Below are 248,556 nucleotides of genomic sequence, written 5' to 3'. Positions count from 1 at the left end.
AATCGGTACACAAAAAACCCCACGTAATTAACGTACACCCTTTTGTGAGTTTGGACGTATGTATATACTCATGTTACCATCACCACAATCAAGGTGATAACTATATCCGTCATCTCCAAGTTGTCCTTGTGTCCCTTGGTTTTGTTTTTGTGGTAAAAACACTTAATGTGAGATTTACCCTCTTAAACTTTTAAGTGCATAATACTTTATTATTAACTACTGGCACAACGTTTTAGAGCCCATCTCTGGAACTTACCCATCTCGTATAACTAGCTTTATGCCCATTGAACAACTTCCCATTTCTCCATCTCCTGGTACCACCATTATATTGTCTACTTCTATGTGTCTGGCTATATTAGATGCCTCATATAAAAGGAATCACACGACATTTGTCCTTCTGTGACTGACTTATTTCACTTATCATGTCTTCAGTGTTGTTGCAAAGAGTAGGGTTTCCTTCATTTTTTTAAGGCAGAATAATATTCCGTTGTATGTATATACCACGATTTCCATATCCATTCGTGCTAGTGGACATTTGGGTTATTTTCATTTCTTGGCTGTTAACGAATAAGGCTGCAGTGAATGCAGGAGTGAAGATACCTCTTCAAGATCCTGATTTCAGTTCCATCCCAGAAGTGGGATTGCTGGATCATCTGGTAGATGTATTTTTAATATTTTGAGGATGCTCCATACTATTTTCCATAGCAGCTATACCATTTTACATTCCCACCAACGGTGTACAACAAAAATTCCAATTTTTCAATATCTCTCCTCGCCAACACTTATTCTTTTTTTTTTTTTTTTTTTTGGATAATAGACATCTCAACAGGTGTTGTCTTGTTCCAGATTTTAGAGGAAAAATTTTGCTTTTTCACATTGAGTATGATGTTAGCTGTGGGCTTTTCATATATAGCCTCTATTGTGTTGAAGTAAGTTCTTCTATACTTGATATAATTTTTAGAGTGCCATGAAAAAGCACTGAATATTGTCAAATACTTTTTTCTGCATGTATGGAAATAATCACATGATTTTTGGTCCTTCATTTCGTTAAGTGTGATGTTGTCACATCGATTTGCATATGTTGAACTATACCTTCATTCCTAGGGATAAGTCCACTTGGGTCATGGTCTTATGATCCTTTTAATGTGCTGTTGAATTAAGGTTTGCTAATATTTGTTGAGGGAATTTTTATATCCATGTTCATCAGGAATATTAGACTGGTAGTTTTTTTGTTTTTTCTCTTGTGGTGTTTTTGTCTGGGTCTCCTATTAAGATGATGCTGGCCTAATAAAAGGAGTTTGGATGTGTTCTCTCTTCTATTTTTAGAAGAGTTTGAGAAGGACTGTTACTAATTCTTCTTAAATCTTGATGATAGAATTTACCTATGAAGCCCTCTGGTCCTGGGCTTTTTTTCAGTTGTTGGGAGATTCTTGATTATTGATCCAATCTCATTATTTGTTATTGATCTGTTCAGTCATTCTATTTCTTCTTGACTCAGTCGTGGTAGTTTTTAACATTTCTTCTAAGTTATCCAACTTGTTGATATATAATTGTTCATAGTAGTCCCTTATTTTTTTTTTTAAATTTCTGTGACATCAGTTGTAATGCCTCCTCTTTTATTTCTGATTTTGAGTCTTCTCTCCTTTTTTTCAGTTATTGCAGCTGATGGTTTGTTGATATGTTTATCTTTTCAAAAAACGAACTTAGTTTTATCTGTTTTTTGTATTGTTTTCTATTCTTTATTTCATTTCATCAGTTTCTGCTCTAGTCCTTATTATCTCCTTCTTTATGCTAATTTTGAGCTTAGTTTGTTCTTCTTCTATTTACCTGAGGTGTAAAGTTAGGTTGTATGAGATCTTTCTTCTTTCTTAATGTAGGTGTTTGTCACTAAAAGCTTCCTTCTCAGTACTGCTTTTGCTGTATCCCCTAAGCTTTGGTATATTCTGTTCTTTTTTTTCATTTGTATCAAGATATTTTTAAATTTCCCTTTTGACTTCTTCTTTGACCTAGTGGTTGTTCAAGAGTTAATTTCCATGTATTTGTGTGTTTTCCTGATTTCCTTTTGTTATTGATTTCTAGTTTTATTTCATGGAAGAATGCAATAAAATAAAGTAAAAAAGATTTCAGTCTTCTTAAATTTGCAGTGACTTGTTTTGTGACTTAGCATGTGATCTATCCCAGAAAATGTTCCATGTATGCTTGAAAAGAGTATATATTCCACTGCTCTTGGTTTGGAATATTCTGTATATGCTGTTAAGTCAAATTGGTTTATAGTGTTGTGCAAGTCTGCTGTTTAATTATTCATCTGCCATCTGAAAGATACATCCATTGTTGAAAATGCAGTATCATAGTCTCCTACTATTACTGTTTTGCTGTCATGATATGTCTTGATGTATTTCTTTGTGAACTGATGATTTTCCATAGTGGTATGCTTTGATTTCCCTCTTCTTTATCTTTTTTGTATCTACTGTTAGATTTTGCTTTGTGGTTACCATGAGGTAAAACATCTTAAAAATATAAAAGTCTATTTTAAGCTGATAAGTTTGATGACTTACAGAAATTCTACCCTTTTACTTCCCCCCACTTTATGTTTTTGATGTCACTGTTTATCTCTTTTAATATTGTATATACATTAACAAATTATTGTGTCTACAATTTTTTTTTGGTTTTTTTTTTTTTTTGGCTGTGCCGTGCAGCTTGCGGATCTTAGTTCCTGACCAGGGATCAAACCCGGGCCATGGCAGTGAAAGCGCAGCGTCCTAACCACTGAACTGCCAGGGAATTCTCTGTCTTTTTAATACTCTTATGCTTTAACCTTTATACTAGCAAAAATGATTAACACACTACCATATTACAGTATTAGAGTATTTCAAATTGGATTATATACTTTACCAGTGTTTTATATTTTCATGTTTTCAAGTTACTGATTAGCATCCTTTCCTTGATGAAAAAAAAACTTGGAAGAACTACTTTTAGTATTTCTTATAGGGCAGATCTAATGGTGATGAAATCTTTCAGATTTTGTTTTTTGAGGAAGTCTTGATCTTTCCTTCATTTCTGAAAGACAACTTTGTTGGGTAAAGTGTTCTTGTTTGGCAGGGTTTTTTTGTTTGTTTGTTTGTTTGTTTCCCCAACACACTGAATATATCATCTGACCCTCTCTTGGCCGGCAAGGTTTCTGCTGAGAAATTTGCTGATGGACTTATGTGGGCCCTTATATGTGAGGAATTTATTTATCTTTTTTTGTTTTTAATTGTCTCTTTGTCTTTGATTTTAGGCTGTTTTATTATAATGTATCTTGGAGAAAATCTTTTTGAATTGAAATTTCGGGATGACCTGTTAGCTTCATGAACTTGGGTGTCCAAATCTCCCTCCAGATTGAGAAGTTCTCAGCCATTATTTCTTTTAATGAGCTTTCTGTCATTTCTCCCTCTTTTCTTCTGGGACTCCAATAATGTGTAGATCGTTTCTCTCAATGGTGTCCCACAGTTCTTGGAGGATTTGTTCACTCTTTTTCATTCTTTTTTCTTATGCTGCTCTGACTGAAGGATTTCAAATGATCTAAATTCTAGTTTACTAATTTTTTCTATTGTGTGGTCAAGTCTGCTATCAAAGCTCTCTATTGAGTTATTCAGTTCATTTTATTCTTCAACTCTAGGATTTTTTTTAATAGTTTCTGTTTCTTTGTTGAACTTCTTATATTGTTCATGCACTGTTTTCCTAGTGTCCTTTAGTTGTCCCTGCTTTAAGAGGGTTATTTTGAATTCTTTGTGAGACAGTTCATAGAGCTCCCTATCTTTAGGGTCAGTCACTGGAGCTAATCATGTTACCTTGATTATTAGTGATCCTGTGGCTTTGTGTTGGTTTCTGTGCATTTGAGGAAGTAGGCACCTCTTCCGGTCTTTACAGATTGGCTTCAGCAGGGAAAGCCCTTTACTAGTGAGACATTCCAGGTGACCCATCTGGTGGTGTCTGTGGTTGGCCTTGCTGATGGAGGCCCTGGGCTGGCAGCTCTGGTGCCTGGGTCAGCAGATGGGCAGGCTTGGTGCCTGAGTCCTTGTGGTCAAGCCTGGATCCTGGCTCCACAGAGCCAGCTAAGTGTTGTGAACCTGGGGTGAGCCCAGTGTCTGGGTCTGCAAGTGCTGGCTCGCTGCTAGGCTGGGCACCTGGCTTCATGGAGCTAACGTGGTGCTGGGGTGGGTTGGGAGCCTGGGTCTGTGATAGCAGACCTGGCACTGGGCCTGGCTGGGAGCCTGGGTTCATGGGGGCCAGTCTGGTGCCAGTGCTGGGATGGGCTGGGATCCTGGGTTTACAGGAGCCCACCGGAAGCCTGACGCCACAGGAGCCACCTGGGGCTGTGGAAGCTGGCAGTGCTGGGGTCTGCAGTGAAGCTGGGTGCTCACTTCATTCTCCTGCCACGGGAAGGATGTCTGTTTCCCCAGTGGGCTGCCCAAGTTTAGATAACTTCACATAATGTGATTATCTTTCCTGCCATCTTCAATGGCTCTTTTCTTATTTCTGTGCTCCATCCAGGTGCTGTTATCCCTCACCTGGAACTCTTAGCTCTTCTGAAGGTATTTTTACATGTGGACAGTTGTTCCAGCGGATGTTTCTGGGAAAGGATGGGCACTGGAGATTCTAATACTGCCATCTTGCTGACGTTAGTCCATTCCATTTTGTTCCTGTGTTTTCCTGATTTTGCTTAGTTGTTTATCTGTGTTCTCTTGTAGTCCATTGGGCTTTTTAAGATGATTAGTTTGAATTCTTTGTCAGTTTGTGGAACTCCATTTCTTTAGGGTCAGTAACTAGAAGTAAATGTTTCCTTTGGTGGTGTTATGTTTCCCTGATTCCTTGTGATGTTTGTTTCCTTTGTTGGTGTCTGTGAATTTCAAGACCGTCTCAACAGGCTGGCTCCAAAAGGGACAGGACTTCATCAGTATGACTCAGCCTGGCCTGGGATCCTGGGATTCTGGATTTTGGTGGCATCCACAGGCAGGGGAGGTTCACTTCCAGGGTCCTTGGGGTCTGTAGTTCAACAGTGCTTGTGGGGTTTGTGATTGGGCAGGACTGGCTAGTTGAGTGGGGCCGGCTGGCGGAGCTCTGTGGTCAGGTGGGGTTGTCCGTGTGGCTGCGATGCCGTCTCTCAGATCTGTGTGCACTAGCCACGGAAAACCCCGACCTCTTGTTAACTTCTTAACCGTCTCCAGGTGGTCTAGCTGTGCCAGTTTCTTCAGTTTTCTGCATGAGGTGAGACAGAAGTGGGCCTCTTGAGGAGTGCCCTGAAACGCTGGGAAAGTTGGATATGCACCTTGGTCTCTCTTTTCTCCACTAGAGAAATGGGCCAAAGGGGATCCTTCTCGGTGCTGATGTGCCGGCTTGGGGGGCATTGGGGGGCAATGCAGACAAAGTGAAACTGTTCTTCTTATAAGAACAGTTCTTATAAGAACATTCCTTTTAAATGTGATCTTTCTTAGTTTTCATGCTCTACTGGGGTGCTGTAGCCTCATCCCTGGGTTCTGGAATTCTCACGAAGGCATTCTTGTCCATGGATAGTTGCTAAACTGGTGTTTCTGTTGGGAGACTAGGGCTAGGGACTTCCCATTCCACCGTCTTGCAGGTGTCACACCTTGGAGCAGACTTAAGAGTCTATTCCATTAAGACCTTTGGAGGAGTATTCTGTTTCTCTAGCTAGACTAGTTTCTTGAGCTCGAGAATGTGCCTGCTTTTATTCAGGAAACTTTACCTGAACCTCTGGGTTGACCATGTCCCCTTCCTCTCTGCACTGGAGGTGACTCGGTCGGACACGCATCTCTCATTGCACGTGTACTGAAATGATTCATGGCTCCGTCCGTCTCTTCAACCAGATCGTAAGCCGGTAAGGGCAGAGGGCATCATGTCTTGGTCATCTTTGTACCCTTGCATTAGCATAGTAGCTAGCATAGAGAGTCCACTCAGTTCATTTGTGAATTCATTCTGTCACTCATTCAACGAATAATTATTGAGATCTTACTATGTGCTAAGCAGTAGCCTAGTATGAGTGTATAACAGAGAGCAAAATTGGTAAAAATTCCTGCCCTAAATAAACTTACCTTCTAGTTGGGGGAACAGACAATTAATGTAATAAATAAGTCAAATAAACATTATGCTATTAATAAGTAAAAAGAAAAAGTAGGGAGAAGGATAAGAAATTGAAGAGGGAGAATATTGGAATTTTGGATAAGCAGTCTCACTGAGAAAGTGTCATTTAAGTAAAGGCCCAAAGAAAGTGAGGTAGTTGGCTCTTTGTCTTCTGTAGGAGACAACAGCAAGGAGGAAGGCTGGGGGAAGCCTTGATGCCTGGTGTGTTTGAAGAAGATTGAGAGAGAGTAATAGGAAATGAAGTCAGAGAGAAATGTGCTGAGTGGTAGGGCCTTGAAAATTCTGGTAAAGCCTTGGGCTTTTACTCTAAATGAGATGGGAAGCCAATGGGGGGCTTTTGACAGTGAAGAGATCAACTGACTTACTTCATTAAATGTTTATCAAACTAAATAGTCCAAGAAGACATATTAATTATGTACATTTATAGTCTAAATGGTAATTTAGGTTAGAAGATTCCAAACCCACAATATCTTTAAAACTATCCCCTTAAAACAAACCAAAACAAACCTGCACCGTGCAGTGGAGTTAGGGAACATTGCATTTAGGCCAACCACTTAGAGATTTTGATCTAGCTAGATTAACCAAAATAACTAGATAATCGTCACTTCTGCATACTTTCTGAAGATATGGATGTATCTACTAACATTGTTCTCAAGTTATTTTATCTTAAGTAAGGAACAATTGGAGTGCTGCAAACTTACCATCATATCCTTAACCATGAAGATTTGGGAAATTTAGGTTAAATCATTCTTGTGAACTTTGGGATGAATATACAGTAATTAATTAGGGCTGCATCTACACTCAAATGGATTTTATTTCTTTGCTTAAATTTGTCACTTTGGAATACTCAAAGGTCAACTAGATTACTGTAGTCCCTTAAAAAATAAAAGCTGAGAATTATTGTAAAGAATGAAGTGACTTCCTGCCCCTCTTTAATATTCTATTTCTAATTCTTAGGTCCCATTTATATACCACTCCACACAATTTGTGTGATGTTTATATAGCAGGAGTGGGAAGTTTTAGTTCTTCCTTTCCTTCCTGCTTTCTTGCTGTTTTGAGATCTGGACAATTATGATAGAAAACATTTTACAAGAGAGCACCATTACTTTTAAAAAGTAAGGACATTCTAGGGTTTCCCTGGTGGCGCAGTGGTTAAGAACCTGCCTGCCAACGCAGGGGACACAGGTTCAAGCCCTGGTCCGGGAAGATCCCACATGCTGCGGAGCAACTAAGCCTGTGCGCCACAACTACTGATCCCACACACCATAACTACTGAAGCCCGCATGCCTAGAGCCTGTGCTCTGCTGCAATGAGAAGCCCGTGCACTGCAATGAAGAGCAGCCCCCGCTCACCGCAACTAGAGAAAGCCCGCCTGCAGCAACAAAGACCCAACGAAGCCAAAAATAAATAAATAAATTCATTTTAAAAAAAAAAGTAAGGACATTCTATACAATTTGTTAATTTGAAGAATAAAGTCACTAGATACCAGATATTAAAAGGGTTACAAGAGTGAATACGCTGTCATCTTTGTTCTTACAAAGTTGTTTATTTATAAATAGCCAGAGAGATGAAATTAATCCTTTCCCTACAATATGAATTTGTATAGTCTGGACTATGACAGCATAATATTAGTAAAGGGGCTTATCTCACATGGTAACATAATCTTACTGAGTTTACTTCAGGTGATTTATTTGATGACATCGTCTTATGAGGATCAGTAATGTATTTTGGAAATACTCTTTGGAAATGATAAATAATCAGTAAATTAGGCGTAGGGACACACTTTTGCCTCTTCCCTGGGCTCTTCGTAGATCCAGCTTGATCCCGAGAGCAGTTTCACTGCCACCAGACCCTGCCTTTTTGCATATCAACACCACATGATCACAGGAAACAAGCCACGGATATGCCAGAACATTCCTGGCAGTTTGTACATTTTGTTTCACAGAATGAAATGCCGAAAACAATGAGCAAAACTTGAGATTACAAATGATCTTACAAACAATTTAAGAGACTTTCAATTTTTGGCTTCCTGCCTGCAGGAAGGAAATGACAGTTGGAAGTGTGGAGAACAGGTGCTACCCTGGACAGCATGATATCTTCTGCTTACTAAAATAAAAAACACTGCATCAACACTCCTGTGTGGAAGTGAGTTCTAACCACAAGACTCAGTCTTTCCACCACAGACCCAGCTTCAGAAAACCAAATCTGTTTCCTACCAGGAAGTTGTTAAAGCCAGCCTTAAAGAGCAGACCCAGGGACAGAGTTCTTCAGATCAGTCTTGGATAAAAATCCAAGTAAAGAGTTTGGGTGGTTTGAAAATGTCCCCCTCCGTGTCCTTCTAATTACTGGCAGTGCAATTGCATGGCGGACTCATCAGGGGACTTAGAAGGGAAAGAATCAGGATTGGCATAAACTGGTCCCTGCTGAAGGGGTAGGTGATCGTAAACCCTCTCTTGTATCCCTTTGTCTTTGTCTCCGAGTCAGGGGTGTGGCATTATTTTTTCCCCAGTAGCTTAATGCTGGCATCATGGCTTGCTTTTTCTTTGGTAAACTTGCTGGTTACTCTATCCCTCATGAAGGAAACTTCCCTGCCTCCCAATCTGTTCTGGAAAATTTAGACAAATGATACTTTGGAAGGGCTGAGGACCCTGAAATGATTAAAGGCTATGCCTCGGACCAGACAATTACCAGACAGTCCTCTCCAACCTCCTTCATTAACGATGCAAATCCATCATGGATATGCATTCTTGAGGGCATGTGGGTTGGAAAATGTTGGGAAAGGCATTGTAACATTGGGACCTATAAAGTCTTTGTGAATGCTTGCAAGGGCCATAGTCTTTTCCGAACACGCATCATGAGATTAACAAGCTCTGCAATCCCCAGGGGCTTTGTCCTTGGAGCCATGGCTATCTAGGAAGGAGACATTCATGGCTGTCATTGGGACCACTCAAGGACATTGAAACTCATGAGCTGAGTGAACAGATTGTATTGGGACAGGTAGTACATGATTTCTCCTTCTGAAGGGTCAGTGTAGGAACTGCATTCTCTTGGAATAAAAGACGAGTTAGCCATTTTCACAGCCTCGCACATTCTCCCTGCTGCCGACCACTTCTCTTACCTTTCATCTGTTCATTCCTTCCTTTCCCAAGTATGTACTAAGGGCCTATTATGTGCCAGGCATTGTGCTGAGAAATGATGGTACAAGGATGAAAGCAGACGTTCTCTGCCTTCAACCAGTGTGCAAACATTGTAGGGAGACAAGTGCTCCAGTGGTAGTATTTGAAAGCTGTTTTACATACAGGAGGAAGTACTTGCTTCTACTTGGAGAAGGAGAGTAAGGAAAGGTTTCACAGAAGCTAAAACCCTTAATCTGGGGCTGAAGGGTGAAGACTACACTTATTCACACTCTCCTTTGAGGTCAGGAGAAGACATTCAAATACAACCCTAACTGCCCAGCAAGGAAACAGTTCTTCAGGGCATTCCCCCATCTCCTGCTTGACTCTTGGCTGTTTCACTGCTGTTTAGTACAGCCACTGCAGGGATAAGTGGGAGTGAAATTTGTTCATTTTGCTTCTGCTTGGAAGTGAGGGAAAACAAATTTGTGGAGGGACGATTCTAAAAGAGCACAACATTTTTATTAAGCTGGAATTTCTTTGTTCAATTGACTTTTATTAGTCTAAAATTATTTTCTAATTTTTATGCTTGTGAAATATTACAACTATGCAAATATTAATTTAAAAAAAACACAAAAACCCCCTCTGCCCCAACTCACCCATTCCCCAGGGATAGCACTCTTAACAGTTTGGTGGATTATCTTTCTGGATCTTAAATTTACATTTAAATCTACAACTATAGTATTTCAGAACAAACATCCAATTCTTCTCTCTCCCACCCCTCTCCCCACCTCACTGCATCATGAAAATTCTTAAAATTATTTTTCAAAGAAAATATAATTATACTATATGGAGAAGATTGCTGTAACAATATATAGATCTTGCTTTGAGTCAATAGAAAAATCGATACATACGTTCATTTGTACCATTTTTTTTTTTAGATTCCATATATAAGCGATATCATGGGAAAGAATCTAAAAAAGAGTGGATGTATGTATATGCGTAACTGATTCACTTTGCTGTACAGCAGAAAGTAACACAACATTGTAAATCAACTATCCTCCAATAAAAATTTTTTTAAAAATAAAGGTTTCTTAAAATTCCCCTGTGAAACCAAAAAAAAAAGAAAAGAAAAGAAAAGAAAAATCAATACAGGCCAAAATTCACCTTCTCTAATCAACTCGACTTTGATTTTTTTTCAATCCTCTCCTCTGAATCATCCAGTAGTTTTACATATTGTTTCTGTATGATATTTGGCCCCTGCTCATGAACACATTTTTCTTTTCTTTTGTCTTATACTCAAGCCCTTTGGCTGCAAAGAATGAAGGCCCTGTTTTGTTAGAATACAGGTGACCTGGAGAGTCGAGCAGCTGGGGGACTGGTCTTTCTTTGTGTGCTTGCATCGCCCCATCCTTCTGTCCCAGTCAGCTCACTCTCTGGATTGACCTCCTGTTCCCTCACCATTTGGCTTCCATTTGTTCATTCATTCATTCACTCATTCATTCATTCACTCACTCACTCATTCATTCAGCTAATTACTGAGTTTGACCACATGTCAGGGGTGGTTCTAGCACATACAGTTTGAGCCGCTCTGATCCTGACTCAAAATCATGGCCTCCTTTAACTCGTCAAATTCTCCACGTTTTTTAGTTCAAATTCCTAAGGGTGAGAAAGTGATTGGCCTAGGTTATGCCAGGCCACGTTTAGACGGCTGGACCTTCTGTGGCCCCGTGCCTGTTAGTCCAGATGTGGCTAGAGGAGGGTGGTGGAGGCCTGGGCAGGGTAGGGCTGTCCAGCTCACTCCGTACACCTTCTTAGGTCCTACCTGTGTGTCTGTGTCATCTCCCTACCAAAGCGTAAGTCACTCACTAAGCCTCTACCATGATCTACCATGATGTTACAAGGGTAACACAATCAGTCTTTCCTTTACATGGAGTTGGGCTCGTTGTGGGCAGAGGACGACAGTCATAAACTCCCTGCCACTCAAGGAAAGCACAGCTAGTATCAGGGCGTTCCCTGTGGTGGAGAACAGCTGGTCCCATCACGTGAATGTAACACTCTTGGTCTTATCTTTGAAGGTAAAAGTGAAGATAGAATAGGAACCGGAGGAAGATTAGAGGCGAGAAATATAAAGTGAGTCTCAGTTTTAAATTCCCGTACATGGAAATAAATGGAATTACAGTCCAGGTAAGAGCCAGGCTGTTTTTACTCGACACCTGTCTTCAAACGCTCAGATCACAGTTTCTATTAATACACAAAATTTGTGGAAGAAATTATAATACATTGTAGCACTAGATGACTCAAGACCGAGGGTTAGGAGGTTAAAATCTAGTTTGTATCTAGTATCATTTAAACAGAAATTTTGTCAGGGATGATACAGAGAATTGATGTCAATGGTATGCTATCAGAAATAGTTGTCTTAACAGAACCGCTGCTCAGACGGTTTTCTGCCCCATCCTTTCGTATTCTTGCTGTCCTTCTTCCAAGTCTCTTCTTTCATTTGTGAGGGCTTCTGCTACACGTCAGTGGATCCGAGGTCAGAGAGAGTAACTTGACCGCTAGAGGAGCCGCCTGTCTGATTATCCTGCAGTGGGAGGGCAGGAGGTGTGAATCCTCGGGGCCACCCCCAGAATCCTAGGTGCATCCCGAGAGCCAGGCAGCCCCGGGGTCCCTTCTGCGAAGGGCCTCGGGGGAGAGAAGCTGAGAGAAATGCACACAGGGGTCGGGTGGTGAGGTGGGGTGGCATCTGACAAAGCCAGCAGGTAGGAGGGGTTGGGTCAGCGTGTGTGGGTGCTGGACTCTCCTCGTCACTCCTGCACTTGATGTATCGGGCTCCTCTGTGCAGGTGGCTTCCCTGTCTCTAGGTTAATACCACTCCTGCCTTGCCTTCGCATCAGCACCGCCCCTCCTTTCCAGGTGTTCAAGTGACTCCTCTGTTCAGAAAATGCTTTTTGACACAGACACGCACGCGCACACACACGCACGCACACACGCCCCAAATCCTTCATGGGACGTGGAGTTCTGACCCCAGCCGATTTTTCTAGCATCACTTTCCCCTGGGTCCTGCCATACACACCAGACTCTCACCACCATTCCTCCCTCCTTGCTTCTTTGCCTGCCTGAAATGTCACTGACACCCCAACACCCACCTTCGGGCCTCCTCATCATCTTTCCCTCCCCTTCCCACAGCCCAAAGAGGAAGTTCTCTGGGGTACCGTGGCATTTAGGCTATACTTCTGACCTCGGTTAATTTTTTGTTGCCCGTAGGTTTGTTTCCTCCATGGATTGTGAGCGTTTTCAGGGCAGGAACCTTTGTCCCTCATTCATTGTCACACCCCACACCCAGCAGGGTGCTCGTCGCGGCTGCTCCAAAGCGGTTTGCAAAGGAGGGATATTCATGGGGACCTCTGTTGTCTTTTCAATATTTGCTTTTGGACTAGATATAGATAACTCTTTGTGTGTCGATCCTGATAACCGGTTCCTCGTATCGCCATGTTAGCTTCCTGACCTGCAAAGTAAAAATAATGCTGGTCTGCGTCGCATAGCAATTAATGTGCAAGAACAAATAAATATTTCAAGTAGCAGGAAGAAGTCTGGTTAGGAAACTGGCAAAGTGAATCCAAACTCCCTCTTCAAGCACTTTGAAGAAAAATGAGGGGTCATTCTCCTAGATGAAGTCTCAGATTTTGGGTATTTCTCTTTGCCTGAATTTGCTTAGATATAAAAATAGGGGATTGGATTATGTCTCTTCTTCCCCTTTAACTCTAAAATTATATTATTGCAATGGTTCTACTTAACAGGTGTTAAATATTACATAAATGTTTTTTTGTGCTCAAATTCACAATAAAGACTACATTAAAAGACCCCGCTTTCACCGATGCTCCAAAGCATATTCTGAAATTCATTTGACTTCTAGTAACGGATGTGCAAACACATTAAGTGATCACTTCCACAACTCCTCTGTTTCTTTAAGAGACCTCGGTTGTTAAGTTGGAAGTTCATTGAACCATATGAGGGTCAATAAAAGAATAAAAAGTCACCGGTTAGTGATTCGAGTACAAGGAACTTGATCCCAGTTCAGTGTCTGTGTGCCCATATGCTGCTCGCAGTCAGAGAGAGAGCCTTTGCCCCAGGCGCTCGCCCCTTCCAGGATGGCTTCCGGAAGACTCGTGAAGCTGTTGGTTTTTGAGCTGCTTGAGCTTGCTGCTTTCTCTGTCCCCACGCTGGTGATAATGGAACAGTTTGCTGATGCCTACCAAAGCACAAGTGGTACACCCGACAAAACGCATTATTGGCTGATTGTTTCCTGTTCCATCGCCTACGTATCTTCAGTGACTCTTTTGATTTGGGTTCCCGTGAAAGTTCTCTTGTACAGGAAACGTCATCTTTACCAAAAAATCAAAGGATGGTAAGTAAAAGAATTCTTTAGCAGGGAACCCCTGGGATGCTTTCAAAGAGATTTTCTCATGTACTCTGGGTAAGGATGTTAGTGTAGCACACAGGTACATAATGTGAGATTAAGGAGAAGTAATAATCACTTTATATAAATGTGTTCCTATTATGGTATCTTCCATATTTTTTATCGGGTCATTTTTTACTGACATGTGTTCCTAAGAGTTAGCATGAATCTCTGATACTCTGAGTAGTAATTGTTGTTGTACTAATTCCTCTGTACACTGAACCGCACAAAGTTATCACAGTTAATTTACAGAAATCATAATTGTAAGGTTCTAATATAGAATTTTTTCTTTTGTGTAAAACTGAAAGTAATGTCTATGTTAAAATGTTTACATTGCATTATTTTGTAGCTCTAAGGCATCCTTTGAGCATTAACCAACTGAGATTTTTAAGCAAATTGGTTCCTTTACTTAGATTTAAAAAAAATAATACTTTGCTATGTTGGTAAATTCTATTACCTTGGTGAGGGGAGGGGTAAGTACTTCAAATAATAACACAGAAATATTTTAAATAAATCAAGGTTTAATATGGATTGAACTCAGTTTAACTAATGACTGTATTGATCCAAGTAAAGGTAATGAGAACATATAATCTCTGATCCTCATATATTTTTCCTTTTAAATCTTCAGATCTGGTTCTTGTCATCTGGGATTTCTTTGTTTTCTTTGATAAGTTAAATTTTTCTTTCATACTGATTTTTTTTTTTTTTTTGGCTGCATTGGTCTTCGTTGCTGCGCACGGGCTTTCTCTAGTTGCAGCGAGCAGGGGCTACTCTTCGTTGCGGTGCGTGGGCTTCTCATTGCGGTGGCTTCTCTTGTTGCGGAGCACAGACTCTAGGCGCATGGGCTTCAGTAGTTGTGGCACATGGGCTCAGTAGTTGTGGCTCGCAGGCTCTAGAGTGCAGGCTCAGTAGTTGTGGCGCACGGGCTTAGTTGCTCCGCGGCATGTGGGATCTTCCCGGACCAGGGCTTGAACGTGTGTTCCCTGCATTGGCAGGCAGATTCTTAACCACTGCCCCACCAGGGAAGTCCCCATACTGATCTTTTAAAGTTGAACAACATAGGACTTCCCTGGAGATTCCGTGGTTAGGACTCTGTGCTTCCACTGCAGGGGGCCTGGGTTTGATCCCTGGTCAGGGAACTAAGATTCCACAAGCCACACGGTGTGGCCAAGAAAAATAAAGTTGGACAACATAGAACACATTTGAAAAGCAAGGAGTCGGGAATTTTAACCCAAGCAAAGGCAGAAATGTAAAAGTAATAGACACAGCAGTATAGCGAGAAATCCTGTTGGGAGGGTGTGGCAGGGGAGGCATGAAGCGTGGGGCACAGGAAGGGCTCCTTAGGTGCTGACACTGGGTGTCACCCCCAATCTCACCAGGGGACTTTCAGTTCCCCGAGGGCAGAGCTCCTGTGAGGTTTCCGAAAATAAATCATGTGGCTAGCATCAATGGGGTTTAGGTGTATTCCAACACTTGACCCAAATCCTCAGCATCAACTAAGGGGTGGGTCTGAAGCTGAGCTGGGCCCTCCACCCCTCACACCCGCTAGGTGTGGCTTCGACTGTTGAAGACTCCTGGCCAGGCTGGGGAATGTGTAAATGAGTACAGGAGTAAATCAGTGGCAAGCTGGTCATGCCCAGGAAGGTGCTCTTTGAGGTTTTTTTACATTGGCTCAATCCCTAGGACCTTAGGTCTGAATATCATTCAGGCAGCAAACCTTCCCATGTTGCTTACTATTATTAATATACTATTATTGTTATTGTGATTAAGCTATAATTGCTTCTTTACTGATCACTTATTATGTACTATAAAATTTATGTATGAATTTCATTTCATCCCATACCACCTTGTGAAGTATGTATTTTTTATGAGCTTATCATTATTATTCCCAAGACGAAACTGATGATTAGAGAGGTTAAGAAACTTACCCGGTCAATTGACAAGTGAGTGAAAGGACTATACTTTGGACCCAGGTCCATCTGATTCTATAATCGGTACTTCTAACCACTACCCGAAACTGCTTCTTTGAAGGATGAGGTCCCAGTCTCTGGGGGCAATTGAAAGTAAGGAAGAGAGTAGTCTTTCATTTCTACCCCCTAGTGTTTGTGTTTGTGTTTGTTTGCTGTTTTTGTCTGTACATCTGGTCCAGCTACTCCCCTTGTGCTAAGTTGTCTTCGGCTGTCACAACAATTACATCTTCCAGTGATTTCTTTTGGGAAATCCTCTTCCAGTCTTTTGTTTCTATTTGTGGGTGTGGCCGGCCATGAGTGTTCTAAATAGTTTTAGATAGAGGACAGGTTATCTATGATTTCAGTGAAACTGTGAAACTGTTCCCTCATGACCTCTTTTATGAGCCATTATTATCTCTTACTGGCTAGAAAAGAAGAAATTGTTGCTGAGTACTAGTCTAGGAGCCTTACACATTCCGTACTGTTAAACTTTATGACAACCTAGTAGGTATGCACTAGTATTCTTGTTTTATAGATGAAGAAATGGAAACTTGAACATGTGATTAACTTTGTCTAGTGATAAAGCTTATAACTGGTGGAGCTGGGATTGGTGAGCCCAGACTGATCTTATTGTGTGCTGTTTCTTCTAACTTATGCAACTTCTCCTGTATTTTTTCTGACTTTGAATGCTAAGTGTGTTTCAAGAAAAATGCAATTCTTCTAGTGTCATTAGGATACATTTCCCCTAAAGATGTATATTTGGATGTTATATATGAGTCCCAAAAACGTGTATAGGATATTTTAATATATGTGGTAACATAGCATGCGTGTGTCATATAACCTGATTCCTAGATGAAGATGATGCAAAAATTATTGCTACTATAGAAAGTAGGGATTGAAAGTATGAATTATTTTTGAAGAATACTTAGATAAATAGTTGTTATGTGAGATTTCATAGATTCTTAGCATTCACAGATACACTGTTGATGGGCCTATTTGAGAACCTCTCTGTATGTCCACGTTGGCATCATGGGCCCTGTGAGGCTGGTATTCAGGAGAGAGTGAGTCAGCCAGCTAGTGAAGCCCTGACAATATGGCTGAGAGTTGCAGACCTGAGTTCAAATCCCAGCATTGACCCTGATTGGGAGACCGTGTGTGAGTTCTTTAAATTCTTTAAATTTTAGTTTTCTCATGAGCAGAACAGCGACGACCTAGTTTCTTTATTGGATTGTTTTAAGAAACTGAATAAGATTATGCGTGTAAAGTTCCGAGCACAGTGCCTGGCACATAGTAAGGACCCAGTGAATATTAGTGTTGTGACCTCAGACTGAATCATGTTTCCATTGAAAACGTGGTCTGGGGTAATCCTCAGAATGACTCTGAGAAGTGGTAGAAGTGATGATAAAAGTGATAAAACTGAAGAAAATTCTATGTTATAAGTGATACTCTGCATATCTGGAGAATCTTGTAGGTCTCTTTTATCCTTTGAGAGTAATGAGGGTCAATAAAGTGGTATCATGAATATCTTATAAAGTATTTAGCATATATACATAACATGCTTTTATTTATTTTTTACTTTTTTTAAATTGAAGTATAGTTGATTTATCATGTGTGTTAATTTCTGCCACATGGCAAAGTGATTCAGTTATACATATATATACATTTTTTAATATTCTTTTCCATGATGGTTTATCTCAGGATACTGAATATAGTTCCCCGTGCTGTACAGTAGGACCTCATTGTTGATCCATTCTGTAGGTAATAGTTTGCATCTGCTCACCCCAAACTCCCACTCCATCCCTTACCCTCCCCCGTCTCCCCCTCGGCAACCACAAGTCTGTTCTCTACAGTGTGTGTTTTATTTTTCATTTTCTCGCTTGACCTGCATGCCTGTGTTGTAAAGTTGAGGGAATGGATATAATTGCCATTTTATAAGGCAGGAAACAATGTCAGAGAGCTTAAGACACACACTAAACCAGAAGTAGTCTGAACTTTTATCCGGTGTTCTTTCCTTTATTCTTGTTAAACACTTCCTCATTCTTTTGGAATGATTGTTCCTTTTTAGGGTTGCCTGTCATAATTTATAATAGACTAGGGAGCTGGTTTGAGGAACGAAGAAAAGCTATTTATATCCACACCAAATTTTATATCCCAGTAAATAAGAGGAATCTTTGCCTGGGATATCAGTGAATAGGTGAAAACATTGACAAACTAGCCAGAAACTGAAGCAGATTTCCTCAGAGAGGGTACCTTGGGGCAAAATAATCCTGGAGGACTTTTGGGGATTCCCAGACTGCTGTGAAAGTCAGGGCTATCCTGGACAGTGCTAAGTTAGAAAGACTCCAACATTTTGGAACATTTTACCTTGTTTACATCCTTAACATATGCCCCCAGATTTGCTGTTGATTTGTTTCAGGTGGCAGTGGTAGTAGCAGCAGTAATAGTTATAGCTGTCACCATAGTAAAATAAGAGCAAATACTGACTGAACAATTACTATGTACCAAGTAGCGTTGTAAACACATTGCCTGTATTATTTTAGTTAATTCTCTAAGCTTTTTGAAGAACACTTACAGTGCGCATTTAACAAGTGAGGAAATTGGGGCACAGAGGTTAAAAGACGACCCAGCCAGTGAGTAGGGAGCCAAGACCAACCCCAGGGTGTCTGGGGTCTGAGCCCCTGAATGGTCCACAGGGACACACAGGAGTGACAGGCTAACCCGAGGAGGGAGGGCTTGCTCTTCTCAGCACCTCTGAGGAGGTCATCGGCGAGTTACCACGAACTAAACCCTGGTGCTTAACAGTTACCTCTTCCCAGAGCATCCCCTTTCTTTCAGTCTGTCTGTCATCTTCTGAAACACTCAGGACTGATCATTTTCTCCTCCTTGATTACAGGCTTTCTCTGATTGTCCCACCATCTCCAGTACAGCGGCCTGAGTGGATTCACTTTTGCTTTTCTCGGCTGCATATGCAATGTCGCCAGATTCCAAGAGTTCTTTCTCTTTCATCTCTTTCTCTTTCATTCAGGACCTTGCCCTCCGTGGCTGTTTTCCTCTCCCCAGTCAGGCGCTGATTTCCAGGGCCACCTGGAGGTGTACACTTGAGGTTCTGGCATAGTTCCCCAACTTTTCACCTATTCAGGTCCAGCGTCAGATCCCTTGTTCTGGTCGCTTGTGTTCAAAAGGAGGCATGAAGAGCATTTTATTAACCTGCTGGTGCTCTGGCAGCCTTCACCAGCTGCTGTCCTTGCCTTTGGCCTCTCTGTCCCCCTCATTCCCTCCCAGTCCTTGTTGACAGAGTCATAATCTTCTTGAAAAATGGTGTCTGCATGTCAGTTCCACCTTTAAAACTCTACGCTTCCCCTTGCTTGTAGAATTCAGTGTTGGCATCATTCTGAAGCTGGAAGGCACCTTAGCGTTCATCTAGGGCACTATTTCTCACAAGACAGTCTGCCTCTGATTTTAAAGGGAATTTACGACTTTTTGTGTCTCTAAATATGAGAAGAGCCTTCCTTATTTCCTTGTATTGAAATAAACTCTGCCATCATGTAGCTTCCTTCCAATCTTCCTTGTACATGTCGCATCCTCTGCCCCCCTTTATATGCCAGTGAATTTGGCCATGGCCGGGAGCTCTACCCATTGCCCCTTGATTTCCCCTTTTTATTGCTTTCCTTTTTTTTTTTTATAAGATGCATCAAGTATTTTATTTATTTTTTATGAATATTTTTTTGAGTTTTTTAAAATTGGGGTATAGTTGTTTTACAATGTTGTGTTAGTTTCTACTGTACAGCAAAGTGGAGTTCCCTGTGCTATACAGCAGGTTCTTATTAGTTATCTATTTTATACATATTCGTGTATATATGTCAATCCAATTCTCCCAGTTCATCCCACCCCCTCACCCCCTACCCCCCACCCCCCAAGATGTGTCAAGCATTTTAATTCGGACGTTGCATACTTCAACTTGCATAGAAAAATTTGGCCTCATCAATCAATCAATCAATTTTCAGTGATTCAACACTTACCAATTTCAGAGTACTGTCCTTGTTATGAAATTACACTAGCATGGCTACAAGCAATTAATTAGTCCCATATAATGGTCACTCTCAGTAGCATAAGCACATTTCTTTCTTTTTTTAAAAAAATTTTATGGGAGTCTAGTTGATGTACAGTGTTGTGTTAGTTTCAGGCGTACAGCAAAGTGCATCAGCTCTACGTATACATATGTCCCTCTTTATTGCTTTTCGAGCACGATCGTCGGCTCTCAGAAACTGTCACTTGTACAATGACGACTCCCCACGTTGTGTCTCTAGGGGTGACCTCTTCTCTGAGCTCACTGTGTCGACACTGAAGCTTTTCAAATATTTGAAGATGGCCTCATCGCTGCCATCTCAGCCACATCCCATCCAGTCTGCTACATCTTCTCTTCTCCAGTGGCCAGACTCCATCAGTATTTCTTGTCTTATGATTTCTGGACCCTCTACTCTTTGGGATGCCTCCTTGGGATGCTGCCTGGCTTGTTAATGTCTGAGTGGGGTCTCACTGATACCACACACCTTCAATTTATTACAAAGCACAATAACGCGAAACGTGGCAAAACAAGGTCTGCCTGCATATTGGTTTTAGCCAACAGTTCTAAGTTTTAAGGCTTGACAATAAACCTCTGTGTCTGGACACTCTGTCCTCAGGGCTCATCACGGTGGTGGCTCCACCCTCCTGGCCTTGGGCAGCAGCCCTGCGCTCTGGATCTGAGGAGGGAACCCCTGGGCCTGTGGTGACAGCGGCAGCTTCCCTGGCCTCTGAAGCATCATCAGAGTCATTCTTCCCTTTTCTTGAAGGATAGTACATATTTGCAGCCATATAGCTCTGTCTTAGCCTGTTTCCTGCCGATCGTACCCAGAAGTCTCACAGCCTTTCTTCATTTTGTCCCATCTCTGTCCCCCTTCAGTGCAAGCTGTCAGGGTTTCTGCTGAGATGGTTCATTGGATTCACAAGCCACACCCTTACTGTTCTCTCCAGAACATGCTTTCTCATTTTTTGCATCTTTTGCAATATGGATAGGGTGAGAATTTTCTGAATCTTCAAGATGGGGCTTCTTTTTGTTTAACAATTCCTTCTTCAATTTATCTCTCTCCTCTTGCGTTTTACTCTAGTCAACAAGGAGAAACCAGGCAGTGCCTTCAACACTTTGCTTAGAAATCCGCTTAGCTAAGTGTCTGAGCTCATTGCTTACAAGTTCGCCTTTCTACTCAACAGAACACATTTCAGCCAAGTTCTCTGTCACTGTATAAAAAGGATCACCGCTCCTCCAGTTTCCAGTAACACAGTCTTCATTTCTGTCAGAGACCTCACCAAAAGGACTTTTAATATTCATATTTTTAGCAACATTCTGTTCATAATAATATATATATTCTCTAGAATGGTAGAGGCTTTCTGCACAGCTCTCCTCTTTCTGAGAATCTCCTTTAACTTCCATATTTCCACTAACATTCTCTTCTGGGTAATCTAGCCTTTTTCTATCCTGCATCTTCAGACTCTTCCAGACTATCTATTACCCAATTCCAAAGCCACTTCCACATTTTGGGTATTTGTTACAGCAGTATCTCACTTCCCTATAGCAAAATCTGTGTTAGTTTCCTAAGACTGCCATAACGAAGTACTTCTAACTGGGTGGTTTAAACAACAGAAATTTATTGTGTCACAGTTCTGGAAGCTAGAAGTTCGAGATTAAAGTGTTGGAAGGCTTGGTTCCTTCTGAGGGCTATGAGGGAGAATCCAGTCCAAGCCTCTCTTCCAGCTTCTTTTTTTTTTTTTAACATTTTTTAAAAAATTTATTTTGGCTGTGTTGGGTCTTCGCTGCTGTGTGTGAACTTTCTCTAGTTGCAGCGAGAGGGGGCTACTCTTCATTGCAGTGCGCGGGCTTCTCACTGCGGTGGCTTGTCTTGTTGCAGAGCATGGACTCTAGGCATGTGGGCTTCAGTAGTTGCAGCACACAGGCTCAGTAGTTGTGGCTTGTGGGCTCTCAAGCATAGGATCAGTAGTTGTGACGCACAGGCTTAGTTGCTCCACAGCATGTGGGATCTTCCTGAACCAGGGATCGAATACGTGTCTCCTGCATTGGCAGGCAGATTCTTATCCACTGTGCCACCAGGGAAGTCTCTCTTCTAGCTTCTGATGGTGTGCTGGCAATCTTCGGCATTCCTTGGCTTATAGATGCATCACCCTGATTTCTGTCTTCATCTTCACCTGGTGTCTTCCTGTGTTTCTTCATGTAATCTTCCTTCTGTACATATCTGTCTCCAAATTTCCTTTTATATACGGCCACTGGTCTTATTGGATGGGGGCCTGACCTAATGACCTCATTTTAACTTATTACCTCTGTAAAGACCCTATTTCCAAATAAGGTTATATTCTGAGGTCCTGGGGGTTGGAACTTCAGCATGTCTTTTAGGGAGGACACAATGCAACCCATACCACTCATTAATAAATTAGAAGCATATGTTAGCAGTAAGTCAAGATTTTCAAATACAGGTTATCATTATTTCTGCTTAGATAAAACACAGATTTGGATTAGTATTCACTTATTAACTATTCTGTTCATTCATTTAGCATTTATTGAATTCCTGCTCTGTGCCAGACATTCTCCAGGGTTATGGGGTTCTTGAACTTGGATGAGAAACAAATTACATCTCTATTTTCGATAACCTCTGATTGAAAGATGGCATCTCTTTCCATTATGAATGTTGGTAACAAACCACAGTAGTATTAGCAGGACCTGTAATTTTATTACATAGATTTTTCTTCATATCACATTACAATTGTTGCAGATACTTCAGATTACGGTTTATGATCTTCACTACCTTGAAATTATGAGAGACTACAGTTTCCACTAGATCTTGAATGCTCCAAAGAAAATAAGAAGACACTGTATTCTTAGATAAGTGTATATATTACTAAATCAAAATTTTAAAAGAATGTGGATAACTGTATTTCAATATAATTGCTTTATTTTGTAAGTCTATGTATTTTGTGCATTTAAAAATTCTATTCTGAGAAGGGTCCATAGGATTTAGCAGATTCCCAGAAAGTTTATTGTACAAAAAAGATTTAGAAACATTGTTCTAAATGCTGGAGCTAAAGTAATGAACAATTCAGATAAGGTATGTAGTCCCGTGGAACTTACCTTGGGGATAAGGACACAGGAGCCAGACATGGAAGATCTATGATCTAGATTTAGGTCTACGATCTAGAGATGCCCTGGCAAAAAAGGAAGAGCCAGTGTAAGCCTCGAAGGTGGGGCAAGCTTGGTGTGATCACAGAATAACCAGAGTGCTAGTATGGCAGGATTAAGTGGATGGTGGGGAAGAGGCAGGTCATTCTAAGTGAAGAGAGTAGGAGAAATAAGAGAAACCACATCACGTAGAACACTTAGGCAACAGTGATAGGTTTCAATTTTATTCTAATTACATTAGTCATACATTGAAAATATTTTTAAAATCTCTAAAATATACAAATAAGTGTATTTTGTGGTAAAATACACCTAGCATAAAATTTACCATCTTAACCATTTTTAAGTGCACAGCTCATTGGCATTAAGTACATGCACATTGGTGTGCTACCATCGCCACCATCCATCCACAGAACCCTCTTCATCTGGCAAAACTGAACCTCTGTAGCCATTAAACAGTAACTCCCCATTCCCCACTCCTCCCAGCTTTGGTGATTTTTGAGCAGGGCAGTAACAAGAGGTGTTTTACATTTGAAAAATCAGACGTTTGCTCTATGGAGAACATAGTGCTAGGCAAGAAGAGGGACACTAACAGGAAACTGGTAATGAAACACTGCAGATGAGATATGATAGTGAGCGAACCACAGTGTTAGCAGAGGTTGGTTCAAAATGCATTTTGGCATTAAATCATCAGGCAGCATTTGATGATGATTGGAATGGGTATGGGTTCTTTTTTAGGCGTGTTAAGTCTGAGTTGCCTATTAGACATCTGAGTGGAGGTGCCAAATAGATAGTTGGGTGTCCAAGTCCAGAGCTCAGGATAGAGGCCAGTGTATATATACTATAATCTGTTTGTGAGTCATGGGCAAGTGGGTGGTGTTTAAAGTGATGGGATTGGCTGAGATCATCAAGGGAGATAATATAGATAAATAAGGGGTGCAGGAATAATCCCTGGGGCACTCTTATTTTTTAGAGATCAAGCTGAGAAGAGGACTCTGTGAATGCCCCAGCTAGCCTCAGAGAGCTGAGTGCTGCAGGAATCTGGATCTGGGCTCAGAGAAGGAGGCAAAGCTACCAATTTAAAATTCCATCTTACCTCTGGTTTTAGCAGGTTGTACTGAGTCTGGCTATGAGAGATGGGCTATCCAACGCCCTATCTTATGTCTATACCTAGAACATCTAGGATGGGACTGGGGTAGAGTGAAATGGTGGGACCAAGAAGAATTCTTAGTCATTTGTAAGACTCCAACAATACTTTTTGAACTTAAACACATACTATCCTATATATGTAATTCGTATAATACGTATTTAACTAAGGAAAGAGGGGGTAAATATTTCACTATAGAAAACCTCTGAGTATGTTTTATCTTCCCATAAATTAGTGATGTTAAATATATATTTTAATTCTCTCTGTCATGATAGACTATTATATATTATATCTCAATAACTATTTGATTGCTTGATCATACAAGGCTTAAAAAGTGGTCCAAAAACAAATTTAAAAACTATGTGATTTTTATGTCTATATGATTTTTTTGGGGGGGTGGTTCAAGTAAAAAAATCCAGGTGTTTTCACTCTAAGTTATCTTTAACTATCTAACAATATATTGTTTCTAAATATATTTTTTGAAAAATCAGTTTTACAACATGGGGTATAGTATCACTTGAGAAGGTCATGCTGTGCTTTTTTTCAGTTGATCACCAGACCCTGAACTCTTGGACAGGATTCTGATGAATGAATTTTGAAAATATTGAATGTCATTTGTCTTGTACTGTGATGCTTTTAGCAGTCGATGGTTTGCTAATTATTTGGAAACCTCTCACCCCTTTGTTCTAGAAAAGCATTCTGGCTTTTGTGTGTGTTCCCCTTTGCCATACTCAAACATTTGGGAAATGGAAATAGGGAAGTAGTAGCTTCTTAGAAAAACTATAGATGAATGGAACAGGAACTGCAAAATTGGCAAAATGTAACAGGAACTGTTGATCTTGTACATTATTGCTTTTGCTTATTTTTTCTCCTTTGCTAGGAGACCTGTTATGATGATGTGTGTAGTCCTCACCACGCTTCCCAGCTTCAGCTTTTCTATAGCAGTGACCAAGGTATGGAATTTTGATTTCTTGTCCTGCAAGATTTTGAGTTTTTAAAATGTCCTCGGTTATTAAAATTTCATAGAGTGGTGTGCCCAAGCATATTTCCCGAAGTTTATTATCTCCAGTCTTATTCTAAGTTGCAATATATATATTTAAGGTACTAAGATCATTGTTACCTCTGTGATTGTGGAGGAAAGTATAGCAGCCAATTAAAAAAATTGCTTCCATGTTTGTATGTGTGAGAAAGGAATGTTATTTGAAAATAATAAAAAAGCAAGGAATTTGAGAGTAGATCCACATGTGTTTCCTCTAACCTGATGTTTTTCATGAGTGTCCTCGGCTCTAAATGGACTATCCAATCAATATCCAAGGGAACAACCACTCACATGCTAAAGCTTTGATAAGATTCCATTGACAAATAATTTGTACACGATGTTTATTTGAAAATAAATTTGAGTTTATGTTTCAATAAATGCAGCTACAAAGGGACTCTGATGAATGGACATCTGCAGGGCAGGAATACTATAGGCAGAACTTTCGGCCTGTGAGAACGCTATTACCCAGAGAGTTCAAAGCAGAATGCCCTGCTAATCTTATTAATTTTCAAGGTGCTGTGAAAGATGTAATTTTATTTATTTATTTATTTATAAGATTTTCATTTACATGTTGAGTAGGTAGTCATTAAGTGCTTATTACATTGCCAGGTACTGTGTTAGAAACTGAGGATAGAGCACTTAGAAAATTTGACAGTCTCTGGCCTTCAATAATTTTTTATTGACAGTAGAGAGAAAAAATAAACAGGCAGTTTAGAATAGGTATGATCAGTTCTGTGAGAGAGGTGAGTACCAGGTAGTGGATGACATCATTAGAAATTACATGACTGTTGGGAGATGTCCTACATGTAGCATTAGGACAATGTATGAACACACAGAATAACCTCAGAAAGCCATACAGATGAACTTTGCATCAAATTGCAACACACAAATATTTTAATCTAGATTTATCATTTTCTCCTTCCTCCCCAAAGACCTTGTAAAGCACTCGGGAGGTTCCCAAGAGCTTTGAAAATTCAGTGTACAACACTTTCAAGGAACACCACTATCACAGATGATGCTCTATCTACAGTTTGATTGCCCTTTTTGGGATTCTTTCCCGTTATGTCTCACCCACTGTTGCATATTTTTCTTTCCTTTTTTCTTATTTTTCACTGAAGTGCAACACACGAACAGAAAAGTTCACACAACATAAATACACAATGTCAGTGGAACACCACAAAGCAAACCCCCATGGAAACACTACTCAGGTCAAAAAATAAAACTTTGTCAACTCCCTAAAAGCCACTTCCAGTGACTACCTTTCCTTCCAACCCAAAGGTAACTTCTATCTTAACTCCTAATACCACAGGTACCACAGGTTAGTTTATCTGTTTTTGAAAGTTTTATAAAGGGAAATCAAATTATCTATTATCTATCTATCTATCTATCTATCTATCTATCTGTCTATCTATCTATCTAATTTGTATCTGGCTCCTTGATTCAAAAGTATGATCATTCATGTTTTTCTGGTTAGCTGTAGTTCATTCATTTTTCATTCCTATACAGTATTTCATTTTATGAATATATCACACTTTATTCATCAGTTCTACTCCTTTTTGTTAAATGGGCAAAATAGTTTAATAGACTTTTCACAAAGAAGATCTACAAATAGCAAACAAGCACATAAAAATATGCTGAACATTATTGGTCATCAGAAAAATGTAAGGTAAAGCACAATGTGATACTACTACATACCCACAAGAGTGGTTAAAATTTTTTTGTTGTTTTTGTTTTTTTTTTAATTAATTTTTATTGGAGTATAGTTTCTTTACAATGTTGTGTTCGTTTCTACTGTCCAGCAAAGTGAATCAGCTATACATATACATCATCAGTTCTGCTCTTAATGGCCATTTCAGTTTCCAGTTTTTGCTGCTGTGAATATCCTTGAATATGTCTCTTGGGGCCCATGCGCAAGCATTTCAGTTGGTTAAATGTGTAGGAGTAGAACTGATGGGTCACAAGATGTTCAAGTACTCAATTGTAACTGACAATGTCAGTTCTTCAAAGAGAGTATACTAATTTAGACTTCCACTAGCAGAGAATGAGCAGTCTTGGTGTTCCTCATCCTCAGCAGCAGTTGCATTTTAAGTCTTTTTTATTTTAACCGTTCTGGTGAGTATATTCTTGAATTTCATTGTAGTTTTCAATTGCATTTCCCCAATAATTAATGAGATTGAGCATATTCTTCATCTTGCCCATTTTTTCCTAATGTCTTGCTTATCTTTAAAAATTGATTTGGAAGAATTATTTGTATATTCAGATTTCAAGCCCTTTTTTGATTATATGTATTGCAAATACCTTCTCACTCTGTGACTTCGTAGTCTTCATGGTATCTTTTGATGGAGAGAAGCTCTTAATTTTAAAAGAGTCCAATGCATCAATTTCTTTTCTTTATGGATAGTTCTTTTGGTTACTTGTTTGAGACCATTTTGTCATATTGTGAATCTGAACCTTGAGGTCCTGAAGATACTCTCCTATATTATATTTTGGAGGCTATATTATTTTGCCATTCTCTTTTAGATTCACAATCCACCTGGAACTAATTTTTGTATATGTTGTGCAGTAGGGAATCAAGCATTTTTTCCCAAATAATATCTAATGAACCGAGTACCATTTATTAAAAAGTCTGCCCTTGCCACATTTATCTGCAGTGCTGCCTTTGTTATAAATCAGATGTGTGTATACATGGTCTATTCTGAGCTTTCTGTTCTGTACTGCCTACTTTTCTATTCCTGGCCAACACCACACTGTCTAATTCTTGTAGCTTTATAATAGCTCTTTATATCCAGAAAAGTAAACATTCCTATCTTCTTTTTCTTCTAGAATGGCTTGCACTTGGTATTCTCATATTTCATCTTAGAATCAGCTTGTCATTTTCCACAGAAAAGTTGGAATTTTGATTGAGGTTGTATCAAATTGTATCATTTTAAAAAATCTTATTTTCTAACTCTTTGTTTTTGGTATGTAGGAATAATTTATCCATTTTGGGGAGATTGTCCCCATTTATAATCATATAGTCTATGAATAATGACAGTTTGATTTTCTTTTCAATACTTACATTTTATTTCTTTCTCTTGCCTTATTACACTGGCTAGGACCTCTAGTACAGTGTTGAATAGAAGTGGTCATGGTGTAACCTTTGTCTTATTGTTGATCTCAGAGGGAAAACTCTTAACGTATCACCATTAACATGATGTTTGCCATAGCCTTTTTTGTGGATACCTTAAACAGATGAAGGAAGTGCTCCAAAGCCGAGCTGGGTTTACCCAGCTCTCTCTTCTTGGAAGACCCAACACTCTAATGTTTGTCCCCCTAGCTCTTTGAGCTAGGACTCTCAGAGGCTCTGCTTAGCAGTTGGATTGGGAGAGATTCCCCATTCCACTATTCCAGGAGCCTACTGTTAACTTTTTACGCACATTTACCAAGCTCTGTCTTTAACTGAAAGCTCTTCCATTGATATGAATCCGTATTACATCTTTAGAAGTGGTTCGCAACCTTGTGGGGTTGAACACCTAAAAAGCTGAAAGCCAAGCTTCTAGTCTTTTAGTAAATGTATGTATAATTAATTTAGCACTGCTTTCAAACTCCTCAAAGAATTGTGAACAAAGAAAGTACAAAAATTTAATGCTTCTAAATGGTCTTCTGAAAACAGGTTCAAAAGAATATTAATGGTTCCACTGATATCTTACCGAATACGTTACCTGACCTGCCAGTCTCTTTGGTTCTGACCTGCTTGATCGTGGTTGATATTATTGAGAAACTCAGGACATATCCTCTTAGAGGGAGGCAAAAGAGTAAGTATTCTTTTAAATACAAATATTTTTTAAAGTTTCACATATAGTTCACCTTTCTCCCACTCTTGTCTGTTGACATGCTTAATGATATTTTTTAAGAGCTAACATTACAGATAGAAGATTACAAATGAAGATATCCAAATATAATTATAGCTACTTTGATAGCTATACAGTTATTCTTATTTCTTTTTTGATTTTGATAGTACTGACAAATGAATAAAGTTACTAAATATTTAATACTAAATCTTTAATGTTTACTCTAACATGAAAATTACCTAAGTAAATTATTATAGATTTGTATTTTTAGGAACTCTCTCAAAACCTTAAGTTGAGATGAATAAATAGAGAGTTTAGTCTGGATACCTTTGATACAGGGATTAATATGACTGCTACAGATATGTCCTAGAGATTTCTGTGTTTTTAATCATGGATTGTCAAAAAGCTAAAGATCACATTCAAAACCAAGATATGCCACATTCTTCCAAAGGGAGCAGTTGAAACTAAATATTGGTTGGCCTTTAAAAAAACTATTTTGTTAATTGAATATTTTGTTTGGTCAGTCAAAAATTCCCTCAACATTCATTTAATTTTATGTGATGGTATCTGTGTTTGATTTACAGTATTTGCATGGTATGGTTATTGTATGGCAAAGATTTTGTCTTTGAAATGTGTAGGTTTTGTTAATCATTCCCTGACAGAGTGGATGGGATAAATTGAGTGAGTCATAGGAGAACGCTTTGGGGTAATAGGGCGACTACTACAACCAGGAAGGAAAACGCTAGACTCATTTCTTATGAGCCATCACCCCTCCAGTCACTCTTGCTCCTCAGATTGAAAAGCAAAACTGAGTTGGAGGCCACCAGGAAACCTGAGACTCTGAGCTTCATATTTTGCACTTTGCCCTTGGGTGGCGGATGATAGACTGTTAAGTTTAACATAACACAGGTGACAAGGTAGAGAAGATGGCAGCCAATGAGTCTGTTGAAGAAAAGGTACTCCCAAAGTACATCTGCCCTCCACAGACAAGTGTGTTTGTCTTAAACTGAGGATATTTGGGAATCGCCAAACCCTTTACTACTTCTGTAGACTCCTTAATGACACAAGCCCATTTTGAAATTGGACTGTTTTTAATGAGTCTGTATTTTCCATGTTAATGTGAAGTTGCTAAGTTTTTCGTGAAAGTTCTCTTTTAAAAAATGCACATGTATATTCTTGGGAATCACAAGGAAGAAGTCAGTCTTGGGGAGAAGACTCTAGAACATCTTGTTCAATTGCTGCTTCTTAGTTGAAGTGCCTCCTTCTTGAGCTCGTCTCTGCTCAAACTTAGGAAGGTTAATGTCTGGTTAAATAGCGCCACCATTTACTAAAATCACACTTTAAAACACTAGCATTCATTCAAAATACCTTTGTAAATATTAATTATATGTGTATTTAATTTTTGTGCAAACTTTGAACTCAGTTAGTCTCCTATACTCATTTTAACAGGCATACTAATAAAATCAATTCTGTGAATTTTTAACCGATGGGGTATTCTCATTTATCCTCTGGAACGTAAATTAATACATAAACTCATAAACATAAATTATAATACATAAATCTGAATATAAGCAAGTATGCTATAAATACAGTTTCACTGCATGTGCTACCTCAGAATCAAAGCAGTAGGGTAGGGGTGTGTGACAGCAAAGTTTAGAATAATTTGTCTCCCTTTAGAAAATGTTCAGAAAGAAATACCTTCTCTTCTTTGCTATCCAGATAGTTTGACATGCATCCACACTAGTCAACTTATAGCAGTTTTCACTTTATACTAGGTGAAACTAAGGTACTCTACAATGCTTGGATTTATGGACACACTTGCACTACCCTACCTTTTGTTGTTGTTGTTGCATCAATATATTTAAAAAAAAATCTTAATGGAAGTACAGTTGATTTACAATGCTGTGTTAATTTCTGCTGTACAGCAAAGGGGTTCAGTTGTACATATATAAACATTCTTTTTTTATATATTCTTTTCCATGATGGTTTATTACAGCATATTGAATAGAGTTCCCTGTGCTGTACAGTAAGACCTTGTTGTTTATCCATTCTCTATATATAATAGTTTGCATCTGCTAACCCCACACTCCCAGTCCATCCTCACCCACACCCCCTCCTAACTATACTATCTTAATTCCAAGCTACCAAAGTTTGATCTTTGTGTAGCTTTTGTTCTTCTAAATTTAAAAATAAAAGTTCTATATTTGACATATGCTTAAAGCAATCTTTCCTGGCCCAAAGAATCCTTTCTGCTAACTTCATACTACCAGCTGAAATACCTAACTATCAAGTGATTACCAAGCCGTAACGTTTAAGCGGATCATTTTCTGTAGACTGGGGCTCACTTGGGAATATTTTTTGCAACAAGGATCTCTGAGGCATGGCAATCTCACAGATGCACATAGCACCTAATAGTGTCAAATCCCGGTCATGAGAACAAATAATAAGAATACAATATATAGCCTGCATGTCCCCCGCTCTTACTAGTATGTGGGTACAAATGAACACACTTTTACATTTCCATCTGAATTTTGCTAGCTCAATCCCAGCCTGTTAGTGACTGGACCTCCATTTCTCTTCCTCTCCCATATTGTTCTCTCTCCCATTTTTAAATTTTTTTGGCTGCGTTTTGGGTCTTCGTTGCTGCGCGTGCACTCTCTCTAGTTGCAGCAAGCGGGGGCTACTCTTAGTTGTGGTGTGTGGGCTTCTCATTGCGGAGGCCTCTCATTGCAGAACACGGGCTCCAGTAGTTGTGGCTCATGGGCTCAGTAGTTGTGGCTCGCGGGCTCTAGAGCGCTGGCTCAGTAGCTGTGGCACACAGGCTTAGTTGCTCCGTGGCATGTGGGATCTTCCCGGACCAGGGCTCAAACCCGTGTCCCCTGCATTGGCAGGCGGATTCTTAACCACTGTGCCACCAGGGAAGCCCCTCTCTCCCATTTTTAAATGAGACCCTAGATGGGTCTCCCATGGTCTCATTTGTTGGTCTAGACTGTTGAATATCCTCTTGCCCCTGCTTTCCTCTCCGCTGTCTTTCTCATGTTCAAACAACTTGGTGTGCTATTTTCCCACCACCCCTGCTCGACTCTGCTCCAGACACCCTTAGTACTGCTGTTTCTTGCCTCTGGGATTTTGCTTGATGTTCTGCTGGTGTTTTGAATTGATTACCTTTCCTCTGCCATTGGAGTACTGACTTCCCTCCCCTGAGTTCTACGTTCCTAGAAAAGTCCCACACAGAGTCATGGAATAGCTATTTTCACTTAGAAACACAACCCTTTTATCCCCAGAATGTATATGGAATCACAGACTGTCTGGGCTTTAATGATTTCAGGTAATGGCCATTCAATCCACTGGAAACCACTGTTTCCTCTCCTACCACTAGATCTTATGGCTGATTCTGGTAGAGCTGGACTCCTTCTTCTTTGGGAGTGGCTTTTTTTCTGAGGAGCCTCATCGTTTCTCCTTACATCAGCCTCACCTTTATTGTCTGAACCCCAAATCATGGTCACCGTTAGATTCTCCTCCCTGCCCCCACCAAGATTCCTTAACTCCCGTATAAACCAGTGACTGCAGACAGACAGCTAAGGGAGTCTGTGGCTAGGAAGTGAGTTTTCAGTCCTCCCCGCAGGACTCATTAGAGTAGCGTGAACCCAGCTTGGGCGGCATATTGCAAAGCGGTATAATAGCATATCGTGGTTAAAGGACTATAGGGCCCCAGGTGACGGCAAACTTCATTTTATCTAAGGTGCTGGAGGTCAGAAAAGACTAAGGGGAATACCTGGAATTTGTAGGAGTTTGTAGGCAGACATGGTGAAGAAAGCTTTCTCCACAGAAGGAAGGTTGGGTCTCTAGAAACTCAGGTGTCCATGTAATAAATGGGCATGTTTGGGAAGCAAAAATAACTTCGGCTGCATTTCTCACCCTGACTGGGCAAACCTAGCGCTGGAACGGAAGTTGCCTTCTTAAGACCAGCTCCTGTTTGCTTTTCAAATAGTCAATTTGGAAACCTCCAAAGCTGCTCCAAGAGCTACTGTAAAGATCTTCTGGAGCTGGGGAGAGCAGGAGGGGGAGGCTGAACTGGGGTCTCTGGATGCCCCAATTCCTACTCTTCAACCAGAGAAACACAACTTTTGTTTGCTTAGGAGTTAGTGTTTTATGTAAGATTTCACTGGAAAAAATGCTTCTTCTAAATGTCTGCACATCAACGTAGGACCTCATTTAGAGTTGTTGGCTGTACCTATATCCAGCCAGTTCTCAGCATCTCCAGCCATTAGTCCCATGATGACACTGCACAGTCTAGAGAAAAATGTGACCCCCTCCAAGGTCTTGTGACTGTTGCTGCTCTGGGGTATGAGACGATGCAACGCAATCCAGTCCCATCTAATATGGTGCAATTCAGCTTTGCAGACAGAGCTGGATCATCCCGGTGGAGTACACACAGGTTTGAGGCCCAACACATACAAAAACCAGATAACATTTTTAACATTCCACTTTTGAATTTTTAAAATGTCCAATGTTTTCTGTTTCTCCAAAATAATACATATTTATTTAAGGATCATCAAACAGACATAAACAAAAAAGAAGAAAATGGAAATCAACCAGAGTTCTACACACTAGAGATCTATAACTGATAGCATCTTGATGGGTGTTCTTTACTTAAGAAAACCTACTTTATAACTTTTTTTTCTCAACAATATGTGGTGGGTATCATTCTTGTTAAAAAATGGTGGATATTTCTTGTTATTACATCTTCCACTGCATCATTTTTGTTGGCTGAAAAAATATTTCCGTGTATTAATGAGCCATGACTTATTAACTTATTGTTGGACAACTAGATTTTCCCCCTAGTTTTGAGCTATTGTAAACACGACTGTTAATGACTTGTTCGGAAGTGAGAAGGGTTGAGAAGAAAAGGACAAGGATATGGTTAAGATGAGTAAGGTGGTGTTTGTTTGAGTTGGGCAGGGGAGACAAGCCAGGTTAGAGGACACAAGTGTGGATGGTGCAGGGGGTCTATGTTTACAGGGACCCTGAGCTGTGTATGGGAGTCATCAGCCACTGTGCGAGGTAACTAGCCAAGCAGAGGCTGGGGACAGAGTTAACTGCTGCTGGACGGCAGCCGAATGATGTCAGGATGATGACCATAGACAGTGTCCTCAGAAGACCCTGAGTATCCGCACATGCCCAGACTCCTTGGCAACAATGCTTGCCAGAAGAAAGGGACAATTATGGACTGGCTGCTCACGAGGACAAACACAGAGGGGGTCGCAGGGGGTCGTACCAAGGGGGTGGCAAGATGGTTTGGCGACATTAGGGCTATCTGCATAGTCAGACGTGACTGGCTAGAAGTGAGATCGACAGGCTGTTTGAGTGGAAACCGTCATAGCTCTGCAGAGGAGGTGGTTTCCATCGTCACATCAGTAACAGGTGCAGCGTAAGGTTTTCAACTAAATCTGCTCTCAGTGGCCCTGAAGGAACTCCAGTTCCTTCTGTGTAGCCTCAGAGACTTGAACCAAGTGCTGCAGGGACTCCGGCAGCACAGATGATTATTTCTTTAGGTGAAATGCCTCCGTGTGCGACTTCGGGCTCAAAGGATATGCAAGGTTTTAAGGCTGGCATCTGTAATTTTTTTAAAGTTCTCTAAGCAATTCTGATGCCCACCTTGATTGAGAGCCTTTAATTATACATTAGGAACTGAGACGAAAGCAAGTTAAAAGCCAAGAGATGAAATCCAAATTCCTAAAGGAACCTCCTTTCCAGATTTCCTTGGAATGGAACTCATCACTCTGTAACCAAATAGAGTGTAAGAGACGTCACAGAAGGTAAAAGAAAAAAAAAAAAGGGGAGACACTACTTTTCTCTGAATAAAATGAATGGCATTTTGAGTCCCCCTTTGCGTCTTTTTCAGAAAAAGCTTATCATACAATCTGAACCCAGTATGTGGGCTGGGTTTCCATAATGTGTTTTGCACTGTGGTTAGAGAGTACGTGTGAGGAACGGTGTTCGCGGCCACGCCAAGAAGGGGGAGCATTTCCTTTTAAACCCTCCCTTTGCTGTTTAGAAGAAGGAAGTTTCAGGAAAGTATGTCAGCTCTAGGATTTTTTCCCCTTCTCAAGAAACAAGTAGCCATTTACCAGACTGGGAGTGAGAGAAGGGTAGAATTTCTGATTTATACCTTCTAAAGAGGGACCAGCTGTCAGGATTAGGACAGTGTAGACCGGGCCAGAAACTAGACTGCAGTGGGTCCCTGTGTCAAAAGGCATGGGGCATCAGGTGCTGCCAGAACTGAGTTAGGACTCCCTTTAATTAGGACCGCTTTCCATGATTGTAACAATTTGGCATTTCATTGTTAATTTTTTCCTAGGGAGGAAATAAAATGTATGAACAATTTTAATATATAAAGTGAGATTTTTGAGAATTGCAAGATATTTTCAAAATAAATATTTTCAAGGACTCTAAGAGTAAGGGAACCTAAAGAATTCAGCATGCATTACTTTATAATAGCAACAAAATTTTATGGCCCCAGCAAGAAATTAAAGGCATAGGTCACTGATTTTCAGTATCTTGATTTCCTTGTGCAGGACTGAAGAGAGTGACACAGGTTGCTGAGCTGACGGCCAGACAGCCTTTTGTTTACATCGTGTATACATTAGTGGTAGGGTCCAGTGCATAGGGACCCCAGTGTGCTCAGACTCTGCTTTCACGGGAGATTTTAGGCCCCCAAGTCCCCCCATTTCAGGTGGGATGGGTGTTCTAAAGCAGCAGTCCCCAACCTTTTTGGCACCAGGGACCGGTTTGGTGGAAGACAGTTTTTCCATGGCCCCGTGGGGAGCGGCAGATGAAGCTTCCCTCGCTCGCCCGCCGCTCACCTCCTGCTGTGTGGCCCGGTTCCTGTCAGGCCGAGGACCTGGACCCGTCTGTGGCCCGGGTGTTGGGGATCCCCGTTCCAAAGTATGCTTCCTGTGAACTCACAAACGCTTTCTTCTGGGAACCACGCATCGGCGCTGTCGTCCCCTGCCTGGTGCCTCCTACTGCTGCCAGGGCCCGGGAGGCTTTTGAATCCCTTGAGCCACGCCTGGGGATGCCGGCCCGAGTCCAGGGGCTGTGCAGGCGCCGCGCCGCGCATGCGCGCACTCGGCTGGGCCCACAGCCAGTGGTCTTCCCTTACCGTTGAGCTGCATGGTCCCCAGGCTGCGCTGCCAGGAGCTCCAAATGCCTTTCAGGGCTTCTTTACCAGATCAGTCCATGGTCTCGCTTAAACGGCTCCATCTAGGACCCAGGCCAGAGGATAGTCTATGCAGGATTCCCAAGTCTTCCTGTGATGGGAGGGGATTGAGAGCATGGGGGCCGGGGTTGGGGGGAGGGCGGGTATTATTCAGCCTTGTTTTGACGCTTTGGCTTACTTGCCTTAGTGCAGATTTTTTTTTTTCTCCAGAATGCGCGTGGCTCCATCATGCTCATAGTCTCCGGAACAGGAATTCCTCCCATCTTTTACGCAGCAAATCTTTATGGAGGATCTGTTCCGTACCAGACACTCCACTAGGCTCTGGGGGTGAAATGGTGGGTGAAAACAAGCAGAGCCCCCATTGCATGGAGCTCACCGTCTAGTGGGTGTGGTACCACGTTTCTGAACGACACTAACAAATACCTATAATTAAAGCTGAGGTAAGGGCTCTGAAGGCAACAAATCAGGCTCATTCCCACATGTGTCCATTTTTGTCACCCTGATTTGGCTCACGCTGGGGTTTCTAGCTCTGGTCTATATCCAAGCACTTAACTACTAGAGGAATTTCAAACCACTTTGAAATCTAGAATTATTTATTGTATATATTAATATATACATATTATATATTATATACTTATTACATTGTTAGCATAATTCATATTATCATTATTATAGTATACATACTATATTAATATAAATGTAGAAAAATAAATTTTCTACTTATGTACTGTAAATTAAATTACATTCTCTCAAAAATAAATACCGTATGCTAACACATATATATGGAATCTACAAAAAAAAAAAATGGTTCTGAAGAACCTAGGGGCAGGACAGGAATAAAGATGCAGAGGTAGAGAATGGACTTGAGGACACAGGGAGGGGGAAGGGTAAGCTGGGACGAAGTGGGAGAGTGGCATTGACATGTACACACTACCAAACGTAAAATAGATAGCTAGTGGGAAGCAGCCCCATAGCACAGGGAGATCAGCTCAGGGCTTTGTGACCACCTAGAGGGGTGGAATAGGGAGGGTGGGAGGGAGACACAAGAGAGCGGGGATATGGGGATAAATGTATACGTATAGCTGATTCACTTTGTTATACAGCAGAAACTAACACAACAATGTAAAGCAATTATACTCCAATAAAGATGTTAAAAAAAGGGTAAAAAGATAAATTAAAAAAATAAATTAATTACATTCTCTGATATAAACACATATCAAAGAGGAGAAGGACCAGAATATCCCAAATGAAAAGCTGAAGATTAGAAAATGAAGAAAGTTTTCTCAACCTTAACAAATGGAATTTTTAAGAATTGATAATATTGTCAGTTTTTAACAATTCTTGTCCAGTATTAGATGAATCTATAGAGGGAAAGATGGTCTTTAAACTACCAAGCCTTCCTGCCGTGTCCTCAGACAAAAGAATTCTCTTAGAATTTCACATTGCCTAAAATTCAGAAATGAATTTATTTCTTGTCAGATTTATGCAGTGCCTAGCAGGGAACTGGAACTGAATCTGAGGGCTTTTGGATTTACGGGATCACAATACAATGCCTTTTTTAAAGGAAGTTGTCACAATTGTCTCACAGCTGAGAATGTATGCCCAAGAGATCCTGCAGAACTGATGATAGGTTGAATTCATTAGTATTACTAATTATTATTATTTGATGAAACCTTGCATACAGTTTTGAGCACAGAGAATAGTACGCTGGTCAGTGTTTAAACAACTGTCTCTCCTGGTGGGGGAGCTGGGGAAGCCCTGATTAGTAGCATTTGCCAGTTTTTTTTTTGTTTTTTTTTTTTTTAAACGTCTTTAGTGGAGTATAATTGCTTTACAATGGTGTGTTAGTTTCTGCTTTATAACAAAGTGAATCAGTTATACATATACATATGTTCCCATATCTCTTCCCTCTTGCATCTCCCTCCCTCCCACCCTCCCTATCCCACCCCTCTAGGTGGTCACAAAGCACTGAGCTGATCTCCCTGTGCTATGCGGCTGCTTCCCACTAGCTATCTATTTTACATTTGGTAGTGTATATATGTCCATGCCACTCTCTCACCCTGTCACATCTCACCCCTCCCCCTCCCCATATCCTCAAGTCCATTCTCTAGTAGGTCTGTGTCTTTATTCCCGTCTTGCCACTAGGTTCTTCATGACCTTTTTTTTTTTTCCCTTAGATTCCATATATATGTGTTAGCATACTGTACTTGTTTTTCTCTTTCTGACTTACTTCACTCTGTATGACAGACTCTAACTCCATCCACCTCACTACAAATACCTCCATTTCATTTCTTTTTATGGCTGAGTAATATTCCATTGTATATATGTGCCACAGCTTCTTTATCCATTCATCCGATGATGGACACGTAGGTTGCTTCCATGTCCTGGCTATTGTAATTAGAGCTGCCATGAACATTTTGGTACATGACTCTTTTTGAATTATGGTTTTCTCAGGGTATATGCCCAGTAGTGGGATTGCTGGGTCGTATGGTAGTTCTATTTTTAGTTTTTTAAGGCACCTCCATACTGTTCTCCATAGTGGCTGTATCAATTTCCATTCCCACCAACAGTGCAAGAGTGTTCCCTTTTCTCCACACCCTCTCCAGCATTTATTGTTTCTAGATTTTTTGATGCTGGCCATTCTGACCGGTGTGAGATGATATCTCATTGTAGTTTTGATTTGCATTTCTCTAATGATTAATGATGTTGAGCATTCTTTCATGTGTTTGTTGGCAATCTGTATATCTTCTTTGGAGAAATGTCTATTTAGGTCTTCTGCCCATTTTTGGATTGGGTTGTTTGTTTTTTTGTTATTGAGCTGCATGAGCTGCTTGTAAATCTTGGAGATTAATCCTTTGTCAGTTGCTTCATTTGCAAATATTTTCTCCCATTCTGAGGGTTGTCTTTTGGTCTTGTTTATGGTTTCCTTTGCTGTGCAAAAGCTTTTAAGTTTCATTAGGTCCCATTTGTTTATTTGTGTTTTTATTTCCATTTCTCTAGGAGCTGGGTCAAAAAGGATCTTGCTGTGATTTATGTCATAGAGTGTTCTGCCTATGTTTTCCTCTAAGAGTTTGATAGTGTCTGGCCTTACACTTAGGTCTTTAATCCATTTTGAGTTTATTTTTGTGTATGGTGTCAGGGAGTGTTCTAATTTCGTACTTTTACATGTACCTGTCCAGTTTTCCCAGCACCACTTATTGAAGAGGCTGTCTTTTCTCCACTTTATATGCTTGCCTCCTTTATCAAAGATAAGGTGACCATATGTGTGTGGGTTTATCTCTGGGCTTTCTGTCCTGTTCCATCGATCTATATTTCTGTTTTTGTGCCAGTACCAAACTGTCTTGATTACTGTAGCTTTGTAATATAGTCTGAAGTCAGGGAGCCTGATTCCTCCAGCTCCATTTTTCGTTCTCAAGATTGCTTTGGCTATTCGGGGTCCTTTGTGTTTCCATACAAATTGTGAAATTTTTTGTTCTAGTTCTGTGAAAAATACCATTGGTAGTTTGATAGGGATTGCATTGAATCTGTAGGTTGCTTTGGGTAGTAGAGTCATTTTCATAATGTTGATTCTTCCAATCCAAGAACATGGTATATCTCTCCATCTATTTGTATCATCTTTAATTTCTTTCATCAGTGTCTTATAGTTTTCTGCATACAGGTCTTTTGTCTCCTTAGGTAGGTTTATTCCTAGATATTTTATTCTTTTTGTTGCAGTGGTAAACGGAAGTGTTTTCTTAATTTCACTTTCAGATTTTTTCATCATTAGTATATAGAAATGCAAGAGATTTCTGTGCATTAATTTTGTATGCTGCTACTTTACCAAATTCATTGATTAGCTCTAGTAGTTTTCTGGTAGCATCTTTAGGATTCTCTATGTATAGTATCATGTCACCTGCAAACAGTGACAGCTTTACTTCTTCTTTTCCAATTTGGATTCCTTTTATTTCTTTTTCTTCTCTGATTGCTGTGGCTAACACTTCCAAAACTATGCTGAATAATAGTGGTGAGAGTGGGCAACCTTGTCTTGTTCCTGATCTTAGTGGAAATGGTTTCAGTTTTTCACCATTGAGGACAATGTTGGCTGTGGGTTTGTCATATATGGCCTTTATTATGTTGAGGTAAGTTCCCTCTATGCCTGCTTTCTGGAGAGTTTTTATCATAAATGGGTGTTGAATTTTGTCGAAAGCTTTTTCTGCATCTATTGAGATGATCATATGGTTTTTATCCTTCAGTTTGTTAATATGGTGTATCATATTGATTAATTTGCATATACTGAAGAATCCTTGCATTCTTGGGATAAACCCCACTTGATCATGGTGTATGATCCTTTTAATGTGCTGCTGGATTCTGTTTGCTAGTATTTTGTTGAGGTTTTTCGCATCTATGTTCATCAGTGATATTGGCCTGTAGTTTTCTTTCTTTGTGACATCTTTGTCTGGTTTTGGTATCAGGGTGATGGTGGCCTCGTAGAATGAGTTTGGGAATGTTCCTCCCTCTGCTATATTTTGGAAGAGTTTGAGAAGGATGGGTATTAGCTCTTCTCTAAATGTTTGATAGAATTCGCCTGTGAAGCCATCTGGACCTGGGCTTTTGTTTGTTAGAAGATTTTTAATCACAGTTTCAATTTCAGTGCTTGTGATTGGACTGTTTATATTTTCTATTTCTTCCTGGTTCAGTCTCGGAAGGTTGTGCTTTTCTAAGAATTTGTCCATTTCTTCAAGGTTGTCCATTTTATTGGCATAGAGTTGCTTGTAGTAATCTCTTATGATCCTTTGTATTTCTGCAGTGTTTTTTGTTACTTCTCCGTTTTCATTTCTAATTCTGTTGACTTGAGTCTTCTCCCTTTTTTTCTTGATGAGTCTGGCCAGTGGTTTATCAATTTTGTTTATCTTCTCAAAGAACCAGGTTTTAGTTTTATTGATCTTTGCTATCATTTCCTTCATTTCTTTTACATTTATTTCTGATCTGATCTTTATGATTTCTTTCCTACTGCTAACTTTGGGGTTTTTTTTGTTCTCCTGTCTCTAATTGCTTTAGGTGTAAGATTAGGTTGTTTATTTGAGATGTTTCTTGTTTCTTGAGGTAGGATTTTATTGCTATAAAGTTCCCTCTTAGAACTGCTTTTGCTGCATCCCCATAGGTTTTGGGCCATCGTGTTTTCACTGTCATCTGTTTCTAGATATTTTTTTATTTCCTCTTTGATTTCTTCAGTGATCTCCTGGTTATTTAGTAGCGTATTGTTTAGCTTCCATGTGTTTGTATTTTTTACAGGTTTTTTTCCTGTAATTGATACCTAGTGTCATAACATTGTGGTCAGAAAAGATACTTGATACGATTTCAGTTTTCTTAAATTTACCAAGGCTTGATTTGTGACCCAAGCTATGATCTATCCTGTAGAATGTTCCATGAGCCCTTGAGAAGAAAGTGTATTCTGTTGTTTTTGGATGGAATGTCCTATAAATATCAATTAAGTCCATCTTGTTTAATGTATCATTTAAAGCTTGTGTTTCCTTATTTACTTTCATTTTGTTTGATCTGTCCATTGGTGAAAGTGGGGTGTTAAAGTCCCCTACTATGCTTGTGTTACTGTTGATTTCCCCTTTTATGGCTGTTAGCATTTGCCTTATGTATTGAGGTGCTCCTATGTTGGGTGCATAAATATTTACAATTGTTATATCTTCTTGCATTGATCCCTTGATCATTATGTAGTGTTCTTCTTTGTCTCTTGTAATAGTCTTTATTTTAAAGTCTATTTTGTCTGATAGGAGAATTGCTACTCCAGCCTTCTTTTGATTTCCATTTGCATGGAATATCTTTTTCCATCCCCTCACTTTCAGTCTGTATGTGTCCCTAGGTCTGAAGTGTGTCTCTTGTAAACAGCATATATATGGGTCTTGTTTTTGGATCCATTCAGCCACTCTATGTCTTTTGGTTGGAGTATTTAATGTGTTTACATTTAAGGTAATTATCGATATGTTATGTTCCTATTACCGTTTTCTTAATTGTTTTGGGTTTGTTATTGTAGGTCTTTTCCTTCTCTTGTGTTTCCTGCCTAGAGAAGTTCTGTTAGCATTTGTTTCAAAGCTGATTTGGTGGTGCTGAATTCTCTTCTTTTGCTTGTCTGTAAAGGTTTTAATTTCTCTGTCGAATCTGAATGAGATCTTTGCTTGGTACAGTAATCTGGGTTGTAGCTTTTTCCCTTTCATCACTTTAAGTATGTCCTGCCACTCCCTTCTGGCTTGCAAAGCTTCTGCTGAAAGATCTGCTGTTCACCTTATGGGGATTCCCTTGTATGTTATTTGTTGCTTTTCCTGTGCTGCTTTTAATATTTTTCTTTGTGTTTAATTTTTGATAGTTTGATTAATATGTGTCTTGGCGTGCTTCTCCTTGGATTTATCCTGTATGGGACTCTCTGCACTTCCTGGACTTGATTGACTATTTCCTCTCCCATATTAGAGAAGTTTTCAACTATAATGTCTTTAAATATTTTCTCGGTCCCTTTCTTTTTCTCTTCTTCCTCTGGGACCCCTATAATTTGAATGCTGGTGCATTTAATGTTGTCCCAGAGGTCTCTGAGAGTGTCCTCAATTCTTTTCATTCTTTTTTCTTTATTCTGCTCTGTGGTAGTTATTTCCACTATTTTATCTTCCAGGTCACTTATCCGTTCTTCTGCCTCAGTTATTCTGCTATTGATTCCTTCTAGAGAATTTTTAATTTCATTTTTTGTGTTGTTCATCATTGTTTGCTCTTTAGTTCTTATAGGTCCTTGTTAAACGTTTCTTGTATTTTCTCCATTCTATTTCCAAGATTTTGGATCATCTTTACTATCATTACTCTGAATTCTTTTTCAGGTAGACTGCTTATTTCCTCTTCATTTGTTTGGTCTGGTGGGTTTTTACCTTGCTCCTTCATCTGCTGCATGTTTCTCTCTCTTCCCATTTTGCTTAACTTACTGTGTTTGGGGTCTCCTTTTCACTGCCTGCAGGTTCATAGTTCCTGTTGTTTTTGGTGTCTGCCCCCAGTGGGTAAGGTTGGTTCAGTGGGTTGTGTAGGCTCCCTGGTGGAGGGGACTGGTGCCTGTGTTCTGGTGGATGAGGCTGGAGCTTGTTTTTCTGGTGGGCAGGTCCGAGTTTGGTGGTGTGTTTTGGGGTGTCTCTGACCTTATTATGATTTTAGGCATCCTCTCTGGTAATGGGTGGGGTTGTGTTCCTGTGTTGCTAGTTGCTTGGCATGGGGTGTCCAGCACTGTAGCCTGCTGGTTGTTGAGTGGAGCTGGATCTTAACATTGAGATGGAGATCTCTGGGAGAGCTCTCGCCAATTGATATTACGTGGGGCTGGGAGGTCTTTGGTGGACCAATATCCTGAACTCGGCTCTCCCACCTCCAAGACCTAGGCCTGACACCCCGCCAAAGCACCAAGACCCTGTCAGCCACATGGCTCAGAAGAAAAGGGAGAAAAAAAAAATAAATAAATAAAATAAAAGTTATTAAAATAAAAAAGCAATTAAAATAATAAGAGAGCAACCAAACCAATAAACAAATCCACCAATGATAACAAGCGCTAAAAACTAAACTAAGATAAACATATAAATCAGAAACTAGTCAGTCGCATACAGCAAACCCCAAGTCTACAGTTGCTCCCAAAGTCCACCTCCTCAATTTGGGATGATTCGTTGTCTATTCAGGTATTCCACAGATGCAGGTACATCAGGTTGACTGTGGAGATTTAATCCGCTGCTCCTGAGGCTGCTGGGAGGAATTTCCCTTTCTCTTCTTTGTTCGCACAGCTCCTGGGGTTCACCTTTGGATTTGGACCCGCCTCGGCGTGTAGGTTGCCCGAGGGCGTCTGTTCTTCGCTCAGACAGGACGGGGTTAAAGGGGCAGCTTATTCGGGGGCTCTGGCTCACTCAGGCCGGGGGGAGGGAGGGGTATGGATGCGGGGCAAGCCTGCGGCAGCAGAGGCCGGTGTGACGTTGCACCAGCCTGAGGCGTGCCGTGCGTTCTCCCGGGGAAGTTGTCCCTGGATCACAGGACCCTGGCAGTGGCGGGCTGCACCGGCTCCTGGGAGGGGCGGTGTGGAGAGTGACCTGGGCTCGCACACAGGCTTCCGGGTGGCGGCAGCAGCAGCCTTAGCGTCCCTTGCCCGTCTCTGTGGTCCGCGCTGATAGCCGTGGCTCGCGCCCGTCTCTGGAGCTCGTTTAGGCGGCACTTTGAATCCCCTCTCCTCACGCACCCCGGAACAATGGTGTCTTGCCTGTTCGGCAGCTCCAGACTTTTCCCTGGACTCCCTCCCGGCTAGCCGTGGCGCACTATCCCCCTCCAGGCTGTGTTGACACAGCCAACCCCAGTCCTCTCCCTGCGATCCGACCGAAGCCTGAGCCTCAGCTCCCAACCCCCGCCCGTCCCGGCGGGTGAGCAGACAAGCCTCTCGGGCTGGTTAGTGCTGGTCGGCACTGATCCTCCGTGCGGGAACCTCTCCGCTTTGCCCTCCGCACCCCTATTGCTGAGCTCTCCTCCGTGGCTCCGAAGCTTCCCACCCCCGCCCACCCCCCATCTCCACCAGTGCAGGGGCTTCTATTCTAGTGTGTGGTAACCTTTCCTCCTTCCCAGCTCCCTCCCAGAGGGGCAGGTCCCGTCCCTATTCTTTGTCTCTGTTTTCTCTTTTTTCTTTTGCCCTACCCAGGTACGTGGGGAGTTTCTTGCCTTTTGGGGAGTCTGAGGTCTTCTGCCAGTCTTCAGTAGGTGTTCTGTAGGCATTGTTCCACATGTAGATGTATTTTTGTGGAGGAAGGTGATTTCCACGGTTTACTCCTCTGCCATCTTGAAGGTCCTCCTTATTATTTCTTTAATCTCTAAAAGTACTATGACTGAAAGTGCTTTGTGTGCTTCATATGCTTTTTAAAAATTTTTCATAAGACTGTGACTTGTCTTCTATTCCAGATTTTTTTTTTTTTCTCTCAGCATGTTATATTTAAATCATTAGCATTTTTCTTTCTCTAGACCATTTTCCTCTCAGGGAAAAATTGATTTTGGGGACTGTGCATCAAGACTAGTCATACTTTTTCTGAATGAGTCTTTAATTTGATCTTCTGGCTGCTGTGAGTTGAGTAACAACCTCATTTCACATCAGCTGCCTTGATGGCCTCAAGAGCCTCTTTGATGAATCCCCAGGTCCTCTCTAGCTCCCGTGCCCTGCATTGTCCTCATCTTTGGTGAACTTAGAGTCAACTTAGAATCAAGTCCAAAACCTTGGCCCATAAGCTCTACATCATCTGGCTTTGCCACGGACAGTGTTGTCTAGTGCTTAAGGGTCTGAGGTTCACGCTCCATCCCTCTCCTTGCTCGCTGTGTGACCCTGGAAACAATCCTTAATCTCCCTCTGCCTTAGTTTACTCATCTTTAAAATGGGAACATAATAGTATCTACATCATAGAGGTTTTTTATTATTATTATTATATTGAAGTATAGTTGATTTATAATATTGTGTTAGTTTCAGGTGTATAGCAAAGTGATTCAGTTATATATATTGTATATATTTCAGATTCTTTTCTGTAATAGGTTATTATAAGATGTTGAATATAGTTCCCTGTGCTCTACGGTAAATCCTTACTGCTTATCTATTTTATATATAGTAGTTTGTATCTGTTAGTCTCATATTCCTAATTTATCTCCCCCCACACCTTTCCCCTTTGTTAGCCACATCATAGAGTTTTTCTAAGGATGAAGTGAATGGATGCATAGAAAGGGCTTAGAACAGCACCTGATATGGAGAAGACACTTAGTAAGTCTTAGCTTCTCTCCTCTTCTTCCCTCTCTTGCCCCACCGCCAGCCCCTCACCACGCTCTCCTCCTTTCAGCTCATTTTAGCTGAAGGAGCTTTACACCTACTCTCCCTACCACCTGGAAAGTTCCTTTCTTCATTCTCACATAATTCATTCCTATTTATTCTTCAGTCTCTGCTTAACTGTCACTTCCCAGATCCAGGGGATGGAGTGGTGAAGGCGGAGACATTATCCGCTGCATCATTCTCAATGCCCAGCCTAAGCTTGGAACAGCACTCTACAGTGTGTCTGCTAACAGCAGACAGCTTGGGTGTCCAAGTGTTCTAGCCCTTAACCAACATCAGGAGCAGTCTTTTGGCTGCGCCATGTGGGGATCTTAGCTCCCCAACCAGGGATCGAACCTGTGCCCCCTGCAGTGGAAGGTGAAGTCTTAACCACTGGACCACCAGGGAAGCCCCCGTCAGGAGCGGTTTTGAAGGTGTTGTTTGGAGAGGCAGTTTTGAAGCCTGTCCCCCTACTAACGGCGCTACCTAGCACTCGCCTGCTGTTGGCACTTGAGTCCAGCCCTCTTCCCCCTCAAAAAGGCCATTTTACCCCTAAGCTGAGATTTCCCTTTTCCAAGTTGCCTTTATACGGTGAAATTTTTGAATGAATAAAATTACAATGTTGATTTCATTTAAAAAGTGCATTTTTAGTAGCAGTGTCATTCCTGTCTTGTTTTTAGGTACCCTTTTTTGTGGTTCTCCTCTCTCTTTTTGCTCTCTTTTTATTTAAATAACTTTTATTGCTTTCTTTTTCTTTTTGCAAGAGGATTACATGCTCACTCTAGAAAATTCCTCACTACTGATTTGTTATGTTGTACTTACATTTTCCCTGTAAGTGATCTAAAACTTTTGGGGAACAAGTTAGAGATAGAAATACATCAGTATGAAGAAATAATAAAGCAAAAGAGGTGTGAGTTACCTACTTAAACATTTATCTGTTATCAAAATTGCATTTCCTTAATTATTTGGCGTGCACGGTGAGGATAAAAAGTTGTTTTGGCAGCTGGCATCAGCCGTGGGGAACTACGCAGCAGGCCTGCTATTTTTACTTTTTATTTTGTATATGTTGTATTTCTTTCTTTTTTAATTAATTAATTAATTAATTTTTTGGCTGTGTTGGGTCTTCATTGCTGTGCACGGGCTTTCTCTAGTTGTGGCGAGCGGGGGCTACTCTTCGTTGCGGTGCATGGGCTTCTCATTGCAGTGGCTTCTCTTGTTGTGGAGCACGGGCTTCTAGGCACACGGGCTTCAGTAGTTGTGGCATGCCAGCTCAGTACTTGTGGCTCTCGGACTCTAGAGAGTAGGCTCAGTAGTTGTGGCGCACGGGCTTAGTTGCTCCGTGGCATGTGGGATCTTCCCGGTCCAGGGTTCGAACCTGTGTCCCCTGCATTGGCAGGCAGACCAGGGAAGTCCTTTACTTTTTACAGGGCAATGTGAGCCTTTAAGGAAGTGAGTAGATTGCGCTCTTTGTGTTAATATCTTTTACAGATTTTGCACAAATAAATATAATTTTCCTCAAATAGAACCCTGACAACTAACAGCAGCAATAAAAAGAATTCCAGCTATAAGTGGAAATTTTAAAAATAATAATTTGGAGGGAAACTAATCATGGAGCCGAAGGGAATGGTATTGAATACATGAAGGTTTATGTGACTGGAGGATAAACTTGCTGGTCTGTTCTAATGACCAAATGAATTCTTGACATCCTCAGCTCTACCCTGCCCTTTGGGAGGCCAGGAGAGCTTTCCAGCTCATAGTTATAATGCTTCTTACTTGGAAAGAGGACAGCAGAAACCCTAAACTAGTCCCCAAATCTAAACTAGTCCTTAATGAGCCGTAGAGAAATATGAGGATTATTTTACCAAATACATGTGGATTAGGGCTTTTGTATTTCATTAAAACTGAACCCTAGCTAAGAATTCGTTGTTTGTACCAACAGCTCTTATCCTCAGATATTGCGACTCTCAATGACTGTTTAAAAAATGTTAATGTGTCACTTCTTAGATTGCACTTCCTGGCTTTGAAACAATGCTGAATTTGCAATCATCCTCAAGAGCCCAAATTATATGCTTTGTTCCTCATATCGACAAAGGAATTTGGATTTTCATTTGAACACCTTGATCTACTACGAGAGGTGAAGGAGAGTGCTCTAAGACATGACACACTCTAAGAAACGTATTTTCTATATTGATTTTTTTTTTGGTAAAATAAGAGATACAATTGATGCAAGTGAGCATCTGAGTTTTAAAACAGATGATATTATGATTGTTAAAATAATAGTAATTAGCATATATTTTTCTCTCTTGAATGTAATTTATCAGAATGATTCCTTTCTCTGTCTGACTTACTTCATTAAGTATGATAATCTCTAGGTCCATCCATGTTGCTGCAAATGGCATTATTTTTTTCTTTTTTTTAATTTATTTTTTATGGCTGAGTAATATTCTGTTGTCATATGATATCACTTATGTGTGGAATCTAATTTTAAAAATGACACAAATGAACTTATTTACAAAACAGAAACAGACTCACAGATCTCAAAGTCAAACTTATGGTTACCAAAAGGGAAACATGTAGGGGAAAGGGATAAATTATGAAATTGGGATTAACAGATACACACTACTGTATATAAAATAGATAACTAACAAGGACCTACTGAGCACAGGGACCTACTAGAGCACAGGGAACTCTACTCAATATTCTGTAATAACCTATATGGGAAAAGAATCTGAAAAGGAATGAATATATATATATATATATATATATAACTGAATCACTTTGCTGTACACCTGAACTGACAAAACATTATAAATCAACTATATTCCAATTAAAAAAATGATTCCTACTCATGCCACTGTGACATCTAAGTTTGATAAGGAAGTTTCTAAGGGTCATGGTTCCTAACATTTATTTATGAATGATTCATACCAGAAGTAAATAATATCTCATCAAGAATTTAATTATTTTTTTAGTTGATAAATGTACTCAATTCACACTTAAAATTTAAAAATAATTGTATAGAAAGAAAACTGAGGTTTGTCCTTTAAACAACTCCTACTTATAGTAATCAAGCCTTTTATTAGTCATTAATCATAATAACTTATTTGTTTTAAAATGTTTTCACTTCAGCTCAATACATCTCAACAACATTTATTGACTTTGTGTCTTTAACCTTTAGAGCTATTCCATCTAATGACTCCCTTTAAATTTTGTCTTATCAAGTAATGTGGCAGCTCAGCACATTTGCTGAGTAAACTTTGTCAAGACCTGAGAAATTCTTAGCAACGAAAACGGTGCTTAAGTGTTCAAATATTTGGAAAATAATGTGCTAGTCCTTTCGTGTAGAAAAATCATACCATCAACAGTTAGTAAGTTCTGAGATTTGAGCTTCCTTCATAACCCCAACCTCAACACCCATGTGTATACGGAGAGACACACACGTTCTCTTTCTCTCTCTCTCCCTTTCTCTTTCTCTCTCTCTCTCTCTCTCTCTCACACACACATACACACACACACACACCACACACTCACTCTATGATGTTCATGAGGAAACACCCTACTCATTCAGATGACTGACATGTTGACCAGCCACAGCTTCATTGTCACAAATGAGATACTTTAGTCTAACCCATCGCACTGACGAGTTCAAAACCTCTGGGGGAAAGAACAGCTTAAGAATCTTGGATACAGAATGTTACCCTTCACTAAGACTCTCTCATGCTCAAAAAAGACTCTCTTAGCACCAGACTCTAAGCTTGGCGATCTGGGTTGTAGTGATCTCTGTGGGCGTCTTATAAAATAAGATTGGACCATTGAATTTTGATTCATTTGATTTTATGATATGTGTCTGTTTTATAATTAGCATGTGATGTATTGCCTCTAGAAAGTGCTAGCAGCCATAAAGTTAAGGGATTGTCAACTGGGGTCAAACAAGTCTGGGTGTGAATTCCAGCTCTGCCCCTTCCTAACTGTGTATTTGAATTTGGGCATCATTTCACCTCTTGTACTCCAATTTCATATTTATCGAATGGGATAGTAATCCCTATCTCTCAACTTTTTTTCTGAGGATTAAATGAGATAATGTGTGAAAGTGCTTACTTAACTCAGTAACCAGTAATGGCTGTTATTCTGAAATGGTAAAAATGACTTAGGATCCATACCCAGGGAAGTACAAAGACACAAAGAGCCTTCTCCGCCTCTGTATTTTTTGCGCTGTGCTACTCATTGCTATCTTGATATTCCATGTGTGAAACAGACCTCAAATAAGAGAACACTTAAATTTCATTTTTAAATTTAAATAAAAATTTAAATTTACATAAACAATTTAAATATCTCACTTTAAATAAAAATTTTAAAACTCACAGTTAAATAAAATTTAAAATTTAATTTAAATAACAATTAAATTTTAATTTAAATAATTAAAATTTTACATTTTAATGAAATTTAAATTTAAACTTAAATAACAATTAAGATTTAATTTAAATAACAATTAAAATTTTACATTTTAATGAAATTGAAAGAAAAGTTAAATTCTAAATAAAAATTTAAAATTTAAATAAAAAATTTAAAATTTAAATGTAAATAAAATTAGAAGAAAAGTTAAATTCTAAATAAAAATTTAAAGTTAAAATGTAAATAAATCAATTTATTGCAGGTAACGAAGACAGGCACATCCACATGACCAGTTTGTGGCAAATAAAAACTGTTACGCTTGAATTGAGGCAAAATGAAGAAAACCTGACACCTTCGCAGCCAGCCGGGAGCACCCGCCTGCCGCGGCTGCCAGGAGCCACCACAGGGGGCTCCACTCCTGAGCTGGAGGGACCCCAGGAGCCCACCTTCGAGCAGGGAGTCCTGAGAACGATGTCACAGCGGGACGTGCGCTCTGAGATCTTCCTCTGGAGCTTTCTGCTGTGGTCCGACACCATAGAGATGGTGCGGGTGGCCGGGCACCACGACGTGTACAAGTCAGGCTGGGTCTACCCCGTCTACATCTTCAGTTTCATTTCTCTTCTTCGAATGATACTGACTCCCCAGAACCCGCTTCTGAATTCCCTGGGCATCGTGCTCCAGGATCTACCCTTTATCTTTGTTAGACTTAGTTTAATCATTGTCCTGGGAACGATCACACCCGTCTTGGGCCTTTGTAAAAATGTACTCGTGACTCTCTCTTATGTTTACTTCAATCACTTAACCAAATTCAGGATTTTCTCTACCTTTGAGACATCTTTTTAACAAGGAAATGTCCCATAGTCAAACCTCTTTGTTACGCACATGTGCGCATTTGTAATCTTTTTTGGGGGCAGGGATAAGTTTTTGCACTATAGGAAGAAATGAAGAATAGATGCTAGAGAAAAAAACTATTTTTAAAAACTGTAGCATGTCAATTTTTAAAATGTATACAAATGGTGCTAAATTTAAGCAAAGTTATAGTCTTCTAAGTTGGTTCCCCTTGATCTCCAGAAAATGTTAATAGTTAATTTTAGTTACATATTCTGCACTTTTTCTAAAAGCACCCTTCAATAAAGCCTCTTAAAAATTAGAACATGTTTTCCCACTAAGTTAGTCCAAGAGTGAAATTTTTTTATTGTTTATATAAAGTACATCACAAGAATTAATTAGTTAAAATTAATTTTAGGAAATACACTTGTAATTATGGAATAATGTTTAGATTCTTTAAAAACATTTGAATTGTAGTTTTAGGGTCTCCTTCAAATATGGAATTATGCTCTTTATTCCGCTGTGGCAAGCGACTTTTATGTAATCAATTGATTTCAGCATAGAAAGCAGTAAATTTAGTTTCAGACATTTGACTCAGTTTAATATAATGAAGTCAAGGTACACCAGTAAGACCTAGATAAAGTTTTATAATAGGAAGCCATTAATTGAAGAGGGAGATTTCAAAGTAAAAGAATATCTTATTTGCGGAATTGGATACCATCATGAATACAGTCAGGTACAAGCCCTGTTGAAAATTAGAAGTTCAACTTACAAATATAAAAACAAATGCATTAGTGTCTTATGTGATAGTAAATAATGGTTATCCTGATGTTAAATAATTAGATACAGAATTATGTGATTTGCTTTCATATGTTGGGATGCTCTCAGATACTCATAGCAGGGGCTCTCCATTCTGCATACATTTTCAGATGCTAGAAAGATTTCTGAGAGGCTTATGTGTGCAGAGCAATGTTTAACATAGGCATTCTCTGCAGTGATCTGTGATAACAAATAGACTAAAGAATGGATAACTGAACTTGCCTGCCACTCCACCAAATCCCCCAATCTCACTCTCCCCCTATGCTTTATGGTTTTTCCTTACACCATAAGAGGAGGTCTATTCACAGTTGTTGAAAGCTTAGCTTCTGGCTTTATGACTTGGGGCAAATTCTTTGACTACTGTAAACCCCAGTTTCCACATCTAAAAGATGAGCACATTACTAATACTTTAATAGGGTTAAATAGTACTTTATAAGGTTGAGAGGATTAACCAAGATAGGGAATGTTCTCATTACATTGTCTGGCAAACTATAATAACCCGATGAATACTAAGTATTTTAATTGTACCCTATAGAGAAACAGGTAGCTTAAAGCATTGTTTAAATTTTCCTGTTTTATTCTTTTCTGTGTTCTACTTACCCTCTGGGAATAATAATTTAAATCATGCATTTGTGAAAAGTAAAATACAAAATCTTCAGATTACCTCAGACCATAATTTTTCATCAAGTAGTATTATGTCCAGAAGTGAGTAATCTACTGAATATACACATTAAAGTTGAAGTATATAAGTATTCATTCATCAGGCATTGGAGTGTCCCTCTTATGAGTTCTCATAGAACCCTAACTATAGCACTTTTTAAAGACTTTCATTATGTGTTTACTTTTCTGAGTTCCCCATTAATCTTTAAATCCCTTAAAGAAAGGCCGGAGGATATCTTGTTTAACAATGTATCTTTATCTTCTTCTGTCAATCCTACAGAAACTTACAATACTTATAATTCTAAAAATATTATCATATAAATAATTTCTTTCAAGTAATACCATGATAATCTTTATGAAGAAGAATTTATAACCAAGTAGTTGACTCTAATATTCTTAAATATGAAAATATTTTACATACATTTATATTTATCTTTATATTAGAATTTATAGAGTGAACAATGCTCAGATAAGCTGAAAAGTATTACTTATTTGAGTTTAGAATGCATTTTGTATCTAATATTTGAATGCATTTTGTATCTAATATTTGAATATGAATACGCCTGATATTTTGGAAAGTTGCAACACTTTGTATAAATAATGAAGGAGTGTACAAAAGGCTCCATGTAGGAGGAAAATTATTGAGTATGTAATTTAATTTAATAGTTTACTAAGGGTGTACACATGTTTATAAAGTTCAAGTCTATGGTATTTAATAGGCATTGCAGCAAATTATGCTAATGAAACATTGGTAGTTCTACACTGTGTGATTAAACGTTATGCTATTAAAATTATATTGTAATTCTCATTGCTTCTAATGGATTTTGGTATTAAGACCCATGTAGCTTTTGTGTCCTTATAAAAAGTTATGAAGTTAACTTTACATATAGATTAAAATTAAATGGATGGAGAAAAATATACCATGCTAATATTAATCAGAAGAAAGTAGAAGTACTTATATTCATTTCAGACAGACCAGATTTCAAAGTAAGGAAATTTTTCAAGGGTTAAGAAAGGCATCATTACATAATAATAAAGGAGTCAGTTCTCCAAGGAGACATAATCCTTAATGTGTATACACCTACCAGCAGAGCATCAAACCACATAAGGCAAAAACTGATAGAAATGCAGAGAAATAGATGAAACCACTATTATAGTTGGAAATGTCAACACCCCTCTCTCAGAAATGGACAGTTCCAACAGTCAGAAAATCAGTAAAGACATAGTTGAACTCAATGACACTATCGATCAACTGCATATAATTGACATCTACAGTCTACTTCATCTGACAAAAGCAGAATACACATTCTTCTCAAGCTCACAAGAAACATTTACCAAAATAAACCACATTCTGGGGCATAACAGAAACTAACAAATTTAAAAGAATAGAAATAATATAATGTCTGTTCTCATAATGGAATTAAATTAAAAATCAGTAACAGACAGGTAATAGAAAAATCTCCAATTATGTGGATATTAAACATTTCTAAATAACACATGGGTCAAAAAAGAAATCCCAAGAGAAATTAAAATATATTTTAGAGTAAATAAAAATGAAAACAAAACATCAAAATGTGTAGAATGTAGCATAAGCAGTGCTTAGATGGAAACTTATAATATTGAATGCACATATTAGAAAAGAAAGATCTACAGTCAATAAATTAGGTTTCCACCTTGGGAAACTAGAAAAAGGAGAGCAAATGAAATGCCATGTAAGGGGAGGAAAAGAAATAATAAGAATTAGAGCAGAAATCGGTGAAATTGAAAACAGAAAATCAATAGAGAAATCAATAAAACTACAACCTGGCTCTTTGAAAAGATTGATAAAACTGTTATGCCTCTAGCCATGCAAACTAAGAAAAAAAGAGAAGACACAAATTAGCAACATCAGAAATTAAAGAGGGGACATCACTACAGATCTCACTGAAATTAGAAGGATAACAAAGGAATGCTATGAACAATTCTATGTCCACAAATTAGATGACCTAGACAAAATGGATCAACTCCTTGAAAGAAACAATCTGTCAAAACTCACACAGGAAGAAATAGATGATCTGAATAGGCCTATACCAATTAAAGAAATTGAATCAATAATTAATATCCTTCCAAAACAGAAAGCACCAGGTACAGATGGGTTCACTGGTGAATTCTACTTAACTTTTAAGGAAGAAATTATACCAATTCTCTGCAATCTCTTTTAAGAGGACAGAAGAGGAAGGAATATTTCCTAACTCATTCCACGCAGCCAGCATTATCCTAATACTAAAACCAGACAAAAATATTACAAGAAAACTACAGAACAATATCTCTCATGAACATTGAGGCAAAAATCCTCAATGAAATATTAGCAAATCAAATACAAAAAGATATAAAAAGAGGGAGGCGGAGTCAAGATGGCTGCATGGAAGGACGCAGAGTTCCTGTCTTCCCACAAGTAGGGCACCTGCCGGTTGCTGGTGGGGGACCTCAGCACCCAAGGAGATGGGAGGAACCCCCGAGAGACTGGGTAGGACATGGGGGGAAGTGAGGGAGGAGGAGAAGTGGAGGCTGTATGGGACTGGTGCCCCGAGGGGTGGCTGGGAGAGGGAAGGATTTCCCATGTCTGAAGGGACCCTGGGGGGGCTCGGAGGATAAGGGGGGAGTGTGCCTAGTATGTCCCCTGCCCAATCAGCTCTGGGAAGCCTGCTGGGCTCCTGGGCCAGGTCCTCCACCCTCTGAGGGCCCGCTCTGGGCTGCCTGGGTCCTTGGGGCCTAGGAGGGAGATGGGGGTGGGGCAGCAGAGGAGAGGCGGTTGGAGAGGGGCCCTCCAGGATCGGAGGATCAGGGGAGGTGCAGAGGGCGCCTCCCCTGCCCACTTGGGCCCAGGGAGCCTGCTGGGGTCCCAGACCTGGTCCTTCACCCTCCAAGGCCAGAGGCACTCCTGGGCCCTTCCTGCACGTTGAGACTAAGCCCCACCACCCCCGAGCCCCCAGGGCCTTTTCTGGCCCTGTGGGTCCTAAACATAGGCCCCGCCCACTGCCTAAACCTCGCCCCTGCCTAACCCCCGCCCCCCACAGCCAAGGCCTTATTCAGCTTTTTTTTTTTTTTTTTCCTCTTTTTTCCTATTGTGATTCTGTTTTAACTTCCGGTAGTTGTTTAATCTATATTTTTATTTTTTCTAACATATCTGTTAGTTTTCTAATTTTATTTTTTTCCCTTTGTTATTGTTTTGCTACTTTTTTTTTTTTTTTTTTTTGCTGCCCTGTACTATTTGCAGGATCTTGGTCCACAAGCAAGGGGTCGGGCCTGAGCTCCTCTGGTGTGAGCTCCAAGTCAGGACCACTGGACTAGCAGAGAACCTCAGACCCCAGGGAATATTCATTGGAGTGAGGTCTCCTGGAGGTCCTCATCTCGGCACCAAGACTGAGCTCTACCCAACAGCCTACAAACTCCAGTGCTGGAAGCCTCAGGCCAAACAACCAGTAAGACAGGAACACAAACCCACCCATCAAAAAAAAAAAAAAGAGAGGCCACAAAAAAAGGGTTACAGATGAAGGAACAAGGTAAAAACCTATAAGACCAAATAAATGAAGAGGAAATAAGCAATCTACCTGAAAAAGAATTTAGAGTAATGACAGTAAAGATGATCCAGAATCTCAGAAACAGAATAGAGGCACGGCTCGAGAAAGTACAAAAAATGTTTAAAAAAGGTCTAGAAGAACTAAAGAACAAACAAACAGAGATGAACAAGACAATAACTGAAATGAAAAATACACTAGAAGGAATCAATAACAAAATACCTGAGGCAGAAAAACGAATAAGTGAACTGGAAGACAGAATGGTGGAAATAACTGCTGAGGAGCAGAAAAAGAAAAAAGAATGAAAAAAATTGAAGACAATCTCAGAGACCTCTGGGACAACCCTAAACGCACCACCATTCGAATCCTATGGGTCCCAGAAGAAGAAGAGAAAAAGAAAGGGTCTGAGAAAATTTTCAAAGAGATTATAGTAGAAAACTTCCCTAACATGGGAAAAGAAATAGTCACCCAAGTCCAGGAAGCACAGAGAGTCTCATACAGGATATACCCTAGGAGGAACATACCAAGACACATATTAATCAAACTAACAAATATTAAATTCAAAGAAAAAATATTAAAAGTAGCAAGGGAAAAGCAAAAAAAACATACAATGGAATCCCTGTAAGGTTATCAGCTGATTTTTCAGCAGAAATTCTGCAGGCCAGAGGGAGTGGCAGGACATACTTAAAGTGATGAAAAAGAAAAACCTACAACCAAGATTATTCTACCCAGCAAGGATCTCACTCAGAATCGATGAAGAAATCAGAAGCTTTACAGACAAGCAAAAGCTAAGAGAATGGAGCACCACCAAACCAGCTTTACAACAAATGCTAAAGAAATTTCTCTAGGTGGGAAACACAAGAGAAGAAAAAGACCCACAAAAACAAAGCCAAAACAATTAAGAAAATGGTAATAGGAACATACATATCAATAATAACCTTGAATGTAACTGGATTAAATGCTCCAACCAAAAGACACAGACTGGCTGAATGGATACATAAACAAGACCCGTATATATGCTGTCTACAAGAGACCCACTTCAGACCTAGGGACACATACAGACTGAAAGTGAGGGGATGGAAAAACATATTCCATGCAAATGGAAATCAAAAGAAGGCTGGAGTAGCAATTGTCATATCAGACAAAATAGACATTAAAATAAAGACTATTACAAGAGACAAAGAAGGACACTACATAATGATCAAGGGGTCAATCCAAGAAGAAGATATAACAATTGTAAATATTTATGCACCCAACATAGGAGCACCTCAATACATAAGGCAAATGCTAACAACCATGAAAGGGGAAATTGACAGTAACACAATAATGGTAGGGGACTTTAACACCCCACTTACGCCAATGGACAGATCATCCAAACAGAAAATAAATAAGCTTTAAATGATACAATAGACCAGATAGATTTAATTGATGTTTATAGAACATTCCACTCAAAAGTGGCAGAATACACTTTCTTCTCAAGTGCACATGGAACATTCTCCAGGATAGATCACATCTTGGGCCACAAATCAAGCATCAGAAAATTTAAGAAAATTAAAATCGTATCAAGCATCTTTTCTGACCACAATGCTATGAGATTAGAAATTGATTACAGGAAAAAAAATGTAAAAAACACAAATATATGGAGGCTAAACAGTGCACTACTAAATAACCAAGAGATCACTGAAGAAGTCAAAGAAGAAATTAAAAAATACCTAGAAAGAAATGGCAATGAAAACACAATGACCCAAAACCTATGGGATGCAGCAAAAGCAGTTCTAAGAGGGAAGTTTATAGCAATTCAATCCTACCTCAAGAAACAAGAAAAATCTCAAATAAACAATCTATCCTTACACCTAAAGCAACTAGAGAAAGAAGAACAAAGAAAACACAAAGTCAGTAGAAGGAAAGAAATCATAAAGATCAGAGCAGAAATAATGAAATAGAAACGAAGAAAACAATAGCAAAGATCAATAAAACTAAAAGTTGGTTCTTTGAGAAGATAAACAAAATTGATTGATAAACCTTTAGCCAGACTCATCAAGAAAAAAAGGGAGAGGACTCAATCAGTAAAATTAGAAATGAAAAAGGAGAAATCACAACTGACACAGCAGAAATAGAAAGGATTTTAAGAGACCATTACAAACAACTGTATGCCAATAAAATGGACAACCGGGAAGAAATGGACAAATTCTTGGAAAGGTACAGTTTTCCAAGACTGAACCAGGAAGAATTAGAAAATATAAACTGACCTACCACAAGTAATGACATTGAAACTGTAATTAAAAATCTTCCAAGAAACAAATGTCCTCAAACAGATGGCTTCACAGGAGAATTCTATCAAACATTTAGAGAAGAGCTAACACCCATCCTTCTCAAACTCTTCCAAAAAATTGCAGAGGGAGGAACACTCCCAAATTTGTTCTATGAGGCTACCATCACTGTGATACCAAAACCAGACAAAGATATCCCAAAAAAGAAAATTACAGACTAGTATCACTGATGAACATAGATGCAAAAGTCCTCAACAAAATACTAGCAAACAGAATCCAACAACACATTAGAAGGATCATACACCATGATCAAGGGGGGTTTATCCCAGGAATGCAAGAATTCGTCAATATATGCAAATCAATCAGTGTGATAAACCATATTAACAAATTAAGGAATAAAAACCATACGATCATCTCAATAGATGCAGAAAAATCTTTTGACAAAATTCAACACTGATTTATGATAAAAACTTTCCAGAAAAAGGGCATAGAGGTAACCTACCTCAACATAGTAAAGGCCATATATGACAAACCCACAGCAAATGTTAATGGTGAAAAACTGAAAGCATATCAACTCAGATCAGGAACAAGACAAGGATGTCCACTCTCACCACTCTTATTCAACATAGTTTTGGAAGTCCTAGCCATGGCAATCAGAGAAGAAAAAGAAATAAAAGGAATACAAATTGGAAAAGAAGAAGTAAAACTGTCACTGTTTGCAGATGACATGATACTATACGTAGAAAATCCTAAAGATGCCACCAGAAAACTACTAGAACTAATCAATGAAATTGGTAAGGTTGCAGGTTACAAAATTAATGCACAGAAATCTCTTGCATTCCTATACACTAACAACAAAAAATCAGAAAGAGAAATTAACGAAACAATACTATTTACCATTGCATCAAAAATAATAAAATACCTAGGAATAAACCTACCTAAGGAGGCAAAAGACTTGTACTCAGAAAACTATAAAACACTGATGAAAGAAATCAAAGATGACATAAACAGATGGAGAAATATACCATGTCCTTGGATTGCAAAATAAATATTGTGAAAATGACTATACTACCCAAAGCAATCTACAGATTCAATGCAATCCCTATCAAACTACCAATGGCATTCTTCACAGAATTAGAACAAAAAATTTTACAATTCGTATGGAAACACAAAAGACCAAGAATAGTCAAAGAAATCTTGAGAATGAAAAACGGAGCTGGAGGAATCAGGCTCCCCAACTTCAAACTATACTACAAAGCTACAGTAATCAAGACAGTATGGTACTGGCACAAAAACAGAAATATAGATCAATGGAACAGGATAGAAAGCCCAGAGATAAACCCACGCACATATGGTCACCTTATTTTTGATAAAGGGGGCAAGAATATACAATGGAGAAAAGACAGCCTCTTCCATAAGTGGTGCTGGGAAAACTGGACAGCTACATGTAAAAGAATGAAATTAGAACACTCCCTAACACCATACACAAAAATAAACTCAAAGTGGATTAAAGACCTAAATGTAAGACCAGACACTATAAAACTCTTAGAGGAAAACATAGGAAGAACACTCTTTGACATAAACCACAGCAAGATCTTTTTTGACTCACCTCCTAGAGTTATGGAAATAAAAACAAAAATAAACAAATGGGACCTAGTGAAACTTAAAAGCTTTTGCACAACAAAGGAAACCATAAACAAGACAAAAGGACAACCCTCAGAATGGGAGAAAATATTTGCAAATGAAGAAACGGACAAAGGGTTAATCTCTAAAATATACAAACAGCTCATGGAGCTCATTATCAAAAAAAAACCCAATCAAAAAATGGGCGGAAGACCTAAAAAGACATTTCACCAAAGAAGACATACAGATGGCCAAGAGGCACATGAAAAGATGCTTAACATCACTAATTATTAGAGAAATGCAAATCAAAACTACAGTGAGGTATTACCTCAAAGCGGTCAGAATGGCCATCATCAAAAAATCTACAAACAGTAAATGTTGGAGAGGGTGTGGAGAAAAGGGAACCCTTTTGCACTGTTGGTGGGAATGTAAATTGATACAGCCACTATGGAGAACAGTATGGAGTTTCCTTAAAAAACTAAAAATAGAACTACCATATGACCCAGCAATCCCACTACTGGACATATACCCTGAGAAAACCATAATTCAAAAAGAGTCATGTACCCCAATGTTCATTGCACCACTATTTACAATAGCCAGGATATGGAAAAAACCTAAATATCCAACGGCAGATGAATTGATACAGAAGATGTGATACATATATACAATGGACTATTACTCAGCCATAAAAGGAACGAAATTGGGTAATTTGTAGAGATGTGGATAGACCTAGCATCTGTCATACAGAGTGAAGTAAGCCAGAAAGAGAAAAACTAATATCGTATATTAATGCATATATGTGGAATCTAGATAAATGGTACAGACGAACCTATTTGCAGGACAGGAATAGAGACGTAGATGTAGAGAATGGACATGTGGACACGGGGGGGAAGGGGAGAGTGAGACCAACTGGGAGATTAAGTCTGACATAAATTCACTACCATGTGTGAAATAGATAGCTGGTGGGAACATGCTGTATAGCATGGGGAGCTCAGCTCAGTGCTCGGTGATGACCTAGATTGGCGGGATGGGGGTGGGTGGGAGGGAGGTCCAAGAGGGAGGGGATATAGTTATACATATAGCTGATTCACTTCATTGTACAGCAGAAACTAACACAACATTTTAAAGCAATTATACTCCAATTTAAAAAAAAGCTATAAGAATTACACACCATAATTTAGTGGGATTTATCCCAGGTGTGCAAGCCTGGTGGAAAACACAAAACTATAGAACTTCTAGAAGAAAACATAGGAGAAAACCTAGTAACCTTGGGTATAGTGATGCCTTTTAAAATATAACACCAAAGATATGATCCATGAAAGGCATAATCGATAAGCTGGACTTCATTAATATTAAAAACCATCTGCTCAGTGAAAAACAATATCAAAAGAAGTAGAAAACAAACCACAGACTGGGAGAAAATATTTACAGAAGACAAATCAATAAAGACTGTTATCCAAAGTATACAAATAACACTTGAATTTCAACAATAAGAAAGCAAGCAATCCAATTTAAAAATGGAAAAAAGACCTGACCAGGCACCTCATCAAAGAAGATATACAGATGGGAAATTAGCATATGAAAAGATGCTCCAAATCATATGTCATCAGGGAAATGCAAATTAAACCAACAATGAGATGCCACTACATACCAATTAGAATGGCCAAAATCAAAGTACTGACAACACCAAACGTCAGTAAGGATGTGGAGCAACAGGAACTTTCATTCATTGTTGGTGGGAATGCAAAATGGTGCAGCTACTTTGGAATACAATTTGATGGTTTCTTACAAAACTAAACATACTGTTACCATCTGATCCAGCAGTCATGCTCCTTAAACATTTACCCAAAGCAGTTGGGAGCTTATGTCCATGCAAAAACCTGAACGTGGATGTTTTTAGCTGCTTTATTCTTAATTCCCCAAACTTAGAAACAACCAAGATGTCCTTTGGTAGGGGAATAGATAAATCAACTTTGGTACATCCAGACAATGGAATATCATTCAGTTCTAGACAAGAATCAGCTATAAGGCCTTGAAAAAACATGGAGGAAGTTTAACTGTATACTAGTAAGTGAAAGAAGCCAATTGGAGAAGACTACCTACTATATGGTTCAAAACTATGTGACATTCTGGAAAAGGTGAAACTGTAGAGACAATAAAAAAATCAGTGGTTGGGGTGGGGTGGGGAGGGAAAAGAGATGAACAGGAAGAGTTCAGAGGATGTTGAAAATGAGGGAGGCTGTCATGTGTGGGAGCAGGGGAGGAGATGGGAAGTCTTGTAACTTCCTCTCAATTTTATTGTAAACCTAAAACTGCTCTAAAAAAATAGTCTTTTTTAAAAAAGTAGTCAAATGTAAAATAGATAGCTAGTGGGAAGCAGCCGCATAGCACAGGGAGATCAGCTAGGTGCTTTGTGACCACCTAGAGGGGTGGGATAGGGAGGGTGGGAGAGAAAAGCAAGAGGGAGGGGATATGGGGATATATGTATACGTATAGCTGATTCACTTTGCTATACAGCAGAAACTAACACAACAATGTAAAGCAATTATACTTCAATAAAGATGTTTTAAAAAAGTAGTGTAGTCGTAAATATATAAAAAATGATTTTATATGTTTTAGGTATAATTACTAAAGTACTATTTGCTGTGAAAATTTGCATTTACACATTCACAAATCTTAATTTTCCAGAATGAGCCTATTAAAAATCTCATAATTTTCCTTGCATTGAAATTGGAATATTAATGGATTTTTCAGAAAAGCCTTCTTTCTCTACAATGCATTTCTTTATATTTCTTTTTAAAGATGTAGATACTTGAGGGAATAGATTTTCCAGAATATTTTAATGAATAAATAAAAAATATTACCTTCTAAATAGCTAAAAATTATAGGTAGTGTTACATATCTGGTGAAATTCTGAAGAAGATGCCTACTATTATTGGTCTTGATTTCCATCTATAAAATTTGGGTCATTTTTAGATCATAAAAATACATTTTTTGTCTTATTCTTAAATTTTTTTCAAATATTAAATGGGTCACATAGTCTTATACTTAAATTTTTTTGTAATGTTAAATAAGTATTGGGTGGACCAAAATGTTCATTCGGTTTTTTCTGTAAGATGGCTCTGGTAGCACTTAGTTGTCTTTAACTTCATTGGAAACAATTTTGTTAGCGTGCATTTAAAAAAAGACTAATCAAAATTGGTGAATTTTTGTGTAGCCATTTTAATATTGAAGATGGAAGATAAAAAGCAACGTTTTTGGCATATTATGCTTTATTATTTCAAGAAAGGTGAAAATGCAACTGAAACACACAAAAAGATTTGTGCAGTGTATGGAGAAGGTGCTGTGACTGATAGAACATGTCAAAAGTGGTGTGCGAAGTTTCGTGCTGGAGATTTCTCGCTGGACGATGCTCCACTGTCGGGTTGACCAGTTGAAGTTGATAGCGATCAATCGAAACAATAATTGCGGACAATCAACGTTATACCATGCGGGAGATAGCCGACATACTCAAAATATCCAAATCAAGCGTTGAAGATCATTTGCACCAGCTTGGTTATGTGAATTGCTTTGATGTTTGGATTCCACAGAAGTTAAGTGAAAAAAACCTTCTTGACCATATTTCCACATGCAATTCTCTACTTAAATGTAATGAAAATGTTCTGTTTTTAAAACAAATTGTGACGGGCAATGGAAAGTGGATACTGTACAACAGTGTGGAATGGAAGTGATCGTGGGGCAAGCGAAATGAACCACCACCAACCACACCAAAGGCCGGTCTTCATCCAAAGAAGGTGATGTTGTGTATATGGTGGGATTGGAAGGGAGTTATCTATTATGAGCTCCTTCCAGAAAACCAAACATTAATTCCAACAAGTACGGCTCCCAATTAGACCAAATGAAAGTGGCACTCGACGAAAAGCATCCAGAATTAGTCAAGAGAAAACACATAATCTTCCATCAGGATAACGCAAGACTGCATGTTTCTTTGATGACCAGGCAAAAACTGTTACACCTTGGCTGGGGAGTTATGATTCATCTGCTGTACTCACCAGACATTGCGCCTTCAGATTTCCATTTATTTCAGTCTTTACAAAATTCTCTTAGTGGAAAAAATGTCAATTCCCTGGAAGACTGTAAAAGGCACCTGGAACAGTTCTTTGCTCAAAAAGATAAAAAGTTTTGGGAAGATGGAATTATGAAGTTGTCTGAAAAATGGCAGAAAGTAGTGGAACAAAAGGGTGAATACGTTGTTCAATAAAGTTCGTGGTGAAAATGAAAAATGTGTCTTTTATTTTTACTTTAAAAACTGAAGGCTTTTTGGCCCACCCAATATATTATAAAGAGGTATGCCATGCCAAACAATACAAAACCACACATTGATTGCAAAACTATAAAACTCACAGGCTCTTCAAATAGTCTGCATATACTGTAGATTACAGTGAATCTAAATATACCATCTGAAGAGAATTACAAATTAAAGTCAAATTTTAGATAAATAATCCAATACAAAGATTTTTTGATTGCTATAAGGTACTTATTTTCTATTAAATTGCAGATGCATTATTGGTGTTTTGATGTATTTTGATAGGATTGGAAAATCGAGGAATAAGAACATAAAAAACCAGTTTTCTGTCTTTACATTTTTAAAGTTTTTACTTAACTGCGTCATTGTATCTTCTTTTTTCCTTCTGAGTTGAAATTATCTTGTTATCATTTGAGCAAATTTGCCCATTAAAAGATAGAGACGGTTAAACAAAGCAAACTTCTGCATCGATCACCAGTTTTAACTAGGAGAAATGGTAGAACAGGTTACCAAATAATTTGTGGAGCTAATTTTCTTGAAATTGTTTCAGAAGAAAGGAGTCATTAAGTTCATCTTATATGGAATTGAGTGGGTGTGAAGAGAAAGTCTAAGAAGAAATGAAATAGTTCAGCATTTGTCTTACCAATTAGAAAAAATGAGGATTTCCTTTATTTTATAGAAATCCTTCTTTAGCTTGAAGGAAGTACTAGTTGAAAACAACCACTGTCATCAATAGCAAACCAAAAACCAGAACCAAAACTTAGTAGAAGGGTATAACGAGGATGGTAAGAGTTGGATTTCATTTTAATGTGGTAAAATATACATAACATAAAATTTATCATTTTTCATGTACAATTCAGTGGTTGCAAGTATATTCACAATGTTGTGCAACTATGCCCACTATTTTCAGAACTTTTCATCATCCCAAAGAGAACCTCTGAACCCATTAAACAATAGCACTCATTCTCCCCTCCCACACCAGTCCCCAGTAACCTCTATTTTTCCTGTCTCTATGAATTTGCCTATTCTACGTTCATCATAGAAGTGGAATCATGCAATATTGGTCCTCTTGTGTCTGTATTACTTCAAGATTGTACACGCTGTAGCACGTATCAGAATTCCTTTTTATGGCTGAATAATATTCCATTGTATATATATACCACATTTTGTTTATTCATTCGTCTACTGTTAGACACTTGTATTGCTTTCACCTTTTGGCTACTATGAATAATGCTGCAATAAACATTGGTGTACAAATATTTGTTTGAGTCTGTGGTTTTAATTCTTTTGTGTATATACCTAGAAGTGGAATTGCTGGATGATAGGGCAATTCCACATTTAACTTTTTAAGGACCTGCCAAACTGTTTTCCACAGTGGCTATACCATTTTACATTCCCACCAGCAATACACAAGTGTTCCAATTTCTCCACATCTTCATCAATGCTTGTTATTTTCTGTTTTTGTTTTTTGATAATAGCTATCCTAATGGATGCGAAGCGTTATACCATTGTGGTTTTGTTTGCACTTTTCTGATGACTAATGATATTGAGCATCTGTTCACATGCTTATTGGCTACTTGTATATTTTCTTTGGAGGAATGTCTATTCAAGTCCATTGCCCATTTTAAGAATAAGTTGCTTTGCTGTTGCTGTTGAGTTGTATTTCTTTATATATTCTGGATCTTAATCCCTTATTAGGCGTATGATTTGCAAATATTTTCTCTCATTCTGTGAGTCGGCTTTTCACTCTTTTGATAGTATCCTTTGATACACAAGTTTTTAATTTTGATGAAGCCCAATTTATCTACTTTTTTCTTTTGTTGCTCTGCTTTTGGTGTCGTGTCCAAAAAAGAAAAAATCATTTGCCAAATCTAATGTCATGAAGTTTTTTTCCTGATGTTTTCTTATAAAAATTTTGTAGTTTAGCTCTTAACTTTAGGTTTTGATCCATTTTGAATCCTTTCTGCATTGAATGGTCTTGGTACCTTTGTAAAAAAATCAATTGAATGCATATATGAGGGTTTATTTCTGGCCTCTCTTTTCTATTCTATTAGTCGTTATGACTCATTTATGCCAGTACCACACTATTTGATTACTGTAGCTTTGTAGTAAGTTTTGAAATCAGGAAGTGTGAAATCTCCAATTTTGTTCTTTCTCAAAACTGTTTTGGCTAAATGGGATTTCTTATGAATTTTAAGATGGGTTTTTTCTATTCTGCAAAAAAAATCATTGGGATTTTGATAGGGATTGCATTGAACCTGTAGATCTCTTAGGGTAGTATTCTAAGAGATAGTATTGTAAGAGATAGTATTCTAAGAGATAAGGTAGTATTGTCATCTTAACAGTACTTTGTTTACCATTCTATGAACATGGATAGCTTTCCATTTATTTGTTTCTTCTTTAATTTCTTTCAGCAATGTTTTGTAGTTTTCTGTGTATAAGTCTTTTGCCTCCTTGGTTAAGTTTATTCCTAAGGATTTTATTCATTTTGATGCTATTATAAATGAGATTGCTTTCTTAATTTCCTTTTCAGATTGTTCATTAATAGTGTATAGAAACATAACTGATTTTTGTGTTTTGATTTTATATTCTTCAACTTTGTTGTATTTGATTATTAGCTTTAGCGGGTTTTTTTTGTTTTTGTTTTTTGTAGAAGCTTTAGGGTTTTCCACACATAAAATAATGCCATCTGTGAAGAGAGATACTTTTTCTCCTTCTTTCCAATTGGATGCTTTTATTTTTATTTTTAACATCTTTATTGGAGTATAATTGCTTTACAATGGTGTGTTAGTTTCTGCTGTATAACAAGGTGAATCAGTTATATGCATACGCATATCCCCATATCCCCTCTCTCTTGCTTTCCCTTCCACCCTCCCTATCCCACCACTCTAGGTGGTCACAAAGCACCGAGCTGATCTCCCTGTGCTATGTGGCTGCTTCCCATGGGCTTATCTATTTTACATTTGGTAGTATATATATGTCCATGGCCACTCTCTCACTTCATCCCAGCTTACCCTTCCCCCTCCCTGCATCCTTAAGTCCCTTCCCTACATCTGCATCTTTATTCCTGTCCTGCCCCTAGGTTCTTTAGAACCATTTTCTTTTTTAGACTCCATATATATGTGTTAGCATACAGTATTTGTTTTTCTCTTTCTGACTTACTTCACTCTGTATGACAGACTCTAGGTCCATCCACCTCACTACAAATAACTCAATTCCGTTCCTTTTTATGGCTGAGTAATATTCCATTGTACATATGTGCCACATCTTCTTGGATGCTTTTATTTATTTATTTTTTCTTGCTTAATTGCTCTGGCTGGAACTTTCAGTACTATGTTGAACAGAAGTGGTGAAAGCAATGAAGAGCGCAGTCAGCCTTCAGAACACACAAGTCTGATATTTGGAGGACAAGTTCCTGACAGTCTGTCCTGGTTCTGGCAAGCTGCACCAAACAGTCTGCCACCCTCACTGTCACCTGCCACAAAGATGGGGGAGTGGAGGATGGTGGCCACTACCACAGGGGAGAGGTTTGAAACTCACTGATGTTTAGCAGCCTCTCCACAAGCTCTCACTGGATGCTCCCAGGTTTCCACTAGAGTCTATAGTTTCCAAAATAGTCCCTCCAGACACTTTCTGCCAATTCAGTAGCTGTCGAGGTAGAATGATGGATTTCTAGAGCTTCCAATTCCAACCTTCACTCCCCCAGAGCTGGATTTCTTTTCTTTTAGCCTGTTAAATCTTTGTTTTCAGTAAGGTCAATGTCATGGGGTAAATTCTTTGTGGGACAATTTGGCCTTCTTTTTGTTTCAAAGTCACAGATTCTACCACTGATCCTGGTTGGCCATATGACACACTTCTGTAATTTAAAAAACCCTGAATGTGAGTGTAGAGAGAATTCAGTTAAGTTTTATTTGCTTCTAAAATTAACAGAAATCCATATTAGGCCAAACTTTTTTAATTTATAGAATTGATTTACATTTAAAAACCATGAATGCCTCATTTAAAATATTTGTTTTTCTCATGATAAATCAGTGAAGTACTGTTTTAGAAAACAACATTTTGTTTCATCTGCTCTGTTTTGTAACCAACTTTTTAATGTCAGTGTAGCGTTAGCTTAACGAGAAAAGAAACATTTTTCTTGTGCCCTACATTTTTACCATCTTTTTCATCCTGTCAGAATAATCTTAAATTTAGAATGCTAAAAAAAAATCAGTAAGAGAACGATGTCACATTTTTCATTAGGAAGCAAAGTTTATAACATTATCACAGAGGTGTGAATCTTGGAGCTTTCCACTTGAAGACAAACTATTCTTTTAAAATTTCAGAGAATACAATGTTTCCAGTAGCTTCTTTCTGACTGGCTAACATTTCCCACACGCCAGTTGTGGGTTGGCTATCTAATTACTAATATCTGCTTCAAAATGTTCTTAATTCATATTTTACTTCCGAAAAAATAACAAAATAGATGTTTAGGGTTAATATGGTGCTTAATGAAATACCTGTTTCCATTTTTTTAAAAGAAAGTATTCTGCCTATCTTGTAATGAATATACATCTTTTTGACCAAATGAGCAGGTTTTCTCCCAGCAAGAGGACCCTTGTGAACCTGAAGAAGATCACTATGGTCGAGGATGGGCAGCGAGGCTTTACTGCAAATTCTGTCACTGTTTTCTCTGGCTCTCTAGAGAAGTTTCTAGAAAAAGACTTCTAGAACTTTCTCCCTCCTGTTATGACTGAGATTCTTTCCTAGGCTTAGTCTCTATTTCACTTTTCTTCTAGCCAAAAGGAAGAAAGCTCCACGTGAAGTTTCTTTTGAAGATTTCTAAGGAAAAAGGAGGCTCTAAGCACCGAATATGGAGAAAGAGGTGGGTCCATTTCAGCTCTTAAGAGGATGTTTCCCCCAGAAAACTGTCCTTTTTAGTGCCTGCCCTCTCTACCATGTTCCGGTGGGATCTGTCTGCCGAGGGTCCCCTGATTCAGCGGCTTCCCAGAGGAAACCTGACTTTTCCAGGCCAGGTAGTGGCCCCCAGCTTGCCCTCCCCATGGCCCCATCCTCCAAGGAGGGCCAGGAGGTCCGGGGCTGTTTCACTTCCCACTTCCCTGCAGGCCGGCCCGGCTCCTCACTTCTCACCGGCCCCCTCTCGCCTCCCCCCTCTTCCTCATCCCTCTCCCCCCACGTGTCCCTCTCTCCCCTTCCCCTGTGTCTGCTCTTCTCAGAAGTTAGCTTACAAAGCAAAGCTGTAACTTTGAATTCCTGTTTTTCCAACCGCCCTCATGTGACAGGATATCTCCTTATTGGAGGTTTTCCCTAATTTCAGAAGCCCTTTAAAAGTGGGCCCTCCCTCCAAACGTCTTTTCAGCCGGGCGTTCAGAGCGGGGAGGAGGGCAGGGCGAGCCGGCGCCCTCACTGTCTTGGTTCTCCCGGCTCTCTCCTCTCCATCCTTGCAAGAAGAGGATCAACTCTGGGCCATGAAGCTGTCCGCGCTCCTGGCTTTCCTCTCTCTCCTTCCGGTTGCCGTGCAGCTCCTGGGTAAGTCGGCTCTGACCTGGAAGCTTTCTGACTTGGGGCCTGGGGTACCCCCTCCCCTCTGGGTCAGGGTTGAGGGATTTCTTCCACACCTGCGGGGAAGAGAAAACAGGGCTTCCGCACCACCAGCTCTGCGGCAAACCTCCGCCTGGTCCCCAGGCCTGGAAGCCGGGCACCCGGAGGAGGCGGCCGCTTGGCAGGTCAGAGGGGCCGCCTGACCTGAGCGCCACGGAGCCCCATCTTCCTCTTACCTCTTCTCTCATCTGCCGTCGCCTCTTCCCTGCTTTATTCTTAGAGCGATTTCCTCTGTGGTTGGCCGATTCTAGTTTACAGTTTCTACCTAACCCCCAACCAACAACTTCTGAGTGTTTTTGGCCAAAAGGAAGGCGGCACTGGTGTCTCTCTTCATGGTAGGTCTAAGGATGGATTGCAGATCGTCCTCCCGCCCAAAGATTCCATGGGAGTTTTATAACTCATTTTTTTTTCTGTGAATGAGCCATTAATTTGTTTTTAAATTGGATTATAGTTGATTTACAATGTTGTGTTAGTTTCAGGTGTACAGCAAAGTGAATCAGTTTTACATCTACATAGATCCACTCTTCTTTAGATTCTTTTCCCATATGAGCCATTACAGAGTAGAGTTCCCTGTGCTATCCAGTAGGTCCTTATTAGTTATCTCTCCTATATACAGCAGTGTGTTTATGTCGGTCCCAGTCTCCCAATTTATCCCTCCCCCCCTTTACCCCCTGGTAGCCATACTTTTGTTTTCTACATCTGTAACTCTATTTCTGTTTTGTAGATAAGTTCATTTGTACCCTGTTTTTAGATTCCATATATAAGCGAGGTCGTTTGATATTTGTCTTTCTCTGACTTACTTCCCTCAGTAGTGAATGAACCGTTTGCTCTAGCTTTTACTGCTAGAGAGTTCATCCTTATCTCTGTTCTACATTGATCCTTATCTCTGTTTTAAGTTCTTCAAACTGATTAATTCCTCTCCACCCTCACCCTTTTTTTTTTTCCTGGAGATTGATGATTACTCATGAGGCATAGATTCAGAGCTTTTCAGAAGCCCAAAGACATTACGGAGTCTCTCTCTTCTGTTTCTTCAGTCTTAACCTGCTTTACCCTTGGAATGAGAGTGCCTGTAGGAATTTTTATTTCCAGGTCTCTTTTGACATGAGATGAACGGGATTTCCACTTTGAAATGTTGGCTCCCCGATCCCCCGTCATTCCTCTCAAATCAGCAAACGCTGTCTGCGCCCAGCCTGTGCGAAAGGGCACTCCATGCCCTGTTGAGTTGGAGGCAGGTGGGAGTTGGGGCCACGGAGGAGACGGAAACTCCCCACCCCCAGGAAGCCTCCCAGGGAGAGTGTTCGAGCACAGAAAGCATTAACTCACCATGAGCCTGAAGTAGTGGGGATTATAAACACACAAGCAAAGGCAGTATGGTTTGCACCTGGCCCCTGCCAGGAAGCTGCTTAATTTCTTGGTGCTTGAATTTTTCTGTGTGTAAAGTAAGGAGCACTGTATTACTTGCCTCATCAGTTGTTGCAATGATTCAATGAGTTGAACTGTGTAAAATATTTAGAACATAATATGACCCAGAGTGGTTGCGTCCTAAGTGTCAGCTATCAATAGCAGTGACTTTTTTTTTTTTTCCCATGATAGCAATCAGTTGTTCAATACAAGTAGTAGAGTTAGCATTTAAAGGAGAGGTTTCCCAAAAAACAATGGCGAGGAAAGAGTCCTGGAGTCCGAGGAGACATTGTACCTGAGTCCTGGCCACACAGTGCATCCCTCAGAGAGTAAGGAGGGGTGTGACAGGATGGCAGGGTGAGCCCCACATCACCCCAGTCTTCATCTTGAAAAACTGTCTTGTGCAAGAGGATTACTATATTCTTTGTGATCCCGAAGGTTAAAACTAAGAGCAGTGAAAATCTTCTAATGGTTGCGCTGTCTCAAATAGAATGTTCTGCTTAGGGGTAAGTTCCGTGTCACTAAACGTCTTCAGACAGACACTGGATGGGACCTGGACCCTAACCCAGCGCCGTCCAATAGGTGCATCATCGGCCACATTATGCAGCCACCTTTAAAAAAGTAAAAAGAAACATTGATTTTATGAATATGTTTTGTTTAACCCAATGTATCTAAAATATTATTAGTCAACATTCATCAATATAAAACTTACTGGGATATTTTTACGTTCATTTTTTAAAATTAAAATTTCAACATCCAATGTGCATTTTATACTTACAGGGCATCTCAATTCAGACTGGCTTCATTTCAAGTGTACAATAGACCCTTGGGGCTAATAGCTACCATACTGGGCAGCACAGATACCACAGATACAGCCCCTACATTTATTTTTTTCTTCTTCTTCTTCTTTTTTTTTTTTTTTTTTGACCACACTGCGTGGCTTGTGGGATCTCAGTTCCCAGACCAGGGGTTGAACCAGGGCCCTCGGCAGTGAGAGTGCAGAGTCCTAACCGCTGGACCGCCAGGGAATTCCTGAAGTTTCCTTAAACTTGCTCTTAATGTTTTGGGGGCAAAAAGTCTTTCTCACTTTGCTTAGGAAGTTTTCCCTCCTGGAGACAGCAGGGTGCCTTGCTGTGATGAATGTCTTCCTCTTCATAGACACAACTATGGGAGAAGCAGGAGGGTGCTGAAGAATCTTTACTTAAAGAATAAAAGCAAAACAAAAACAAAAACACGTATAAGGGAGCTCTTTCCAGAAAATTTTTTATTAACTTGAGAGCCTTTAATTCTTATTTGACCTTTTCTTGGGCCAAGTGGCACATGAACGGAGGTGTCTGGATAAAAACAGAGCACCTACTTAGTTAGCAGTAGAATAAAGAATATGCGAACTCTCCGTACCCCCTCCTCTGGACTCCCTTCCCATTTATATAACCCACAAAAAAGATCTCCCCGCTTCCTGTGGTTTCTTTCCAACCCAGACCCCTTTCTCCCACTTCCCTGAGAACATCCCGCATCATCAACGCCACGAGACCCCTCGTTGTACCTGGATGGGGCCGGGGTGGCCAAGCACAGCAGAGGGAGAGTGACTTCTTGCTCTTGCCCTGCTATCTCTTTAGCAGGAAGAACTGCATTCAGTGCCAACGTTTAGACCTCAATGGGGATATAACTGTGGTAGAGATACAGTGAGAGTTGCTCAGGCACAGAGGTTTAACTTGAAGTTGGGACGGTTTGGCTCACAGGCAGTGCAGTGGCGGTAAACTTAACAGTTGGTTCTCAGGAGAGAAAAAGCACTGATTTGTGGCATGGAGTGATTTCCATGGTGTGAGACTCCCACCGTGGTTGATTTCAAACTACCAGCGTGATGCCACTGGAAGCAGAGCTGGGAAGAGGTGCCAGTAAGAGGCACTCACTGGCCCGTGAGGGTGAAAAAAAGCAAAACCAAACAGAGTGAATGTGACCTCTAGCACACTGCTGTGCTGCGTCCAACCTCCTTGTTTGTGGGTAAGAAAACTGAGGTCCTGACAGGTTAAGTGATCTTTCCAGGGTCTCACTGGTTAGTGGCACAACCTGCTGAATGCTCAGGACTGCTGACTCCCAGGGCCATGTTCTTCCTATTAAACAGAAGCAATGCGTTTTTGCTCAGCAAATGATTGGTTTAACACCAATCTTGGACGTCTTCAAGGAACAGTTGCCCACTGCCTGTTCCCTTACTCGTTTTCATTTTTCATAAAATTTTCCTTATAAATTTCTATTTTCTCCTTTCTTTCTCCCTTCCTTCCTTTCTCTTTCTTTCTCTTTCTTTCTTTCTTTCTTTCTTCTTTCTTTCTTTCTTTTTCTTCTTTCTTCTTTCTTCTTCTTTCTTTCTTCTTTTCTTTCTTTCTTTCTTTCTTTCTTTCTTTCTTTCTTTCTTTTCTTTCTTCTTTCTTTCTTTCTTTCTTTCTTCTCTTCTTTTCTTTATTTCTAGTCTCTCATTTCTTCCTTCATACACATGACTTGTTTTGGATACCAGATTTAAGACATACTTTCTGACATTGTTGACCAAAACCAAGTTTTTGTCATCTTTCTTTTTTCAATTGCTCTTATAGTTGTCTATTTTTCATGTTGTTGTCCCAAATGACCTCTGATTTTTCTATAATTCAGATATGAAGATCTGTGGATGTAGGATATTCCAGATATAGGTAAAGAAGACAATTGCTTTGTTGAGTGACATTTCAGTGCCTTCTGAGGGTGTTGGACCTAATTTCTAGGTAGGAAGAGTCACCACTGGTTAAATGTGAGCTTTCAAGAATCAAATACGCTTGAAATAAGTCAGAAAGAGAAAGACTAATACCAGATGATAGCACTTATATGTGGAATCTAAAATATGACACAAATGAACTTATCTATGAAACAGAAACAGACTCACAGACATAGAGAACAGACTTGTGGTTGCCAAGGGGGAGGGGGGATGGGGGAGGGAGGGATTGGGAGTTTGGGATTAGCAGATGCAAACTAGTATATAGAGAATGGATAAACAACAAGGTCCTACTGTCTAGCACAGGGAACTATATTCAATATCCTGTGATAAACCATAATGGAAAAGAATATGAAAAAGAATATATATATATATATGTATAACTGAATTACTGTGTGCAGCAGAAATTAGCACAACATTGCAAATCAACTAGACTTCAATAAGTTTTAAAAAAGAAATACAGAAGGTAACCTGTCAAAAAAAAAAAAAAAAAGAATCAAATACAGTCAACCTCAGTTAAGACAAAGACCCTCGTCTTCAAAGGGACCTGGAGATTACAGTGATGACACTGATCCTGAAACCTGGCCTGAGACTGAATCTTGAGCAGCTAAGGGAGAACCAGGAGATCACAGATCACAAGGGGAGTTGCACAGGAAAGTAGCTTCCGAAGTGGTTTGTTATCTGCATGGCAGAGAGAGAGGGAAACTGATGTCGATGTGAGAACGGCAGTGTCCTCTTGCCTCTTGGCGACCATCAAGCATTGTTGAATGGAAATACCGTATGGTTACATTGGCCCATAGAGGGAACTAGTGGAAATCAGGAGAGTAAAAGTGAAAGTAGAAGGAGATAGGAAGGCAAGTGCCCTTTCAAAAAGAATTGAAAATGAAAGAGAAGTAAGCACTGTTGGACAGATTCTTCTAATTACAGACCAAGTTAAGGTCACAGAGCCCTTTCAGATCTTTAATCACTTTAAGTAATTGCTTTCAGATCCTTAATCAGATCCTTAGAACAACCCAGTGAGATGGGTTGGGTGGGTGTTACAATCCACATTTTACTACAGGAGGAAACTGAGGCTTGGAAGTCAGCTAGCCATTAAGGACCAGAGCTAATTCTTGACCATGGTCTTCTGGCTCTGAGGCTAAGAAGTAGGTGTAATTTACCAGCTGGAGTGTGTCCATCAGGAAAGACAAAAACGTGCTTCAAGACGACAGTATGTCAAAGAAGGACTTAGTCCCTCTCTTTGTATCAATTGTTTAGACTTTTCACTTGGAGATGGGAAAGAGGACACTAACATTTGAAGGTTTACTCTCTGCAAAATGATATGCTGGGTGCTTTGCTTAAATTATCTCACTTAGAAAGTTCACAGCAACTCTATCAGAGAACATTATTATCCTCATTTTACAGATCAGGAGTTGAGACTAGAATGATTAATTTAACTAAGGCAACACAGCTAGTGAATGGTGGAACCAGCATTTGCCTGCAAGTTTGCTGACCCGGAAGAATATACCTCTCTCCACCACATCACCTGGAAACTCTGGGGGTCTCCATTGTCTGTGTCCTTCTGTCCTTCTCTTTGGGCTGCTGCAACGGTTCTCTGTTTCTCGTTTCATCTGTTTGGACCGTTTCACATTGCCTTTAAGACTGATTTTCCCAAGTTAGTGATAAGAATACACTTACATGTATCAAGCAATTTCTGTGTCAGGAACTGTTCTCAGCGCTTTATTTAGATGATCTCATTTAATTCTCACAACAACTAGCCGGTCCTGTGCTTTCCTCCTTATTCTTTGGGGGGGAAAAGGCAGCACAGAGTAGTTTAGAAACTTGACCAAGGTCACACAGCCAGTGAGCAGTAGAGCTGTGATTATGTCACAATCAGGTGGACATGATACATAAAGATTAATTAGTGTGGTTATGAGTGGAAGAAGAAAAAGTTGTGTAGTGTCAGCGTCTTACCTACAGGTTTTGTTTGTTTGTCTTGAAATTGGGGGAGAGGCTGGCATTCTGAGGTAGAGTATTAGAGCCTCAGGAGGGGATGGAATCCAGGACACAGGTAAAGGGATTAGCAGGCTGAGGGAGAGCTACTGAGATGGGAGTGAACGAACCCAGGGAGGGTGTAGATACTCCTGTCTTTAGGAGAGGAGGCAGGAAGTTGGCAGAGTTCCTTATCCCAGCCTCTATTCTTTCCTTGAGGTCACAACCCATAATGGATTCATACTTGGACCTCCCCAGATAGCCAAATGCAGTGACTTAAATTAGTAGGTTCTCTGGAGATTTGATGAATGAATGAAGGATTGAAGTGGTAAATAAAATCATTCTCAATTTTTCCTTTATCCTTTTGTTCAACATCGCTAAACCTAATAGTGTGATCCTTAGTTTTCTCCCCTGCCCCCAGCACTTGTTGTAGTTTCTTTTTTTTTTTTTTTTGCATATACTAGGTGCATAATAGATATTTATTTTTAACTTATAAACATTATAACTTTATAAAAATAAATATTTATCTATTAACTTAATTTCAGTTCTTTGGAGACACATCTGTGGGTGTACATTCACTTATAGGGGCTAATGGATAGATTCTTAGTTTGGATGGCTCAAGGTGGTGACCTCTGACAATGATTTGAGTGAAGTAGTTTATTTGGGAGCCAGTCCTGGGAAAGACTAGCTGAAGGGTGCAGACATGAGACCAGAAGAAAGGCCGCTGGTCCATGGTGGGTCCAGTGACCCCTGTGGACAGCTGTAGCTCAGCCTTGCTAGGCGCCCTGGGTGACAATGTAGGATGTGCGCCCCAGAATCATCCTGCCCACGGTGCAAAGATTGGGGCTGTTAATTCGTCTATAGCCATTGGTCACTGGTAAAGGGCTACTCCTAGGAGGCGTTCGTTCTCTGACCCTACTGGTCTTCGCAGTGTGTGAAGCGTTCTCTGATGGCCAGAAAATGCCCCCGGGCCCAGCGGTGTGGTGATGCCATTGGGAAGTGGGGCTGGCGCTCACTGAAATGGCAAAAGGCAGGAAGAAATGGTTCCGGTAGCACCTGCTACAGAATACCCACTTATTCTCCTCTTACCCAGCTTCTCTTTCTTCCAGAAGTTACTAGCTTTTATGCTTTCATGTCAGCATTTTATGTATTGATGGTGGGGAAAGCCTAAAAATATATAAGGAAGTACAGCATATAATAGTTAATATCTCTAACTTGTCACCTTTAGTAACCTAACTTTCTTTGCCAGTAAGTTTGGAAATTTAATGACTTGCTCAATGTTATCATTTTAAAATGGTTAAAATGTGCTTAAAAGAAAATTTGTACCTGTGCTATTGGATATCTAGGTTTCAGCCATTTTTAACCTGAGGCATGGTGTGGAAACTTCTTGCTTCTTTCCTAAATGTATTTTGACCTTTGATATTTCTCCCCTTGAAGTGTGGGCTCCTTGTGGCAGGGAATTTGTGTCTGGTTTGTCTTTGCATTGTCGCTAGCATGGTGCCTGGCACCTATTTGTTGAAAAATAAATGTGAGGTTAGTAAGACTGAGTTAAGATGGATGGCGGGTCTCTTCAATCCTGTAAATACATTTCTGATGTGTAAGTATCATCTGTTATCATTTGTTCAGCTTTGCAATACTTCTGTTACAAAAACATAATTAGTATAGAAAACAAAAATTGAATGTTTATCCAAATGAAACATTGGTCTGGTTAATAGTGACAAAAATGCCACAAGCTGTCTTTTGGTCAAGGTCTTGAATCACTTTCAGAGGAAGAAGTATGACATTTTAACTCAGAGACATCGCACAGAGACAGTGGTAAAAGCCAAACTTACATGTTGACTAGTTGAGGAGAAGAATAATGTATGAATGCAGGATCATAAAGCGATGATTTACATTTCCTTGTATTGTCTGTCAAAGGCCAATATCAACTTGCACTGCTTCCTAATGTCAAAGATAAATAAAGGAAACAAGAAGAGATAAGTTTGTATTGAAACAGAAGCTTTCATTCCAAGTACTCCTTTTTTAAAAAAAAAATTATTTATTTATTTATTTATTTATTTGGTTGCGTTGGCCTCCTTAGTTGCGGCTTGTGGGCTCCTTAGTTGTGCCTCTCCAGCTCCTTAGTTGTGGCACCAGGGAAGTCCCCAAGTACTCCTTTTATAAGTATAAACATTTATAAATCACTCTTTGGTAAAAATAAAATTTCAAGGGAAAAAGTCATATGAAATAGACCCATCATCATTAATCAACTATTAAATAAAAGAATGTAACTGGGTTAACAGTCAGGAGATGCTTCAGATTTAATAACTATTCTTTTATTCATTCAACTAATATTTGTTGAGGGACTATTATGCTCCAAAAAGAGAGAATACAGCACTGGATTGGAAAGATAAGTCTTCTACTCAGCGAATTACATTCCAGTAGGGGTACAGACAAAACACAAGTAACAAACTTTTAGAAATATATATTTTAAGATGGTTATGAATCATATATAGAAAATAAAAGAGTAAAATTTGGATTGTTAGCTCACTAAGGATTTGGCACTTGAGTTGGAACCTTATGAGTATTTCAAGAAGAGGGAACTTGAAATACAAAGTCTCTACAGTTGAAATGAGCTTAAAGTTCTTGAGGAGCAGAAAGGCTTTGTGGCTGGAAGGTGGTGAGTGAGAACAAGGGTGGAGGAGAGGTGAGAGCAGAGGGTCAGCAGGGCTGGATCGAGCCCCATCTAGTAAGCTGTGACCTGGAGACTGGAGGGTTTTGTTCCCACGTGTGCACTGGTCCTCTTGAAGGGTTTTTAAATTTGGGAAGAGATACGGTAAAACGCAACAAATCTCTCCCAACCTAGAAACCCTCTCCCTGAAAGTAGAAGAAAAAGAAAATAATTTATTATTGAATAACTATTCAAGCAGACTGTGATATGCACGGTCGATCTGCTAAAGAGATGGCAAAACAGAGAGAAATCTGACTCTTTTATATGGCTAAGTAGAAACATTCCATGACATTAGGTAGGGTTTACAGTTTGGAGTCAGGTGACATGTTAAGCCCATCTCAACCAGGAAACTGGGAGATCAGGCATTATCTCTGATGATTCCGTTTCAAAGCAAGGAAGATCAGAGGAAGAATTGTGGCTTAGTCTGGGGTGTGGCAGTGGAGATGAAGAGAAAAGAATGGATTAGGGTATTTGTATTAGTCAAGTTTCTCTGGAGAAACAGAACCAGTAGGGTGTGTGTGTGTGTGTGTGTGTGTGTGTGTGTGTATCTCTGTGTGTCTCTCTCTCTACGTATCATCTATCTATAATCTGTCTATCTATCTGTCATCTATCATCTATCTGTCATCTATCTATCAATATCTTTTTGGAGAGATTTATTTTAAGGAATTGCCTCGTGCAGTGATGGAGGCTGGCAGGCTGGTAACTCAAGAAAGAGTTGATACTGCAGTTCAGGTCCAAAGACAATCTAGAGATAGAATTTCCTCTTCTTGAGGGGACCTCAGTCTGTTTCCTCTGAAGGCCTTCAACTGATTGGATAAGGCCCACCTACATTATGGACTGTAATCTGCTTTACTAAAAGTCTACTGCTTTAAATGTTAACCTTATCTAGAACAAGAACAAAAAACCAAAAACCTCCCAAAACAACCTCACAGCAACATCCAGACTGGTATTTGACCAAATGTTTGCATTCCATGTCCTAGCCAATTTGACACATAAAAGCAACCATCATGGTATGTGTTGGGGTAGAGCCAACAGATTCTACTTTTGTCCTAGAAAGTGAAGGAAAGCTGGAAATCTAGATGACTCCTAGGTTTTTGGCTTATGGATCTAGGTAGATGATGGTGCCATTAACGAAAAAGAGAATATTGGATGTTTGCTCATTAAATACCATCATATTTAGAGTGAAATTAAGATGGAACTACAGACAAAAATTAAGTACCTGAAATAACAGTCAGGTAAGTATAAAAATTCTGAAAGAGGAACACTATTCATGCAATAAGACTTCCAAGCACCTTACCTTAAATGGTTGGTTACCAACTGGTTGGTTGACTGAATTTAGACAGTTACTAAGTGTTGGCCACTCAACAGTAAAATCAAATGGCTGAAGTAGGAGGTGGAAGATAGATTTATTGTTGGGATGGTACTGAGAAAAACTGTGAAATGTGGAAGGTAAGTCTAGATAGGAAAATAACAGGTGGAATAGCCAACACAAATGAAATGTAAAGGGCAATATGGCTGAGTCTACAGATATCTATGGTAACATTTTCAGAGTTCAGTACCTTTTTAGATTAGCAGATTTACATTTGTGTATGGTGAATTATCCTATAACTATTTCTAAAGAACATTTTATCTTCTTATTTCCTGGGTTTTACTGTGAACAAAACAAAATATTATTAACATTTTAATTTTATTACCAATGCACAGTTACTCATTTTGCCTCACAAAGATCAAGCTTGGGAAGGCCTTCAGTTAGATGGGAGGAGATTGGGTCGACACTGCATGTTCTGTTGACAGGCGTCAATTCCAAAGATGCCAGCAGAAGCAGATGTTCTGAATTCAGGCTCTAGTGAGTCCCGATTCCAAGAAATCAAACCAGCAGACATGAGGAACCCAGCCAAGGAATCTAGGCAGAGGTTCGAAGTAGCACTGAATTAGGAACCCAGGCAAGACAGAGGCAAGAGGTCTCTAACAAGTGTAGACAAGAGCAGATACAGCCGGAGAACATATTCTTTTGAGGCAAAGATCCATTATGACCTTGAAGTTGATAGTCCAAGACTGATCTCCGAGTGTAAGTGGAGCCAACCCCACGGGGTGCCGAGGACAGTAGATAGAATTTGGCTTGTAGAAGCAAAGGCCTCTCTTAGTGGCACTGTGATTACTTTGATAATTTCACTGGGATGACCTGACTGAAATCGGGATTAGCAGATGCAAACTATTGTATATAGGATGGATAAACAACAAGGTCCTACAGTACAGCACAGGGAACCATATTCAATATCCTGTGATAAACCATCATGGAAAAGAATATGAAAAAGAATGTATATATATGTATAACTGAGTCACTTTGCTGTACAACAGAAAGTAGCACAACATTGTAAATCAATTTATACTTCCATAAAATCAATTAAAAAAAAATAAATCGAAGTTGAAATCAAGTGTAAAAAAAATACCAAGCTCATTCAGCCAGACACTCAAACATCTGTAATACTATACCAGCTCATTTTGAAAGAACCTCTTAAGTAGAAAGAATTTAGTCAAACTTCACAAAAAGTGTTTAATTTATATTTGTGCCACAAAAATAGAGTCAGTTCCTTCCATTTGTCTATTAAAAAATAGACAAAAAAGAAAAAAACTTTACATGATGAAACATGAATTCAATTTTGATTTAAAGGACAAAAATATGCTTACCAGATCTTTTTATTCCTTTTTTCTTTTTGTCAAGAGGAAGTTGAGTTTTGCCAGCTAGCAGCTATGTACTATAAGCAAAAATTATCTATACATACTTATTTAAAGTACCAGCCCCAAATTACAAGTATAAAAAAACTGTTATTTATAAAGTTACTCTCATAAATACTACCTTAAATGATATAAAACCTACATTTATTCAACCTTTACTGCAAACTTCACAAATTATAACACTATCAAATGCATTTTTGTATCTTTTTGTTATGCAAAGGTTAGGTTGAATATGCCAATGAAATGAAGGACACTAGATCCCCAAGTTACCTATTGTTGGATGGGAAAGAAAACAAAAAAACTTCTCTAGTTGTCCAGACCTCTGGGCTTCCCAGAAGACACTTAGCTCACAAATTTGCTGGACATTAAATGAATGTAAAATTTCCTAAAATAAAGTTGTTTTTTTAAATACAAAAAACCTTCCTAATGTTATAGTTAGAATCACTGTATATAGGTTTCATCTATCTCAAAAAGGGTAGGGATAGTCGGACTTCAAAATTCTATTCCAGGATACACAAGTATTTAATTTTACAGCTTATTGTATTCATCCCCAAATTTGCTTTTCTCAGATGAGTATTATTTCTTCCTCTGTTACCTACCTTTTATGTTTACTCCACTACAATTTGTGTGCATTTAAGGCATTTAAGTCTTTTCATAAGGTTCCTTGTCTGAACTAGGACATCTTGAAGATTTCCAGCCACATGCTCCCAAGAGGCCCCTCAATCCAGTCTCTCTCCAGCTTCAGGGACCCACGGAGGGAGCAGAGCTGGCCCAGGCTGAGTCAATTTCAACCCTTTTCCTGTGATCACAGTTCTTTCCGGAAATGGAAACATTGAGAACTTTTGACCTAAAATATTGTCTTTGTCCTATGTATCCACTTAAGCATCCTTTCTTTCTTTTTTTAACAGACACTAGGCAATTTTTAATATACAATGAAGACCACAAGCGCTGCGTGGAAGCATTAACTCCCAGTGCAGTTCAAACTGCAGTTTGCAACCAAGACAACGAGGCTCAGAAATTCCGATGGGTGTCTGAATCGCAGATCATGAGTGTTGCCTTTAAGTTATGCTTAGGGGTGCCATCAAAAACTGACTGGGTTGTTGTCACTCTGTATGCCTGTGACGCCAAGAGTGAATTTCAGAAGTGGGAGTGCAAAAACGACACGCTTTTGGGAATCAAGGGAGAAGATTTATTTTTTAACTATGGCAACAGACAAGAAAAGAACATTATGCTTTACAAGGGATCAGGTTTATGGAGCAGATGGAAAGTTTATGGAACCACAGATGATCTATGCTCTAGAGGTTATGAAGGTAAGAAGCTTGGAATTTTTTTTTTTTTTTCCTTTCTGTCAAGTCTTTCTCATCCTCTTAGTTGGAAACTAATTCAAGAAAATAAGCATATTCTTGTTTAGTCTGTAGTAGAAGTATTAATTGATTACTTTTGTGTTTGGAACTATTCTGTGTTCTGTGAATGAGTAAATGTGGTACAAAGTCCTAAATGATACTTTAGCTATCTGTAATTAATGGGAAGACATTTCTTGTAACTTTTGCTAAGATTTTTTTTTAACAGTGGGTTACCGTTTTTAGAAATTACTTTTCACTGTAGTCTTTGACCCAGTGTCTTCCATTTTACATTGTATGACCGTCGTGATAAAAGAGTTTAACGAAATGTTTCTTTTCCTTTGGTTTACATTACCTCTAAACCAATGACCTCTGGAACAACATTCTTTACCAATTCAGACTGTGTAAAATGAAATCTTGACAATTTTGGTTTCTAAATGTTTCTGATTTATTTGTTACCTTATGGGTATTTAGAGACATTATGTAATAATCAGCAAATTAGAAAAGCTAAGGAATTAGTTTATAATCTAACCTTCAGCGTCTTTAGTCTGCTGTTTTAGAAAGTGGTAGCACCTGTGGGGCAGGAAATAATTGTATATGTAGTTGGTTACTTCAGCTCTTGAAGGTTAAATAAAACCAGAGTATCTAGTCTTCTCTCATCTTGGTCAAATTTCATTCTCTAGCGGCTGCACAGAAAAAGATAAACAAAAAACAAAAAAAGAACTTGAAGCCCTTTACAAAGGCTTCTTGAGTCAGATGATGTTGTAACCACTTTCCAGGTTTGGACACTTGATTTCTGTAAAGTGTTATCTAGAACGACCTCAAGGTCAGAGAAAGAGCCTGCCTCTTGGGGCAAGAGATTAAGCTGTTTGCAAAATTACTATGTTACTGAGGCTGCAAAGGTTGGTTGAACTTAGCTTATGGCAGGTACGCAGATCATCGGAGTTCAGCTCTTTGCAAGGTGATGATTTGTCAGCTTTCTATTTTCCTTCTATGTTCTATAAAGAGCAGAAGAGAGTAGGAACTGAAGAAGAGAAGGAGGGCTCAGAAAGAAGTTATCCCAAGGCTTTTATTGAACATAATGTAGGTTTAGAAATTACCTAAGAGGCAACCTAAGTAGCACAGCATTTCAGGAGAAACTTGTCGGAAAATTATAGGGCAGGACAAGGGTGAACCAAACTTGACTGAGTCAAATTCCACAGGTGGGACAATAGTTCTAATTGAGGAATCCAACACAAGGAAGTTTGGTGCTAAGAGATCAGAATTCTCATTTTATTTTAAAAGATATCGCTGAAGTTCTGTAGTCCTCTCCCTACCCCCTGCCTCTACTTTCTGGTCTTCTGTTTGCTTTGAGAAAAATATGCATAGGATTTAGGATAGTGGTTCTCAGACTTTAATAATCGTCTGGAGAGCTTGTTAAAAATACAGATCCCAAGGTCCCCCCTCACCTAGATTCTAAACTAGCATATTGGGGGAAGGGCCTAGGGATCTATTGAATTATTTTTTATCAATACTGTGTCGTTGGATGCAGATGGTCCGTTGACCACACTTTGCATACTCCCTAACTCTCTCCCAAGACTTAAGATATTCCTGCTAGAAGATCTAGCCCTTCAGAGTGACCTTGGAATTGATTCATTGGAATATGCATTAGAAGTAAAGACAATGCAGAGAGGATGTATGCAGAGTCTTTGTCTCTCTAAAGAAAACTTGGGGAAGAAAACTGTCTGAGGCCAAGGAGTTAATTTTGAGTGATCAACTCAGATTTTGTAGACTTGGACGGATCTGAGGATTGTCTGGAAGTGTGGCCCACAAGAGGAAGAGTCAGTTGAGTGCAGTGACATGATTTGTTAGTCAAATTGTCCTCATCAGTGCTTTGTTTAATAAATCAAGTTAGTTCTTAAAAAGCCATTTCTGATTGACATCTGTAAATCGAGCACTGAGAATTCCTTGGCTAGCTGAATGAACAGTACCACTAGCCCTAGGTGGTCTTATCACGTTTTCTCCATATGAAGGAACAATGGTGTAATTATTACAAATCCAGCATGTTCTTTATACAATCTATGATTCGGAAAACTAGTCCTGTAACTTAGTGCAACAAAAGCTAGAATCACATTTTAAAGTTACTAACAGCTAGGCAATTGGCAAAAGAGTCATTTTGAGGGAACTGAGAATAAACCTAGCTTTTAAGGTGGACAAAATAAGTACGAGCAAAGGAAAAGGAAAGGAGGTAAGTGCGCTCTTTACATATGTTAGATGCTGTGCTATGTGTTTTACAAATGTTATATTATCTTAATGACTTTCAAGCTGTCTTTAAAGAACTTTTTAAAGTCATAGAATCTATGAAACTTAATTAGGAAAAGAGTATTCCTACCTAGAAAAAATTCTGAATATAAACTTGTCGCAAGAGACTGAATATTTCAATATAGAGGATCATTATCTCCCAGAGAGGCATCCCTACAAAGGTAGACTGAACATACTGGAGCACTTAGCTACTTGAGCGGTTTGGTTGTCAGTGGAGATATGAGCTTCCTTTTGACTTAAGCCAAACCGTGCTCCATAACGATTCTCTCTATTTCTTTTTAAATTAATTAATTTATTTATTTGGGCTGCGTTGGGTCTTTATTGCTGCGTGCAGGCTTTCTCTAGTTGCGGCGAGCAGGGGCTGCTCTTGCCTGTTGTGGTGCACAGGCTTCTCATTGCGGTGGCTTCCCTTGTTGCGGAGCACACGCTCTAGGCGCGAGGGCTTCAGTAGTTGTGGCTCGCAGGCTCAGTAGTTGTGGTGCACGGTCTTAGTTGCTCCATGGCATGTGGGATCTTCCCGGACCAGTGCTCGAACCCATGTCTCCTGCATTGGCAGGCGGATTCTTAACCATTGCGCCACCAGGGAAGTCCACAATTCTATATTTGTCTCAACTTTCCTTTCTAGGTGAACCTAGAGCTTCACATTTTGATCTGTTTGGACTCATTTTTTAAAAAAAAGACAAATACTGATTATAGATAGTATCTAAGGGTTTTAAGTGATTTCTTTCTATGATGTGAATTAGAGATTTATGCTAAAGTTCTTACCCTTTCTCGTAGCCATTGTTGAGGGACTCAAGTGGAGTCTGGCTTGACAGGAGTGGTTGGAGGGGATTGAAGTTTTGACTGTGTGTTTGGGTTACACAGCTATAAGGTTATTTTTCAATTTAGAGATTCAGTAATTCTCTGATTCCAACCAAGGGGAAGAATGGCCTTTTCTCTATTTGGAGGAAATGCAGAAGTCAAAGTTGTTGTCAGTAGAGCTGACTGCTTTTGGCTCATGGGGCAAAGAGGAAAATCTATTGCAAAAGACAGCAGAACAGAAGTGGTGCTAGAGTTTTTCCCGAGGACACATGTATCCAGCAAAAGACAGGGGTTGCCAGAGAAGGGAAATACAAAGGAATTCCCTGTGTTAGTGTAAGAGGTGTGATTAGAAGCGTAAGACCGATCCTCGCAGTAACCTTCTGATTGGAGAGTAATCATTCAGGAGATTCACATCCATTCTAAGCACAAGTCAATGTGTCTCTTCTAGCCATGTACACGCTCCTGGGCAATGCCAACGGGGCAACCTGTGCATTTCCATTCAAGTTTGAAAACAGGTGGTATGCGGATTGCACAACTGCTGGGCGATCAGACGGATGGCTCTGGTGTGGAACCACTACAGATTATGACATGGATCGGCTATTTGGATATTGTCCATTGAAATGTAAGTAACTTTATCATCAAGACAATTTTGGCACGTTTAGTATGGCAACCTAGCGATAAGACTTTGTGTTAACCGAGAACATTTCTTCCTCCAAGTGATTTCTCATTTACTCTCTCATCATACTCCACCACAACCCTCTGCAGATGTCATTGTCCCCATTTTATAATGGAGGGAGTGAGCCATACTGGCTAAAGACAAGAACACAGATCTTCTGACTCTCAACCCTAGGCTGCATCGAATGACCCCTTTATTTTCACTAACTACTACTTCTCCTCAAATTCCACTGTTACTGGCAGTTATTTTCTAAGACTTTAGGGCAAATTATACTGTATATGATGCAACATATCCTTAATGCCACAGGTGGGCATCCCATTTTCTAACCCCCTCCCCAATGATTTACCTTTATTAAACTATAGATCGAAAACAGAATTTAAGCAATGCCACAGCATTGGTTTTGATGGAGAGAGAGAGAGAGAGAGATGTGAGTGACTCCTGAATTTTGTGCCGATGTAATGAAAAGGGTTCCTCACTGTGAAAATGATAGTAATGCTACTCTTCTTAAATTAAGTTTAAGAAGAGTATTACTTAATTTAACATAGCTTCAATGGAAGTGAGTTATGTCTATGCTTGAAGGGGTTTTAAAATGAAAATGTAAGTCTTATTGCAATGATGCAAAATAAGTGCCATTGCATTGTATTGAAGTGAGGGGGCCATGAAAATTCTTGGTGTCCTTTCCACGCTCAAGAATTTATAAAGAAGCAGGGCAGCAGGTTTTGGGTGGGGTGGAGGAGGGCATTCGTGTTGGAAGGCAGGGATGGGGCTGAAGAAAACAGAGAAGGAAGAGTTCTTCGCTTCCCTCTCCCCATCACCCCACATCCTCCTCTTGCTGCCAGCACCTCCCTTCCTTTTCTTCCCCTGAACTTCTTACCCCCAACCTCTTGCTACTTCAGCCTCTGTGGATCAGGGCTCCTGTTTCCTGCTGTGCTGCCAAGGGGCGGGCGCAGGGGCAGAGCCTCAGATACAGTCTGGGCTGATTGTGAGACCACCTGCCTTGCAATAGTGCTGCTTACCCCACTAAACTTTCAGGATCACACATCCACATACCATCACGGTATTCCAAGCGTTATTGTAAAAAACAGTCCAATTTACAAACATATCTTAGTTTGTCAAGTTAAAGACAGAATTCCAAGAATTGTGCTTATTTATCTCTTTTGATTTTTAATCCCTAAACATCTTACTAAAAATTGATTTGATTTCTCAGCCCCATAGATTATTGTAAGTCCCCTCTGGGTCTAGTCCCTCAGTTCTGGGTGAATACCCACAAAAACTCAGTCTTCCTGTGTTCATGGTGGAACGGCTCTCCCATTCTTGGGTGAGGTAAATGCATTTCTGTTTAATAACAACTTTTAAAGGTTTGATTCCCATGAAAGGTTGATTGATGTCTGATCTCTATATTAGAAGGCTTTTTGTCTGAAAACAAAACTGAACTTTTTCCTCATAAGATAAAGCAAGACTCGTTTTTCAGTGATTGAGGCACATCTTCCTCTGGACTTTGTAGGAATGGTATTTTCTAAATCCGTTATCATGGAGTGTCTTGGGGTCTCATGGGTCCAGCTATAACATCCTGCACTTACATGGTGTTGACAGGGACCTTGTTGGCTGCATGTATGATTTAATGAATCATTAAATGGAGGACAAATGGCCAGCCACTAATCATAAAAAAAAACCACCCTTGGCTAGACATGTGTTTTAGGGATAAACTGGGTAGGCTCTAGAATAAGCTTTTAGTCTCATTGGTTCCAATTTATGTCTTCAAAGCAAATTATATATTTTGCCCAGTTAATTGTAAAAGTAAAATAACTGGAAATTTAAAACACTTTTGATTTCAATATGCATTACAATTTTTAAAGCACATTTTATACATTCCATGCCTTTCTGAAGGGCTTTGCAGTTTCCCAAACTCTTTCATTGTCTTTGCTTTGTGTTTTTTCAAAAGAACTCTTTATTTTATGTTAGCCTTAACTAGCAGATCAATACAGGAAGATGAGGTCCCAGCTATTGACCTAGTGACACTTAGTATATGCTCCTCATTGTGCTTTGTATGGTTTATTGTAATGTTTTCCTTCTATTTAGACATTATTTTCAAGTATCAGGAGAACAGGAAAAGGAAAAGACTCCTTTCTCTCAATTCCCATAGCTTGCAATTTTCGCTTTCAGCATCAGTTGTGCTGGCTTACTGTGGGAATTTGAACATTTGGAGAGATACGAGTCAGCAACCCATGCATGCATTGAGAAATAGGTCTTAATTCCTTGATTTAAAATGCAAAATATACTTTATTTAAATGAAGAGAAGCATCAAATTGCATTTCTTTCTTTGGTCATTTGTAGCCCTTTCCTTCATTTCTGGATGAGAAAATCATCCCCCCCTTCTTTTTATATCTCACACTTTCTACCACACTACAAGCAAAACCTCCAAATTTCTAAAACTATTTATTTAAAATAGCTCCGTCTTCAAATAAACCTCAAACCAGTCTCACTTGAGTGATCTCACTTACACGGTGAAGAATCCATTTGCACATTAAACTAGTAAGACCTCAGATTGTGGTAATTTAAATTTAACATTACGAATTCAAATATATTTTTTATGTGAATATAGAATAATTTTATAGTTAAAACATCTTAGAAATGTCTATGCTGTTGCCCAGATGAAATGTTGATATATTTTTCTTCCTCTTTGGTGTTTCATGAACCACAAATTTCATATCATAGTGTGTGGTAAGTATATGAAAAAGGTCACTTCCTTGTCAGATACAAAGAATCACAATTACATGCATATATAAAGTGTGGGCTATATGTGTATATATAATGTTGGCTGTATGCATATATATGGTGTAGGCTCTATACACACGGACAACTGTCCAATTTGGTAGCCAGTTGAATACTCCTCAGAAAATTTGAGAATTTACGTAATCTTTTCTCTTCCTTATAAATAAATGAAAGGATTATGACTTCACATGACTTGTAAGTAGAATTTTACGTTATTAAAAAGACAAAAGAGAAGTTTTTATATCATGAAGCACACAAAAATATTTCACTTGTTGACTCATTTCTCAAACATCTTATGTGTAAAATGAACTCAATAATATTTATCCATCTGTATTATTGGCCTTTCATAGACTATAACCAAGTTTATTGAGTATATTGGGAGTCATAAAATAGCAAAGGAAAAAATAAGGTAAAAATTTTAAAAATTAAAAAAAAAATTTAAATTAAAAAGTGTTTTACTCTGAGGGAAGAAAAACTAACAATCAGCTATTGCCAGGAGCGACCTATGTTTAATACATGCTAGGGATAAGAACATGCGACTCCAGAGGTGGTGAACAATTTAACTAAGGTTGAATCACCAGTGAGTGACAGAGTCTGGAGGTAGGTCCTGGTCAGTCTGTCTGTGGAATCTATGACCTTCCCCTCTAATGCCCGTGTCTTTGGTCTAAAAAGACCAAACTAGAATGTGCAGGTGAACTATCCATTGCTGAGAGAAGACATATTTCTTTTCTCTTCTCCCTTTAGTATTGTTTTTCTAGATTAAGGAAGTTGGGCTGGCATCTCTATTCTTAGTCTATGTATTTGCCTCACTTCCCAACTCATCTGATCTCAAATGTCCTAATGGAAAAATAGAGATGGTGAGTCCCTGTCTTTCTGGAGGCACATGAAGGAGATGGAATGCGGTCGAGCCTTGAAAACTCCCCCTCTTCATTTCAGGAGTAAAGAAAATCTCATAGTCACTTTAAAACTGATTAAAAGAAAGAAAAAAAGGAAAAGATAATGCTTTAGGCAATAACGCTACCAAGATTGTTTAAAAAATATTGTTCACTGAAAATTCTTTCCATGCATAATGTAGTCAATTCCTTTTGACTTCTTTTACAGTTGAGGGCAGTGAAAGCTTATGGAATAAAGATCCATTGACCAGCATTTCCTACCAGATAAATTCCAAATCTGCTTTAACTTGGCACCAGGCGAGGAAGAGCTGCCAACAACAGAATGCTGAACTCCTGAGCGTCACAGAGATACATGAGCAGACATACCTGACAGGTAAAGATGTGAAAAGAAAACAAAGTTGTGAAATCACGATTATTTTATTTCTGTATAGTTTAACTTAAAAGCATACAACACGAATAATTCTAGATAGAATTATCTATCTAGATAATCTATCTAACTCTATCTAACATCATGATAGAGTCAGTCCTAAACAGATGGTGCAGAGGGTTCGACAAATGTGCATCCTGAAAAAGGCACCTGGGATGGCAAATAGTTTTCACCTCATGAGCCAACTTTCTTCTATCAGTTGTGTCAATGTCTATAACTTGTGCTGAGAATGATTCGGCGGATTTATTTGGACTCAGAGTAGAAGATGCTACAATCAATTAGCGATGCCGTTCTTGGACACAAGACGCGGGTGCCATACTGGTCAAATATTCGAGGTCTAGCTTGAAGTCATTGGTTTTCCATTAGCATGGGAGAATTTAACGTGATAAACTGAAGAGCTGCCACCACAAACAGGGACAAGTGAAGGGCTGTCCTTTTGCCTCCTGTCTTTCAAATCCCCAGACTCTAATGGTTTTCAGGTCTTATTGATACTCTTTCTACAATGTTTGTTTTTTTAGCATTTGTTCTTATAAGGTTGTGAAGATGAAAAGAGCTAGTGTTTGCTTGAGATGAGAGGGTCTGTTTTAGCGTCTGCAATCCACACTTGAGGAACAGAGAGATCAAGACCAGAAACGAGTGTGGGAGAAAGAGCATCCTCAGTTCCCTGCTCTAATCCCTGCCTGCAGTTCACCTCGACCCTGCTACTAGCTGAAAGTATCTCTGATCCAGCGACCACCATGTTCCAAGACTCTTAGTGGCTTCTCACTTCCTATCAAATAATTAACAGCTCACCTTTGCCTGACATGCAAGGGCTCTCACCTGTCCACTGACTGCTCTTCCCCTTTGTGCATTTCGCAGTCTTGACAAAAGAAACTTTTGGTTCCTCATCTATGTCTCATACTTTCTCTCCTCCACATCTGTCCCCGTGGCATTTCTTGTACCTGGAATTCCCTACATTTTATACAGTTGAAATGCAGTCTTCTCTCTTTCCATCTGCCTTTCTCTTAATTTGTTTACCACTTTTACAGTGGTTACTTACGTATGTCCCACTTCCCCTACAAGACTGTAAATACATTCGTTTTTTATTCATTCATTCATTCATTCTGCAAGATGGGTGGTTTCTCTGTGTGAGGCATTGTGCTAGCTCCTGGGGACACAGCGGTGACCAAAGCCTGCCGTGTCCTGTCCACGTGGAGCTTAAAGTCCAGTGGGGAAAACACATAGACAAGAAAATGAGCAAATAAATACAAATTACAGTTAAGTGCCATGAGAAAAGCAAATTGAAGGCTGTGTGGAGAATGGATTTGAGGGCAGATGGCTGAAAGTGAGGACTGTCTTGTGAATATGTATGTCCTCCCCACCCCTAACGAGATTCACACAGAACCTTCTGGGAAGACAGTCTCAAAGAATGTTTGCTGACTGACAAATGAGGATGCAACACAAGAAAAACCATTATTTAGAAATTCAGCCTCACGTTTGGACCCGTGGTCAGTTCATGGCGAGAAGACAGTGGTTCTTAAGTGTGAAGTTGCTTATCAATCACCAGGGAACTTTGTTAAAGCGAAGCTGCCTGGGTGCAAACCCCAGAGACTGTAGATCAGTAGGTATGATGTGGGGTCCTGGAATCTGCATGTTATCAAGTTTCCAGGTGATTCTAGGGCAAGTGGATGGGGACCACACTTGGCAAAGCACTGTGTACAGTACCTGCTGTATCAGCAATGCCTACAGATTGCATCTGCCGGGACAGCAGGCAGCAGAGCTCAGGAGTAAGGAGCATAGACTCAGGAGCCTGACTGCCTGGGCCCCAGCTCTGTGAAGCCGGGGGACCATGGGGGCGATTACCCGAGGCTGCTATGCTGCAGTGGGAGAGTGTGTGTGAACTGGTACCAGGGACAGAGCCGCCCCCAGCCTTGTCTCATCACCTGGGATTCCCTTTCTCCAGCTCTTTTCGGATGATCCTCTCCATTAATTGGAACACACTTCTCCTATAAGTTATTATTTTTTCATTGAATTTGAAGATGTTGATTGCATTCTATTTTGGGCAGAAAAGAATGTAACATGAATTTTTTTTAGCACCACCTTGTGAAATACACAAAGCGTTATTAGGTAAGAAAGATTTTTCTACTTCTAGGCCATTTCTGAGGACTACATCATGAATACTAGCTCCACTGTAATGAAATCTTTCTTGTACCAAGTATAACATTTAAAAATTTTCCGCTTTCAGTATAGTCTGCAAGCCAGCATTTTCTTTCGGCCATCATTAAAGAGATTGACAATAGAAAAGCAATACGACCTCACTATGGGCATTCGTGAACTCAGAGATGGGATTATGTCTCCATCTGCCCAGTGATTCTGTTTTGTGTTGGTCCTTGGGACCTTTGTATGCAGTACTGGGGCAAAGTACAGAGGGACCAATATTTGCAGCCATGTGTAAAAATAAGGAGAAAGAGAGGAAAACAGAGACAGAGATAAGACAAAATTTATGTAGGTGATTAAGGAAGAGAGAGAATGAGTTGAGACAATCCTGGTGTGATTTGTGCTGGCTTGCACGGGTTAGAGAAAACTCAGAGTTGAAATGGTTTCACTTGGCTTTTTTTTTTTTTTTTTTAAGAAATCTGTTTGCGGGTTGTGTTATCTTGACTCTCCTGAGTTTTGCTTGTTTTCTGGCTTTCTGGAAGCCAAGGGACGGAGCACAGGTTACTTGTGAACTCTTCCCCAGTTGCTAGGGGAAGGGCTATGTGAGCAGGGCAGCATCTCTGGGCCCTCCACTCACTTCCTCATTCCTGGCTCCGCTATCAGGCTTCTGGCTGCAGGAAATGCTTCTCTAATCAGCAAGGGCTATTACTGTGTCCCCAGGAGCGCAAACAAGCCCTAAGACATTGGGAGGCTGAGTTCACCTCAGATACTTATTTGAATCTTATCCAAGCCTCCGGAATTTCAGTCAGCAAATTTTAACTGAAATCCGGGTAGGAATGACTTCTCGAATGAGATTTGTAATATTTCCTGCTTTTCTTTAAGTCAAAAATGTCATGCATTAGGGGACAAAAAAAGTCTGACGGGGAATTTAAAAAATAAACCAGACTTTTGTTTTCTAGAGGGAAGATATTCATGACATTTGGGATTTATTGGCGTATATTGGGGAAGACTAGAAAATCCTGGTGTGAGTGAAGGATTGTCATCTACTCCATTCTGGAAAATAGGGCGCTAACATTTTTTAAAAACCACACATAGTTACCCTTTTAAAATATGATTTCTTTTATGTGAGAATTTTGAGTAGTAAGTTTCATTTTTCAAAAAGATATAAGCCTCTTATGACTCTGAGATCAAATTAGCTGTTATTTATTAAACAGCTGTTGTGTGTCAGACACTGAGCTTTATTTCTAAAGCTGACACCAACCTTGTAAATGAGTAATATTGTCCCCACTTTATAGATAACAGATTAGGAGGGAGAAGTTAGGAATTGTGCCTAATGCCGCATGTTCAGAAAATAACTGAATTGGAATTCAGCACTGTCTTTCCATTACGCTCTGCCTGGGTCTCACTTAAAAATAAGCAAGGATCTGGTGGCCCCCAAAGCACTAAAGAGAACCTTTAATTTAGATGTCAACAGCTCCTTGCTCCAGTAAATTTATTCTAAACTGGCAGTCTGATTTCACATTATCTGCTGGGTTAACGGCTTCTACCCAGCGGCCAATTCTTATATCACCCAGAGTCAGTTCATCATCTCTTCTTCTTCTACCCTCAAAAATATTGGGGCACCCTATTGAATCCTCAGTTCCTGAATCAGATTTATAACTACATATGTGCAGGATTAGGATTATAGAACTGAAATAAGATATAGGAAGTGAAATTGGCTAGTTACTTTGATTGTTTTTGCCAGTTTCCATATGGTGCTGGGTGGAGAACAAATTGGACCACAGTATAGAAAAGAACAATACAGTGTACTATTGGACAGTAATACGTCTTCTACTACAACTAAGTTCAAAAGTAGGTATAAACTGTTTCAGACGATACATGCAGGAAAATTACAACATTAAAAAGTTTAGCATGTGGAATTGATGCTTTGTGTAATAATACTAAAAAAATTTGGTCATCTTCTTTATAAAATTACAAACACATTAGAGAAAAAATTGTGGACGACACTCATCAGCTTTAAGTGATATATTTAACACAAAGCTTGAAATTTGTTTGTAAATCACACTTTTTGCCAACCTGAATTCAACATGGAGTAATAACAATAATAATAATATTAATAATAGCAATAGCTTACATTTATTGGGCATATACTGTGTATTAGGCCCTGTTTTAAGAAGTATTACTTAATTTAATTCTTCAAAACAAGCCTAGGAGTACCTAGAGTAGATAAGGAGAGTCTCAAAGGACAATTTCCTTAAAGAGTGATCATCTTTTCTCATCATGCCAAACATAGTAATTTAATTAAGCAATCTCAGGCAAAATCTAATTTATTTATTCCTACAGTTCTGTTCAAAACTTCATAGTTTTGAAAACTTAGATATGCATATTTTATTATAAGTTTTAAAACATACCAGAATATTTGATTTTGGGGAATAGCTATATCCAACATATACAAGGAACTCATACAACCCAACATCAAAAATAGACCCCCAAAGCCTGAGAAAAACCAAAAAAACTTGAAGAGATATTTTCTCAAAGAAAACATACACGTGTAAAGATGCTCAACATCATTAATCATCAGGGAAATGCAAATCACAACCACTGTGAGATACCACTTCACACCGGTTAGAGTGGCTATTATCAAAAAGAGAACAAATAACAAGTGTTGGCAAAGATGTGGAGAAAAGAGAACCCTCTTGTGCTGTCAGTGGGGATGTGAACTGGTGCAGCCACTATGGAGAACCGTATGGAGGGTCCTCAAAAAATTAGAAATAGAGCTACCATGTGATCCAGCAATTTTACTTCTGATTATTTACCTGAAAAAAACCAAAAACACTAATTCAAAAAGACATATGCATTCCAGTGTTCACTGCAGCATTATTTACAATAGCCAAGATATGGATACAACATAAGTGTCCATTGATAGACAAATGGATAAAGAAGATGTGGTATATATATACATACACACAATGGAATATTACTCAACCAGAAAAAAATGAAAATTTGCCATTTGTGACAACATGGGTGACTCTAGAAGGTATTATGCTAAGTGAAATAAGTCAGAGACAAATGAATACCTCTTGATCTCACTTATGTATGGAATCTAGAAAACAAAACAAAATGAAAACAGATGCATAGATACAGAGAACAAATGGGTGGCTGCCAGAAGGGAGGGCGGGTTGGGGAGTAGGTGAAATAGTTAGAGGATTAAGAGGTACAACCTTCCAGTTATATAGCAAAGTCATGGGGATATAATACACAGCATAAGGAATATGGTCAATTATATTGTAATAACTTTGTATGGGCACAGATGGTTACTAGACATTGTGGAGATCATTTCACAATGTATGCAATGTCAGATCGCTATGTAGTATACCTGAAACTAATGTAATATTGTATGTCAACTATATTTCAGTAAGAAAAATAATTTATGAAAAAATCAATGTTCAGTGGTATTTAATAGAATAACTATTAACATAAAATATAGTATCAACATGACACTGATCCCAGAATGACATTTCTAAGGTACAGACTAGTACACAGGCATCTCCTCCTGACACCTTATAAGTTATCTATTTACATGAATGAGGTGAGATGGCAGTTTTTGTTGGTTTCTTTAATTTACCCTAAAAAGACATAAGTAATAGTTTAGTACTCAAAAGAGTTTTAATAACTATGTAAAATAATTAATAAACTAAAGGGAAACCATCAATGAGATGAATAACTATAAAATTGATTTACTATGAATGAATTTCTATCACTTCATTATCAGTATTTTCTTTTTAATGAATGCAGTCATAGTCGATGATGCTCATTGCAGAGATTTAAGACTAAAGAAATATTAAGATTTTCCCTTTTGATAATGTCATTTCCTTGACATAGCTTGTAATAAGTATTTTATTTTTTGGTAAAATTCCAACTTTGGAGAACCAAATGCTGAGTCTTCACAGGTAACCAGAGTGAGTTCTGCCATGGGCTATTGTTTGGGGAGGGATGACATTTATCAGAAATATCTTTTTAGTTCATGGTTCTTTACTTAAAGGTGCTCTAACATCTAAACTTATCTGGAAAGTGTATTATATCAATAATAGTAACTCACAGGCAAATTTAATTTAAACAAGGGTTGAATTCACTGGAAACACCAAAGTGAACTCTGGGTGCAAGTCCTAATTTACTAATCCTCTGTTTCACTCTCCACAAGTTTCTTAACTTCTCTGTCCTCAGTGTCTTCATCTGTAAAATGAAGGCACTGGACGAGATACCTCTCAAGGTGTATAAAGTACCTAAGGGCAAGAGCTGTACTAACTCAGACTTTTTTTTCTAGAACACTTGATAAAGATAAGTGAATCTGAATTAAATTTCACTGACTTTTTACATGCTAGTAGTTAATTTCATCCCGTTTTTATTACTTTATTGAAAGAAATTACACAATAGGGTTTACTTTTCAGTCAATAACTCCAGTATTGGATTCAGTTCAGTTCATTAAGCATCAACCTACCTAATCAATATCAACCTAGTCAATATCCTTAAGTGGGTTCTCCCTTTGTCAGTGCCTTTCTGCCAGATGCTGAATAAACTAACAGCATTCAGGTCACATTTCTCCAAGAATGTGATCTGTGCTTTTATGGGATTGGGGAGCAAAAAATGTGAGATATGATTCTGGGGCATCGAGTCACTGTAATCCCCTTTCATTTGAATTTGTGACATGAATGTGTGTCTATATCAGCTAATGAAAAATTGGGGAAAATTTCGGTGAATTTGGATAGCTTAGTTGGTTGCATCAGAACTAAAGGGTCTGGGATTTGATGTCATAAGAACCCAGGTTTAGGGACTTCCCTGGCGGTCCAGTGGTTAAGACTCCGTGCTTCCGATGCAGGGGCGTGGGTTTGGTCCCTGGTCGGGGAATTAAATCCCCAAAAGAACCTAGGTTTAAATTTCAACTCTGCACATGACATCTAAACTCTTTGGGTGTCAAATTCCTAATCTGTACAATGGAGATGGCGGTACCTAATTAGAGTTTGTGAGGATTGAAAACGAGCGAAAACAGTGCCCTGAATATAGTAAGTGGTTATTCTCACCATTGAAAAGATCTGACTGGGGAATATATCCTCTAGAGAACAGTAAACATAAAGTGGTCCTTTATGATTACCCTTTATGTTTATAGACACTTCAGGTTGGTATTTTATTTAAGACAAAGGATAGTTTTCCTTTCCATTAATTCTTTTAAATCAACTAAAAAGAATATAGAGAGAACAGCAAATCCATGGTTTATAAAGTTATACGTAATAGCACATTAGAGTTGTTTAACCTGGGCGGGCTGCAGTCCATGTTGCTTCTGTTTTGTTTTTTATTGCATCTCAGGCCTAGCACAGACTTTGAAACATTGTAATTATGATTTATTAGCTGCCTAAGTAAAGTGTTATTCATAGTAGCACAAGCACTTAGTGTTTAGATTTTAATCATCATCTTAATGAGGAAAAAAATGGATTTTTTAAAATGTCATCGAATAAAATTCTGAGAGTAAGCTCTAAAATATGAGGTCAGGGTAATAACTTATGAGAGTGATATAGATTGAAATGTGTATTAAACTTTTTTATGATAGAAAATGGTGACTTTGATACAAAATAAATCTTAGTTTTACTCTAAAATGAAGTAAACATGTTTTTGTTTGATGATAGTCAAAGAGATTCTTCTCCAAATTAGAAGCACATTCACACGATCCTACAGAAGTCATCAAGATGCTGGGGGCTGAAGCCTGGTCACATCTGGGTTAGACCCTTAGCAAGAATTAGCAAGACCATTCCTGGCTTATCTGTGTTCTCATCTCAGTTTCTTTGCATGCCGATGGAGGTAATGGTTGTACTTGCTTCCCCCTGATGGGAGGCTCAAAGGAGACATGCTTGGCATGATTTTCATTACTTCTCTCTAGTACATTTTGATTCAAGTACCTAATTCTGAATTTGATTTCACCATCTTTTCTGAATGTCAGTTTTGTTTTTGTTTTGCTTTTGTCGTAAAGGGTTAACCAGTTCCTTGACCTCAGGACTCTGGATTGGACTGAACAGTCTGAGTTTCAACAGTGGATGGCAGTGGAGCGGAGGCAGTCCGTTCCGATATTTGAACTGGTTACCAGGTAGGGTTAAGCTCATCTGATTAACTTGGTGGGGTTAAGCGGGTTGAATTCGTCTGCATTTAACTTAGCTAGGTACCATGGAGACCTTCATCAGCTCACATGTAGATCTCAAAGAGAAGAACTGGGAGATTTCATCAAGTACAGTTTATTTCTTACCTTGCTTTGAAACCTGCCAACTAGATTTGAATACTCTAACACCAAAAGGTTATTCCAGCTTTCTGGGAAAAGGACTTGTCTGGAAGGATAATCACACACGTCAATAGAGGACTCTGTTAAAATATATATTCTCAGAGCATCCTTGATTTGCTAGGTATTATATTCAAAAATTTGATTTTATATTTATGATATATATATATAATATTATAATGCTACATAGCATATTCAAAGATTTTATACATATTTATTTATGTCTACACACACTCTATGAATTTAAGAAATTTAAATTGTTTTGGGCTGGAGAATTTCTCATTATCTTGAGCCATGAGATATTTGCAATATTTCTGTCATCGTTATAATGATCTGAAGGTCTACGTTGACGCCATTTTCTCCTATTTTTAATCGACTAGAGTTGGATTAAAAATAATACAAGCCACAGATTGTAATATTCCGTACTAGTATCATCATTCATGAGCAGTTTTGTTGACAGTTTGCCGTTTAGTTGTAGAAAAACACAGGGGATGATCAAGACTTCAACGGCTTTCCCATTATTTGGAGGACAGAAAATGCTCTGAGCTAATTATTTCTATATTGTTGTAACATAGAGGTAACAGAACATAAAAGGAGACTAGATGATAAAGATGTTTTACATATACAGAAGTTATTCTGAGAAAACAAAAGGACCAATGATGACAAAAAGTTTTCATCTTATTCACCAATACCAACCATTGTTAGTGGCTGCTTAAGGCACTCTACTGAGTATGATTCTTCACTCCCAACCCAGGCCCCATCCTGTACTAATCTTGATTTATTAGGAAAGTGTGCAGGTAAGGATTAGTGATGTCTGCCGTGGGTGTGGGAAAGGATGGGTCACATTTTCATTTACCAGTTCTGCTATGGAAAATACTGGTGTGGTGTTTCTTCATATGGTCAGACTTCTTTTTTAAAGCCATCGAAAGGTTTTTGCATTTGGCTTAGAAAATTATACTCTCCGTTTTCCATGTTACCGACTTATGGTATTAAAAAGAAAAAGAAAAACTTTGAAATAAATAGGTAATATTCGGAATATGCTAAAACATGAGAGGGAATTTTTAGAGGATATACGTTGGTTTAAACTGATTAGATTTTACTATGAAATTTGACTTTCAATGTACCCCTTCAATGCATGATGTTTACAAGGCTGTCACTAAGAGTCAGCTCTGCTTTCCTCTGGAATATGGTAAGTAAACACTGCTGCAAGGGAATATAAGGTGTGCTATTTATGAGTGAGAATTTGATTTGTCTGCTTACTGACTCAGTCACACTAAATTGGAGAATGCCAGTTGGCTTAGTCACATCATTAGGCAATAATAATCATTTGTTGGGGGATTAGAGTTTATTCTTTGCTGCTTAATTATTGTAGGCAGATCATTTTATTTATTACTCAATTTTAAGTGATGATTATTGTAATATTTAACCACTTGCATTCTGAGAGTTCAGTGAGAAAATTGAGGGGTCTAGATTCTGTGAAAGTGCGGAATAAAATTGGAATATTAATGAGAAAGGAAAAGAAATGTCCTTCCTTATTAAACCAATTCCTGAGAAGTAGGTGCAAAATTAAATCACCTTCTGAAATAATATGAGAGTTTCTTCAAATGAAAATTAGAAACCTTGTAGAACATTAGAAGTTGTTATTGTATAAATTGTTCAATCAGCCTTCAATTGAGTACTTACCAAGTAAAGCATCTATTAAAATACATCTATATTTGAAGTGAGGATATTTTACACAAATGGTATAGAAGTGTGAATTCAAATATATAACTATAGTAACCATTTAAAGACAAAGAGTTGATATATTAAAGTAGGTATTGGTGTTCTATTGATAAATAACTGTATTACTATGATTTACCAGCTCATATATTAAATAATAACCGTTAGCTGTAAAATACATTATTGTTTCCGAAAGTTTCTTTCTAGTACTGGTACCTTATCTGTTAGTTCAGTTATACTGGAAGTTTGGTCATACTATCAACACATTTAAAAAACATCTTTATCCTTATCACTAACAATTTTTTCTTTGTGTGCTATTCAAGCAACTTCCAAAAATTTTTGACAAAGCCTTTATGGAGCAGGTGATGTGATTCCCATCTTTCGGGAAGGGAAAGTGTGGTCCAGGTCCAGGTCGTAAACATGTCAGAGGTCACAAAGCAGAATCATTGGCAAAATGTGACTCATCACCCTGTCTTCTCTTGTGAGATGGAGCAAGTTTTTAGAGCACTGGTTTCAAAATCATTTATTAAAGTGGTGGAAAAGCATGAGAAATGTGGGTATCGATGCATGTATCGATTGCATTAAGAAAGCTGACTTGACCTGGTTCTTTAATCAGTTTCCAGTAAGCAATGAGATGAGAGGTTAGCTGCTAAAACTATTCTTCAGTAGGCTGAGTTGAAAATCTTGAGAGAGAGTCTGAGCTCTGGGAGTTCCTTCTCTTTCTCTTCCCATTGCCTTCTTTCCTGCCTCTTCTTTCTAACTGGAGGAAGTTTTCCCATGTCCAGAAACTCTCTGGCTGGTCCTCACAGTTAGCTTGACTTAGGTTTTGGGGGAGGTATCGACAATGTTGAATACGGCTGATTTGGAACATCGTGTATTCTTTTGTTATTTACTCCCCTATCATACATAAAATAACCCAGTGTGAAGATTGTTCAGGGTTTAAGGTTTAGCTTTATCGTTTGATATTGTGGGGAAAAAGTTATTTCAAAGAAGTAAACTTATATAATCAACATTTCAGGTATTGGAATGATCCAACAATGAGAAAACAAATAGACACGCAACATGTCTTTTGCTCTGCAGGCAGTAAATATTTATTTGTGAATGTGTAGCAGAAAGGGTGGGGATCCATTAAATGCCAAGAATAAACACACGAGGCTCTGGGGGGTCTATCTACTTGTAATTCCTATAATAGTCCCCCTTTTATTTTTTCTTTTCCCCAAAGGAAGTCCATCAGCAGAACCAGGAAAAAGCTGTGTGTCACTAAATCCCGGGAAAAGTGCTAAATGGGAAAATCTGCAATGTGTTCAGAAACTAGGCTATATTTGTAAAAAGGGCAACACAACTTTGAATTCTTTTATTATCCCCTCAGGTAAGTGATCTATTTGATCTGAAGTGTATAAAATATTATAATTTAAAGATCAAATTACAGTCTAGTCCTAACTGCAGGCAATGACAGGTTTTGTTGATCATTTATGGTATCAACTTAATGATGTTCCTACAGAATGTCTTTTTGTTGGTTGGTAACCTTTCCTGAGTGTTCTGGAGTGTTTGGGCATGAGCAAAGCCTTTGACACAGCATTAATAAAAATTTTACCTTCACAGCTGCCCTATGAGGTAAGTATTATTATTCACACATTTTAGATGAGGAAAAAGATATTCAGAGGATATAAAAAACTCGCACATGTGACAAAACTGGAATCCAAGCTAGGAAATCAGTATCTGAAAGGGATGTTTTTATTATGTCCTCACTATTTAATGGCCTATCTGGGCGCCAGTGTTATTTAGTTTAACATATACACTGAAGTCTTCACCAAAATGGAATAAAACATCCTAGAAGTAGTCACTGAATTTTATATATAGGCTAGACCAGCGGGGAAAAAAAATGCAATTATGCTCTCTATTATAATTTTATAGAAGAATTAAGCTACTAAGCCCAGAATGCATTTTTCTCTTCAAATTGACAGAAAGCAAACTAACTAGTGATACATTTTTTTCACCATCAGCTGTTTTTGGAGAGACACTTAATACTTAAAGGTCATTTATGTATGTATATATATATTCTGCTTGGAAAATCTGACAGCGTGGCATTCTTTACTTTTTTTGCTCCTTGACTTTTAAAAGCAATTTCATTTATTTTAAAATATGATCGACATGGCTAGAAAGTCCAAGGTACAACATGATAAATATTAATAATTTCTTCCAGTTCTTACTTCAAATTTGCAGTTCCTTTCTGAATAACTGTGTCTGTGTGTATATTCTCACCTAGTTATTCTATGATATATGAATAAATATGTTTGTAATTCTTTTGTCTGTTTTATACAAATGGCAGTATATGATACACTTTGCTCTACTTTTTTCACTTAATAAATATTTTGGGTATCATTCCATACAGTACATAGGTGGCTTCTGCGTTCATTTTTATGCTGTACATTAGCCATTGCAGGGAGACACCATATGTTTTTTTTAACCAGTCACCTATTAATGGAACTTCAGTTTACTTCCAATTTTTTATTATTGCAAACAATCCCGCAGTGAGTAACTTTATACATATGTCATTTGATGTGTGTGATTATTCCTAGAAGTGGAATTGCCAGATCAAAGAGTGGGTGTGTTTGCCATTTTAATGGATACAAATATGGCGGAGCTCTCCAATGGATATAGATGAGGGTCCCATTATTGGGTTTGATTATACTTTACAGGGTCACCCTTATGGCTGTGGGCACGCCTCAGGGAGACCTCAGTCATTTTTGTATTTCATCTCCTCTATTCCTCCCATACGAGAAATGGTACTGATATAATCCTTCCCTCTTGGAAGAGCTCATATAATTCTTCTTCAGAAGATTTGGAATTACCACTTAGGGGATGAGGAGAATGGTGGTTTTATCATATCTGAGGTAAGGAGACAGAATTCTGTAACTTGGCCTTGTTCCTTAACCCCCCAGTTTTAGTTTCCTATCTATTAAGTGGAGATACTAACACTTGTTCTTCCTGTGAATGTTTGTTCATATTGTCAAGCACTCAGTCCATTATTCTTATTTCTCTGCTATGCCTGTTACTGAACCAAACTTGGGTCTGCTGGTCTGCGTGCAGTAAAGCCAATCTACTGACACCGGCTTGTGGTGAAGGGAATTGCAGGGTTTATTGCAGGTGCCAAGCAAGGAGTCCAGGGCAGCTAGTGCTCGAAACACTGAACTCCCCTATGGCTTTCAGGAAAGCATTTGTAAAGGCCAGGTGAGGGAGGTGGGTTGCAGGGTATGTGATCAGCTTGTGCACAATTCTGTGATTGGTTGATGGTGAGGGAACAGGGCAGTGTCCCAGGGGTTAATGTTATCAATCCTTAGGTGCCAACACGCTCATGATCATCAAGTAGTTAATTTCTTCCATTTGGTGGTGGTTTTAGCATCTGTAAAACAACTCAGGAAATGTCCATCAGATACTATTATCTGGGTACTTCAGAGAGGAGCTACAGCAGAGGATATGGGGGAGGGGGTCTGTCCCAGGAAGGCCCCCTAGTGTCCTGCTCGGTTACATGCCTTACTTGCTTCACTTGCTAACTTTCACTTCCCATTGGTTTTTGAATTTCTCTATACTTCCTGGATTAATCATTCTATCTTTTCTATAAACTCAAATAAACCAGAGCGTGGAAAAGCATATCAGAGTTAGGATTATGAAGCATACATTATTGGTGACTCTCTCGGACAAGGGTTCCACCTCGTCCCCTGTTTGTCTTTGCAATGCCACCCTGTTCGTCCATGATCCCTAGGTTGCTAGAGCTACACTGTCCAGTTCAGTAGCCACTAACCACATGTGACCACTGAGCACATGAAATGCGGCTAGTTCCAACAGAGATTTGCTGTGAGTGTAAAATACACGCTGGACTCACAAGACATAGCATGAAAAACAAAAGTAAATGATCTCATTATTTTTTAATTGATTACATATTGATATGATAATATTTTGGATATATTGGGTTAACTATGATGTATTGTTATAATGAAAGTTACCTGTCTCTCTTGAGACTTGTATTTAACATGGCAACTGGCAAATGTATAATTCCATACGTGGCTCCCATTTGTAATTCCATACGTGGCTCCCATTTATAATTCCATACGTGGCTCCCATTTGTGGATTATGTTATATTTCAGTCAGACAGTGTTGCTGGACAGGAATAAGCCACTTTTTGTGGCTGCCCCAGGGGACACCTCTTCATTGGTTGTTTTCATGTTTTGAAATATTTTAAAAGTGCATCTGTTTAGTTTTTGAAGCCCTCAGCATGTGCTGGCATCATTTTCAGCTTCTTGAGCAGCAAAATTAAAATATCCCACAAGAGGGCTCCAGAGTGATACTAACCTGTTTTCTTTTTTTTTTTTTTTTTTTTTTTTTGGTAACCACTGGAACTGTATAGAAGGAATAGATTTTCTAAAAATATGCATTTTTCTGTTATAATAATACAGTGTTTGGATCTCAGGACTGCCTATTTACTTGAACGACTGTACACAGAATCTTGAGCTTTTATACAAAGGTGATGCAGACATTCCCAGACTTTGAGAGACTATGGAACTGATACATGAAACGGATAACAAAGGTGCCCTATACTGAACCTTTACTAAGGCAGCACATTTGAGAACATTTAGTATCAAACTTCAATATAGAAATTGACATTCATTTGGCAATATAGTCCCTCTTTAAGCAAGATATATTGCTCAATTGCTGTTTGATATAATATCCATAAAATGGTCATAATAAGCTGTTGTGTAGTAAATATAACTTCAGTTCTTTTTCTTGACCAATGATTCACGACACTTACTCTGTGCCAGGCCCTGTGCCATTTCAGGGCCTATATGAGGATGAATAAAGCGAGTCTCTTGCCTTCGAACGTTGTTACTGTCACTTCCCCTAGCTCATTACTGTCAGTGCATGTTTGTAATGTATAGTCAAGGTCATGAAATTTGGCCCTGACTACTAGTAGCAATAATCAGGACATTGGTCACTGTTACTCGTTTGATTAAATAAACATTGTTGTCGTATTTGTAATTTACAGTCGTATTATCTCAAGTGCAGAAGAACGCAGTGAGGATGGGTAGTTTAATATTAGTACTAGTATTAATATTATTTACAATGTTTTACATACATGGATAGTTTGGTTCATGTGATGTGACTGGCCCAACATCACACAGCTTGTGGCAGATTCAGATTTTGCCTGAAAGACTCTGGAATCGAAGTCCCTGTGATTTCTGCACTGTTATGTGTCATCTTTTGGGAGCAAGTCCGCGGCAATGGGTTAGTTCAAAGGCACAGGTGTCCGGCTCACACTGCCATGGTTTCAGAAGCTCCTCGGTGACCCCCCCCTCCTGCCCCCCACCCATTCTAGGCCCTGTGTCAGCACGTCTTTCTCCTGCCTGCCTTGTGAGTCTTGCCCATCCTCTGAGGAATGGATGGCTTCCTAATGTCCGTAGAATAGAGGTAAATTGAAATCTTTTGAGGAATGAATACATTATATGACAAAGCTCTCGTGCTTCCAGTATTTATAGAACATGCTTAGGACAGGTCTGCCGATGATAAAATGCAGACGAAATGAGACAATCTATTGTATCTTACTGTGGCCTTGTTGTAGGTACAGTTGAAAATAAGAACAGATTTCTCATCTGGCTTTATTTTAAAATGAAAGATGACTTCCATATCATCTTTAGTCTAAAAGCAAACACAATCTCGTCTATCTTTTGTGAATACCTATGCCAAAAAATGGAAAAATAAATATTAGCTATATTTGCCTATGACTATGACTGTTTCCTATAGAGAATGATAGAAAATATTATTAAATTAAAAAATTTTGAAAACAATAAAAAAAAGCTCCTTTTAAATGTTTTCCAAACTCTTTTTTTTTTCTAGAAAGTGATGTGCCTACCAACTGTCCAAGTCAGTGGTGGCCGTATGCAGGTCAATGTTACAAGATTTACAGAGAAGAGAAGAAAATCCAAAGAGATGCCTTGATTGCATGTAGGAAGGAAGGCGGTGACCTAGCAAGTATCCACAGCATCGAGGAATTTGACTTCATTATCTCCCAGCTGGGCTATGGTAAGAACTTCATCTGTAATACACTTGATTCTCATCTTCCTGACTTACCACCCATCTTTGGAAAATTTAATCATAAATGTTCAATCTAATAATCTAATAAATTCAAGTTAACAGTTCAATGGACAATTCAGTAACAAATATTAATCATGCCTAAAATATTAAAATTATATAACAATTTAAAGAATTTTTACCACTAAGAGAACATTTGAGTTTTTTTAATACGGAATCAACTTATGCATAGTTTTAAAAATCCTGTGTTTCTATATATAATCTGGATTCAGAGCAGTCTACCTTAAATTTGTGAACAGTGTTTCACTAGTTGGAATTAGTTGTGTGTATGGACGTATTTTCTCTTTTAAGGCCCATATTTTGTCTCACAGGAGAGGTCTCTAAATGAACCATCTCATCCTTTGAATTGTATTTTCTTTATTAATCTAGCTAAGGCTGCTAGAACGATGAGCAGAGAAAGAAAGAATTTATTTGACTGGAGTGGTTAGATGGTGGCCTAAAGCTTTTAAAGAAATTTGCATCTCCATTTTAGGACTATAAGAGACAAAGAGAAAATGCAGTAACTAAATATTGTAAAGTTTTTAAAGATTGGCCCTATCAAAAACATTTAAAAAGTGAGTAAAACGAGTTGGGAATGCTTATCCTGAAGAGGAGGAGGGCGAGGAAGGAAGTAATGATGACGGGCACTCGGTGGTACTTGCTGATTAAATGATGACCATTTTCTGCTTCCACTTATGAGACTGCAGAATAGCTGGACTTTTTTCATTTCCAGAGAGCAAAACAAGAGGAAATGGATGGTGGTGATGGTGGGGACTGCTTCCTGACACTTCCTGCCTGAAAACTGATAGGAGCGGGGATAGGGGAGAAGAAAAAAACAATGAACAAATAGACGAGAAAAATAGAGTAGTCTCAGAGAAAGATGGAAAATATCCCCAACACTGCTGCTCTGAGTGCCAGTGCTGAATGGAATCGTTTCTCCTTCGCTCTCCTCACTGAGTTTGGTAGGGTGATGATGATATTCTGCTACAGCCCATAAATAATTTCTTGATTATTCTACATTTACCTACCCTGGAGCATCTGGACTACACGATAATAATGTAATCAGAACCAATGTATTTGAATAATATCATGACATAGATGGCATGATACTTATAGTAGGGAATAAAGTTTGCAAGTGAATCAGTGGAAAACACATTAGTTAAGAGGCTGTAGGGCTAACGTGCAAATTTTGCTCTACTTTATATATAATATGGTCTAGTAATAGGAGAACCTTATATATTTATTGCTATAGTTATTTTGGGAGTTTGGATGACGAAGGTTGCTTTTAAACTCAGCTGGAGAATTAGTAAACTTTCACTATGGAAACCTTCTCTTTTTTATTATTGATAAAGATTTATTTATTTAAAGCAATACAAATAATATTGATAAAGGTAAAGGAAAGTTATAAAATTAAAATCATTGTTTCTAAGTCAGAAGCCTAGAAAACCTTTTTTTAGCTAGTTGAGTTGATATCTTTCATGTTAATCATGGAAATACAGTGGATAAATTGGGACCTACACATATAAGTTATGACTCCATCAACAAAGACAGCTTCCCTAACAGATTGATAAGTCCGTCTAACAACTTTATGCTCACATCTTATATATTTTTGGAGGATCAAGCTTGTGCATACAAAAGCTAGAGGGGGAGAACAGTTTAGTGAGAAAAATGTTTATCAGAAACTCTTAATACTTTATTATAATTGTGGGACTTGGGAGTTTAGGTTTTCTTTGGTCTTGAACCTAAAAACCTTGAGGGGTACATGAGGTCATTTTGGAGTCTATATTTGCTGCCCAAAGAACATGATCTGCCAGATTAAGTGAAAGGAAAAGGGATCATCCTGGCAATGCCATTCATGTTTCATGGTGCTGGAAACATCTGCTGGGACTGGCACCAGGCCAGTCAGGGACTTCTCCAAAAGCAAAGTTGAGTGACTACTTTTAGGAGGAAGAGACTAAACCATTTAGGGAAATTCCTATACGATGCGGCATATTTCTCATTTTCTACTACAACATCATCTTTATAAACTTTTGGCAAGTAATTTTATTTAACTGTTTAAAGAACATATGAAACTTAAATAGATATTGAATTGTATATTCCTTCAATTTTTACAATATGGAAATGTGTATGATTTTAGCCATGAGACCTCAGGCCTTCTATTTTGTCCCATTTTTACTTATGATATTTAGAATTCTTAGAATTAAAACTACTGATAAAATCAATAGTGCTCTTCATAGAATTTTCAAAACAGAATGATCATCTTTTATATCTATACCTGGTTGTTTTAACTTTTGTTTGTTATTTGGGTTTTTCTGGTGTTTCATAGTGAAAATGGTGGCAGATTCATTCATATACATAGACTGATAAATAAGTGCTAAATGCCAGAAGACAGCCCAACCCTTCAGTTTATATATCTTCTCACTGTATGGTTCATTTTCACTCCTATTACAGTGATTAAACTTTAACAGAAGCACCTAGAATGTTCTTGATGACATCGTCAGTAAAATAGGAGTGGTTTTTAATTTTTATTATTTTAAAACATTCATAAGATTTAATAGTAGTCAAATAGATTTATGTATAAATAAGCTACCATATTTCAAGCACCATGAGTGTGGTTGGTATGGTAAATTATTTATAACAAAAAAGCAGCTTCACAAGATAGAGGGTAACGATAGATCTACTTCAGTTTCCGTTTAACAACTCCCAGGAGATAGAATTTGCAGTAGCACAACAACAGAATATAGTCACATTCACAATGTGAAGAATACATTACACATTTTAAACTAAAATTGACAACATAAAATGTAGTTGACATCTCAGTCTACAGAGGTAGATCCGTTTAAAGCTCAAGAGGATGGTCTTTCATGCTAGTGATAATATCAAGGGAGCTGTTGATAAAGAATGGGTCTTCCTTTCCTGATAACCTTCTGATGTTTAGAAAGAAAAGTTTGGGTAAATGACTTCTGTGTTTTTCTTCCTGTTTAGAGCCAAGTGATGAGTTATGGATTGGCTTAAATGACATCAAGATTCAAATGTACTTTGAATGGAGTGATGGAGCCCCTGTAACATTTACCAAATGGCTTCCTGGAGAACCAAGTCATGAAAACAATAGGCAGGAAGACTGTGTGGTGATGAAAGGCAAAGTAAGGCAACTTTTGTTACTGATATCTAGCAAAAGCCACAGGGAAATTTTCCTTCTGTCCCACTTATTACATACGATTGTTTCCATTGTTTCTATTCTACTTAATTGACATAGATCAAGGTTGAACGAGAATTCAGATTCAGTGTTTTGAGTCTCTCTCAATTGTCTGGCACACCCAAATTCTCAAGAGGACTAGAAAAGCAACAGACAGAAACTTTCATTTCAAAGATGAAATTAACCAATAACGAACGCTCATATCATTCCTATGCTTGGTTCTAAGTTTGTTTTTTTTAAATTTTTATTGGAGTATAGTTGATTTTCAGTGTTGTGTTAGTGTCTACTGTACAGCAAATTGAATCAGTTATCCGCTCTTTTTTAGATTCTATTCCCATATAGGTCATTGCAGAGTATTGAGTAGAGTTCCCTGTGCTATATACAGCAGGTCCTTATTAGTTATCTATTTTATATATAGTAGTATGTATATGTCAATCCCAATCTCCCAATTTATCTCCCCCCTTTCCCCCTGATAACCATACGCTTTCTACATCTGTGACTCTGCTTCTGTTTTGTAAATAAGTTTATTTGTACACTTTTTTTAGATTCCACGTATAAGTGATATATATTTGTCTTTCTGTGTCTGACTTACTTCACTCAGTATGACAATCTCTAGGTCCATCCATGTTGCTGCAATTGGCATTATTTTGTTCTTTTTTATGGCTAATATTCTGTTGTATATATGTACCACATCTTTTTTATCCATTCCTCTGTCGATGGACATTTAGGTTGGTTCCATGTCCTGGCCATTGTAAATAGTGCTGCAATGAACATTGGGGTGCAGGTATCAAATTATGGTTTTCTCTGGGTATATGCCTAGGAGTGGGATTGCTGGTTCATATGGGAGTTTTATTTTTGGTTTTTGGAGGAACCTCCATACTGTTCTCCATAGTGGCTGCACCAATTTACATTCCCACCAATGGTGTAGGAGGGTTCCCTTTTCTCCACAGGTGGTGGCACATGTTTTTACATGGCTTGATTAATCAATTCAGAGCTTTGGTCCTACTTTTAGCTGGTTGCTCTGAGTGGATGGAGACCTAGCTAGATCTACTCTGGGTCCAACAGCCTAGAATCTGTGCTTGGAGAGCTACAGCTTTTTTTTTAGGTTACAAAGAGGTGCCAAATATGAAAAAATGGCTTCCATGTCTTAAATATCACTTTAGCGACTGAAGTATATCTTCAAGTAATCTTTCGTTAATAGAGAACGAAGATGGTGGTTAAGAGGCTTGGTTTTGATGCATGGCTTATTTCCTCATTTGTAAAATAATAATAATAATCGTACCCAGCTCATATGGTGGGTATAAGGATTAAATGGGTTAAGTTGTATAACGTGCACAGTGCCTGGCCCAAACTTCCTGTTCAATAAGTATTAGCTACTGTTTTTATCATTGTGGTTGTTATTATGGTGATAAATTGAAAGCTTAAGAAAGAGTAATGTGTTAATTATTGAAAGAATAGGCAAAAGTGTTGTCCTGGGAAGGGAAACCAGAGAGCATCCTACTTGTAGGGAACTCAAAAGACAGTATGGCTGAAAGCATGGAGTAGAGGCAGAGGGTGTGTGGGGAAAATACTGGCCATGACAAAACATGCTTAGCCTGGGAGTAGCGAAACCTAATCTGCAATTTGCAAATATTACACTGGCTGAAGTGTTGAGTACCAGGTTGTAGTGGGTACGGAAACATTTTTCAAGGTGTTTAGCAGTTAAGGGAAGGAGAAGAGAAGTCATTTAACGTGAAATCTCTAAGGAAGGCAGAAAGGGTGGAATTTGAAGTAGAGTGAAATTATGGTACCTTAGCTCCGGGGGGGACCCTCATCAATAGAAATGGGAAGAATAGAGGGAAGAAAACTGGTTTCAGGTGTGTTTTCAGGTTGGCATGTTGCTTGGGACCTTCTTTCTGGGGTGGCTTTAAACGTACTCAGTTACTTGAAAACAGCTGCCCATAGGGATGGATGAGGAGGCAAACCTTCTGTTGGGACCATCTCTTAAGGGCTTATGAGCATTTTTCATTTCTCTCTAGATCCCCCTCCAGAGTGGCTTGACAGCGAAGATATAAAAAACATACTGGGGCTACAATCTCTTTATATCTTTGTAGCCAAAGTCAAATTTGCAGTTTCCTGGTAAAACGTCCATTTACCTTTCCTTTTCATAGATGCCTTTTTCTCTTAATAACCTCGAATCTTTATTTCCCTTTTCAGAGGTGCAGTTATGAGGAAATAGCACCAAACAACTGATGATCATTGAGTTTTTGTTTTTTTTTTCCTTTGCTTTCTGCAGGATGGGTACTGGGCAGATCGGGCCTGTGAACAGTCTCTTGGCTACATCTGTAAGATGAAATCACAAGCCCAAACTCCAGGAATAGTGGAAGTGGAAACAGGCTGCCGCAGAGTGAGTACAGAATGCACGCAGTGGTTTCATATCAGCAAATATGATGTGATAGCTTTATTTTTGTCTGTGAAGGTACTTAATAATAGGGGCCAACTGCTTCACCTTACAGGTAGTGGTAGTCTATGACGCCAAAGGTCATCAAGGACATTTCCAGTGGATAACCTTAATTTGCAGATAGCAAACAATCCTTAGTCATTTTTTCCATTTATAATATTTCTGGTGAGCCTGTTTCTGGTGGCGAGTCTTCTCAGTAGATCCCTGAGGGTCTGGGAGGCAGGAGGTCTAGACTCTAGTTGGTAGTACCAGGTAGTAACTCAGTCAAACCAAGTCAAACCATGCAACCCTATCGTGCTTTATTCTCACCTGCACCACAGTTAGTGATACCTCCCCACAGGTCTTATCTTTCTTTGAGGTTAAGTAAGTGATTTCTGTGGAGCTGTTTCTAAAAGCATAAAGAAGCTGCAAACATGGGGCGTATGGTTATCATTTTCCTGTTTGATCACTGAGTTGCCCATCTTCCTCTTTTTTCTTTCTCACTTTCTCTGGATAAAAATAAAGTAGAAACTGATTTTCTGGCCAAGGGTGTCAAGTTGTGATCAAATCATAACAAACACCGGAATTCGTGAAACATAATTGAGTACTGAACAATTAAACCATAAAGAAAAATAGAGCAAACACAGAAAATCATACAATGTGAGAGATAGAAAGGATCTTAGTGATGCTTGAAAACCCCCTTTTAATTTTTGCGTTCTGGAAATTTCAGCCCAGAGAAGTGATAACTTTTTACGAGTCACACAGAGGTACGGCTAGAACCCCAAGTCTCCTGCCAAGTACACTGTCACCTGCTGGCTTCACTACCAGTACACTTACATATTCTTTGCCTAATCATATGCAGGTACAGGAGGTTGTGTATTATTGTAATTTTCTATAAGTAATAAACCAATCCTCGAATTTTATTACTTCTACACAATCAAAATTTTGTGTATATTTTTTCTGTGAACTGTCATGTCTACAATGATAAAATCCAATTTAATCATTAGGTTAAATAAGAAAAAAGAAGAAATATCAGCCAACTGTTTGTTGAGTGTGGTTATTATGCTTTCAATGATCTTAAAAGATAAACATTACGTTTCTAACTCGACAGGAGAAGATACAAGAACTCAGAGATATTAATTTAGCCAGTTTAAAAACACATGCTCTAGGCACTGATTTCCTCAAATTGCTGGAAAGTCTAGAAAAAAGATCTACTTGTCAACAAAGGAAGATAACATTTTTTTTGTCTGGGCCTGGGTACTTGGTGGTGTAGGGGTATTTCTGAGAATTCAGAACTACAGGCCTTCTGTCATAAAGATCTGGGATTCAGTTTTCAATTCATTGCTACCTGTATGGGAAACCTTGATCTAAGAAATTAACATGAAATGGTCCCAAGTTGCTAATATTCTTGGATGTCTGACAGACGCAAATGTAAATCCTCTTTATACAGAAGTCCTCCTTCCCAGGCTGATTGGGAATCCCACAGATGAGTTTGAAATCCAAAATTATAAAACATACCACCAGGAGCTTAGGTGGTGGAATTAATGGATATGACATTAAAGTGAATGTGTTTTAAAATGCTTACAGAAATAAAAGGTGGAATTGAAACCATGGACCAGCCACCAAGTTTTATGTGGTGTTTTCACATGATTAAATTATAAATATTTTTTATTTCCAGTAAGATTTTTTTGACCCATGAATTATTTAGAAATGTGTGTGTGTGTGTGTTTTCATAGTGGTAGAATTTGCTGGTAGTGGTGGGGTTTTGTTTGTTTTTTTAGTTTCTAAATAATTGGGAGCTACTGTTGATTTAAATTTCACTGCATTGTGCTCATATAAAGTTTTTGTTGTTGTTTGTTGAGATTTTCTTCATTATCTAGTTCATAGTCAGTTTTTATAAATATTCCATCTGTGCTTGAACAGAATGATCTTTGATCTGGGGGTTCAGGGGTCTATATATGGTGACTAGATAAAACTTAACAATTATATATCCAGATATTCTATATTCTAATATTTTGTCTGCTTGACAAAATATTCTCCTTGTAATTGTATCAAGTTTTGATTTATGTACTTTATCTGGATTATATCTTCTTGGATGAATACAGTCCTTCAACTATGTAATTATTTTCTTCATTCATAATGCTTTTTATCATAAAGTCAATTTTAAATAATATTAATATTGCCACAGAAACTACCTTTGCTTGGTATTTTCCCTGGAAACTCTTTTCTCCAGCTGCTTGCTTTTAATCATTAATGTGTCGTTATATTTTAGGAATGCTCTTATAAATAAATATCTGCATTTTCATTTTTAATCTAATTTGAGGAATTCTGGCTTTTAACTGGTAACGCCAGTTTTGTGCATGACATTGGTTCTATTGAATATATTTATTCCATTTTCCTCCTGTACAGGTTTGGAAGTTACATATTCTTACTCTTTTTTTAAAAAAATGGTTACCCTTATATTTTTAACATGCATTCCTGACTTGAAGTTAACTAATATGTCTCTCTCTGCCTCATGAACAAAATGAATGTTAATTATTCCACTCAAACATTCACAATTTTTAAAATTTTGAAGTAATGTTAGACTCACAAGAAGTTGAAAAAAAGAGTACCGAGAATTCCCCTGTATCATCCACTCCACTTCAGCCAATGACAGCACCTTCTCTAACCAGAGTACATGATCACTACAGGTAGTCGGCATGGATACAATATTATTGACCAAACTACAGATCTTATTACTATTCCATTCTTTAACTTCCCACCGCCAATTAGGTATCTTTGCTATTTGTCCAGGCAGTTAGACCTGGATTTACTGCCATTTATCGACTTCTTTGCTCAGCGTAGACTTTTAGCCCAATTGCTCCTCTTGGCTTTCCTTTCTTGCCAAAGTAAATCTTTTAGAAGTTCTTTCCCTGGGATTTGGGAGTGGAAAACTCTCTGTCTTTGTTTGAAAATCTCTTGAATTCATCTTCACCCTGCATAGTAATTTAGGTAGGTCATTTTAGAATCCTAGATTGATAGCTGTTTTCTGACAGCACTTTACTTATTACTTCATTTTCTCCTGGCCTTTATTTTTGCCATTGGAGTTCCTACTAGACTAAATCTTCTTCTTTTAAAAAGTGGATACTCTGTATTTTCTCTCTGATTGATTTTAAGATCTCATTTTCTCTGTCTGTAAGTACAATGTGTTCAGTTTTGGATTTATTTTATTGGTTCCATTTGGTATTGAGTGTGACTCTTCATTTTGAGGATTTGTATTTTTCCATTCTTGAAAATTAGCAGTCATTAATTTTATTCAGTGTTTCTGAAACTTCTCTCAGGTTGATTTTCAACCTTCTCATTCTATCATTTATATTTTCTATCAATATGATTTTTAAAACATCTTTTCATATTCTCATCTCTCTTCTACATTCAGTCAATTTACTAATCTTTCTGAAACCATATTTTCTATATTTAATCTGGCCATTGAGTTTTCTTTTCTAGAAATTCTTTTTTGTGTGTGTTTGAATCTTCTTGTTCTTTGTTCATAGTATTTTGATCTTTCATCATTGATTCTGTTTCTTCTTTTGTCACTTAAATCATCTCAACATGCTTCTTTTTATATTTTTTTCCAGGTTGTTTTATTATGTTAAACTGTTGACTCTCCCTTAAAATGAGACATTTTTCTCACATGGTTTATAATTTTTGATTGTGAATTCATCCCCATCCCATCCCCACCCTGACCCTCAAATGTCATGGTCTTACATGACCTGGATTGTGGAAATATTTCTGTCGTGTGGTTTTACATTTTACTTCTCAAAGTGCCTGCAAAATTCTCCTTCTGTAGACTACATTTTATTTTTTATTTTTGGGGCTGTAGATTCTCATACAATGTGGATAGTGTAAAGTTGGGACTGGCACCCATCTATGGCACAGACTTGGTATTTATTTTCAAACAGAAGAATTTTTTTCTTCCTTCACCCAGAACCCCAGGCAGGTGACAAGAATCTCTGTCATTTTCTCCTTCTGTGGGTGGAGTTTTCTCACTCTCCTTTCAAAGAGGGGCTACCCTTAGAGGGTATCATCTTTACGCAAGGACTTCAGTTCTATCTCCCTGCCTCAGGTGGACTGATGGCCAAATATCCTAATCTGTATGGACATTAATACCCCAGCCCCTAGACTCTAGGACCTTAATCTTGGTCTGATACATAACCGGGCAACTACAGTCTCAGCTTGTACATTTTCCATTCCAGCTTTTTAGTTTTCTAGTATTTATTTTTGATACCTGGAGATTTCCCCTTCTTTCTCCCAAACTCTAGTATGGATTTTCTCTTTATTGTTATGTTTTTATTTAGCATGCTTTTATTTCTGTGTGTTTGAAGTGTGGGAGAGGAAGCACATCAAATCATGTTGCCAAAAGTTTGATAAGTACTATCCTGTGACCAGATGGTACAGCTTTATACTCACCATCTACTACTGGCTTCAATAGGTGACTAGGCTTGTTATTCTGCAAATTATTTCCTGTGGTTACCTATTCTAAAACTGAGATCTTAGCCATTTTGTTCAGTTTCTTGGGTAAACATGTCACAAATCATTTTTGTTGGAAGTTGCATCAGAAGTGGAGAGAATGACTCCCCTCACCCCCATTTTGTATCATAATTGCCATTTGAGGAACAATGCACTCCTGTTCTCCTAATTCACATAAATTTTCATTGCATGTCAAATTATTCATATTTGTGTTCTTTACACACTTCTATTGTTTATCAATTTGTGTTTCATCATAGAGGAATTATTAAAATAATATTATATAATAAATATGCATGATAATCTGCTTCATAACATCAATAGGGCTGGAAAAGACATGGCTTCTACTGCTATTTGATTGGACACACACTTTCAACATTTACAGAAGCAAACCAAACCTGTGTGAATGAGAAGGCTTACCTAACAACTATTGAAGACAGGTATGCAACTATTTTCATGTTTTTAAAAAAATGTATCAAATAATGAACCATTTCCAAAAAAGCGTATCAATGTGCTCTAAATTTCTGAGTAAATTACATTGAATCTTGAAGTATGGTTTGTAAATATAGGAGCATTAAAAATCATATTTTTATTTGGATTCTTCATTGAAAACACAATAAAATATTTTGCTACTTTTAGTACCATAAAACAATGTTCAGAACAGTTTGCTAATGCTCTGGTAAATGTTGTTTATAGATCTAACTTTATTTATTTATTTATTTATTGGAGTATAATTGCTTTACAATGTTGTGTTAGTTTCTGCTGTACAAGGAAGTGAATCAGCTATATGTATACCTATATCCCCTCCCTCTTGGACCTCTCTCCCACCGCCCCCCATTCCACCCACCGTCCTTGGTCGTTACAGAGCACTGAGCTGAGCTCCCCATGCTATACAGCAGGTTCCCACTAGCTAGCTATTTTACACATGGTAGTGTATTTATGTCAAACCTAATCTCCCAATTTGTCCCACCCTCCCTTCCCCCCCGTGTCCACCAGGTCCGTTCTCTACCTCTACATCTCTATTCCTTCCCTACAAATAGGTTCATCTGTACCATTTTTCTAGATTCCACATATATGCGTTAATATATGATATTTGTTTTTCTCTTTCTGGCTTACTTCACTCTGTATGACAGACTCTAGGACCATCCACGTCTCTACAAATGACCAAATTTCGTTCCTTGTTATGGCTGAGTAATATTCCACTGTATATATGTGCCACATCTTCTTTATCCATTCGTCTGTCGATGGCCATTTAGGTTGTTTCCATGTCCTGGCTATTGTAAATAAAGCTGCAATGAACATTGGGGTGCATGTGTCCTTTTGAATTATGGTTTTCTCAGGGTATATGCCCAGTAGTGGGATTGCTGGGTCATTTGATAGTTCTATGTTTAGTTTTATAAGGAACCTCCATACTGTTCTCCATAGTGGCTGTATCAATTTACATTCCCACCCACAGTGCAAGAGGGTTCCCTTTTCTCCACACCCTCTCCAGCATTTACTGTTTGTAGATTTTTTGATGATGGCCATTCTGACTGGTGTGAGGTGATACCTCATTGTAGTTTTGATTTGCATTTCTGTAATAATTAGTGATGTTGAGCAGCTTTTCATGTGCTTGTTGGCCATCTGTATGTCTTCTTTGGGGAAATGTCTATTTAGGTCTTCTGCCCATTTTTTAATTGGGTTGTTTGTTTTTTTGATATTGAGCTCCATGAGAGATCTAACTTTTTAAAAATGTAGCAGATCTCAAATTTTTTAAAGCAAAAAAAGTAAATAAATTTGTCATCTCAAAAATCAAACTTTCTATCTTTACTACCACCTCCAACAAAAAGGAAGGCAGAGAGATTTACTGAATATTTTATTCATTCTTTCCAGTCTTCCATTCTTTGTTTTGCTTTGCTTTGCTAGGTTTACTAGATTAATAGGTCCAGAAAATGATGTGGACACAGAGAATTTTATGTAACTTTTAACATCTAGAGTCCCATCCTTCTTTGAGGTTTTAGTATTTATTTTTCTCCTGCTTTTTGCAAAGTACTGGATCAGGCACAGAAGAAACTTAAAAGAAATTTTTAAAAATGTCCATTTGATTGGAAGTAAATAGGTAAAAATTATTGAGTTTTAATACAGTTGACCTTTCAAGGCAGACCCAATAAAATGTAGAGGATGCTATTGATATTAAAATTTTTTGATAAAATGAAAGATGTCATAGAATTCATATAGTCTTTATAAAAGAGCTTGTTTTTCAACATTCTTTTTTCATGTATAATTAAATGTCTGATACATTGTAATACCCTGATACAATGCTAACCTCTGAAAATAAGAACATAGATACTTTTTATCTTATGACCTGGAAGTGAGCTATACATTTTTAAGTACTGTGGGAGCATGTTCTGATCTGTACTGTTGGTTTTTGGGTCTACTGGAACAGAGATTTCCCTAGATTTTCTATTTTAAGTTTGCTTTTCTTTATGTGTTTTCTGTGATACTTGTGTTCAGGAACTCACTAACTCTGTGGTTCAATTTGGTTTTGGGGCTTTAAGAAAAATTGAGTTGTTACTTTTTAATTTTTTTGGTTTGTTCAGTTTAGGGAATGAAATTATTCAGACTAGGGTTAAACAAATGTTCTGTTATTGTGGCTTTCTCTCCATTTCCCTCTCTATTCTCGCTGGCGCTATCTACAGCTCCCTTTGTTCCTGGAAACTTCGGACATCACTTTTCTTTTGCTCCAAAGAGATTTTTTTTTTGCATATGTTGCTGCGTCCTTGTCTGTTTATCAATTAAGACAAATTTTGTTTGCCTTACCAACTACATTGTATTATTACCAGATTACGCCAAATATAAGGAGGGGATCCAGAGGAGAGCAAACGCTGGAATTTGTGATTCTGCTCCCAGTTCTTTCTAGAGATTGAATCTCTAGTTCTCTGTATTTCTTGATAATTTTCTCTTTTGTTTCAGAGCTGAGAAATGAGAATGAAATTGAGGGGGAAATCCACACAGATTTTTTAATTGTATTGTCCTCGATAATGTTACAACCTCTCCATTTACTTCACCAAGAATTGTGTAGAGCATTTGAAATATTTGAAAAGTGGACTGATTTTCAAACAATGTATTTTAAAAGGCGATAGTTTTCTCCTTTGCATTTTCGGAGTTCTCTTTCACTTTGAGCAGGAGCAGAGGGGCTGGGGAGCAATAGAGAAAAATGGTTTGGGTACATTTGAATGATTTTATTCAATCAGCTGTATGCTATTTTTCCTTCATAAGATCACATTTCCTTAGTGAAAATTTGCATTATTTAAATGACATGTAAATAGAACACAATAGGTTTGATTTGCCAACTAAAGCATAGCTCAGGCATACAATTGAGATACTTTTCATGTGGATAATTAGAAAAATTCACATTTTTCTAAAATTTAGTTAATTTTTTTTTTTTTTTTAAGATATGAACAAGCCTTTCTGACTAGTTTGGTTGGATTGAGGCCTGAAAGATATTTTTGGACAGGACTTTCAGATGTACAAAACAAAGGAACTTTTCAGTGGACCATCGCGGAAGGGGTTCAGTTCACCCACTGGAATTCAGATATGCCAGGTATGTTCAGAGCTTCCATCTCGTTTCAGGTGGTCTGGAGAGGGGACCAAGAATCTGTGTTCTTTTTTCTTCTTTTTTGGCCGCACCATGTGGCATGAGGGATCTTAGTTCCCTGAGCAGGGATGGAACCCCTGCCCTCTGCAGTGGAAGCGTGGATTCTTAACCACTGGACCACCAGCGAAGTCCCAGCACTTTGGTCTTGGGTTTCCATTTACCCTACACGTCCATCGGGCCAAGCCTGTAATTCCTTCACGGCACCTTTCCAAACAGACTTATGTAAATTAATTGTGCTTTTTAGATTTTATTATCTTATATTTCATTCTCTTTTTGCTTTTTCTTTTAAAAATGTTCCCATTAGTTTGCAGTGGTCTAAAAAAAAGGACGAGAAAACTGCTAGGTTATCTGGTACCGCTCTATTTGAAGTATTTATGAAATAGTGATGAACTCCTAAATGGTCATAAAGATTCCAAATGGTTAACTTACTTCTGAGAACTTAAAATTGTCCTCAAGGGATATAAAACTTTTCAATGTAACTATGAATAGAATTATGACTGCGCTAAATCTGGAACAAGATTTAGTGCTTATGTGGAACTCATTATTTCAATATCTTGAATGGGCTACCCCGTTTAGCCCTTTATATGCCTTGGATTTAATTTTATCCTTATAGGAAACCTGCAAGGTAAGTTTAAGTATCCTCATTGTAAAGAGGTGGAAACTGGAACTTGAAAAATTTATAAGCACGGATTTAGACTAATCTTTGTAATTTCCAAATCCAGGCTGTTTGCACTAAGATCACCCTCCCTCCCTATAAATTTTGATTTGCCTTCTTTAATAAGAAGTTTCTGAAGTAGACTCTGAGAGATTCTTTGCTTTCTTTGTGCACTGGTGTCGTAGCCTATGACATAATTCAGTATGACTGCACTTAGGAAATTCAGCATCCTTATAGCAAGTGTTTCATTGTGCCTGGATAAAAAGCTAAAGAAGGGATAATATAGCTTAAGGGCACAAATTAACTACTTGGCCTAATAAGTCCTAATCTTCAGAAGTTTTAAAAATTTGTATCCTCAGCTGTCAATAAGGAAAAGAGATCAGTAATTTGGATAGTGTGATATTTTGTTTAACTATTGAACATTCTGAAAAATAGTAAGACTTCAGTTTATTTTGAAAGAACAGGGCAGTATATTAAGAGCTGTGTGCACATTTTTGTTTTTTTGAAGGGTGGTAATTCTTACTCTCCAGGCAAAACTCCTTAATTTCACTGGTGTTGGTCATTTAGCAGTAGGATTCTGAGAGATTAATCCTGGAACATCCTTAGGGAATAAAAATGGATCAAACCAGAGTCATAGGGAATTAGCAATCTTACAGAAAATATTTTGGGAAAAATATACCTCCCCAGAACTTTGAGAGTTACTTCTAAACATTTACTGCCTTTAAAAGGACAGCAATCAAAGACTATCTCATCTTAGCAGCAAGGAATCCTAATGTTTGCAAAGCTCTATCTTAATTACTATTTCGAAATAATCATGACGGTAAAACAGAAAGCTTCAAACCATGAAGTTTAGTATAGTCCACACTGTCTTTTATGTACTTTTTTATCCATTAAAGCTGGCATGCATCACAACTCTGTAAGGTAGGCAGCAGTATTTGCATTTTAAGACGAGGAAATGGGTTCATAGTAGTTGAGTAATTGATCTAAAATCTCTAGCTCAGGCGTGTCTCATTTTGAAGTCCAAAGAACTTCTGTTCTCGGATATCTACATGGACCCAAGGGGGAAAAATAACAGATCTTAAATAATTTTTTTTTAAAAAAAGAAAGAAACATCAAAAACCCATTATTTTGGGGTATATGTATGTGTATAACTGAATCACTTTGCTGTACATCTGAAACTAACACAACATTGTAAATCCACTAGACTCCGATATAAAATAAAAATTAAATTAAAAAAAATCAACTTCCTTGGTAAAAAAACCCCAAAACATTATTTTTGTCATTATGGTAAATTTTATCATACTAAAACTATTGTACTGTTAGATGTCTGTGTTGAGGGGGGCACCCTGCCAGTTATTAGAAATACAAAATGTTACCAAAACCCTGACATTTGAGATTATAATGCAGTTGGGGATACAGGCCACACAAATAAAAGGTAAATCATGGTTCAAAAATAGCACAAATCAATTGCCAAATGCTGCAGGATCTCTCCTCTACATTTTCTCATCACATGTAGATTTGATCCCACAGCTTGTGGCTCAGGTTTGAACTGTCTTCTGTGAACATAGCTGGCTTTCACAATCACTTGTTGAGTGAATTCTGCTTTGTTACCTGCAGGACGGAAAGCCGGGTGTGTTGCCATGAGAACTGGGGTTGCAGGGGGCCTGTGGGATGTCTTGAGATGTGAAGAAAAGGCAAAATTTGTGTGCAAACACTGGGCAGAAGGAGTAACTCGCCCACCAGAGCCTACAACCACCCCGGAACCCAAATGTCCAGAGGATTGGGGCACCTCCAGTAAAACAAGCTTGTGTTTCAAGGTAAGTCTCAATTGCTAAGCTCTTAAAGAATTTGGGATATGCTTCAGCCTAAAGAATCACCTAAGGAATTAAAACAAAACCAATGCCCAGGCTCCACCTGTAGAAATTCTGATTTTATTGATCTGGCAGGGGGCTTGGGCATCCACTGTTTTTAAAGAGCTCTCCTTGGGTGGATTGCTAAGGACCAGTTGCTTTTAGACCAGCAAACACAACCTATACCGCAAACACAACCCATATCACAAACACAACTCGCGGCAGCCTTTCTTCGCTTGCTTTGCCTTCCTCACCTCCCACTCTTGGCGTCTTTCCTCTCTCCCATGCTTTCTTGCCCTAGTATGAGCTCGCACTTCTTTTTATCTTAATGAAAATTTCTGCTCCCCCTCATGCTAGCCTGTTGCATACCATTTTGACTGTGTTCTTGGAGCCCAAGCTTTAGGCTAAGTGAACTGATAAACGAATCTGCGATCATGTCACACAGGGATTCCAGAGAGAATACTCCCTTGTTCTGATTTAACCCCTGATTATTATGCCTGATGGGAGATGAAAGACTTCCCGTAGGGGCACATGGCCATTCAGTGACCTATAAATGATAATTTGATATCCTGCTATCAATCAATACATTCCTAGACTGGACCATCCATTTTCTCCTTATGCAATCAAGTTCACCCAAACAAAAAACATACCCCATACCCCAATGAATTAAGCATTTGGGGTTTTTTTTCTCTCTTGTAAATCATATTCTTTCTAGAGAAGGTTGGGTTTAGCCAAATATAGCAATGTACTTATCTACCACTTAATGACATTATTCTCTAAAGGCCAGTTCTCTGGACTTCTTTTGTTCAGTCCTTTGAGGCATATGGCCCTGGCATGTTTTGTAAGACAGGCAAAGCTGATGAAGAACTTGAGTTACTAACATGTGTCAGAATGAGGTTGTTTAGTCTCCTGTAACTCAAGGGCTAGTTGAGCTGGTAACTTCCACTTAGCAGCAACAGAGACTCATTAGCTGTTCAATCCAGATTAGCCAGTCAAAGCTAAAAGCATAATTTACATAGAAGGGAACATATTGAGCCAAGACAGGAGAGGATTTTACAAATGGATTGAGGACTAATACAAAGCCAATCAGGTATTTGATTGCTGCCTCTGGAAACTTTTGAGTTATTGCACAGAGGCCAGGTTTGGCCTATGCACAGCCATCCACCTGAGGGTGGCAGGCTATGGAGATTAGCTGCAGAATTTTTGAGAGAAGGAGCAGAATTCTCCAGAGCTGGGAAGTGAACCAGGGGTTCCAGAAGATGTTATCCAGGTGGATGTTCAACGAATCCAAATATGTGCTTCCCTAGAAATTATGGTTTTAGAGGTGCTTGGGGTAGGGTTTGTTTGAAAGCATATAGACCATCTTTGTACATATTAAGATGTGAGAATTAGTAATAAAATTCAGCTGTTAGTAAATTGATTTAAGAAAATAAAATCTTATATCACCATCTAACAACTTGAGATATTCACAGGAGTCTTGAGAATTACTGCAGTGAAAAGTTGCTCAAGTTACCTGTATCCAGATAACTCAAGTAAGGTCAAGGTGAAGATTGCCTTGGATTGCTCGATGACAACTGGGCAACCATAGTCCACTGGAAGCAAATCCCTTTTTCTACAAGCCTGCAATGGCGGGGGCCACGTCTCATGAGAAACAATGAATGAAAATTATAAAAGTTGGTGGATACAATTAACTCCTTTATTGTTTGCATACTGATGGATATTTCCCATACTATCACTGTGGATAATATGACATATTCTCTAAATTCTATAAATCTTAGCTTTAGTTTGGCTTATATCCCATCTTTTTAGATGCTCTCCCCGATAAGTGTCTGTCATGACATGTTCTCCAATCGTTGTTAAAATATACATCCATAAGGAAAAAGGAAAAGGCAGTTTTAAGAACATAACAACAAAGTGTTGGAAGGCTGCCGGGTTATTCATTGTTTAAGCTAAACAGGATAACAAACTGTGGTGCAATCTTAGGGAGGTTATTACCCTTAAATTTTTTTAAATTCATGTTTACTTTCTCTATATCAGGTTTCTTTCATTCTCTTCCATCTCAATGCCACCTTTTACACTTAACCAAATTAATCCTATCTTCTACAAGAAGCTGTATGCCAAACCCATGCGCCTAAAGCTTTTAATCTAACTTCTCCAGTGCTATAAAATAATTTCATTTTCTAAGGTTTTCTCAACAAAATCATCCCCCCAAATTTTGTTACCCAAATATTCACTCACAAATTGATTTTCAGCCAAGAGAATTACATTGTTTGGGGCCATTGTAATGTCTTGCTTTTCTATAAATGAAATCTCATCAAAAGTAGATTATTTCTCTTGGTTTGATAAGCTATGAACTGTAAAATAAATTCTGAATCTGTATCACCTTTAGCTGTTTACAAAAGGAAAACATGAGAAGAAAACATGGTTTGAATCTCGAGATTTTTGTAGAGCTCTGGGTGGAGATCTAGCTAGTATCAATAATAAGGAGGAACAGCAAACAATATGGCGATTAATAACGTAAGTAGCTTTTCTATACGATTCTCCTTTCTTTGACCCGTTGGGTGTTAATGATGTTGAGAAAATTCTCATATTTCCAAAATTGTTGACTCCTTATGCTGCTTTGGATACATATATCATATCCTGAATCTGTGGGCACTTTTTGATCTAGTTTCACTTCTAAATGCTTTAATTTTATAGATATAAATCCTGTGATGAATTGCTCTGTAAACGTATAAGACACTCAGTACATATTGTTAAATGAATAAATGAATGAGTACTTTCCAATGCTTTACAATTCTTTCAAACAGCAGCTTGTTTTCAGGATATTTACAGGTTGTACCAAAATGCACAACTGTTGCATAAAGCTTACATTTAGTCATTGAATCCCTTTACCTGTGTACTAACTAATTTATGTTTTGGGGGTCATTTTCAAATTTCATTAGGACTCATAGGTAACCGAACTTAGTTCATAAGCTACCTTTATATCTTGTATGTTGCAGAGCTAGTGGAAGCTACCACGAACTGTTTTGGTTGGGACTGACATACGGAAGTCCTTCTGAGGGCTTTACTTGGAGTGATGGATCTCCTGTGAGTAATTTGACTTAACAGATCATTTTCTTACTTTATCATGTATTTATTCTGATATTAACCTTTTGGCTTACTCCAAATTTTTGGTAAGATGGGTTATTATGAGAGCTAGAGACCTTTTTCTATGCAAAATGAATGCTATTTTAGGACCATAATTCTGCCCCTGTCCCAGTAGAGTTCTCCTGTTCACCCAAGGTGCAACATGGTGGAATGGATGAAAAACAATTAGGAAACTCATTCCTCTAATTGATACAAAATAATGTCTTCATTCTCTCATGCCAAATAGTATGCAAGTAGCTAAACTTCTTAAAAATTGAGTATTTCATGACCTCTTATAGACTAGGAGGTATGGAAACAACTTTTGATATTCCATTAGAAACCATTAGGCTTTGTCAGACTTCTCCATTCTCAGGAACGGGGAAGTGAGAGGCTGTGGCACTTGCTGGCCGTCATCACAGGAAGTGATTTTGTGTACTTTCAGTTCTACCTCCTGTCCCAACCCATCAGCAACTTTTCAAGGTGCTCGGTAGGGTGGATTACTTGATGGCTCCATTGATAACAAGGATTTTATATTTAGATCTCTGGAAAATAGATCATGATGCTTATTCTAAAACCTTGTGGGCTATGATTCCACTCTGAGAACTCGGTAGAGGACCTAATCCCAGCCCTCCATTTATTTCCACTGTTCACTTTGGCAATGTTTGGTAGCTTCCTTAGTAACATTTCATAAGTCTTTTCTTTTGTAAGGAGAACTAATTATATTTCTCTCTCCTACCCCTCTAGTAAAAGGAAAGTTTCCAGTATCACAATGAAATATTATCCCTTAAGAATGAGTTATAAATTGAGGAACTCCCAATACTGAGAAGTGGAACTTTTTGCCAGGTTTTTCCTGTATACAAATTCCACTTTCATGGCCCTGGATCCATTTTATTTAATACGGGGGAAAGAAAATTTTATAATACTTAATAGCATACTCTATTTGACTTCAAAAGTTTCCATGTAATGAAAGCTATTTCTTTCCCAGCTGTGTTCATAAAACTTGTTTGCAAAGCAAACCTATTGTGAAAAAAAACTGAAGCAATTAAAAAATGTAAACAACTTTCCTTTTGTGTTTGGATGGTTGATTGGCATTGGCCTGATAAAAATGGCTAATGGTTGTAATGTAATGTTTCTAACATAGGTTTCATATGAAAATTGGGCTTATGGAGAACCTAATAATTATCAAAATGTTGAGTATTGTGGTGAGTTGAAAGGTGACCCTGGTATGTCCTGGAACGATATTAACTGTGAACATCTTAACAACTGGATTTGCCAGATACGAAAAGGTATGATGATCTGTCCTCTCCTTTATCTCAGATTGGAGAACTAACCTCCAGTGATCCCAATATCTTCCCTTTATCTGCGGAACCAAACAAACAAAATAACAAAATAAGGGAATTGGCAGGGGCCATCATTTCACAGGATAAGAATGAAGTCGCTGAGCACAGATAAATGTTCCAAAGGAACAGAAGATCAAAAGGCCACCCGGGAATCCTGGACCAGAGTCACGTCCTCCAAAATAACTCCCACGAGCTGCAGTTCCTGCTCAGGTCCTATAAGCATGGTACTGGGTGGGTGTTCTACTCTGTAAGCAGAGGAACGAGGGTGCAGTTTCCGTTTGGGCATTTTCACCCTCTGACCCACGTTAGTCATCCAATAGGTGAAAGTCTCCCTCAGTCTAAATATGCTGCTTATGGATTTCTCAAGGAAATGTTCAATCAAAGAACTGGCACCATTTTGAGCCCCTGATGCTGTAAGACCCACCATGTTATTGATGGCTCCAAATGATCAATGCATACTTATCCGTCATGATTCGTGACTCAGAAAGTTCCACGTGTCCAAGTCAGATTCTTTTCAGATAAACAAACAGGCCCACCCTTGAACCAAAATATGTATCACTTCCTCCTCTGTGGGCAGATAAATGGGACCACGTCGCCCCCTGCTGTCGGGGATCCTTGGCTACTGTTCCAGCTCCATCGCTAAAGATACTGTGTTGCTCTCCTGCTGTCTGTCTGCTTATTTTCCTTACTCTTGCTTAGAGGAGTGTTTACAATGTTTTCAGAATGGAGGAATAAATAGTGGCCAGTTTTTCTTTAAAAGTCTCTTAGCTACCAAAGACTAATTTTCTTTTGTATTATTAGTAGCTCTGTTCTTACAGATGTTAAATTCATTAAACCAAAAGCTACGTAACTTGAGTCCTTTTATCGGATTCCAGCAAAGTCCAAGTATTAGTAACTGCTTGGAAAGAAAACTATTTTATGTAATGTTTCATAAAACAAACATTTAGTAAGAATAAGTGTTTTTTTCTTTTTAATTTATTTTTGGCTGCGTTGGGTCTTCGTTGCTGCGTGCGGGCTTTCTCTAGTTGCTGCGAGCAGGGGCTACTCTTCGTTGCGGTGCGCGGGCTTCTCATTGCGGTGGCTTCTCTTGTTGCGGAGCATGGGCTCTAGGCGCACGGGCTTCAGTAGTTGTGGTGTGTGGGCTCAGTAGTTGTGGCTTGCGGGCTCAGTAGTTGTGGCTCGCGGGCTCTAGAGCACAGGCTCAGTAGTTGTGGCACGCAGGCTCTAGAGCGTAGGCTCAGTAATTGTGGCGCACGGGCTTAGTTGCTCCGTGGCATGTGGGATCTTCCCGAACCAGGGCTCAAACCCGTGTCCCCTGCATCAGCAGGTGGATTCTTAATCACTATGCCACCAGGGAAGCCCCAACAATAAGTTTTTTGAAGAAACTATATTTTGTAAATAAATAGTTCGTATTTAATGGTTTCAAATAATGAAAATTGAAGTACTTTCACAGCTCATTAAAAGATGCACCACTGTAAAACTAACATCTATTGAGCACTTTCTAAATACAAGTAACTCTCATATTTTACCCCATCTCTTTACGTATGTGACTAACTCCTTTTTGCAGTTGAGAAAGTTAAGGGTCAGACATTTAAACCCCAAACTGGGATTTGAACTTAGACTTTCTGATTCCAAAACTCATGTTCTTTTCTTTCTTTTTTATGATGTTACTTTTTGGGCCTAAAAAACTGTCTTCCAATTTCTGGTGGTATTGTTGGACCTGATCTGTTTAACTCTTAACTCCTAATTCTGTTTCTCTTTATTCTTCTTCCCCACAACTGATAGGAGAATTGAAGATTGGGAGGGAGGAAGAGAAAGAGAGAACAGTGAAGTTTTTAGCTCTATTGACCCGTGAAAATAGTGAAACAAGAAGGATATGTAATAGCACAAGTTCAAGCACTGTTTATACCTAATTTTCTTTTGTTTTCCAGGACAAACACCAAAGCCTGAGCCAACCCCAGCTCCTCAAGACAGTAGGTGTTTCCTTTTTTCCTGATTTCTATATTGATAGAAATAGAAAATAGATTCCTTTTCTTCCTCTTTCCTTTCTCAATGGAAAAACAAACAAACAAACAAAAACAAAAACAAACAAAAAACCTTACCCTAAGAAGGTGGAGAGAAGAGGTTCTTAATATCTTCGAGAATCTCATGAAAGTTTGGATCTACTCCTCCAGACAGATACTTCCATGCACAAACATAAGGCATGTTAATATCACTTCTCAGCTTTCATGAATCAAATCCAAGGCCCTCATGTCTTCGTTTGCTATGGCTGCTGTAACAAATTACCACAAACTTGGTGGCTTAAAGCTACACACATTTATTCCCTTACAGTTCTGGAGGTCAGAAATGTGAGCTCAGTTTCCCTGGGCTGAAGTCAAGGGATAGGCAGGACCATGCTCCCTCCAGAGCCTCTAAGGGTGAATCTACTTCCTTGTCACAAGCTTCCAGAGCTGCATTCCTTGCATTTGTTGGTTCATGGCCCCTCCCTTTATCTTCAAAACCAGCAGTGTAGCATCTTCCTTCGTTTGTCACATCACCACCTTCTTCTGTACTCACATCTCCCTCTGTAAGGATACTTAGGATTTACATTTAGGGCCCGCCCAGATAATTTAGGGTAATCTCTCCATCTGAAGGTTCTTAACTTAATCACATCTACAAAGTACGTTTTTCCGTATAACAGTCACAGATTCCAGAGATTAAGACCTGGGCATCTTTGGGGCTTTTACTCAGCCTACTATAGCATGGAACCATAGAATTCCATAGTTGGGAAAAAGCCTTCGGAGCCCTCCTGGTCCCTGAATTCCTTGGTTCTTCAATTACACATTGAAGCACCCAAGTCCATCTTTTACAAGTTCTTTGTTAGATTAAGATGAAAGCTGCTTTCTCACAGTTTCCACTCTTTGAACCTAAAACATCGTGGGTGCATGTATGTCAATCATTCCAGCTCCTATTGATGATTGTAACATTGGGAGTTCTTTTACCCAATAATGATACATGGAACTTAGCTGAGAAGAAAGGTAACTCGTTTGTACAGAGTTAGTGGAAGGTAGATATTTGGATTCAGGTAATTCAGTCTGTATTGGCATCAACATCCTGCTCCTTCTGAGCTCCCAGAGTTGCAGGTACCTCGGATAGGGCTACTCTGCTCTTTTCACTTTTGTGTAGCACACATACCAGATTCCTGAATTTGTCTAAATAAAATTCATCACCTTTTTTTCACTAATTTTTCAGATCCGCCAGTCACTGATGATGGGTGGGCTATTTACAAAGACTACCAGTATTATTTTAGCAAAGAGAAGGAAACCATGGACAAGGCACGAGAATTTTGCAAGAAGAATTTTGGTGATCTTGTTTCTATCCGAAGTGAAAGCGAAAAGAAGTTTCTATGGAAATATGTAAGAATATGATCAATCCTGGACCCTTTGTGTTTAGTGCAAGTTGATTATAATTTATGTCTTAATCTTAACCAGATTCTTGGTTAATAGATAGTACAGCTTGATTATTCATATAAAACTCTTTTTTGGTTGTACCAAAATTGTCAGCTAACAGTGAAGGTATAATCGGTTTTTTTCCAAGCGTCCTTGGCTTGATCTTTCTCTTTAAAAATCTTCATGGCATCTTTATTGTTTTCCAGAAAGGAGGTAAGAGGGAGAGAAGGAAAAAAATAAGTTCAACAGTAATGAAAGAATAAAAATTCATTTGATCACAAAGGTATTGCAGTGTAGCATGACTTATCTCCATCTTCGTAGATATACCATGGTTTGAAATTCTCAAGATATTTCCTAATATTGCACCAGTATATATGTGGGTGGAGAAGTCTTTCCTTAGACACCTAATCCCAAATGGCTACTTTGTTTTAAGGAACGTCTTTAATAGTGTCTAATTACTAATGACATCTGATGTTACAGAGAATGTCTTAAGGTATTTGCTATATAAATGCATGTTGTTATATAATGTGCATATTTTTCCTTTTATTTCTATGAAAACCATTGAATATACAACAAAGTTGCTGTCTGAATGCCTCCTTAGAAAAGTCCCCAAATAGCCTGCCTCATTAATCTGTAGGTTTTATTTAAGAATTTGCTTATCATATAAGTACAGATTGAACTATATGTAAACTTCCATGTTCTAGGTAAACAGGAATGATGCACAGCCAGCATATTTTATTGGTTTATTGATCAGCTTGGATAAAAAATTTACGTGAGTATATCAAAATAAAACAACTTTGCTTAGGGCAGTGCTCTGACGGGCAACAAAAAGTGATTTTCAGACTTTGGTTCTGCTGAATGAATGTAAAAAAAATCCTGCTGGGCTCTCAGTCTACAAAACATCTTAAAAACAAAAACCAATTTTTAAAAATCCTGTTAAATATTTTGACATTATAAATTTCAAACAACTCAGACTCTGATTGAATCTTGCAAAATGTCACCTCCCTTTGTTTCAGGAGGTCATCAACTGTTGGTAAATCGTCTGCTAGGAAGATGTATTGTACAGATATGAATATTGAATTTATTTGAAAAATTATTCCCATTTGGACTGTCCTTGGTGCCTAGAACCAAAGGGGCCTTTCATGTTGCCCCACTTGCTGCTTTCGGAGCACTGCTTTGAAGTATTCTTTCAACTGCCTGAAATGCTTTCCCTTCAAAGGAATGACTGTACTGTTTTTCCTTAGGTTCAGGGGCCAGCAAAAGCTGCAGGAGGGAGGAAATTAGTACATTTTGGGGGGTTTCTTTCCTTGTTCATTAGTACCCACGTTCTTCTAAGTTTGAAGAGCAAGTATGTCTTCCTGGCTCCTGCGTAGATGTATTAACCACATATGTTCCATGTGACCGCTATTGCCATTTTTGGCAGGAAGGACCCAAACTCACACTCATTATTTTTAAAGATCAGAAATGTTTGATGCTCCTTTGGACAAGCATCCATTTTAACCATCCCCCAAATGAGAGGGTCGAATTCGATGATCTCCTGGTCTCCTTCCAGCTAACGAACGGCCCCCGAATTTCCGTAATTTATGAAAATGAGTATTGGCTCACCTACCTTAGGAGAAACCAGAGTAAACATGAAAATCAGAGAACAGGCCCAATGAGAAACTCGGTATTCTCCGTCTCTCTGTGGGTGGTTTTGTTTTGTGGGACTTATGCCTAAGAAGTCCTATGGGAGGATGTTTACTTCTGGTCCTCTTCCAGGGTAACTGGGATCTCCATTTCTTCTCTCACATCAAGACTAAAAGTACTTCTTGCAGGGAGGGAAAAGAAGGCAGACTAGCCAGGCATCCAGTTACTGCAGGAGATCTCAGTGCCCCGGGGAACACCGATGACCTTTGGGGGTTTCCTGCTGCTGTCTCTAGAAACCTCTCTTCTCTTTGCTTCGGGTGCTGTGCTGTCTTCATCTTGATTGACTTGCCTGTTCCCACCACTAGGCTGTAGCCAACTCTTCTGATTGGATTTTTGCTAAATGGCTGAATTTTCTCTTCCAGTTGGATGGACGGAAGCAAAGTGGATTATGTGGCTTGGGCCACAGGTGAACCCAATTTTGCAAATGATGATGAAAACTGTGTAACCATGTATTCAAATTCAGGTAGACAAGATCACAATCTCCTTGAATCTGCCTTGTGGTGTCATGTGTCATTTGCTACATCCTTAGGCTAAAAGTAGCAAGTTGTGTGCTTAAATCAGACAAGAAAAGGAGAGAGAATGAAGGAGAATTCTAATTTTAGCAACATAACTGTTCAATTTGTAAGGAGAATGGATGCTTAACATTTACTCTAATTAAATGACACAATCTTCTCACATCTTCTCATTTTATGAAACATTTTTTCATGTTCTGAATGAGGAAAATATCCAGAATGTTTATCTATCTCCTTTATCTCTATGTCTTTATCTGTAAAATGGGAATAATAACAGAATGTATCAGTTGTCGAGAAGATTAAGGAAGTAATATATCGAAAACACTAAGCAAGTGCTTCATATATAAAGTTTATTAGATTATTATTATTAGCAATTACTGGCTATTTAGATAATAACCTGCAACATCTGGTATGTGCTTTGCTCATAGTAAACTCTCTATGAAGTTGAACTGTTATTTGTTTAAGTGAAAGCACAAAAGGGTGTCACATAGATCTTTCTTGTCTCTTGTGTAAAAATGATGTTTGTAGTATAAACCATTTTTGAGAATCCTTATAAAATATAAACACATTTTTATTTTTATTTTTTTTGGGGGGGTAAGCTTTTTATTATCTTTTTTTTCCTTGTTGGTTATTTATTTTAAATATAGCAGTGTGTACATATCAATACCAAACTCGCTAACTATCCCCCTCCCCCTTCCCCCCTGGTAACCATAAGTTCATTTTCTAAGTCTGTGAGTCTGTTTCTGTTTTGTAAATAAGTTTGTTTGTATCATTTTTTTTTTAGAGTCTGCCTATAAGCAGTATCATATGATATTTCTCTTTCTCTGCCTGACTTATTTTACTCAGTATGACAGTCTCTAGGTCCATCCAGGTTGCTGCAAATGGCATTATTTTATTCTTTTTCGTGGCTGAGTAATATTCCATTGTATACATGTACCACAACTCCTTTATCCACTCCTCTGTTGATGGACATTTAGGTTGCTTCCATGTCTTGGCTATTATAAACTAAATACATTTTTAAAAGTGTTTTTAGCTCCTATATATAAAATAGATAAACCACAAGGACCTACTGTATGGCATGGAAAACTGTATTCAATATCTTGTAATAACCTATAATGGAAAAGAATCTGATATATATATAACTGAGTCACTGTGCTTTACACCCAAAACTAACACAACATTGTAAATCAACTGTACTTCAATACAAAGGTGTTTTTTTAAAAAAGTGTTTTTAAAAAAGTGTTTTTAAAAAACAGTGTTTTTAAGCGTGTAAATCTAATTTAACTATTCTGTTCTTTGTCAGGGTTCTGGAATGACATTAACTGTGGTTCTCCAAATGCCTTCATTTGTCAACGCCATAACAGTAGTATCAATGCCACGGCTCTCCCTACCACACCCTCGGTCCCAGGAGGTTGTAAGGAAGGTTGGAATTTTTATAATTACAAGGTACTAAGAAAACTTAGTTGTAGTCATGTTGCTGACTAGTGTGGAGAGTGGCAATGCAAATCTTTCAGCTTCAAGTTAATGTTTGCTTGCCTCGTCACTTTAAAAAATTTTAGGCAAGAATACGTGGAAATTCCATGTTAAATTCTCTGTGGGAATTGATAGTAGACTTGACGGTATTACCCAAATAGTTGTGCCCTTTGTCCCAAGGGAGAAAAAACTTTGCAAAGAAAGCTGATGGGTAATAAAACTAACAATTTTTTGCATTTCTATTTGGTTGTGAGCGAATGTGTATTTAGCTCTAATCTTCATGGATCATTTTGATTTCTTTAGAGCAAATACTGTTATCTTTACGTAATCCCTATGATTTTTTTCTCCTTCCATCCGAGTGTTTCAAAATCTTTGGATTTGTTGAAGAAGAAAGAAAAAATTGGCAAGAGGCACGAAAAGCTTGCATAGGATTTGGAGGAAATCTGGCATCCATACACAATGAGAAAGAGCAAGGTGTGTGGGCCGTTTTACAGTCAGTGATGCGAATAAATATGTAACTTTTTTCCCTAAAATGGTAGAATGTTGCTTATAGTAAATGACTTTTTGGTGTTCCAGAGTAAAGACTAGGAAGGGAAAACAAGCACATATTGGGAGCTATTTTACTAGTTGTAGGCCTTATGCTGAGCATTTTACATGTAAATTGCCTTTCCATTTTCATAACAAGTCTGTGAAGCAGGAATCATTAGTCCCTTGTGAATGAGGAAATGTGTTCAGGGAGACTTAGATCAGGGAGCTTAGAGGGTAAGGGGTAGGACTGGGAATCAAACTGGGTCTTCCAGCTTCAATTCCATCTGTTTCCGCCAAACCAGTTTTCTCACCAAAGAGTCAAAGAAGAGTAGTTCCAGGAATAAAATTAAAAATTGCTAATTTTCCATGTACTGCTCTTCTTGTCACTTGATATAGAATTTATAATGCAATAAAACTAATTTTTCAATATGAACTTGGAACAAATTGAGAAAAAAAATTTGATAAAACATAGGGATAAGCCAGAGCTTTGAAGAACAGGAAGAAGAAACACACCATCTCCATATAGCAAGTTGTAAAATTCATTATATTGTTGTCAAGAGAAAGGTACTTGACCCCTTTCACATGGTCTTTTTGGGGCCACCTTACTTGATGTAGATATTAGGTTAAATTAGTTACTTTAAAAATGATGTTGACCAACTGAGGGCCTTTCAGATGACAGCAGCTAAACTGATGAAGGTTTGGAAACCACAGCCAGCAGTGAGTGAGGACGGTTTGAAAGACCCTAGGTTTCACAGCCTGGAAAAGAGGATGTGAACTTTGAAGGATCGTCCCACTCAAGAAGGAAGACTTAGAACCCATGAGTGGCAGTTACAGGGAAACAAATTTAGGCTCAAAATTAGGAGGTTATTCTAACAATTAGAACTAATTGGATGGGATGCTTCGTGAGTTTTTTTAAAGGGCTGTGAAAATGCTTTTGTTGGAAGGTACTGAAATGGGTGCTGCAGAGTCACATATGTTGATTGGTATGTAGCATGGAAGTTGCTCAATACATATTTGTTGTGTGTAGGAATTTATGTGATGTCGTTGGGGAAAGATGTGGACTGGATGATTTCTAAGTTCCCTTTTGGTTCTGAGGTTCTTTGACTTCCAAAATCATTTACTGGAAAAATGATGTACCTCAAAAAAGATAAGAAAGAAGAGAGACCTTGGAACGCTGTGTGGCACTCTCCTAAATGTTAATTTCACTCCCTAAATGCTACCATGTGCTTTCTTGGAACACATTCTACAGTAAATCAACCAAGCTTTCACTGAGAACCTTTGACAAGTTCAGCAGCTTGCCAGACACTGGAAGAAAAGTGTCAAACCATAGCACACAATAAAAAAATTTCAGGAATATAATACTCACATTTCTCTGACTGGTCTACCACATTCTGGGCTTAGCTACCCAGCAGAGAAACACAATAATTGATTCCCTCTCTTAACCACAAAGAGCTGATTCTTACCATAACAAAATTAGAACCTGGGTCATAGAGATGTGCAGAAGGGAACAATTTTCAGATAAACTAACATTATTCCTGGGAACACAGGCACACGCTGTTGAATTCTTTTTGTGGTTCTTGGCAGAAAACAAGTCAGTGTTGAAATATTGGCAGGTAGAGCTTTTCCACATTTCATTTCAAGTTGGGGATATGGCAAGAGTTATGATCTTATTTAGGAAATAAATAAGAAAACAAAGTAAATATCTACCCATGCTCTTTTCTTTCTGAAAAATATAAGAAATTTCTTTTCTTTTTTTTTTTTTACTTTCAGTTAATTGAGAAATAAGCAAATCTCTGAGCAGTGTAGTGGCGTCTATTACTCTGCGGTAGAGTAAGCACGCAGCAATGACCCTTCTGCAGAACTGTTTGTTCAAGAATAAACAGATAATCTCTGTGGCCTTCTTTCTATTTTACATTTTCTATTAGTAACCCAAGTGCTTAGTCATTTGGTTTCCTGTTTGCATTCAGGAGTCGTGTTTAAGCAGAGTTTGGAAATTGTCCTGTAGAGTCCGTGCTCATTCACTCGGTGTCCATCTAGTGTCCTTGGTGTCCACATCTCCTGGCAGGTGAGGTTGCTGGCCTCAGAAGGCAGCTGCCATGGTGTGGCAGGCATGGGGATGGGCTGCTGGAGAACGGATGGAGAACGTGTACATTTAAGCCTTTTGCAGTTTCTGGATATTTGCCACCATCCTCTCTGCCACAGAATTGATAAAGAAGCAAGAGGCCATATTTGTCCTGCCTTCTCTGAATTTCTCTCCCAGTGATGTGAGCACTTAGCACCAGGATGACGCCTGGGTCCAAGCATGCGCAGTGGACGTGGATGCCCGCTGACCCCTAGGAACTGGCTGCCCCAGAGGAGTTCCAGTTGGGTAGCTCTTTTGGTTTGGCAGTCCAAGGTGGTGATCATTTGACAGCCTAATGCTTTTTCGTTTTGACAAATAGTTTTTAGTTTCAGAACTTTTTTAAGATCAAGAGCTCTCTTTGGCCCCTAGTTATTATTATGTTGGCCAAAAAGTTCGTTTGGGTTCTTCCATAACATCTTATGGAAGAACCCGAACGAACTTTTTGGCCAGCCCAGTATAATCAGGTTATCTTATCTATAGACACAGGACACCTGCTCACTCACAGGATGACTGGGCGTGAATCAGAAAAATGTGCCTCTTCCTGCAGGATCGTAGGCAGCCACAACCCAGATCTGGGTGTATAAAAAGGAGAGTGGGGCATAGGGTGGACTTAAGCCTCCCCAGCGCCCCAGTGTCCTTGGGTAGGGCACAGCCTGTGCAACTATCTGCAGTGACCCAGGTAAAACCTAGACTCTTATTATGAGGAACTTTTCAAAGTCCAAAGCGGAAGTGATAACATGCGGCTCAGGTTAGAATGTGTTTGTTTTCCTGGTAAGTGCTTTCAAATGATAATAAAGACATTGATCACAGGCTTGGTATTTGTAAATTAATGTATTCTGAGTATCTTTGATATTGGAGTCTTTCCCCTCAAAGTTCACAATTATCTTGTGAAACTTTCTTTCAGCATTCCTTACATATCATATGAAGAACTCCACTTTTAACACCTGGACCGGGCTGAATGATGTCAATTCAGAGCACACCTTCCTCTGGACGGATGGACGAGGAGTTCATTACACAAACTGGGGGAAAGGTTACCCTGGTGGGAGGAGGAGCAGTCTTTCTTACGAAGATGTAAGTATCACTTTCAGGTCACCTCTCCCTCCACTCTCAGTTTGCTTCAGGTCAACATATTAGTGATTGATCCTCTGTGAAAAATTCTGCCAGACTACTTCTTGATCTGATTCATTCTTGCACATTTTAACCGTTTCAGACTGAGCCAGCCTTGAAGGAAGGGGTATACATTCAGTTAAGAACTCTTCGTCTTTGGGCTGGGGGTGGGAGGACCTAGATGGTGGTAGTAGTGAGGAACAGGGAAAACCAGCTCCAGTATGGGCGCATGTTGTACTCAGCGTGTGCACTTGAACCCAGAGTTAGCAATGTTCTTTGCATCAGCTGCCCCTAAACTCTTGAAACTGTTGTAGTATTTGGGGTGCAGTTCTGCAAGCTCCTACTGCTTCTGAAGTTATCGTCGCCATCATCATCATCATGATTGAGCTACTGTTTGCAGAGTGCTTACTATGTGTCAAACACTCTGCTAGGTGCTAAGTGCATTAACCTAAGAGACAGACAATTGCTTCTTTTTTTTAAAATTAAAAAAAAATTTTATTTATTTATTTATTTATTTACACATCTTTATTGGAGTATAATTGCTTTACAATGGTGTGTTAGTTTCTGCTTTATAACAAAGTGAATCAGCTATACATATACATGTATCCCCATATCTCCTCTCTCTTGCGTCTCCCTCCCACCCTCCCTATCCCACCCCTCTAGGTGGTCACAAAGCACCGAGCTGATCTCCCTGTGCTGTGCGGCTGCTTCCCACTAGCTATCCATTTTACATTTGGTAGTATGTATAAGTCCATGCCACTCTCTCACTTCGTCCCAGCTTACTCTTCCCCTCCCCATGTCCTCAAGTCCATTCTCTAGTAGGTCTGTGTCTTTGTTCCCATCCTGCCCCTAGGTTCTTCATGACCATTTTTTTTTTTTTTTAGATTCCATATATATGTGTTAGCATACAGTATTTGTTTTTCTCTTTCTGACTTACTTCACTCTGTATGACAGACTCTAGGTCCATCCACCTCACTACAAATAACTCAATTTCGTTCCTTTTTATGGCTGAGTAATATTCCATTGTATATATGTCCCGCATCTTCTTTATCCATTCATCTGTTGATGGACACTTAGGTTGCTTCCATGTCCTGGCTGTTGTAAATAGAGCTGTAATGAACATTGTGGTACATGACAATTGCTTCTTTATTTCACTAGTTTTAATCTTATATCATTGAAGCCAACTAATCAGTGTTAAACACCATACTAGGCATTGTGGAATACATGAAGGCACATAAGATTTTATTCTTACCTTGAAGAAGCTTATACCTAAGCTAGACCCCAAGTCTTCTACAAGAAAGACGACAGGAACAAAATGAAAGTGTGTAATGAGAAGATCAGCTATAAAGCATAATAGTAGTTAGGAGGAAAGAAACTTACTATGGGATGTAGTGATCTAATCAGGCAGCACATATCTGTGGAGCTCTTCATTTGATGGAAAGAGGGCATGTGAAGAAGAATCAGCTGTGGGTCTTCTTCCCAAGAATTTTAAAACATCATGATTAGGGGATCATGGCAAGAGGATGGGGAAGGTCGTGTTAAGTGGGAAAGGTGAATAAAGTCTTTAAGAAAAAGGCACAAGATGGGTTTGGGCAGAATTAAGAGCTTTAGATATAGTAGGAGTTTCATGCAGAAAAGAAGTAGGCGTCAACTTTAGAACGTGGAAAGCAGAATTCAGAGAAATTTAGATGCCCTAAGAAAGAGTTTGGACTTTGTCAGATAGGCAGCAAAAAAAAAAAAGGTTTGAGCAGAAAAACCATCTCATCAAGGTGGCATCTTTATGATAATTAATTTGGTAGCTATGTGTAGGGTAGATATATTCTGGTTGTGGGTAAGTGACTTTCTGGGGAGAAATTCTTTCAATCCTTATTACATAAATGAGGGCTGAAAAGTAGACTGGAGTGAGATAGGGTTTGCTTAGAAAGATTTTGTGGGTGAGTGGTAAATTTCATTTAAAACAAAAAAATTCATTGTTGAGCAAGTTTTTTGTTTTTAGAACATAATGAAAAGGAGAAACAACAGAAACAAACAAAATCTGTAAACTCACCTTCCAGGAAAAAAAAAAACACAGTTTTGTTGGTTTTATTCCTAAATTTTTTTCTTAGCGTGTGTAAAAATATAAAGTTTGTATTCCACAAAACTGGAATCAAAACACATATATTGTGTTGTTACAATTTCAGGACTTGTAAAATGAAGAGGGTTAAATATAGTTTGATAAAGAGAGTGGGAGAGAAATGCTCACATGCATTGTGTAGTGGAAACATGCTTGTTCTGTGTAGGTTTCCTGGTTTAGAGCGGAGATGCTGAGCCAGGATAATGAAAGGTAAGAATAGCTAAGAGGGGAGATGGGGCTGAGCAGAGAATCTTTGAAATGTACGGTTAGGGGTTCCTGATAGTTGAGGCTCATGGGATCCTGAGGCTGGAGGCTGAGAAGACGGCTCTGGCCCTGGTGAAAGCTGTGGTAGCTTTCAGGGAATTAATGAGATTTCTGACAGCAGCGTTTCTCAGAACCAGCGCCAAAATTTATCCAACTCTGCTTAATTTTCAGTTAAAATGGCAAGGGTTCAGTGAGGGATCTGCATGGAAGTTGGCCAGTAGCGTGGAAAGTAGGGATGAATTGAACATGCTGTAAATGAATTAGGACTATCCTAAAAGTTGGAGGTTAGGGATAAAGGATTTTTTTTTTTTTTTTTGCTTATTAATGAATTGGTTTAAATAATTATCGATCCACGTTTGGCTTTTTTTTTTCTTCTCCATGAATATACAGGCTGACTGTGTTCTTATTATCGGAGGGAAGTCAAGGGATGCAGGAAAATGGATGGATGACACCTGTGACAGTAAGCGAGGTTACATATGCCAGACACTTCCCGGTAAGTCCTACCGGACCTCGCTGGGCTGTAAGAGGTGGGGTTTTTCCGTACTTTTTAAAAAGTGACATTCTTCTCAATTTTGCTGTGAACCTTAAACTGCTCTAAAAAATTAAGTTTTGTTTTAAAAAAGTGACGCTTCCCTTGCACATAACACGTTGTTTCAAAAAATTTTTTAATTAAATAATTAAAATTTTTTTTTTGGCCATGCTGTGTGGCATGTGGGATCTTAGTTCCCCGACGAAGGATCGAACCTGCGCCCCCTGCAGTGGAAGCACGGAGTCTTAAACACTGGACCGCCAGGGAAGTGTCCATCAACATGTTTATTTGATTCTCACTTTCATCCATGGATGCCTGTGACAGACAAAAAGGATATTTTCTGTAATTTATTCATGAATGTGCCCCCTCATCCATTACCAGAAGGTTTGCACAGATTAAACTAGAGGTTGAAACTTTTTCTAATTTTGTTAGAAATTTGGGATGTTTGCTTACCTCTACCTTAAAAAAAAAAATGTCAGAGTAGGGATACCTCACTTCAATTTGTGTAATTTGAGAACCATTGCCCCAAAACACCCTATATGCCTCATTACTTGTTATGTATTCTGTGTCTCTAAAAATGTAGATGTCTTATTTGTGGTCCTTTTTTCATCTTAGGAAGCCTAACTATGGTGCAAGGAAAATAAAACAGATATGTGGATATCGACCAAGAATCAAGATTATGGTCGTGTGCATTTTAGTTTTGAGTGAAATTAGAATAGAAACGTTTGGCTACATAAGAAGAGGTTCAGAAAATAAAAGATAAATTAGAGATGAGGGTTGAAGATGAGGTGGGTTGCGGTCACCCTGAGCAGAGCTCTCAGAGGAGCTTGAATTAGAAGCTACTTGATCTCCCGGATCTAACAAATTTTTCTATACTTTCTGGGGAATCAGGGAACTGATATCAATTCATGACAATGACTGAAAATCACTGAAGATATTTTCAGATGACTGCAAAGTCCGGCAGGAATTCTAACCTCCTATTGATCCAAAAGAAGGTCCAGGCCATGCCGCCTTTCTCTCTCTGCTACACCCTTCGAGCACCAGAATCTTAGGCCACTGGTAATGCATCTGTGCTTCCAATCTTTGGGGAAAGAAAGGAGTCCCCTTCCAGGAGGGAATGATGATTCCTAAACTTGTTTAAAATTCTTTTTCTTCTTCCTGTAAACGCAAGGGATAGAATATTTGCTGCTGACAAAAGATATTTTGACAATTTTTAATGACTTAGGTTTCGGGAAAGGTTGACCGTGTTAACGTGAAAAAGGCAGAATATGAAATTTTATAGACTACTGATGATGCAAAAAACACTTTGAACCCCCTTAAAAAAAAAGAACAAGAAGGCCATGGAAATGCATCAAAGTAGGAATAGTGGATATGTTTGCATCGTGGGATTAAGACCTTTAGTTCCTTCATTGTACTATTGTATTTTTCTTCATTTGTCAAAAACTGTCTCTTTCTAATGCTCTCTCTCTATGTATATATATTTGCATTTATATTATATATAATATGTCTATACATCTATATATATCTCTCTATAACAATTATGAGGAAACACTAAGATATTGAGGTGGTTAGATTCTAAGTAATTTTTTTCTCATTTTTATGCTTTTCTATATTTTCTAAAATTTCAACAAAGAATGTGTGTTCAGTATTTTTTTAAAACAGTGTTGTTTTCAGGCAGTCCCTGGTGGTCCAGTGGTTAGGACTCAGGGCTTTCACTGCCGAGGCCTGGGTTTGATCCCTGGTTGGGGAACTAAGATCCCTCAATCTGTGCAGCGTGGCCAAAAGAATAAAATTAAATAAATAAAAAATAAAACAGTGTTGTTTTTATTCATATATATGAGTATGTATGAATGAATATATATGAATTCATGTAAATATGTAAAGATATGTAAATAAAAACATGAATAAATACATATGAATATAAAACACTTAAAAACAACCCCTTGATGAAACACATGTCCCTTGATGAAATTTTAGAAAATACAGAAAAGCATAAAGAGAAAAAATTACCCATAATCTAACCACCTGAAAATAACCTCTCAGTAATTCAGTTTTTCCTTATAATTTTTTCTATGAGTGTTTTAATAAACAAGCTAATTGGATAAATGAACTAATTTCCTGGCTGCATATAGCCTTTGGTGAAGCTTCTTAAAGCTTTATCTCAGGCTTCATTGGCCACTTTTAGCAGTCCAAAACTTTTCCTGTGTTGTTAAGACAAACCCAGCTCTCTCCAAGCTGGGAAATGATGAGACTCTTTATTTCCTACCGGCTGTAACATGGAAGGATCCGGGGCTGGGTCTCTTGGTTTAATGCTATTCTATCAACACACGGTGGCAGCAACAGCAGAAGAAAGGGAAGGCTGCCTTCCTTGCTGAATTAAAATTGTTGCCTTACCAGAGTCTTCAAAAGAAAGTTTGGCATTCTTGGAGTGACAGAACAAGGCACATGGTGGGTTGGGTTGGTGTACAGTGGAATAGGTTGGAGAATTGGCCAAGACAGCATCGGTAGGCAGGGACATCTAGGACCCTAGACCAGGGGTTGGCAACCTTTTTCTGTAAGAGACAGATTATAAATATTGCAGGCTTTGTAGACCATAAAGTTTTTGTTGCAATGACTTAACTCTGCTGTGATCACAGACAATCATAGACAGTACGTAAACAAATGAGCATGGCTGAGTTCCACTGAAACTTTATTTATGGACACAGATTTGAATTTCATGTATTGTTTACATGTCACAAAATATTTTTCATTGTTTGTTTTTCCCCAACCATTTAAAAACTCATGGGCTACAAAAACAGACAACAGGCTAGATTTCACCCTCTGGCTGTCATCCGCTGACCTCTGTTCTGCCCTAAGGCATCAGCTATAAGGCGCCCAGAAACAAGATTTTTTGGGTCTTGACAGTAAGTGGCCCAAAGTATGGGTAGGTCTAGAGTAGTTATTAGAAACGCATGCTGAGAGATTGAGGAGGAAAGATCAGAAAGCCAGAGTGACGCCAGCTTGCAAAGGCTTCAGTTTGGATAAGATATGGGGTTCACGTGGGAAATCATCATAAGATTAAAGCTTGATCCTGAGATCAAGGTTAAATGAAGTGGGAACTGTTATATGGCTTCATTCCAGAGCATAAACCAATTTCTTGAAGGTACGTGATTCACAGGTGAAGTCAAATAGATACAAATAGGTGCAAATTCATGGGTGGAATGGAACAGAGTCAGGGGGTGGGGGGAAGGGAAGGAGAGGAAGACTGTTCTTGACCTTAAAATTTGACCAAGATGGAAAAAAAAAAAGATTCGTGTTGACAGGATGATAGATGTTCTTTAATTCATGGGATTAAACTGTGGCGTGACTTTCATCCAGATACTAGATCTCGTAGTATTTGCAAGTCTTTTTGGTTTTATAGTTTAGAAACTTGATCCTGTATTTACCTTAATATTCTAAATAGAGTTTGGAAATGACTTAATTCAATCAGGCATACTGATTAAAAAATAGAACTGTGTGTTCTGGTGTGAAATGGCTCATGAAAATATGTTAAACACCTGACGGTTTGAATTGTGCTGTTCAGATTCTTTTTAGGATGTATGAGATATAGAAGTCATGTACTGATGGCACTCAGGTAATGTTTAATATTAATGGAAATACTTTTTTATTCCAGACCCTTCCTTGCCTAGTTCTCCAACAACAATTCCAACAGATGGCTTTATTAAATATGGCGAAAGTAGCTATTCACTCATGAAATTAAAGCTGCAGTGGCATGAAGCAGATGATTATTGCAAGCTTCACACTTCCCTGATTGCTAGCATTCTACATCCCTATAGTAATGCATTTGCATGGATGCAGATGCAAACCCTGAATGAACCTGTGTGGATCGCCCTGAACAGTAACTTGGTAAGATGCTGGAAACATGTGCGACTTGACATGATTGATAAATTGTGATTGAATATGATTCTCTTCTGTTCATTCTGTTGAATACTTGCTGTGTGTAAAAACCTGCTGGGCTTTGGAAATGATACTGACATGTACAAGACCCAATCTCTCTAGGACCCAGTGGAAGGATCTAGCAAGTTAGTGATGTTATGTCAGAAATCAAACTAAGACTTACCTAAGTGATATTATTATTGTTACTTTCCTTAGGTTTTTAATATACAGTGTTACTGTATATTTTGAATATGAAAATTAAGTTCTGCATCTAAACAGTTTTGTTTTTTTTTTTTTTAAATTCACGTTCTTTTTAAAATTGTATTTATTTATTTATTTATTTATGACTGTGTTGAGTCTTCGTTTCTGTGCGGGGGCTTTCTCTAGTTGCGGCAAGTGGGGACCACTCTTCATCGCGGTGCGCGGGCCTCTCACCATCGCAGCCTCTCTTGTTGCAGAGCACAGGCTCCAGACGCGCAGGCTCAGTAGTTGTGGCTCACGGGCCTAGTTGCTCCATGGCATGTGGGATCTTCCCAGACCAGGGCTCGAACCCGTGTCCCCTGCATTGGCAGGCAGATTCTCAACCACTGCGCCACCAGGGAAGCCCTAAACAGTTTTATTTATTAACTTATTTCTTTCTAGTGTCATGATTACAACTATGCCATAGGAATTAAGAAAGCATCAGGGGCATAGTTCCTGGGCGATGAGGATATTCCTTATTTTTTGTGAAAAGTCGTTCTAGAGTTGCTGTCTGTTCTGAAGCTGTACAGCTTCCATCGTGTGTGACAGATTTCATTGCGGTCAATTCCCTGTATTCCATAACAGAGAAGGAAGGTTGGCAAAAGATGGTGTAGAGTGAGGGTTGAGGCACAGAAATAAGAGCAGTGTGGGAGTTGCCAAAATTTTCCTAAAATGAGTCTTCTCTGATGCCAGGGGATCCATCTATCCTCCATCCATCCATACATCCATCTAACTAGTCAATCAGCAAACTTCCTAGTACAATAAATAGAGATGTCAACAAGTAATTAAGAGATAATACAGCGTCAAAGAAAGGTATACACAAAGTGCTGGGAGAGGAGAGAAAAACGATCATTTGTGCAAGGGGAGAGGACCAACAGGGCTTCTCGGAGAAAGTCAAACTCTATAGATGTGGTCTAGGATGGTGGCTCATAAGGAAGGAGTACCAAGAAGAAATAAAAGGAGATAAGGGGATATAGCTGGAAAGTAGACTGGTGCCAGAATTTGTAGAACTTCTTCTACCATGATGCAGAGATCAACATTTACACTTCTTGCAATGAGTATTTCCTAAGTAGGTTAGTGAACATTTAAAAGTAAGTAGTTACACAATGATTTCTGTGTTTAAACTTAAGCACGGCATTTTTACTTCTATGTTGAATCTATTTTTAGTAACTAATTCTCTTGATAATTCATATATTTTCTTCTCACAAATATGGTCCCAATTCTCTTACGAGTTTAAAATAGGCTTTTATTTTTTGTTAGAAAGATTAAATAGCTTTCCATTATCCCAACATTTATAACTAAAACAATAATGTTATATTTATTACATCTATGGAGTTAATGATTATGCCAGCATTATTTGATTAAATATGGTAGAATACTACAAAATTCTAACTTGAGATAATGCATGCTTTTGATTTTGTCATTAGATCTTTGGTAATTGCTTTCGTAAATTAAATAATGCAGTTAAAAAGGGGACAGCTGTTTGAATGGTTTAAAAACTCACTTATCTCTGACTAAAGTTATACAGCATCTGTTGTGAGGCTTTACCTGTAAAATTTCTTTTAGACTGTCAAAAGAACATTATTGATAAGTAATCTTTTTGATGTTGTCAATTAATTTGTATGTGACCATAAATTTGCCCAAATAAATTTAATAAGAAGTATGCAAATTGAATAAAACAATTATCTTTAAAAGATGCCATCAGATTCATTTTGGTTGAAAGACCACCTAACTGGAAGGTAAGAGACCTAGGCTCCTCTCTTATCCACCCATGTCACCTTGCATAAGTCATTTGTCGTTGGCCCTGTTTCAACAGCCAAACAGTAAGAAGACTAGAAGAGATAAGTGTTTCTCTCAGGGGTCCGTGAGTTCAATGAAAATGACTCAGTTTTTGTTATCATTTAAATGATAATATAATACGTGTTTTATTTGTTCCGAAGGTAAAACCCCTCTTTTGCACTGAGGGCCTGCAAATAAAGAGAGTTTTCTAGAATAAGACATAGGTTTTTAAGTCTGTGTTTTTCAGAATAGCTTCCAGCGATGTCTTCATGGGGAGCTTGAAGACGTAGTTTTTTCTTAAAAAAGGCTGCATTTCCTGAATTTGAGTTGGTAGAAATAATTTATAATGTTCTTTTTATTCCCAAATGTTGAAGATTCTTTGTCAAATCACAGTCTTAAATATACTTTGTACTCCTTGCTGGGTTCTTTTGGTATTTTCTAAACGAAGCCAGGCTCCATGTTAATGGTTGTTTTTGTTCTTGCAGACCAATAATGAATATGTTTGGACCGATAAATGGAGGGTGAGGTACACTAATTGGGCCACTGATGAGCCCAGACTGAAGTCAGCGTGTGTTTATATGGATCTTGATGGCTATTGGAAGACAGCACATTGCAATGAAAGTTTTTATTTTCTCTGCAAAAGATCAGACGGTAATTGAATCCACAAAAACAATCAAGGGATTTGAAATTTTCTCAATAAGCTAATACAAGCCACCGTTGATATTCTTAAACAGTCACGTGTTTTGCGGTAGCTTAAGGATAAGATAAAACATATTCCTTCACCTAACCAAAGGCTGACCTGGCAATAAACAAATATACATAGATCAAAATAACAGAGAGAGAAAATTTTCTTCATTGCTAGAGTTTATTTCCTCTTTATACGTTTCTGAATTTTTATTATTGGGATAGGCCTCTGAATCTATGATGTCAGAGTCCTCAGGAAATGATGATTACTTTTGATGTTGACAACACAGCTATATCAAAATAATTTTATCAGAATATGTGTAGGTTCATCAGAGTCAGTGATATTACAGTGATACAGTCCTAGAACACAGTTATAGAGTCCGACAGTGGTAAAGTCCTAGAATTCTCCCTATACCATTTAGTTATAACATCAATGTCAGTCATAACTAAGAAGGTTTTATAGGGGCTAGGATCCTAGAAAAGGAAAAGTGTCTAGAAGGAAGACTGCCTTTGCAAATTATTTCTGGTTGACCTTTTAGGGGAACTTATTAACGTCTTCGTAGGTATCTATAGATCTACATGCTTAATTATGACTGTGATTGACCGCTGTTATACCATAGTACCTTCTATGGAAATACATTTTAAATGAAAAAAAATGATAAAGTAAAAAGAATACTCAATAATAGAAATGGCATATCCAAATGGTTACCATTAGGGCTTAAAAAAAAGTAATGATAGGCGATGAAAATTTCCTTAATGGCTGATATATTATTCTATTTACTAAAGAAACTTCAGGTCTTACTTTATTTGAAATGTCTTTTTATTAACAGAAATCCCTGCCACTGAACCTCCACAGCTGCCTGGTAGATGCCCCGAGTCAGAGCACACAGCGTGGATTCCTTTCCATGGTCACTGCTACTATATCGAGTCTTCATATACAAGGAACTGGGGCCAAGCTTCTCTGGAATGTCTTCGAATGGGTAAGTGCCACATTTACCGTCAGAAAATCCCACAATCATCTATTTAGATTACCAGGATACTAGTAACACTGTATATTAAAAACCTAAGGAAAGTAAAAATACCTGTTTCTTTGTCTTAATAATTTATATTGTAACAGAAAGGTCAACATCATGCCCCCCAAATGTAATTTCTAACATTGTAGCCTCAAAAGGTGAAAGAATTCTGTCAGAAAGCAGTGACTCGCTGAACAAGTCTTTCTGCCCTAATATTCTAAATTGTTAGGATTATTATTCAGAGTGTTGTGTTCATCTTTTATCACTGATCGGCTCAGGCTTCACAAGGGCCCAGGAACCATTTTGCTTTCCCATGAATAGAAAAGCATTTAGATCCGGTTATCTTTGTGAATAAATACGAAACAAAACTCAAGTGACATGACATAGATGAACAATTTTCCTCCTGAAATAAAAATGTCAAATAAAGTGAACTTTTCGGGGTGCATTAAAAAATCTACTTAATTAAATCCCACTGAATACTTCACTGAATTACTTTGTGACTAAATTTTGATTATGCCCTAAGTCAGGGCTCTTCATTCAACAGTGGCGAGCAAGGGTTACATGCTCATTTCCTTCAGGTTCATTCAAAAGTCAGTCTGGAGTTTTCACTTCTTTTTACTTTTATGTTTAGTTTTTTTCTTCAGTTTTATTGAGGTGTAGTTGACATAAAATTGTAATACATTTAAAGTGTAAGAGATGATGATTTGATACACATATTTGTTGGGAAAGGATTCCTAACCGTCAAGTTAACATGACCATCACGTCACATATTTACCTTTTTTTTTTTTAAGGTGGGAACACTTAAATTCTAATCTCTTAGCAAATTTCAGTGATACCATACAGTATTATCAACTGTAGTCACTATATTAAACATTAGATCCTAAGACCTTATTCATCATATAACTGAAAGTTTGTACCCTTTTACCAGCATCTCTCTATTTCTCCCACCCCCCAACTCCCTGACAACCACCATTCTACCCTCTGTTTCTGTGAGTTTGACTTTTAAATTCCACCTATAAGTAATATCATGTAGTACTTGTCTGTCTCTGTCTGGTTTATTTCCTTAGAATAATGCCCTCCAGGTTAATCAATGCTGTTGCAAATGGCAGAATTTCCCTCTTTTAAAAGGCTGAATAATATTCCATTGTATATACATACTACATTTTCTTAATCATTCATCTGTTGATGGACACTTAGGTTGTTTCCATGTCTTGGCTATAATAAATAATGCTGCAATGAACATGGAGTGCAGCTATCTTTTCGAGATAGTGATTTCATTTCCTTTGGATATATACCAAGAAGTGGGATTGCTGTATCATATGGTAGTTCTATTTTTAATTTTTTGAGGAACCTCCACACTGTTTTCCAAAAGGACTGTACCAATTTACATTCACATTAACAGGGTTCCGTTTTCTCTTCATCCTCTGCATCATTTGTTATCTCTTATCTTTTTAATAATAGCTAGCCTAAACAAGTGTGAGGTGATATCTCATTGCGGTTTTGATTTGCATTTCCCTGATGATTAGTGATGTTGAGCACCTTTTCATGTACTTCTTAGCCATTTGTAAGTCTTCTTTGGAAAAAAAAATCTATTCAGGTCCTTTGCTCATTTTTTGAATTGGGTTATTTTTTTGCTATTGAGTTGTATAAGTTCCTTGTATATTTTAGATATTAAACCTCTATTAAGACATGTGGTTTGCAGAAATTTTCTCCCATTCAGGAGGTTGCATTTTCATTTTGCTGATGGTTGCCTTTGCTATGCAGAACCTTTTTAGGTTGATGTAATCCCATTTGTTTATTTTTGCTTTTTTTCCCTTTGCTGTTAGTGTCAAATACAAAAAGATTAATGTCGAGGAGTTTATTGCCTGTGTTTTCTTCTAGGATTTTTATGATTTCAGGTTTTACATTCAAGTCTTTAAGCATTTTGAGTTGATTTTTCTGTATAGTGTTAGATAGTGGACCAGTTGTATTCTATTGCATGTGGCTGTCTAGTTTTCTCAACATCATTTGCATGGAATAATTTTTTTTAATTCCTTCACTTTAAGCCTATGTATGTCCTAAAGTTGGACTGAGTCTCTTGTAGACAGCATATAGTTGTCTTGTTTTTTTTTTTTTCTTTTTCTTTTCTAATCTATTAAGCCACTCTATGTTTTTTGATTGGAGAATTTAGTCCATTTATATTTATAGAAATTATTGGTAGGTATGCACTTAATATTGCCATTTTGTTAATTGTTTTCTGTCTGTCCTGACCTTCCTTTGTTCCTTTCTTCCTCTCTGCTCACTTCCTTTGTGATTTGATGGTTTCTCAGTAGTATTACTTAGATTCTTTTCCTTTTATTTTGTGTATCTACTATAGGTTTTGTTGTGTGGTTATTGTGAAGATTACATGAAACATCTTATAGTTATAACAGTGTACTTAAAGCTGATAACAACTTAACTTTGAATGTATGCAAACGGTCTGTATTTTTACATTCCCCCGATCTTTTATATTTTTGATGTCACAATTTACATCGTTTTATATTGTGTATACATTAACAAATTACTGTATTTATAGTTATTTTTAATACTTTTGTCTTTTAACCTTTATACAAGTTATAGGTGATTTACTTACTACCATTATAATATCAGAATATTCTGGATTTTCCTATACATTTACCATTGAGTTTTATATTTTCAAATATTTTCATATTACTAATTAGTGTCCTTTCATTTTAGCTTGAAGAATTCCCCTTGACATTTCTTATAAGGCTGGTCTATTGGTGATGAACTCTTTCAGCTTTTGTTTGTCTGGAAAACTCTTTATCTCTCATTTAATTCTGAATGACAGTTTTGCTAGGTAGAGTATTCTTGGTTGGAAGCTTTTATCTCTAAGCACTTTAAATATATCTTCTCACTCCCTTCCAGCCTGCAAAGTTTCTCCTGAAAAATTTGTTTTGTCTTACAAGGGTTCCCTTTTATGTAACAAGTTGCTTTTCTTTTGCTGTTAAGAATCTCTCTTTGTCTTTAATTTTTGACAATTTAATATAATGTGTCTCAGTGTTTGTCTCTCTATATTCATTATATTTGGTACTCCTTATGCTTCCTGGATCTAGATGTCTGTTTCTTTCCCCAAGGTTAGGGAAATTATCAGCCATTAGTTCTTTGAATAAGCTTTCTGCCCCCATCTCTCTCTTCTCCTTGAATTCCTGTAATGTGTAGATTGATCCTCTTGCTGTTGTCTCATAAGTCCTTTAAGCTAGCTTGCCTCTTTTTGATTCTTTTTTTCTTTTTGCTTCTCAGGATATATTTGACTGCCCTTTCTTTGAGTTTACTGTTTCTTTCTTCCAGTTTTCTAGTCTGCTGTTGAACACCTCTATTGAACTTTTCATTTAAGTTATTGTGTTCTTCAGCTTTGTGATTTCTCTCTGGTACTTTTTAATATTTTCTCTCTCTTTGTTCAAATTCTTATTTTGTTCATGCATTACTTTCCTGACCTCACTGAGTATCTTGATAGCTGTTATTCTGAACTCTTTATTGGGTAAATAACTTGTGTCTGTTTTATTAATATCAGTTTAGAGATGTATCTTGTTCTTTTGCTTGGAAAATATTTTGCTTTTTCTTTATTTTCCTTGACTCTCTGTGTTGGTTTCTGCACATTAGATAAAAGAGACACCTCTCCCAGTCTTGAGAGTGGTCTTGTGTGGGAGATGAACCTCATCAGTCAATCCAGCCCAAGTTCCTGTTTGTCACTCAAAACTTTGTGGTTATACAAGCTGTCGTCTTTGTTTTTAGTGGCTCCCAGTGGTTGAGGGTGTGCCAATACCTGATGACATCCCAAAGGAGAGTATCACAGTTAGCACATAAAAGCAGACTGATTAGAAGCTGGCCCCTCAGGCAGCACCTGGGAAAGTATATAAGCCAGGTGTGTGTCTAAGCTCCTTCCAGAGACCTGTTGGTGACCTGATTTTATCATTGCAGCAAGTCGGAGGAAGAAGGTGGCAGAAGGGCCCACCAGCTCCCCCAGGAGGTTCACAGCTAGCCCCTTGCTGCATGCAAATTAGCAGCTGGACCCCCCAGGCAGCAGGTTGTAAAGTATGCAGTCAGTCCCCTTCTAGGGAAAGACTGAGAGATAGGCGTTTTTATCTGTTCCCTCTTAGCTGAGCCCTGGGAGAATAGCCATGGCAAGTGTTTGGTGTCCATTAAGAACTGCTGCTTTGTTTTCTGTGGTCCTGTGGGTCTCGTGGCTGCAAACCCCATTAGCTTCCAGAGTTAGGCATTTGGGGCGCCTATTCATTCAAATAGAGGAACAGGAGCCTAAAAATTTGGGGTGCTAGATGTATGGTTGAAACCCTTCTCTATTCAGGGAGAAGCTGGCAATTAGGGGCTCCCTCCTGATTATACAGCACTGTGCCATGGGTGGGGTTTATGAAGAGAGTGTGTCTCAGCCTTTCCTACTCATTTAGATGTTTGTGTTTTCTCAGTTGCCCTATATGTAGGAGTCACTGAGTTTCTGGATTTTACTGAGAGAATTGCTCCATGTGTAGGTGTTCACTGGTGTGTATGTGGGAGAAGGGAATTTTAGGAGGCTTCTATGTTGCCACAGGGAGTTTTAAAACTCCCTATGAGTTTTTACTTTAAATTCTGAGTCAGGAGAAGTCTACTTTGTCAGTTTTTGCTTCATGTATTTCGAGGCTTTATTGTTCGGTGCATATATGTCTATATTTGTCATATCTTCTTGATGAATTAAAACTTTAATCATTATAAAACATCCTTATTTGTCCATCCAAGCAACATCCAAGCAACTAAACGGGAGCATGGAGGACACAGAATTTAAGATGTATCTTAAATTCTGTGTCCTCCATGCTCCCGTTTAGTTGCTTCCCCTAAAACAAATATTCTCCTAATACATTTCTTTATACTCTCAACTCATTACTACCCACTGAACCATAACCTTCTTAAACATTCTGTCCTACTCATCTTTGTATATCCTGCAGTGAGTCGTTAAGTGCTTGTACACAAATGATGCTTAAAAAATAATATTTTCAGAATGGAAACAAATTCTTAGAAGCCAAATGGCCACTCTTTGAAATTCTTCTCCTTAAGTGGAGATAGTGGGATGATTTTTATTGCTCTTAATATCAATACTATCATTATAAAAATATTTTCAACTACTTAAATATACTGCCATCATATTTATTCTTTTGTACTCTGCAGGTTCCTCTCTGGTTACCGTTGAAAGTGCTGCTGAATCGAGTTTCCTGTCATATCGAGTTGAGCCACTTCAAAGCAAAGCCAACTTTTGGATAGGATTGTATAGAAATGTTGAAGGTAATTTTTGCAGCATGATTATTGAATCACAGACATTTCAAAATGTTGTAGGTAAAAGAAGTTTTCAGTCCTAGAAAGTCTTGCCTTAAGTAATGATTAATTTGTGAAGAGTTTGAAAATTCAGACTCATATTTTCATTTGAGGTAAGAAGTGAAAATTTAAGTGACTCACGTATTAGGCTGTCTTGAAAGTTGCTAATTAAAGAATATCTACTGTAGCTAAGTTAAAGAAGTTTTAAAAAGTATTTTCTATCTTTTGCCAGGGAAAAAACAATCAGGGGAAGATAAGTTTACATATTTATACTAATTAGGAATAAATTTTCAACTAAAACTACATGAGAAACACATTCTCAGTTTCCCTGTAACAACTAGTTACTATTATCTTGCCTGTGAAAAGTTTGGTTGTAAACAACTGTTGATTGCGGTATAAAATAACATGCTTAGAAATTTTACATGAATAAGTTGAATTTATTTTAAGGCAAGTTATTTTTAACTTCTATTTTTATTGACTTTCTCTGATAATCAGGAATGTGGCTATGGATAAACAACAACCCACTCTCCTTTGTCAACTGGAAAACAGGAGATCCCTCTGGTGAAAGAAATGATTGTGTCGCCTTATATGCATCTTCTGGATTTTGGAGTAATATTCACTGTTCTTCCTACAAAGGATACATTTGTAAAAGGCCAAAATGTGAGTTAGAATTTGTCCTATGGTATGTGTGTTTCCAGGCTCCCATCTCTTTCAAATATTAAGATATCAGGTGTGTAATTATCAATATAATGCGATTACAGGTTCCTTGCAACCTCTCACTCCTTATAAGTGAGAAATCCAATCTGCCGTGGTGATCAGTTGCTGTCTGCAGTTTTGAGTGAGCACAAAGCACTCTCTTTCTGCTTAACTGACATAATGATTTTGGTATATCAATACATTTATAATGGGATATCCATGCATATGGATTTGCGAAGTTGTGAGCAGTTTGGAGAGCCAGGCCTATGGCGTGAGAGAAAAAGGGGTGAAATACTTACCCTGGCCAAACCAAAGTGGACGGTGGGGAGGAATGAGAATTTATTAAGGAATAAATCATGTAAGACCAATTAAGTTTCCTTCTGAGATTGAATGACAGACCATGTCAGGACAGGGGCTGGGGGAATTAATAATATTATATGCCCATGCTGTGATACTCTCTGGACTTCCATAGTGTTTTATGCCATTCTACTTCATGTAATATCTTTCCCAAGAGACAAAATTATAAATTAGATAAGAGATTTAAATAAATGAGTTGGATAAATTAACACTCCATCCCCAGTAGATTTTATTTTATTTTAGAATTGCGTAGTTCTTCATTCTTTGAAAGCTCTGTTCTAAGATACCACACCCTTTGGTGCAATGCTGGGATCTTATTTTATTTTTCATTCAAATGCCTTGTAATACCTTATGCTTCAGTGAGCCATTTTCAAAACTGCTAGCCTACGATATATTATTTATGGGTAGATTGGGTAGATTTTGAGGGTGAGTATCAGTGGCTCAAATGCAACTGGGGAGATCATATTTTCAGATCTTCCAATGTATTCAAACTCATCATGCAGCTATAGGATGCTGTTATAGGATAGATAGATAGATCAATCTATCTATGCAAATATGCAGATTTTATCTATCAGTCAATCATCCGTCATCTATCTATCTATCTATCATCTATTTATTGTCTGTCTATATCATATATCACCATAAATCCAACATGGATGATTTGATGTATTTGTAAACCAAATAATGCTCACTATCTACATGCAATTATTATGGGTTTTTAATAAGTATTTAATTATTTTCTTATTTTACAAACAGTATTTAATTATTTTCTTATTTTACAAACAGTTGTTGATGCTGAACCTACTCATACATTAATTACAACAAAAGGTAAAACCATTTTGAAATTTTAATTTCCATATTAGTAATATATCAATCAAATTTGTTTGTTTTAAAAACCACAATAATCCCTTCCTACCCACCCTGCACTCTCAGTCGCATTTCTTGAGCTATACTAGCCTTTGTCATTGTGACATCGACCTTCCTTAAATGATGCCCTAGAAAAGCAGGCCTTGGAGTCAGGTGGGTGTTTTTATAGATCTCACTGAGGACATTGATTGCTCTGTTACAAAGGGGTGCCCTTTGAGAACCCATGGAGGAAATTTCTCTTAGGAATCCCTGTGATTTTTTTCTTTTTTTTTTAAGCAATGTTTTAAATTTTAATTTTATGGACAGCTTGAATAAGGAACTGATCCTCTTTCACTCATGTTGTTTGCTGCTAAAAAAACTCAAAGTGAGATTTATAACTTGCCTAAAGCCCCCTTATTAACTTCATAAGTGCTGTTTGTGAACTAATACTCATGTGTTCAAATTTCCACCACTCACTTTCTTTTTTCCCGAATTATTTTGAAACAGATGTAAATATTTTAAAATTTTAAAATATTGCACCGTGGTCGTAACTTTTGCAGTTTGAGGTGCAACTGTAAAACTAGCACAACTTTCTTACTGTTTCACAATTTCGTAGATGGAAGATTCATTCCCACTGTAGATCTCAGCAACCTCAGCAAACTTTTTTTTCTTTCCTTATTAAGTTGAGAACTTTTACCTTTTCACTTAAAGGAAACACTTTATGGCTTCTCTTAGGCATATTGGAGTTGCCAGCGTCACTACTCTTGGGCTTTGGGGCCATTATTAAATAAAATAAGGGTCACATGAACACACACACAAAAAATAAATAAAATAAAATAAAATATTATACTAGTTCAGGGCTACATAGATACATGAAATATTCTTGCAATTGCATAATCTTCTTAACATGTAAAATAATCTTCTGTGTCACATGGACTTCTGTTTTCATGTCCTGCATTCTGTTTGGCAAATGTCACTGGAAAGAAAATTTATGAATTTTAGTTTTCCTAAGAAGAAAGTTGTATTGTTTCCATAGCATTCTACTCTCTGCCTCCCCTTAACTCGTTTCCTAATATGTTTATTTATTTATAGCTGACCCAAGGAAGATGGGCCCTTCCAAACCATCTTCCAACGTGGCAGGAGTGGTAGTCATCGTGATCCTCCTGATTATAACGGGTGCTGGCTTCGCTGCGTATTTCTTTTATAAGAAAAGACGTGTGCATTTCCCTCGAGAGGACACTTTTGAGAACACTCTCTATTTTAACAGTGGATCGAGTCCAGGAACTAGTGATACAAAAGATCTCATGGGCAACATTGAACAGAATGAACATGCAGTCGTCTAGAATCATGGTGTGATTTAGGTATATTTGAATTTCATAAGATTATAACTAAAATGGTAAAGTCTTTCATTCAATGTGATTATTTCCTTTCAAATTAGTACCGTATTACACTGGTCTGTCCTTTTCCTTTGCCTCGTGGAAAAAATAATTGTTCGTTTTCTAGCCTGGCAAGATATTTTCACAAAAGAGGGATAGTAACATTGACTACTATGTTTAAAAAGATCTTAGGTGAATATACAGCATTGGTGTGTAGCTAGTGTCAACTGCATACAGATTACAAGAACCCCAGAAACAACCAGCTAAGCTTCTTGAAATCATTTAAGGAGCTCCCAAAAAATTGTTACCCATTGAATAGTTATTCAGTAATTAGACGACCATTTTAAAAGCCAAGTACAAATAACCTCAGGTGACACAAAAATTTAGTCACATTTTTTCTTATACCCATCTTGATTTTTACTCCAATGATTTAGAATTATATTTTTACATGTGCGGAAAGGATAAGGCAGCTGAGAATCTTGTTTGCCCCAAGCAGGATTTTCCAGGCTGAATATCGCAGATGTGTTCTTTGTCCTGTTTTATGTATATCAAGAATGCAAAGATGTGAAATAAAAATGTAAATTTGCATAACTGGATGTATTTAGATAATGTGAAATAGACATCAAAAACAAGGTCTATTTTTAATGGATTTGTATTTTGGTGATCTTGGTAAGTGTAAATTTTCTTTTAACTGAGATTTATTTATCCATTTACTTTACACTTCACTGTACTCTGAAAATAAATGATATTATTAGTAGAGGAATTCTTTAAACTCTTCATCTGTTTGGAAAAAAGAGATTGTTAAAACACTGTGCATAAAATGAATTTTTTACCATAATGACTTGGCCAATTTCCCTGGATCTTTCCCCTGTAACACTGACTTATTTCAGAATTCAACAATCAAAGGCACTGTTATTGGGAATTAGGTCTCTAATATCATTTTCTCACTTTAACAATTCCTTTTTGCTTAAAAAGTTTTGCCTTGGATAAAGCTTTATGTACATTGTGAAATACATTGGAGGGGTCACATCTTAAACAGGTACCATGCTCCCAGCTCATTCTTGCCTTTCCCAAGGGGTTGCTCATGGGCAGAAATTCCTTACCTGAGGTCCCTAAACAGGACTCCTTAGATGACATTAAGGGGTCTATGAAGGCCCCCCAAATTGTATGCGAAATGTCTCTATTTGTGTTTATGCTTTTTTTTTCTTTCTGGGAAGAAAATAGCTAGATTTTCAAGAGAGTCTGTAATTCAGAAAGGACTAAGAAGTAGTGTACTGTGTAGGAGGTAAGGTGAGGTTTGCAATACCCCACCTTAGATAGGTGACAGGTAGAAAGAAACAGGATGAGAGAGGTGGGCAATTGTGGGAAAGCTTGCTGAGAACAAACAACTCTCATGCTTCAGACAATAGAAAACAAATTGCTTTTATTTTCCTGGTAAGAACACAACATATTCCATTAGAGGAAGTTCCAGTGGAAACAATGGCTATGGTGTCAAAGGAGAATGTGGTTAATTATACTGAAAAAAATCTTCATATATACATATTTTTTTCTTTTAAGATACAAGAGAAAGATACAGAAGAGAATTAGAACTGTGAAAGAGGAGTGTATGAGTGGGCACGATTTACAAGTTCTTTACACAAGTCATTTTCATCATAACTCAGAGCTGCGTTTTTACAGAAAATATTTTGGACTTCAAGCAACATATATCTCAGACTTAAATGTCTTATCCTTTCAAGAAACTGTATTCGGCAGGGTGCTGAGTTTTATGCTTCACACCCTCACATTATCCACTCAAACATACAATCAAATAGATAAGTCATCTGTATCTATATATGTACCCAAATTCAGTAGTAATGTATTAATAAGCATTTTTTTTTTGGAGGGGGGGAAGTTTTATAAAGCAGAGAAGAGCAGTTTTTGTTTTGTTTGCTTTTTTGCATTTCTTTTTGGTTTTGGTTGTTGTAGTTGATTTGTTTTTGTTTCTGTTTAAATAAATTTATTTATTTTATTTATTTATTTTTGGCTGCGTTGGGTCTTCATTGCTGCACGCAGGCTTTCTCTAGTTGAGGCGAGCGGGAGCTACTCTTTGTTGCGGTGCACAGGCTTCTCTTTGCAGTGGCTTCTCTTGTTGTGGAGCACGGGCTCTAGGTGCATAGGCTTCAGTAGTTGTGGCACACGGGCTCAGTAGTTGTGGCTCACAGGCTGTAGAGCGCAGGCTCAGTAGTTGTGGAGCACAAGCTTAGTTGCTTCGCAGCATGTGGGATCTTCCCGGACCAGGGCTCGAACCCGTGTCCCCTGCATTGGCAGGTGGATTCTTAACCACTGCGCCACCAGGGAAGCCCCTGTTTTTGTTTTTTAACCGGAAATTCTTTCTGGGGATTAAATGTTTAAGTGCTCTCCTCAGTGGCTTTGCACTTGTTTTCATGAGAATTCCGCAGCCAGAAAATTCTTGAGGATATTTTTTTCCCAGGTGAACTCAAAACAATGTGAATTGTCTGTAACTTGAACTCTAAAATTAAAGATGATATCTCGAGAGACTGGTAATCTCTTGCTTCATCCATTTTCAGTGTTCACTCAGCCATCTGTTTGTACATTTACCCATTAGTTCATCAAGTATTCCATGAGCATCTAGTACATATGCCAGGCGTTGAGCTAGGTCCTGGAGATTCAAATATGGGTGAGAAGCAGTGCTTGTCCACAAGAAGTGCACAGTCTAGTGCAGGTCCAGACACAAAAGATCATTTTGGGGGGATTTTTTATTGATGTATACTTGATGTACACTATTATATAAATTACAGGTGTTCAATATAGTGATTCACAATTTTTAAAGATTATACTCCATTTATAGTTATTATAAAATGTTGGCTATATTCCCAATGTTGTACAGTATATCCCTGTAGCTTATTTTATACCTAATTGTTTGTACCTCTTAATCCCCTACCCTTATATTGCCCCCCAGCCTGTAACCACTAGTTTGTTCTCGATATCTGTGAGTCTGCTTCTTTTTTGTTATGTTCACTAGTTTGTTGTATATTTTAGATTCCACTGGTAAGTAATACCATACAATATTTTTCTTTCTCTATCTGACTTATTACTTAGAATAATGCCCTCCAAGTCCATCTGTATTGTTGCAGATGGCAAAATTTCATTCTTTTTTAAGGCTGAATAATATTCCATTGTGTACATATACCACATCTTCTTTATGAATTCATCTGTTGACAGGCACTTAGGTTGCTTCTGTATCTTGGCAATTGTAAATAATGCTGGTTTGAACATTGGGGTGCAGGTATCTTTTAGAATTAGTGTTTTCTCTCTTTTTTGGGATATATACCCTGGAGTGGAATTGCTGGGTCATATGGTAGTTCTGTTTCAGTTTTTTGAGAAACCTCCATACTGTTTTCCACACTGGCTGCACCAGTTTACATTCCCAACAACAGTGTATAAGGATTCCCTTTTCTCCACATCCTCACCAACGTTTGCTATTTGTGTTCTTTTTGATCATGGCCATTCTGACAGGTGTGAGGTGATAGCTCATTGTGGTTTTGATTTGCATGTCCCTGATGATTAGCAACATTGAACATCTTTTCATATGCCTGTTGGCCATCTGTATTTCCTCTTTGGAAAAATGTCTATTCAGGCCTTTTGCCCATTTTTTAATCAGGTTGTTTGTTTTTTGGATGTTGAGTTATATGAGCTTCCAAAACCTCATTTTTAACGTAATGTAGTCTTTAAAGACACTATCTCTGAATACAGTCACATTCTGAGGTTCTATGTGTTAGGGCTTCAACATATGAATTTTGGGGGGGACACAATTCAGCCCATAACATACTTCTATAGTGCTTTTTTTGATTGTCCCTTGTATTTGTAGGGTTCTCCAGAGAAGTGGAACCAAAGGGTCTATACATCTATCCATCAATTATCTGTGTCTGTCATCTATCTATCTATCATCTATCTATCTATCTATCTATCTATCTATCTATCTATCATCTATCATCTTTTTATCTACTTACCTATATACTCTATAGATTTATTTAAAGAATTGGCTCATGCAACTGTGGAGCTTGCTAAGTCCCAAATATACAGGAGAGGCCAGCAGGCTGAAGGCCCAGGGAAGAGTTACAGTTTGAGCCCAAAGGCAGTCTGGTAGCAGAATTCTTCTGGCTCTTCATTCTCTTCAGGCCTTCAGCCGATTAGATGAGGCTCATCCACACTATGGAAGGTAATCTGCTTTACTAAAAGTCCACCTATTTAAATGTGAATCTCATCCAAACACACATCCTCACAGAAACAACCAGAATAATGCTTGACCAAATATCTGGGCACCAGGGCCCAGCCAAGGTGACACATAAAATTAACCATCACACCACTTTATATGGCAATGGTTTTGTAATTTTTTTTTATAAAGGGAAAAGAAAGATGATGCAGTCTTTAGTACAATCGATCAGAATTTTTAAAAATCTTTGATAGTTTAGAAAAGGTTCTTTTAACCATACAACTTGCTATTGGTAACATGACATAAATTTTTAGGATTATGGTCAAATATGGGAACATTTCTATTAAATTTCATCATATACATATTCATCTTCTAATATTTATAAATATTCATATGCTAAATTTCAGGGCACTCATTTTGAGTTTTTTTTTCTTTTTTGTGCGATGAGTAATCTCAAATACCTTTGAATTTGATGACACTCACTAATCAGTTTGTTGATATTGTTTTTCTAATGGCATATTTTGATTGTTTTGGTGAGGTTGGTATTTTGTGTCAAATCAGTAAAAATTGAAATCTTTTTCTAATATGTTCATATGATTCACTTTTCTTCGTTCCCTTCATTAACTAAGTTGCCATAAAACCTATGAGTCTCTTCCCTACTTCAATTTGAAATTTAGCTCTTCCTGTTTATAAATTATTGTTTTGGAGTTATCTGAAAATTCTCTTGTTCCTGTTTCTATCCTGATCTCAGAATAATTTCTATTGGCTTTGTGGCTAGGTTTTTGCTTTATTTCATATTACCTTTAATTTACTTGCATTTTCTCCTAATTATTTAATAAATAAATTTTAAAATGACAAAATAAAGTATATTTTCTATACATCCAAATCTGCAGTCTGCCAGTATCTATGGAAGAATTTGTCAACTGTTTCATTGAAATGTTCCAAAAATGTTTTCCCAGTTACATATTCCAAGTCGTATATTTGGTAAAGCTCCAATACCACATTTCTATCAAAAAAGAAAATAAGTGTAGTTCTTTTATCATTGTATATACTATGTTACTTAGATCTTCCATTTTGACTAGGCATTGATGATAACTGAAATTTCTACTTACATTTTTTACACTCTGGAAATTGAAAGAATTTCTATAGACTAGCTTCTGGTTTCATGTACTTCATTGTTTCTCCTCTAATTGCAACTTACTTTGGTCCCGTGTACGTTACAATGCACTTATATTGCTGTGTATACCCTGGTCCTCAACCTTTCAGTCAAGGCTGGATAATTTGGTACAGTGGATTAGGTATATTACTAGAAGCTATTTGTGAGGTGACTTTTTGGTGTGTCAATTTCACTAGGCTGAACTACAGTACTCAGTTAATCAAACCTGAATCGAGGAGCTCTGGGAAAGGATTTTGCAGAAGGAATTAAAATCCCTAATCAACTGACTTTAAATTAGGAAGATTATTCTGGGTGGGCCCGACTTAATTAGTTAAATGGTCTTAAAATTGGGCTTAAGCTTTTTCTTTTTTTTTTTTTTTGGCGGGAGAGACTACTGCTGTAGCTAACAGCTTTGGCCCATGAGGTTTCAGCTTGCTCCTGAACTTCCCTTTCTGATGGCCTGCCCTCTGAACTTGCTGGGCCAGTCTGGCACAATTGCATAAAGCAATTTCTTATAGTTTCTCTATATACATCTTCCTGCCTCTAACTATCTATCTTTCTATCTATCTATCTATCTATCATCTATCTATCAATTACGTATCATCAATCTATCTGTGTTAATATTTTCTACTGGTTCTATTTCTCTGAATCCTGACTGACATGCCATTCTTATACTGATACCACTAGTTATATTATTAGTAAACATATTATTCCACTAAACCTAAACTGCATGTATTCCAAATTCAATGTCCATTTACCATGATTCTCTCTTTTTTAAATTATTTTTTTAATTGAAATATAGTTGATTTACAATGTTGTGTTAATTTCTACCATACAGCAAAGTGATTCAGTTATACGTATATCTACATTCTTTTTTTATATTCTTTTCCATTATGGTTTATCACAGAATATTGAATACAGTTCGCTGTGCTATACAGTAGGACCTTGTTGTTTATGCATTCTATATATAATAGTTTGCATCTGCTAACCCCAGATGGGAGAGGCATGGAGTAGGAGTTTGGGGTTACCCTGAGTCTCAAAATTCTCATGGTCACTCTAACAGGACTTAACACAAGAGGAAGTTTGACAGAAGTGTAGTTGAAGTGGAGAGTCTGAAACAGTTATGGTTAAAATGTCTTACTTCTGCAGATTTTATTTAAGAAACATGACCACATGAAAACACTTCTGGGGCCCCTCCCAGGGGTTTGGAAGGGACCCATGCGAGTGAGGGTCCCCAAAGCTTAAGTTTTATTCGCTTCCCTATGGAACCACTCTGAGTGTCAGGAACAGCTGCTGAGAGGTGGCATCTGAGTAGAGACTGAGCAGAGTCTGACGGGATGATAGAAAGTATCTCGAGGGGTAAGGAGGGAAGGTAGGAATGGATGCCAGAGAGAGGAAAAACTTGAGCAAAGCCACTGAGATGAGAAACAGCTCATTGTCATTAGGGAGGAAAGTGAGATGCATGTGGGCAGGGGCTGGAGTTTAGGAACTGGCTCAACTACTGACAGGAAGTCATCTTCTGTTTGGTCCTGCCTCTGCTTGACCTGCATTCACAGCGTCCTGATGTCACGTCAGGCTCTGCCCACTTGACCTGATGACATGTCTAACTACTTCTTTGCTTTAAAACACACAAAATCAAAGCTGCATGTGTGACTTGGCTTCATTTAGAGAGGCCCTCAGAAATAACACTCTTTTTTACCGAGACACTCAAAATTGGAGCTTTTAAGTTACTCTAGTAAACTTGGTAAGAATTAGGCTCAGAGACCCACCTCCCCCCGAGACTTAGGTCATATAACTGTGGGATGCATAGAACAATTATTGGCTTGTCTCCATAACAAAATTGGAGGTGGAGAGTCCTATCTGAATTTAGAAACCTTTGTATTATTGGGAATGTAAATCACCTATATTGCTGAGAATTTATCTTCTAATAACTTAAGGAAAACCTATTGCATTGGCTATAAATGGGTGTCTCAACATTGATTATACATTGTAATCACCTGAACCTCACCCCAGACCCATGAAACTAGAATCTAGGTGTGGTACTCAGGCATTGGCTTGACTAACAAAACAGAACAGAGCAAACAGATAAGAACTTCCCATGAATTTGGTGATGAAGAAATGATGTTAAATAGTACTATTGAGAAGGTTAATTATTCAGGATTCCTTATTAGGTCAAAATTCTTGAGACCATGAATACAGTAATATGACTCACAGTTCTGGGAGAGCAGTTGGTGAATTTTCTGATGTAGAAAAGCTACCCTTAATATAATTTTATTTTTTTAATTTACTTTTTAATTTGCTACCAAAGAGAAGATATGACCCCAAATAGTAACATTGTAATTTGTTTCTTCATACTTCTGGTTTTTCTTAATTGTCTCCAACTATCAAATAAGACAATTTCCTTAAAACATTGTTTTGGATTTTAAATGTTATCATAAAAATGTTTTAGAAGACGACTTCTACTGGAAACGTTGCCCAAACCTCTCAACAACATACCAGGAGCACATATTTTGGTATTAGAATTTCTTTAGCATTCTGTAAATAATGTTTTTCATTTAGAAGGGACCCCTGACAGGCAACTTCTTTCAGCAAAAGGTGATACTAACATTGGAAAGGCTTTCTGAATTGGTTGGGGATCCTGGCTGTGCTGTGAGGGCTTTAAAATACTAAAGTTATTCATGGCAGGTCTGCAGGATTAGGTTTTGTCAAAAACTACTGATGTCATTCAACTCGCTCTGCGGGTTGAGAAAACCTTTCTCCTGTGGGTCTGGTTACAGCTCATGTACATACAGTTCTCTAGTTTTCAAGAAACCTACGAAGCTACCATGTTCTCTTTTCTGTTGACTTAATTTGTTTTCTTTAAGGGCAAGAAAGTTCAAGACTGCCTGGGCTTGGTCCTGATTTGGGGTTTTGGCAGGGTTCTCAAACTTTGATGGGGATAAGAGTCACACGGAGAGCTTATTCAAAGTACCAGTTCCTCTGGGCCCATGCTTGCAATTCTGATTAAGTAGACCTGGGTCCAATCCTGGAATCTGCATTTCAACATGCATCCCAAGGGATTCTGATGCCCTCAGGCTGTGATTTTGAGGAGCCCTCTATTCTGGAATCACTTTACATTGAGGTTTCATTTTCCCCAAAGCTATTAGAAATCTCACATAATCCGTGAGGTCAAAGCGTTATAGCCAAACAGCATGGGAGTTAACGAAAGCTGCAGTTTTTCTATTCTTTCTGTTACTTAATCAGGAACTGTAGGTGCTAAAATCCACTTCTTCACTTCTTTTCTGAACTCCCTTATATCCTCTGCTATTGTCTGAATGTTTGTTTCCCCCAAAATCCATATGTGAGACCTAACCCCCAAGGTGATGGTATGGGTGAGGTCTTTGGGAGGTGATTAGGTCATGAGAGTGGAACCCCCATGAATGGGATTAGTGCCCTTGTAAAAGAGACCCCACAGGGACTTCCCTGGTAGCGCAGTGGTTAAGAATCCGCCTGCCAGTGCAGGGGACACAGGTTTGATCCCTGGTGCAGGAAGATCCCACATGCCATGGAGCAACTAAGCCCGCGAGCCACAACTACTGAAGCTCGTGTGCTCTAGGGCCTGCGTGCTGCAACTACTGAGCCTGTGTGCTGCAACTACTGAAGCCTGTGCACATAGAGCCCGTGCTCTGCAACAAGGGAAGCCACCGCAATGAGAAGCCCACACACCGCAAGGAAGAGTAGCCCTGCTTGCCTCAACTAGAGAAAGCCTGCGTGCAGCAACAAAGACCCAAAGCAGCCAAAATAAATAAATAAGTAAATAAATAAATAAATATTAAAAAATAAAATAAAAGAGACCCCACAGAGCTTCCTGCCCCTTCCATCATGTGAGGACACAGAGAGAAGATGGCCATCTATGAACCAGGAAGCAGGTTGTCAGCAGACACTGAATCTGCTGGTGCCTTGATCTTGGACTTCCCAACCTCCAGAACGGTGAGAAATAAATTTCTGTTGTTTATAAACCACCATATATCTTGTTATAGAAGCCCAAATGGGTTAAGACATTCTCCCAATGCTGTAGTGTTTATACATTCCCTTCACAATCACCATGAATGAATATGTGTGAGTTGACAATTTGTCCCTCTTATCCAGTCTTAGCACATAAACTCAAGGAGGGGAAAGGCCAGACATTATGTTGTCCTGGGCAGAACCTAGATCTCTGTGGAAAGAACCATTTCTCTACACTGTTGGCGATAACAGAAAACTCTTTCTCACCATAGAGACTCTCACCTCATGGAAATGTCAGTTTCCTTGGGTCAGAGTTTGCTCAACTTCTGAAAGGAAGTAAATGAGAACCTTCTCATGCTCATGACCATCTTAACTCTGTAATCCAGCTTTGTTCTCTTGAGAAGTGAAAGAGCGAAAGAAACTTCATCTGCTTCTTTGAGAAAAATTGCCATAAATCTTTCAAAGAGGATTTTGTCTCTTATTTTGCCCAAGTTTTCTGGAAATCAGAGTAACACTTGGCTCTAAAGGAAATAATAATAATAATAATAATAAGGCTCTAATAGGGAAACTGATTAAGTACCTATCAAATGCCAGGCACAGAGACAGGTAATCAAATGAATTCCAGCTTGTCCTTGAATGTGTTCTGCTGACTGCCATGTGCCACCCTGGGGCTTAATTCCAAAACTCAGAGGCCCTGGCTCTTGAACTGGTGGGGACTCAGGAGGGGAATTTGAAGTATCCAATGAAGAAGAAAGGAGGGTGTGGGATTGATAGTCTCCAGGGACCTACTTCTCTGCATGTGACGTTCCCTTTACCTGGCCAGGTTTGATTCCATCCAGGAAACACCAGCTTGCAAGATGGGCTAAACCTCTACAGTCTCTCCGTGTTTGTGTTATTGATCTTGGGTCTTATAATAAAAAGGTGCAATTTTCTCTGGGCATGTCCAGGCTTCTGTCTGGGCCTTTGCTGCCATGTGTCGGTAGGCTGTAACTAGAGATGGATTACGTAAGAATTGCTTTCGTCGGGAGTCTTTTTCCATATCCTAGGTACCCCGCCAGCCCCCTACCTGTGCTGTGAGCCACCTCCCCATATGTACTGCAGCCCGGCCAGATACACCTGTGCTGGTCTCAAGCACCTACGGTGGATGTATCACAAAGCAGGAACCGGGACTCCTGCTTTGACTATCCACAGGGCCACTCCCCACCCAATAAGGACACCCAAGCCAGACTTGCAGAGCATGAAGGAAGCAGACCCAGTTCGGGACCTCAGCCTGAGCAGCTGATGCGTACTCCACTGCCAGACGACAGAGAATCTGGGACAGCCTCCGAGAGGCCTTGGCCAACTGGAACCTGTGAAGCTGCTGTTTGCCTCGGAGCTCATCTTCAAGATGTGTAGAGTCACTGGGCTTGTTTCGCTTCCTCCTGGCTCATGTTTCAAAGCCACGTCTCTTCCTTGACAAGCAGCAAAATCTCGATCCTCTGGGGTTTCCATGCGGGCAGAGAGGAGCAAGGAATACAAGTCTGGGGAGGCCAGACAGTATCAGGTAGCCTTTCCTGAAGCTGATCTTCAGAGAATCCAAGCCACTGTGTTCTTTTGGACTGTCTTCAACCAAGCGTATTCCACAGTGCCAAGCCTCAGGATATCAAAGAACCAATGGCCCAGCTCAGAGATTGTCACATAGAGAGAGCAAATTCTCCCTTCCTTTGCCTTTTTGTTTTAGTCAGGCCCTCAATAGATTGAGATTTACACTCTCTTAAACTCTAAAGTATAAAGAGTTCACATGGGAAATGCTACATAGCCCCCAAGAGAAGCTGAGTTTCCAGAAGTTCTAACGTAATAGGAAGCTGGGTTTCAATAATAAACTATCAGATGTCGATATGGTAGTTACTATTATATTATGCCTCAACTTGACAGGGCCGCAGGGTACCCAGATAGTCGGTTCAACGTTATTCTGGGTGTGTCTGCGAAGATGTTTCTGGATGAGATCAGCGTTTGAATCAGTAGGCTGAGTTAAGCAGGTTGCCCTCCTTAATGCGGGTAGGGATCATCGTTCAATCTGTTGACAAAGAGGCAAAGGAAGGGAGAATTTGCTCTCTTGGGGTGACAAGACATCAGAGGAGTGCCTCAAACTGAGACAGAAAGGCTTCAGTCTCAGCAAAGATTCTGAGCCCCAGATGCAGAATGGAAACAGGAGAGGCAGTAAACAAAAGCAGACCACAGGAATTAGGATGAGAAGATTCTTAACAATTACCAGCGTGTACCACTGATTAGAGGGTTTCCCGGGTGTTTGACCTGGGACTTTTGCCCCAGCTTAGGATAGAATTTCTCTGCAGCCAGTCGACCTGGAGGCTGAAGTTGACCTAAGAAGATAAAGAAAAGCCATATTTCTCACACACACGTATGCTACTCGGGCTTTCAATAGCTTTGTGAGTAATTAGCGACTGAACAATTTAAACCATTTGGAGAAGTAATGGTTTTCCTCAATACTGGATAGGTAAGCTTAACAGATTAACTGGACAGTATGTTCTCATTCCTTGGTGGCTTACATTTTAACACCCTGTGGGGAAAATTGCTCGCTGGATTGGTTTGAGGTGTATTTCCAAAGGCTGGGACTTTTGCCCACCTTCAGGACGCAAGTGCACTTCTGTACTTTTGTATCCTGCCTACGCCGGCATCTTCCACTGCCAGTTCCTGCCCTGTCCCTGACAGTAGGAAGTCCGTTCAATCATAGACAGACATACTCTGATACTACATTGATCAGTAGATTCCTCTCTTTGTTTTCAACTGCTAATAATCTTATATCTGGTGGAGTAAAATGGCTGTATTACTGTTCACTGCTTGTGGCCACTATTTTCTATTGACGGGTCCTCGCTACTTATCAAATACAGTGTGTAATGCTAGCAATATAAAAATGATGAAGACCCGTGCCCCATTAATGGGTGAGCTAAGGCATAAACAAGATATAGACATGTGAATTAACACGTCATTGGACAAGTAGGATAAAAGAGTATCCCAAGGCACAGATGATGGGCATTCTACCACACATGGCACCCATGGAAGGCTTTTCAAAAGCAGTGGTATTTGAGTTGGGTCTTAACAAAACTAACTATAGATTCATCAGCTGAGGGGGGAAAGGACCATTTCAGCCTGAGAGAATATCATGAATACTAGAACCTGGGGAAATTCAGTGGCCTGGAGAAGGAGCCAAAGAGACAGGGACCGGAGAGTGACTTTTCATGGAATTACACCAGAGAGCTTATATAATGATTGCAGTGCGATGATAGTCTATTTACTGAGCTCATAAATGTGCCATGTACCCAATGCCCTGAGGGCAGATGATACATCCATCTTAAAAATGAAGAGAAAAAGGCTCAGAGATCCCATAAGAAGTCCTACTTGGGGCCAGTATCCTTTCCCCCAGGTCTGTCAGGCTCCTATTACCACTGCAGCCCGCTCTAAGGAATTCTAGAAACTGTCTGGTCTAGTGGTTTTAAAAATGTGTTCTGAAGAACCCTTGGATGTTGTGGAGTTCCAGAAACAAGAAAGAACACCTCCAAAACACAATCATCACTCTTCTCAGATTTACATGTGTGGTTACTTCTAAGAATTTCTTTTAAAAGAAGAGTTTTGCTGCTAAAACAAATAATTTAAAAAGGAAAACCATGGATTTAGTCAAATTCTCTCTGTTAAAAATGACTCTTTTTTTCCCTGTTGCGCAAAATTATACATGTTTATTATAGAAACTTTGGAAAATATTGAAAATGGAAAGAAAAATCACCTATATTCCTACCACCAGTGGGGAACTACTATTAATACTTTATAGTCAATATTTTTGCCATGAATATATTTGACATAGTTGTGATCTATATAATATTGTACATAAATGCTTAAATAATAACTTTTAAAATTATATCATGTGCCTAAAGATTGCACAAATATTAGAAATATGAGATATTTTTCATGCTGAGACTAAAATCCATTGAATAATAAGCACTGAACAATTTAGTTTACAAAATGCTCTTGAATGGCATTAGTTTAATCAACATAAATGTTGAATCATTTTTTCTTGGCAATATTTGAGTTGAAATTTTTTTTAAAAGTCATCATGTTAAAGGATATTCAAAAGATAGAAATTTCAGCCCAAGTCACATAATTTGACCTATTTAACAATGAATGCCAAAGTCTCAATCTTAAAAGCAGAATAACGTGTTCAATAAGGATTCTGCTGTTTTCCTAAAAATATTCTAGAAACTGCAATGTTTTTAGTGTGTGGAGTAAAAAAATATGTTTGATGGTTATATACTTTATCGAATATCCTTTCTCAAATGACAAAGGATAAGTTCTCAATTTTAGGATCAAACAAACGTGAAGTTAAATTTAAAATAAAACCAACACAATTCCCAGTGATTTAGACTGGTACTCAAGAGTCTGAGTAAATATGAAATGTTAAATACAGCCTTTGATTGGTAATATCTGTAGCTAACTCCAGGAGGACTTTGAAACCAGTTGGAGAGTGATTAGGAGATGAAGAAAGATGTCAGAAGTTCCATCTTCCCTACCTCCTCAGAAAAGAATACGGATGCAAACCACAGCTTCTGGAATGTTAATTATCATATTCACCCACATCATCTCCCACGCTTCTCGCTTTGTAAATGGAAGTAGAGTTGATTTACAATGTTGTGTTAGTTTCAGGCGTACAGCACAGCGATTCTACTCTGCTCCCTTTGATAACTTACGGCCCCCAGTCATCCCCACCTCTTGGTATTCACACCCTTAGGGTATCCCCTCCCCTAGAGTGTGGGCTGAACCTGTAATTTACTTCTGACCAGTTCAATGGGGGGTGTCACCCTGTGATTAGAATTCATTGGATTGCCAAGGACCACGTGAGCTTGAAAGGGGATCCTCTGCAGTCCGATCTTCAAAAGAAACCCCAGCCCTGGCTGCCACCTGGATTGCAGCCTGATGAAACCAGGCTGGGAGTGGACCACCCACGTGAACCACGTCTGGACTCCTGACCCACAGCAACTGTGGGATAATAAACGTGTCCTGTTCATAGCCCAAGCTTGTGGTAACCTGCAGTACAGAAATCAATGACTCATATACCTGTTCACACACTGATTCACCCAGAGTGACTCAGGAAGTAGCTGGGAAATTAATTGGCCACCAGGCCCCCTCATTCCAACTCTCCATTTCCGTGAGCTTTCTCCATGTCTGCAAATGTCATTTCCAGAAGCAGAAAAAGATGGCAAGACATATCATTGTTGTCTCAAGGGGTACCAGTGTTTGCATTTGGTGCAAATCAACAGAGAATTGGACAAAAAGGATTTCACAGATAGGGGCTGATGGATTTCACTCAACCAACGCCCCAAGGATAGGCAACCAGGGCTCCTGGGGTGACCTGGATGATACTTCTTGGGCCCAGGCTCCCCTTCTTCTGTCCTCCTGCTTCAACTTGAAGGGGAAGGCTCTTGTTCTCCTGCTCCTTACCTCACCCAGGGCCACGTGTGATGTCACTTCTGCATCTCAGGCAGGAGGGCCTCTCTGACGCCCCCGGCAGCCTGCCACTCACATCATCTCCAAGCTGTGTCATGTGTCTTCTTCTAAAGAGTCTGGAGAAGCGAGAGTTTTTAGTTGGGCACTTTGCTGCTCAACAAATGAAAGCAGGAGGAATGGATATTGGGTAGACCTCTAGCAACGTCTGCACTCAAAGCTCCTTTCCCACAGAAAGAACTATGGAAAGACAGGAAAAAAAGAAGACAGGAAATAAGAAGAGTGGAAATTAACGATGTGGAAAGCCAGCTATAATGAGGATCATCAAAACCAAACTGAAAGGTGAATTTTTGAAATGACTAATAAAATAAATACATTTCTAGCAGGACCGACACTGTATAATGAGTACAAACAATGAGCTTTCAAAGCATTCATATAACATAATCCATCTGTTATCTCTGGTGGAGAGGCCACCCTCTTTTTTTTATGCTCTTAGGTATTTTATACAGTTTTTTTTTATTAGTAATCATACATGGTTTTCATAAGGAGAAAAAAATGTTGTTTGAGAGTTGCACATAAAATGTGTGTTTTTTAAAAAATCATGTTTACTATCAGTTTCCAAATCAAAGATAATCTAAATGTCTACATTTAAAACAATTGACATTTTCTAATTGTTGGAAATACAGTGATGTCGTAGAATCAGGACATGAACAAAACTAGTATTTACCCTGTAGACGCTGCCTTGTTAATTGAATATTCTGTTTTTCCTCTGAGAAAACAGTTTAAGAAGGAGTAGCATTTGTTTCAAATGCCTAGTGGGTAGTCCTGTTAAGAAGTATTACAGAAAAGGAGAACCTGAGGATTTATTTATTTTAAAGTTCTACTTTTTTTCTGAAAAATTTTTTTCCTGAGAACTTTTGGGCTGAAGGGGGTTTGGGGAGAATGCAAAAATCACAAAGTAGCAGATTATTATTATTTTTTCTAATCTCTCTGTATCACATGAATTTTTTATTTAAAAATTTTTTAATTAAAAAATTTTTTTAAACTCTACTCAATACTATGTAATGACGTATATGGAAAAGGATTCTTTTCTTTATGATGAACTCTTGCCTGCTTCTTTTGTGTATCCCAGGTTTCATTGTAAAAAGAAGCTTGGACTTACAAATAAAAACATGGGATCACATCGCAACAGACAGTTGCCTGGTGGTATAAGCACCGAGTTTGATGTGGACAGGCCTGGATTTCTGGTGGCATCTACTAGCTGTGTGACCCCGGGGATTTCTGAAATGTACAGTGAGAAGTTCATTAGGTTCAGTTGAAATTACATGAGAAAATACATGTAAGGTTACTTAGCCCAGTGCCTAGGCATTAAAGACACTCCAAAAATGTTAATAAACATTATTATAATTATGACTTAGAGAGGTTAGAGTCTTGGAAAAGAGGGAAGAAGACAGCATAAAGGGAGGACATGGGGAGAAGCAAGGCCCAGAGGTAGCTCAGATTGTAGGACCTCATCTTACAGCCAGAGATGGCCCCACCAGGGTTAGGCTGGATGCTGAGGAAGAGGAACACATGCAGTCCTACCACAAGCTCAGAGCCTCCTTTCCTCAGAACATTTGCTGGAAAAGTGTTGTAATAAATCTATAAATCTGTGGCGATTACAGAAGTGAATGATGAGCCCTAGAGTTGTACAGTACGCAACCTGCAAAACTGTACATGGCGGCCCTGAACGATACACGATGGTTCTACTCTTGTTTCAGTCTCTTCTTAAGCAGTTGCCATCTTGTATTTCTTTCTACCTGGTGGGCCCCTTTAAATTCTTTCCAGGTCAAGGCAGAGTACACTTGTAAATACATTATATTGACATGAGGTAGAAGTTTGAAACTCAGGCCACCCCAAAAGGCAAAGAATCGGAGCTGAAGGAAGGGTGGATTAATCAGTCTTCCTGCTTCCCTCCCACCTCCCATCCACTACATCTTCCTGCGTTAGCACAAAAAAACGGTCTGTATATCAGGAGATACTGCATCAGATGAGACTGGTCCCAAATGCGGGTTAAATCCTTGTAAATGTCAATCAGGAGTCAATGAGCTCCTCTTTGTACAGTGGGTTAGTTCACACATGAAGCTCATTACCCCTAGAGGTCGGTTTGGATTGCAAGTATAACAGTGTTTAGGGAAGGTTGATTTCAGCCTTGCTGGGGAAGCAGGCAGGCTGGGGATGTAGAGTTACCGCTACCACCCACACCAGGCTAAGGAAGCCACACCCCCGTGTTCAGCCAAGTGCCTCCTCCTTCTTCCCTGGGATCTGCCTGCCTTCCAGGCTTCTCCTTACCCGCTCCTAATGGCTGTCTCCCCCTGGGACAGGACGAGGAACCTGATTGTTAGCTGACTTAGGTATGACTGTGAGGGGAGAGCAAGCCTTGGGGGGCAAATGATACAGGCTGTGCCCTGGGGGGGAAGTTCGCGTAGTTGGGGGCCTCCTGGCTTGTGGCTGGGCTGGCGGAGGTGCTGGGATCAGCTGAGACTAGTTATGGGTGTTTAAGAATTTCTGCAGGAGATAACTTGCTGGGGCCCTAGGAGGCGGGGCTCTCTAGGCACAGGGCATCTCAGACTAGGAAATACGGGACTTCCAGCCTGGACGTCCATCAGGGAATCAGGAAAAGGATACCAAAGTCCCAGCAGAGGGCGCTGTCCTGCGACCACTGGTCACAGCCAATCAAGATCCAGTTGTGCCGAAACCGAGAAGGTTATGTAGTGGGACTTGGGCAGGGAGGGCCCATTTGGGGACCTGCTAATTGGAGGTGGGCCAGGAAGCAAGGGCTTAGTTCCAGAAATAAAGCAAAGCTGAGGTTCTTAATAGTAGCAGGTGATGGCAGGACTGGATAATTTGCTCAGTGGGTTTTGGGCTACGTTCCCTTAGTTACCTCCTAGCCAAGTGCCCGAGACTGAGCTAGGGTGGAGCCTGGAATGACGCTCAGGTGGTCCCCGCTGGGGGGATGGCAACAGGCCAGGAGCAGTAGCCTGCAGGGAGCTTCGCCAGTGTCCCCCTCTGGTCCTGAGTCCACTTGCTTCTCTGCGTCCACTGGACCCACGGCTGGAAGGGCTTGACCGCCTCCTCGCTCTCCTGTTGGGCTGCTGGTTCTGGACTCGAACTCCAGGTAATCTCCCCACAGAGCTCGTGAGAAACGGGCCAAGGCCCTTCCCTTGACAGTTTAGGTAAACCCGAGTGCTCCGTGCTGTGTAATTCAGAGCAGCCGGGCATTTTCTGGGAGTGTCAGCCTTCCGTAGTTCTGAAAGGGTTATCAGCGTGGGCCTAGGATTATCTCACCCTGTTGTTCCCAAGTTTCATATCCAATGAGCAACCGAGGAGACTCATGATGCCGCCTTCCTTCTCTCTGTATTTCCTTTCCCTCCTTACCCAGCTACCACCTTAGCAGCAGACTCAAGCCTCTCCCCATTTCCTACACTCTTCGGATTCACTTGGTGTGTCTATAGCCTGTGTGCTGTTTCCACGTACACTGTCCACTTTGAAATCTTGGGTCTCGACGTCTCTTACCTCCTATAAAATTCACCACTTCATTTGTTCTTTCAGTCATTTATTCCCCAATAACTTAGTGAGAGCCCTTTTCACAGGACCCGAGGGCCTTATGCAATGACCTCTACCACAGGCTCTGGGATCAGAATATATACAGCTGCTTAAAGTTTCCCGCTTACGTCCCAGGTAAGAACTTTATTCCTCCAGCAAACACTTTTTGTTTGAAAAATCTATTTATGAATTTACGAATGCCTGAAATCGTTTAAACCTCTGCACCTTATAAAATAAAATTCTAATGAGCCTATCTTTTCAACAAATCGTTGGTTTGAGATGTGGATAAAACAATTATCACAGAATCCTCTGGGGAAAAAAAAAGTCTTGATCTAACAGGAAAGCCTTTCCATTCTACAAGGGGAACTCGTTTGACCTAGCTCTGTCCTTTAAAGGGCAAGTGGCTGTAAGAAATTCTAAGGTTTTTCTCAGAATTCTAAGACAATTGGTCAATAGTGATATAAAAAGTCAGGTTCATTAGCGACACTAATTTGGTTTTCCTGAAAATCGGCCAGACAGAAAGTTCTCACTTTTATCCACCTTCATTGTTACTCTCCATAGCAACTGAAAACTGTTCTGGGCTGAAATAATCCTCTCTAGCTCCCAGCGCACAGTCAAGGAATTTTAAAAACAGAGGACTTTGTAACCATGAAATACCCTCTGAGATTTAAAAGGCCACAGAGCTCCAGATAAATAATCATTTGTCTTTCGTCTGAAGGTAAGCACTGGGTTTAGAAATGTTTGTATCATCGTCTGTCATTTTTTAAATGCTAACGTAAGAATTTTAAACTCTCTCTCTCTCTCTTTTTTTTTTAAACCGTGAAAGTAATCCTAGTATTTTTCTCACTACCCCACAGTCATTATTAGCTCATCTCTGGGCCAAGATCTGCCATGAGATGCTGTTAACATTTTGCATTCCTTAAGCAATCGGTTGAAGATATTAATTTTTTTCCAGAAAGCTGATTGGTTCTCAAGCTGTCCTTTCACTTCTTTCCTGAGGCCTGAATATGTGGATTTATCATGGCTCATGGGCCTTGAAACTCTCTTGTTTTTCCAAGATAGTTCATGCTTTTAATCAACTGAAAACTGAAAACTAACCAGTATGTTCTGGATGTTACTATTTTCTTTTAGTCCCTTCCTTATCAAAAAAATCTTCTAACTCAACATGATAGCTGTAATTTGTTCAAATTTATTTTCTGTTTACTTTTATTTACTTACTTCACTGATGAGGCCCATAAATCAATGGGATAAAATGGTGTTTCCTGTTGGCGGGTGTGGAGAGATAAATTAGGAGTTTGGGCTTAATGTATACACACCACTATACATAAAATAGGTAAACAGCAAGGACCTACGGTATAGCACAGGGAACTATACTCAATATCTTGTAATAAACTATATAATAGAAAAGAATCTGAAAAAAAATATGTATGTATAACCGAATCACTTTGCTGTACACTTGAAACTAACACAACATTGTAAATCAACTCTACTTCAATAAAAAAGATAAATGAGGGTGTTTCCTGCCCCGGGTCTTATGACCTGTAGCACCTTCAGGATAAACAGTGAAATGCATTCTTCCTAATTTTTGACTCTATTTCAGAGACAGACAATATAACACACTTCTTGGCTGTTGTACAGCTTGAAAGTCTACACCCACCATAATTTCCTGCCGGTGGGAGTTATAAATGAGCTATAGACCCCCTGTTGTTCAGAAACAGCTTGTCATTGCCAATCAGCTCAGCCACCCAATTAATGAATCCTTGCAAACCTGTTGCAGGCACAGTAATTAAGGGCTTTATTTTTCCTCTTTCCACAGACATTCCTCCAGTTACGAGTTGACACCGTGAACACCAACCCACCCAGCTCCATCAGAGGCAGACTTGGGCTGAAGGAAGAGTGGAAATGTGCTTCTGGAGAAAGCTTTCTGTATTCTGGGTGCCATTGTTCCTTCTACTCAGCCTGATTCCCTTGACTGAGACAGAAAAACCCTCAACTCCAGACAGCAGCGGCACTTGGAGTCCAGGGCAACTGACGGAAATTCTACATGTTCTCTCTGCACAAGAGCCCACCCCCCTGAACCACTCGAGAAGCCTCATCAGAACTCTGCTAGAGAAAACCGGGTGCCCACGGAGGACAGATGGAAGGCAAGGAGATTGCAATCTGGTTAGTGCCATAGAATGGGATCAGGGACAAGGGCATTTTCCAAAGAGACCCATGCATTCCTTAGCCGCTTACTTTAGGAAAGGAAAATCCATTGCAAACCTTCCAATATCTGAGTGGGCAATGCATTATGGTGTAATAACTCCCATATTTGGGGTATGACAAATCATACAGCATTCTGCATATGGCATTTAGAGACAGGGAGAACTTGTTTTTATTAAAATGGTAATGCTTCTGTAAGTCTTTCTACAACGCTTCTGCAGGTTTAGAGGTATTTATTTGCAAGTATGCACTTCTAGTTCCCTTTTCTTTCTGATTGACTAATCCTTTTTATGAGCTTGCAATGACCTTGAACATGATTGGTTAGATAGATGCCATTTGTTTTCTGAGGCATAATAATAACAACCTGATATTTGTCTAATGTTGAATTTTTAAGTACTTTCTCCCGGATATTGGTAGGTGTGTTCTAATATTTTGCATCGTGGGGAGTTAAGGAATTGGATTATCGTCTTCTTAAAAATGAGGAATCTAAGCTGGGGAAGGGAAGTGCTACCAGTGGGGCTGAAATGGGCCCCAGAAACCCATTTTCCAGGCATTTCCTAGTCTATCAAGTGACTCTCAAATCCTGGCTATCCATCAGCATCACCTGGCCAGGTTTCACAAAATACCCAGGCTGGAGCTTCCTTCTCCAGAGATTGAGATTTCACTTGCCCTGGATGGTATTTTTAAAAATCTCTGCGGGCCGCTTTAATGTAAAAATCAGCATTACTGTAAAATCAACATTTACTGTAAAATCAGAATGTCTCCATTGGGTGGGGGGATGGGTAATGACCAGAGCAGCCCCAGAGGTAAGAGCCCATGTCTTAAAATGACTTCAGACAAAAAACAGACCAAAACACTCTGAACATCCCTTTCCTGAGATGAGATTTTTCAGAATGAACTCACTCACAAATAAATAAGTAAATAAATGAAGACATAACTAACTAAATAAGAGAAGCGAATCATTTCTCCCCAAAATAAATTTTAGCTGATCTTCTCAATCACGCTTTGTTCTGGGGGAAACATTTCTTGGCCAAATGTTTTGTTTTTTGTTTTTGTTTTCTTCACAGAAGGGTCTTGCTAACAGAATTTTTCTCTGCTCTGTGCAAACAGTAAATAATTCAGTAATTAGTAAAACTCCCAAGGGTTCCCAGAGAAAACATGTGTTGTAAAGGCAACTCATCTGTGATGACATTAATTTATATATATAGCAACAGAAGACTTCCCACCGGAAATAACTAGGAGTCATATCTTATTAATGTCCTCTGAGAATTTGCTTCAGAGAAATGTTCTCTAATGACATGAAGTGCCTTATTAAGGCTGGTTGAATATTAGTTTAGCTTGTGGGGGGGGGGGTGTAAACAGGCAAGATTATTCTCCGTTTTTTGGGGGGGAATGGGTTGTTTTGTACATTTTTTTTGGTTTCTATGACATTAACAAGTATTTGGCCAGTTTAGTTTCTGTTCCATTCCTAGGAAGTGAAACACTGTCTGTAATAACTTCACTCTCCTGCTGCTGCTGTTTCTTTTTCTCTAAGAGACTAAGGTTTAAAAAAAAGGCTAATCTCAGCTTCACCTGCGCAGAAATCTCCAATTTACCCGAATCACTATAATCTAAGCAAGGAGCCCATGGAATCTCTCAGTGTCAATTCACAACGACCAGGGAGAAACACCCTGGTTTTACAAACACCCACATTCTGGTGCAAACCAGAAGTCTTCACCATGTTCTTGAATCCTTTTTTGTCTTCTTAGGGACTTTGTCCACTAGGAGGCAGGGTACCTATCAGAAGTTCTGTGATAAAAAGAGGGCAAGGGAGTGAGTTCAGGTCCTTAAATGTCTGAAAAAAGGGATCAGTGTGTATCCTGAATTTGGGGGGAGGAAAAAAAAAGTTCCCAATTTTATTTCGGATCTAGGTAAAAACTGAGTTTTCAAAACAACTGATCTGAAGTTTTTAAGAGCACTGCACGTTTAAAAATAAATCCATTCAAGCTGCCGCCTTTGAATATGGATACTTTTGCCTGATCATGGCTTTCCTTTTTCTTTTTTTTCTTTTTTAATGAGAAGGGTGAGAAGGGGGTTTTAATACATTTAATGAGGGATTAATTAACTCCAAAAGAATAAATTCCACTTCACTAATGATGAGAACCATGAGCCTGCATGGGTTCCAGGCGTGGTGAAGGGAAAAGAATCTGGTTTGGAGTCAGTCGGCACTGGGTCCGTATCCTTGTTCTGGCACCGTCTAGCTGTTAGGATGCCGAGATGCTGATTCCCTTCTCAGGGGGCTCCCTGTGAGGTCACATGACCATCTATGAATGCATACGAGCTCAAGCTCTCTTCCCCTGCTTATATTCGCGGAACTGTCCAGTCCCCCCTTTTCCAGGTCACTGGAGCAGCTTTTGGGAAGGACCTTCAGTGCTGCTGAGAAAACAAGACTTTCCTCTGCAGCACCCTCCTGCTGGTGCCCCGGCCCCGCCCACCTCAACTGTCCCCAGAGGTTTGGGGTTTTTAACCAAGATCTCCAGGCGATTCTCAGACACATTCAGAATCAACGCTTTAAGGTCCTGCATTTAATTCCCTCCCCTTCCCCGAGTTGTCATAATGGTCATGGGATAAAGTTGAAAACCATCAAGCTTTATCTTAACTTGTTTATCGAGAAAGTTTATCTGAACTCTTCTCAGTGAAGACTTCCCTTTCTGTCACTTAGAAATGCCACTAAGTCTAGTACAGACCCACAGAAAGCTAGCGCCCGTCATCAGCTGACATCTTTCCAGGTCTTTGTTTGGGAGGAAAAGGAAGAAATATAATTTCCCTCTTGTGTCGTATAGTCAATCGTTAGCAACCCTGCCCCCTCCTAAAACAGAACTTCAAAAATCTAAGAACTTAGAAGAAGGCAGTTGATTTACCCATAACCCAAAATCAAATTCTAAACATCTCTTGGTCTAAATTTCCTAAAGCTTATCCTGCAGGTTCTGACAACTGCCTTATTAACACAGAAGATTTCATATAGCTCTCTGTCGCTGAGGCTCTCCCCTGAAATACACAAGCAGTAAACAAAGCAGAATTACACAGCTGGGAAAAGGCGATCTGATTTGGCTCCAGGGTGTCATAGAAAATTACTACCAAACATCTGAGTAGTCCATTTAGCTTAGTAGAGAGGACTTCTCACAATTTGACTAGTCTTTTTACCAAAGTTTATTTCCTTATGAAGTTGAAAAACTAATTCCCAGGATCTGTGTTTTTCTTTTCCTCTTAAACCTTATGCCTCCACCTGACAAGATTCAAAGGAAGTCAATGGATTATTTCTGAATGAGTCCATTCTTCTTCAACAAAGAATCACTTTACTGGAGTCAGAGCCCGGGACCGATCTGATGCCTATGGGGCGCCAGTATTTGCAAAATTTTGCTAAACATCCTCTCCCAAACCACAACTGAGCCACTTCGGAAAACTGTAACAACTGAAACAAATCTAGTGGTGATGAACTGAAAATCCAAGTCCCCCCACCAACCCCTATAGCAATTTTTGTCACGTCCACGCCCAGAAGAGAATTTACCTTATGTTAGCGCTTGCGATTCTCCCTGCAGCGCTCTGTCCTCAAGCCACCACCTTCTGCAGTAAGGTAACTTGTCAAAGACTCCAATATCAGAGCACAGAGTTTTCACCACAGGGTCCTCTGATTCACCATTAAGTTTCATTTCAGCAGGCCTCAGAAAACTTCAGCAAGGGGTAGGTTACCTCTGTTCATTCCAGATGACCGAAATCTCTAGCGAGATAAAATGAGCTGCTTCCACAACTTATTTAAACTTTTCCAAGTCAGAAACTGATTTACCTTCCAAGATGTAAGCATTTTACAAAAAAATTCTGGAGTGAACATCTGCCTGATTGTATTCAGGGTATTCTATCTAGCCTGATAGGAGAGGGGACTCTATCTTAACCCTCTTCTCTGCTACCTCCTGCTTCATCCCTAGAAAGGCACAGAGCAAAAGCCTGGAGAAGGAGCCACGAGTGGACAAGGGTCTCGGGCTGCTTGGATGGGATACAGGGTGGCCACAGACACTGCTGTGCGCAACCAGCACACAACCACACCTGGGCCACATAAACGTGGTCTAGTGGCCTCACGGAGGTCCTACGTGTTCTTGGCGCTCTTATTCCCACGTACCGGGCGCCATCAGACGACCTGAATAGCACTTGGAAGTCTCTGAAGGTGAACTTGCTCAACCCGCTGGCTGTACCATGTCCTCACTGATGGATATTATAACCTTACCAATCCCCTAGCCTCCTAATTGACCAGATCTCTTCCTAGCAAACAGGAGGGAGAGAAGGTTACCTGGTGAGGGGCTGCACAGCAAGTACAAAGTCTATCAATGGCAGAGCAGGAATTAAGGCTGGGCAACCACTATTAACTGTGTGGCTTTAGGTACGTTACTCACCCTCTCTTAAACTTGGCTTACACATATACTCAGGGTATATTTTCCTCATAGAAGGAAAACATACTTCACACTTAATTCTGTGCAGGATCTTTGCATACTGCATATATATGTACCTATTAATTAATTCATTATGCGTTAAGTAATTGGGTAATTGGTATTCGGAATGCTTTTGATTGTGCAGAAATACTTGGTGGATTATGATATGGGCTTTTGTTTTTCCATTTAAAATAATGCAATAAGTTTCCCCCCATTGAAAAATTGATCATCCGACACCTTTTCCAGACCCAATTAGATTTATACTCTGAGGGATGCCTTGATACGGAAGATACTTAGCACTGTCTTGGACACATGGCTTCCGATAAATGGTAGCTGATATGACCAATAGTTTTCCCGATACTTGAGTTTCAGGAGGTTATTTGGCACAAAGCTTGATTCAGCTGATTCACCTCCCTGGGTCCTGGTGTCAGTCCCATCTAACAGCTACCAACCCATGGACTTTTCTCTAGGGCTGAGTAGGGAACAGAAAAGGGCTGCTGTGGTTTTGGTGGTTGAGTTTAACATTGACACTCAGAGTTGATCTTGTTGGGAAGTCTGCATCTGTTTGCTGAGTTTTTGGCCTCTCGCAGTTGAGTTGGGGAGAAATGGGAATCTGTGTGGCTTGTGAAGAATGTGATTAATGCTTTGCTTTACAGACGGATGACATGTTTCTTTCTGGCTCAGATGGTATTTTCCAGATGTTACCCAGTGGGACACACAGCAGACATGGAATTAGGACCCCTGAAACTTCCACCTCAGAGAACAGATGAAAAGATTTCATAGTAGATTATCCCACAGTGAGACAACTCCCCTGGGGCTCAAGGCAGGCATATTTTATGTATGTATGTATGTATTTATGTATGTATGTATGTATTTATTTACTGGCCAGACCACGCAGCATGTGGGATCCTAGTTCCCCAACCAGGGATCAAATCTGCGTCCCCTGCATTGGAAGAGCAGACTCTTAACCACAGGACCGCCAGGGAAGTCCTTCAGATAGGCATCTCTTGACACCTTCACTCTGAGGCTGGTGCCGTGTCATGAGCTGCTTCTCAGATCCTGGGAGCATTCCCAGAAGCTACCCAACTGTCTTTGAAGAAACACAGCTCTTATCTTGCTGGGAGAGCTTCTCTTCCACAACCCCTGTGTCTATCTTTTTCTCACTGTCCCAACACATTACCCCAAACACCTTCCTCTGCCATGTAAACTTCCCAGATTAGACAAGCCAGCTGTCTATCTGTGGGTTGTGAAACAAAGCATCATGGAAGCATTTTTAGTAATTCTCGAACCACCAACATTTCTGTTAATAGCAGGATGTGGTAACTGATTGCGTCTCAGAAAGGAGTGACATCAATTCTCTTAGGTAGGCTAAGAGAGAAGCAGATGGTACGCGTTCATTCCATTTTTACTCTTCTTAAGTGCCAGGCATGGTGCTAGAGGCTGAGGACAGACCTGTGCGCAAAGCAGACAAAATCCAGCCTTAATGAGCCAGTTGTCCTCAAGAGGAAATAGAAAAGAAACAAGGAGACATAGTAATCTTAGAATCCTAGTTCTATGAAAAAAAGGAAAAATGATAATGCTAGAGCTGCCTGTGGCTGTTAGGCACTTAATATGTGGCTCATCCCAGTTGAGAAATGCTGATAAGCATAAAACGCACAGCAGATTTCAAAGACTTAGTGTGACAAAAAGAACATCAAATAGCTCATTAATACTTTTTTAGAGTTTTGATTATGTGTTGAAATGATCATATCGTGCATATGTATTTCAAGAAAATATATTATTCACGTTAATTTCACCTGTTTCTTTTTACGGTTTAAAATGTGCCTACTAGAAAATTTAAAACGTGCCTCACATTTGTAGCCTGTGTGATATTTTCGTTGAACGGCGCTGTGCCGGAGAACACGGGGCAGGGATGGGGACTTTGGACTTTGGAAGTGGTATCTGGGAAGGCATCCCTGAGGAAGTGGCACTTGAAACTGAGACCTGAGAAATCAGGTGGGAAAGAGCCTGGTGGAACTGACAGAAAATCACAGGGGCAGAAGTTGAGTGAGAGAGGTGGAGGGAGGCTAAGATAAGGTAGGAGAGGTAAGATGAGCAGAAGCCAGACTGAGGAGAAAATTATAAGGAGCTTGGATTTCATTCTAAATGCAATGAGGCATCACTTTCAAAACCAGAGTCAGCTGGTGTTAATCAAGGCAGCAAAGTGACAGCTTGCGTTACTATAGTTGGAGATAGAAGGGTTGCATTTAGGGAATAAGGGCTTCTGGGAGGACATCCTTTTTATATAAAAGTCCAACCGTGATTGTCTTACTTGAATTGGGCTATTGAGGCTGCCCACTTTCCCCTCCTATTCATAAAATAGTAAGCAACCGAGACTCTGTGGTTGTTAATGTTCTGGGACTATTTGTCAAGCTTTGTTTCTGTTTTTAATTTTTTATTATTATTTTGTGGGGTTTTTTTGCACAGTGCTTCGATCCAGATGCCCTGTTACTAATAGCTGGAGGAGATATCGAGGATCAGCTCAGAGAGGAAGTGGTCCAGAGAGTTTCTCTTCTCCTCCTCTATTACATCATTCATCAGGAAGAGATCTGCTCTTCCAAGCTCAACATGAGTAATAAGGAATATACATTTTACCTACACAGCCTTCTCAGCCTCAGGCAGGATGAAGACTCCTATTTCCTTTCACAGAATGAGACGGAAGATATCCTGGCTTTCACCAGGCAGTACTTTGGCACTTCCAGAAGCCAGGTAAGAAAGTCAGAATTGCTAACTAGCTCTGCTGCTAAGATACAGTCTCAAAGCATGATTTTTTTGTCACTAATTCATTTCTAGGATACTCAAAAACTTCTGAGAGGTAAGTAATTGTGGTTTTTAGTGATGGGATGTTAAGTGATGTAATTTAAAATTCTGAGTCTGAAGGGGGAAATGTAACGACTAATCACATGATTGTACAAAAATATTTCTTTATTTTTTATTTTGTTTAAAATAATTCAGAATAAACCTCAGCAAAGCTGTTTTGTTTTTAAAGAAAAAAGAAAGGGGGGTGGATGTAATGACTAATCAGTTGTCAGATGAGTTTTAGGCGGAAGCTGGGTGGGTGGGTGGGTGGGCAGGCAGACCAGGTGACAGGGCAGCTCTGTTCCGAGTCCCCCTGAGCACTAAAGTGAGTGTGACTCATGGCTTTTGATCAGTCTCCAAGGACTGAACTATAGCGGTGAGAGCAGTGTGTCTATTTGCTTTGCCTTCTGGCCAGGGAAGGATTAGGCAGTAAGAGTTGGCGAGAGATGAATTAATCATTAGTTAGTTCCCTGAGGATGCAGCTTGCAAAAAGCATTATTCATGACAGCACAGACATTATCTCTTTTGTGGCTTGTAATTGGTGCTGCATGTGTTCAGGGGTCCCAAGTGCTTTTCTTTTCTCACAGTTCCCACTCTTGGGAAATGGGCGTCTTGTTGCCTTCATTACTATTCCAGCAAAAGCTGGCCTTTCAATTACCTTTTTGCTTTCTGCTTTGCGATGGGAAGTTTGAGCTGATAACGTTCTCTGAACATGGGTTTTTTTAAGCCATATTTTCTTAAAGAATGAGTTGAGGAGTCACCAGCACATTTTGAAGAGTGTGGCAGAACGTGTTTTTTTTTTTTTTTTTTTCTCTTGAATTGTTCATTGACATGTGTCTTAGTCTGTTTGGGCCGATATAACATAAATGCCATAAACTGGGTGGTTTATAAACAACAGAAATTTATTCTCATAGTTCTGGAGGCTGGGAAGTCCAAGATCAAGGTGCTGGGCAGATTTGGTGTCTGGTGAGAGGCTACTTTTTGGTTAACAGATGGTCATCTTTTTGTTGTGTCCTCACCTGGTGGAAGGAGCAAGGGAGCTCTTGGGATCTCTTATACAAGGGCACTAATTCCATTCATGAGAGCTCCACCCTCATGACCTAATCACCTCCTAAAAGCCCCACGTCCTAATACCATCACATTAATAATTAGGATTTCAACATGCAAATTTTGGGGGGTGACACAAACATTCATTCTATAACAACATATAGTGATAAATTTGATTCTTGGCCTCAATTCTGGTTTCTAGGAGTTCAAAGGTATCTGTGCAATCATGCTGCAACTTAATGCCAGCAGACATATCCTTCAGTTTGCTGTAAATAGGTTCAATTTCTCTTGTAATTGGCAGAACAAATGGAAAGACTGTTTACTAAGGACTTTGTGGATATCACTTCAGTAACTCTAATCTTGTGGCTCTCAAACTTTGGTTATATTTTTTCTTTCTATTTCCAAGGGATAAAATGGGGTTCCTTTATAGAATTCAGTTTTCTGCTTAAATCGGGAGGTGTGCCTACCTAGAATTTCCTCAGTTCAACGTCTGCGTAATGTAAGATCGGTTCAAACTAGCCACTAGGATTTTAGTCATCCTATGTGTTACTGTCTTGATACAGGTTAAATACAAATGCAAATCCAGCACTTAAAGGCAGATGGAGTATATATATTTAATGTAGATTTATGGTTATCCAACATATACTGCAAATACCTGGGCTTCCGAAAGTATGTGAGATTAAACATTCCTAGAACAGAATAAACTAATTCAATATTATGTGTAGACCCACTTTATTCATCTCTTCAGTCAAGAAGAAGTGAGCTACTGATGAGTCATAACCCTGTGCTAGGTCTTAGAACAACTATCTCCTGGAGGATACCACTGTCACCAGTTCCTGGGAAGGGTCCTGTGGCCCATGCCCTTGGGGTAGGCTTCCGCTAGGAAGTCAGTCATTCTAGACTCTTGCAGGAGGCCTCTTGGCACCTCACTGCAGGCTGCTGCTGTCTCTGACTAGAGGGTGTAAGGTCACAGAAGATGCTGGCGGTCCAGGCCCACCACGACTAGCATTTCTAGGTCTTGCTTTCATGGGACTCAACCTCCATAGGTCAAGCCACTAACAGCAACTCCAGGCGGGCCTTAACCAGCTCACTAAGAGAAACAACCTTACACCATCATATTCTGATCTAGCGACCCTCCCTAATGGTCCAGAATCTAAATATCCCTCTATTCTTTCCTTCTCTTCCTACTCTGTTTTATCTTCCTGACTCAATCTCTTAATGCAACCACCTCTCTCCATTCTTTCCACTCTTTTGCTGTTTCCATGGTAAATGTACATGGTGCTCTACTAGTCCTGCCTCTTATATGGAGAACGGGTATTCGTGACCACATCCTAAGGACTTTGGGATTGGACACAATGATTAGAATCCTCCTTTGTCCTCAGTGGCACATTGAGACGTTACTCTTTCACACCCTCCATGAAAAACTCACACTTCTATGAGGTTCCCACTCTCTGTTATTTTAACTTGTTATTGTCATCCATGAATCTTCTGGCTACTTCTCCAAATTTGTTAAAATTTTGGTAACTGCCTCTCTGCCTTCCCCGCTGCTCCCCACCATAGCTATGAATAGGCTCTTGCCAAGCTCACCCATTACAAACTTAAAAAAGAAATAAATCCAGGATATTGAATATAGCTCCCTAAACCATAATGGAAAAGAGTATGAAACAGAATATATATATATATATATATATATATATATATATATATATACACGTATGTATAGCTGAGTGACTTTGCTGTACAGCAGAAATTAAATACAACATTGTAAGTCAATTATACTTCAATAAAATAAATAGATAGATAGGTAGGTAGGTAGATAGATAGATAGATAAATAAATAAATAAATCTGATCCGCACTTTTCCCACCTTGTCCTATGTCACAAGAAGGCAACATTGACATAGTAACCTTCCCTTGAGTCCTCATTGGATGAACATACTTCCTCCTTCCCACACTCCTGTACATTGTATTTCTCAACCATCTCTGTCCTTCTCTTTGCTCTCTCACTTTTGTCAAGTCTTGCCTCCATGAAGCTCTCTTTTGCTCTTTGATTTCTGTCAGCCTATACTTCATGTTTTTTTCCCATTCTCATCACCCCCATCTCCTGGTTTCTTCTCACTTGTCCAGCTATTCTGTATCAAGTTCCTTTGAAGGATCCACTTGACCTGCCATCCCTTAAATCATGGCATCCTCCTTGGCCCCAACTGTGGTTTTCCCTCTCCTCACCCCACATATTCTTGTTGAGTGAGATGCTCTCACAACGTCAAGTACTCCTAAACACCGATGACTTTCAATTCTGTTGCAAGCCAGCCCAGATTTCTCCTTTGACTCATATATACACCCATCTTTAAAAATCTCCATGTGTATATTTCCTCGGCACTTGAAACTCAATATTAAAATCAAAAGTCATATTTCTATTCCTGAACATGTTCTTTTTTTGATGTTGCTTATGTAGCTCTTGAAATAGTCTCTACTTTGGCTTGTATATGCTGCACATTCCTGTTTTTTTTTCTCTCTGACCCCCATTTTCACCTTTGCAGGCTCTTTCTCTGTGTAGATTTTAAGCATTAGTGCTCTTTCAGGCATGGTCTTAGCCCCCATCATTCTATATGCTTTCTCTGGGGTAGCACATCTATACTTAAAGATGACTCACCAGAGTGTATCTCCATCCCAGACCTCTTCCCTGCACTCCAGACCCACATAGACTATACAACATCTTTTCTTTAAGGATATGGTAAATGTACCTTACACTTAAAATATCCAAAATCAAGGTCATAAATCAACCCAACGAGATCCAGTCTTCATGTATCACTTCATAGGTCAGCAAATAACATCATTATCCAGTCAAATGCCCAACTAGAAATTTTATTTTCCAAATTTCTTCCACCTTTATATCTAATCCAAGTCCTACTGCTATTACCTCCTGAAGAGATCCCTAACCTGTAGACTTAGTCCATTATCATCATCACTGTCTTGTACCTGGACTACAGTACTAGCCTTCTTACTGTGCTACTAGGAAGCACTGACTCTCTTTCCAGTCTATTTGTGCTCCACCAGGTAGCCAGAGCGAATTTGTCAAAACACACATCCAGTCCCATAACCCCCATTCCCAAACCTTGCTCAAAATTCCCCTTTGGCTTCCAGTTGATTTTAGGATAAAGGGCAAACTCCGCTAAGTGCCAATAGACCTTCAACTTTCACCATGCTCCCCTTACTTCACCCACTCCAGTGACTGCCCTCCTTCCAGCTGTGCATATCTGCCATCCTTCTTCTTGCCACAGAAACTTTGCAAATGCTGTGTCTCCTGCCTGGGCTATTCCTTTCTCCCACTCCTTCAGATCAGTGTGTGTGTGTGTGTGTGTGTGTGTGTGTGTGTGTGTGTGTGTGTGTGTGTGTGTGTGTGTGTGTGTGTGTGTGTGTGTGTGTGTGTGTGTGTGTGTGTGTGTGTGTGTGTGTGTGTGTGTGTGTGTGTGTGTGCGTGTGCGCACGCGCCACAATCCCAAGGAAGCCTTCTTGGATCTGCCTGACTGGGTCAAATAGCTGTCTATTTTTACATCATTGTACCATGTACCTCTCCTTCAAAGCAGTTGCCAAAGTTATCAACTTACATTTGATTACATTATTGTTTTATTAACAATAGTGAACTTTAAGCTCCAGGGCAGGCAGGGATTGCTTTTGGTTTTGGTCACCACTGCACTTCCAGTACCTAGGGAAGCACCAGATATATACTGGGTATTTGGGGGGAGAATTTGTGGGATAGTGGGAGGTATTACCATTATACAGTTGTCAATTCAGAAACCTGAGTCATTTTTGACTCTGCACTCCTTCACATTTTCTTCCAAGTCCTTCCAAGGCTAACTTCTTAATATTCTTCAAATGCATCTGCTTCTTTCCATGTCTAGTGCTACCGTCTTAGGTCACGAGATATTTTGGATTCATCAATAACTTCTTAACTAGGCTTCTTGCCCTCAAGTTCTAACTCTGTCAATCCATTTACTACTTTGCCACCTGAGTGACATTTCTGTAACCTACCTTATTGTACGATTCTCTTGTTTATAATATTCAGTGGTTTCTCTGGGGCCTTAAGGGGAAATTTATTTTTTAGATTTTATTGAAGTGTAGTTGATTTACAATGTGGTGTTAATTTCTGCTGTACAGCAAAGTGACTCAGTTATACATATATATATGTGTGTATTCTTTTTCATATTCTTTTCCATTATGTTTTATCATAGGATATTGAATATAGTTCCCTGTGCTGTACAGTAGGACAATGAGAAAGATTAGACAAATAAGAATCAATGGGATGGGAGTTAGAAAATTCAGTGTCATGGCAAATGAAAGAAACAAGTATTTTCCAGATAGAGCTCTATCTGAGACTAGAGAATGATGGTAGGCACATTCCCACAAACAATTCACTCCTCTTTTAGAAGAATGATTCCTTGTCTTTTTGGGAAATCCTAGAGATGTTCTAATCAGAATAATTACAAAAGTTAGAATTTTCTTTTTACTTTGTGTCTGATTTCAGTGTATGGAAACCAAAGTGCTGCAGAAAAAATCTGGTGTCTCAAGCAGTGATGGTGCCGATGAAAATACACTTCCTCAGTTGGCGGAGACAATCATTGCTTTGTCCCTCCAAGGTGTTTGTCTGGGACAAAGAAACTTGCCGTCCCCAGACTATTTTACAGAATATATTTTCAGTTCCTTGAATAGTACAAATACTCTCCATCTATCAGGTAAGGATGCTTTTCATGAATTTCACTTCCCCGTCACACCTACTAAACATAAACTGTGCCAAAAACAAAAGCAGAATCATTGCGATGACTGAATTTGTCCAGGTATGTTTTAAACACCCTTTTAATCTCAGTATGTAGTGAGACAGCCCAGGGGGCCTTTTCAAGGCAGACATGCTATGATATGTATGTGGTGATAAGGCAAAAATATGCACTCAGCTCATTTGAGCAGGGATGATGAAATTGTGGATGGAGAGCCAAAGGGAGAGACTTTTATGATCTGCTACTAGTACTAACTGAACACTTTCCTGTTTGCTACAAAGTGCTGGGCCCGGGGGGACAGAGTATCATGTAGAAGGATAAAATAGTATTCTAAAGGGTGCAAGAGGCTTGGTAGCAGTTTGCTTGGAACCATAAAAATAAGTCATTTAATGTTAAATAAAAGTACTGTAAAATATGCATCCTGACTACATTCGTGACTGCCAGCATTTTAGGGATCTGAGGTAAAATAAGACATCACGAAAGGAATCAGAATGTTTGTTTCACACATTTCTTTGTACTTGACAAGACATTAAGAGTGAAATGACTTATTTTTTCATCTGCATCAGAATGCCCTGCTTTGCACACACACCAAGGCCACATACTTCCTCTTGGGAAGTCACAACATAGAAGAGAAATACAAATTTTCCAAGGTACCAGCAACACCCTCATGATCTAGATAAATCTTCCAACTCTGAAAGGGATCAAGAGCTAGGAATCATACAGTTCCATGCAGAACTGACTTGTTTGTCTAACCCACTGAACGACAGGTGTGTTTTTCTGCAATTCGTTTGTATTTGCTTTAAGAAATGAGAGAAATAAATCTTTATTAAGATGAAAGTTGAAGTATAAATCAATCGTGTTACGTAGATGTCATCACTAGGAAATAGGCCGGGGAAAAACATGCTACGCTGAGAATGATTTTGATGTAGGAAACAGGAATTGCTAAATTCAGATTTTGAGTGATTGAGTTTTAGCAGGACAGTTTCCATATCAACCAAAGGAATGCAATGATTTCCCTTTTCAAATAAAAATGTATGCCACTTGAAGGCTCAATCACTCTAAGAAATAGGAAGAGCCATCAGACCGGAATACAGAATACAGTTAGAGGCAAGCTGTACTGTAAGATGAAGACAAGTTGTCTAGATATTGACCGTCATGGACCCTGGATAAAAAAACTAAAATATTTGTTTGTGAGAGGTGTTCAGTATCACCCACTTGAGCACAAAGCAGCCACTTTTGCATTTGAGAAGTCAGAATTCCATCCCCTTCCAGTGCAATTAGATGCTTATTCCAGAGGCCCCAAGGCATTTTTTTCTAACAACTGCCTCTGAGCTAGGGCTCTACTGATACTAACTGTATTTTGGGGTAGGGGGGAGAAAGTATGGTATTTAAAAAAATTTTTTTTAAATGTTTTTATTACAGAGATTGTTAAAAATAAAAGTAGAAACAATAAAATAGTGTACCCCCAGGTACGCAGTCCCCAGCCTTAACAATTAACAGCAACTGGATAATCTTATATTTGCCTCCATCCTCTCCCAATCACTTGATTATTTTGAAGCAAATAATCAACCTGTACATATTTCTGTATGAATCTCTAAAAGAGGAGGATTTTTTAAAAAGCATCTATTACAAATATCACAGCTAAAAAAAATGAATGATTCCTTAATATCATAAAATTTTCCTTCATGTTCACATTTTTCTGCTTTTTAAAAAATATTTTTAGTTTTTATTGAACCAGGATCTAAATAAGGTCCATAAATGTGAATCATTGGTATGTCTCTGACGTTTTACTTTTGATAGGTGTCATGCCCTTCCCCTCCATTCTATTTTGTTGTAAATTTTTTGTTGAAAAAAAGAAAAGGGATCATTGATCCCATCTGGATTTTGCTGATTGCATTCCTACTCATTTTACATGTGTTTCTTTTTTTTTAAAATTAATTAATTAATTAATTTTTGGCTGCCCTGGGTCTTCGTTGCTGTGCGCGGGCTTCTCATTTTGGTGGCTTCTCTTGTTGAGGAGCATGGACTCTAGGCACGCGGGCTTCAGTAGTTGTGGCGCATGGGCTCAGTAGTTGTGGCTCGTGGTCTCTAGAGTGCAGGCTCAATAGTCGTGGCACACGGGCTTAGTTGCTCCATGGCATGTGGGATCTTCCTGGACCAGGGCACGAACCCTTGTCCCCTGCATTGGCAGGCAGATTCTTAACCACTGCGCCACCAGGGAAGTCCCTTACATGTGTTTCTATGCACCGTGTTTCATGTATATTGATTTTTATATGTAGAGGTTTGATTAGTTTTAGGTTGTTTATTTATTTGGGGCTACAGTCTGATTGTTGGTATCTTCCATCGGCAGCACATAACATCTGGTTGTCTCTTTCTGAGAACTTATAAGCTATTGATGGTCATTGCCTAGATTGATCAAGTGTTTGGGGCTTACACAGTGGTGATCTTCTAATTCTCTCAGTTCTTCTTCATGTTTCAGTGTAATAATTCTATAGTGGAAAATCTTTCCCTCACCACAATTTCATTTTATTGAGGTTCTTAAAGGAAAGTAAGGATAAACTCTTGATTCTTTAATTTACCACTTTACAAAATAATAACATAGTTTCCTTGCATCCTTCAAGGAACAATGAGCTTTTCTTTTTATATCATTATGATTTCTTATCTCTCAATCTATTGTCATTATTATCCTTTTGGTACTCAGATCGTTCCCTCTTTGACAAGTGGAATCTTATTCAAGGTGGCTGTAAGTCCTTTTGTCAAAACCCTTAATACATTTTATATCTCCCTTGCTCTCCAATATAAAATATTCCAGGTTCATCTTGTACATTTTCTGCGTAACCTGGGATAATTGTTTCTCCAAATATTTTTTATCTTTATATAAACCAATTAATCAAACTTTTCTCTTATTGCTTTCAGATTTTGAGTTAGAGTTAAGAAAGTTTCCCACATTCCCAGGTTATAGAAGAAGTTACTTGTGTTTTCTTCTAGTACTTGTATGTTTGCATTTCTGATCCATTTAGGATTAATTCTGGTGCATGTTGTGAGGATTAGATCCAGTTTATTTTCTCTATATGACTATGCAGTTTTCTTTATACCTTTTATTTAAAATGAAGTGGAAATTATTTCCTCCACTGGTTTGAGATGCTGCTTTTATATGATAAAATGATAAATGCAATCAGGTCTATTTCTGTTTTCCATTCTGTTCTATTGGCCCACTTGTCTATCCATGTGCCAGTACTGTACTGTTTTACTTATAGTGGCTTTATAGTATATTTTAATTTCTGATAGAGCTAGCCTTCTTCATTGCTCTTCTTTTCAGGGTCTTCCTGGCTTGTTCACTCTTCCTAACAAATATCACCTAACTGTCAAGCTCTAGGAAAAAATAACCCTGTGATAATTTTATTATAATTGCAAAATAATTATAATAACTTAGAAATGATATTTATAAGATATTGCATTTTTATATCCCATAGTATTTCTATTTGTGCATATCTACATGTGTGCTTTTGTGGAGTGTTTTGTTATTTCCCTCACATAGGTTTTAGACATTTCCTGGTACATTTATACCTAGGCATTTAACTTTCCTTTTGTCTCCCTTACCTGGGGTCCTCTCTTTCATTACAGCTTCTAACTGGTCTTTGTCTATGTGAAGGTTAGTGATTTTTTTTAGATTAATTTTATAACCTGTTCCATGATTAAATCTTTCATTTTCTTTTGCCCTAATTTTTTTAGCATTTTCAGACAGTTTTGCCTCTTCTTTTTCAATTCGTGTGTCTCTTTTCTTTGTCATCTAGTTACATTGCTTAATAACCCCAATATAATGGTAAATATTTTGAGAATGGTCTGTACCCTTATCATGTTTTAGAATTTGAAAGAAAAGTTTGTTTCCTCATTGAGTTGAGAGAACAATGATAAAGAAATATATTTATAGTCTTTTATATTAACCCACATATTTACATTTCTAGTACTCTTCATTTCTTCCTGTGGACTTGACTTACTATTCAGATCATTTCTTTTCAGCTTAAATAACTTCATCTAGTGTTTCTTGTAAGACAGTTCTGCTACTAATGAATTCTCCATTCATTGTTTATCTGGGAATAATTTTATTTCACCTTCATTTTTAAAATTCATTTATTATTTATATTATTTTTTTAACATCTTTATTGGAGTATAATTGCTTTACAATGGTGCGTTAGTTTCTGCTGTATAACAAAATAAATCAGCTATATGTATACATAAATCCCCATATCCCCTCCCTCTTGCGTCTCCCTCCCACCCTCCCTATCCCACACCTCTAGGTGGTCACGAAGCACCGAGCTGATCTCCCTGTGCTATGCGGCTGCTTCCCACTAGCTGTTTTACATTTAGTAGTGTATATATGTCCATGCCACTCTTTCACTTCGTCCCAGCTTACCCTTCCCCCTCCCCGTGTCCTCAAGTCTATTCTCTACGTCTGCATCTTTATTCCTGTCCTGCTCCTAGGTTCTTCAGGTCCTTTTTTTTTTTTTTAGATTCCATATATATGTGTTAGCATACGGTATTTGTTTTTCTCTTTCTGACTTACTTCACTCCGTATGACAGACTCTAGGTCCATCCACCTCACTACAAATAACTCAATTTAATTTCTTTTTATGGCTGAGTAATATTCCATTGTATATATGTGCCACATCTTTATCCATTCGTCTGTCGATGGACACCTAGGTTGCTTCCTCACCTTCATTTTGAAGGGTTGTTTTGCTGGATATTAAATCCTTAATTGACCGTTTTTTCTTTCAGCATTTTGAACATCTTATTCCACTACTTTCTGGCCTCTATATTTCAGATGGGAAGTCAGCTATTGATTGTATCAATGCTCCCTGGTATGTGATGAGTCATTTTTCCATCACTGCTTTCAAGATATATCTTTGTCTTTGACTTTCAACTGTTTGACTTTGTCTGGGTTTGGATCTTTTATATTTATCCTACTTGATGTCTGATGAGCTTCTTTTGTTTTGTTTTGTTTGTTTGTTTTTTGACCACACCCCATATTATTTCCCCAACCTGGGATCTTGACAGTGAGAGCATGGAGTCCTAGCCACTGGACCACTAGGGAATTCCCTCTGATGAATTTCTTGAACATTGTAGATTAAGGTTTTACATCAAATTCAGAAAGTTTTTAGCCATTATTTTCTCCAATATCTTTTTCTACTTCTTTCTCTTTCTTCTCTCCAAGTGACTGCCACTACATATGGGTCAGTATATTTGCTGTTCCCCACAGGTCTCTGAGACTTGTTCTTTCTTTTTCTCTTTGCTCTTCAGATTAGATTATTTCTATTAATTTATCCCCATATTCAGCAGTTCTTTCTTCTACCATCTCAATATGCTGTTGCACTCCTCTAGTGAATTCTTCACTTCATTTATTCTGTTCTTCTACTCCAGAATTTCCATTTAGACTTTTATATAGTTTTGATCTCCTGATTGAAAATTGCTATTTATTAATTTATTATTGTCATACTTTCCATTAATTTCTCAAATATTATTCTCTTTAGTTCCTTGAACATACTTATAATGACTGCTTTGAAGTCTTTGTCTGGTAAATCCAACATCTGGGAATACTCGGATACATATTTATTGACTGCTTTTTTCCCTGACTCTGAGTCACACTTCCGCATTTCTTTGCAGGTCTCTCTCTCTCTTTTTTTGTTTTGTTTTTTTTGTTGTTGTTGAAACTGGCCATTTAAAATAAAATATTGTAGTAATTCTAGTTTGTAGTCTACTACTGACGGTAACATTTAGGAAAACACCAGGGGTATTTTTTTCACAAGTAGAAAGATAAATAAATCCCAAGAAATTCACCATAATATTCAATTGTTCTCTGTATCAATCGTTTTTTTTTTTTTCCCACACACACACACTGTATTTTATTTTTACAAGAGATAAATACACTGGCATCAAGCATTGTACATGGATGACCACAACAAAAGCAACAATGATTGCAATTACCAAACATGAAACACACTCATACCATGTCATAATATTGACATTCAGTCCAGTAATCCTCCACTGTAGCAGCTCCCTTACTTTGCAGTGAAAATTGTCAATCGTTTTTTAAGGCTACAGCTGTACCAAGGGAAACTAAACTGCAGTCTGTAAACTGACAACCATACCACAGTAGCATTAGAAAATGAAGTCTCATTTGTCCCAGTAATCTCAGCTGCTTTTCAATTCCTGTTTCTCTCCTGCATTAAACACTGAAGAGGAAAATGATTAGATTGACTTTACATTAAAGTTATAGTTAATCTACTAAGGATGTATAGTGCCTAAAGGGAATAAATTTTCTAAGGATTAAATCAGTTTCATCTTTTGTTTACATTTGTATAGGGAACACCTAGAAAAAGAATTAGTTGACTTACCAGAAGGCACTCCATTTTTGGAATTGCTCATTTCATCATGGTTCAGCCCTAAGATCTCAAGATCTTGTGAGAGAATCATTAACCATGTGAAGTATAAATACTCTTTATTCTTTTTTTTGGCCACACCATGCAGCATGTGGGATCTTAGTTCCCTGACCAGGGATTGAACCTGTACCCTTTGTATTGGAAGCACAGAGTCTTAACCACTGGACCACCAGGGAAGTCCCTAAATGCTCTCTATTCTTGTTCAGAGTAAAACCTTGGCTTTTCATTAGAACTTAGAAATTTACTTAGTAAATATCTATGCTGTGGCCGTGTGAAATTGTGATTATTCTGAAGCTGGCCTCTCTTCATTCTATGTGACACCAGATTTTGTTTGAAATTTCTAGAACTAGACCAACTCCTCAATACTCTCTGGACTAAAAATACCTGTATCAGAAAAGATAGAATCCATCAACTTCAAAGGAAACAAAACAACCTAACAATCCATGATTGGGCCTACCCTAATCTATCTGTATCCGAGGACCCAGAATCAGATGACAGTCCAATTTCCTGGGATCAGGTATTGTCATTATTCCTCTTGTACCATCATTTGCTATTGTCAAAGGAAGTAGCTGTGAACATTCTCTAAGAGTTGTTGAAAAGTTAAAGGATAATGTAGATTTCCTTAAATGTAAAAATATTCTATTTCCACAGTGTGGGCAGGGTTTTTTCTTTTTACAAGTGGGTCTCTATAGACATAAACTTGAGGTCAAGATATTTAGGAGAATGATATATATTACTCTTTCCTCCGCTGGGTCCATACTGAATGCATGAATAATTAATTCAGCAAACCTGTGAGCATTTACTATGTGCTAGTCACCATCATGGGCACCAGGGATAGATAATTGAACAAAAGTAGGCACGGCTCCTATGGAGCTAACAGGGTAGTGGGAGGATATAGACATTATATAAAAACTTACAATGATGAATGAACACTTTAAAGTTAGGTTAGATTATGAAGAGATTACTTTGGATTGTGAGCAACAGAGAAATATCTGTATAGTAGGTAGCACTGAGAAGGTTTTTGAGAAAAGGTGATATATGAGCCTATAAACATGTTCATATTCTTATTTCCTAAGGTTGTGTTCCAAAGTACATTCACTAGTCTACCTAGATAATTCTTGAAAAGGGGTGCTATGGTCAAATCTGATTGGGAAATACTGAAGATGCATATTGCACTGTAGCATATTAATGTGTCTGGGGAGGTCCATTAGTAAATAAAATTCTTTAATCTTATTGAATCCAGCATTTTTCAGACTCTTTTACACATAGAAACCTTCCCTGCCCTTATTATTTAAAATCTTGAAAAGTTGATATTCCATGATAATGGCTTACATTTAATGAGTAAATTAATAGTATGTATGAGACACTGCACAATTTCACCTGCATTCTTCGTGTAATTATTACAACAGCTGTATGAAGTTAGGTTATATGATTGCATCCTACAGATTAGGAAATTGAGGCATGGAGCTAATAAGTAGTTGCTTAAGTTCACAGAAACTGAGGTATATACATAGCTTGTCTGATGGCATATTCTGTGCTCTGAACAACTATGCTGTTTGAGAAATGTTGATTTAAAGAAATAAAACTATTTTTGTTATTTATATCTTGGATGAGTTAATATTCCTTAATAGGAATTGTTTAATAACACAATCTGTATTTTAAAAGAGGAAAAATCCTTACATATTCCTAACAACAGTGAAGGTCGTTCCTGTAAGTTATGAATGATTGGGCATTATCACATATTTTTGCTATGATGTATTTTAAAAAGTGAATTTCTATTAATTAGGCCACATATCAAAAGCATCAATTAAAGCTGATTTCTTTCAAACTCACACTTAGTGTATTCAACTGAAGGTAACAAGAGTTGATGCCTGTATTAATCCTTGTTTGTGAAGTCTCTTTAAATATTTCTTCAGGGCCAGCTCTTAGAAGGGAACCCATTTGTCTGACAGAGACCCTATTTGCATAAAGAATGAAGGTTATTTCTCAAAATTTAGGGGTTACCTACTTAAGGCATGCATCTTCTAAGAATAGTAATCATCATTTTCTATGCTGACTCTGCAAGATAAAGAAAACAACCTCTTTCTCACTTCTTCTCTGTTCCAACATGTCACTTTCTTTGTGACTTCTGAGGGGACCCTAAGGTAAGAGGCTAGATCTGGAGATCCTGCCTGTATTATTTAGACCAGTGATTCTCAAAGCGTTGTCCCCAGACCAGCAGTGTCGGCTGCACCTGGGACCTTGTTGGAAATGGAAATTCTCAGGTCCCACCCCGGAATCTACTGAATTATACCCTACATTTGTGGAGCTCATCGCCCAGTCTTTTAACAAGCCCTCCAAGGGATTCTCAAAACTAAAGTTCAAGAAGCAACACTTCAGAATGTGTTTGTAAAGTTTCCACAGAAATCTGATGATTTCAACACAAGTGTACAAGTATGTTGAAGTTTTATGTGAAGGAATAAAGCTATTTCAAAGGTTAGGGACTGGATAATCTAAATTTCCATTCTATTTTCTTCTTCATTAAGAACATTTTGTCTACCAAAATTTTATAGGATGTAATGAATCCCCTTTAAGGACATTTGTGTTAGTGATTTCAGAAGAAATTTAATGCAACAATAACCTAAACAGTACAGGAACAGCAAGTAAATATCAAGGGCATAGAAGCTTATAATAGAATAACCTTACTCTATGAGAAGGTATTCTAAAACTAGAAACTATTCAATTCCTTGACAATGAACTGCGGGAAGATGCATGGCATTCTTTTCATGTTTATCTTTCCACTCTCTTACTTCCCAGGCAGGCATATTTTCAATGAGAATGTTTATTAGGAAGGATTCATTATCAGAAGTTTGTTGTTAGTTTCCCTTTATTGTTGCCAGTATTTTTAATGATGAAGTAATTCTATTCCATGATTAATACATGAAGCAAAAGAGACTATTGTCTTTGGTGTAAATTATTTTGATAAAGGGAAAAAGATCACAAGTTTAGCTTTCTGCTGCTGCTTCTTGTAGTAGAAAACTTTTGGAGTTCTTGCCCAATCCCTTTCTGGGAAAGGGCTTTCTCACCCGCAGTGCTGCGTCCCGCAGCCATGTTTGAAGAGCATGGTCCCACCTCCTATCTCGGGGGCAAAACTGAAGGAATCAAATGGGTATTTGACCAAGAAAACCCATCTATAGCTTTGCTGAACCAATCAGATCTGTCAGGATTTGCAGACTCAATCCAGTCTTGGGTTCTTGGATGGAAAGGTCACTTTAGGGTCAGGGCTTATATGGCCATGTGTTTATTAAAGAGAGAAGACCAGACTTTGGAAGGAAGTAGGTGTCTGCAGAGGGAAACAGAAAGAAGAAAATACTAAGCCCCCAAAAAAGACAGAGAAAAGTCATTGGTTCTAATTTTCCAGCTTCCGGTTCAGTTCCTCTTGAAATGTGGCTGTGCTTCCCATCTCAGACATCCTCTGTAAGCTTCTTGCATCCTCCTCTTGGTGTCTGCTTGTTTGAGTAGGTTCTTTTCCATGCAGCCAAACATCTCCCAATCAAGATAAAGCTCTTTAACCCTTGGAATCATCCCAAAGGATTTTTTGTGTGGGAGAAACCAGCAAATGTGTCATCATTATTTTCTCATTAGCCATGTGCCTTTGTTTAAAATCCCTACTTTCTACAGCATGGCAGATCAGACAGTCCTTGTATACATCACTGACTTTTTTAAAGATACCTTACTGTAACTAAAGATCGCACTGATCTTGCATTGAGGTCTTATTTCAATAGAAGACACCCATTTGTGCTAGTGAAACTGTACACCCTTCTCATCCACATATGAAAACGTTTCCGTGTAATTTTTGATGCACAAAATGTCAGCCCTTAACACTTCTGAAATGGACAGATGCTTTGAGGCAATTTTTAGAGACCCGTTTCGTTTGTTGTTTGCTTCTACTTCTTATCTCATAAATATCCCTACACAATATGAAAAAAATCACAAAGATCTAGATAAAAATTAGTGAAATCAGTAGGCAATAGCAGTGATTTCCGTTGTTTTTGTGGTGGAAGGCTGTCAAGGGACAGAGGTAACCATATCGTTCAGTGTTTACACACCAGCGAGTTGATATGGCATTCACTTTTTAAAATATTACCTTTACTTTTATTGCTTTTGAAAATGCATGTTGCCTACAAAGGCTTACTAAATCAGAGAATATTAAAGACGAGGACCTCATACCTCAGAGCTCCTGTTTATCCTGTGAAGTTTTAGCTTTGTTACTAATACAAAGCCATCCGCCCTCAAGGTTTCCTCAGGCTGCTGGTTAGAACACTATCCAACACGTTGTAAAACACGGTGCATCTCTTCAGGAAAGAAAAAAGTGTGCAAAACTCCTACTATATAATACTCAGATTGAAAGTGAGATACAGCTGCTTTAATCAGAGATGAAAGATAATCCTGGGGAATTATTTATGGGCAAAAGTCTTCAGGGAGACACACACAGTAATGGCTTCGTGTGGAAGAGCTGACTTGAGCCCTTCCACTTGTTTCTGACTCCTCAAGAATGGTAGTCGATGGGGAATTTGGTTCAGTGCTGAGGATGGTAGCAGTGTATGTTCTTCCTCCTACAGACTTGCTTCTCTGCTGGACAATTGGTGGAGATATTTCTACAGAACAAGCTTTCAGCCATTTCTAAGGAGGACTTTAAGCAAATGAGTCCGGGAATCATCCAGCAATTACTGAGCTGTTCTTGCCAGCTGCCCCAGGACCAACAAGCAAAGCTGGCACCCCCCACTCCAGAGAGTAAGTTCTGGTTCTTCACTCGGAAAGCTAATGCACACAGTGTATGCAATAATGACGGTGAGTGAAGGATACGTACCATATACCAGGCACCGCTCTAAGCATTTTACATTGATCAGCTCATTGAGTCCTCACACGGTGCTACCAGCTAGAAATTATTATTATTATCCTCACTTTAGAGATGAGGAAACTGAAGCACATAGAAGTTAAGTGACTTGCCCGCGGACACACAGCTGGTAAGTGATAGAGCTGGGATTCAAACCCAGACAGGCTGTTTTTAACCACCTATGCTATACTGCCTTTCAACAAATATTTTATATTTTGTGTATAACTTATATAAATCAAGTTTGTTCCCTGTATTTGACTCAAGCATGGACCAGCTTCGAAGTCCATAGTTGAGATGTGGCATGTTATATGAGAAAGAACATCAGTGTCGGGGTCAGAAAGGCAGAGCTGAGTCATGCCTTCTTTCCCCAGCCAACTCTGTTGGCATATATCATATATCTTCAGCAATCTCTTTATATCCCAAGCCCGTCTCTTTCTCTGCACAGTGGGAAGCAGTGATATTACAGGGCTTCCTATCCATTTCCACATTATGGCACACAGTAAAAATGAAGGCACATTGGGGTAAACCAAAGAGTCTGTTCTGGGATGGAGGTGACCAGTGCAAGGAGGTACCAGCCTCTGGGTTGTGGTTGGCAGTGTCAGGAAGTGAAAGGATCAATATTTACACTCACCTGTGACCCATAACATCACTGCAGTAGGTGAGCACCGCTGCTAAGACTTCACAGTATACCAGTGAAGTTCCAATGGGCTAATGCGTACAAAAATGCATTCTGTAAATTCAAAGCACCTGCCATTTAAAAGGCAAAAAGAAAAAAAGAAAAAAAATGGTGGCCTAAGAACATCTATGATGGATAGTAAAAATATGACATTTAACTATATTTAAAATATTACCATTGATCTGAGGGCCTTACATAGTTTTCAGAACTGCTTTTCTTTCTCTTTGAGGTTGTCTGCAATGCCCATCATAGCAGAATTGTTCAGTTACTTATTTCTAACTCATAATGGATTCTACATCGAGTGATTCATTTGAAGATTGTGAACAAAAACATGCCAGGTCTATATATCTAAGACTCCACTTTTCTGAGAGGAAAAAAAGCTTCATTCAAAGTGAGCAGCTAAATAATTCAATACCTTGTGGTCAGAGATGGCTCAAAAATGGATCTGTATAACCAGATACCTCCCTGGCACGGGGTCTGGTTATACAGGCCAATTGGGAACAGGGTTTTGGACTGAAGATCCATGAAAAAAGCTTAATTCCCTTTTTAATGAACTTCTAGACCCTTCTAGGAAATAGTCTTCCTGAGAAAAATCCAAACAAGTCATACTCACTAAAGAACCTGGAAAAACACCACCACCCTCAATTTAAAATGTTGTATCATATAACTAAAGAGAAAGGTTTGTGTTGTTGGCCTTTTGAAATTACAGGAATGTAAGATGTTAAAGAGGGGAAGACACAGGGAGACCTTATTAAGAACACAGTGTTCAGTACGCTGAAACTCAACCCCTAAGCACCACCTTCAACTGAATTTCCAGGAAAGAAGGCTATGGCCGTGTAGAAATTGTTTCAGACCTGTTCAAAGGAGCTGCTCAGGATTGGTTAAGAATTTAGTTGGTAGGTCCAGTTCTGTTGTAAGGATGGGAAAGATTTATATCAAATCTGACTCCAATCAAGATGCCATGACACTATGTAGGGGACTAGAGTAAGTCAGCGGAGTCTGGTGACCACGAAAGTCAGAGATTTTGTGGTTTTCAGACTGTTCTTGCCACACAAGAGCAGGTAAAACTGACTCACAGGAGACCTAGGAAGATTTACAAGCTCCCAAGGAATGAAACATCCTTTCTCTTCCAAAACCACACTGTAGCTGTCCTCAGGACAATGGAGAAAGTAAAAGAATTGAAGAACTTGAAACTTGGCCTTTTGCCTGGGAAATGTCAGCCCCTAATTTGTCCTTGTTGAGTTCCTGACATTTCCTGATCTTTTGTAGCCAACATAAAAATGTGGCAACTTTGAACTTTATTAGGCACCCAGGTGCTCATGTTAAACTTCAAATGTCTTTAATTTATCTGTTAGTCAAGAAGAATCACTTTCCCACTGAGAGTCTATTTGTGGAAGAATGGGATGTGAAACTTGGTTAAATATCTCTAGGGATTTTTTAACAACATAGGTATTAAATTAGAGCAAAATAAAACCTCTAGGCAGGTGTATGATCATTCCAGACTATTTCTGTTATTTTTTTTCCATGTCGTAAAAAATACATGCAGTTTACCATCTCAACCCTTTTAAGTGTACGGTTCGGTAGTATTAAATATTTTCACATTGCTCTGCAACAGATCTCTAGAAATGCCTCATCTTGCAAAACTGAAACTCTGTATTTGTTGAATAACAGCCGTTTTATAGATTTCCCTAGCAGCGAAGGAGTAGCGGTGAGAGTGGGAAAAATCAAAGTGTGAAAGTTTTTTGCCTCCTCTGAGTACACTACCAACTTTATTTTAATGTTCGATCTCTGTATAATTTAGAGCTTATAATTCGATAAGGGTCCTCTTCACATCACAAGCCCATTGTCATTTTACCAGCTAGTGTCATTCACATGACCTACTGTGGAGAACGAATGTCCCGGAAAAGTACAAGAATGATGAGAATGCAACATCTTCAATTATAACACATTTTAAGATGGTAATTTCTTAAAATCCACAATGGGCTTTAAGTGCAATAGTATGATAGCTGAAATTGTTTGATTTTTTATCGATCTGTGGTCACGAAAGGAAATGATACTTTAATTTTGTAATTACCTACCTTCATTGTTTACAAACCATTTGGCCTGACATTAGTAACTTCTAAGTTGAAACAGAGTATTCTCTCTGAATATCTGCAACCAAAGGAAAATGGTGTGTGAATATTGTTTATCCCCAAATCATATATACTTGACTCTGAAAGCCATTTCTTCCTCTTAATCTTTCTCTTTCCTTTCTTCCTTTACCCTTTTATTTCTTCTCCCCTCCTACATATTTGTTTCTGTTTGAATAATTGTAAAAAATTGCACTTTCTGAACATTTAAAAAATCTAGAAGCTTAGAAATACAGAATAAATTTTAGGGGTTATAAAAACTTACTGCAATAATCCAAAAGGTAGGCTGTCCAAATTTATATTATCATCCATTACACATTGACTGATCAGTTTTTACCAATACAATCGCTCGTTTTAGTCACTGAGAATAATAAACACTTCTGACATTACAAATAATTTTGAGAATTTTTGTAAGAAAGTACTCATTTTGTCCACAAATATTGATCTACAGTGGCCCAAACTATATGCTCCTTCTGTAACATTGCTTCCTTGCCTTCAAAATGTTTCAATGAAATGAAATGACAAATATTACCAGTGTCTGTCAATAGAGGTTGTAGTTTAAAGTGAGAGAAATTATTTTCTTTGGGGGTAGGAGGTAAGCTAGCTCCTTGCTTGCTATGGTGATTTTTTTCATAAGGGGTAGTCAGGATAACTTCAAAGCAACAGAGTAATTTGGAGAAAGTCTTTTCATTCTTTTCCTTGCAAATTAAAACCTTGAAACCTTTTACCCAATATAGCACTCACAAAACAATTTTGTATCCCTATTGGTTATAGTATAGGCTGGGTTCTTCTAGCATGTTCGCTGGCAGAGGCCCTCACAGGGGCTCTGACTGTTTTGCAATCTCCTTTTGGGCTCAGAATACGGCTACAGCACCATGGCAGTAACGCTGCTCACGCTGGGCTCCATGCTCGGGACGACCCTGATCCTTTTCCACTGCTGCGAGGAGAACTACAGGCTCATTTTACAGCTGTTTGTGGGTCTGGCTGTTGGGACACTTTCTGGGGATGCTCTTCTGCATTTGATCCCTCAGGTAAGCGGCTATTTTCCGTTTCAGATGGAGTGTTGCTAATTTCTCCTTACTTTGTGCCACTGGAGGTGTTTATGCAGAATTTCACAGTGGCGTGGGTGCATAGATACAGTGGCCAGTGTTTTCCTTGATAATCAGTATTATTTCCCCAAAGCCCTGGTAGGAGTAAAGAGACGATTAATCATTAGATCCACCAGGTTATTCTTATTTTTGAAATTTAGAACTATGTGATCAGATATGGATTCCTATTAACAAAAATTCAGGAAGTGTACGTATCTATAAATAAAAACGAATGGGCCATAAGATGTACTGGTTTTTCTCCGGTGGCCTCCAGAACTCATCAGATCCATGCTCTGCTCTTCTCTGCTGTCTTTTCTGCCCCTGAAGATGGCACCTCCTCAGCTCCCTTGCAGGCTGGACTGTTGTTTGAGTTCCCCCAGTGGGTGCACAACAGAAAAGCCAGGGCAGGAGGAGAGAGTGACAGGGGTATCTCTTCCCCACTCCCTCCCTCCAGCACTGGCTCTAGAAGCAGCTGATTACCCTCAGTAATACACCTCCTGCAGGAGACCTCCTCCCTAACTTCATCTCCCACTGAGCTTCAGTAATTGAGCTTCAGTTATTTCCAACCTTTGCCCTTTGCCCTTTCAGCCCTAAGAGTGATAATGGTTCCCTGGGGTTGCCAGTTTCCGGGTGTCTCATTATCCCTCGTTCATACCCTTGACACCTGCCCACACCTCTGTCATAGCACCACCATTAACCTCTCTTCGTTTGAACCATCGAAATGAATTTCTCTTTCTTGCCCAACTATTAGCATCTAGATTTCCTTTAAGAAACATGCAATCTCCAGGAAGCTGGCTCTTTGCTGAAGTCTTCGGAGGCTCTTTGTTTGTCAGAGATGAAAGGATTAGGACCAGAGATGCAAAAGAGTTCAGGGAGGCGGCTCTTCAGATGAGGTTATGTATCCCTTCTGAAATCTCTTATGGTAGATAATGATGAGCAAATGATTTCCCCCACCTCTCACAAAGTCTGAGATGTTAAAATTTTCCACAAGCCTCTGGCAATTTCCTGCAGGGTCCTTCTTGTTGCTTAGAGGCTCAAAAATTATTACATGTTCTGAAAATTGCAAAGTGAGCATTGGAGAAATGAAACAAACCATTATTAGTTTTAATTTCCCTTATAATCTAATTTTCTGGAAATATTTCAGGGCTTACTGGCTTGAGGCGGTGGCCGAAGCCTGTTTCTAGGTCATTGCAGTGGCTGCAGAGCTGTTTATTGCCCAGGATCCTGGGAAATAGCAACAGGATCTTAAGGCTGCCTGGGTCTCCCCGAGTGGGAGAGTACACAGCCCAAGGCAGCAGGGGTGGACGTTGGGGGGAGTGGGACTCTCCACCGGCCCTACAGAGACATATTACAGAGGGGAACTTAGCTGGGTTTCACCTAGAAGGCAGTTGCTTTACTTGAGGAAAGAGAGGAGGACATAAGTTATGGGAAGAGGAAGATAGATGCCGTACAGGTGGGGTGGAATGCTAGAAAAATCAGTGGTTTCTGAACGTGATCGAAGGCAAGTGTTTAAAGGTCTGCACGGAAATGAGAAAAATCCCACTGTCACGATTTCCTCTTTTAACTAGCTACATTGATTCAGCTTGAAGATCTACATTTTATTCTGCAATTGTGAGGTTTTCCTCTGTTTTCTTTTCTGACACGACAACATCCTCTGTTTTGTGACATAATGGTAATTCCAAATATTAGGTGGCTGTCCTTTTAAGTCTTTACCAAAAGAAAAAGTGGACTAATGTGTACATGTCTTTAGTTATGTCCATACACTCAATGTATATATGGAGATCCATACATATACTCACACACGTATACATATGTATCAATATGTATATGCATACGTACATAAATATCTATACACTATTTAGATGAACATATACACATATAATTTTTTTCTTTTCTAAATGTAATGGTTAGTAATATCCTAAATATGGAAACCACTGAGCTATTTCTCAAACTGTCTTCTCCTGGGGAGGGAATATGATACATTATGATTTACTAGCTCACAAGAAATCATGAGGTCAACAAATGGATGAGACAACCAGTGGGATGAGTCAACTAGAGGAAAATTCCTAACGCTTTTCTAGTATCGTTTTGTGTCCCAGAGAGCTGACAGTATTGCTGGGCATACAGGATGCACTCGATGGAAAAAGTCCTTCAGGTGGATTTCTTACTTATTTGAACATTTATTAAAAGTTTTCTTTAATTGCTATGGGGCATGGGGAGAATAAACCCTGGATGAAATGTATCTTTATATTTGTTCTGGATATAAAAAACATTGATTTGTTGTAAAGCATTGCTGTGCAAATTGGGATGGATTGAACTGGAAAAAAATTCAGCTAAAGGACTGAGAATGTATGAAAATTTAGGCCACTTGCTGAAATAAGCTTAGGCTTTAGTCTACTCATTAGCAGAAGCTTTTCAAAGTTCTCCTTTCTTTTTTCACATCTTATTTGGCCCTGATTAAATCATATAGTGGAAGTATTCATACATCTAAAAGCAAGCTGGGCTTTGAATGAATTCAGGTGTTGTCATGGGGTTCCCCAGAATAGAAATTGAATATATTTTCAACAGTGCACCTACTAAATAATATTTAAGTCATCAAAAGTTATTTCTAAAAAAAAAAAAAAAAGTTATTTCTTTCCATCTCTTTTCTTTTTAGGTTCTTGGTTTACATAAGCAGGAAGCCTCAGAGTTTGGACATTTCCATGAAAACAAGGGCCATATTTGGAAACTGTTGGGATTAATTGGAGGCATCCATGGATTCTTCTTAATAGAAAAATGTTTTATTCTTCTTGTATCACCAAGTGCCGAGGTATATTTTAAATTTTGTTTATCTTTTATGTTAGGGCTTCATGATATTTGTCTTTTATTTCAGAAATACTTGTTCAAAAGTAATTAACATCTTCATGAGGTTGTCTATTTAAGGGATGGGACTCTGATTTCTAGGACACACAGATCATTCTGACTGAGAGCTTCCCTATAAGCATGATTATTAATTTTTCAAACATCTGTTGCTGGCCCATTACTATACTTATTACAACCTCCTATTTGACCTCCCTGGCTAGTTTAGAAACAGGAGAATATTTCATGTCTGAGAATGAAGGGATTTAAAGGCCTAGCTACCAATCTGTGTTTTGGGTATCTTTCTTAACCCAAAACAAATTAACAAGCAAACAAAAACTTTGAAAATTCCGAAAATTATGCATCATTTTCTATCTTAAGGACATTTAAATTATGCAAACAAGAAGCTCAGGAGTGGGAATTCCAGCAAATCTTTTTTTCAGCTTGAATAATTGCTTTCATTGTGCCTGCATTTGATCCATTTCTACATATATGATGAAATGTAAAATGCAGTGTGGCTTATTTTTAGATTTTGTTTCTTTTTGCTCTTTTATATTACCCTATAAGAAAATAGATGAACAGTTTTGTGGGATAGTTAAAAACATAAATGCTTGTAAAAAAAAAAAAAAAAAAAACTCCAGGAGACTAAAGTAAACTTTCCCTACAAAGTCCTGGGATTCTGCAGTCTTCATGGTTTTCTACTTATTCCCTGACTTTCTTCCCATTCACATACTATAAAATGCTTGTACTCAGGGCAAACACTACTATCTTTTAAAAGACTTTTAAACAAGCAAACACTGCTATCCTTTTTTTTTTTTTTTAGTCAGAAAACAAGCCTTTATTAATTTCTATTAATTAGCTATTGTAGGTATAAGCAGAAGCAATATATGTTATAGTCATTTTCCTTGAGTAACTGATGCTATTGGTATTTTTTTTTAAACGTCTTTATTGGAGTATAATTGCTTTAAAATGGTGTGCTGGTTTCTGCTTTATAACAAAGTGAATCAGCTATACATATACATATGTCTCCATATCTCTTCCCTCTTGCACCTCCCTCCCTCCCTCCCTCCCTCCCTCCCTCCCTATCCCACCCCTCTAGGTGATCACAAAGCACCGAGCTGATCTCCCTGTGCTCTGGGCTGCTTCCCACTAGCTATCTATTTTACATTTGGTAGTGTGTATATGTCCATGCCACTCTCTCACTTTGTCCCAGCTTACCCTCCCCCCTCCCTGTATTCTCAAGTCCATTCTCTAGTAGGTCTGTGTCTGTGTCTTTATTCCCATCTTGCCCCTAGGTTCTTCATGGCCTTTTTTTTTTTTTAGATTCCATTTATATGCGTTAGCATACGGTATTTGTTTTTCTCTTTCTGACTTACTTCACTCTGTATGACAGACTCTAGGTCCATCCACCTCACTACAAATAACTCCATTTCCTTTCTTTTTATGGCTGAGTAATATTCCATTGTATATATGTACCACATCTTCTTTATCCATTCATCTGTTGATGGACACTTAGGTTGCTTCCATGTCCTGGCTATTGTAAATAGAGCTGCAATGAACATTTTGGTATACTATCTTTTAAGAGTCTTTTAAAAGACTACTATCTTTTAAAATATCAGCACTTGTTTATTATCCTCCCTAAATTTATTCAAAAATTCTATTTCATGCATCAAAAATAAGGTGGTTTATGGATGGATAGAAGGATGGTAGATAGATGGGTGATAAACTAGGTGGAATAAAATGTCAATGGTAGGATCTAGGGAGTGAATATCTGAGTGTTGACATCACAGTTCGTTTAGCTTTTTTGTATATTTGAAACTTTTCACAATAGATAGATTTTAAACAAAATTCTGTAGAAATTTTTTCTGTTTTAATGAATTAGGGTTGTTCTTTGGCCTGGGGCCCAAGCTAGGGTACTATAGTAATTCAGGAATTAGGAATGACAGTTTCAATCCCAACGCTGTCTTAAAAACTTAGGAATCCCACTTTCTCTAAAAATTTAGGAACTTAACCTCCACAAAAGGAGTTCTAATCTAACTAAGCATTAAAGACAATAATAAGATCCTCATTTATACACAATAGACTAGCATTCATGGACTGGAAAAACTAATTCAGAAAGCCAACATATCAACTTATGCATAATAATTAGAAATGTAACCAGATGGAAATGAGTGAAATAAATTCTGAACATTCAAAAATTATATTTTTTTCAGATGGTCCTTGGACTTGTCAGGGAACTTAAAATGAGTTTTAAGAACATAATTTTAAGATTCATGATATTGTGTAAAAGAAAAGGAATGTGAATACTTTAGAAGCTACAAGTACTTTAATTGGTGAATATCTTTCTGGAGATATTCATTTAGTAGTTATAGGGTACAATACAGTTTTGATGATCATCCTTTTGGTATCTCCATCAGAAAGAACTCACAATTTAATAGACAATATAAAATTACCACCGTTCATGCCTTTGTAAATCATGACTAGAATTTTTGAGTTTGCATTCTTTTTTTTTTATTGAAGAATAATTGATTTACCATGTTGTATTAATTTCTGCTGTACAGCAAAGTGACTCAGTTATACATACATGTATTCTTTTTCATATTCTTTCCTGTTATGGTTTATCCCAGGATATTGAATATAGTTCCCTGTGCTATACAGTAGGACCTTGTTGTTTATCCACACTATATATATTAGTTTGCATCTGCTAACCCCAAATTTGAGGTTGCATTCTTAAAGCATTTAGACTATGCATGATGTTTTAGGGCAGTCCCATGCCCTAAAACATTCATTTTAGCAAGTATTTATCCTGATGAAATTCTCCCAGTACCCTCATCCACCACTTTGGCCAATAAGCAAAATGTTAAATAGAACTGTGGTACTGACAAAGGCTACACCTGTGTTCTTCTGGCTTCAGCACTAATTTTAAACCATCCTCATCCAGCAGGGCATGTCACTGGTTAATGGGCATATGGGACATTCCCACCATCTTGCATTCAACACTGAATTAAGTGACCAGTCAGGCAGAGGCAAGTCTGCTTCAACTATCCAGTTGGTAGGTTACTGACCTGAAGTATTCTACTGATTTGATTACCTTCTTTCCTTTGTTCCTTGATAAATAGATGAGAATCAGTAGGCTAGATAAGTATTAATAGAATCCACTCCTGATTTGCCTGTTCTTGATCATGATAAATCCTATTTGGAAAACTTTGCCAAACACCTGAAGGCTGTTTTCAAGGGTAAAATGCATTTTCCACAGATTCAAGTCACTGCTCTCTGCACCTCTTTGAAACACATGTGGATCAGATTGACATAATAAACATATCCTTAATCACTCTGTTTACAAGTTTTCATAAACCAGCCGACCTTGAGGTTTCTCCAGTCTGAGAAATCCTTAGTCATGACTAGGTGAGGCCAAATAAATGTTGAGCAAGGAATTAGTTAGAGGACCTAAGAGTGGAGGGTTCATTTCATAATGTAGGAGAGAGTGATTCTGTCCAAGGAGATGTCTCATAGTAAGTGCCTTCTGTTACACTGAGTTTTCCACAACAAAAATCTTCCGTGTGAATTCTCAAAACACAACCTCCAATCAGGTTCAAAACAATATTCCCATTTTAATTCTTAAAGTCAAAAATAAAGGGACCGGAAAAATATGAAAATATATAACATAGTTAGAAAACGTGCCTCCTATAACCATGGCCTTGGGGGAGGGGGTTACAGTTCAAGAGTAGATTCCTGAGTAGAGAGAAGTAAGCTATTCCTGACACATTAACCTGGCAAAATACAAGTCTGGCAGTAGATTGCAGAGCTAGAGCTAACTCAGGGATGTGAACAAAAAATATTTCTTTACAAAAACCTTATTGTGTTTATTGTTTAGATACGTCACATGTGGTTTGAAAGAAGATAACTCCAGGATGAGATTAGTTTTTAAATCACTTTAATGCTGACCTCATTTCTTCTGTGTGAATGAAGGGTCCAGAGCCCCAAGATGTAAACACATCTCGGATGCTAATTCAATGAGTTTAGAACGATTTGACTTCTCTAGCTCACTAATAATATACTCACCATTTCTTTTGTTATTTAAGCTGCAAGATCAACCTAAAGAGAAATAGAAATAATACGAACTTTTAGGATTGTTTGATGGGTCCAATTTCCTGTTTTGTTTTTGTTTTTGTTTTTTTTTTTTTTAGTTATTTCTGAGATATACATTTTGAATTCCCTGTTTTTTAAGGAAATTTTTTAAGGAAGAGGAACTCACAAATCTTTCCAGTCATCAAAGGAGTTTTAGATATTTGCCTCTAAATTCCTTTACATGCTGTGACAATATATAGCTTTTTGGGAAAAAAAAATTCCTGGAATAAATATCTGAACTCCTGTCTTTTAATAGTCTTTTGATCTTAATCAGGCTTTTGATATAACGTAATTTTTAAAAACCCCACATTTTTCTTTTGTTTCTAGATCCACCAATTTCAGGCAAGAGGCCTGTCTACCTCTTCTAATCCTGTATCCTTCAGATCCTACCTTCTCAGCCATCCTTCTCCAAAAATAGCCTATCGTTACATCTTTTAAATAACTGCTGTTATTCTAACGTGTGAATGTTAAGTTTACTTTCTCTGTTTACATTAAAAAAAAGATGCTTATGTCTCACATTAAATTTGTCTCAAAGTTTCCACAATTTTGGGTGATAGGAATATGCTTCTAAAATGACATGTTCCATAGACAGATAAGAAGTATTCTTTTCACACAACAGAACAAGAATCTTAGGCCTAGGGAGGGAAAGTGTCTTTCCTGAAATTGAACCATGAGTCAGTCTCTGAAATAAAATCATATCATCTCAACTTGTAGAAGTCAATTCCAAAATCTCACCTTCCTGTCATGTGAAAGGATGAAAAATCTTTTAAAATTGTATTCTTTTGTAAGTTTGTTGATCTCCTTTCTTAGTCAGCAAGGTTTTTTTTGTTTTTGTTTTTTTCCTAACTGGAAACGCAACAGAAACAGCATCTTATGCTATGATGAATGAAATGAAGTGTTGGGTTTGCAATGGTTTCTTCTCCACAATCTACTTAAAGATCAGAAGAGAATTCTAGATCCACAGTCAACTGTACAGGAGTAGGGCCAACTGAGGTCAAGAATCAAGAATCATTTTTTTTTCCTATGGCTTTTGGGTTTCATAAAGACTTCCATAATTTAATAATGAATTACAGACTATCTAAGTAGCCTCTAGCTCTCTATGGAAGACTCTGAGCTACATAAGAATGGTATTTTCACCGGCATGTAGATAGTGGGAAAAACATGCTTGCAGACTCTTGGCTCTACCTTCTGTGTTTGTCTATGAAATTGAAAAGTTCTAATATACTCCGGAGGATCAAAATGTCTTTTGATAATCAACATAGCTCTTCATGTTTCATTTTTCGATAAAATGATGACTATTGCTTATCATTCATATTTTATTTTTTAATTTAAAATAGAAAGGCCCAGAAGATGCACAGGCAGCTGAAATTCCTATAGGCAGTCTGAACGCCCCCAACAGAAAATGTGAGTACCAATTTTAAAAATCCAAACATTAAATATAGAAAGTGCCATAGAAAGAGGTTATATCTGTTTTGAAATAAATATGTGAAAACCATGTAAATTTCATATTGGGTATGTATTTCATTATTAAAACTTTTGCAATGAAATTTTTAATAAGGGCTCATTCCTATCAGTCTTTGAAACCTACTACACATTAATATCAGTGTTACTTCATTCTTTAATAATGTTTTCCCCAATGGCTTAAAACTGATCCTCTGGAAACTTCGATTAGTGTAAATACTTACGTGGTTATCAAGGCTCGTTTAAAATCCTGCTTACATGATGATTTGAGCCTTTTACTTCCCATGAAGTCTGGAGACAGTACTGTTTTTTTGTCTTCTATCACAGTCTACTGATAATTCATCACAAATGTCTATCTCCTTTATGATATTGTCGTTAACATGGTGGAGTTCAAAGCAGTGCTATCTCATTATTCACATCTTATGCTATAACTCATTTATTTGTATAATTTGCATCCAGTCTTCTTCTTTCTATGACTCTCCCAATTTCTGAATTTTTTGTGTGTGATTTTTTAAAATTAATTAATTAATTTATTTATTTATTTTTATTTTTGGCTGTGTTGGGTCTTCGTTTCTGTGCAAGGGCTTTCTCTAGTTGTGGCAAGCGGGGGCCACTCTTCATCGCGGTGCACGGGCCTCTCACTATCGCAGCCTCTCTTGTTGCGGAGCACAGGCTCCAGACGTGCAGGCTCAGTAATTGTGGCTCACGGGCCGAGCTGCTCCGCGGCATGTGGGATCTTCCCAGACCAGGGCTCGAACCCGTGTCCCCTGCATTGGCAGGCAGACTCTCAACCACTGCGCCACCAGGGAAGCCCCCCTATTTCTGAATTTGATTAACCAATTTTGGTTAGGACTTTATTCCCTTTTGCTCATGCTTCTGAATAGTTCTTAGAACTTTTTTTTTTTTTAAAGGTCTGTGTTGGTTTTCATCAGTTGCTCCTGAATCCTTGCCCCATTTTTCTCACTGGTATTACTCTTTTGTAAACACACTTCTCAATAGTTTAATGTTAAGCAGTCATGATTAGTTACGCCCATTCTACCAGAATAAGTTAGTTACCTGAGAAGAAAAAGAGGTATTTATTGAATACTTATTATATGCCAGGCACAATGCTAAACACATGACATGGATTATCTCATTTAATCCTCTTACACTTTACTGAAGTAAGAATAATTAATATTCAAATTACACAAATGAAGAGACCAGTCATTAGAGAGGGTAAGTCACTGCCCAGGACTACATAGCTACTAAACTCTAGCATTGAGGAACTAAGAAATGCTAATGCAGCAACAATTTCCTTGTGATCATTTATTCAGGCATGCATCCCTGTATTTTTTCACATTCTTTCATTCATTCAAGAAATGTTTGGGCTTCTTGGGTGGCGCAGTGGTTAAGAACCCACCTGCCAATGCAGGGGACACGGGTTCGAGCCCTGGTCCAGGAAGATCCCACATGCCGTGGAGCAACTAGGCCCGTGCGCCACAACTACTGAGCCTGAGCTCTAGAGCCCGTGAGCCACAACTACCGAAGCCCACGCACCTAGAGCCGGTGCTCCGCAACAAGAGAAGCCACTGCAATGAGAAGCCCATGCACCGCAACAAAGAGTAGCCCGCTCGCCGCAACTAGAGAAAGCCCACACACAGCAACGAAGACCCAACGCAGCCAAAACTAATAAATAAATAAAATAAATGAATTAAAAAAAATGTTTGAGCATGTTTTAGGCGCTGTGATTGCACTGGGGAATAAAGTTAGGAATGGTCTTTATCCCTAGTTTGCAATGTGGTTGAGGATATAAACGCTAATAAGAACAAACAAGGTGGTAACAATCACTGTTCTGAATGTGTTCGATGTTTTCACGCCTGTAATTTATTTATATGATTCAAAATATGTAATTACGTAGTCTGTCCAATTCTTTTTTCAGGACATTGGTAGTGATATTTTTCCTTCTAAATCTTTAGTTCCAGGAGAAATTTTAGAACGCCTGGCACCTAGAAGGTATATCAGAGACATTTCTTTGTATTTGTTTTTAGAGGAAAGGAAGTATAAAGAAGGCTACACCTAGTCAAATTAGGAGCAGAGAGTGGTCGTCATAATGGAAGTGGAAGTAATAATGATGGTCTTATTCAAATATTTTGTAGACCTCATATCTTTCTACTTCAGATATCAATCTTGGCATACAGAATGATTAGTGAACAAATCCAAATTCGATTACGCAACTGCCCTTTTTGCCAGGGACATATTGAATTAGCTTCAAATATTTGATTACTTGTTTCATATTACCTCATTGGTGGAACTCAGGAGGTGAGAGTCCTATCCACAGTCTGATTTAAATAAACAAAAGTCAACATGATACAAGATCCAGCCTGGGTATTACCATGGAAAACCTCTGATAAGTCAGAAATGTGGAACTCAGAATGACTTCCATGTACCGAAGGAAAGGTAAAATATTATTGGTAGTTCTGTAATGAGTACATTGATTTGCCAGTGAACACTTGTCTTATCTTCCACTGAATAATGTTTCAATTGTCTTAAACAACATGCACAATGTGCTCCTTGTTGTTTATATGCAAATATGTATATTTGCCTTGTGGCTTGTTACATGGTCATGATCTGACATTTAGAAACCCATCATCAGAGATAACAAAATAATAGGCAACAAAAATAGGCTGCAGTGTTTCTTGGCAAAGTATAAATTGGGTAAATGTTTTCCATCCAAATATATGCTGTTAATATCAAAACTGTACGTAGGCATACACACAGGCATGGATTGGAAATCACAATTTATTTGTATGCTGCAATGTTGTCACATGGATTACTTTAAATTATTTGATTTTATTTCCACAAAGAAGAGCTTTACTTCTGAAAATCGGCAGGAACAGCTGAGTGACCTGTTTGCATTTTTAGGCTCAGAGAGCTTCCAGGCAATGCCAATAAGAACTCTCTGAATTCAATACTTTGATATTTATTCTGTATTTTTATGACTGTTGCCTAAAATCTTCTCATTTTTGTTAAAGAATGAAATGAATTAGGAAACCACCAGAACGATAGAACTGAGTCTCACCGTGATGGTTCTAAATAAAGCATGATTTCGAGAAGTAAAATGCATGGGACGTCTTTCCAACACAGGCAATACATTTATCTCCTGGCTGATAGTCTGGGCTAGATCTGCTGTTTACTGAAGTTCCTTATTTCACCGTGTGGGCTATGAAATAAGTCAAATCATATCCCCCCAGTAAACCATATTACAATACAGTCCCTCCACAGTCTTAGACCAGGTAACAGAAGCCAGAAGGTAACCTCTTCCTATTTTTGAGTGTCCAGTTATTAGAATATTGTGGGCAGTTCTAATAGTAACAATAGCAACTCCTAACACCTGTCACACAGCATACATCAACTGAGGAATTAGACTACAGCAATTGATTTTACTGGCTGTTCTTATCAAATGGTATACCTAGGTAGTTCACTGTCAGAATGTGTGTTATCCCTGGAATACTTTTTGTATTTGTTAACGGTTCCAACCCATAATACTAATACACTGTTTTAGGTTTTTGAAAACAGAAATGCTGTCCGTCAAAAACTTGAACCCAACTGTGATCTAATTATCTCATTAATTAAACCCGTTATGGTCCAGTTTATTTCATTGGCTGTCTACTAATCAGGTAATGTATATAATGTAATAGAATCGCATGAAGACAGCTTCTCTTTATTTCATTCAACATCTAGTTGGTCTAGTCAGAAAGACAGAACATTCAGTAAATGTTCCAAAGCTAACTTTGAGATTGGAAGGGATGGAAGCGGTTCTGCCGTGGTCACATTTGGGGAGTGAAGGAGGCAGTGTGGGAGGGTGGTTAGCACCAACCAGAAAGTGGAACGATCACAAAGTGGCAGGAGGTTGACAGGTGACTCCAGGAGACCGACACGAGGGGCAGTCTGACTCAGGGGACAGTTTCAGAAAATCGACTCCATTTTAATGGCATTCTGCCCCAAGGGTCTTAAATTATTTAAAAATGCTTCACAAAAGACATTATGTGGAAAGGTCATCGAATGTATTTTGGAAAGTTATTAACAGTGTTATTTTTATCTTCTTTTGGCACAGCTGAACAGGAGGACAGAAGAGCGAATGCCCTACCTTATCTCATAATTAGTCAGACCCATTAGAAAAATGGTGACCATAAATCCAAGTGTGCCATTATCGGTTGCCGTATTCGCATCTCCGGTCCTGACCTATTTTGAAAGCTGAGACAAAGTGGAGTTACTTAATCTGGTGCAATTTAAGGATGTCGAGGCTGGAGGGGAAAGTTGGTCGTAACTGAAGGATTCCATGAACTATGTAGTGCTCTGTTCATGCTTCTTACACCTTTTTTTTGGTTCTTTAGGCAAAACCATTAGCTTGTTAGCAATAATGATCCTGGTTGGGGACAGCCTGCATAATTTTGCAGATGGTCTAGTCATAGGAGCGGCCTTCTCATCTTCATCAGAGTCAGGAGTGACCACAACAATTGCTATCTTGTGTCATGAAATTCCCCACGAAATGGGTAAGTCTGACAGTAGAATCACTCTTCCTGCTTGCTGAGAAAATCATACTATATTTCTAGCCGTGGTTTACTAGGCTTCTTTTTCCAACACATGATTGAAAGATGAATACTTTCTGTTCATAATTTATTTAAACCATCAAAAGCAAAGAACTAGAAAAAAAATTCCTGTACCTCAAGATAGAATTCAATTAGACCCCTTTATGATATTTCCTGGATCCAGAAGTGACTCTTTTTGGATTCTGGAGAATTCTATATGGGAGATAGTCATTAAAGGTGGGGGGAAGGGATAAATTAGGAGGTTGGATTAAGATATACACACTACTATATATAAAATAGATAATCTACAAGGACCTACTATATAGCACAGTGAACTCTGCTCAATACTCTGTAATAACCTATATGGGAAAAGAATCTAAAAAACAATGTATGCGTGTATATGTATAACTGAACCACTTTGCTGTACAGCTGAAACTAACACAGCATTGTAAATCAACTATACCCCAATACAAAATAAAAATTAAATTTAAAAATAAATAAAAATAAAAATACTGGCATAATAAAAAAATACTTTAAATTTTTTAAAAAAGAACTTCAGCAAAAACTTTAAAATCTGCATATTAAATGTGGGAAAAACATTAATAGGAGAACTTTTGATCCATTATGTCAGCAAACAAGCCAATGAGATAAAATAACATTTAAATTAAAGCCAAACCATGGTTTCATCAACCTGATTTATACAAAATGTCTAAAGCCAAGTGTAACATTGAAATGACAGGCGTATGGTATCAGATTCATATAAGACACTTTTTCTGGATAATCTTAATAACCCGTGTAATTCAAATCCTGCCTCCCAGGAACCAAGAGGAGACGGAATAGACATTTCTGAAACAGGTCCAGAAAGAGGAGAGGCTGGTCCCAGGCACACGCGTGCCCTAGAGAGAGGACTCTTGGCAGTCACTCTTTCTTATCTCACTTTCACATTTACATTGCCCACTTGGGCCACCCCTGACCTCTTGGGTTCTGTGTCTGTTGCCCAAAGTCCTGTCACTCATCATCACTGTCCCATTCCTCTCTGAGGAGTTTATCCAAGGTCCTTCCTGAATCCGTTAAGACATACCTGGTCTGGGGGCCATATTGTATGGTCCTATTTTAGCTACTATAATAAAACCCAACAGAGGTGGGTGACAGTCTGCGACAGGCCAGCAAAAATGTCTGAAGACCTGTTCATAGTATTAATTACGCAAGAGAACTAGGAAACTGAGTCCCAAGGCTGTCTCTTTTTTTAAATTTTTTATTGCAGTATAGTTGATTTACAATGTTGTGTCAATTTCTGCTGCATAGCAAACTGACTCAGTTATACACATATAGACATTCTTTTTTATATTCTTTTCCATTATGTCTCTTTATTGAACTTCAGCCTCTTCTCAATCCCAAAACTAAGAAATAGAGCCTCTCAGATTACAAGATCATTCTTCTTTTGGAGGAAAAGTGTAGAGGGAATAAGGTCGTTTCTCTATAATCATTAAGGCAGTAAAACATTTTCTAAAGGAAAAATCTGTTTTCCTAACCAACTTTTGCCATGATTTAAAAATCTCCTTAAGTCATTTTCTCTTTCTCCATAGCAGTTCCTGCCTAAGTGAAAAAAGAAAAGCACATATAATGTTTACTGCCTTGGGATTTTGCCTGGCAAGTTTCCAGGTAAAAGGCTTTAGAAATCCCAGGGCAGCAAGTACTTTATTTTGCATTTGTCTAAGTTGAATATGTCACAGGACATTAGGAAGGAAAGAGTATGTCACAGTTCTCTCTGTATATACTATCTTCCAGAGCAGTAAAAGGAACAGAACTCTTGAAATGTAACTTCCTAAAGTATAATGAGTTAGGCTCTAAATCCTAGAGAAATATAGGAAAGTGTTTTATTAACTGATCATTCAATTTTACTTATAAAATTGGCCCCAGTTGCTGAAATTTGAAACAAACTAATAGCACACGAGTTGAATAAAGCCATCATCAGTTAAATGATAATTCTATTTTCTTTTCCCTTAAATTTCAGGAGACTTTGCTGTGCTCTTAAGCTCTGGACTTCCTATTAAGATTGCCATCCTGATGAATTTTATAAGTGCTTTAACTGCCTTCATAGGACTGTATATTGGCCTCTCGGTATCCACAGATCCATGTATTCAGAACTGGATCTTAACAATTACTGCTGGGATGTTCTTATATTTGTCCTTGGTGGAAATGGTAAGCTTTGTGGTTTTTCTATTTTGTTTTTCCAAACACTAAAAATGCAAAACAGAGAAAAAGTGGCAAAACGGAAGGATCGATGGGGAGAAGAGAAGAAGAATATAGACAAAAGTATAAAAGAGTAGGGAAGTATTCTGTGCAATCCAAGAAAGTAAGCGGTAGGCAGAAGAAACGTAATTTGAGATTCAGAGAATATTGACATTCTGTTAACTGAAATTAAGTGGAATGATTGAAACCTCTATAATTGTCAAAAAGTGATTGTCATTTCATTCTGCTCCAGCTTTGCATCTATAAAAGATGCCTATACTTCCAGCTGAAAAATGAAAAGTTCTGTTAAACAGCCAGTCGTTTTGTTTATACATTAGAAAATATTTCAACTGAATTTGTCATTAAATTAAAGAGCTCTTTGGCTTAATGAACCAACCCATCTTTAAGTTGCCAAAGCGCTATCATGCTGGTGAAATGAGAAAGATTATTATAGTATTGAGTCTCTAAAATTGCAGTATATTTTTCCTGAAGAGGTCCTTGCTGACATTAATGGTTAACTCAGTCATCATGTTTCATCCCCTAGAATCTGAATTGAACCTGGGAAATTTCACATTTTTTTTTTTTGCCTCTTAAGTTCTGTTCTCTGCAAGATAAACCAGTTTTTTAAGGTCACCTTCTATTAGATTGTTTACAACTTACATGTCTTTTTTTTTTTTTTGGCTGCGCCATGGGGCTTGGAGATTTTAGTTCCCGACCAGGGATTGAACCTGGGATCCGGCTGTGAAAGTGCCAAGTCCTAACCACTGGACCACCAGGGAATCCCCTGCAACTTACATGTCTTAAGATAAAAGTCATAATGATTTTCCTGTCTCATGGGCGGGAATAAGGCAAATTAAAATGGCATAAATTAACAAAAGAAATATATATTTTTAAAATCACCCAGTTTTTAAAAGAAGTCTTTATTGAATTTGTTACAGTATTGCTTCTGTTTTATAGTTTGGTTTTTTGGCCACGAGGCATGTGGGATCTTAGCTCCCCAACCAGGGAACGAACCTGCGCCCCCTGCGTTGGAAGGCGAAGTCTTAACCACTGGACCGCCAGGGAAGTCCCAACAAAAGAAATATTTAAGACTTAAAATCAATAGAAAGCCAATCTGATCAGAAATAAAACATGTGATTACATGCATCCTGGAGCAGAAACATAAAATAAACAATCTTGAAGGTCATATGTGGAACAGGACTATTGGGGTTGACTAGTGATTTGGCAGAAACCAGCGATTGTCCTGGAAGTAAGTAAAGAGACTGTTTCATAAGGGAAAAAATCTGGAAGGCAGGAACCTGGGCTTATACAACCAGAACAGTGCATTCTATAAGCAGAATTCAAGAAGGGGACTCTTCAAGTAAAACCACCATCTTAAACTGAGCTGTAGGGACTTCCCTGGCGGTCCAGTGGTGAGGACTCCACGCTTCTACTGCTGGGGCTTGGGTTGGGAGGCATGGGTTCAATCCCTGGTCAGGGAACTAAGATCCCCCATGCCTGTCAGGGCACAGCAAAAAAAAAAAAAAAAAAACCCACTGTAAATGCTTCTGACTTTTTGGTGGTCTTTCTTAATTCTCACGAGATTCAAGTATATGAGGTAAACACCAAAATGTACTTTCATATTTGGAAATGTTCTTACATATTGTCTATGATACTCGGGGAATTCCCTAATCTTGATAGTGACTATAGTCAAAGGTGCAGCTGATTCTACCCATCTTCTCTGAACCCCGGTCCCCAAGCTGCAATCAGTGTTAGAGAATCCCGCCATCCTTCCAGTTTGAGAAATCTGGATTTCTCACCTTGTGTGACTTAGAAAGCACACGGCCACTCATCACTGAATGTCGTGAGCTACCTTTTATTTAAAATGTCTGTAGATCCATCCTTAAGTTCACTCTGGAGCCTCCTGATTTTCAGCTTTGCATTTCTTTTTTTTTTTTTTAAACATCTTTATTGGAGTATAATTGCTTTACAATGGTGGGTTAGTTTCTGCTTTATAACAAAGTGAATCAGTTATACATATACATATGTCCCCATATCTCTTCTCTCTTGCGTCTCCCTCCCTCCCACCCTCCCTATCCCACCCCTCTAGGTGGTCACAACAGCTTTGCATTTCTAATTCCTTTTTTCTTTAGGAGTTCGTTGGGGGCAGTTGCTATATTCTTTTGAAGTTGCTTTTGTGTTTTAACACAGTGTAGTCTCTCTTCAAGTATGATGGGTGTGTATGTACGTAGTTAGTCCTTTCTCTTTGTCTCCTAAAATTGACCTGAAAAGATGATCAAGAACCATTTGAGCCCTAAGCTAAAGACATCATTTTCCCCTCAATGTTTCTTCTCCCGGTCTTGTAAGGATAAAGAATTGCTTGTAAGAAAACAATGTGGCTGACATCCTATGAAATTCCAACTAGAAGAAATCCTGACCTTATTGCAAATTACTATTGGCCAAAGAAAAATCGGCGTCCTGGCAAAAAGACAGGAAAGAAAATACTCTGAGTTTCCTGGGGCGACTTGCTATAATCCAGGTCACCTGCTCTCACGGCCTTTTGAGTAACTTCTAAACAAATACAGCTCTTTCACATAGTGGCAAGTTTAACTGTTGTACTCTGGGGCCATGCCAAAGAAAATACTTTTCTTGTCATTTCAAGGGAAGAAAACAAGGTTTCAAGACTCTGTACAACAGCAAAGAAAATAAATGACAGCAACTAAAGGGTAAGGGGGAATACTTTCATTCACTGGCTATTTACCAAATTCTGGAAATCTACCAGGGATCTTCTGAGCAGGGTTAATGTGAAAAGATTAGCTAGATTTTTGCTTTGCTTATTTGTTTCAGAGAAATTGGGTGTGTTATTTCAAACTCCTAAAAGGAAAAGAACTGGGGGCAAAAATGGGGCCATTAATAATGATGCCAACAAAGCAGAAAGTCTTCACTAGGGAAGTCTGCCAGCCTGAAATTCTCCGAAGTGGTATTGCCTTATCCAAGCACACCACCTCTCAGTTCCACTGAATAGTTTCTAAAGTAAGTTAAGAATGATTGCAGCTCTGGGTGGCCAGAGGAAATTCATTCTCTATGATAAAGATCCATGTGCTAGACTGGGTTTCCCCAAAGCAGAGTCTAAGACAAAGGCGTGTGTGAAGTCAGTCAGCTTGGGAGGTGATCCCAGGGAACAGGACTGAAGGGCAGGTGGAGTGAAACAGAGAAGGAAAAAAAAGTCAATAAAACAATGGGTTTTTATTAAGTTCAATACCACCATGGGGCGTCCACAACACGGGACCTACTGAGGGGGCTTCTGTCCCCATTGTTCGTTGGTCCCATAAGCATCACCTCCCACATTTCAGGTGATACATGCCTGAGTGCCAAGGGAGTTCCCTGGCAGTCCCATGCCATCACACTGAGGAGCCCAGGGCAAGAGAAAGAGGAATGTAGTAGAGACCTGAAACAAGGCTTCGTGCAGGACTAGTTAATGCCCTCTTGGAGATGGTCTCTGCAGCAGTAGCTGGGGTGAGAGATGGGCTGAAAGAATATGAAATAGCACACACGTGCTGGCCATTAACAGTTGGCCCCTTCCACCACTCAAATATGCTCCTGGTCTCCTTCACTTTGGAATTCCATCTATACCAAAGCCCCTGCAGAGCGGTAGACAGCAAAAAACTCCACAAAGACTTAATATGACGTAGTTAGTGGAAACAATCTCTAAACCCTACTGGTCTTATTTGATATTCATGATCTATGTCCTTCCAGCAGACGATCTTGATTCTCCCCACCTTCAGGCAGCACTTTGGCTGACCTCGATTTCATTCCTGGTAGGGACACCCAGATCTTCCCTGAGGGATCCGCTTTGTCCTTGTCAGGCCATAGTTCCTGTGGTTGCCTGTTCACCATTGTCACCAGGCACGGAGGCACCAAGAAAGGCTCCAAGGAATTCTCAGGTTTCCAGATACAGTCCTTGCTTACTCCATTGTGTAGCAATCACCCTACTCCTCATGGTAACCACTGACAATTGTTCCCATCAGCATAATAACTTTTTTCTCTATTGGTTGATCTATTGGCATGAGATGCTCAAGTGACCAGGTGGTAGACATAACTTCAAGTTCAGTGGAAACATTCCCTGGTGTATTCTCCTCAAGAACAAGGATCTGTGTGATCTGATGGTGCTAAAGTTTGCAGGAACAGGAAGCACAAATTCTAAAAGCAGAAAAACTGGCAATGATTATATACCATTGCTTCATGATTTTGCTTATTGTTTCTGCTCTTATTTCTATTATTTCTTCCTTCTACTCACTTTGCATTTAATTTTCTGATCATTTTCTGGCTTCATGAGATGGAACGATGTACCTTTGATTTTAAATGTTTTCTCCTTTCCTAGTATAAGCATTTAAAGCTGTAAATTTCCCTCTAAGCACTGCTTTGCTGAATCTCATGTATTTTAATATGTTCTGTTTCCAGTAATGATCATTTTGAAATGTTTTTAAACATTCACAACACCTCATGATTTTTTCTTATTTGACCCATGTACTATATGGAAGTATGTTGCCTAATTTCTCAATATTTATAGCTTTAAAAAATATCTTTTAGTTATTTATTTTAACTCTTGCATAGTCAGAGAATATACTTTGTATTATTTTAGCCCTTTGAAATATTCTGAGACTTTTTTTATGGCCCAGAATATGGTGTATCCTGGTGAATGGCCCCATGTGCACTTGAAAAGTACATGAGTGCGACTGCTGTTGGGTGAGGGGTTCTGTGAATGTCAATTAAGTCAGGCTGGTTGATAGTGTTATTCATATTTTCAAATTCCATAATGATTTTTTTCTCCACTAGTTCTGTTAATTATTGAGGGAATGATTGAAGGAGTTAGAATACAGACCTAACTTTGTAGGTTTCCCTATTTCTTTCTTAGTTCTATCAATTTTGCTTCATGCATTTGACACTCTGATATTAGATGCATGCATATATAGGGCTGCTACGTCTTCTTAATTGAATTGATACTTTTATCACCATGAATGATTCCTCTTTATCTCTGGTAAAAGTCCTTGTCCTAAGTCTCCTTTGCCTGATGTTAATATAGTCACACCTGCTTTCCTGCTTACTATTTGCACAGAATATGGAAAGTAAGTGGTAGGGCTTTGAAAGAGTATTTGAAGTGACGTTACAGGAGAAGTGTCTGATACAATCAGCAGTGTCTGTGATTAATATGTTAATATCCATGTATCTTGTTTATCTTATTTCCCTCAATCTTATTTATAACAAATCTATTGGTTTGTGGTCTTTTTCATACTCCCATATTTGCTACAAAGATTTCATGAGATTTGTTCTTTATAGATATAATAGCCCCTGAAAGATATACATGTCCTAGTCTTGGAAGCTTGTGAATATGTTATCTCACATATGAAAAGAAACTATGCAGGTGTGATTAAGGTTTAGAACCCAGAGATGGGAAGATTACCCTGGATTATCTGGGTGGTCTCAATCTAATCACCAGTTCTTAAAAGTGGAAAACCTTCCCCAGCTGTGGTCAGACAAAGATATGTGATGACAGAAAGGTCAGAGAGATTTGACATTGCTGAATTTGAAGTTGGAGGAAGGGGACCAGGAGCCAAGGAATGCAGGCAGCCTCTAGAAGCTGGAAAAGGCAAAGAAACAGATTCTCCCCTAAAGAATCCAAAATGGAAAAATACGTTACCGAATTCAGGCCTCGCTGCTCGCCGCCGGAAAATCAATACCCGAGAGGCAGTTGTTGTTGGTAGAAAGGAAAATTGCTTTTAATCAGAATGCTGGTGATCTGGGGAGATGATTGACTCAGTGTGCCCCAAAAACCATCTGCTTGGCCGTGAAAGTTTTTAAAGGGAAAAACGGAGGTAATCTCAGGTAATCATTGAGATGGGGGTCAGAGTCGTCACCATTCCCCGCTGCATGCAGGCTGGTTGACTTCTTGTGATCTTTCTTTAGGTGCTGTCTTGTTCACACAGTTTGTCCACACTGTTTGTTCACGAGTTTACTGAAAGGGAAGCAAGGGAAGAGATCTGGTCACCTGTTAATTACTTATTCTTCATTTCTACTTCTTTGATCTACAGAAAGAACCAACAAGTCAGGCAAGGTATTGTGTGAGCACAAGATCTGATAGGTGTGCTAGGGCTGGAGATGAGTAGAGCATGGGGGTGCCTGATTGAAAAGTTAGTTACAGTGTAGCTTTGCTGAGTTGACAAGAAAGGGGGTTTCCTGCTGTGGGCCGTTTCCTGCAAAGAGCTGTTTACAAACCCCCCCCCCCCCCCCCCCACTCAGATATCATTCCATTTCTATGGGATTAGGGATGAAGGTCCCTCTTCTGTAGCTGCTTCATGCTGTGAAAGGGCCTCGAGGTCTTAGTGTGGAAGATATTGACATGGGTTTGAAGTTATTGACATGGGTTTGAAGTATCTCTTGGCTGACAGCTTCAGTGGTCCGTTTACATATAGGAGCAGAAAAAGCTACAATTATTTTGATGCCTACAAAGATACAGATTATTATGAGCAATAGTGTTAATCCCATTCTCTTAAGGCCAGTGCTTGGAATTGTGCGAGCCATAGATTCAGTTCTGCTCAAGATGGAGCAGCTTATGTCATGACTGCAGTCTCTGGGCATCATGCAGTTAGCTCTTCCCTCTTGTGGCAATTACAGTATCTGTAAAACAACTCAGGAATGGGCATCAGACACTGTCTGTGACCCTATTATCCTAATCATTAACTGCTTGAACCTGCTCTTCTGTGACCCAGGAAGGCCTGGGAGATGTCAGCTTTTCTACAAACAAGAGGCAGAGGACATGGAGGGGCCTTTTTACTTGGGGGGAGGGGGCCCACAGGGTTCTGCTCGGTTCCAAACACATTGATTTTAGCCTGGTGAGACCCAAGTCAAATTTCTGACCTACAGAACTGTAAGATAAATTTGTGTTGTTTTAAACCACCAGGTTAGTAGTGATTTGTTAACAGCAGCCATAGAAAACTAATATGTCTCTGTGCTACTAACCTTGGTTTAGATGTGCTCGGGAACAGAGGCAGCTATGTAGGAGCTTCTCATTCTGTCTGAGAACTGAAAATTCCTTCTAAGAAAATTCCCAGAACTAAAAAAATCAGGAAGATTTCTCATAGCCACCATCTCTAAAGTTTACGAAAATCTCTCAAATAGAAGGAAAAGACCAGTCCTGGAAGTACTGTTTTTTTCAGCAGTTTGGATAAGAGAAACTTTATTTTTAACGATAGGATTTATTATTTAAAGAATAAGTTAATTCATTTTGAAGAGCATTATGTAGATTATGCCAAGGAAAGGTTTATTTTGGATCTGAAACAAGATTCAAACCTTTAGGCACTTTTCCTGACGTTTTAAATCCTGCAAAACTGTTTCCATAGCAACAAGCCCATAGAAATCTCAAGGGGCTATCATGATGGATATGACTGGAGATGTCTCTAGAATGGGGATAAGTGCACAGCTGCCTAGGATCTAGTATGTTAATAGCATCCAAGCTGATAGTGGAGGAGCTGTAACTCAGAGAATTGGGTACAGAAGAAGGAAGTGCCTACCAATTCATGCCAAAGCAAAAGAAATTCCCATGCCCCCTCCGTGTACATCACAGTGAATTAATTGAGAATATACCTTATTTCCAGCCCTCTCCCTCCACCAGTCTTTCTCACTACATAAATCTCTGGGTTGCTTCCTCTTCTGCTCTGCACTTGGGTTTTTTGTTTGTTCGTGTTTGGTTTTTTTGTTTTGATGCTCTTTTAAAACTTCTTTTCACTGACATAATAATGGAGAGGAAACAGTAAGATTGAAGAGGAATCACTTAGAGCAATTTGCTTATCTACCTTCTTCTGGAAATAATATCCTCCAAGTAATATCACAGCCACCCTTTTGCCTGGAGCATTTTCCAATTACCAGATAATTTTCTTTGTATGAAAGGCAAGGTAAAGAATATTTTGAATTTTTGAACTTAGATCCTCTGCTTTGAAAATATACCCAAACACAGAAAAATAAGATCCATCTATGAAACCCACTCAGTAAATAGGATTATCAACAGTCCAGATGAAGGGCATTCATTGGCCTCTCTACAATTATTTTAGTTCAGTAACTATAACAGCTTTAAGATTGTGAATTGGGTAAAAAGAACATAAATTGACTGACAAAAGGGCCACCCTCCTAGCTAGGTTTCTCATCTTTTGAAAAGCAGGTGACTGTAATATTAAGCTATTCCTACACGTTTAGGATATTGGTCCTATTTCCTGTTCCCATCATGCTTTCTTTATCTTCCAATTTATTGCATTTGATTGAGTCTTTCTTTCTCAGAGAACTTTAAATAAATCCAGTGCAATTCAATCAATAATCTATAATCCCAAGTTGGCTCTGGTAAATGAATCCTTTATCCAAAAAAACTAGTAAGCTATCCTTTCTTTGAAGTTTGGCAATGTCTAGGTGTAACGACCTTTAAACAGTATTCATCTATAGAAAAGGGATATTTTGTAAGAAAAGACATAAAATCATCTTGATATGAATATTTGCTTTCAACAAATACTGTACTTGAAATCAATGTGTGTAACTGACATCGTTTAAACACTCTTTTGCTGTGAAAAAATGAGAAGCATTTAAAAACCATTTCAGGCAGCACAATGAATATAATTTAACATTCACAATTATTTCTTCACAAAAGCAAGAAGTATGAAAATCATTCTTACCAACAATTTTGAAAGATTTCCATTCTCTATCTGTAAAAAAAGAGATTTCTCTAAAAATCAGTCAAACCCTACACTTAGATATTTTCTACTGAGAAAATGATCAATAGGCCCAACTCTGACGAACGCTGAGCTCTGTAATTTTTAAAAATTGGCCACCAGAAATGTTTGTATTTTTTGCTCTTCATGTTTCTTTTCTTCTAACTAGTTTCTCAAACCATATGTGCATGCGTACACACATACATACACACACACATCTTCCAAAGCAATCCATTTCTTAGGAAAATATTACAGCTGGCTGATGACTCTCTTTGCTGAGCTATACAATTAAGAGTTTGTCTAACTTAATTGCTTCCCCTAAGGAAAAAAATGGAGAAGTGAATTGTTAAATACAAGTTAAAAACAGGTAACATCTTTGTCTCTCTGAATTATATGTGACAATGATGTGGTCTTTGTCTTACAACTCAGTTTTCAAAAGAGAAATTTTCATTTATCTTCTGTTGCAAATGGCTTCATGAATTCCCTTGGGATACCATTGAGAAGGTAGAAACCTATAATATCTTGTATTTGAATATTTAACAAATAAAATATCTAATGCTGAATTTTTAAAAAGAACCTTATAAGCCTCCAGTTTGGTGATCTCAGACACACTGGGAGCTGTGGCCCTTGCTTTCTTGCTTGGTAAGGAAAGTTAAAACTACTGTATTAAGTTGTTTTACAAACATAGCTACTAATTTTAAAAGACCTAAGTTCGAAATAGGACTTGTGTCAGTGGGAACAAATCTCCCAATTTCAGGATATTGTTGGGTCAACATAGTAATTTGTGTTGAGGACACTAATTCTATTCATATGGGCTCTGTTCTCATGACCTCATCAAATCCTAATTATGTCCCAAAGGCCCCACCTCCTAATACCATCACATTTGGCGGTAGGGTTTCAACATATGAATTTTGAGAGGGGACAAAAACATTCATAACATGACATTTTATGCTCTGGGACTTGGAGATCTAAACATAACCCAGAACTTCATGTTTCTCAGTACAAAGTGAATGTAATAAATCCTTAGTAAATAACACCTCTTCCTACCATATATTTTCTTAGATGTAATCTAGATGCTACTTATTGTAATATTACAATAAGCTAAAGAGCTAAAGAATTAATCAAAGCAAAGTTTTTGAAACCTTGGAGTGAGTGAATGTGTGTGTGTTCATTGTGGTAAAATATTCATAACATAAAATTTGCCATTCTAACCATTTTAGGTGTACAGTTCAATGGCATTAAGTACATTCACATTGCTGTGCAACCTTCACCACCATCCATCTCCAGAACTTAAAAAAAATCCTTTCATACCGAAACTCCATACTCATTAAACAATAATACCCCCCTACACCCAGCCCCTGGTAACCACCATTCTGCTTTCTTCTCTATGAATTTGACCACTTACTGTAGGTACCTCACATTAGTGGAATCATGCAATATTTGTCCTTTTGTGATTGGCTGAGTTCACCTCACATAATATCTTCAAGGCTCATCTGTGTCATAGCATGCGTCAGAGCTTCCTTCCTTTTTAATGTTGAATAATATTCCGTTGTATGTGTATCACATTTTGTTTATCCATTTATCTATCAATGGACACTTGGCTTGCTTTCACCTTTTGACTCTTGTGAATAATGCTGCTATGAACACGGGTGTATAAATATCTGTTTGAGCCCTTGCTTCAATTCTTTTGTGTATATATCCAGAAATGGAGTTGCTAAATCATATGATAATTCTATTTTTAATTATTTTAGAAACTGCCATACTGTTTTCCATAGTATCTGCACCATTTTACATTTCTACCAACGGTAGTCAGCGTTCCAGTTTCTCCACATCCTCACCAACACTTGTTATTTTCTGTTATTTTGATAGTAGTGATCCTAATGGGTGTGAAGTGGTATCTCATTGTGGTTTTCATTTGCATTTCCCTAATGGTTAGTGACGTTAAGCATCTTTTCATGTGCTTATTGGCCATTTGTATATCTTCTCTTTGGAAAAATGTCTATTCAAGTCACTTGCTCATTTTGTAATTGGGTTGTTTGTTTTTTGGTTGTGAGTTATAGGAGTTCTTTATATGTTCTGGATATTAACCCTTTATCAGATATATGATTTGCAAATATTTTCTCCATTCCATGGATTGCCTTTTCACTCTGTAATGTCCTTTGTTGCATAAAAGTTTTAAATTTTGATGAAGTCAAACTTACTTATGTTTTTCTTGCATTGTCTAAGCTTTTAGTGACATATCCAAGAAATCACTGCCAAATCCAATGTTACAAAGATGTCCCCCTATGTTTTCTTCTAAGAGTTTTATAGTTTTAGTTCTTAAATTTAGGTCTTTGATTCATTTTGGTTTAATTTTTGTATATGGTGTAAGGTAGGAGTCCGGCTTCATTGTTTTGTGTGTGGATATCCACTTTTCCCCATTCGTTGAAAGGACTGTTCTTGCCCCATCAAGTTGTCTTGGCACTCTTGTTGAAAATCAATTGGCTGTGTATGCAAGAATATATTTCTGGGCTCTCTATTGTATTTTATTCACCTATATGTCTGTCTTCATGCCAAGACAACACTCTTTTGATTATTGTAGGTTTGTAGTAAATTTTGAAATCAGGCAGTGCAAGACCTCTAAATTTGTTCTTTTTCAAGATTGTTTTTAATATTTGGTGTCCCTAGAGAGTTATATGAATTTTAGGATAGATTATTCTATTGCTGCAAAAAAAAAAAATTCATTAGTATTTTCATAGGAATTGCATTAAATCTGTAGATTACTTTACCTACTAGTGATACCTTAACAATATTAAGTCTTCCAATCCATGAACATAGGATGTCATTCCCTTTATTTGTGCCTTCTTGGTTAAGTTTATTTCTAAGTGTTTTATTCTTTTCAATACTGTTGCAAATGGAGTTGTTTCCTTAATATCCCTCCTCTTCAGATTGTTCATTGTTTGGATATAGAAGCACAATGGATTTTTGTGTGTTGGTTTTGTGTGTTACAACTTTGCTGAATTTTTCAATTGTACTTTAAAAATCTCGAGAGTAAAAAAATATATATTAGTACTGGGTAACAAAGTTTTGCTTATGGAAAGACATGTTTCATAAGCAGTAATTTTTTAATGTAATTCTATGGTGAATAAAATTGTGTAAGTTAAAGACATTTACAAGTCAAAAGGATTCCATCATTAATCACATAAGCCCATTTCTCTTCTTTTGTTTTTAAGCTCACTGAAACAGAAATCTGCTGCAATTCTATCCACTGTTTTCTCTTCTTCCTCAATTTTAAGTTGTATGAATAGATAAACCTATGTTGATGACAATAAGTAAATAAAAGAAATCTCTATTGCTTTTCAAAGTTAGAAATGATGATATATTCCTAAATTCTTGCTGAGGACTGAATGACAAATTTGATCCTCGTGTGATTTTTTTTCATTCACTAGAGCAACTTCCCTGGTGTTTTTATAAAGTTTATGACAGTGAATGCCAAATACAATCTTGTTTGCTCATCAGGAGTAACATAGGTTGTTTACAGTTCATCTAAAGTTTATTGAATGTATGAGATGATCACTGCTATGAAGAGCCAGCCTATGTATGTTGTCAACAATCTGAAAGAAAAGCAAAAAGGTAATGTGATTGTGTCTATGGTGGAATACTTACTAACACAAGTAAGTTGTTCAGCCAACACATGGGAGAAGACAGACAGACAAAAGCAGTACATCTATTTCTTGGATTCATAAAGGCCAAATAGTCTTTCTGCTTTACCAGTTTTTCAGCAAGTTGTGATCTCATGGATGACATCTTCAGAAAATTTTCTTGGAGACAGTGCATAGACAAAAGATTATACAGACTGAGTTATTAGGTTTTGCAAACACTGGATAAACTTTTGGGGTGTCATTAAAAACGGTAATCTATCTACCTATTTAACAGAACTCCTACATGTCTCTTTGTAATCATTTTTTAGACAACATGTTACCAATGAACAATCATCAAATGACTCTTCAAAAGTCAAGAGAAAAACTGAAAAATTAACATTGGTATAAATATGTGAATGGGTGAATATTCAAAAAGTTAATTTTCTCTCATGTGCTAGACAACATAGAGCTATTCCAGTGGCTCTTCATAGCAGTGATGATTGAAAAAAATCTAAGTGTATTAGTGTTATGAGACTATGGAAAATATTTGGAAAAAAATCTTCCTGTCCTGAGTACAAATAAAAGACTTTGAAATGGCACTCTCTAGTTTGGCCGTAGCCACCAAACAATCCAGTAACTCAAAATTTTCTTTAGTTTTTCCTTCTTTTTTTTTTCTACTTTTACTCTTAGAAAATAGGAATGTGTAGGTGGAACAGAAGAAATATCATTAGATTCATAATCAATACCAGATGATCCATAACTGTTATAATGTTTCTCCCAGTAAAGCCTATAGGCCATGCTGAGTGTTTCTTCAATTTACACTGGGCTTAGCTAATAAAAAAAAAATTTTTTTTGTCTGCATGGTCTATGATGGTGGCCACACCCACATGTGACTATGCTGAGTGCTTGAAATGTGGTTAGTGTAACTAGGAAATGGATTTTTTTTAATTAATAAACTTTATTGTTTAGAGCAGTTTTAGGTTCATGGCAGTATTGAGTAGAAACTACAGAAAATTCCCACATGACATCTGACTCCCACACACACACCTTCCGCCACTATGAACATCCCACAACACACTAATAACATGTTTGTGACGATTGATGAAACTACACTGATACATCATTAGCATCCAAAGTCAATATTTACATGAGGATTCGTGCTTGGTGTTGTACATTCTCTGGGTTCTGACAAATGACATGTATTCCACCACTGTCATATCAGACAGAATAGTTTCCCTGCCCTAAAAGTCCTCTGTGATCCCCTATTCATGCCTCCCTTTCCGTTAACTCCTGGCAACCACTAATCTTTTTACTGTTTCCATAGTTTTGCCTGTTCTTTCACTTAGTAATATACATTTACATTTTCCCCATGTCTTGATAGCTTTTTTTTTTTTAGCTTTGAATAATATTCAATTGTCTGGATGTACCACCATTTACCTATGCATCTACCTACTGAAGGATGCCTTGGTTACTTCCAAGTTTTGGAAATTATGAATAAAACTGCTGTAAACATCCATGTGCAAGTTCTTCTGTTAACATACGTTTCCAAAATATTTGGGCAAATACTGAGGAATGCGATTTCTGGATCTTAACGATAAGAGAACGTTTAGTTCTGCAAAAAATATGCCAAATGTCTTCCAAAGTGGCTGCACCATTTTGCATTCCCACCAGCAATGAATGAGAGTTCCTGTTGCTTCAGATCCTTGCCGGTATTTGGTGTTGTCAGTTTTTTGGATCTGGGCCATTCTAATAGGTGTGCAGTAGTATCTCATTGCCGTTTTAATCTGAAATTCCCTGAAGTCGTATGATGTTTAACATCTTTTCATATGATTATTTGCCATCTATATACCTTCTACCTCCTTTGGGGAGGTGTCTTTTCAGCTCTTTTGCCCATTTTAAATATTGGGTTGTTTGTTTTCTTATTGTTGAATTTTAAGAGTTCTTTGTATATTTTAAACAGTCTTTTATTAGATGGGTCTTTTACAAATATTTTCTCCCAGTCTCTGGCTTATCTTTTCATTCTCTTGATGTTACCAAGAGAAGTTTTTAATTTAAATGAAGTTCAGCTTGTCAATGAGTTCATTCATTGATCATGTTTTTTTTTTTTTTAAACATCTTTATCGGAGTATAATTGCTTTACAATGGTGTGTTTCTGCTTTATAACAAAGTGAATCAGTTATACATATACATATGTTCCCATATCTCTTCCCTCTTGCATCTCCCTCCCTCCCACCCTCCCTATCCCACCCCTCTAGGTGGTCACAAAGCACCGAGCTGATCTCCCTGTGCTATGCGGCTGCTTCCCACTAGCTATCTATTTTACATTTGGTAGTGTATATATGCATGGATCATGTTTTTGACGTTGTATCTAAAAAGGCATTACCAAACCCAAGGTCATCTAGGTTTCACCCATATTATCTTCCAGTAGTTTTATAATTTTGTGTTTTTCATTTAAATCCGTGATTCATCTTGACTTAATTTTTATGAAAGTTCTGTGTGTAGATTCTTTTTATTTTTTGCATGTGCATATCCAATAGTTCCAACACCATTTGTTTAAAAGACTTTGTTCCATTTTATTACTTTTGCTCTTCTGTCAAAGATCAGTTGACTATATTTATGTGGGTCTATTTCTGAGCTCTCTACTCTGTTCCATTGATCTGTTTGTCTATTCTTTTGCCAATACCACACTGTCTTAATTACTGTATCTTTATAGTAAGTCTTGAAGTTCTTCTCCAACTTTATTCTTCTCCTTCAATATTGTGTAGGCTATTCTGTGTCTTCTGCCTCTCCATATAAACTTTAGAATCAGTTTGTCAATATCCACAAAATAACTTGCTGGGATTTTTATTTTGATTTGGATTGCATTGAATCTGTAGATCGAGTTGTGAAGATCTGACATCTTGACAATATTGAGTCTTCCTATTCATAAACATGCAATATCTCTCCATTTATTCAGTTTTTTCTTGACATCTTTTGTTTGAGCTTTATAGTTTTCCTCATATAGATCTTGCACATATTTGGTTAGATTTATACCTGAGTATTTCATTTTGAGTACTAATATAAATGGTAATATGTTTTTAATTCAAACTCCACTTGTTCATTCCTGGTAAACAGAAAAGCAATTGACTTTTGTATATTAACCTTGTATTAGTTCCAGGAGCTTTGCTGTTGGTTCTTTTGGATTTTCTACATAGATGATCATGTCAAGTGCAAATAAACACAGTCTTATTTTCACTTTCCCAATCTGTGTACCTTTTATTTCCTTTTCTTCTCTTACTGCATTCGCTAGGACTTCCAATACGATGTTGAAAAGCAGTGGTGGGAGGGGACATCCTTGCTTTGTGTCTGATCTTATGGGAAAGCTTTGAGTTTCTCACCATTGAGTGAGATGTTAGCTGCAAGCTTTTTAGATGCTCATAGTGAATTTGAGGAAGTTTCCCTCTATTCCTAGTTTACTGGGAGTTTTTATCATAAATGGGTGTTGAATTTTGTCAATGCTTTTTATGCATCTATAGATAGGATCATGTGATTTTTCTTTAGCCTGTTGATATTGGAATGTAGATTACATTAATTGATTTTTGAATGTTAAACCAGGCTTGTATATGACTGGGGTAAATCCCACTTTTTTGTGGTATATAATTCTTCTTATACATTGTTGGATTTGAGTTGCTAATATTTTGTTGAGGATTTTTACAACTCTGTTCATGAGAAATATTGCTCTATATTTTTCTTTTCTTGTAATATCTCTGTCTGGTTTTGGTGTTAAGACAATGCTGGCCTCTTAGAATGAATTAGAAAGTATTTCCTCAGGTTCTTTCTTTGGGAAGAGATTGTAGAGAATTGACACAATTTCTTCATTAAATATTTGATAGAATTCACCAGTGAATACATCTGGGTCTGGTGCTTTGGAAGGTTGTTAATTATTGATTCAATTTATTTAATAGAAATAGGCCTATTCAGATGGTCTATTTCTTTTTGTGTTAGTTTTAGCAGATTGTGTCTTTCAAGGAATTTGTATATTTCATCTAGGTTATCAAATTTGCAGGCATAGAGTTATTCATAATATTCCTTTATTATCCTTTTATTGTCCATGGATTTTTTAGTGATGTCCCCTCTTTCATTTCTGATATTGGTAATTTGTGTCTTCTGTCTTTATTTCTTAGTTAGCCTGGAAGAGGCTAATCCGTTTTATTGCTCTTTTCATGGAACCAACTTTTGGTTTTGTCGATTCTTCTCTATTGATTTCCTGTTTTCAATTTCATTGATTTCTGCTCTAATTTTTATTATTTCTTTTCTTCTTCTTTCTTTGGATTTAATTTGCTATTCTTCTAGTTTCCTAAATTGGAAGCTTAGATTATTGATTTTAGATCTTTCTTTTTTTCTAACATATACATTCAGTCATAAATTTCCCTCTATTCACTCTGTTCACTGAATCCCACTAATTTTGATAAGTTGATTTTCATTTTCATCTAGTTCAAAATATTAATTTCTCCTGAGATTTCTTCTTGACTCATGTTATTTAGAACTGTGTTGTTTAATCTTCAGTATTTTGGGATTTTCCAGCTATTTTTCTGTCATTAATTTCTAGTTTAATTCCATTGTGATCTGAGATCAGGCATTGTATGATTCCTATTCTTTTAAGTTTATTAAGCTTTATGGCCCAGAATGTGGTCTATCGTGGTGACTGTTCCATGTGAGCTTGAGAAGAATGTGTGTTCTGCTGTGACTGGATGGAGTAGTCTGTAGATGTCAATTTTATCCAACTGATTGATGGTGCTCTTTAGTTCCACTTTGATCTTACTGATATTTTGCCTCCTGGATCTGTCCAGTTCTGAAAGAGGCGTGCTAAAGTCTCCAACTATAATAGTGGATCCATCTAGTTCTTCTTTCAATTTTATCAGATTTTGCCTCTTGTACTTTGACATGCTGTTGTTAGGTGCATACACATTAAGGATTGTTATGTCTTCTTGGAGCATTGACTCTTTTTTCCTTATCTAATGCCCATCTTTTTCCCTGATAACTTTCCTTGCTCTGAAGTCTGCTCTGTTTGAAATTTATATAGCTACTCTTGCTTTCTTTTGATTAGTGTTAGCATGGTATATCTTCCCCCATCCCTTTGTTTTTAATCCACATGTATCTTTGTATTTACAGTGGGTTTCTTGTAGACAGCATATAGCTGAGTCTTGGTTTTTGATCCAGTCTGATAATCTCTGTCTTTTAGTGGGTATATTTAACCATCGATATTTACAGTGATTATTGATATAGCTAGATTAATATCTACCATATTTGTTACCATTTTCTAATTGTTACCCTTATCCTTTGTTGTTATTTCTGTCTTCTACACTTTTCTACCTTTTGTGGTTTTGAGCAATTTATTTGATTCCACTTTCACTCATTTCTTAGCATATTAATTATACTTCTTTTTTTAGTTTTTTAAGCAGTTGCCCTAAAATTTTCAATATACGTTTATAACTAATCCAGATCCACTTTGAGATAACATCGTACTGCTTATTGGGTAATGTAAGTACCTTATAATAACAAAATATTTCTAAGCCATCTGTCCCATCCCTTGTGTCAACGCTGTCATTCCTTTCACTATTACGTAAGCACACATATGCACATGCACACATACAGACACACACACACAAGAATGCATAATCAAATACATTGTTGCTATTATTATTTTGAACAAATTTTTGTCTGTTAGATCAATTAAGAATAAGAAAAAATAAAGCTTTTATTTTACCTTTACTTACTCAATTTTTTGAACACTCTTCCTTTCCTTATGTAGATTCCAGTTTCCGATCTATATTATTTTCCTCTCTCTGAAGAACTTCTTTTAACATTTCTTGCAAGGCAGATCTACTGGCAACAAATTTCCTCAATTTTTGTTTGTCTGTGAAAGCCTTATTTTCCCCTTTACTTTCAAAGGATAATTTTGGGGGTACAGAATTCTAGATTGGTGGTTTTTCTCTCTCAACACTTTTAACATTTCATTTCAGTCTCTTTTGCTTGCGTAGTTTCTGAGAAAGATTTAGATGTAATTCTTATCCTTGCTCCTCTATAGATAAGATATTTTTTCCCTCTGACTTCTTTCAGGATTTTTTTTTATCTTTAATTTTCTGAAGATGATATGCCTATATGTCATCCTGGGGGCATTTTCTCTGAGCTTCCTGGATCTGTGGTTTGATGTCTGACATTAATTTGGAGGAAATTCTCAGTCATTATTCTTCAAATATTACTTCTGTTCCTTTCTCTCTTTCTTTTTCTGGTATTCCCATTACACATAAGTTACATCTTTTGTAGTTGCCTCATGGTTTTTGGATATTGTGTTCTGTTTCTTTTCCCAGTCTTTTTTCACATTGCTTTTCAGTTTCAGAAGTTTCTATTGTCATATTCTCAAGTTCAGAGAGTTTTTCCTCAGCCATATGCAGTCTACTGATGAGCCCATCCAATGCATTCTTCATTTCCGTTAGAGTGTTTTTGATCTCTAACATTTCTTTTTCATTCTTTCTTGGAATTTTCATCTCTCTGATTATTTTACCCATCTGCTATTGCATATGTTGCCTTCTTTTCAGAAAGCCCTTAGCATTTTAGTTATAGTTTTTAAAAATTTCTACACTGATAAAGCCAACCTTCTTACCATACCTGACTCTAGGTCTGATGCTTGTTCAGTCTCTTCAGAAAACTGTTTTTTGCTGTGTAGTATTCCATATTATTTTTGTTGAAAGGATGGCATAGTGTACTGGGGAAAGGAATGGTGGTAAATAGGCCTTTAGTAATGCAGTGTGAGGCATGGGGGGAGGGAGAGAGTTCTATAGGCCTGTGATTAGGTCTCCATCTGTTGGTGAGCCTGTGCCCATGGACCATGGATTTCTTGTCCCCTCCCTGCTTAGGTGGGACAGAATGGCTAGAAAGGGGCTAAAGTTGGGTACTTCCCTTCTCCAGGTAGGTTAGGCTCTGGTAAAGTAGTTTCTCCTGAGGGCAGGCTTTGTTAAAAATAACAAAAAGCTCTGGCATATTTAAAAAATGGCTCTTTTAATCCTCCTCTTGCTGGAAGCTTGACGGCATTTTTCTCCAATGTTCACTGTGAGAATCTGGTAGAGCTCCTCGCAGTAAAATTCACAAAAGTGTGTGGGTGGGAGGCCTCCCTAAGACTGGTTACCCCTGAAGCTTTTAATGCTTAGGCTTGTCTACACTCAGCCTCTAACGATCCATCAGTTACAGCTCCAGTTTCCCTATCCTGGCACTGGTTCCTACAAAAGTTCCTGCTTGTGGTTTCTTCTCTAGTAAATTGTGATTCTCTGTGTCTTCTTGTCTTTCAATATGTAGACCAGCAGTTTGCCCTGTGACCTCACTTCTCTGACATATCTAAGAAGGCTTGTTGATCTTTGAGTTTGTTCAGTTTTTCACTTGTTAGGATGAATTTTTCAGTTTTTCACTTGTTAGGATGAATTGGTGACTTGTAACCTCCTTACATGCCATACCAGAATCCAGAAGTCTTCGATGTTCAACTGTCAACGGGAAAAAAATGCACAACGTGAGAGTTGTGAATTAAGTTTTATTGGGGCAAAATGAGGACTATAGCCCAGGAGACAGCATTTCAGATAGCTCTGAGAAACTGCTTCAAAGATGTGGGGGGAAGGTCAGTATATATGTGGTTTTAGTGAAGGGGGAGTACATACCATCAAGCACATATTTTTTGCAGAAGGTTTCTGCTAATCTCATGATTAGCTAGTCACGAGGAGCAGATGTCAGCATGAAGGATTTTAGTGTTTTTCTAGATATGAGGAGATGCAAGAATTGGGCTCATAAAATCATCTCCTGAAAATATCTAATTATCTGAAGACCTGTTCTGCCAGTTTTTTGCAGAGCACAGAGCGTGCCTCATTTCTGATCTCCACCCTGAACTCCTTTCAGGAGGTGTTGAAGGTCAGCAGCTGCAGCGGCTCATAATTTAATCCTTAGAGGTAGATGGCAAGTGCCAATTTGTAGGTGGCACAACTATTAAGTATACAGTTGCACATGCAAACAGATCATTGCAGATTTGCCAACCAAATGATGACTTCCATTAACAAGTTTCCATTTTGTTTTTAGATGTGAATCTTCTGCAAGGACAAAATTAGGCCATTTACAAATGTGACAGTTAGACCAACCCATTGCATATGTGCCCCTAAAGAGTTTAAACATTATTAGGACACCCTACAAAAAGGCTTCTGAGGGTTTTTTCCTCATCATATTTGTTAGGAATAAGCATGGTTCTTCTTAGCAAAGGCAAATATATACCTGACTCAGTGTGCACGATGGGTTTTAAGGTCCCTCTGAAAAGAAGATGGCATAAACCAGTTGTTAATTGTGCTTCATGAATGGAGAAACACATCATTTCTCTTGAAAGTTGGTGACGCCAAAAGCTATGGATTCCTGAGAGGGGAAAAATATTTGCATTACAATTTTACCTTCATAAGAGATATCACCAAGTGTCTTCAACAAATGAATGTTGAATTTCTCTGTTTGAATTGTACATTGTTAATAATGAAAGGCCTTTGAAATTTTTAGTGTAGTATATCAATAGAAATATTGGACACTGAGATTTCTTTTTCAGTATGTACAGTTATGAACCATAATGAAGATAAATGTTGCAATATCCAGTAATTGATCTTTAATGACACCAACAAGAAACCATTTTCAGAATACCAATGGAAGTGGACAGAGAAGTCTTTGTATGGCCTGGGAGTGTGAACCTTAGATGTACAAGAAGGAGAGACAGAATCTTAGTTTCAGAGGATATTTTACAGACCACCCTTTTTTTGTGACAAGTCCTCCTTAGTATATAATTACTACGTGGTACATGATATTAGTATTTATCCACTTTCCTTCCTGATGTGTTCTAACTTCTCTGTGAACATTCATTTTAAAGCTTCAGTTTGACTAAGGATACAATTATTGGGATGGACTCAAGTGTAAAACATTTATTTACTATCACTTTCTAAAATGTTCAGAAATCCTAGTCAGCAGTTGACCATCATAACTACATCTGAATTAGTTAACAGAACTTGCAAGGACCATTATCTGTAGAAAAATCACCGTCAATATGTGGACTTTGTGCATCTCAGGGAATTTCTTTCCTATGCCTGATTGAAAATTTAAAAAAAGAACTTAGTGATATGTTAAAGAGTCGCATCTTAGTTAAAGATTATTTTCCAGAAGATTACAACACCTTGACTGTCATGTCTTGACATTCACTGATGTGACTTGGTGAACTTGCCAAGCATGGAGGTTAAAAAGGAAGGACTTTCTACTTCAAGGTTTCCGAATATCTGGAAGAAATCTAAAGAACATTTCTCCTAGTGCTATCTCTGGGCAAGGCTGTTTTACTAACATTTCTCGTCTTTTTTTTCTACCTTTCACCTCAGTGTTAACACACTCTATCCATCATTGCACCCCCTCTGGTCTTAGGGTTTAAATCAACATCTGTAAAACTGTTCAATAACAGAATTGAATTGCCCTGGAGGAAAAGGGGACTTTTCTCACTTGAAAGCGAGGGAAAAATGGTGGCATTTAACCTCTTTTTGGGCATTTTAAAAAGAGGAAAAGAACAATAAATGCTCTTGAAAATTAATTCACATGGACCTTTATTTTCCTTCAAAATTTGCTGACTGAAATTATTTTAAAAATGTGAGTAGGACTTCCCTGGTGGCACAGTGGTTAAGAATCCACCTGCCAATGCAGGGGACACGGGTTCAAGCCCTGGTCCGGGAAGATCCCACATGTTGTGGAGCAATGAAGCCCGTGCGCCACAACTACTGAGCCTGAGCTCTAGAGCCTGCGAGCCACAACTATTGAGCCCGTGCGCCACAACTACTGAAGCCCGCGTGCCTAGAGCCTGTGCTCCGCAACGAGAGAAGCCACCGCAACGAGAAGCCCACACACAATGAAAAGTAGCCCCCGCTCGCCGCAACTAGAGAAAGCCCGCATGCAGCAACGAAGACCCAACGCAGCCAACAATAAATAAATAAAATATAAATAAAAAATTTTTTAAAATGTGGGTAGATTCGGAGCAAGTGAAATACTGTGATCAGATGTGTTCTGAGCTTTGGCATTTTATGTTTGTATCTTTTGGAAAGACTTTCTGTAGAACTTTCTGGTATTTTGGTGTGTACCCAAGAGATATTATGGTTCATATATCATCCATAGTCATCCAAAAGAGGGCCAAGTATTGTCTCAAAAGCAAACTTAGCTGGGTTTTCTTACCAAACCACGTGGACATGGGAAGTTCAGACAGGCCACCCAAATTAAGATCAAAGCTTCCATATCAGGATGAGAATCTCCTTAAAGTGTTTTGAAATGTTGATTTGCATTGTTTGTCTGTTTCTATAGGTGTACAAAGTTAGCCTGTTAGAGCTTTTTTTCCAGTGCATATTGTCTGCCTTAAAAACAGAATCAGTAATGTGATGTCTTTTATGACAAAGGCAGTGTGATATCTGTATATTCTACTACATATTTTTATCACATGCAATGGCTAGTTTATGCCTAATTGGACATTTTTAGTGTTTGCATTTTCTATTTTTTTCTAATTAGTTAGAAATGTATTGGCCATAGTAGACAGAGGTGAATTTCAGATAGAAAGCTGGTCTTTGTAGGTGTTTGTGTATCCTCTACAATAATGAGATGACCTGGCTCCTTGTCTTGGTTCTGACATCACGTCTGTGTGCCTTTGGATAAGTCATCATCCTCGTTGAGCCAGTGTTTCCTCATAACTGAAAGGAGTTAATAATTTTACCTCTTACAGGGTTATGAGGAGTAAACAGGAGAGGGGGAAAGATATAAGAAAGGGCATGATAAAATGGATGTAAATGAAAGTAAATGTTACATAAGACCTTCTGCCAGAGCATCCTGAAAGACCTCGAGGGAAAGATGAGCTGCTAGAAGGTACCCCTGAATGGATGGCACGTTATCACACAGCCAATTATTTTGCTTTAAAAGAAAAGCAAGGGATACCATTTGCAGCAATATGGATGGACCTAGAGATTATCATACTAAGTGAAGTAAGCCAGACAGAGAAAGACAAATACCATATGATATCACTTATATGTGGAATCTAAAAAAATGATACAAAGGAACTTATTTACAAAACAGAAAGAGACTCACAGACATAGAAAACAAACTTATGGTTACCAACCAGGAAAGGGAGGTGGCGGGAGGGATAAATTAGGAGTTTGGGATTAACATGTACACACTACTATATATAAAATAGATAACCAACAGGGCCTACTGCATAGCACAGGGAACTCTACTCAATATTTTGTAATAACCTATAAGGGAAAAGAATCTGAAAAGGTATGTATATACCGGTTGCTCCCATACAGGCATGAAAAAATACGTCAGCCTGTTTTCCACTGCCATAATCTAAAGCCCTTGCATATTTTATATGTTTGACCTTTCTCTTGCTAGGTAAAAGAATCCAGCAGTTCTCAATCAGAGGTGATTTTTAGCCCCCAGGGGACATTTGACAATGTCTGGAGACATTCTTGGTTGTCATGACTAGGGGCAGACTTACAACTGACATCTAGTGGATAGAAATCAGTGATGTGGCTAAACATCCTTCAATACACAGGAGAACTCCCACAACAAAGAATTATCCAGCCCCAAATGTCAGCAGTGCCAAGGCGGAGTTCAGTCTCCAATCCATGTTGACCTGAGCCTGTGCTCCAATAGAAATGACTGTCACGAGAGAGATATAGTCACTCTGACCTTCTCAGGGTGAGGGATTCGAAAGAATGTGAGACAAACACATTGAGGCACTTCACACAGATGCTTGAGTGAACGTTTCCCTCTAAATGGCGTTATGGCATTTCACAAACATAAAGCGGTTGCCATTTCTCTCTCTGAGAATAACACATAGCCTTAGGAGATGATGCCTTTATTGTTGCAAAGGTCAGGAAGACCTTGGTCATCATTTTGAAAAGAAACAAGTATATGCTTTGTAATAGCCAGTGAATTTAGCAACTTCATAAACCTAACAGAACGATCAAAAGTGATACCTTTCATTTATTATCTATTGCACATTTAAGCATTTTCCAAAAATAAAAATAAGAAGAGTTGGGTTTGCTTTCAGTGGATAGCTCTGTCATTTTAAGATTTCTGGTATCACTAAGATCCTTCTAAACACGATCAAATGGCTTAATTTATCTAATGTTTTAGAATTTTGGTAAGAGTAGGTATTAAACATTTTGTAACTGTTTGGGGAATTTGAAAGGTTATTAAGTTCTGAATAACAGAGTCTCTCATGTTTTCCCACCAAACTTTTCCCAGCAGTGAATATATCTGGATCTTATTCTGGTTTTTTATTCTTTTTTTAGCTTCCTGAAATGACTCATGTTCAAACACAGCGACCGTGGTTCATGTTTCTCCTGCAGAACTTTGGACTGACCCTAGGTTGGCTTTCCCTCTTACTCTTGGCTATATATGAACAAAATATTAAAATATAAGTTGAGTCTCAAAATCCTTCAAAAATCAATTTCTATGGCAGTCATTTTGTTTCTTTTGTTGTATTCTATAGTGATTTATAAATTAAATATTTTTATCTTAGGTGAAGTGTGTGTCTTTTAGTTCATTAACTTACTGATTTTATAATGCAATTTTGTTTCTATAGTGTATAAATGTCAGGTTGTACTTAATTGAATTTTTGTTGTTAGTTTCCAACACTGTGATGGAACTCACACCTTTTTAGTAACTCATACGCTCTAAATTAATTCTAGTAAACTTTCAAAAAATATTTTTTCCCTAGTAAAGGATGTTTGTTTGTAGTATTTGAAGTGGACAGATGTGTGTTGGGTTAAAATCTGCTGTAACTTCTTTGATGTCAATAATATATTTTTTGTGTGTATGTGAGATTATAAACCATAAGCACACTAAACTACAAACAAATGTAATAAAGTCTTGTTTTAATGTGATGGTTTGTATTACCTTCTGTTACTGGATGTCAGATTCTGAATGAACGCTAAAAAGAAAAAAAAAATATATAGCATAGTTCACCTGAAAGTGTGACCCACTGGCTCAGAAATGCTCATAAATAAGCAAACTTGGGAATTTTAAAGGCTACTGTGTCAGCACTCTTCTCTATAAGCACCAAAGGAAATCTGTTCTCGGCAGAGAAAACTGGAAACAAAAGATGAAATTCAAAAAATTTTAACATAAAACTTGAGTCGGGCAGTAGATTTAATGCGTAAAGTGTCACAGATTTAACAGAGTGTGTTTATGAGAATAATATTACTAAGTGAAGCATATTTTTATGCTCTTTCTGAGGAAATATAGAACCCTAAACATTATTTAAGTAGGTAAGTTCAGAAATGTACAAGCAACATTCCTGATAACCTAGCAAAATCATTAAAATAGAAAATAACTCTGGCTTTAGTCACTTTTCTTGGAAAACAGATGCCTACTATTTTTCTTATTTTTTAATGAGATATCTTGACAAGGGAAAAAAGCCCATTTTACTGCCAAAAATGACTCATGGCACTGCATCAAATACGTCTCTCCTACTTACTCACTTACCAGTAGATAGTCCTTGCCACGTGCACCCAGACACAGTCTTCTTCAGCCTTTCTTTGATTTCAGAACGAGGGGGGTTTCTCCTTCAGTTGTCTTCAGAGCTTCGTTTAAGGGAGCATCACGACATAATGCAATAGTGCTCTGACTTGGGCAGACATTAGGACCGATGGAGGATTATCACAGGGTAGACCGATGGGCTTCATCCCTAGAGTTTCTGAGGCTGTAAGTCTGCGGTGGGGCTTGATTTGGAACTGCCTCCAGGTGATACTGATGTTGATGCTGCTGGTTGGATGCCCCGCTCCCCACCCCCCCCACCCCCCGCCCGAGCTTCACGGGCTGATGGAGATCAGACACACCTGGCGTCGGGAGAGCGCAGGCGCACGGCTCTTGCCCCATTAAGCTGATGAACGCCCGGCAAGCCTCACGCTCGACCTGAGTTCCTAGGTCGAAAGCCCCTGCTCTTTCCGCCTTGCTTGTGAGCGTCGGTGCAGTCGCGGGAGTTACCGGATGAAGAGTCCGCAGGTAGCACTTTGATTCATCTTTGCCTTGAAAGGTAAGCGGCCCCGACACACAGAGCTTTGTCGTCCTTTTATTGGAGAATAATATGTAGCTGAACAAAACCCCCTTTGTACCGGTCGACGTGGTGTGGAGGTTACGCAAAAGAAGCACCTGGCACCAACCCTGTTT

General features: G+C 38.5%; 3 protein-coding genes across 4 annotated transcripts; all 3 read left to right on the top strand.

Annotated features, from left to right (window-relative positions):
* Window positions 1–13,402: 13,402 nt before the first annotated feature.
* On the top strand, window positions 13,403–51,244 carry TMEM236 (transmembrane protein 236). Its single transcript, XM_036844225.1, has 4 exons — window positions 13,403–13,659; window positions 24,909–24,981; window positions 28,720–28,861; window positions 50,600–51,244. The coding sequence occupies exons 1-4, from the start codon at window positions 13,403–13,405 to the stop codon at window positions 51,178–51,180; spliced, it is 1,053 nt and encodes a 350-aa protein (XP_036700120.1). The 3' UTR covers window positions 51,181–51,244.
* Window positions 51,245–69,744: 18,500 nt separating this feature from the next.
* MRC1 (mannose receptor C-type 1) lies at window positions 69,745–158,435 on the top strand. Its single transcript, XM_036843396.1, has 30 exons — window positions 69,745–69,929; window positions 82,462–82,863; window positions 86,444–86,617; window positions 90,545–90,709; window positions 98,919–99,032; window positions 102,160–102,306; window positions 106,827–107,012; window positions 110,046–110,203; window positions 112,532–112,642; window positions 117,503–117,618; window positions 120,613–120,761; window positions 123,088–123,287; window positions 125,710–125,837; window positions 126,320–126,407; window positions 127,588–127,732; window positions 129,718–129,759; window positions 131,018–131,181; window positions 131,919–131,986; window positions 133,263–133,363; window positions 134,716–134,858; window positions 135,245–135,359; window positions 138,440–138,606; window positions 141,410–141,512; window positions 145,201–145,433; window positions 147,968–148,133; window positions 148,997–149,146; window positions 154,373–154,486; window positions 155,012–155,176; window positions 156,356–156,397; window positions 157,508–158,435. Exons 1-30 carry the CDS (start codon window positions 69,869–69,871, stop codon window positions 157,756–157,758), a joined length of 4,368 nt encoding a protein of 1,455 aa, XP_036699291.1. The 5' UTR covers window positions 69,745–69,868; the 3' UTR covers window positions 157,759–158,435.
* A 17,011-nt stretch (window positions 158,436–175,446) lies between these two features.
* Window positions 175,447–247,271, top strand: SLC39A12 (solute carrier family 39 member 12). Of its 2 annotated transcripts, XM_036843241.1 has the most exons (13): window positions 175,447–175,791; window positions 176,267–176,354; window positions 178,036–178,382; window positions 185,348–185,629; window positions 191,290–191,497; window positions 198,318–198,490; window positions 202,575–202,746; window positions 206,513–206,685; window positions 209,399–209,551; window positions 215,046–215,112; window positions 219,543–219,701; window positions 221,752–221,939; window positions 246,678–247,271. In XM_036843241.1, the coding sequence occupies exons 3-13, from the start codon at window positions 178,122–178,124 to the stop codon at window positions 246,804–246,806; spliced, it is 1,965 nt and encodes a 654-aa protein (XP_036699136.1). In that variant the 5' UTR covers window positions 175,447–175,791; window positions 176,267–176,354; window positions 178,036–178,121; the 3' UTR covers window positions 246,807–247,271. The 2 variants fall into 2 exon arrangements, with proteins under 2 accessions (XP_036699136.1, XP_036699135.1); XM_036843240.1 differs by lacking the exons at window positions 175,447–175,791; window positions 176,267–176,354 and adding an exon at window positions 176,868–176,937.
* Window positions 247,272–248,556: the final 1,285 nt, after the last annotated feature.

Source organism: Balaenoptera musculus, chromosome 2 (genome assembly GCF_009873245.2).
Source record: "Balaenoptera musculus isolate JJ_BM4_2016_0621 chromosome 2, mBalMus1.pri.v3, whole genome shotgun sequence".
Classification (NCBI taxonomy): domain Eukaryota; kingdom Metazoa; phylum Chordata; class Mammalia; order Artiodactyla; family Balaenopteridae; genus Balaenoptera; species Balaenoptera musculus.
Note: the sequence above shows the minus strand (reverse complement) of the source record. Positions and strands in the feature narration are given on the sequence as shown.

What these genes read in the sequence shown, in the direction of transcription:
- TMEM236 (XM_036844225.1), top strand. Translation starts at nt 13,403, where the DNA reads ATGGCTTCCGGAAGACTCGTGAAGCTGTTGGTTTTTGAGCTGCTTGAG. An exon ending in TTTCTATAGCAGTGACCAAG is followed by an intron (nt 24,982 to 28,719) that starts GTATGGAATTTT and finishes TTCTGAAAACAG; the next exon opens with GTTCAAAAGAATATTAATGG. An exon ending in TCTTAGAGGGAGGCAAAAGA is followed by an intron (nt 28,862 to 50,599) that starts GTAAGTATTCTT and finishes AATTTATTGCAG; the next exon opens with GTAACGAAGACAGGCACATC.
- MRC1 (XM_036843396.1), top strand. Translation starts at nt 69,869, where the DNA reads ATGAAGCTGTCCGCGCTCCTGGCTTTCCTCTCTCTCCTTCCGGTTGCC. An exon ending in GTGTGGTGATGAAAGGCAAA is followed by an intron (nt 110,204 to 112,531) that starts GTAAGGCAACTT and finishes TGCTTTCTGCAG; the next exon opens with GATGGGTACTGGGCAGATCG. An exon ending in GATTTGCCAGATACGAAAAG is followed by an intron (nt 127,733 to 129,717) that starts GTATGATGATCT and finishes TTTGTTTTCCAG; the next exon opens with GACAAACACCAAAGCCTGAG.
- SLC39A12 (XM_036843241.1), top strand. Translation starts at nt 178,122, where the DNA reads ATGTGCTTCTGGAGAAAGCTTTCTGTATTCTGGGTGCCATTGTTCCTT. An exon ending in GGCAAGGAGATTGCAATCTG is followed by an intron (nt 178,383 to 185,347) that starts GTTAGTGCCATA and finishes TTTTTTGCACAG; the next exon opens with TGCTTCGATCCAGATGCCCT. An exon ending in TTGGCACTTCCAGAAGCCAG is followed by an intron (nt 185,630 to 191,289) that starts GTAAGAAAGTCA and finishes GTCTGATTTCAG; the next exon opens with TGTATGGAAACCAAAGTGCT.